This window comes from Peromyscus eremicus, chromosome 8b (genome assembly GCF_949786415.1).
Source record: "Peromyscus eremicus chromosome 8b, PerEre_H2_v1, whole genome shotgun sequence".
Lineage (NCBI taxonomy): Eukaryota > Metazoa > Chordata > Mammalia > Rodentia > Cricetidae > Peromyscus > Peromyscus eremicus.
The window spans coordinates 18,405,597-18,693,954 of NC_081424.1; the positions used below are offsets into that span (position 1 = coordinate 18,405,597).

Sequence of the window (288,358 nt, forward strand, 5' to 3'; positions counted from 1 at the left end):
GACCAACCAATATTGTGTTATTTTGAGTACATTCTCTGTTTTGACTTTCAACTCCAATTAAGAGATTCAAATTAGACACAAAAATGTAACAGCCTTTCACGGGTCTTCCTAGTAACATTTACCAAACTGATTCATAAACCCTAAAATATGAGACAAACAAGAGAAACAACCGCAAAGCACATTGGTTAAGAAAGAAGACTAACAATCATTGAGCTATTCTTTAGTTAAGAATTGGAAAGATTATGAATAGGAAACTATTAAGAATCCATGAAAATGAGCTGGGTGGTGGTGGTACATGCCTTTAATCCCATCACTCGGGAGGCAGAGGCAGGTAGATCTCCATGAGTTCAAGGCCAGCCTGTACTACAAATTAAGTTCCAGGATAGCCAGAGCTGTTACACAGAGAAACCTTGTCTCAAAAAAAAGAACGTATGGAAATGGAAATTTCACTAAGGTATTAGTTATCTCTTTTACAGAAGGGCAATAAACTTTGACTCTTCTTCTAACTTGATCCCAGGACATGGTTTCCCCCTAACTTCAGATCTATTTTCTTCTCATGTTGCAGAAATAGAGGAACAAAGAAGCAGAAAGAGTAGTGGGTGGGAAATGGGAAAATACAAACCAGTCCTAAAAGAGGTCATCCGCGATGAGCACAAACTTCGATATGCACCGTTGCTTTATCTACTCGCTTAAGGAGGAGGCTGCAATGCAAATTGTTTGCTGGGTGCATAATCAAAAGTTGTTGTCGTGTTTGATTTAGTCCAGGATTGGGGGGAAGAGCTGTTGAAGTAGGGGTACCGGGCAGATGTCTCTCCTTCTGCAGCTTCTGTTGCATTGGGAGAGACACATGACAAGTCAATCAAGTGTGCTATAAAGAAAGTAGAATAAAAGAATAGAAACAACATGGAGGAGCTGGTAGAGATGGCGTTCAGTAAGCTGCTCTGTGAGGAGCCACTTGGACAGAGGCCTGGACCACATGAGGACATGAGCTGTGCTGAAGGAGACTGAAGAAACACTCCAGGCTGAGGAAACACAACACTCGAAGCATGTCACTATTACCATTGTATTTCACCAGCAGCCTATACGATGGGCATTTTCCAGCAAAGCTGAAAAAACACAAAATGTTGCTGATATTTACTAAAAACCACATGTGATCATTTCTAGAACTAAAAAAAAAAAAGTAGAACACAATAAACAGCCCAACAATGGAGATGACATCAAGAATTAAATGTCCGGTGTGGCATAATATAATGTAATTTAAATTAGGTGGCATTATTTAAGCAAATGTTGCAGCAGTGGTGTGCTACACACAAAAGATGGAGCAAAGATAGATCTGGGTTTAAAAGAAAGATTTTCAAACTACAATCCAAGAATGCCAACATTGAAATAGACGGGACATAATAACAAGGAGAATGACTGCTGTCAGATTCGGCAGTGATTATTAGTTTAGTAGCTAGTAAAAGAAACATACTATAATTTGATTTTTAATAGCGAGAATTAGGGTGAGAGGTGTAGCTCAGTGGGAAAGAGGTTTGTTTACTGCTTCTCAGTCCTGGGCTCAATCCTCAGGACTACCACAAAAAGAAAAAAAAAGAACTTTTAAAATTTTTGATAGGGTAGCTCAACTAGACTATACCAATGACAAAAGATATGTGGGAAATTTGCATTGATTTCATGTGTTAAACTCCTGGAGTAGGGCTGAGCATGTGGCCCAGTTGTAGTGTGCTTGACTAGCGTTCGTGAAATTCTGGTCTCAATCCTCAGTGCCGAATAAACTGGCATAGTAGTGTACGCCTTGTATATATCCTTGTATTCTGGTGGTAGAGACATGAAGATTAGAAGTTCAAGGTCATCCTTGGCTACGTAGAAGTTCAAGACTAGCCTGAGATAAATGAGACCCTTTCACAGGTGGGGAAAAAAATTAAAAGATGAATAGAGAGGGGGAAAAAATCTCCTGGAGAAGGAAGCAAGAATATCACAACTATAATTTTGGTAACTGTGATTTGTGTGTGGCATGCAAAAATAATTCTTAGTTTAGACATTTGTTTTTTAAAAAACAGTTTCAGAAATGAAACAGTAAAAATAATGTTCAAGGAAAGAGTGAACAAGCCAGAATTTAGTTGAAAAATAGAAGCTTTCTTTCTGTTTAATACAATGTATGCTCTGAATGTGTTACTAGGAGTCAGAGCCTCAGCCATGCAGAGTCATGACTATGGAGAACCGGATAACAATTGCATAAGACATTTTCTGGATTTGCTCAAAGTAGGACATCTGATGACATATGCCAAGTATGAAAGAATTCTCAAGCAAGTAACAGGAACTCTGACTGAAGGGGTTAAAGCAATTAAATTCAACTTAGGCAAGATCTGATGTAAGAGGAAAATCAAGGCAGACCACAGAAGTCCCTGAAGAAAAACCATGTACATTACCAGAATACAAAATAATACTTAACTTCTGCTAGACAGTTCATCGGTATGAGCTGTGGATTACTACAAATACTACCAATAAAATTTTCCAGAAAAGGTATAACTTTAGTTTCACTTTTTTAAAGAACGAAGGTCAAGGGTGAGGCTCACTGTAAGAACAATTGCCTGTTCATCCACAAGGCCCTGGGTTTAATTCACATCACCCAAAATATTAAAAAATGATGTTTTAGATGTAGAGATAATTTTTAAAATAAAAACTATAGGGACTGGAATGTTTACCCAATAGTTTGCAGAGGAACTTCAGTTTCCAGAATTTTCCTTAGGCGGCTCACAACCACCTGTAACTCCAACCCCAGGATATCCAACACACTCTTCTGGCTTCCACAGGCAACTACATGCTTGTGCTCATAAGTACACATGCACACACACACACACACACACACACACACACACATACACACCCTACTCACACACAAGTTTTAAAGATGATGTATAAAGGATTAACTCTCATGGTATCGGAATCTTACAACTGAGTCAAAAGTCTTATCCTCTGTCAGTCTACTGGAGTGCTGTATAGACACCCTACTTACACTTTTGCCTTCAGTGAATGTATACCACCTTTTAGAAGTTCTGCAAGTACACAGGGAAGTCACTCCTTCACAAGCTGTGCATGCTCTTAACACAGGAAGAACCATCATGAAACTCTGGCATCCAAATCACCAAGCACTGCAGCATGGCAACGCCCACCAGCGGCACTTGGCAGCTGAGTGGGGATTTACGTTCTCCAAATTAGGATTTGGAATATTGTGACTGTCACCAATTGAATTAGTTACTAAAACCTGAATGCTTTAGGAGGTCTGTATTTCAAGACTAAAGCACACACACAGTGCATACGACATTGAGAGCACTTCGCGTTGCTTCTGTAAAACCAAGGGGCATCATTGCTCGCAGATTGTGGTCCTGGTAGCAAAGGCAAACACAGGCGTGGGGAAGGCTCGGTATCCTGTCTGAAAATGGTTCACATCTTACACCTAAGGGCAACTTGGGGTGGGAAATACCCTGTTGGGGATTTATTCGTGAATATACTGTTGAATTTTTTTTAAAAAAAAATGGAAATTAAAAACACGGGCATGAATCCAAATACTCTTCTGGTAGTGAGTGGGCAAGGAAATAGTGAAGCATTCATTACAATAGAATATACCTCAGCGTTGAAAAGGAACAAGCATAATCTTAAAACTTGGCTGATTCTCAAATGTATACCGCTAAGTGAAAGAAGCCATACAAGTAAAGCTATATAGTGTGTGGTTCTGCTAAAGAGGCATTCTACTAGTTGAAAGATCAGTGAGAGAAAAGCCATCAGCTTTTAGAGAGCTGCTAATGGAGACAGAGTGCAAGGGTTGGCAAGAAAGAAGCTTGAAGAAAAGAGTTTGGGGGTCTGGTTTAATTTTGGTTGGGGTTTGTGTGTGATCAAGCTGCTCCACATCTTGATTATGATGAAGATTAGTGTCCTGTATTTATTTGTCAAAATGTATGACCATATACTGCAAAAAGGAAGCATCTTAGTAAAAGTTGTTTTGATTTTTTTAAAATGACGAAAGAGGAAAGCATACAAAGATATATTACAGTGCCGCAGTCTGGTGGGAAAGTTTTCCTCCGAGTTCCAGCATCTTCAGTTCTTGACACTCCACTTATACCCTGTGATGCTTAGTTTGGTAGCAACTGCAAGTTAGAAATGAGCAAGTGTGAGGAAGTGGTAAATCTTCAAGCTCTCCTGGAAAGCTCAGCAGTTAGGCTAGAATTACAGATGTGAGTGAGGTCGCCCTTGCACTCTTCACATACTTATTCTACTCCATTTAAATTCTGAAGTGCACTTATGTCTCAGATTTAACCCTGACAAGAAAAGCGCCTCACTGAAGCCTGTCTTGTTTACTCAGGAGTGGAATGTGTGAAGTAAAATGTTTTGAAAGTCCTTGTTAGCCGATGAAGAACATAAATGAGCAGTTACTACAAGCAGAAACCTAATCTTCTGGCAGTTGAAAGGGGGCTGAACTTTTACAACAATGGTTTTATGGGAAAAATCCTTGGATTGGTTGGCATGATAATCCACTGGATCAAGTTGGTATGGTGATCTAGTTTAACAATGCTATTTTTCAGCCATATAAGAGCTTTAAAAAGATTGTATTCTTGAATGGGATATGCTCTGTGTTCCTGGAATTTCCCATTGGACTGTATTTTATTGCCTGCTCTGAATTAGATTTCCTTCATTTTCCATCAGCTGGGGATCAAGAGATGGGAGGTATAATTGCTGTTGCTCACCAAACCACTTCCACAAAACCCTTGCAAGAAGATCCAGAAACTTTAACAAGACTTTCCCCCACAAGATGCTGAATTCTAGGACTGTAGGTCAGTTAAGAGATGGTACATTACTAATTCACTTTTTCTCCAACTCTAATTTTTATGGAATTTCATTCACAAATAGGAAGCACCCATAATAAAGAAGAACATCACTTCCCTCCTAAAGACAAGGCTAATGACAGAACCAGAAGAAGATATTGAATCAACCCTGTGCTGCTATGTTTCACTAAAATGCTAATCTTTCAAGACACAAAGATTTAAATTTCATTTAAAAAGATGTATACAACGTATTTTCAAAAGACTTCGAGAATGGGTTCAGCAACTTCGTGTCAGCCTCCGAAAGCAGTAGTGGTAGAACACTGACCATAAACAAGCATTTTTAGGAAATTTAAAAAAAAATCACCAGTTCTTTATTTGAGGTTAGTATAGCCTTGATAACAAAATCAACCAAAAATTTAAGAAGCGAGAGTATTTCCAGATTTGATGGTGAATTAGAGGCTGTTTCTTCTGTGGTTCAGAAAAGTAGAAAGCCTCAGCGCCATGCCTAGTACTGTGACCCAGTCAAAATGCCATGTCTGTGGAAGTAACGGGTCCTCTGAGCAGGGAGTGGGGAGGACTCACCACTGATGTTTACTTAAATTAGCAAAGTATCAAACTGTCTTCTAAATACCTATGTTTATACCCATAGACAAATGCTACTCTCAGCCTTTATCAGAAAAGTCTCTCTTTGTAGTGGGTGGCGGTACACGAGAGGCTTATTGCTTCTCAGGGTGCTGAGAGTATGTGACAGTTGAAGGTTCAGCATTAAACAAGGCATGTATACCACCTCCTATAAGGTTAAGGTTAAGAGCTGGAACACACAATGAAAGGCTGCAAAATGCCATCTTCTAGGCATAACACAGCCATCCCAATCATGAACTCGTAACAACTGCTGTCACCTTCACTGGGTTGGGTCCGGACAACAGTCAGTCACGGACGAAGGAGGAGCACATAGGACCCTACCCCATGACTGCTGAACTGTTGGCTACTGACAGATTCTGGGAGAGGGGGAGTCATCGTCTTCAGTTGTATATCCACTGGTGAGCCCATCAGGCTACAGTGGACAGTTCCAATCCTGCCATACGGATAGTCCTGGCTAAACTCAGTGGGTCACAAAAGAAAATCAAAAACAAACAAAAAGGCTGGACGATGGGAAAGGGGTTTGTTAAAAAAGTGGGAGATTAATGGGGGAGGGAGGGAAATAAGAGGGAGTTCAGGCTAGGAGAAGTCAGAATGCGGTGTGTGTGTGTGTGTGTGTGTGTGTGTGTGTGTGTGTGTGTGTGTGTGTGTTGCAACTGTCAAAGAAGAAACGTAATTAATTTAAGACATATGTTTAAAAGTAGATGTTACCTTAAAGAAAGAAGCAGAATAAGAGCTTCAGAAACCCACCAAGGAAATGAAAGGATACTGGAAAAGGTCAGAAACAGAAGCTTTCTCCTGTGTGGAAGGTACAGGGTCTGAACCGCATGTCCAACTGTAGAGCTGGGACGCCACTGTGTCGGGGTTCCACTGAGCTTTTCAGAGTGACTGCTGGTGGATTGGAACCTCCAGCTTGCCTCTGCACCATCTAAAAAGTCTCATTCCTGTCTCTCTCCCTCTCCAAACCCTGCCTGCTCAGAGAGTCTCTGAACAAAGAAAAGGCACCAAAAAGCCCAGTTCTGTATTCTCGGTGGCTACTGCAGCTTCCTCCTCATTTCCCCCCAGCAGCCCAAGTCCCCACCCAAGTGCTCAGCTTTTGACTATCCTTGGGCACAAATCCGGCTTGTGGTGGACACACTATCACCCCTCACCTACAACCTATAAAGTCCTCCTGCTTTAGTTCAGGGATGTGGCTTCTCCGGCCTCGATCTTTAGGACTGGACAACTCATCTGAGAATTGCTTTGATCAAATAAACCTGTTTCTTTTAAGAGAAAAAAAATCTAGGTTCTACATAGAGGGAGAAACCTGTACCATTTGTCTTTCTGGGTCTGGATTATTTCACTTACCATATTGAGTCACAATTGTATTTATTTTCCTGCAAATGTCCTTATTTCTCCTTGTGGCCCCATAAACTCTACTGTGTGTATGCACCAACTTTTCTTTATCTGTTCATTTGTTGATGGATATCTGGCCTTATTCATTTCCTAGTTCATTGTGAATAGTACAGAAGTAGGCATGGATGTGCAAATATCTCCGTGGTGTGCTTTATTGGATGCCTCTGGGAATGTATTCAAGAGTGATGTGTCTCGGTTGTAGGTTACCTCTATTTTCAGTTCTTAAGGAGCCCCCATAGTGAGATTCCAGTCTCATCAGCACTATCATCCCCTTCTTACATTTATTTTGTTTTTTTTATTTGATCACTTCCTCTTTTCTCCTGCCCTCTATCACCTTCTTCTCTACTCTCTCTTTTGTCCTTTAGTTTATTTAACCCTGCTTCCTTTTCTCACTTTCCCTGTCTCTTTCCTTTATCTTATTTGTCTACTACCCACATTTACCCTACATCATTTTTAAGTTTGCAACACACTCTACAAGAGTTTCACCATTTTCCATTCTGCAGCCTGGTCATTGGTGGTGTATTTTTTTAAGTTTGTAATTATTTAAGTTTGTAAAGTGTTGATCTTGTAAAGTTTTATCTTGCTGCTATAGAGTTTGCTCCTCAACAAGAGGTACTCAGAACTGGGACTTCCAGATAGTCTTTTCCATAAGAAAATGCACCCCAAATTGAGAAGGGACAGCCACTGCACTAACAGATGCATGAATCACAAGGCTAGAAAAATAAAAAGGAAAATGCCAGGCAACAGGACTCTTCCAAAAGACCGTAACTGCTCAACTATTTAACTCAAAGACACTGAAATAGGTAAATCACCAGATGAAGATTTCAAAAGTTTTCTAGTAAAAGTGATCCGTGACCTGAAAGAGAATACAAGCAAACAGACCAACTCATTTCAGAACCTCAAGAAGAAAGTCAGCAACATGGAGGAATAGACTGTCAAAATGGAAGAGAAAATCAACAATATGGAGGGGAGAAAAAGTAGCAACATGGAAAAGATTTCAGCAAGTAAATTCACATTTTGAAAAAAGCACTTAAATGTTAGAAATAAAATAAATGAATAAGATAAAATATGCAATGCAGTGCATCAGCAAGAGTCTCAACCAAGCAGAAGGAAGAATATCAAGGATGGAGAGCAAGGTTGAGGAAATACTTCATTCAATTCTACTAAGGAAGGAAAACAATGATAATTGCTACAATGTCCAGGAACTACCGAACACAATCAAGAAAACCAAACCTAAGACTCCATGGACAGAAGAAGGAGCTGAGATAAACACTAAAGCCGTAAATGGCAGTGAGTCTTCTGTCTCCGTTTGTGAGAGTTCAGAAAGCTTGCCGCTTTCTTTCAAAAGAAAAAGACCATTGGCAGCATGTTACCTGATGCTCACAGAAAGGAAACACAATGAGCGCTTCGGCTTCCAAATACTGGGTACCAACTACGTCAGCTTCACCCATCAGATGCTCAGAAGATGCAAGTCTCTGGTTAAATTGTACTACCTTGGCATTCTACGTGCTTTCTGGCTGGTACAGCCAAATCTCTAAAACAATATGCATTTGCTTGGTAAGAACCCAGAATCATTCATTTGTAAGTCATGTTTATAATGTACAATTCTTCAAGAAGGATCTTGGGGTAGAAGTAATATTCACATTGGAAATATTCATAAACACCACACATTACTTTCAAATCAAATGTGAACTTACTCCAATTTCAGAAACCGGTGCCATAAATGTCTTTAAAGAGCAGCTAGTGCAGTTTCTTCACTGTACATAAAAATAAATGGAGGACTAAAGGAGCCCTATTCCATGCCAAGGTCTTCATTGTACATAAAAATAAACGGAGGACTGAAGGAGCCCCATTCCGTGCCAAGGTTGGGGTCTGGGTCCTGATCTACAGGCCATCACTCAAGCCACACTCCTCTGAACCTCCTCTAAGAGTAGCAAAGATCATTTCATCAGGTTGAGTCTGTCTTGCTTTCTCAGAGGAGGCAGGGCAATATCCCTTGAAATGAAACTAGTGGGCTGCGTTCCACAAGTATGTGACCTTTAGAACTATGGACACCCAGGGATCAGAGCTGACACTTCATGTGTTTTAAGGTGGCAACCAGCAGCAAGCTCTCCCTTCCGTGCCCTGGGGGTTCTGTCCAATGTCTGGCTACTTGCCTACACCACTAGTTGACAACAAGTACTTCGACATGACTTCTTTCTGTCACCTACTATTGGGATTTTCTTTTTGCTGAGGTTAACAATCTAGTGTCTATGTCAGCCACCAAGGCGAATCCATCTTTTTTTCCCTCTAACCTGTTCTGTTTGGTGCCTCAATTTAGTACTTTATTTATTACTTCTAATTGACAAATAAATGTTTATGTTTTGGCATAAATTCAAACACAATGTTTTGAAAAGTATATTCAACATACATATGTTGAAGTAGCTAAATACATCTAGTTTTTTAAAATTGCTTCATATACTTGGGATTTTGTGACAAAAAATTCTTAAAATCCATGTTGTTTGCAAATTTTGAAGGCATTGAGGTTCAAGCCCAGAACCTTGTGTGTACTAAACAAGCACTCTACCTCATCCTAGTTTCTCTCAGAACTTTTTAAGTATTCAATTCATTATTGTTAACTGTAACCACTAAGATCCACAATAGATCTCCCAAGTTATTCCTCCTGCTCAACTGAAAGGTTGTATCCATTGACCCACATCTCACCAATCTCCCAATCCGGTGGCTATTCATTTAAGTGCACATAAACAGCCTATTTGTCCAACAGTAGTTGTTTAGGAATGGAGTTATTATATCACATTACTGTGGGGCTGTTTTTCTACCTCCACTGCCAAAAATAACAATAGCTCTCACCCAAGGGCAAAGCCAGATACATGAGTGTAGAGTGGGGCTTCAGATTCATTTCGTCACTGAGTACCCGTAGGGTAAGTGAAGGTTATGAACATGTGGTTATTCTGAAGCATTGCAGAATCACTGTCTTTAAATACTTCCAAGTGCTCACAGACATTACTAAGGTCATGGCCATATCGGAGTGCACGTGTTTGGAAAAAGAATTAGCTATGCCTAGATGATAAACAGTAGTTATCTTCAGAAGGAAAGGAGTTTCCTTAGTGCAAGCCTACTCTGAGACCTGTACTTTTAGTTTGATACTTTATGAGGTCATGGTTAGCTGAGTTTCCTTCCATTATCGGGACAACTGGCAATTTCCTGGGTTTTGTTTTGTTTTGTTTTTTATAAACTTCATTATTTAAAGAAAACTGTAAAAGAATAAAAACATTGCACACCAAAATAACCAGACTCACAGTCTATTCAACTTAATAAACATCTAAACAGATGTTTGGCATCCAAATGGAAGCTGTGAAGCCTCACATTAAAGTCTATACTTCTGGTATCAAATATATTTCATGCACTTATCCACCACCAAACCCTAAAACTGTACAGCAGAAGGAGAACTAGAAGAACACTTAGCTTGCTGTCCTCTTGCGTGACCGGTGTCCATTTTGATTCTTGTTGTGGAAAGACTGACTTGAGGCTTTAAAAATGGAATACTACTCTCTAAAATTTACATTTAATTTGGTTAAAATTTAGACAAAGTTATGGTCGGATTATTTCCTCTGAACTTGGTTGGTTGGTTCAGGCTGCTCTTGAAGAAACATGAAAACATAACGCCACTTGGTGAAGTCTGGATTTCACAGCCAACAACTGGACTTTCATTTTAAGATAGCATGCAGAGCTTCGGTAATGTAAAGCTAAGAGCAAAAATGTAACTGTAGACTACTTTGCTGGGCCTAAACTGTATGCCAAGGGTCCTGAAAAGAATAAATTCATATTGTACTGTATATTTCAGACACAGACAAACTTGCTTTACTTATGCCACCATTAAATTTATTTAAAAACCAGTCATAATAACAAGTAACTATAAACAGACAGTGCAAGCATGGCATTTGTTGCTTGAAAATTCTTCCATGCATGCCAAGAGAAACTTCCCAGGAGCTCCTAAGAAGCTGTCTCGAGACCTCTTGGAACATGCAACAGGACATCATACTCCAGGATGTCCTCACCTTCTGTCTGTTGGTACTGTGGTTCCCTTTTAATCCTTTCAACATCCTGCTGAAGTCAAGTTTATAAACACAAGTTTGGGGATGGATCAACACCAATACTGTCAAGCATCTAAGTCACCTGTCTGAATCCTTCAGCTAGCTTCCACTTCGCAATCTGCAAATCATGCTGCACCCCTGTGTAGTGTGAGAACTTTCACAATACGGTCGTTTCTAGATGATCTCTAGACCCTATGTCTTTAGATGAGGAGGGGAATGAATCCAGTCAGAAATCAAAGGCGATTAAACTGTTTGTAAGCAAAAACTAACGTTAAAACAACTTCCTATCAGCAAATGATTGACAAGTGCTCTCTGACTTAACTCTTTTTACCCAAATGAATATTACAGAATGTAAATTTCTTTCAGTTTTTTCTCTTTTAAAACTATGACAATCCAAAGTACTTAATACATATCTATCTCAATTATACATTTTACTACCTGTAACTCATCATTTTTGAAGGCTTGGGTCATATGCATTAAATTCACATAATCATACCTTTTATGAAGTACTTCATGGAGATCCAATAAAACGAATTTATGAAAGATAAATATAATTTTAACCATTCTTAATGGGTACACAAACTCAAGGAAAGATGAATTTCAGAAAATTGTGACTATTACACCAAAGATAAAATTGATTTGTAAACTACATAAAAATAGTCTCAAAAATATGAGGCAGGTAAATTTAACGCTCTTATAATAATGGTGTGTGTGTGTGTGTGTGTGTGTGTGTGTGTGTGTGTGTGTATCAAGTAATCCAAGTAGTCTCAATCATTCATCTGGTCTGACCATGCATGGACTTTTTCTGAACACTGTTAGGATGTATGTATTCTAAATTTGAATGAAAATAATTGAATTTTTTTTCTTGTTTTCCCACTAAATCTTTTTAGTAAGTCTTCAAACTATATGAATTTCTCTTTTTTCCTCATTTTATTTCTCTAAAATACAATTACCACACGGACATTCCACTAGTGGGCTGTCATTTGTAGGTAGCACAGCGCACCTGAAAACCCAGCTTTGCAGAGATGTTTCCACTTAATATTATTAACAGTTTGAATCCACCAAATCTTGACAGCTGCTCTCCTAAGTCCAAACACATCTCTCCAGTTAAAGTGGCAAGATGGCTTTAGGGAGGGAAATCTCTGAGATTACCATTGTGTTCAACCCTCTGGTTGGCAGAATATGACAGCAAACAGTGCCAGCTCTGTGATCCCAACAAACCACAGGCGACTGAGGGCCTGGCCTGGCGTGGTTTACCCATCTAGTCTTATTCATATCTCAGTTTTAAAAACGCATCTTGGAGCTGGAGAGTTGGCTCAGCAGTTTAGAGGACTCAGCTCTTGCAGAGGGTCTGCATTTGATTCAAAGCACCCATATCGTGGCTCCCGAACATCAATAACTCCAGTTCCAGGGCATCTGACTCACTCTTCTGACCTCGGTGGGCACTCAAAAAGATTTAGTTGACTGACTTTAAGAAGGGTGGTCATTATTTTATGTTTTAGATCATGTTAGAATTGCAGGCTAGAAGGGGGGGGCATTTTCTTTGCTTTGTCTTTTGATGCAGGGTCTCATTCTGCAGCCTTGAACTCATGGCAATTCTTCTGCATCATCCTACCAGAGTACTGGGACTTCAAGCATGATTCACCACATTCTGATGAAGCAGTGTATTAATAGGACATTCCAGGTGTCTAGAGAGATTTTCCAGTGGTTAAGTGCTTTTATTACTTTTCCGGAGGACCAAGATTCAGTTCCCAGAACCCACACAGTTCTAGAGGTCTTGTGCCCTCTTCTGACCTCTACAGGGACAGGATATATGCAACACACACATACATACACACACACACACACACACACACACACACACACACACACACACAGAGAGAGAGAGAGAGAGAGAGACAGAGACAGAGACAGAGACAGAGACAGAGACAGAGAGACAGAAAGAAAAAGAGGGGGAGGGAGAGAGAGAACTTTTTTTTATAAAGGACATAAGGACATTTTGGTCTAATCATAGCAGTTCAACAAATTGAATCTATCCTGAAGTAATTAGAAAGTTAAACACATTCTGATACAATTGGTTATGCATTTCTTTTTCTGTGGTCTGTTGACCCTTTTGTACATGGGAATCCAATCCTCAATCATTTAACTGTTCAGTCTTTCTCTGAAAAAAGAAATGAGAGAGGGAATGGAGAGGCGTAGGGAGCATTGGTTGTCTGTAATCATCGGCCCGGTTCCAAGGCTCTGGACTAAAAACAGGTTTCTTCCACTCTGGTCCTGACTTGGTAGCTTGAACAGATGAGACAGTAAAAGGTTTAAGGAAGCTGGGTTTACTTTGTACTTCATCGTACACTAGGAACTGTCTGGTAAGGCTGAAAAATATCACCTTCATGTGCCTGACAGCTTTTCAGAAAGAAAACACTCAACATGCTTCACTTTAGTTGTATTTTGAAACTTTGAGGCTGCTAATTTTTCTTAATTTATGGTTTGGGTGGAAAGGAATGCTCTCCTGACTAATTCCAAGACCAGTTCCCTATGTTTCTTTAAACCTGTGGACCATCCCTACTTACCAAAGTTGTTATACACTACTTCCTGCAAGAGGGGATGGAGACATGTGGACCAAAGGCAGCCTCAGATCATTGAGTTATCTTTCCCTCCTTCCCACAGACTACCCAGCTTCTGTCGTCCTTCTCAGATGTAACACATTACTAGGCCTTGGAGGACCTGAAGAAGTTGTCATGATTTTTCCCTAGAAGGCCAAAGCTGAGAAAGAAAGAAAGAAAGAAAGAAAGAAAGAAAGAAAGAAAGAAAGAAAGAAAGAAGGGAGGGAGGGAGGGAGGGAGGGAGGGAGGGAGGGAGGGAGGGAGGGAGGGGGAGGGAGGGAGGGAGGGAAGGAAGGAAGGAAGGAAGGAAGGAAGGAAGGAAGGAAGGAAGGAAGGAAGGTAGCTAAACATTCGTGGCTAAGCCCTTATTCTAAAAGGGAGTAGGCAAAGAAGACAAAACCCAAGAACCCCATTTTTCCTGTCCCCTCATCTCTCTTTTTCTCAGCTTCCTCCCCAACATACTCCCCCCCAAACACACACACACACACACACACACTCACCAACTCTGTGCAGCAGAGCCTCCTGAAGAAGCACTCTTTGAAAGTGAAACCTCTGTGCTCAAGGATGGATTTGGAGATTTGAACCTATGAAGCTGGGCTGGAAGCAGCCAAGGCTGGGCCAGGTTCACAGATGCGACTGTTTGGCACCTGGCCTACTAAGGTGTCCTTAGCTCTGAGGCTTGAGCCAACTCCTAGCTTCCAGCCTGCCTTGCCCAGCCAATGGCCGCCTGAAGCAAGTGTGTGTGGCATCTAGGAGCAAGGCCTCCTGAATCCAGTGGATTGTGGTCCAGGTGCCTAGGGCACCATGCACATCTTTTAAAACTCTTTTAGCCAAGAGCAGTGGAGAGCTGAGCGGGATGTTCTATACCTGTGCACCTTCACAATGGAAAATTCCAGAGTGTCCCCACCCTCCTGATTAAGCCACCCTTGGCCTAGCCCCTAAAAACTGTACTGGGAGATTATTTGTATTTATTCATATTTATTTTGGTTTTCTGAGATGGTGATTTATTGTGTAGACTAGCCTGGGCCTGAAACCTGGTGATTCTCCTTCCTCGGCCTGCAAAGTGCTGGATTATACAGTTTGTACACGGTCCAGCACAGTTTTGACATTTTACCTTGTAATACGTTACATTGTAGTTAGTTCAGGAATCCCTCAGGATGGCTTCCCATTTATAAGCTGGACTGGAGCCCCTTTTTGAAAAAACACAAACCAAAAACCCAATACAGAAGCAACTTAATTTCAAATGCTCCGCTTTTCAAAAAGAAGTATGTTCAGAAAGTTCATTGCCTGCAGTTGAATGAGAATTGTGGTTATGGAATTTAAACCGTCAGATAGATAACATGGCGTCTGTTCACTTTCATCTCTCCAGGATGAACATTCCTCGGTTCTGGGTTCTCAAGTTCGTCACCTGTGCCCCCAGCCCCCAAAACTGGCTCTCAATGGTGTCTTGAGGGTCTTCCCATCTAAAGAACGTTTGGTCCTTTGACCTTGCCACGAGGTAGCCACGTGTCTGTCAACTCACTCTTACACTACATGGAAGATTCCCTTGATACATTCCCTCCCCCAAGGGTTTCTGGTGGAGCTTGGAGCAGACACCAATTCCCCCCACCCCGCAATAAGAACTCCCTCCGCTGCCTTCACTGGACAAGAAAAGAAATCTCTAAGGGGTATGTACGTTTCACACTGTCTCGCTTCTTAAGCGAAACTGACCATCACAGTTTTTATAACCAACCAAAGAGACAACCCAAGTCCTCAGACTGCGGCGCCTAGGTGCGTCTGAGAACCAAGGAGTCCTTGCTCTAAACATTAAGGAACTTTAAAGGGCCAGGGCGAGACCCCGTCTTGGCGAGCCAGGCATAAAGGGTCTGGGTAGGAGCTTTTGGAATCTTGGAAAGTAGTTCACACAGAACTGGCGCCATCCGCGGGGATCGAGTTAGTTCATTAAGCGCATCAGAGAGAACGAGATGGGACCGAACTTTAGGCGGACAGAAAGGAACGACACAAGAAGAATTAAAATTAGAGAGGGGGTGCTGGGACCGGAACAAGGGTTGATGAAAGCGCACAGGAGATGGGACAAGGGGAGAGGTTGCAAGTCTTAGCCACTGCCGGCCCCTTCCCGGCGGAGTCCCGGGACTCTTTTCATAATCTAACTGTGACAACCTAGATCCCGCGGAGATTCCAAAAGACAACTCTGTCCCTCTCCAAGCATCTTCTGGGAACTGCGGGCAAAGGTTCTGCCACAAGACCTGCCCGCGATTTTCCTGCATTCTGCCCATGTCCACACCCTAATTTGTTCCTGGTCTCTCTGCCTCTGTGTCTCTGCGGTCTTTGTCCAGCGTGGAAAACAAGGGAGAGGGGGAAATCGCTGCTCCGGGAGGGAAGCCTGGGGCCCCACTTTCAGGATCCACAGTCTCTGACACCCGGGCCACAAGCTTTCCCGCGAGGGAGTCCCGGGAAACTCTGCGACCGCGTAGCTGTCCTCTGGTCCCCGCCCCCTCGCAGCGTCAGCGCGCCACGGGCTGCGGGGTTTAAATGCGCACTAGCGGGAGCCCGGGCGCTTCTGCCGGGGAGCGCGGCCCGGCTGAAAGCGCGGAGTGGGAGGGGAGCGAGCTCGCCGCATCCCCAGCCCAGCGCTGCCCCCGCGGCCCATGACTCTGGGGCTCCGTTGCCGCCGTCGCTGCTGCAGCATCCTTGAGCTCCCCCAAAACAGCGTGGATGAGAAACCACTCAGCTGCCTCCGCGGCGGGGAGCCATGAGCTGTCTGGATGTTATGTACCAGGTCTACGGTCCCCCGCAGCCTTATTTCGCAGCCGCCTACACTCCCTACCACCAGGTACGAGTCTGTTCGGGTGGGGCGGGGACCGGTGGAGCACCCCAGACTACGAAAGAAGTAGTCGCTACCGGAAAGGTCGCCGGAGCCTCTCTGGGCGCCAGGGGCGACAGACAGGCAGCCAAAGACGCCGGGATGCCGGGACCGCAGCTAATTCTCTTTAATCCATTTGCTGTCTTGAGAGGGCACCGAAGTCGTGCTAATATGCACCCAGGCCTTCCCCAGAACAGTTAGACCAGGATGGTCCCCCACTGAATTTTCTTCTTAGACTCTGGTGAGAGTGCACAGGGCTCCCCGCAAAGCTCACACAGGGAAATCCGAACTTTGGTTTTGACCTTAGGGGTAAAAACAAAAAAAAGAAAATCAAAAGCCCGCCTCTGGGGTTCCCAGATGGAGAGCTCCGCGATTGTCCCGGGAATAATCTCCTCCATTTCAGTTCCCAGGCGGTCGGGCCAACTAGCTCCGAAACTGGTGGATTCGTTTTCAGGAGAAACGCGCAGAGCGACCGCATCGGCCTTGTGATCTGTGCTTTGCAGAATTCTAGGGAGCATTATTCCGCTGTGATTTCCCGCCCCAGGAGCTAGCCTTTCTGGGACTCAAATGGCAGGATCCCGACAACCCAAAGTCACTTTTAAGATCATTTAACCCCGCTCCTGCAAACTGTTCAAGTTTTGTTCGATTCTGCCGATTTCTGGTTTCCCTTTTTCTTGGGCTGTGTGCGTAGCCAACTACTGTTTCCTTCCGTGTCCTCAGGCAAAGTAGCAGAATCTGAGAACAGTATTCCAGGGGAAGACAAAAGCACACACCTGGAGCAGCAGAATTCTGGACCAGGCTGGAAGCAAGCACCTGGTCTTCTTTTGGGGGGACAGTGAAACCAAACGTCGTGTTGGAGTCAACACTTCAGACATCTTCGTTTGCAAACCCCAATAATATATTAAAATGATGAAATGAGATTTTGCATTAGGTCCCCCCCACACACACACACACACACTTCCTCCCATGCAAACTTTCCAACCTAGAATCTATAGTTAGTCCTAATTTGTGTTAGATTAAGAAATTGCATGGCTTCTCCTTGTAAACCAGGTAGGAACGTGGCATTCAGAGTCTGGTGATGTTGTTAAAAACTGGAATCTTTGGGCCCCAGCTTCTGAGCTCAGGAGCCTTTTCCGGGTGTGGGGCGATCCACTTCAAAAAGAAGAGAGATAGTTAGGTCTTCTAGCTGATCCTTTCTCCTTCTGGACCCCAGACCTGTCTACTACATAAAATCTCTTCATCTTGTATGGCTCTGCCCTTCCCTTCAAGGCCACCTCTGTCTTGAGAATGATTTAGCACTGTACCCCGTCCATGGCTCATTTCTAAGACAATGTGCTCAGTAGCTGCATCTGGTCTTAAAGTTTCGCTGATACAATGACTGGCTCAGGAGTACATCAGGATCCCAATCTTCTTCGTGGCTCCGTTTTATAACTTCTGTTTGGAGATGCTAGTGTGCTAACCGTTTGCTGACTCTTCCTTCCTTACGTGATCTGTTTTAAAACTACAAATACGGAGAATGCGCCGTGACCCCCAGCACTCGGGAGGCTGAGACAGGAAGATCTTACTTTAAGGCCACTGTCAGCTACATGGCAAGTTTCAGACCAGCCGAGGCTGTATGAAACCTTGCCTCAAAACCAACCTAATGAATGCAAACAATTGACACCAACTTCGGAGGGTTTTGTGGGTGCCCATACCAAAAAAAAATCAACTTACATTTATTAAAAAGAGCCATAATTTCCCCAGTCATGATCCTGGAACTCTTTCTTGTTTTCTGGGCACTTTTCTTCATTCCTGATTGTGTCGTGTGGATTCCTTTTGTCATTGTTGTTGTTGTTTTTCTGTTCCGTCATGAGGATGCTTAGTCTTGTGTCTTATGCTTCTGCTAAGTTCTCATGGAGAGAAGAGCTTCCAACTTAACTTGTGTGCTCTGATTTAAAAAAAATTTATATGCCCCGAGCACAGCCCCGAAAGCTGAACTCAGCTTACAGTCCTGATGGTCTGGCCTGGTTTTTGTTTGTTTGTTTTGTTCTCTTTGTTTGTTTGTTTGTTTGTTTGTTGGATGTATGGATGGATGGATGGATACCTCATTTTAATGTCCTCTGAGATTTTCACCCCAACATTTTAAGAGAGTTTTCCTGCAGCCCAGCTGCAATTCTGGGGAGAGAGGGTATCAAAGAGGGCAATTTTCTTTAGAGACTATTGAAGGCAGAGAGGCAACTATGTTGCCATCTACTGATAGTTTTGTTTGTTTGTTTTTTCTTTCTTGTTTGTTTGTTTTTAGCAAGAGCAAAGTGGAGGCAGAGATGCCAGTTTCTCAATGGATAGGATGAGCCTACACTGACCATCTCTTCAGAAACTGATTTTTAACTCTTTCTCTCTCTGAACAGAAACTAGCCTACTACTCGAAAATGCAGGAAGCCCAAGAATGCAACGCCAGCCCCAGCAGCAGCGCCAGCGGGAGTTCCTCCTTTTCCAACCAAACCCCAGCCAGCGTCAAGGAAGAGGAGGGCAGCCCAGAGAAAGAGCGCCCACCCGAAGCTGAGTACATCAACTCCAGATGCGTGCTCTTCACCTACTTCCAGGGCGACATCAGCTCTGTGGTGGATGAACATTTCAGTAGGGCCCTGAGCCAGCCCAGCAGCTACACCCCCAGCTGTGCCAGCAGCAAAGCCCACAGGAGCTCCGGACCCTGGAGAGGTGAGTAGGACCCCATGGAGATGGGTCGGTGGAGGTTTATCTGCCTGCCAGCCGTCTACCTCCAGGGTCCCAAAGAAGCATGGCCGGCCGGAAGAGCAGTAACCTGAAGGGGATGGGGTGAAGGGCAGCATTTGAGGGAGGCATGAGGCATGAAGACGAAAGAAAACTCTTTGTAAGGAGGCAAAGGAAAGCGGTGGCCTGGAGGGAGGGAAGCGGGGAGAGTGGCCTTGGAATTGGAAGCCTTAGGTGTGTGTATCGGTCCTACCAATTCCTAGCCATATGACCTTGGGCAAGTCTTTTAACCTCTTGGAGGTCAGTATTTACTGGTCTCTAAAATTAGAATAATACTTGCCCTCTGAACCATCCCCAGAGAAGGCTGTAAGAGTCAAAAACTGAAATGTCTCTTGATGCCCTGTGGAAACCCGGGGTTTCCCACACCCAATAGGGCAGAACCTTCCCCAACAACCTACAAGGCTCCTTCCCAATTTCTGAAAATTTGCCCATCAACCTCCCCGCAAGCAAAATCTGCTTGAGATTACTTCCTGAAACGTGTCCAGCTTCAAATACTTGAGAAATCTTAAAGCGGAAATTCTTTACAGTGCAAGCCAGTGACGTAGCAAAGACCCCAAACACCTTTAACGATTTCAAGAAAGAGAGGAGTCTTTTTCTACATCCCATACAGAGAACTGCTCTACTGTAACTACATACAAGCCTTCTGAATTACCCTTAACAGCAATTCCCCTCTATTACCAACAACACGGAGGTAGAGAAAATCGTCCATAAACACTTAGCTGTCTAATTAAGCTGAGAAGTGAAGACTTTGTTGTTTAAGAAAGAAAAGAAACTAATTTTCATTTGCCATTTGTGCGGGGAATCACAGCCCTTATTACCCCCTCGTTATTTTCATGATAGTATCTGGCATTTTGCACAAACTTTGCCCTTAGACAAGATTTTAAAGCATTCGTTTTAGACACAAAACTTCCCTTTTTTCCCCTCCCACTGCCTAAATTCTTTTTCAACGGGACATTTGTTCACCATCCAGAAGGTGATTTCCAAGTCGTTTTAGATGTTGTAGCATGTGGTACCTATGCCTCCCCAGAAGTGATGTACCATAAAGTGGCATTGAATTGAATGCCTTTCCTTCTCTACCCAAGGCAACTAACTAGACCTAAGCGCCCTTCTCTTATGCTACCATACTCTAGGGAGTTGACAGTGATACTGATGGCCGAATTGTTATTATTATTATTATTATTATTATTATTATTATTATTATTCCTGGCATCCTCGCTTTGATCAGAAAGTTTGTTAATTAAAATTTGGGATTTTTTTTTAAAGCTGTCTATGCAAATAACACACGGCTGCTCTTTTAACATACCTGCTTCACTTAGCTCCTTGAATTCTCGCGAGCGGGGGAATATTTGAAAGAATACTTCTAGAGAAAAAAAAAAAACACTAATAACAAGCCTTGGAAGTCTATCCGTGCGTGGTCTCCCAGTCTAACATTTACCTATCTTGAAGTGGAACATTTTCTGGAGCCGGGAGGGTTGAGATGGGAGAGGGGACTGCGTGATAGCTAACCCTCACATGATAGCTAACCCTCAGACAGAGGGACAAGGGTCTTCGGCTGCAGCCTGGAAAAGAGAGTCTGCCCTGGACCAGAGGGGAGAGGGCAAGCTCTCTTGTCCTAAAATCTCCGACCTCCTCCACCATCAGAAATTCTGTTGCTGGCACCATCTAGAAAGCTGGCTGATTCAGATGTGCTGGGGGGGTGGGGGGACTTTTGGGGAGCCCCCACTCCTCAGTGCCCTGGCCTCACCGTCACCCGCAGCAGGCCTCTTAGAAAGCCGCCCAGAGGTGAAGGCTGCGGGTCGTGCCCCTCCCGCGGCCTTCCAGCCCTTGATCCCTAGGGCCCCGGGTCGGGTAGGCTGGCACGGCCTCCGTGACACACTCCTTTCTCGCTTTCCTCCCATGCCGGGCCAGCAGAAGGCACCTTCCCGATGAGCCAGCGCAGCTTCCCCGCCTCCTTCTGGAACAGCGCGTACCAGGCGGCGCCGGTGCCCTCGCCGCTGGGCAGTCCTCTGGCCGCCGCGCACTCGGAGCTGCCCTTCGCCACCGCCGACCCCTACTCCCCAGCCGCGCTGCACGGCCACCTGCACCAGGGCGCGGCCGACTGGCACCACGCACACCCGCACCACGCACACCCGCACCCGCACCATCCCTACGCGCTGGGCGGCGCCCTAGGCGCGCAAGCCTCAGCCTACCCGCGGCCAGCCGTGCACGAGGTCTACGCGCCCCACTTCGACCCGCGCTATGGGCCGCTGCTCATGCCCGCCGCCTCGGGCCGCCCCGGCCGCCTGGCCCCGGCCTCAGCACCTGCTCCCGGCAGCCCGCCCTGCGAGCTCGCTGCCAAGGGCGAGCCGGCGGGCGGCGCGTGGGCTGCGCCCGGGGGACCCTTCGTGAGCCCCACGGGGGACGTGGCCCAGAGCCTGGGCCTCGGCGTGGACTCAGGTAAGCGGAGGAGGGAGTGCAGTCTCCCCGCAGCTCCTCCAGCACTGTACCCGACTCTGGGCTGAGGCGCCGACGCCCCCGACTTCCCTTGGGAGACCCCCCCCCCAGGACCATGTGGCTGAGAGATTGCATGCCATCATTTGTTTCTACGGGTAGAAGTCTCTAGAAAGTAGCACCCTGCCCTCGGCCTGGTTGCTCGGTGGTACAGAGGACTCTTTCTGTTCTTTGAATAAAGTTCGGTGGAAAGATTCTAGCCTGCACTGGGCAGACAGTAGCCACTAACCACACGTGACTGCTGAGCCTTTGCCCCGTGGCTAGGATGAACGGCGATGTGCTGTCAGACATAATACACACTGGATCTCCAAAACTGCAAAAGAAAAATGATGTAAAACCTCACCTCGTTAACATTTTATACTGAGTTTGCATGTTCTAATATGTCCAGCAGTTGCCTATTGGTGATATTGGGTTAAATAAAATATACTATTAAAAGGCTCCATTGTTTCTTCTTCCGGTGACGCCTATGGCGCCAGAGCATTTCATCCCTGCTTCACAGCCTTGATCCAGAGTAGCCGTGACTCCTGGGGTCTCTTACATCAGCTTAACTGCCAAATTAAGTAGGCCTTTTACAGTGTAAAATTTAGACTGGTTTTGATGGTAATGTTAAGACCGTAGATGGCTGGCTTGGAGTTGAACTTCAAATGCGTGCATTCACTCGGATGAGAAGTGGAGTGGTCTGCTTTCTTTTTTATTTTTAGAGCAAATGACAAACGTTTAAAATAAGCCCAATTATTGGCTAGTCCTTTGCCCTTTGCCCCTTGCCCCTCTTCTCCGATGAGGGTTCTACTCCGTGTGCTTTGCTTCACCATTCAGTGCCTGTAGATGAAGTGTGCAACTTGCACACTCACCATTCGCCACCAATAGATGAAGTGTGCAGCATTCATAAGAAAAATGGTGCGTTTGTCTTTTTTTTTTCCGTTAAGTATCCTGCCCCCTCCAGGCACCCGATCTTGTATTTATTTATTTTCAGTTTTGCAGGATCAAGTCAAGGATCTATTTGGGTTTTAGACAGACCACCGTCTTTCCTGTAGGTCTCTGAATAGTTCCATTGGTGACAGTCAGAGCTAACATGGAGTGGGTTTGTAATGGTTTCTGGTCTTGGTTTGCAGGTCCTTGCTATTCTCAGTGAGCGTCTTCTGAGCTGACCTGCTGAGGCAGAGTTTCCCCTCCCCCTTCTGTCTTCAAGACCAGCATTGGGGACTCAGCCACTGTCCCTTGCTTAGTGGGTGAGAGAGCACAGGAAGGCAGAGACTTCACATTTCCCCATCTGGTGGGAAAAGCAAAAACCGCATTTACAGAACTATTGTCTCAAATTAATCTCTTCTAGTTTACATCTAATGGCTCTTGGCTAAAGCACTGGAAATGTCTGCGGTGAGCTTGCTTAGGGTGGCTGGTGTGCTGTACGCACTCTCGGAATGAGAGGAGGAAAATGAGACCTCTTGCTGTGAATATTTTTCACACTGATGTGAATTTGCCACACACGCCATGAGAGAGAAGTACAAAGAAGCCAGACTTCTTCCTCATGACCCAGCCTCCAGCTCCCACCTTGCCCCATCACCTGGCCACAGCACCCACTCCAGACGGAAGACACGCTCTTTCCTGTGAACTGTGAACACAGAAGCCTCAGCCTGCGTATGAGTGGCAAGTGGCTGATCTGGGGCCACCTGCCCAAGTCTTACTCCAATGCAGCTGTTGTGGGACAGCTGTTTAAAACTCCAGAAATACATCGACCAAGGTGGAACTTCAGAGTGTCTGGCAGGACAGTTGTGATTGCACTGGATAGATTATATATAAACATGTATATATAGCATCACTTTTCCAAGGAACGCTTTGCTATGAGAAAAGAAACTTTGCTCCACCTTCTCTCTCGCAAACCCTGCTCCTCCCCCCGTGAAAATGCAAACAGGACACACACACACACACACACACACACACACACACACACAACTATCTCTAAGGGGAGGAATTAAGAATCACAAGGGGGGAGAGGTGTCCACTGAGTCAGCAAAACAAACCATTTTTTTGTCTCAGTCTCTACGGTTGTGGTTGCTAACTTCCGTGTTGGGATGAAGAGAGGGTCTACATGGGGCAGAGCTGGAGATGGTGAGATGAGGAAGAAGAAAGGAATATAACTGATGTCTCTGTATTATGAGAATGTTGCATTGTTCCATAAAAAAAAAGTCTCAATTTTAATAGAATAACATCATTGATAGGATTATGACCTGATGTCTGAAATCTTGTGCGGGGTGTGTGTGTGTGTGTGTGTGTGTGTGTGTGTGTGTGTGTGTGTGTGTATGTGTGTGTGTGTGTATGCTGTTTTTCTGAATAACTACTGAGTTCGCCTAGGGATGAGAAGTTAGGTATGGCTTCACTGCCCCACACACCTCTGTTTTGTAGATGAGGAAACCATGCCTGAAAGAAGCTAAGGACCCATCTGTTGACATCCAGGAAACTAGGAGCAGAGATGCCATACAGCAGACCATTTAATCAGCTACAGATTCATCCATTCTCAGGAAATGTTGTTGCTGTTGGTTATTAAATCCTAGACTCTAGACAACATAGCCTTTGGTTTAAAGGTGGTGTTTTATGTTTTTTATTTGTTTGTTTTTGTTTTCATTTTTGTTTTTATGAGACAGGGCTTCTCTGTGTGGCCCTGGCCATCCTGGAACTCACTCTGTAGACCAGGCTGGCCTCAAACTCACAGAGATCCTTTTGCCTCTGCCTCCCGAGTGCTGAGATTAGAGGCGTACGCCACTGCTGCCCGACCGTAAGGTGTTTTTTTGAGATACTAGCTATTTTATATCTTAAAAAGATAGGCTATGGAACCAAATCAAAAGGGAGAAGGAGATTTTTTTTTTTAATTAATAGCACCTTTTTATTGTTGGTGGTGTCAGAGCTGTTTGTATTCTTTTTTTTTTTTTGTTTTTTTTTGTTTTTTTGAGACAGGGTTTCTCTGTGTAGCTTTGCGCCTTTCCTGGAACTCACTTGGTAGCCCAGGCTGGCCTTGAACTCACAGAGATCCGCCTGGCTCTGCCTCCCGAGTGCTGGGATTAAAGGCGTGCACCACCACCGCCCAGCCCTGTTTGTATTCTTGCATTAAAGTGCCTAGGAGAGATGCTGAAACTGCCCTTTGTACATTGATAAAGCATAAATATTTTAGCGTGTATCTTGACCTTCATTGGAATGTGAGAGGCAAATATGATCTATCTTGGGTAATAGTCTAAGAAACAGTGAAAGGACCCTGCTCATAGTGCAAGCCTGTCAGTTACCCACCCACTTCTGTCTTTTGGAAAACTGTGAAGTAGATTTGATCAACACAAAAATGATGCCTTTGTTTTTATGCAGGTAGAAAGCACTGCATACGTTCGTTCTGTAGTGATAACAACTAAGCAACGTTCATTGTTTATCATGTACCAGGAACTGAGTACTAGAGGCTTTGTGGATGGACGCGCTCAGTTAAGCGCCCAGCATCTTATATGCCATTTCTCGTTCTGATCTCCTCCTCAGAGGAAGCGGAGACACACAGAAGGGAAGATTAAAAACCCAGATAGGCAGGCATGGATGCTAAATTGTCACACGCTGCAATCGTGAACTCATTTCTCTGTGCTGTTCAGCAGTGAGCTGATTTTATCCTCTACAGCAGACCGTGAAGGAAGGGAAAGAGGCAGAGGAGCAAAAGCAGAGGCTTTGGGGAACACACAGGCTTCTGGGGCTCAAAGGAGCTGTCCCTGGGCACGGTCTAAACTCCATCAGAGGACACTGCCTTTAGACTATCCAGACGAGTACAGGTCTCTATTCTTCTCCAGGAAAGAGCAGCTGCTTATTAATTCATTTCAGTATTTAACAGCCTTCATTGCTCTCAAGTTCTTCACACCCAGCCTAACCAAGACCTGCAAGAGACTGAGGGGTTGGACACCGAAGCGATACCTAAAATTAACTTTGGACTTCTCTGTGGATTTTTTAATCCATGTTCCACTGGCACGGATCACTGGTATATGCAAGCATAAATATGATGCATGAAGTAAGTCCCAGGATGCTTTTCAGAACCTGCCATCAAACATGCCATAGAAGAAGAAGGTGTCGCAGTCTGTTCCTGGCAAGGCACCTCCTCTCTGTGGATGCCCCACTGGAGGTGGCTCTTTACTTGTGCTCCATGGTCACAGCCCACAGGAGCATTTCCCTAGCCACGAGGTTCTGATTGCTAAAACTACCTAAGCTGCATCTGACCTGAATATCAGGTTGCTTGTGGGGAGACTCATTCACTGGAACTGGCCTTTGGGACAGTCTTGAACAACCTGTCCAGACTGCCGAGCCAGCCCAGGTTCCAGCGACCAGGCAGGGACGGTATTTCATTCTGCTTTATACCTTCCCAAAGTAGAAGTGTGAGACCATCTAGATAGAATGACTGTGTAATGAGAGCATTAAAGAGAACTTTGGAATTAATAAGCCTAGCTGGCACGCTATAAGCCCACCATGTCTCAATGTAAAAGAACATCCATGCTTGTCTCATTAATATTAATATTCATAAAGACCCAAAAATTCTAGTTGGAGAAAGAAATACAAGAAAATGAAGGATGGCACAATAAAAGGCAAGCATGATATTTTTATGTCTTATTACACTTGGTTGAGGGTCTGAGAAAGTGTAGATTCACGGGCATCACATCTTTGGCGCTACATCCAGCTCACCCACAGCCTCCCCTCTACACTTGGCCTGAGCTGAGGAAAAGGTGATGAAAAGGGCAGAAACTGCTGTCCACCACCAAGTAATCCTCCTGCCCATTGCCCTCTGGCTGAGAAGGGGTTCAGCCAGCAAGGGGAACTCTATCTGCTCTGTTCCGTTAGTCGGAAAGGAGTGGCTGTCCTATCTCATTTCCCCTTTGAAGTTCTATTTCGACGTGTGGCAAACTCTAACATGATTGATTCCCGGCTTGCATGGGAGGGAGGCTAGAACCGGTGGGTGAAGGGTCTCACACTCCCTGATTAAAGGCTGCTCCGGCCACTTGCTCTGGGTGGGTACTGTATTTTCTGCGCCATTTTGCACTGGAGGAAGGAACTCAACGTTATTTTAAACTTCCATTTTTCTTAGATTCAGAAATTGTATTTATGTAAATTCTATCATAGTAAACAAACAAGCTGCCTTTATTAAACACTCAGTGAATTAGAGGAAAAAGGAAAAATAGCTTTCAGTATCAATGCCATTACCACAGAATCCATTTCCAATGCAATTCATAGAATAAGGTCACAGCATGAGAGAAAAGTGGAAAGATTTTTGAAAGACTTTAAACAAACCTGAAAAATTAGATTAATTTATAAAATTGTTTTAATTAGTTTGCTGACTATTACATGCAAGTGGTTCATATTTGATTGTCAAACTCTTTGCCCCCAAATTCCATTTCTCCTTACTAGAGTTTAATAAAATAGTATATATTCCTAAAATATGGAATTGTAATAACAGTGTCATTCCTACATTTGCCATTTGTGTGTAACAGAAGTCATAATATTCACAAGAGCAAACAGGTTGAGCAAACAATTTTCATGTTTTCTGAAACTAGCTCTTTCTCATCATCCATAAATAAAGTCTGGTAATAAAAAAAAAACCTGAATCTTTACAGAAGAACCTGTTTATACACAGATCACATGTACACACACACACACACACACACACACACACACACACACACACACCCCTCAAGAGAAACCGGAGACCTCATGCCCTCAGACAGGCACAGACATAAATGATTATTCTCACTGACAGACCAACTGTCCTGTTATTTCCTTGTGTTTCACTCCAGCCTCGAAGGGCTGGATCGGCAAACAGACACTTGATAGCTGCTGTTTCCATGGTTGAAATATTTGTGAAGTTAGCACATAATCTGAAAGCAGACGCTAATAAATTATAGAGTGCTAATTGGAGCTGGAGCGGAGCTGTCCATCACGTTACCCTAAACACAGAGAGACCCTCATAGCCTAAAAAGGCAAGGCAGCCTCCCAGAAGGACTCTCAGTTGTTTCCAGTGACCTCCAAGCCCTGCCTTCAGGCAGAGCACACTGACAGCAGAGGCCACTCTCTTGAGCCAAGTTCACTTTCCCATAGACACGCTTCCCAATCAGAAAATAGTCAAATGTTTCTGCTGAAGAACTTGTGTTTAATCTTTAGAGTTAATACACACATGTGCACAAATATATACAATTGACTAGAATATCCATTACTTTGGTAAAACATTATGGAGCATTTGAAAATTTTCACTTAGGAAAAGACTAACTCAAATCAAACAAAAACTAACATTTTCACAAGAACATCAATTTTCCCTCAAATCATTAGCATTTCTGTGAATTTTTCCATGCACTTGTTAAAAACTAGCTTCCATTAGCTAAGATGTTCAAATAAAAGTCCCCACTTTGCTAGAATTCTGTCCTTTACCCTAAGCAGCAGCTGCGTGATTCCTATTCTGTTTTCATGATCTCTCAGGAAACACTAGTTTCGATGGATTTTTCTCAACCTGTTCTTGCTTTTTACATTTTTTTGATTCATTCATTTTACTTGACATGTGAACGTTTTGCATTGCATGCATGCATGGCCACCAAGTACGTGTTTGGTGCCCACGGAGGTCAGATGGATCCCATGGAAATAGAGTCATGGGTGCTTGTGAGCCACCATGCATGTGCTGGGAATCAAACCTGGGTCCTCTGTAAGAGCAATAAGTGCTCTTAACTGCTGAGCCATTTTTCCAGCCCATTCTTTTCATGATTATTTCTACTTCCTGTCAAAAATACATAAATGAATGCATATATATGTACAGTTATCCTTAAACAAAATAGTACAAACAGTATCCTTAAACAAAAGGTATACTGAATTCAGAAAACAAAACTATTATTTAATTGATTCCTTGTCAACCATTGTGTGGCTCTAATAATCTAGTTACTAATTAGCAAATTTTCTCAACACTTATGTTGTTTATATTTTATACTCTCTGCATTTACTAATAGGAAATGTTTCTATTGACTTTAGAATTTGAAAGCCTCTCATCAGAATACTTCAAACAAACGTTTTATTCAAGAGAGGAAAAAGCCAAAGCTCTTAAACTTCTAAGCTAACGCTTTGTAGAAATAACCTCTTATCATTGGGATTTGTTGTCAAAAGTGTCAGGAACTCAGTTCTCACAAACAGCCTTGACCTCTTCTTTAGAACTGCTTTATCGGCCCAGTGCCAAAAACGGTGTTACTGAGAAGTGGGATGAGAACAAAACCAAGTGACTTTGTGTTATTGCTCCTTATTTTGCTAGGTATAGTCTCATTTTTTTTTTCTTTCTGCATTTTTTCCTCACTATATAATCCTCTCCAGAAAGCAACAGGATATTTTTGCTCCAGTACCATATGACTTATATCCCCCACTGTGCCGATTATTTTGTGGAATTCTTTAGTATCTTTGTAAACACTGCCTAAGAAGTGCTCTGTAGTTAGGGTGAGTCTCCCTGGTTTTCTTGTTGAAATCTCGGTTTCCCTCAGGCGGTTTCTTCCCTACACTCAGAATGATATTGACAGACCAATCTGGGTAAGAAACGTAGGGGATGGAGCATATGATTTGTTCTTCCTCGTTCAAGGGTACCTTTTAAAAACACGTTCTTCACTCAGACTTTTTTTTTATGATGTTGACAAGATCAGGAAACTGGGTCCACACCCTGGGGTAAAAGTGGGGTAACGGTAAGCTATCATCTCCTAGCCTACAGGGGAGGTATAAACTCACCATCCAATAACTGAAATTACATTCAGTTTGAATTAGACAGAAAAATCATTCACAACTTTATACTTTAACAATCAAACTATTTAGTAGATAAGCAAAAGCGATAACCCTTTTTTTTTTCAATGCACTGAAAATGTGGGGTTGGTCATCGAATACTTAAAAAATCATGTCATTATAAACAAGACCGAAAAAATTTAAAAATTCAACAAGGAGTATTGACATCTCTCTTGTTTTTCATGAGATAGAAAATTTAATAAAAGCAAAAAAGGGAAACTTGAACAGCATTCCACCGTGGTGATATACACCTGTGCCACCGGTTAACGGATACGTTTGGTCTGAGGAGAACAAGGCAGAACACACAAGTGACCCTCACCCTGGTGTCTGAAGGAGAGCATCACAGGGAGGAAAGAACATGCCTTTTAATTACCAACTTCACAGCATTTGCACTTTTCAGGTCCTGGGGCTTCCAAATACATTTTTGTGGGTTTTGGATGAGCATGAAATTTTTGTCACCCCCTTAATCGGAAGGACTTCCAACTTGAACTCAATTACACACAGGTTATCATTATTATAACTGGAATAAACTCTAAAGGTAACAGTGGAACCCCACCCCCCAACCCCTGTAGGGCTGGGGAATGTGACTCTGTTGGTGGAGTGCTTCCCTAGCATACACAAAGCTCTGGGCTCCATTCCCAGCACCGCCTAAAGGCATGGTGGCACACATATGTGCAATTTTAGCACTTGGGAGATGGAGACAAGAGGGTCAGAAGTAAACACGGGAAAGTAGAAGATGCTTTGCACAGTATCTTCCAGCTTTCTGGTCTAAGCCTGGTGCTGTCTGGTCCCTCGTGTATATGGGAACGTTGCAGAAGCTTTGAGATGCTATTATCTCCTTGTATTCGGCTGGGTATAAATTCGCCATCAGATAGCATTGCAGCCCATAATACATAGTCCAGAAATCACCAGAGTACCAAATCATAGCTGTTATGGCTGGCTGCAGCCCTGGATGAGAGAGGTCTTTCCTAAAATTCCTCAGAAGAGTTCTGTAAGCTTCCACTTCCCACCGTAGTAAAAAGTCTCACTGCTCACTTATCCAAAGGTTTAACTGTTTCCTCCTCCGCAAAGCCTTGTCTCCATCCCAGACCACAGTGAGCAACCACACCTTTGTGGGAATTCCTGTCAATCATCTGTCTGTCTATTTGGCACTTAAATAATGACATCATCTCTAACTCAGGACTGAGGAGGCCACTACAGTGCTATAGTCTTCTCACTCGCTCTTGACTCCTAACTTTTTTTTTTTTAGCCCTAAACCTGGTGTTACCACCCTGAGCAGGTACCATCAACTATTGTGGGAAATCGTCATTGCATTAAAATATTTCACTTAATTATGTATGAACAAATTTTAAAATCTAGCTTGACCTGAGATTTGGAGGACAAGTTTAAAAAAGGAAAATTTGGAAGTCTACTTCGGTAAAGAAAATCCTCTTATTAAAAGGAGCTGGGGGAGCCTGTCACACTCAGGAGGAGCCAGATAGTGCTAAATGTCATTTTGTCGCACATGTACAGAGACCCTCCATCTGTGTCTTCTGCGAGAAGAGGTCGCTTCAACGGTACCTCCCCTTCTTACATCTTTGTTCTTCCTTCTCTCAGGGACCATCCCTGTTTATACAACACAGGCTACAATATTTCCTGTCTTTAAAAAGCCAAAATAACACACACGAGAAAACTTTATTATCTCTCACCCTGTACCAAAATCATTTCCAAATGGATCAAAGCCCCCTAATAGAAGACTCAAAACTGCCAGAGGAAACATAGGGAAACCACTTCTGAAAAGGACTCTAATGGTTCCGGAAATAATACGGAGAACTGACAGATGAGAGCGCAGGAAATTAAAAGGCTCCTGCCCAGCAAAAGAAGCCATCACCGGAGGGAGAAGAGAGGCCCCAGAATGAGAGACGATCTTCACCATCTACACATCTGACAGGGGAAGAATATCTAGAATTGATAAAGAATGCCAAACGTTAAGCAATAAAAAACAAATCATCTAGTCAATAAATAGGCAAATGAATTGGGCATCGGAAAAGAAATGCCCAATAAATAATTGAAAAAAAAAAGTTCATCAGGGAAATGTACATTAGAACAGCTTCAAGGTAGGCATGGCAGTACAACCTGTAATCCCCAGAACTTGAGAGGGGGCAGAAAGAGGGTCAGGAATTCAAGGCTGCCCTCAGCTATGTGAGACCTTCCTTTTTTGTTGTTTTTTGTTTGTTTGTTTTGTTTTTCGAGACCTTCCCTTTTTTAAAAGGTTATTTTATTTTATGTGTGCATTCTGCCTGCATGCCTGGTGCCCAGGGAGGTCAAAAGACAGCACCAGATCCCCAGGAACCCGAGTTATAGATGGCTGTGAGCCACCTTGTGTGTGCTCGGAACCAAATCCAGGTCCTCTGCAGGAGCAACAAGTGTTCTTAGCTGCTGACTTAAGACCAGCCTTCTCTCTAGACCCCAACCCCACCTTAACAACAACAACAAACAAACAAACAAAAACCTACTCTATGGAGATTGCTTCTCACCAAGGTCAGAATGACTGCCTTCAGAAACACAAACAACAAATGCTGTGGGGATGTGGGGAAAGAGAAGCCCTTACATACTGCTCACGGGAATGAAGTAAACGTACAAACGTGTATAGCAAGTGTGGAAATCAGTATGGGGGGCCTACAGGAAATTACAAGTAGAATGACCAAACAATGCAGTTGTAACTCTCAGGTGCACCTGAAGACGGCTGAGCCACCACACCCCAGAGACACTTGCACATCCACATTCATTACCACACTGCTCACAGTGGCCGAGATAATGGAACCAGCCTAGATATATACCACTAGAAAACGTGGTATATATGCTCATTTGAGTTTCATTCAGATGTAAGGAGAATGAAATAATGTCATTTGCAGGAACATGAATGGAGCTGGATGGAAATCATCATATTAAATAAAATAAGCCAGATGCAGAAAGACAAATAACCTATTTCCTCTCATATACAGACTCTCCTCTCTCTTTCTCTCTCTCTCTCTCTCTCTCTCTCTCTCTCTCTCTCTCTCTCTCTCTCTCTCTCTCCCCTCTGTGTGTGTGTGTGTGTGTATGTCTGTCTGTCTCAATAAATAAATAAATAAAATGTAATAAAAATGTTACAGATATGAAATTGTCAAATAATAAAAAGTTTAGAAATAAATCCTCTCTCGTCTCTAGAGAAAGTGAAATCTAAGTAGAAATGGAACGACAAGGCAGAGTGAAATCATCTGGATAGGGCTTACACGGTACACACTGGGTAGCCCAGTGGCTGGCTGCGTGCCAGAGGGGCTGAGAACCTCACTGGGGCTCCTTCAGCAGGGACAGATGCCTCCCCAGCCACACCCACCTACTGCAGGCCTGGGGGATTCCTGGAGACCTGCTAGTTTTCAGGCCGCATTGGAAAGTCAAAGCAGCCGGATTCTGGGATTCTGGTGCCAGTGAAGGATGGCGGCGGCGGGAGCAGTAACAGTGGGGTCAATGCACTTGCCAACAGGAAGCAAAGGCGAGCAGGCAAAAGCAGCCCTGCTTTTCCCTCAGATGCTTTTTATCTGGGCCCCCTCCACAAGGTGCTGCTCAGTAAGAGAGAGGTCCTTCCCTACAGCTAATCCCTCAGGACATACGGTCCTAGGCCTGCCCAGAGGCATGTCTCTTAGTTGATCCCAATCCGATGAAGTTGATAATCAAGATTAACCATCATGGTGTCTAAGGGGAGATAGGTGAGGAGATAAGGAATTATTACAGACTTGGGATGATGCTGGAGAGAAGGGGTCCAGAGAGAGTGGGGGGGGGGGGTCGGCTGGAGGATGGGGTGGGTATGACCAAAACACACTATAGAGCTGATGAGATGGTTAGCAGGTAAAAACACTTGATGCTGAGCCTGACATCCTGAGACTGATTTCCAGGCCCACGTGGTAAGAGAGAACCAACTGCCACAAGCTGGCCTCTGACCTTCACACATGTGCTATGTGGCATGTGCATGCCCACACATGTAGATAGATAGATACATAGATAACTTAATAAAAACATGACAGATAGGAAATTGTCAAGTGATAAAAAAATTTTAGAAATAAATCCTCTCACATCTATTTACCAATCTGTATATCCTGTTAAGGTGTAATTCTCAGACTGGAGAGATGGCTCAGTGGTTAAGAGCACTGGCTGTACTTCCAGAGGACCCAAGTTCAATTTCCAGCACCTACATGGTGACTCACAACCACCTGTAACTCTAGTTCCAGGAGACCCAATGCCGTTTTCTGACCTCCAAGGGCACCGGTCACACATACATGCGTACATACATACCTGTGAGCAAATACTCATGTACATAAATCTTTTTTAAAAAGTCATATTTCTGTGAAGAACCCTGTTCAATGGGCTTTCACTAATTAGAGATGTTAAGTACTGACTGCCCTATTATGCCATGGGGCCAATGTACTTTTTAAACCATTGAAGAGTCTTTTACGGGCAAATCACTTTGCTTCTCCAGCATCATGCTCATAGGGGTCCCGTGGCTCCTGATGGTCAAGCAGAGCCATCCGGTCGCCATCACTATAAGCCTGCATCACGTCCATGCTTCAGCCTGCATCAGCCCCAACTCTGGGACCTTGTCTGCTGCCATCAGCTGCGGTCTGCAGAAGTGGCTGACCTCTGAGTTTCTTGGTGATCTTGGGGAGGTGCCTCTCTTATCAGCACTTCCTGGAGACTGGTAAATTAGTGGACTCAGGGAGGCCTTCTGACTACACACATGCCCATTCCAGCATCCCCGCTTCCCTCAACCCTTCCGTTACTTCTTCTCCTTCCTTTCTACAGAACACAGCATTGGTTTTCATTCGCTCCAGAGTCCAAGGCCGGACATGTGGCTCATCTCCATGAATCTCTATCCAGGTAATGAAATTCATGTTCAGTTCATGGAAAAATCTCACCCGATGAATGAATTTTTGCTTGTACAGTCTTACCTTCGCTGGGTAGCTTTAGAACATAATTCCAACACTATTCCCTGCCAGATCCTTGCATGGCTTGGGTCCTGGAACCCTGACTAGGGGCAACAAGGGAATGAAAAAATGATAGATGCAAAGACTCATGGACAGAAAAGCTGGCATCAGGTGGTCCGGACTCTGATGGAAAAGCCGAATCACCTAGGAGGTTCAGCATGTTCCAACTGTGTATAAACAGTTGAACGGAGCGGGGAGAGAGGCATTACATACAGCTAACCAAGGAAGCACAGTTATTGCATACAGATAAACAAGGATGCAGGGTTTATTACATAGAGCTAAACAAGGAGGCAGGGTTATTATATACAGCAGAACAGGGAGGTAGTTCAGCTGCTCTGAGGAGGAGCAGTCACCGTAGCAAAGGAATCTTCAGGTAGTAAACATCTGGAGGGGAGAGCTATGGTGGACATTTTCGTCACACAAGGCCAACATCCACACACAGACCAGCGGAAGGCTCTGCCTTCCTTCTAAGCTCACACCCCGCCAACCCCTGGGGGAAGACTTTGCAAGGTCCACGGGTCTGGGGTCCTTGACATGGCTATGTCTATGTCAACAGTACACATTCACCCAAGACTTCACTCGCTCCCTCCAGCCCCCAGCTCCTGCCAGCACATGTCGGTTAACCCTTAGGACTCCCTTCTTCAGACGCAGCACACTGTGCATCAAGTTCTGCTGGCATTTAACTGCAGCGTTTCACCTGGTAGTCAGGTGAGCAGATGGCCGGAAAGGACGAGGCCTCTTTCATATCTTCCCCTAAAAGGCCTGTGCTGTTACTTTGGGGAGAGGTGGGTCACTTACACATTCTGACAGATCTGACAGGTCTGGTAAGCTAAAATTCTGAAGGTGGCTGTCCTCCAAATATCCCTACTCTTTGTTTCGGGATTTTTTCCAACAGTCCTCCCTTCGCTGACTTTCTGACATCTGGAGCCTGTAACGCTGTGGAATGTTGTGTTTGCTCCTCAGCTGTTTGTGTATTTCTTCACTTACTGCACCACAATTACTCCAGATATGAAAATAAGCTCGTGAAAGAACAAGTCCAGAGGACAGTGTGCATGGGCACGTGTATTGAAACATTACAGAGTTCCTGATTAATATTATATGAACATCTCGTTTTTTGTATATGCTAAAAATAAGAACCTGGACAAACATAGCCCAAAAATATATATTTACAGTCATGTTTAGAGGGTATGTTTTAGCTTCTTAATTCTTCTGATTGAATACACTAGCATCTGGGAAGAGTGGCACAGGTCATTGGGTTCAGACACCGTGTATCCCTGACCAACTTCAAAAGGAAAGCTAACACAGGGAGAGAGTGCCAAAGAGAAGCCAAGGGCTTATCTTGGACCGAAAGGGTCATTCTGAGGACTTAAAACTGTGGGTAAGTTGAGAATGAAAACGTACGTTTTCCTGCTTTGTGTGTTTACTATCACTTCCAGGGTTTCTAGAATGCCTCCTGTACATCTGATGTGAGCCTCAGAGCAACCCACACCAACAAACTTAACCCTTTGATTTCCGTCTCCAAATGACAACTCAGGGTGGAAAGGCTCCTTTGGAGGCCTCTTGGCTTTATACTAATTTTCTGATGTCCCTATATGATCTGCGGGCCAGGGCTTGTTCTGAAATGTGCTCAGCAATATACAAACATGGATGCCTACCCAACAACATACTAAACATGGATGCCTACCCAACAACATACTAAATATGGTTGCCTACTTTGCCTTACAAAATCTGCAGAGGGATAAAAGATGCCACCCTACATTCAGGAAAATTGGAATTTATTGGTGTAGGTAAAATATAGAAAAGGAATGGAAATACACATGGTTACTGACATGAGATATAAAGACAAAGACCACAGAGACTCTGAGATGGAAGAGGTGACAGCTTTTCCAGAAAGTTGGAATATGAGTTGGTCCTGAGGAGTGAGGTTAGGAAAGCGTAGGACGGCCACAGGCGAGAAAGCTGGGGATGGGTGAGCAGCAGAGAGTGGGACCAGGAAAATATGGCTGCCTCCTAAAAACTTAAGTAAAACTTATTTTCATGACACTGATTTGTAGAGGTCACAGGACAACTTTCAGGGGTGGGTTGTTTCCTTCCATCATGTGGAACCCTGGGGACAGAACTCAGGTCATTAAGCTTGGTGGCAGCAATCCCCTTTAACACTAAGCCATCTCACCAGCCCTTGAATAAAGCATTTTAATTAGACTTATCACAACATGTAAGTTTTGTTTAAGTAAACTTTTGTTCAGTTGGCAAGACTAAACTACACCCTTGTGGGGTGTGAGTGTGTGTGTGTGTGTGTGTGTGTGTGTGTGTGTGTGTGTGTGTGTGTGCTGGATGTGGATATGCTCACACACACAGGCATATAAAAAGGTCATCCCAATAGCTTCCTCCATTACTCCTTGATCTCTTTTGTTTGTTTTTAGTTTTCTGTTTGTGTGGTTTGAACCACAGTCTCCCGCTGGACCTGGAACTCTCTGTATCGGTCAGGCTGGATGGGCACACAGCTCCCAGTGTCCTCCTGTCTCCACCTCCAGTGTTGGGGGTTTCTGGGGCCCAGTGCCATGCTGAGCTTTCCACATGGGTGCCAAGGATCCAAACTCAGATCCTCGCACTTGCTTAGCAAGGCTTTCTCCCATGGAGTCGTCTCTCCAGCCCTATAAATGATACTTCTCATTTTCAGCATTCTTAGATTTTTCTTAAAGATTATTCCTTTCCCTGAAACAATAATTTTAAGTGAAAATTAAATTTTCCAAGCCAGTTATTTCATATAAAACTTTACCACTCATATCTTTTGCCTTGGTAAGCTTCATTTTTTCTCATCTCTAACACTTTCAAGTCATGCCTTGAAAATAAAAAATGTTTGGGCTGGAGAGATGGCTCAGAGGTTAAGAGCACTGACTGCTCTTCCAGAGGTCCTGAGTTCAATTCCCAGCAACCACATAGTGGCTCATAACCATCTGAAATGAGATCTGGTGCCCTCTTCTGGCCTGCAGACATATGTGCAGGCAGAACACTGTATACTAAATAAATAAATCTTTAAAAAAAAAAAAAAAAAAAGGGCTGGAGAGATGGCTCAGAGGTTAAGAGCACTGACTGCTCTTCCAGAGGTCCTGAGTTCAATTCCCAGCAACCACATGGTGGCTCACAACCATTTGTAATGAGATCTGGCGCCCTCTTCTGTATACATAATAAATAAATAAATCTTTAAAAAAAAAAATGTTTTAAAGATTTTATTTTTCTGTTAAACATTAGTAAATAATGCATTTTAGCACATGCCATTTTTATTCACTGCCTGTTTTTCTCTCTAATTTTTCCAAAACTTGATTTTTACTTGTAGAATTACAATTATGTAATCGACAAACCAGTTACATTTCAGCAATTATTTTTATCTGTAACACAGTTTGCATATAAAATTTTCAGCCACATTTTATTTTTTATTAAATGTTCCTGCTAGTATTTTCCATTATGAATTGTTTTAAGACTGCTAACATACTTCTTAGCTGAAACCTGAGAATTGTACCACCTATTCCTCTTCAGATGTCTGTGGATTCTCTAACGTCCAAATTGTAGCAAAAATATATTATACTGCAAAATCTAATTCTTATTAGCCTCCCAGATACCTACGCATTTTCCGAAACAGAGATCTGTGGAGCAGGCAGGATGAATCCCAAGTTACAGGTAGCAGAAATAACTCTGACTTAGAAGCATTCACTGGAACGGTTTGGAGGTGGCAGGTAATCCAGGAAGAAAGAAAGGCCATAGAGCAGGGAGCAATGAGGAGCAGCCAGCAGAACGGGTCCAGTCTGGCTATCCCGACTGCCAAGGCAGACTCCCTCTGCTGCCTCCTCTGGTGCCGTGAACTCTGAGTGGGCAGCCTGCGTGCGTGGGCTTGAGTGGGGAAGGGAGGCTGCCCGTTTGCCTTCTAGCCGCAGAAGATTCTGAGGGAGCGGATGTGAGCCAGCTCCCACTCTGAGAGTAGTGTAGAAGGATTCTTCAGTATAGAGAAGTCTCACGTCCTGGACTAACTGAAGGAATGACAGTTGTCCGTCCGCTAAGGGCTTCCATGAGCAGAGAGGAAGCATCCTGCCTCCGTCATGGGAGACCTGGGTGCGTGGCAAATTGAACACACATTCTGTACCTAAACTCCGAGGCTGTCCACCCCCAAGCTAGGGCACTCACTTCTCTGTGTGCGCCTTCTGCCAGTCACCTCTGCAGGTTCTCGGACACCAGGCAAATTAAAGGTTATCAAAGATGGAGGCAGATTTGTGATCGGCCACAGTCGTTTTTAGCAAATGTTACAATTAGTAGCCTCTAAACAGCAACCCAAGAACACACAGACTAGCAACATCAGTATAGCTACTGGAACACTTAAGGCATAAGGTGTAACCGTGTAACTTCAAAAGCAAAGTGTCTTTCTGAACATCATTTCGACTGTTCTCAGGGAAGTGTTTATTACTCCATGTAGTTGATACAAATGACTAAGCTGGAAGCAAAAGTGTATAATTACATTTAATTTTAAGAACAATTTATTCTAGATTTTATATATAAACCATGTCTGACAAAAAAAAATGTTGTGTGGAACACATGCGCGCGTGTGTGTGTGTGTGTGTGTGTGTGTGTGTGTGTGTGTGTGTGTGAATAGAACCGAGGATTTCATTCATGCTAGTCAAGTGCTCTCCACTGAGCTATATCCCCAGTCACTTCCTCCAAACAATCCTTATATTAGTTTTCCGTGTGGCATAAAAATCACAAGACAGGGGCTATTGAGTAAGTAAGGTCAGCAATTAGGAGCACTGGCTGCTCTTCCAGAGGACCCAGGTCCATTCCCGTCACCCAGTGTGGTACCTCACAGTCATCTGTAATTCCAGTTCCAGGAGATCCAACACTCTCTTCCGGCCTCTGAGGGCACCAAACACACACATGGTGCACATACATGCACGCAGGCAGGCCAACACTCATCCACACAAAATAAAAACTATATATAAAATCTGTTTTTTTTATCACAAGATAATTTTTATGCCACCCAACAGTCACAGAACATTCAGCTTTGAGATTCAGAGGATTTTATGGTCCTAAAGCTGCTTGTCCAAGTTTCCAAAACTACAGAATATTTTACGGCGGTGACTAAAAATATTTTAGTGTAATAGTAGCATGCCAAATGGTTTTGCATGGCCCAGGGGCGGCCCCCTCCTGTATGTGCTTCTAACTGTTTCCTGCATCCTTTTTAAGGTAATCTGCAGGACAGGTGGTCATTAGCAGACTCCCACCCACCCAACCCATCCTCACCTCCATTCAGATACTTTAATGGACCTATTCCTGTCGCCAACCATTTAGCCAAGATGTTTTTACTGCATCCCAGACAGGGGCCAGGCAATGCTCTAAAGTAAAGAGATGCACAGGAGAGGGATCGTGGTGTTTTCTTCCCAGACATAGGAATTGTCCTGGGACTTCCAAACACATGAAGGTTCCTCTTATAACCCACTGAAGGTTGGGTCACTGGTGAAGAGACAGAATGCTGTGAATGAAACCAAGTGGCCCCAGGAACCAAGATCAGAACTCAGAGACTTCGCTGGACAATTCAGTCATAGACCACCACCACATCTTTATTCTTTTCTGCAAGGAACTTAACATGGCATTTATCTCAGTGCTCTATTTCCTATGAGATGCCGTTAATCAGACACATCTCCATGTCCACTGTGAGTGAGACAGGCATAGTTCAAGCCTTCAGACCCGCCAGGAGAGCAGTCAGCCACTTGTGGTTCTTGGCAGAAATCTTTGTCTGCACGTGGTTGCTTCTCGTCTTTCTTCAGACCACGAGACCCAGATTCCTTAGAGCCTAGAGGACCCTCAGGATTTGCCTTGCCTTGGCTACATTTTGTGGCAAGTACCATATAGCTTAATCCTTCTTGGTTCTTGGTTTCCATCAATGCAACCGGCATCACATCATCTGAATTCAAAGCAACCATTTTTTTATTATCTTCACCTGTGAATGAATATGGACGTTACTGCAGCATCCATCTCACGTCTTTTGTTTGTCCATAATAATACACAGGCTGTATAAGAACTGGGGTAACTTCAACTTTATTTTGTTGCTCAGCAGGCTTTTATGAGGACAGCTAAATGCTAGGAAGACAATTAAGTAAACAGGGTCTGCTTCCAGACCTTCAGTCTACAGCACTCTAGAAAAGAAGTAGACATGTCACTGTAGGTGGTGATGTGCAATTACATAAAGGACTGTATAAAATACCGTGACACCCCAGAAATGAGATGCTCTAAACATGTAGAACAGGCCACTGCCTTTATGACAAAGGTTAGGAACCCCAGGAAGCTCTTCTTGTCTAGAATAGCCTTTCTGACCTTTTCATCACACTTTATCATACAATTTACTACCTACCTTTAAAAGTTTATTCCTTTATATCTGGTAATTTAACTACTTGTTTTCAATATGTACTTTTCTTTTCTCTCTCTTTCTCTCTCTTTTTTTTAAGATGTGGTCCTGTTATGTAGACCAGATTAGTCATGAATTGAAAGTGATCCTCCTGCATCAGCTTCACATGTGCTGGGATTCCCAGGTGTATACAGCCATGCCAGGCTACTGGTTGCTTGTTAAGATAAAAGATATACAGTCTACCAGAAGTAAGGCACTTAGTGCTTCTCTATAACACAGAGTCATTGCTCTTCGGGGTTTACATTCTGATGAAAAGAGATGGGCAGTAAATTGTTAGACCCTACGTCACGTGATGGTAGTTTTGTGGAAAGCAATGGGCAGAGTAAAGGCCTAGAGCAGTGGTTCTCAGCCTTCCTAATGCTGGGACCCTTTAACACAGTTCCCCATGCTGTGGTGACCCCCCAACTGTAAAATTATTTGTATTGCTACTTCATAACTGTAATTTTCGCTACTGCTATAAATTGTAATATAAATATCTGATATGCAGATGGTCTCAGATGACCCCTGTGGAAGGGATGTTTGACCCCCAAAGGGGTCACAACCCACAGGTTGGGAACAGCTGGCTTGGAGAATAACAGTATGGAAAGGAGCTGCCATTTTATTTTTATTTTTTTAATTAAGGAATTTTTTATTCATTTTACATACCAACCACAGGTCCCCCTCTCTTTCCTCCTCCCGCCCCTTCAGCCTCCCCCCTCCAGCCCACTCCCATTCCCACCTCCTCCAAGTCAAGTTCTCCCATGTGGAGTCAGCAGAGCCTGATACATTCAGTAGAGGCAGATCCAAGCCCCTCCCCCTGCCTCCAGGCTGTGCAAGGTGTCCCCCACATAGGTGGTGGGCTCCAAAAAGGCAGAAGCTCCCATTTTAAATAGCAGGTCACAAAGTATCCCTGAAGGAGATGAAATGCTAGCAGAAATGCAGGTTAAATAAGGGAATTTACTATGTAGCACTTTCATTTGGTTTTAGTTTTTTTCCTGTTCAACACAGTACAGGAGGTTGAGCCTAGGGCCTCAATCATGCTACCCAAGTCATCGACCACTGAACTACATCCCTGGCCTTTTGTACGTTTTTGAGACAGGGTTACTACCCTGAGTCTCTCAGGGAAGACTTGAACTCGCAGCCCTTCTGCCTCAGCCTCCCAAGTGCAGGGGTAACGGGACTGTGCCCCTAGGTCTGCCTCCTCCTTTCGCCCTCAGTAGGCTCAACCGTGTGGCCATTCTAAGAGCACTGAAAGGAGGGAGAAGAACAAGGCTTCTGAGGCAGGGGCATGCCCGATGAAGTAACAGCAGGAAGCCAGTGCAGCTAGCTGGTCATCTTCAGCAGTGCATACAAGGGAAAGGATGCACACCTGGCCGAGGTGGGAGGCAAGGTTGAAGGAAGAGGAGGACATGAAGTATATGATAATTATTATGATTATTGCTCAAGTTAACCCTTATAGAGCCCTTATTATGCATTAAGCAACACTCAAAGGGATGGTCATGTGTTAACTCAGTTTTTCCGATTAGTTAGGTACTGCTGTTATCTGCACTGAACGGGCCAGGGAGGTGAGGCAGGAAGGAGCTCCATAATGTGTTCAAGGCCATACAGCTAGAATGAGTTTGTGTCCTGATGTGTCTCTCTAAGGGGTGGGTTGAATTTCCGTGCTGTGTGGGAAGTAAAGAGGATAGTATGCCCTTCATGAGATGTCAAGTTTGGCTAGTCCCTAAGTGCTGAATACCCAGAGACAACCCAATTTCCACCAACTGTGGCTATCACCAATATGAACTACAGACGTTGAAAAACTTGCTATCTATAATAATAGCAATAGGAAATATCAACAAATAGAGGAAATAAGATATTTAACATTAAGTCATTCAGCGGCTCCAATGGAATGAAGAAGAATTGCTCTTCATTAAGATGCTTTTAGGAGGCTTGGAGAAATCACACAACTATACCTACAGTTCACACCTTCCCACCCTTGTTAGCTGCTTCAATAGTGTATTGGAACACTGCCACCAGGCATAAGTTTAATTATTTTTGCTTTGTTGAATGTGAGAAAAAAATGATCATTTATATGAAACAGATACATTTCTTTTTGCAAATTATACTTCTGTGTGCCTAAGAAAAACCATTAACCAACTAACTTTATTGGTTCAGAGGGCTGGCAGCAATATTTAGTAACTTGGCCCTGGCAAGCTTCTAGCAATTAATACATCTTGTTGCATAAAGAGCTTAGGAGAGATGGTGGTGATAGGGGAGCTTGTGTTGATACTTTCATTTAAAAAGTATTCACTATAAAACCTACAGAGCAGAGCTAAGGTGGACATTCTGAGCAAAGATGGCAGGCATTCAGCAACCTCTCTAGAGGGGAAATATTAAAATAAAGACTTCCGAGTAAGACAGGGCATTTAGAGGCGAGACACACGCCGGCTGACTGGCTATGTTTAGATCAGCCCAGGAGCCCTGAGATTTCTTTCCTGTGGAACTCTCTGGGCTGGTGAGGTGATGTTTACACAAATGTTGGGATGAAGTCATTGGGATATTTTTACTAGGTGCCCAGATATGTTACTAATCTCCTCTCTCTCTCTCTCTCTCTCTCTCTCTCTCTCTCTCTCTCTCTCTCTCTCTCCCTCACTCCCTCACTCCCTCCTCCCCTTCTACCCCCTCCCCCTTCTGACCTCCTTCTCCCCCATTAGGTCAGTGGGACCAGAAGATAGGTATAGCATTATTGCTATTATTGCTGTAATTCTACATTGCTTCATTTAAAAATGGAAGAAGTCCTTCCAATGACTTTCTTGGCTCCTTATATATCTCCCACACTGACAACAAAGATGAACACTTCAATGTTGTGTTGAATATGCTCATCAGTCTGCAAAGCAGCAAACTATTAATACATTTCTCTTGTATTTAAAAAAAATTACTTTCAGAATTGTCTTGCAGAAACCGCCCCAGGATTTACATTTTTGCAAATAGGCAAACCCCACTCTTTGCTCTGTTTCTTCTCTCTTCCCTGCCTTTCTTCTTCAATGATAAGCTTGGGTGTCAAAGCTTTGGTGGTTCCCATATTTCTTTCCCTTCCTTAACTTCAAAAAACAGAATGATGATTTCTCTCTTACCACAGTTAGACGATTATCAACCCAGATTAGTCTCTACAACATCATAGTTTAATTATTTCCCTTTGAAGTTCCCTACTCTATTATTTCGAATGCTGTTCTCCACTTCTCTGATTTTATTAATGGTATTTATTTGTTTCTTTTTTGTTTCTTGGGACAAAGTCTCGCTATGTATCCCTGGCTCTCCTGGAACTCCCTGTGTGAGATGGTAGGCATGCATCACTACATTGGACTTTATTGCTAATACTTAGAATTTTAGTTCTCTCTGTCAACACTTAGCAGACCAAAATGGTGCATCATATCTAGTCAGCAGTCAGGGATAAGTTCTTCTGTTCTGCCTGGTTGTACTGCCCATTATTGTAGCGTAATCCAGAGAGTATGTGAGGATGCCTTGACGTCAGCATCATTTGCTCTCTCTCTTAGCCTCACAGTGAACCATTCACAGGGCCGTGGAAACCTCTGGTAGAGCCTCGGGAAGAGCTAACCTGAGGCAGCCAGCCAGGCAGCCTCTGTGACTTTTATGAAATACTCTTAATACACTAGAACAATTCCATGAACAAAAACCTGAATTTTTCAAGTACAATGCAAGTGAAGCCCAATAAGATTACAAGTAAATTACACTTGCAATGTTAGCACTCCCAAGATAAAGCAAGAGGCTCATCAGGAATTCAAAGTCCTCCTCAGTTACATAGGGAGTGTGAGGCCAGCTTGGGCTACATAAGGCCCTGTCTCAAATTAAAAATATGTTACAAAAAGAATAATTAAATAAATAACAAAATGCAGGTCGACCATAAGATGCACGTATCCCTCTGGAAGGCTGGCTATTTGCGAAGCATTCACCCACTCCTTCCTTCACTAGCTGCTCACTGTACTTTGGGTTTCCATGACAACACCCCTTCGGGGTTTTCTTCTTCCTTTTCTGTCTTCTCCTATTCAGGTCCCCCCCCAGCTTGTTGTGCCAGTCTCTCATAGTCATGCATGCCAAGCTACATATTTTCGGGAGAACATACAAATAGAAAGATATTCATCAAAGTAATTAGAATGCTTAGTAATTGGCAGGGGAGGAGAGGAAGTTGAGCCAGAGAAGAATATGGAGACAAACGGGCTGAACAAATAAACAAAATAACGGAGAAGCCCTGCAGAGGCCAATGATGATAATGTGCCATAAACAGAGAGTCTCTAATTATCTAAACTAAACTCTGCACTTGAAATACAACTGGTCAAAGGTAGGGAGGCCATGAGCAGACTGCAGGGAAACAGGCGAGCAGGCACACTCTTTTAATACCTTAGATAAGCATGATCTTTTTAAAATTTTACTATACAATGCAGGGTATTTTTCAAAGATGTACACAACAAACAGCAAAATGAGGGTACCAGCATATTATTATCCTCACCTACCCTAAAGTACCTTCTGGGTACATTCCATTGTAACCTTGCTCAGCCACACTGAGGAGAAAATTCTGAAGAATCAACCTTACCTTCAAAGCCTTTATTGATGACTCCACTGGCATGCGCTTCTTCTCCACACCGAGAAATATTATTTAAGGAAAAATTTCTGAGTAACTGAAGCTTGTCATGAATGTTATGGAAAGTGGGTCTTTGGTCAGGTTCTTGAGCCCAGCATTGAGACATTAAATTCCACCTGGACATGGGGGAGAAGATAGGAAAGTACATATGCCAGGATGTCATTGCTAATAATCCTGGGAAGGGCATGTTAGAGAGCCCGAGTTGTTTCCATTTTCCCACATTTAACCCAAATGAACAGGGTGAAGATTGGTTTTTAAGAGTGGCTATGATACTAGTGCCTATTATACAAGGGACATTTCTTTTAAAAAGTTGACATTATCTCAGTAGTGGTCAATCCAAGTTGACAGATGGGTAAATGGATGCTTGGAAATGTCTACTTAGCTCATCAAGGAAATAAAACCTTTAAAAACTATTGAAGAAGCAGAGATTTTTTAAACTTCACAGATAGACATAACAAAATCCAAGTTTACTCCAGTCTACAGAGATGTCCAGTGGCAGAATGAGAGGTGGAAACCAGATTTGAGTCCAGGGCTGTTCCTCACACACTGCCAGGATTAATTCAGACACTCAGTTCCCCAGACATTCATGATAGGTTGACCGATTAGCCTTTTTCTGAATGGCTGCCTAAGAAATGTCTATACAGCACTTGTAACAGCATATATCCATTGACTCATTAGAGATTTATTAGACACTTGTACTACAACAGCAGAACATTGGGACCCTGAAGGGTCCTTCCTAATCTTCAGGGCTGATCTGGAATTTAATCCAGAGTGACAGGTCTCATCCACCCTGTATACACTCACAACTACTAAGGAGCCAATGGACTCTAGGTAGCTCCATTACTTCCATTATGGGTTTTCTAAGTGACAAACTTTAAAAAAAAATTTTTTAGAATTTCATATATGAGTACCATATATACACAATTTCCATCCTTTCCCCCAACTCCTTCCATGCTCCTCACCCCCTCTCAACAACTTTATAACCTTTTCTTTTTAAATTATTATTGAGCAAGGTGTAGTGTTGCACCCCAACACTTGGGAGGCAGAGGTAGACAGATCTCTGTGAGTTCTAGGACAGCCAGGGCTACATAGAGGCCCTGTCTCAAAAAAAAAAAAAAAGCAAACAAAAATGGGCTGGAGAGATGGCTCAGCCATTAAAGGTTAGGCTCACAACCAAAAAAATTATTATACACAGAGAGAGAGAGAGAGAGAGAGAGAGAGAGAGAGAGAGAGAGAGAGAGAGAGAGAGCGCGAGAGAGAGCTACTCAGTTCCTTTAGCATTGCTCATATGTACATGTGTTTAGGGCTGACCACTTGAGACTGGAGAGCTCATCACTGGGAAAAAAAATGGTTCTCTCTCTCTCTCAGTAGTCATTGGTTGCTTGTAGCTCTTTGTCTAGGGGTAGGACCTTGGAGATTTTTCTAGTCCATGTTCGCAAACCAACTGGTGTTGCATTCTGCAGGTCCTGTTTGGGCAACCATCTTGTTAAGATCCATGGGTATAGCTTCGATGCCATGTCTAGAAGACACTAGCTGTGATCAACCACCTGCTTTTTTTTTCAGAGCGATGAAGCAGATTAGGGATGAACAAAGGAATAGATAAATAAACATGAACTGGGAAGTATTTTAAAGTATTAGCGTGGTGCCGGTTAAGTCCATGAACGTGTAGGGAAAGAAGATGTTAGTCACTGAGGCAGGGTGTGTGCCAAAGTCAGGGAGCTCACCAGAAGAGGGGAAAGCATGTGCACAGTCCTGAATTTGGAAAGAGCTTGGCACGTTTGAAGACCTGAAGGCCAGAATGGCTGAAGTGCAGTCGTGGAGGGGAGAGAATGCAATGGCATCAGAAGGGGAAGCAGGATCACCCCGGTCTCACAAACCAGGCAAGGAGCTGTTGGAGGTCTTCAGGTGTGCACACTGAATTTGTAATTGATCCTTCTAGCTGATAGATGGATATTGGGCTGTACAGAAGCCAAGTGGACGCTCTAGACTAAAGACTAAGTGTAGTAGGTAGCCATTCCAGCTTTGACCTGGAAGTTCCAACCCCCATTGAGGCTTCAGTAATGGTCACGCCTACAAGGCGGTGCTGAGAGAGGACGCTGAAGACCCGAGATCCCTATGCGCTGGCTCTCTTGGTTCCTGGACCCTGGACGCTGGAGGTAGAGAGCAGAGTTCTCCAGAGAACACCGCCGGACTGCACCTTTCCCAGACCCTGTAGCCTATCCCTTCACTTGTAAGTTACCCCACAAAATAAACCTCCCTTTTAACTACGTGGAGTGGCCTTAATAATTTCACCAATAACTAAGAGACATTATGATGATGTCTAAGGTAATGACACTGGAGTGAAAACAAGATTATATTCGATTACTAGGTGACAATTACCCAGAAGTCATCACAGGCATTCAAGTATCTGTTTTAGGAACTATAATGCAGTCTTGAATTCATTATAATTAAAAACTCGACTTGCATTTATTTCATTTCTAGTCATGTGACTCAAGTCCACGTTAGTGCTGAATACCAGGGTATTGTGAGAAACAGCACTGAATGTTTCCTGTGGACTGTTCTGATGCCTTCAAGGGATGTATAGTCTGGTTACAGAATGCCAGACAGCTTTATTTTTATTATGTTAGAATCATAGCTGAGAAAGAACTGAACAATAACCAAATCTATAACCACCTCCTCCCCTTTTTTTTATAATCTGTGTTTTGTAGGAGCAAAGCCGACTGACAGATTTCTCTGATGACCATTAGAGATAAGATTATAACTGATATCAGATTGTGGATCTTCAAGCAATAATTAAAACATAATCTGGATGGCTAACCTTGAAGTTTTCCTAGGAATTAAAATGAGAAAATGGAGTAATTCTTCAAGGCAGCGTTTCTGAAAATATAAATAATTGTCTGGATACTGACAAAAACGTGTCAAGACATCGCATTTCAGTTACCCAGTGGTAACTTGCCTGGAACCTCCTTGGTAGGCACTCCTTGCAGGAGCCAAAGGAACAAGAGAGGGGGAAATGAAGACAGTTGGAGAGAAGTCACCCCCACAGCCGACACTTAGCCCATCACCCACACACCTACTCTCCACGGAAAGCGCAGCCTCGTGTGTTGTCTGTATAATCTGTTTACGCCGACCCACTTCATGTTTTTATCTAGGAAGGCTTTACCTTACATTGAACCCGGTCATCAACCCCGTACCTTCTAGATGGCCAAATACAGTGTTCAAAACCTGCTTGGCCCAGTCTACAGAGGCAGGGGCAGACTAAGGGGAGAGGGAGGGGCTACTTCAAGCTGCCATGGCTGAAAGTAAAGGGTAGAGCCTCGCACAGCAATAAACTGGTGATGGGATGAATGGAGAGGCTTTTAAGAACTTAATAATCCTAAGAGAGCTTTACTTAGGTCTTTCAAGTAAATTGACAATTACAGCTGTGGTTCGGGGGTGGCTTCTTACCAACGCTCAACGTCAGTGTTTAGGACTGTACATTACACACCTCGAAAGTCGTAGTAATGGACACTCAAGTCTAGCTGCATTTTCTATTTCTTGGGTTCATTTCAATCTGTGGGGGATGCTTGTTTTAATTCTAGGAAAGTATTCCCTCTACTTGGAGTAATTCATTTGGCTAAGAATTGGGATTCAAATCCTTCCACTCACTATGTGACCCTTTGATCTTCTTTACATCTTTGGTTTTGTTTTGTTTTGTTTTGTTTTTCAAAATAGCATGAGACTCATTAGCTATGTTCAGTATTACTCTTCATGCATATTAAAGTCCTTGGATTCATGAAGCCATTGAAGTTTGACAGAAGAAAAGGTCATAGCATCTTGTACTTTTAAGCGGGCAAGTATCTGTAACTATTTAAATAAGACACATAAAATACAAGCTTCAAGAATTCCTCTCTTCATTGTGTCCAATCCCAGAGAGACTTACTTAGAACCGAGCTGAACATTTTTAAGAATCAAAAATGATGCGTTAGGATTCCTCAGCCTGCCATTGTTGCCTCCTACATCTGAGGGTCTCTCCAATAAGTCTGTGACTGTAATGCACCCATCAGAGCCCCAGAAAGCTCTTGGTGCAGCAGGTTTCCCTTTGATCCTGTTTCTTCACAGGAGTGGTGTGGTGGTCATGCACAGTAAAAGCCAGAGAGAACACTGTTGACTGCCCTCTCCACTCTCCCACCCCTCCCCCCACACAGCCCCCCCCCCTTCCCTGTACACCTGAGCCTTGAACAGAATCCAGGAATGCTCTGAACTCCACATTCCAGCAATAGCTAAGGAAAGCAGGGCATCCTGAGCTCACCTGACCCAGAAAGCATGCAGGTGTGAGAGTATTTAGGGAGTATTTACGGGGCGGGTGGAGGTGCAACGTAGCTCAGCACAGACTTCTAAGCCGGGCCTGTGATCTCAGAGAAGCGCTTCAAATAAAACTTAGCTCCCCATGGACTCCAAGGAGAGTAGTTAATCTTTATCATGACAACTTAACGCCACGGCCAGCTTGAATGGCATGAGAGGTCCACTTCCATGATGGCTCTTAACTCTCTCCAGGGCTCTGCAGAGTCATGCAGCCAGAAGTACTGCTTGTTTGGTTTTATAATGTTCAAATGGATTTCAAAACCATCAATGGGCAATCTTGGTTTCAAGGAAGTATATTTTTATAAAAAGTAGGTCAATACTCATTGATATTTTTTGGAGGGTTTTTTTTTTTGTTTATGTTGTTATTTTGTTTTGTTTGTTTCTTTTGCTTATATATGCTGGTTTCCAACATGGTGTTTTTATGAGATTTCTGTGTTTGCCAGTGTGTGTGTTTGCATCTACGTGTGTTTCTTGTACTTTACTTTGTTTTTCTGCTGCTTTGTTTGCTTGGTCCTATTCTGTTGTGTTCGGTTTTGTTTTTGCCTTACTTTATTATTACAGTTTGTAGACACCTGTTTGTTTCTAATGAGAGAAACCAAGAAAGGATGTGGATCTGGGTTGGGTTGGTGAGGAGGTCTGGGAGGAGATAGGGTAGGAGGAACCATAACCAGAATATATCATGTGGAAAAAAATCTATTTTAAATTACAAAAAGGAAAACAATTAGGTCAATAATATGTTTAAATGAGAAGCTAATTTAAGATAAAAGCACACAAAATGTTATCCTAATAAAAAACATTCTAGCACTTCTTCCTCCTTGAGTTTTTAATACCTTGAAATAGGGCAAAAACCTGAGATGCTTATGTTTTCTATTTTACAACACATCAGTTTATACTCATCCCAAAACAAAACATGTGAACACAGTAAAACTTTATAATTCAACCATCTATTCCTTAAAAGCCTACTCAAAAAGATTGCATGATTTTGATGACACGTGTTGCCTACCCCTGCTGGAAGGGAATAACATGAAAGACAAAATTATAAAAGCATAAGGAAATTTTTATGTAAGTAAGACTCTAGAAAGAACTTGGGAGTGTTTGAGAGATGAATAGGAGCTAGAAAATAGTGATGAATTTTCCAACTCTGGAGCTAAATTTTATTTCGTGTTTGTACATATTAGTTTTTTTGCCTCTAGCACTAAATTAAATGTTTTATCTAATTTCTTTAAGTTAAAGATTTTCCCTGTCTCCCCACAAAAGACTCATTGAATCAGTTTAAGGTGCTGCTACCAAATGTGGCCAACTGTGTATACACCAGCAAAGTTTAAAGGCTGAATCAGAAACATGTGGTAACTTATATCTTCTAGCCAGAAGATTGAAATAATGCAGAAACATTCACCAGTACAGCATCCAACCAAGGTGCCCAGCTCTTCATCATTCTTTGGCTCAAGTCTAAATAGTCCTCGAAATAACACAGCACCGTCAAGGCAGTACAACCGTGGTGTGCATCCGCATACTGCTAATTCCTTTTGCATTTGTCTGTACCACACAGTTTAGCACTTTATTACGTGCTGGCTGGCCATCTGACTGCCGCCTCTATTTTCTCATTCAGAGTACATTCCAAGATGCACAAGAGCTGTGGCCCTGGCGTGAAGACATCTGTACACATGATGTTTGGCTTGGCAGTATATACAATGTTTATACTTACTTGTTATTTGTTTTTTGTTTTTGTTTTTGCTTTTGTTTTTGTTTTACAAACCTTTTAGGTAAAACACCCCTTGGAAAAAGTTCCAAGACAATATTTCTATGGACAATGTCCATGGGAAGGGAATTTGTATTCAGCATAGCTGAAATTTTTTTCTTTTGCAATTAAGCTCAAATCACGCACTCTTGGAGGGGGGCGGTAACTAGTAGAACTCAGTAGTAGCTAGAATCAATTTGACCAAGTCACTCACAGGAATTTTGGGTTAAGTGTATAAACAAATCAATCTCTATAATTCTTAATAATAAACAGGAATTTGGGGCTAAGTATATAAACAAATCAATCTGTACAATTCTTTGTAATGCTATATCCCATCGATCAGTATAAGCTATATCAAAACGATAATACAACTTTTAACTAACATATTCCTATTTAGTAGAATATTTTAAGACACAGGTCAGATAGTATCCAAATAAAGACTCTCAAAGTAAAATGAAGTGCAGAGGGAGAGAGAGAGGGAAAGAGAGAGAGAGAGAGAGAGAGAGAGAGAGAGAGAGAGAGAGAATCTTATATTTATTTATTTGAATTTACTTACTATGACTACAAATATATTATACTCCCCAAATTTTGTATCGAAGCAAAATACTTACATGCATGTGTAAAAACAAAGCCATACATAAATTAAGTCCCATCCTCAGTTTGTATTTTATGTGGGATGCACAAATATATAAATCCCAGGTTTTCTTTTAACAGGCCATGCCAGCGAGCCCTAAGACTGAGTGTGCACATGTTTCTGTTTTGGGGGTGCTTATGTTAACATAATTAACTTACAGATCGTCAGGACAATTTCTTGGTGGCTCCAGTCTTCCTCCGTCTTGCACATAGTTTAAAACATCAAGGTTGGAATGCGCTGGATAAGGTTGATGACCAAGAGTTAAAATCTCCCAAACCAGAATTCCAAAAGACCTAGGATGTTAAAGGGTTCTCTTTAATTATATTTATTACAAACATCAGGTTTACAGTAGCTTCTCCAACATCATTGTTCCTGGGGCTCCAGGGCCTACTTTGTGATTGGCATTATTGGCCTTATAAAAAGCAAATAGGAGACTTAAAAGGAGATTGATATTAAGAAAAAGTAGAACAAGACACTGTGGATGAGCCACATTTCAAAGATGACAGAAAGGCTTAGTAGGGAGCACACACATGAAGACACAGACCTACACACAGGGACATGCACAGGCACACATGTACACAGAGACAGAAGCACACATGAATACATGCGGACGTACATGGAGGTGAGCAAGAGAGCTGGTCACCATTTCCTCCCCCTACCCTGAATTTGAAGAGGATAGAATAATGATAAACACAGAGAAGAAAGTTATGAATAAAAATGGATTGCTAAGGGCAAAGTTTCTTCTCCTATGTGATTTTTTTTCTATGGCTTAAACCACTTAAAATTCACTGAACAAATTTATAAACTTTTAGGAGCTCTAATCAAAAGTTGGGAACAATAAGCAAAACTCAAATAATCAAGAGACCAAACACCATCAATGTCTATGTTTTTTTTTATGATCCATTACTTCAAGTCTGTCTATAAACTAGTGAAGAACCATCCTCCACAGTCAGTATTGGGGCACTTCCATGGACATTGCTGATAAGTTTCATTTCTACTAGTTGCAAACCTTTGGTGTATAGCAAAATGTTGAAATAAATGTGTCTATTTCATGTACAATTTTAAGATAAATGATAAAAAATTGAGAGAGAGAGAGATGTAAAGGACTTGAGACATAGAATAATTCTCTTCAACTACCAGCCTGGGGTGAATCACTAACGTCCCTGCATACATATCATACACCCTGCATACATATCATACACCCTGCATACATATCATACACCCTGCATACATATCATACACCCTGCATACATATCATACACCCTGCATACATATCATACACCCTGCATACATATCATACACAGTGACGACGGGGGGGGGGGTAAATTAATTTTCTTAAAAGAGCAAAGTTATACATCCTGATATTTGGCCGTTTTGCCCCCATTTTTCTGTGTCCTGTTTAGCTCACCATACATCAGACTGAGAAGTGAAGATTCCGTCCATTAGGTTTTCTGGAGCCATCCAACGAACAGGAAGCAGGCCTTCTCCTCTCTTTCTATAATAATCATTTTTATAGATTTCCCTTGCCAGTCCAAAGTCACCGATCTTGACTATCCGAGGACTGGTATAGTCCTTCACAGATACAAGGCAGTTCCGAGCTGCAAGATCCCTATGGTAGAAGTTACAGTTGATAGTGGTAAACAGCACTCCAGAAATCATACAAGTAATGCTAGACAGTCTGGAAAGAAGGGAGACATCTGATGACTAACGTCAGTTGACAACCTGACAGGATTCAGAATCACTCAGGAAACAGATCTCTGGGCATGTCTGTGAGGGAGTTTCCATATGGTTAGCTGAGGTGGGAGAAACCTCCCCTAATTGTGAACAGTTACTAGGTAGGGTCCCAGAGTACACAAAAAGGAGAAACCCAGCTGAGCACCAGCATTCACCTCCCTCTGCTTCCTGAGTACAGAGATGATGTGATCAGTTGTCTCACACCCCTGCCAGCACGACACCCCTGCTATGATGCATTGTTCTCTCTAACTATAAGCAAAATAAACCCTTCCCTTCTTCTTTAAGTTACACTTGCCAGGCATTTCGTCACAGTAATGAGAAAAGTAACTAACACAGAGACTCTTTAAGTAATACTGTTCCTTCGAAAAAATGAAACTGTTTAACTCTATAGTGTGGGAGACACAAACTATACATGGTTGTCATGTGACCACCCAATAACCTTGTATCCAAAATATCATAGTACCTATGAATGAAGCGCATCTCTTCCAAGTAGACACAGCCTTTTGAAATATCTACACACAGCTCTACAAGGTCAACCAAAGTGAGTAAAGGGCCATGAAACTGTAAGAGATAAAGGAAACATTCTAAGTACTTTCTTACCTGGCAGAAAATATATACACATATGTCTGAATATATATGAATACATATGTATATATGAACATATATTCTTATATATGGTGTTCTAAAGGAATTTTATTATAGTTACAAGGACTCAAGAGGAAAACATACAACTATACATGGTAGCAAGCTATATTTGTAAATTTGAAATCTAGTTCTGCTGTCCATTCTGTGAATTTGCTCATTAATTAGGCAATTTTCTTGCAATGTAAAAATGGGCATATTATGACAGACTTTTAAGATTCAAAATAAGATATACAATATTGCCAACATACAATAAGCACTTAATAAATAAATGGTATCTGATCACACAGTAGTAGAAATAATCTATTAAAAATAACCTGTGCTAGCTAGATTAATGATTGGGTCAATGGCCTTTGATTACGTTAGTCAGGACAATGGGCTTGTTCCACATAGAACCTCCCACCCTATAAATTGTTAGGAACACCATCTTTCCAGAATACTTTTTGTTTTCATCTATAAGTGCCAACAGAAATATAGATGAGCTTATACTCATTGAAAGGAATTCTAGTGGGGAAGAAAAGACAGTCAAAATTTTTATTAGTAGCATATGGAGAAAATTCAAAGTTCCTGCCTGGAGGCCATAGTCATACATTGAGCCTTTTCATATCCCTGCAATTACCTTGGTCCAGGCCTTTCTCAGCCCTAATCTGATGTAGTCAAAGACTTCCCGTGTGTTCAGCCTCTTGTCTTTTCATTAGCTCCCTTGTTGCCCCTAACTTCCTGTAGAACCCATTATCAGAGGTTGGGCACAGGCTCATGGCGCCCCCAGGCAGCATCAGACTCTATATGGCCATTAATTTCCCCTTCGCCTCTCCTCTCAGAAGTTGCACTTCAGTTTTTCTGAACTATTTGTCCTTCCTTAGATCTGCTCTGTATTTTTCAACCCTCCTCATTTTTTTCCTGCTGTTTCCTCACTAGAATAGACCCTTATTCTTGATATCGCCCACATCCCTCAATGAGCATCTCAAACGACTCCTGAACCCATGCAACCTTACAATCTGTCAATTACTCATGCAAAGGTGCTGCCACGCACTACCCCACCGCCTTGCTCACATCATAGAAATGGAGGTTGTCTTCATATTCTGGGACAGACTACCACCAAGGCCCCATGCAACGCTATCTGTGGCTGATTCACCAAGTTCTGGCCTGCTGCTCTACAGGAGTCTTTATTAGGATTGTAATAACTCATGAGGAAAATATACAAATACTCATGGTGATACATTATATCTGTAGATGAGAAATATAGTGCTGCTGCTAATTCTTTGAATTTACTTTAAGTAGGCACTTTTCTTATATGTAAAATGAACGTAGTACAACTGATCTTTCAAGATTGAAAATAAGGTGTGTAGCACTGCTTATATATAACAAGCACTTAATCACATCCCTTCCAAGTCTGACTCAGGTCCACTAGATACCTATGTCGTGGCCTATGTCTGAATCCTGCCAGACATCCTGACTGCCTAGCTAGCTGCTGTGTGAACATAACTCTACTTTGCTATGGGAAAACTCCACTTTACTCGTAAGCACTTTATGATTCTCTTAAACTTCATGCTGGTAACTAACACCCCGTTCCCTTCCGATAAGGTTTCCATGATGTTGCCTACCCACCAGCCTACCTGAATCCCTAACCATGTCTCTTATCCCTTGTAACAAGTTGGGACACCCCATCACCCCATATGTAGCCTCCGTAATATTAGATGCTGCTGCCATCACCTGCCATTTGTCGTATCTTACTAAACTCCCGTCATATTAAACCTTGGTCAAGGTCTATCCCTGCAAATGTTAATCACTCAATGAAAAAACAGTTGTTACTGTTCATCTCCTGCCTTGATTTTGTCCTAAATATCTTCCAGGTAGTCCTCCCAGTTCTCCCAAAGTGGAAATCACTGTCCTTACTCCATGCTCCAGCAATGAATCCTCTAAACCACTCTAAATGATCTTTCTGCTTTCTCCCTTACATGAATGGCATAGAAAGACACACAGGATATGTAACTATGGCCCTCCATGCAGGAACTTTGAAATTTTCCATATGCTGTTAGTAACATGCCACGTGACAAGTTCCTTTAGAGCAAAAGCCACAGTCTGCAAACCAGACACTGAGTGGACAGAAGAGAGGGGAGACATGAAGTCAAGAGTCTTGTGTCAGCCCAAAGAAGTGTGTGATGCCAATGGAGGGCACCAAGAAAATAGGGCCTCTAAGTCAACAGATCGACGCACAAACGAACTCACAGAGACTGAGACAGCAGTCAGAGGACCTGCGAGGGTCTGCGCCAGAGGGGGTCCTAGAGCCGAAAGGGGAAGTAGACACATGCCCCCACCCCAATGGAGATGCTATCTCCAACTGATAACCGTGAGGGTCTGCATCAGATGGGGTCCTAGAGCCGAAAGGGGAAGTAGACACATGCCCCCACCCCCAATGGAGATGCTATCTCCAACTGATAACCGCTTGAGAATCAAAGTTTACTTTTCTTCAAGGGAGTCTCACTGGGGAGACAAACCACTCTTAGGCCACATGCCCAGCCTAGATGGCCAACGGAAAACAAATTCAACAGCATCTTTGGAGGTTCCTTGTCTTATAACATCATCCCAGGGATTCTTTTCTTAATTTATCTATTTTTTTTTCTCTTTTCTCTCTTTTACCCTACAGGTCATTTGCATATATAGTGTTTTTGTGGGAGTCATGAGTATGTGAACAAGTCGGTCTCTACATCTATATTTGATTTTTGGACCTTTATTTTGACTCTTCTCCTTCTGACTTCTTTCGACTCTTTTGTTTTGTCCAATTCTGACCCGTCAGTTTTTGTTTTATTTTATTATATTTTATTTTAATCATCCCTTAGAAGTCTGTTTGTTTTCTAATGGGAGAGGACAGGGAGTGGATCTGGATGGGAGGGAAGGTGGGAAGGAACTGGGAGGAACAGAGGGAGGGGAAACCGTAATCAGGACATATATTATGTGACCAAAAAAATCTATTTTCAGTAACAGGGAAAAATGAACAATTTTTTAAAAATTCAAATAGCTCTATCATCCTGAAGAATAGCTCAGCCTTGCAACATCAAGGTCAGCAGATCCAACTACAAACTTTAGTATACCTCAAGACTGAAAATAGAGTTTGGGATAGACAGAGTAGATGAAATTAAGAGATATGCGTTTCTAATTCCACACAATCCGTACTGGGGGTGGGCCTTTGTTTACAAGAGGTCTGTTTTTTCATTCAGTACTAAAACCAGGTTCAAATATTAGCTCAGGGTTCCCATACCCTAATCTAATGTGAAAAGAAGAAGCACTTTCTTTCCATAGCCACCTTCAAAGCTTCTCCCACCAGCCAGAGCTACTGCACATTGAATTTGAAGAAAATCAACGGGCAAGCCTAGCAGGATGCTTTACAAAGTCAATACAAGCAGACCCTACGACCTACCGTCGTCCCCCGGGCTTTTCTCAGGTAGCTCAGAAGGTCTCCTCCTTCCATCAGTTCCAGAATAATGTACTGGGGCTCACTCAGCAGACAGACTCCCAGCTGCTTCAGAATGTTGGGGTGATTAAACTTGCTGAAAGGTGAAAAGACACAAGCTGGACTGCCTGACAGTGACAAGCAGTCCCAGCGGGGGAGGGGGGGGTCCTCAGGGAGCAGAGCAGTTCTTTACCCAAAGTGTCCTTTCCCAGCACTCACTGACTTCCTTTGACTAAAGAAAAGCTTCCTTGCCTAAGAGCCCATCTGTATGCTTGCCTTAAGGAGGGAACATGGCAACCCCTAGTGGCCAGAGCATCTGAGTAGAGAAGAGGTTTTAGAAGAAATAGTGTTTCTCATTATGGGGGTTTGATGATTGGGAAAGAAAGCAATTTTGACTAATAGCCTTCTTCAAAAGATGTTTGGAAGCATGTCTGTGTCATCCCAATTATGACCTATATCCTCTCCCTTTTAGGGAAACAACTCAGATGTTCAGGTTTGAGCCTCATTGGTTTGTGAAGTCATTAGAGTGGGTAAGCCCCAGCCTAATCAGAGGACCCAGCTTGACTTCCTGTGAGCCGCTGCCCCCCGCTTCTCCTCGAGATGTCCTTGAGCAGTTCTCATGACTGCTGCAGACTGAAACCTTGATGACAAGTTTTCTGGGCAAGAGATATTCTTGATAACATCAGAACTCATAAAAGAACATTCTTCCCGGGTCTGATTGACTCATTATCCCTCATTAAGAATAGGTACATTTTAAAAGCAAAAGAGATTCAGAATTTACTTGCAGAATACACTCCTAACTAAAGATAAGAGATGGGAGGATCTTTTGCCTGGGAACTACCTACCCAGGCTCCTTAGATTGATTTCTAGAGAATACTTAATACTAAAGATGTATTTCCTTTGAAAGTTTTGTTCACGCTTATTTTCAGAATGATCTGATCATTGGGATGTTAAAAATCCAGCACGGAGAAATAAAAGCTTTCTATTCACACCCGTCAGAGAAAATGACTGCATGAGCTGTGCTAATACCTCATCAGGTGTGCCTCCTTCAAGAACTCAATCTTCTCCCGGTCTGTCGAGCCCTTCTTTAAGGTCTGTGAGAAAAGGAGGCAGGTCAGCAATCACACTGGGAGCCCAGTGGATTATGGGAGCTGAGCAGATAATGGAGACAACATTTTATTGATTTTTTTGTCTTCTTTGTTGTTTTGTTTGTTTGGTGGACATATCCACTCTGATATCTGGAACTAAATCACAGTTACAGCATTGCGTATGATCTGTAAATCCCCTGCTGGTGGGGTGTGTGGTCTCTAAAATGTCCATAATTGCTACTGTTTAATCAAGAATATCTCAGTCTGCCAGATAAGGGATTGAGGAACAAACATGTAAGGTACCTCTGAAATATGGAATTATTTTATTTTGTGTTTTTTAATTAATTTATTATTTATTTTATGTGTATGGTTCTTTGCCTGTATCTGTGTGGGTACATCACGTGTTCACAGTGCCTGTGGAAGCCAGAAGAGAGTATTGGATCTCCTGGGATAAGAGTTACAGACAGATGTGAACGGCCATGTGAATTATGGGAATCAAAACTGGATCTCCAAGAAGAGCAGCCAGTGCTCTTAATGGTTGAGCCCTCTTTCCATATACAGAAATATAGAAAAATGTAAAGACACACTAATTTGGACACTCAATGGGTCAGCATCTTTTCAGATTTTCTTCTCAGTATCAACTTTCCCACTTTACCTGCAATCACTCCCTGCTTCATTTTTTGGAGGAATGTTGTCCTTTACTAGTCAATAGTTGTAAATTAATCATCCAAATTTATTCTAAGCCGGGCGGTGGTGGCGCACGCCTTTAATCCCAGCACTCGGGAGGCAGAGCCAGGCGGATCTCTTGTGAGTTCGAGGCCAGCCTGGGCTACCAAGTAAGTTCCAGGAAAAGGCGCAAAGCTACACAGAGAAACCTTGTCTCGAAAAACCAAAAAAAAAAAAAATTTATTCGAAAACTCTCTAATCTCTTTGCCCTAAGTCCCATGTCTCAGTTCCAGCTAACAAAACCTAAGAGAGAAACTGATGCAGTGGAGAGATTTATAGGAAACTTTCCCCTTCCTGAATCATACATCTAGACCTTCCTGCCTCCTCTCCCTGGTCTGAGTGAGGAGGTGATGCCTACCTAATTCTTGGCACTCACATTGCTGTTATGAGGCAAAGATCAAGAACCAATCTGGAAAGGATTTCAGAAATGGGAACTCTCACCTACCACAAGTATGCCTAGGCCAGCAGTCATCTTAGCATGTGAGAAGATAGATAGATAGATAGATGGATACATACATACATACATACATACATACATACATACATGTTTAATGGGCCCAGAGAAAGTTACAGGACTTTTCAAGTCTATCATTTGGAAATGGAAAGAATTTTGGCAACATAGATTGGCCATGCCTAAAGCAAAAATCTCCATTAAGTGCAGACCAAGATATTATTTAAGTATATGAAATTGCTCAGCCCTCTATCAAAAAGAAATGTTACCAGATCATGAGAGCATATGTTGTATTTCTTTAAAATGCATCAAATGCACAATGGCAACCAAAGCCTGAGCAGATGCAGTCTGTCACCTGTGTCTGTACAGCTTCTATGTTCCATCACCTGTGTCTATACAGACTCTATGTTCTGTCACCTGTGTCTATACAGTCTCTATGTTCCGTCACCTGTGTCTATACAGACTCTATGTTCCGTCACCTGTGTCTATACAGACTCTATGTTCCGTCACCTGTGTCTATACAGCCTCTATGTTCCGTCACCTGTGTCTATACAGACTCTATGTTCCGTCACCTGTGTCTATACAGCCTCTGTGTTCCGTCACCTGTGTCTATACAGCGTCTATTGTCCGTCACCTGTGTCTATACAGCCTCTATGTTCTGTCACCTGTGTCTATACAGACTCTATGTTCTGTCACCTGTGTCTATACAGACTCTATGTTCTGTCACCTGTGTCTACACAGCCTCTATGTTCTGTCACCTGTGTCTATACAGACTCTATGTTCCGTCACCTGTGTCTACACAGCCTCTATGTTCTGTCACCTGTGTCTATACAGCCTCTATTGTCCGTCACCTGTGTCTACACAGCCTCTATGTTCCATCACCTGTGTCTATACAGCCTCTATGTTCTGTCACCTGTGTCTATACAGCCTCTATGTTCTGTCACCTGTGTCTATACAGTCTCTATGTTCCGTCACCTGTGTCTATACAGCCTCTATGTTCCGTCACCGGTGTCTATACAGACTCTATGTTCTGTTACCTCTATGCTCCTAAATGGTGGAGAAATCAGGAAGAGAATAGTATTTCATGACATAGAAAATTCAAACTTCAATGTTTGTAAGTAATGTTTAGTGGAAATTCTTGTTTGTTTAAATATTTACTAAAGCTGTTTGAGCTTCAGGGGCAGAATTCAAAGGTTAAAACAGAGACCACATGGGCAGTAAGTCTGAGAAAGTATGCTAAGTCCTCACCTAGTTCCTGAAATTTATTGTACAATTCTAGTTCATGTAAAGTATATTGTTATTGTTGTTTTGAGACAGTATCTCTTATAGTTCATGCTGGCCTCTGAATCTGTATGTAACCAAGAATGACTTTGAACTTGATTCTCCTACTTCTTCCTCCACAGTGTTGGGAATGCAGGCATGCACATCACCCCTTGTTTTATGTTGTGCTGAGGATCAAGCCCCCTTTGAAGTACTGGGCGAGGACTCTACAAATTGAGCTATTATCTCTAGCCCTCCCTTAGAGTATTTTCAATGGGAAGTAAAACTCCACTAGGTTTTTACCTAATTAATAGCTTTAGTAGTAACATAAGCCCTGGATATAGTCTCCTCTTAAAAGCCTGTTAGAAATGGTGAAAATAATGGCTGGCTTTTGTAGCTAATGACAGACTTCTACATTCTGCCATTATTAAAATTAACCTACTTTTTAAAGGTGTGTTTATTTTTATTTTATGTGAATGCTTTTGCCTGCACGTATGTATGTGCATGACACGTGTGCCTGGTGCCATTGGAGGTCAGAAGAAGTAGTTGGGATCCCTTGGTACTGGAGTTACGGATGGATGCTTGCGAACTACTGTGTGTGGGTGCTGGGAACCAAACCCAAGTCCTCTGCAAGAGCAACAAGCACTCTGAACCACCGAGCCAACTCTCCAGTCCCAAATTTATCTTATATTTTTTAGTTGACATACTATCTGTACCTGATTTTGCTATACAGTGTGATGCTTTGATTTTTATATGCATTGGATAATGGACAAATCCAGGATACTAGCCTGTTCATCACCCTTAACTCCTATCATGTCTTTGTTAGTAAGCAGACTGAAATTCTGTTTGGAGCCATACAGTGCACCATGCTAACGGTTCTAGAAGGCCTCTTCTCCATTGCTAGCTCTGGATGTTACAGTCATGTGCAGGACGGGGTTCAGGGATGCACATCACCTTCACTGCCACTTTGATTTCGCCACTGCCCACTCCTAGGATGTCCACGGCTGTGCCTTCGTACACTTCTCCAAAAGCTCCGCTCCCCAGCAGCAGGCGCAGGCTCAGCTGTTCCCGAGGAAAGGCGGGAAGACTCTCAATCTCTTCTTGGGTTGGAAGAGTACTGTAAAACAACCATATGTGTGTTCTCCCTGAGGACCTTAGGTTTCTGCGTTTGTGTTTGAAAGAAATGGAGCAACCTCAGTGCTTGGCAGCACTGTGCATTCTAATATGGTAATGAGGAATTTTATGCTCCTATACTTTTGCTATTCTATCAGTTTTTACACAAAGCGTGTCCCTTTACTTCTTCACACCATGATTTCTACAAGAGCATGAAGGTGAAGGCTTCCCCGAGGCTTCTGTTGCAGCTGCTTCTATCAAAATGAGTGGTTATGAAATCCTCTGGGTTGCAGATTCATGAAAAACTGCTGCAGATGAAGAAAACAGCAACAAAAGCAGCTGGGCCCTGGAGCTTTCCCTTCACCTGACTCACGTACCTGCTTCCACAACAAACAGGATTTACTATGACCGAAAAAACCAGCTCCACCACCACATCAGCCTTCAAAAGGCCAGTCTTCACCTTGGAATATTACAGCATTGGTGCTTAATCTAAATTAAGTACACTTTGAGGGTTTTTTTTTTTAGCTAAAATCTTTTTTTTAATGATTTATTTATTTTTATTTTATGTGCATTGATTGGGGTGTTTCGCCTGCATGTCTGTCTGTGTGTGAGAGAGAGCGTCAGATCCCCCTGGAACTGGAGTTACAAACGGTTGTAAGTTGCCATGAGGGTGCTGGAAATTGAGCCTGGGTCCTCTGGAAGAGCAGTCAATGCTCTTAAGAAAGAGTCTTAAATATCAGATACACAGTGTTTCCTAAAAAACAAACAAACGAACCAAAATCTCCTCTGAAGAACTGGTTTGGTTCATTTCTGTATCTGTCTGAAATCCTGTTTGTAGATTTCAGCAAGCAAGGCCTATGCCCCCTAAGATTCTTTTAACAGAGAGCATGACATGGTGTCTCATGCAAAGAAATACTTACTTTCCTTAATTGTAATGATAATGAAAGTTTAAACCTCATCTGTCTTACAGAGACGCTGTGGGCATCATCATATGGTGTCCATGACAGAATGGGAAGGGACATGCAAGACCTCTAGAATTTCTCCCTTCTCAGTCATTCACTCTTTTCAAAGTGATACATCCTTCTGAAGCTGGTCTTTTTAATCACGCGATTAAATAATGGACGGCAATGGATTTGTATTTCTCTTATAGGATAACCACATACGCCACCATTTCTCCCAAGCCACGTATGAGACTAGAAGCAAGTGTTGCCGACGGTGGTACCCAAAGACCCCTGGGAAATGTGAGGTGTGTGGACACCCTCGTTACTGGGTCCACACTCGGCCTCCGTGATCCGAGAGGATGGCACGGGTCACGTACTGTACTGCATAGCAGGCATTAGCCAGGCCTACTCCAGCCGCCAGACCTCGCAGATCGGCCAGCTCTTTGTCGTCTTCGTTGAGAACTGAGAGCTCCTCCTTGGACGCTTTGCGATTTCTCAAGCTCCTGTGCCAGACTATAAAGAAAACAGACAATTTACTGAGTAAATTATTGCTTTTTTTCCCCTTAAAAGATGTTAGTGTGTTTTAAACACACATATGTATGTGCACCCTGCATGATTTAAAAATATTCCTGTAACAAATTGTTTAACTAAATTTTGGTAAAATTCCATATAAAACCCACACAATTCACACATTTTCAATCATAAAATTCACTATATGTCCTACTACTACAAATAAATCTTGAAGTATCTTATTAAAATGCACCTTTCAGAATCAACTGTAAGCTAGAATCAAACTCAGTTCAAAAACTTGCAAAATAATTGTTAATGAAGCAAACTTCCTTCGGCATCCAGACATTCCCATCATGCTCCAGTAGACCTGAAGGAATGCTTCCGATACAATGGCACATTTAAAATGTTTTCGGTTGGGCTCTGCCCAGCCTTTTCAGTGTGGTGAATATGGCACAGATGTGTCTGTCTGAGCTGGGAGGATGACTCAGTGGACTAAAGTACAAGCATGAGGACCTGGGTTCAGACCGCCAGCACCCATGTAAAAGTCGGGGGTAGCAGCACATACATGTAACCCCAGTGCTGGAGATGGAGGTCAGTGACAGGTAGATCTTGGAGACCAGCTAGTCAGCCAGCCCAGCTGACCAGTGAGCTCCAGGTTCAGCGACAGACTGTCTCAAAAAATTCAAGTGGATAGGGATAGAAAAAGGCTTCTGACATTGACCTCTGGCCTACACATAGACACACGCTCTCTCACACACACACACACACACAAGTGCACACACACGCACACATGCACTCGCACACTCATGCACACACTCACAGAAAGAGAGAGAGAGAGCACAGCTCTGCAATACTTAGATTCTGGAACCACTCCTTGAAATGAAAGTTCAACTTTGTTAAGTGTTCTCTGATGCCTTTTCACTGTAATACAGAGACAGGGGTACATACAAAATAATGTACATCTGTTGTTCATATACGTCTGTAGAAAAATCACTGTGATAAACAACAGCATTGGTCCTGTCTACTTGTAGAATCGTGAGTGATTTGTATTCCCTCCTTTTCACATTATGCTCAGCCTTTATAACGTTAAGAAAACATTCTTTGATAAAAATCAAAGTACAATTATGTCAGGAAGATCACCTGTTTGTGTCGTATATTGATATGGGGGTCAAATCATCAAAAAATGCTTTGGAAATGATTACTAAGATTTGAGCCTGTGCATCGTGGTATACACTTATATTCTGAGTACTTTGGAGGCTGAGGGAGCAGGAGCAGTAACTCTAGATCAGCCTGTCCTACAATTAGTCAGCTCTGTCTCAAAACAAAACAAAAACAACCAACAAAAAGTAACCTTCTCTCGTAGTTCCTTGCATATCTAAGACATTAGAGTTTCACTCAAGTGACATTCCATCTGAGGGGCCACACAGGAGCATGGCCAGCACCCTTTCCAAAGCACTTTTTTCTAAGCCTCACTTGTTCTCATGCCTGCATCCGCAGCGACAGGCGTCACCTCATTCTTCTGCACACCCTGCTCATCTCTCCCAGTGACGCTAAAAGGCCAACTGTGGCTGTCGGTGCTCTTCCATGCCACTCTCACCTACATTTCATGTCTCTTACAGCATCCTACTTCATCTTCTCACACAGATATGTCTTACCTCCATTATTAAAGGGCAGTCTCCTGAGGCCACTGATTACAGTTTACAACTTCTTCCCCTCTTTCCCTGCCATGAGGTTCATATCAGATACGGCCTCTCACCAACCCAGAGCCCTCACTCAGAACAATGCAACTTCTAAAGAATTGCTACTTTTCATTATTTTCATAACTTAAGTCTTTTCTCATGGACTCACGCATTCCTATTGGTAGAACCACATGCACTACTAACAGAAGCAAAAAACTAAATTAGCTTAGCGACTCCCCCAAATCCACAAATTCCAAACACAATAAAGACCTTTCAGTCCTGAGAAAGTTCAGATATCCACAGGATGTCTCGAAGGCACACAAAACATTGAGACGCTCTCATTTTCATCTGCTAGAGTCAGGGGTTCAAGCAGTGGTGGTGGAGAAAGTAGGCAAGCAGAGGTGAGGTGAAGGGTCCCTCATGGAACACGCCTCCCAGCAGGAAGCAGACATGCAGTCAAGCCTATATGCCAACTGCCAAATATACCGCAGTCAGACGAGTCACTCTGGAGGGACTGGCTTTAGTGGCACAAACATCAGCTGTGCAATGCACAGACTCCCTGGAACCACAGGTTAAAATCCTAGCAGGCTCCACTGAAACGTTTAGCCTCCCCACTTAGCTAGAGGAGTCGCATGTGTTAGCTGGGTGGCATTTTTTTTTTTTTTAAGTGAAACCTCAGTTCAAGTTCAAAGTATTGTCTGAGACCTTTTACCTCCAGTCACTCTGGAGAAAGAATAATGATTGGGAAAACTTAATTAAATGGTAGCTTTATTTTTTCCAGAGGGATTTAGCCCTTGTATTCTAGTCATAGTTCTTCCTTGCCTTACCCCTGTACCTTTCTCTTAGTTATAAACACAAGTCACAGTTTCCTGAATATGTACTGGAATTGGTATCATGCCCTTCTTACAATCCTGGGGAATGGCATTCTTGGTATCAGCAGTAGATGTGAAGCTCATACATCTTATAACCCAAACCCAAAGTCACATGGGAGCTGAACAAATGTGATGTTGACATGTATTACATAACAGTAACAAGCCAGAATGTGTGATCATGGTAGTAATCCTCCAGGCCCAATTTCTTCTCATCTATTTTGGGTTTTCTGTGTTTTTAATCATAATTAAAATAAACATTAAAAAGGGGTAGAGCTTTAAGGACTATTGTATTAACATAAAATAAATAATGGGAAATGACTATCTGGCGTAATTCTGTTGCTTTTCAATCCTTTATAAATTAGCAGGGATTTTGAGTAAGGCTGTCGGTAGTCAGAAAGCAAAAGTGAGTCCCATAGGCCAGAAATGGGTCTCCTGTGAGAGGCCCCATTCATTCCAAACTGAGCTGTCTGCCTGGGGACCAAAGCTATCCCAACTAGTGACTCTCACTGGCCTCCCATTAATCCCACACTGTTTTTCTGTCTTTGGTTACTTCTCTTTTATTTATATTCTAGCCTACGAGCCACAGAACACTTGCAATAGCCTATCAGCAACAAGTGCTCTTTTACAGAAAGCTAAAATAGAGTGTCCTCACGCAAACAGTTGCATCTTAAGTATACCATCAAATGTATATACTGATGTATTTGCCATGGGGTTGCTGCCCCATGCTGTGGTTTGTGTCCAGAATATATATTCTTCGAAGGTGTAGAGCCTTAGTCTCTAGCTTGAAATTTTTGGAATGCAGAGGTTAGGGCCTAACGGGAAGTCACTGGGGACATATTCTTGAAGATGATGGTAAGACCCCAGCTCCTTTCTCTTTCTCTGCTGTTCCTAGCTGTGAGATGGCAACATTCCTACATCATACCCCTGCCATGAAGGGCTGCCAACACCCAGAGCAACAGGGCCACCTGATCCTGAACCAACTCCTTCAAAACTATGAGCCAAAATAAACCTTTACATGAAAGAAAACTAATGCATCCCATGATTTAAAAAAAAACATCATAGAAGTTAGTAGCTATGAAAAGACAGCCAAGGGCAATGCTGTGAACTTTATTAACTGATTTCATCGGGTTGTGTTTCGTGTAGGAAATGAGATAAACTGAAAGATAAATCAGTCAGTATGATCTAATAAACAATTTATTACCTGCTTGTAAAATCTATAATACTCACCAAAGGTCAGTGGGACTGCAGCAACCAGAAATATCCCAAGTATGATAGTAAGTATAAAGCTTGTTTCTGTTATCCAAAAACCATCTAAGGATATGAATGGGAAAAGAAATAAATTCGCATACATAAAAAAGCTAAATTGTCCCATTTCTTCCCAAGCATGAACACACTGGTTAGCAGGATCCTGCACCTCTGAGGTTCCTACAAGCCAGTTGTTGAGCAGGGCAGTTTGGAAACCAACCATGTTGAGAGTTTGGACGCAGCAGAAAGTTGCTGTTCCTTTTGTTACCCCCATCATTTCACTGAAACAACCCACCCGATCTATTTTAAGATGACTAAGAAAACCCGTGTGCTTCTTTTTAAGGAACTCAGGACAAAGGGGTCTTTATCTTCGCATAATAAAAAATAACGGAGATTTATTATTTCCCCTTATATCTCCATACCCGTTTAATCCCACAGACACTCATCTAAGGACTACCAACATGGAAGTGTGGTGGAACGTCTTGGGCATGCTGTTTGCAGAGAAAACAGGCGTGCAGACCCCAGCGTTTCAAACCCCAGCCTGTGGGACAAACCTGGATGCAGCGTTTTAAAACTTCCCATGAGCTAAGAATAATTTTTACATTTTTAAAATATTTGAGAAAAAAGAAAAGGGAGGGAGTGAAAAAGAGGAGGAAAAGGAGGACAATGAAAAAGAAGAGGTAGCTACAGAGAGCAGACATAAACTTACAAAACCTAAACCATTTACTTCTTGGCTCTTCTCAGAAAATATCTAGGCAAGCATTAACTAACTGACTATAATGTAAATAAGAATGACGGCGTTCTGTGTTTAATTTTATGTGGATGAGTGTCTTGCCCTCATGTATATCTGTGCACCACATCATGAAGTTTCTGTGGAAGCCAGCAGAGGACATCAAATCCCTGGGGAATCTGGAGTTACAGATAGCTGTGAGCCACCATGTGGGTGCTCGGAATCAAATCCAAGTCCTCTGCAAGAATAAATGCTCTAAACTGCTGAGCTAGCTCTCCTGGACACTTTTTATTGCATTTTTTTTTACTTATGTATTTGTGTGTGTGTGTGTGTGTGTGTGTGTGTGTGTGTGTGTGTGTGTGTGTGTTGCATGTTTGTGTATGTGCATGTATTTGCCTGCCTGTGCACAAATTTGGAGGTCAGCAAACAGCTTATGGGAAACGGTTTTCATCTTCTATTGTGGGGATTCCAGGGAACAAACTCAGGTCAACAGACTTGGCAGCAAGTGCCATCTCAATGACCTAGAATGATTGATGTTTTATGTGAATGTATGTATAAAATGCAAATAATTCATTTTTGCCTAAGGTATATCAATTATGCATGACAATGGGTTCATTTAAGTCAGGCCTTCAAATGAAAGGCTAGTGAGTAGGAAGGGGATGAGAGAGGGTAATGGGGTGACTATGATCAAAACATATTATATATTTGTGTGAAAATGTCACAATGAAGCCCATTAGTATTTATAATTAACATATGCTAATAAGAATCTAGAAATAAAAGAAATGAGTGAGATTAAATTCCCTGCCATTGCTGAAGATGTAACTCAGTGATGGATCACTTACTTTGCATGTGCTAAGTCCAGGATTTGATTCCCACAGTGTGCACGCACACACACACAAAGGAAAAGAATAAGAAAAAACTTGCAGAAATCAGATGAGAACAGACCACATAATCAGAATCTGCTTTTGTTGAAGAACATAAATCAAGGTGCTACTTCCTACATACTTGATACAAATTGAGACTCAAACCTACTATATAATTACTACAATCTACTCAGAAAAAAAATCATTTAAACAATACCAATGGCAAAAAAAAAGGCAACCTCAGGTAAGGGATACATGGGAGATAGTGCAGGTCGGGCTTTTAGGTTGCAGGAAATACAAGGCCAAGGATGTAATTACGAAATCTATATCACGGGGACAAATGCTAGGAAAATGACCCACTGTGGGGCAAGTCCCAGGAGGCTTCACATGCCACACTGCAATCGGTCAATGGAGTCATTGCACATGGTTCAGTGAGGGGCAAAGGATCAAGCTTGTGTTCAGCTGAATTGTCGGCAGTATGGTCGAGCTGAGGGCACAGACAAGAAAAGATACTGTGAATCAAGAAAGTCAGTGTGGAAGTAGAAATGTGGGAACCCCTAGGTGAGAAATTAAGATGGTGGACCAGCAAGACAGCTCATTGGGTAAAGGTGTTTGCCACCAAGCCTGGCAGTTTGAATTTGATCCCTGTTACTCATGTGGTAGGAGAGAACCAACTCTTGGAAGTTATTCTCTACCTGCATATGCATTACTGTGGAAGGCAAATGCCCAGGCACACACATACACAAAGAAATAAATGTAATTTTTTAAAAAGAGAAATTGATATGCTTCTCTTCAAAATCCACTGAAGAGTGGGAAGAGGCACTCACAGTTGAATAATTGCCTCTATCAAATGCCTATGGATATGTCTGTGGGGCATCTTTTGATTTCTGGTTAATATAGGTTGGGCCCAGCCGACTGGTGGTACCAACTCCAGGCAGCTTGGCCCAGGATGCATAAGAAATATAGCCATGTGGATGTGAGCCAAAATCAAGGCAGCAAGATGTGATTTCGGCTTCAGTTCCTACCTCTAGGTTCCCACCTTGAGTTCCTGCCTTGACCTCCCTTGACAATGTGCTGTAACCTATAAGTCAAACAAACCCTTTCATCCTCAAGTCGATTCTGCTCAGTGTTTTGTCATGGCAACAGGAAGCAAATTGGAACACTGGGTGTTTAGAAAGATAATGCATAAGGTAAAGTAGGATGTACAGCGGAACAGCTAGATAAGAAGGAAGGCACAGTAGTTTGAAGCCTCTTATGTAAGAGAGAGCACTAGGAAGTAGATATTATGGCTGAACAGACTAAAGGCCATATTATGGGCAGTCTTGGAAGTCCATGAAAGAGCATGGAATTGGAATCATAGACATTCAGAGTGGCTGCTTACTACTGAGAAACAAAGTAAGAAGGTAATGATGCTTTAAGAACACACCAGATAGCTGGGCAATGATGGTGCATGCCTTTAATCCCAGCACTCAGGAGGCAGAGGCAAATCTCTTTGAGTTTGAGGCCAGCCTGGGGCCTACAGAGTGAGTTCCAGGAAAGGAGCAAAACTACGCAGAGAAACCCTGTCTCGAAAAACCAAAAAGAAAAACTGAAAAAAAAAATACACCAGATAAGCTGGACCCTTCAGTTGTTTGTATGATAGGCTATTCAGCAATCATATGTGTGGCTAATATTAAGAAAATATTGCTGGGCAGTGGTGGGCACCCCTTTCATCCCAGCACTTGGAAGGCATAGCCAGGTGGATCTCTGTGAGTTCGAGGCCAGCCTGGGCTACAAAGCGAGTTCCAGGAAAGGCTCCAAAGCTACATAGAGAAACCCTGTCTCGAAAAAACCAAAGGGAAAAAAAAGAATATATCTATCTTTGGCACTAAATGTTTATGTAACAAACTAATATGTAGACAGATATGTTAACATACCTTCCACTAATTTAATATCCTCACTGATTCCACTATATTCTCCAAACCCAATATTATTTACAGCTACTGCTCTGAACTGAAATGTTCCTTTCAGGTTTTTGGACTTCCATGTGCAAATGCTACTGCAGGTCCCATTGAACGCCATCTTCCACCTTAAACTCTGGTTCTGTGAATCATTGGAAATGCCCTTTCTGCAAAAGAAAATAGTTGATTAATAGTCACCTACAGTACATACGACAATGTGTTACTTCTAGTCTCTCGCTGCTTATCACACACTTGACCTTATTTCTGTTTAGCCACAGAACAAAGCATATTTAGCAAAGTCTTAGCGATTAATGAGCAAACCAAGTCAATCCATCAAAAGAGCAAGGAATAATCAATGGCAGAGAGAAAGCTGATGACCCTGTTCCTACTGTCTAAAATGCAGGAAATTGCTGAGCTTCAAACACATAATCACTTCACATTTTCTCTAGCTAGAAAGTTTGCACTTTTTTCCTCTTTTTTTCTTTCCTGCGTGTATGTGTGGTGTATATGCACATGTGTGTACACAGCCCTGCATGCATTGCAGAGGCAATAGGAAAACATTGGGCATCCTGATTTATCACTCCCTTGCAACAGGGTCTCTCAGTTAACCTGAAGGCACACTGGTAGCCAGCAAGCCGCAGAGATCTTCCCATCTCCACCCATCAAAGTGCTGCTGCTATGGGCATGTACACAGCCACACCTGGCTTTTTATACGGGTTCTGGGGATTCAAACTCAGTTCCTCATGATGGCACAGTAAGTACTCTTACCCACTGAGCCATCTCCCTAGTCTTTTAATTTGTTTGGTTGGTTGGCTGGGTTTTTGAAACAGAGCTATTAATGCATCCAGGGTGGCCTTCAACGTATGATCCGCCACTCCTTTTGCCTCCTAAGTTCTTGGATTACAGACATAAATACCACAGTTGGCTTACAATTCTTTTTAATTTTTCAGTCTCCTGTGTCACTTATAATTGATTTATGTCATACGTAGATAAAATATAGATTTAAAATAGAAAGGATGATATTATAGTACTTCAATAAGTTGATTATAGACAGATAGTTTGACCATCAAAGTCATCAGTATATATGAGATTTTAAGATTCATCACTTCCTTTTACATTGGCCCATGCTCCCCTCAAAGCCAGTCCACATTGATCTCCGTATGAAACATGGAAGCAGTACAATAGCTGAGTTCAAAAGATGAACCTGGAATGGCTTTTAAGAGCATCATTGACCAAAGGCAAGTTCAAGGTCTTCCAATTGTGTCTTCTCTGGCAAGGAGGAACACTGTGGGTCTGTAACTTCTCAGGTCACAGCCGTTCTAGGGTGCATAGAAGCTAGCTGTGCATCCACTAACTGGATAACTGTCCTTGAGAAACAACTAGGGAACGAGAGCTGAGCCCCAGGAGGCCAGGGAATGCCATGGGGCAATGGTATTAGTCACAACTGTTCCCAGGAATAAGGTATCTCCAGGGGCCACCCCGATCAAATCATTATGATATTCTCTTTTTATATTTTAAGAAGCCTCAGGGTAAGTGTTGGCAATTTCATTGTTTAATAAAGTAACTTTGATTTTAAACCATAGAGGTCCCCGGGAATGAGGGGAGTGGTTCACCACAGCCACTGAAGGACACAGGCAAAGGGAACAGCAGACGTTACAGTGTAACAGAGTGGAGTTCACTTCATCTTTCCTTTCATGGTGTCTTCACAACAATCCAATTTCACAGGGAAGAAAACTTAAGCTTCAGGAGAAGCAAACCAGTGAGGATCTAAGCATGGTTGGTAACTGGAATGAGTAACATCCTCCTACACTGGAAATCTATACCCACTCAACCTGTGCATGTGACCTTGACTGGAAATAAGGTCGTGGCACATGTCACATTAAGATAAAAATGTACTAAATGAAGGCATGTTGTAGTCCAATGTTTAGTGCCCTTTCAGAAAATGGAAAGGGGAGCCCAGATACATAAAAGAGAGCATGTGATGCTGGAGCTGAGATACATATACAAGTCAAACAACACCGAGGGTATCAGGCCCAGTACACGAAGCTAAGACAAGGTGGAAAAAGAGTCTTCCCTAAAAGTTAGAAGGGAGTGTGGTCCTCCTTACACCCTTATGTCAGATTTTTTTATATGCATGTCTTGTTTTGTTTTTGTTTTGTTTTGTTTTGAGACAGGGTTTCTCTATGTAGCTCTGGCTGTCCTGGAACTCACTCTGTAGACCAGGTTGACCTCAGACTCAGAGGTCTGTGTGCCTCTGCCTCCCCAGTGCTGGGATTAAAGGTGTGAGCCACCACCACCCAGCCTGATGTCAGCTTTCTAGCCAGCTGAACTGTAAGAGGAAATTTCTGTGGCTTTAAGTTGCCAAATTGGTCTACTTTTCTCACTACTCTAAAAGCTAAGGCAAAAAGATCACAAGTTCACACCATAACCAGACTAGAGAGCAAGGTCAAGGCCAGTCTGGACAACTTAGTGAGGCCTGATCTCAAGAAGTTAGAGAGGCTTGTCATGTGATTCAGTGGTAGAGTTCTTGATTAGCGTGCTCTTGGTTCAGTCTCCAGTACTGGAGGGGGTGGGGCTTAAAACAAAGAATAGCATTTAACTAGAATTAGACTAACTAATTAGACTAACTAGTCTACCTTTCCCAAGAGTTGACTTAGTGACAGTACTTCCTCCTGTTCTATAGTGTTGATATTTCAGTACTAGTATTAGAGACCCAGGGCAAGGGGATTTAGGGGAAATTACACACTTAAGGTCTTACTCAGAGGAGTACACTAAGGGGTCCTAGCAAGAATAATGCTGTGACCTGGATGTTATACACCATTATAGTCACAGGCCACCAAGACAGTTCTACTGAGAACATACTTTACCGTGCATGAAAAACAGTGACAAAATATTTCCTGAAGGTTTCACCAGGAAAGATAGCCAAGAGAATTTTCTAATGTGAGCAGGAAATTTTCTGAGGTTCTGGGGATGCCAGAGCAAGACGAAGCAAAAATAGATCTAAAGCTCAAGTTGCCAGGACTATAATTATGGAAATGACTTTTGTCCTTGGAGCCTCTTAAAAGATGGCTTCATAGTCCCGTGAGGGGAGTGTCTTTGGAATTTGGAACTCTCCCCTCGGCCTGGCATGAAGTTGATCTCTTTGGGCCAGTTCCCTCACTGAGCTCCTCAGACTGGCTGGGTCTGAGGGTACCCATGCTTCTCAACTGCTGCTTTGAGTCAACAGCACATTCTCCGTCTCTGGAAACACACTCAAACTGTTAAGCTCAGAGAGATAGAGAAGCCCACATACCTATTGACTTCTCATCATTTCAGGCCTCTCCCTAGATTTAGATTCTGAAAAAATAAATAGCTCCTTGCCAGTTCTCCTCTGAGAACATTTAACTTTGCTAATGTGTGTGTGTGTGTGTGTGTGTGTGTGTGTGTGTGTGTGTGTGTGAGAGAGAGAGAGAGAGAGAGAGAGAGAGAGAGAGAGAGAGAGAGAGAGAGAGAGAAATTTATATGCGTTTATCATCTGACACCAAACATTGGCTCAGCTTCTTAAGCAGAGTGGATATTAAGTAAATATCAGTGGCATGAACTATGATGGAGTGGTTTCTGTGAAGTTTGAATGAGCAGTGGCAGATTTCTGAGAATGATATGGTGTGTTTTATCTTTAGAAGGTCAAAGCTGATGATGGGAAATGAGCAAAGAACATAGTGAAACGTGACAGTCCCTAAAGATTCATTTTTCTATATAAATGTACTTTGACAAAATTATTATTTTGACCACCTTGTAAACACCTGCTTATCTCTGTGGTACATTAAGCATCACTCGATACGTACCTGATCTCAAGGATGTAGTACATCAGTCTACTTCCATTATCTTCAGCTTTTTCCCACTGGATTGAATTTTTACTCCCTTCTAGTAATTTAGGAATGCCTGGTTTGCTTGGGACTCCAGCTTCATGGGGATAAAAAGAGAATTGACTGACATGTTAGAAGTATAAAATGTTTGACATTGGCTATCTTTCTCTGGGATATGCTGAAGAAAGAGAAATGTCTTAAAGAAATATTCTTATACAAGGTTCTCTCTCTCTCTCTCTCTCTCTCTCTCTCTCTCTCTCTCTCTCTCTCTCTCTCTCGTGTGTGTGTGTGTGTGTGTGTGTGTGTGTGTGTGTGTGTGTGTGTGTGTACATGTGCTTATGTATATGGATGCCAGAGATCAACCTTAAGTTTTGGTTTTCAGGCATCACCCACATTAAAGAGGGTCTTTCCTTGGTCTGGTGCTCATTCATTGGCTAGGCTGGCTGACCAAGGAGTCCCAGAGAACCACCAGTCTCCACCTGCATAGCTCTGGGATCACAAAGGCTCTGCCACATCCAGATTTTTGGTGTAGGTTGAACTCAGATTTGGGGACTTACATAACCCTGAGGCACATATATTTTTTTAAGTGAGTATCTGAAGCTTTCATTAGTGATGGGTTGGCTAGTTAGTGGAAAGATTAATCATGTATTTCATCTTGATACAAAATAATCGATAAGTACACATGTAAAAGCCATCACAGTTTTGGAGCATTTTGCCTTCCATCCTTCCAGGAATCAACCTGGAGTTGTGGTGCCCAGCATGCTAGCTGAAGAGACGTGTAGGCTTTGATTCTGCTCGGTTTTCCATTGCAGTATTCGGACTATAAAAGTTACTTTCTAAGTGTTTCTTGAGCACTCAGCTACCCCATCTTATATAGTTCTTGTTGCAAAACACAACATAGCTAGACAGGATATCAGAAAACTGAAAGGAGAAATTGTTTTGCCCATCTCAGGATTTTTAAACGCAAATCAACAGGTTCTTGCTTTTCTCTGTAACAACTCCTGACTCCTCAATGCATTCACCTATGCAACAGACACAGCCATAATGACTCTTTCAGGAAAACATTTGAGATGACCCAGAGGTGAAGAACATTTGCTAGTCATGCAGAGGACCCAGGTTCTGTTCCCAGCACCCACATGGTAACTCATGGTCACCTGTAACTCCAGTTACAGATCCAGGAGAGTCAACATGGTCTTCTGCTAACTTTGGTACTTGGTAACTGCACCAGGTACCCAGGCAGTGTACATATGTACACTCAGACAAAACACTAACATACATAAACTGAAAGTGGATATAACCTTTTTTAAAGAAAGCTTCTGTGCTTCTAGAATTGGACTGGTGGAAATTAAGAGATGAGGAAAAAAAGAAGAGATGTCTGCATTGCTCAAGGAGGATGCTAAACCCACCTTTTGTCTTGAAGCTCTCTGGACTGGAGGAACTATTTTCTCCCGTCATATAGACCACCACCACTCGGACGTTATAGGGAGTGTAAGGCTGTAGGTCTGCGATGTTACAGACGTAAACTGGACCTTGGCTGCATGAAGCTTCAACGTGGTAAAACTCATTATATTTCCACTAGAAAAAGAAGTATAACCAAGATTTTTATTTTTTTCAGAAAATTGTGGACACAGAACTTGATTAAAACTTTTACAAATTTATTTATGTTAAATGTAAGAAACTCTTCATGTGTGTTTAGTTCCAAACACTACTCTCAAAACACATAGCGCCACTGTTGTTTATGTCCGGTTATAATTAGATGATGGACCCGTTTTAACGTAAGTGCAAGGCGGAGCACCCCTGACTCCGTACAATGGGGAAGATTCAGAGCTGAGACATGCTGCTCTCCCGGAATGCAGACGCGAATACTAAGGCAGGATGGCTAAGAATGGAAGTCACAGAGGAGGAACAAGGATGGACGAAAGCGAGGATAGCCTCAGTTCCAGGGACTGTTCACTTCAAAACCATAACCGTGTGTGTTTTGATTCTTAGTTGAAACCCACAAACAAACCAAAAACATTTGGAATTTTCCTCTAATGCCATCTGTAGATATGTACCAGCCATGCTTTACAGGCATTCCTGGGAACCCTAAGTCCTCCAAGGAGGGAAACTCCCACCCACCATTGCACAGATCCTCTGCAGCGACATTGGATGTTAGTTAGATACAGGAAATCCTGCTTCCATCCCGCTTTAGACATCGGAGAGTCTTTAAGTTCAGCTATGTGAAGCTTTTCACTCTGTGGAATTATTTTTTAAAATCTTTCTATTTAGGTCCTTAAAAATCATTACTTGAGCATGGCAAGTGGTTTTTTATACAACTAGAAAAGACAAAGGATGTGGCGTTTTGTCAAGAGTTCATCATGTCTTTTCCTTGGTAGCGTTTCCTAAGAAGGTCAGTTTCCATAAATAAACTTTCCTCTGCATCTCCTTTTTCATTCAGCCCTCGTGAGGTCGAGTGATGTCATCAGATAGGTACTTCACATTAGTCTCTATTAGGTTAGGAATGTCTTCTATTGTAATTTCAGGGAGCAGACCCCCATGTTGCAAAGGACAATGAGGGAGGATGGGAAGGACAGAGGGAATGAAACAGTAAGAAGAAGAACTGCTATTCAAGGCAATGGCTGCACTAAACTCATGAACACGTCAATCCCACTGAGACATAATGAAATGGCTTAACGAAACAGGTGATTATTCAATGTGCATTACGTACTCGAACTGAGTGTGTGTGTGTGTGTGTGTGTGTGTGTGTGTGTGTGTGTGTGTGTAAGAGGGAGAGAGGAAAGAGAGAGAGAAGGAGGGAGAGAGGAGAGAGAGAGAGATTATTCCCAGCTAAAAACTTCAGCCAGTCAGGTCCTGCCTTCTTAGTGATATGGTATATAATTTACCTCTAGTGACTAGATAAATGGACCCCGCATTCTACAGCATCTAGAAATCAGCAGAGCTCCTAAAGTGCAGGGGAGATGTTTACCAAGAGTCCTTGCTGGAAAACTGGCAGCAGATCGGCCTCGCTGCAGTAGTGAATGTTCTGGGCAGACCACCAACTTGGCAGCTATCATGGGCTATCCCAGAAAAATCACAGGGAGTTCGAACGTTCCACTTGTCAGAAGTTAACAAGCGCAGGGGTGCAGGCTACCCCAGAGAGATTGTCTAGCTATTTGCACAGTTTTGGAGAGTGTCTAGCCTACAGTACTTTACAGATCAGAACTTCAGGAATACATAGTTCCAGGAGAGAACAAAAATGAAGGGAAACTACTGTTTAATGGGCTTCTATGAGAACAAGCCAAAGTAAAATTATTTCCCCCTGGTTGTAAGTTGAGTATGTTCTGTTTCTATACACTTTTGAGGTATTTTAAAAATCTATGAAAAAAAATTTATTGGAGATATAAATTAAAAAATTAGCTTGCAGGCTGGGGATGTAGCTAAGGTGGTAAAGTGTCTACCTATTATACTCAAAGCCCTGGGTTTGATTATCGGCATCATAATCTAGGTGTGGTGGTGCACATCTTAATCCTAGCACGAAGATGGTAAGAGAGAAGAATCAGAAGTTCAAGGTCATGGGTTATCTTCCCCTATATAAAGAATTCAAGACCAGCCTGGGCTATATAAGAAAGACCTTGTCTCAAAACAAACAACCAAATAAATAAATTCTTAGCTTATGTTCTGGGGTCTTTATTTTCCAGGCAAGGAAATTGTGTCAGAACAACAAATTGTACCATGTTGTTCTTTCATTTATTATGAAAAAAATTAATTAGAAGGAATACTTATCTCCCCTAACTGTTCGCCTTCCAAGTGTCTCAATGTGGATTTATGGGGTCGCTGTCACCAATCTTGTCATTACGAGACAAGTTCAAGTTGCTCAAAAGAGATGGAGCTTCCAGCTGGAGGTCATCTGTCTACCGTCCAGAACCAGAGCCTTGAGTTCTGCTCAAGAACCTGTACTGCAGATGGTCACAAGCAGAAAGGACCACTTTCAGCTTCATGGTAAACTTTTTAAGAAGCTGTCTCTTGCTGTGGACAGCCCAGGATGGTCTCAAACTCATGGTCCTCCTACCTCCTCCTTCTACATGCTGGGATTCAAAGCATGTATCACCACACACCCAGTAGCTTCATGGCTTTCTAAGTGGCCTATGAGGAACCTGTGTTGAAAAAGTGGGGGACAGAGGGCTTGTACAATAAAAGCAACTCCTGGAAGTCATGAGGACTGGACCAGGAGGGCCTGTCTGCTGCCCTCCCCAGACTTTGAGGATTGGGACAGCTGACGTAACGACTCATGCTCCTACTATGGACAACACCCAAGTGGGACTGGTCTAGGGATATGTCAGTCCTGGGCTCTTCTGTGCCCAACTGGTGACATATGACTCATTATAGTGTCTATCTCAGCCTCTGTCTCCTCATCAAGAAAGTGAGGTGCCAGCACATTATTATCCCTCTCATCTTCCCCAATCTGGGAAGCAACACTAACGTCTCCTCCCCTTGACTTTACACTGAACTCCATTAAGCTTACTTAAGTCTAAAAGCAAACTCTCCTCCAATGTCTCCAGTTTAGCCTTATTGTTATAAGGTTGCTATTTTAAATAGGTAACAAAACATTAAAACAGATTCAAAAAAAAAGCTTTAAACTATAATCTTCCATTTGACCAACTCAGTACTCAATGTTCCATTTTCTAGTCTCATCCCAAAAAGTACCAAAATAAAATCACACAAATATATCTTAGATGGTAAAATTTTAAAACCTCCCAAGATTTGGAGGGAGGGACTTTAAGAAAACAGTGGAACGCATGTGACATGTAAGTAGAAGGGGTTCCTGATGAGTACAGAAAGGGGACAAAAGAAGGTCACAGCGGAAGGGCAGTAGAGGGGATGGATGAGAACAAGATCACACTGTCAATATCTCAGCACAGAATGGAAAGGGACACATGAGGTCCCTCCCCTCGCTGAGGAGCTAGTGCTAATCAATGGCTGCTGGAGGAAAGACAGCCTTTTTCTCTGAGTGCAGAGGCGCAGGTAAGTTGACCATGATCCAGTAAATAACCCCACACCCTGCACATGCAAGCAGCTCTGATTAAACTCGGTGGGTTACTAACATAAACATAAAAGGAAGGGGGAGATGTCAGGAAGGGGATGAGGGGGTGGGACTAAGAGAGAAGAACAGTGGGGGAATGTCATCAAAATGCACAACATTCATGGATGAAATCCTCAAAGAATAACTGCTAAATTTATTTTAAAAAATAAATGTGAATAAACTACAAGGGAGCAATTTCACTTTTAAAGAAGTAGTGAGAAACGTGACAGTACTAATTCGCTTTAAGTAACTCCAAAACAAGATATTTTTAACCGGTCTTTACAAACATGTCGACGTAAGCCTGTATGTATGTATGTATATGATGAGCTATCTCTCCAGCCCCTAGATGAGTCTTTTGTTTGTTTGGTTTGGTTTTTTGTTTCATTGATTGGTTTGGTTTTTTGGGTTTTTTTGAGACAGTTTTCTCTGTGTAGTCTTGACTGTCCTGGAATATATGAGTCTTCTCAAAGACATTTTTTATTATACTTATTTAGTGTCGGAGGAGAGGGGGGAAGACACAGACATGCCCAGATGTGGATGAGGAGATCAGGGGACACTTTATGGGAACAGAAAAGAAAAGGAAAGAGGAAAAGGAAAAAGAGAATATAGATATGAGGTAGATCATTGAGTCTACTCTGAGAAAAAAGATAAAGAAATAATAAGATAAATGGGTAGATAATTGAATCTACTCTAAAAAGAAAAAGGGGAAGATATAAAAATGACAAAAGGTAGATTACTGAATCTATTATGAAAAGAAAAAAGAGAATATGGATATAAGATAAAAAGGTCAATTATTGAATCTACTTCTTAAAAAGGATCTAATTGTTTTACATAGGATAAGTAATGAAAATTTTTTGTCTGAGTTTATCAAATGTTACTGGACTGGACATTATTATACATATAAAATGGAGTTTTTGTCTGAATCTGTCAAATGTTAATTGACTAGACATCGTCAATGCAATTCTTGACTGTATATATTGTATATACTTATTGGATATAGTTTTTCTTGTATTAATTATAAGCTTTTTTAAATTTTAGACAAAAAGGGGAAATGTGGTGGTATTGTGTTCCCCAAAATATTGTGCACGCTAATAAACTTATCTGGGGTCAGAGAACAGGACAGCCACAATATTAAACATAGAGGATAGGCAGTGGTAGCACACGCCTTTAATCCTAGCATTCCAGAGGCAGAGATCTACCTGGATCTCTGTGTGTTCAAGGATACAGCCAAGCATGGTGACTCATGCCTTTAATCCCAGAAAGTGAGCCTTTAATCCCAGGGAGTGATGGCAGAAAGCAGAAAGATATATAAGGCATGAAGAACAGAAACTAGAAGCATTTGGCTGGTTAAGCTTTTAGGCTTTGAGCAGCAGTTCAGCTGAGATTCATTCTGGATGAGGACTCAGAGGCTTCCAGTCTGAGGAAACAGGATCAGCTGAGGAACTGCAGAGGTGAGGTGGCTGTGGCTTGTTCTGCTTCTCTGATCTTTCAGCATTCACCCCAATAACTGGCCTCAGGTTTGAATTTGTTAATAAGACTCTTTAAGATTCATGCTACAGGTTCTCTCTTTCTACTCTGTGGGTCCCATGGATCAAACCCAAGTCCCCAAGCTTGCCAATAACCACCTTTCCCCTTGAGCCACTTTGCCATCCCTTAAGAGCAAACTGAACTTTGGACACTGCTTTGGACAGAACTTTATCTGGATAACGTAATGCTTCTCATGCCAATCAGAGCCAATGAATGTCGGCAAGCGTTGTTGATTCATACAATAGAACATTCTAGTCATGAAAAAAAACCCATCTTCCCAGCTTATTGCACATCATACAATAAGGATTTGCACCAAAAGTCTACCTTCTGGAGTTCAAACCAAAATCTGCTGAGGTTAACATTAGACGGAGCTTTCCAGTCTAATTGCAGACTAGTGTTCCCTGGAACCAAGGCAGAAGGTTTCTCCGGTGTGTCAAACATGTTGACGGTGACAAGATGACTCTCAGTACACCACATTTCCTCTGAGTGGCAGGCCAGGACCTTTTTGTTTAAAAAAAAAATGGGGGGGGGGAGCTTAGTCCTCTCAGAACATGTGCTCGAATACGGCAATTTAGAAGTACCCAGGACGCTCAATACCTTCAACACATACAGTTGTCCACCAGACAGTTTTGTGATGAGGAGAGCCAGCCTGGCCCTTGGAAATTCACCCTGTCTGAGAGGAGTCTCAGGCATCGGAGCCAGGTGTGACATAACCAGCTGATAGCGAACTGACTCTCTGGGGCCGTTGGGCCTGTGCGACTCGGTCCAGGACACATGGAGACGGGTGTCTGACAGCACAGTCGCGTTGATGTGACAAACGGCCCCGGGCACTGAAATAAATAGCAGCAAGGGCTCAGGACAGGGCAGCCGCACCAGGTGGTGGAAAGAAGCGAGAGAGTCAGTTGAGGAACGGTGCCGTCATGTGAGCTGGATGAGCTACAGAGGTCCAGAGGAAAGTTGGCCTCTTACATAACGGGAAGCCAGCAGGCTGCCTGAAAAGACGTCGCCTATTTTTGCCTCATGACCAAACCATTCTCTGACCCCAGCTCAAGCCTCCAGCCAGTGAGGAACGACGAAATTCGGGAGAGCCCTTGTGACGGTCATCAGAAACAGCTGAAAGAAATGATCTCCGCCCTTCAGATCTTCAACCTGCTGTTTTTAAGGCTGTGAAGTCGGATGACCCTACGCCTCGGGACGCTGAGCACATTTCACGTTTTGTCTTGGTATTCCTGTCTCTCGCCACGTGTGCAGAGACGGGCGAGTACATGGGAAGAGAGTGACACTGTGTGGCGAGACGGAAGAATGTGTTTCTTGGTCACACTGCAGTTTGATGTTTCACCTCCCCATAGCTTTGTGCTTTCCTTGGATGTTACTCAGCCCTGTCAAGAGCCAGGGTCAAGTCGCTAAAGTGGTTTTCCTCCCGAGTTAACTGTTCTTATTAAACTTTAAACACTCCCATGATGATTATTACTTAATACTCAGGTAAAACACACACACACACACACACACACACACACACACACACAGAGAGAGAGAGAGAGAGACATGCACATCACACACATTGTAAAAATCCGTACTAGAAACCCACACCAGCCAATAACTCACCTCCGCTGTTAGTTTTTCCCTGAATCTCTTTTCCCAGAGGTAAATGTTCTAGAGGATCTGAATAATAATTCTTCACCGCTACCTGAATCACGTATGTTGAAAATGGCTGCAAGTCTTCAATACGGACGACATTCTGCTGTGATTCCTGCAATTGATATTTTTAAATAAGTATTTAATTCTTGCATCTCACACAAACGACTCAAAACAGTTGTCCTGGCTCATTCACGACACTACTGTCTTAATATAACAGACTTAACTGGTTGACTGTCTCCGGGGACAAGTGACAAATGATTGGCAGGCGCAACTCTCGGCCAGCGTGAAACAACTCACTTCACACAGGCGCTGAGACAAAGGGGCCAGTGTGTCATTCTCATGGCATCAGAATGTGGGCACATGAGTTTGCAAACTCATGTGAACACAGCAAAAGATCAAAAGGACAGTTAAACCCCTCAGAAATGAAGTCGGGTGGGGCAAACGACATCCTTGGGGCACTGCTCTGCTTTAGAACTATCCAAGAAGGTTGCTGCACACACCCTGCCTTGGTGCCACCCTGAGCAATTCTGACCCAGTTGTCTTGGGTAAAGCCAAGGTTGGGAGTCACTGACTGACACCCATCTCAATCAACTTACCGTCAGGAAACTAGAGCAGGTCTACTAATGGAAAATGTCCAGCGCCACAGCCACATGACCCAAAGAATAATGTATGCTTTATGGCAACGCACAGGATCTAATGCCTAAAGTGAATGACCAATTTCCCCTTCTTGAATTGGTGCAATAAAGCAAGAACAAAGCAAACTATTGGGCACAGATTATTCCATTACTCAGATAACCAAACACCAACACCAGTACTGAAGTGAATAATGACAATTCATCCATCTGAGAAATAGGTAGATCCAGGCACAGTGATATGTGCCTGTAATGCCATGACTCCAGAGGCAAGGAATTCTGCAGCAAATTCAAGGCCAACCTTGGGCTTGGAGTTCTGGGGCTAGTTTCCCCACCAGCTAGGACTATACAGTAAGATGGTGTCTCAGAGAGACAGAGAGAATCAGGGACAATGAGAGAGATCTAGTGCATGCCTACTATTCCATGATAACTAGGGAAACAATGACAAATAACAAGCAGATGGTGTCCCTAGGGTGGATGTCACAACCCACAGAACAAATAGACAAAAATATTATACACACTCTATATTAGATAAGTGTTATGAAAGGACACATAATAGTCATGTTCTCTCTGCCTGATATAGATAGATAGATAGATAGATAGATAGATAGATAGATAGATAGATAGATAGATAGATAGATAGAGATATCTATATATCTCTATCTATCTATCTATCTATGATATTGTATATCATATCTATCTAGATATCTATAGATATGTCTATCTAGATATGATATACAACCGATAGCTAGCATTAGTAAATTTCCCTATATTTAACTTACTTCCAGACAAGAAGGCTAGATACCAATATACTTTGATCAGTCGTTGGCTGGAAGAAGTTTTAAAATAGGCATCTCTGTCAGAACACATGGTTGAAAGGTTTACATCCAGAAAGTGCATTTTATAAGAACAAAGGCAGCCACCTCTAGACTTACCAGCATTCTGTGTATCCTGCTGTAGTTGTTTGTCCCATTAGCCTCTGTGTAGTAGACCAGGTATGTTGGTGTGGGGCTGGTGATGCCATGCCATGTGAGGTTTGTCTTGGCTGGAGGTAATTTGAGTGTGAGGCTGGTGTTGGTGGCATTCAATATAGTTGCCTCTACTATATCTGAAGCTAGAGACAGATATGCTTTATCTACAATAATAAGAAAAAAGACAAATATGTACAGAAAAAATAATAGTCTTTATCTAACAATGGTAATAGTGTTAGAAACAAATTGGCAAGTATACAGCACTTTTACTTGAAATGATAAATATGAAATGCTTTTGATATCATATCCACTCTGAGAAAGCAAAAATGGCTTTGTCTCCTGTCCCTGGCTGTGGCAAACTATCCTGGATCCTCCCAGGTATCCTCCTCCTTTTCTCCACATTCACGTGTCTGATGCTGTTTAGGATAGCACACCCAGAGGAAAACTCATTTTCTGAAGTTCAGTTGTAGCTGGGACAATCATGAAGTACAATCTTGGTAGGTGTCTGCTCTGTGAACCTTCCAAAGCGGCGTGTGTCTCACTGATAATGAAGGGCAAATTTGCTGTAAGACGTCCCTGTCCCTTTCCTTCTCCCTGCGTACGATGCAGCCACCATGTCACTGGGAACAGAAGTAATCTAGCAAAAACTTATCGGAAGACATGCTAGCAAGGTTTGAGGCTGGCTGGCAGGAGACGAGGGCACAGAGGGTCAAGGGCCTGATGCTAACGTCTGTGTGTGACATGCTGTTTATTGCACTCTTAAACTCACTGTAGCTGAAGTAGCCTCTTGTTAATCCCAGCTGCTCATTCAGCCCCAGCTGACTAGCATCTATTACCCTAGAAAAGCAAAGGTTTCGGTTCCAGATTCTTAACTCAAGTATATCACACGATCAAGACTTTGCTTCCCTTTGAAACTTCCCAAGGCCGGCCTCCATCACCTGCACCTCTCTGCCATAATACTACAATGAGAGAAGCATATTCAATGGGCTTTTCTAGCCAAACTTCCAAAATACCCCCAATAGTCCCCTCCAAAAAGGAAAAACATGGCCAGGTTCATCCCATCTCACTCTCTGCTGCCAGTTTCTGTGTTAGTTTGCCTCTCTGTTGCCGTGATAAAATACTGACCAGAACCAATCTGGAGGCAATGAGGGTTTTTTTCTGTTCCCACTTTACGGTCTATCACCGAGGGAAGCCAGAGCAGGAACTGGAGACGGGTACCTGGAAGCAGGAACTTGGGCAGAGGCCACGGAAGAATGCTGCTTAGTGGCTTGGTCCTCATGGCTTGCTCAGCCTGCTTTCTTATACAGTCCAGGACCACTCCCCCAAGGGAGGTATCACCCATAGTGGGCTGGGCCCTCGCATATCAATCATCAATCAAGAAAATACTCCCATAGACAAATCCGCACGCCAGTCTGACAGAGGCGATTCCTCAGGATTGAAGTTCCCTCTTCCCAGGTGACTCTGTATCAATTTGACATATACATCTGGCTGTAAATTCTGATCTATTCACCTGACAGGTACTATGCAATTTGCCTTCTAAAATACAACACCGTTATGCAAAGTGCTAAACACGGCAAATGTGATTTTGAACCACCTTACACCAACTCCATGGCCCATTGTCTATTGGAGTTGGCAATACATCTCCTGTCGACTGTTCTATCTTCTCTTGACTCTGCAAAGTTGTACTTCACTCTGGACACATTGCACTGTCCGCTATGCTAGGTTTCCACCTGTCTGTTCTCTGATGCAGGCATCCTCCAGAGTCCTGAATGACCTTCCTCGTGCATCCTATCTCCTGGGAAGCCCTGCTTATGCCCTAATGCAATTGAGGGCGTTACCTCTGTGTCCCCACCATACACCTGTTTTCTTCCACTACTAGACACATTTGGTTTGGGTTTAATGCTTTATTTCTTATCCACCAATAGAATGTGAATCTTCTGATTCAAACGGTACTTGCCCCATTGTTCCAGAAGGGAGAGTGACACATATTAGCTGTAATCTTTACTAATTGGTATTTTCAAACTATAAATGCATCCTTTGCATGTAAGAAACCTAGGAGAGAAATGTCTCAGCATCAAATATTTGATCAAGACCAGTCCTTCACTGCCTTGGGACTTCAGAAGAACTTCCAGTTCTTCTACAGAGACAATGATCTAGTTCACAAATATTTACATAACACTCTATCTCCTCACACTCCACATTTCAAATAAATGTTACATATCATCAATTATAAGCTGTTGGGAATGCTTATGGAAAATGATACTGTTGTGTCGATTCCAGATATGAATTCCAGGGCACAGCAAAGAATGCTCAACTAGACATAAAGCCTTGATCCCTGGAAAGAGGGAGTGTGCAAAGAGCCTGTGAGTCCAACGTTGAGGACACTGGGAAGGATTTGGAGGAGGACAATTTCACCAGTGCTACAGAATGTACCACTCTTCAGCTAAATGATGCTATTCATTTGTGCTGACTTCTGGTCTGAATGAAAAATAGGATAGCCATATTTGGAAAAATTGAGAAAAACTGACTCAAAGATTTATGTTATTTATTTTTATTCAGCTAATATGGTAGGCATGTTGAAATGTTGGAAATGTCACTTTGTACAGATGGAAAGATTCCCTCCCTCTTTTCCTCTGTTCTTCCCCTCCTCCCTTCCACTCTTCCCTTTTTTTTTTCAAATCCCATATGTTTTGAAGCAGTTAAATACCTCAGGAGCAAAGAAAGTGGTAATTTCCTAATATCTCCAGCAGATGGAGGTAAAGTACCCTTCCCAAATGGACCTACAGCGTGGTAAAGAGGATGCTTCTTTCCCAGCTAAGGACAGTACCTTATTATACTGTAATGAGTTTCCGTAACAAAAACTCATGGTAATCTTAGGACTTCCACTGTTAGGTATGTGTTGGCATTGTTATTGAACATCAAACAGATTTCATTGTGTTTTCCTAATGAACATTAGTTTCTAGTGCAATTTGGGATGCACAGTAAAACTGGTATGAAATTGGAAAGCGCTCCTATATATGTCCCAATACATGCATAGACTCCCCCATTACTAATAACTCATCAAAGCTCCACGTGTTTTAGAATCAATGAGCCTACCGGAACATATTATTACCTAAAGGCCATAGTTTACATCCGGCTTCTCTGCTGTGCCGTAGATTTGATGAGGTAGAAAATGTCTTATGGTATCCCCCACTCTTACAGTATCATACAGAGCACTTCACTGCCTTGAATGCACTCTGTGCTCCAGCTATTCATCCCTGCTACCCTCCGCCCTAGTGACCACTGATTTCATTACTGCCTGTCCTAGTCTGTGTCTCAATGGTTGTGAGAAACCCTGACAAGAACCAACTTGGGAAAGAAAGCGTTTATTCACCTTCGAGGCTATAGTCCATTATTTGGGGAAGCCAAGGCAGGAACTGAAGCAAAAGACTGACAGGAGACAGTGCTTACTGCCTTCCTTCCTCTGGCTTGCTCCTGCTTTCTTTATTCTCCGGACCCACCTGCCTAGCGATGGCGCCACCTAGTGGGCCCTCCTACATCAAATAGCCGCTAAGAAAAGGTTGACAGACAGAAAGGGGTGGATCCAGATGGGAGCCAATGTAGGGAAGACCTGGGAAGAGCAGGCAGAGGGGATATAGTAATCAGGATATAGGATAGGGAGGAGACGGGACTATTTTCAATAAAAGGAGAAAAAATTAGAAATGAACCACAGGCCAGTCTGTGGAAATAATTCCTCAGTGGAGGCTCTCTCTTCCCAGGTGACTCCAGTTTGTGTCAAGTTGACGAAAACCAGCCAACACAACTGTGGTTGTGGTTTCTACATTTGCAGGGCGCCATACAGGTGGAATTGTACAATAGGGGACTTTTTCAGTTTGGTTCCTTTGCCTTCTATGCCTGTGTGTTTTCTCCACATCTTTTCACAACTTCACAGCGCCTCTCTTTTCTTTTCTTTTCTTTTTCTTTTCTTTTCTTTTCTTTTCTTTTCTTTTCTTTTTTTCTCCAAACTGTTTCCCTTCAGGTTTGTAGTCCATTGTTAGCTCATTTTTGTGATGACTATAAGGTATTTTCCCCCCAACATTATTTGTTAGACATTCTTTCACCAATGTATGACTTTTGTCCCTCTGTCAAACACTTGACTACATGTATGAGGGTCTGTTTCCACAGTCTCCCATTGTGGTGGTGTTCATGTGTCTTCCAATGCCAACCGGCCTAGATTACAGTAACTTTATGAAAAGTCTTCAGATCGACTCGTACTTATAACTTTATTCTTTCCCTTTGATATGATGTTAGTTTCTCTTTTGATCTCCACATAAACATTACAATTTGCTTGTCAATGTCCACAAGATCATTTTCTGGATCCTGAGGAGACCGCACTGAATCTATGGATCAAACTGGGGGTAAGTGGCATCTCAACTTCATATCCATCATGTGGACTGTCTGTACATTTATTTCACTTTCCTTCAAGTACTCCCACCAGAATTTTGTAGAATTTAGGTCTTGTACATTGTCATATAGGTCTTGTACATATTTTGTTAGACTTATACACAAGTATTTCATTTGGGGGGATGATAACACAAATAGTCTTATCTTTTTATTGCAAATTTGGCTTGTTTGTTGCTGAAAAAATTGATTTTGCAACATTCTGCAAACTTGCCAAATTACTTGCTAGTTTTGGGGGATTTTGCCAGCTCTTCCAGATTCTCATGTCACCTGCTATTTCTCCCTCCCCAATCCATGAGCTCTTTATTTTCTACACAAGATGAAAGACAAGTGAAGTAGATATAAACACACACACACACACACACACACACACACACACACACGTGTAGAAGCACACACACAGGCATGAATAACGAAATTCACTGTTGCAGTTATTGTGAATCAAGAAAAATATCCATTCTTGTTTTCCCTCGACCACTAGCTTCTCTGACACTCCTCCTTCATTACGTAGATCTGAGTTTCTGACCCACATCATTTTCCTTCTCTCTAAACAACTTCTTTGACTATGTCTTACAAGGCAGGTCTACTTAACATAATGAATGCATAATACAGGAGAGTTCAAAAACACAGCGCTTGACCTTGAAAGATAGTGGGAGGTTTTCCAAAAGGCTTTTGACACCACTGAAAGGCCTAAAACAGACAGAAGAGATGGAAGGCAGGAGGAGAGAACAGGTCACAGGCTCCCACATCTAATGTTGACTACTGCGGTCCACGCTGTGTGCATTTGTGAGCCCGGGGTAAAGAGCAGGTATGTCTGACAGTATAGAGCAGAAGCAGGGGCCTAACAGAGAGACTGAAGGGACAGACAGCCTTGGAGAAGGAAAGGAGCAGGTTGTGAGGATGACCTGTTACCTGGAAAAGGCTGCAGAGCCGAACTGTAAGCTACGATATGCTTGCTCCCTGGGGCCTTCACCTGGGAGACCACAGCCCCGCTTCCCTTCTTTGCTTGATAAATCTGTGTGTTGTCCTTTGTTGTGATGATCCAATACACAAACTCTCTGTCCACTGTTAAGCTAACAATTCTTTTTCCTGTTGGTTCAAAACAAAGAAAAAAATTAAAGGATAAAGAAATAAGCAAAATAACATAAAATTAAACATCTTAAGTTTTCCACTCTAAATAATATATAAAGTTATTTTTTCTGCAAGAAAACTGCTAAATTTTAAATATTACAATATTTTTTTAAAAAGCTTATTTTATGCCATTTGACTCAATAATGTTTCCTCATTTGGTTTCTGGACCCAGTGAAGTCAAGGTAAACACTGTCATTACCAGTTCCATTTTGTAAAAATAAAAGCCAAGGCATGGGGGCATTAAATACACTGCTCACAGCCACAAGGCCAATTAAGAAGAGAGCCGGTCTAAAAACCTGCCTCCAACATGGGATACCTTCCTACAAGTTATTGGTCAGGAAGGTCCTAGATGCCCCAAAAATAACACAGGCGATTGCCATTGCTCTTAGCTATACACCAGAACCAGATAGTAAGATCCTGTTGTTGAAGATGCCACACTCTTAGTTAGAAAACACAGAGAAATCAAGCTGACACTGACCTAAAAACATCCCCCCTGCTGGCTAGCTTTCATAGTACTAGAAGATGCTATGCAGGCCACTGGGAAGGGGGAAGCCTTCCATGGTATCACCCAGGAGGGAACCCTGAATGCTCTAATACTGACCTACAGCTAGGTATGTCCGCTGATACATCAGTGGCACAAGGGTTATGGGTAATCAACTGCTTTCTGACTGGATCTGAGGCCTGCTCCAAAGGAAGGAATTCATGCCTGGTACTGTAAACCTGGTCAAAAGCCCCACAGCCTAGGAAGTCTTAGGCCTCTGTGAGTGAAACTTCTTCCACTGTCTTGCTAAGTAGATATGTTGTCAAACTGGTTCTAAATAAATTTCTATGTTTATGGCCATAGGTCATTGCTTCCCTCAACCTTGGCCTGAGATGTCTCTATATGCAGTGGGCAGCAGGTAATGCAGAGACTTAGAACTGTCCAAGCACTAAGAGTGAGTCATTATTGAATGGTTAGGTCTAACTGGGACACCCATTGTAGCACCTCTAACATACCACACATACACACACACATACACACACACACACACACACACACACATCAGGGAACATCAAGAAAGAAAGGTAAAAAGAACATACAAGCTGGAGGATGAGGAGTGTTATGAAATGCTGTCTTCTGGACATGGCACGACCACTTCATTCATGTACTCACTAAAGCCATGGTTGACTACACAAGACCAGGCCCTCCAATAAGCAGCACTAATTGGACACGGTAGTTACAGGAGAGTGGGGTCATCACAGGGAAAGGAGGATATTTTGGGAAACCTTTGGGGGATGGGAGGAGAAGGTTGAAGGGGGATATGATCAAAAAATGTTGTTTACACACACAAAATTGTAATAAATGGCAAAAGAATATATGTCCCTATGACTCCAAATTAAATAACATAAAGCCATCAACAACAGATGGCATGTATAGGATTCATGGTCTTGCTCAGTATTTGCATCAATAACTTAGAATAAATGCACAGTGCATGTCCTTAACACATTATAGATCATATATGGTTTTCACTTTCACTAATGGGTTTGGATATAGGCTTGAAATTCAAAACTAGCACAATCAAATCAAGAAAAAGATGGTCACATAATAGAAGCGAACAAAATCCTAAATTCAAATTTAAAAATCAATTCTATACACCAACAAATGAAAGACATCTGGCTTAGCTATGTGTGCAGAACAAACTATGGGCTTTTGGTGTGGTGAGCACTGTAAATCATGATGTTAGTTTCAACTACAGTGAGAAGATGCATGAAGAAACCATCCTTCTGCACTGTTCAGAACCCAGTCAGAGTACAGTGTGGCATCATGAGGTAACATTTAAGAGAACCTTAAGTAATTGTAGTGAAATGACAAGTAAGTGCCCAAAACAGAAAGACCTAGTGGTCATATCACTTGAAAATTAGCTACAGATGACTCGGATTCTTCACTAAATGTAATGATTCTAATAGTCTATCGTATTTATCTCTACACAGCTGAATGACTATCATGGGAAAATGTTTAACTCATATTTTGCAAACTTGGAGGTCAAGATGAAGATAATAAATGATAGGAATGGAGATAAACTTTGGCTAAATATATGAAAAAAATCTAATTCTCAACATTGTCCAAAGGAATGAGACAAAATTATTTAGAGTATTTTTTTTTAATGAATAAGTAGCCATGAAAGGTGGCATGTGCCTGTGATTCTACACTCAAGAGATGGAGGCATAAGGATCAGGAGTTCAAGCCAACCTCAACTTCACAGTGAGTGGGAGGCCAGCCTGGGCTACATGAGACCCTGTGTTGTGGAATATTAGTTAAAGATGTGTTACATGCTTGTATGCTGTGGAATATTTGTTTAATGATGAAAAGATGTGTTGTGTTCTTTTATTTTGCATTTGTTTAACTCTGTGAAGCTGTGTTACTTTGCCTGCCTAAAACATCTGATTGGTCTAATAAAGACCTGAACAACCAATTGCTAGGCAGGAGAGGGATAGGCAGGGCTGCCAGGCAGAGAGAATAAATAATAGGAGAAATCTAGGCTAGAGGAACAAGAAAAGAAGAGGAGGATGTAAGGGGCCAGCCACCCAGCCAGACAGCCAGACACAGAATAAGAAGGAAATAAATAAATATAGAATAGAAAAAGGTAAAAGACCAGAGGCAAAGGTAGACAGGGTAATTTAAGTTAACAAAAGCTGGCTAAAAACAAGCCAAGCTAAGGCCGGGCATTCATAAGTAAGAATAAATCTTCGTATATTTACTTGGGAGCTGGGTGGTGGGCCTCTAAAGAGTAAGAGTAAAAAGACCCCTGTCTCAAAAAAAAAAAGCAAACAAAAATCCCAATGTTTAAATAAATAAAATAAAATCTTCCAGCAATGTAACAATTAAATGATCTCTAAAGTCATCCTAATTTTCTAAGGATGGATTTCAATAGTGGATTCATGATCAGTTCCCTATCTATATGATAAGGTTTTACCAGATAAAGGAAATCATGAAAATGCATATCTGTAGACCCAAAGGTAAACACTGCCTGCCAAGAAGGTTGTATGCAGCAAAACTGTCTTTTACAGTTGACGAAGAAATTAGGGCACTGCTAGACAAGCACAAACCCTGCAGTAACCCAGTGCCAATGCTGCAAAGGATGCATGAAGAAATGGTGTCCTGGAGCCAGAGAGACGACTACGGGGCTAAGAGCACCGGTGCTCTTCCAAAGGTCTGGGTTTGACGCCCAGCACCCACATAGTGGCTTACAGCTGCCTGTAACTTCAGGGTTTCTGGCACCTTCTTCTGGTCTCTGTGGACATCACATTCACACTGTACACAGCAGACAAAATATCCATATACAAAGAAAGAAAGAAAGAAAGAAAAAAAGAAGGATGGAAGGAAGGAAGGAAGGAAGGAAGGAAGGGAAGGAAGGAAAAAAGGAAGGAAGGAAGGAAGGAAGAGAGAGAGAGAGAGAGAGAAAGAAAGAAAGAAAGAAAGAAAGAAAGAAAGAAAGAAAGAAAGAAAGAAAGAAAGAAATAGGAAAGGGAGAGAAAGCAGATGAGGAGATAGAGTCAACCATGTGAGCACAAGGAAGAATAAATTTAATGAAAGGAATAGATAAAATAGGGAAATAGAACAAATCCAGGATACCCAACTCTGTAAATCCCTAATACAAATAAGAGATAGGAGAGAAAGAAAAAGAACAAACAATAATCTAGCCAGCCAAAAAAACAACCCCAAAACTTACAGGAATTAGTGAACATCTCTCAATAAAAACATTAAACGTAAACAGCTTCAACTCATTCATAAAGATATGCAGACTAGCTAGGCAGCGTATGTCACTAGAAAAAGCCCCCATAGACTGTGTGTCATGAGGAAAGTCAATCTATCAGAGGCAGAAAAGCTGAAAACAAGCTGCTGTAGCTATTCCGACACTTGATCAAACAGAATTTAAACCAGATTTTGCCAGAAGGGACAAAGAAAGCCACTACACAGTAATGATGGGAACAATTCATCACGAAGCTGTAACAACTGCAAATATACACATCAAATGTGGGGCTCCCAATTTCATCAAATAAACATGAATGGACACAGAAGAAGAGATCCTGATAGAGTCACAGTGGGTGACTTCAACACCCAACTCTTGTCTTTAAAAAGGCAGTCCAAACTAAAAGTCAACCATGATACTTCGGCGAAAGTCCTTCCACTGATAAAAGGACCCATCAGATAGCTAGAAGACATTCCTTCCATCCACTGTACACAAATACACATTCTTCTCAGCAGCCATGAAAACGACTCTGTAATAGAACACGCTTTCAGCCACAATGAAGGTTTTAAGAAACACAAAAGAATATCAGATCATAGTACAAAAAAAAATATAAAGCAAAGCAAAAGAAACTCGACAAATATGAATACTTGGAGACTGAATTATACACTTGTTCTGGAAGCCATTGAAGAACTTGAAGAGGAAGTTTAGAGCTTCTTAAAATCAATGAAAAGAGAAACACAATACACTAGACCCTTTGGAGGCTAAGGCAGTTCTAATACAGAAGTTGACAGCTAAGAGTGCTTACATTACATATACAGGGGGGCCCTTGAGTACCTCCACCCATGTGGCCCCCTGCTCTGGCAGTGTATTATGACCTGCTCTCTCACCTTGCCTTGATTGAAGTTTTTGGGGTTTTTTGGGGGTTTTTTTTGTTTGTTTGTTTTTACTATCTTCATATCCCTTAAGGCTTTTGAAAAGCACAAGCAAGACAGAGCCAAAAGAAATGGCAAGAAACAGTAAAGATCAGGGAACAAACAGAGACTAAAAGAATAATTCACAGGATCAACCAAACAGAATCTGGTTCTTTGAAAAGTGAGATTGATAAACCCTTTCCAAAGTATATTAGCAACCTTTCTCATTGCTACGGTCAAATATCTGACAAAAAGCAATGAAAAGGCATTCTTCATTCCATAAGAATGAAGGGAAGAAGGAATGTCTGGTCACTTTGAACCCACAGTCGGGAAACAGAGATCTGAGAGGAAGTGGAACTATAACCCCAAAGCTTTAGCCATGACCGCTTGCACAAGATTAAACCAGACAAAATACCAGCAAGGGTGGGAGAGAACTTTGTTAAGTCCCACCCCGAGCTGAGGAGGTATTGGTAACTGATGGCCACTGGGGGAGAGAGAGTCATTTTCTCCAGGGATACAGCCCTTGAGAGGCTACCCATGCTCTGGTAGATTGTCCTACAACCATGTACGTACTGGCAGCACCAAGTGGACTCAGTGGGTTTTAGAAGGAGGAGGAGGAGGAGGAGGAGGAGGAGGAGGAGGAGGAGGAGGAGGAGGGAGAAGAAGATACAGAGTCAGAAGGGAAAAGTGGAGGGAGGATAGAGGAGGATTTAGAGAAAGAATGGAGGGTAAATTTGATCAGAACATATTATAGGTATATATAAAAATCTTTAAAAAATCAAAACCTGCCTTCTGTGACCCATTTCGTTGAGTGATACTCTATCTCGTAAAGCTTCAACCTTCCAAATCAGTGCTAGAGACCAGCTGGAGACGAGGAATTCAAATACCAGAGCCTAGGGTGAGCATTTCACATTCAAACCACAGCACAACATAACCAAAAGAAAGAGCAGGAAACCTCGAATTGATAAAATTAGAAGTGAAAATGAGGACTTATAAGGGATTACAATGAAACCCAGAGACTCACTAAGGAATAACTTGGAAATTTATATTTCAAGAAAACCGGAAAAAAAAAATCTAGAAAAAGTGGATAAATTCCATTTCTCCACTGACCTGCCAAAAACTAAATCAAGGCAATAAAAATGAACAGATGCATCCCAAGCAACAGTACTGAAGCAGTAATAAAGAGTCTCCTCAGAGAAAAGTCCAGGATTGAATGGACTCACTGTTGAATTCTTCCAAACTAACGTTCCTCAAGCTATTCCACACAGTGAACGGGAGAAGATACCAAAAGTGGATAACACATTAAAAAAAAAGAAAAACCTTAGACTAATTTCCCTAATGAACGTCGATGCAGAACGTACTTGCAACTTGAACTCAGGAACACCTAAGCTGATCACACAGCATGGACAAGGTTTCATCACAGAGATGAAGTTCGGTTCAACATAGACACATCAGTCAGTGTGATACAACACATCAATAAAGTGAAAGACTCAGTTACATAATCATCTCAATAGACACAGGAAAGGATTCGTAACCGAGTTCAGTGTACCTTTATCATAAAATCTCTGAAGAAACTAGGAATAGAGGGATATCCCTCAATATAATGAAGTCTATGAGTAACAGACACAGAGCCAACATAGGCAAAACTAAGCATTTCCTCTACATTCAGGAATGAAACAACGGTATCCATCCATTCTCACTGCTCCTCAAAACACTGGCTAAGCTAGCACAATAAGAGAAGAAAAAGACAGGTTTTGCTGGTTTGAATTGAGAATGGCCCCTAGGGGCGAATATGTCCCAATGCCTAGTCTCCTGATGGGTAGAACTATTTGGGCAGGATTAGGAGGTGTGGCTTTGCTGAAGGAGATGTGTCAGGGATGTGGGCTTTGAGATTTCAAAAGCTCTCTCTCTTTCTCCCTCCTTTCTTCCCTCCCTCACTTCCTCCCTCCCTCCAGACCCCCTCCCTCTCTCTCCCTCTCTCTCATGCTCATGGATCCAAATAAGCTCTTGGCTGCTTTTCCAGCCCCATGTGCCTGCCTGTTGTCATGCTCCCTCTGGAACTTCATTATCCAACATTGCCCAAGAGAATACTTCCAGGGGTGATGGCCCCTTTAAACTCATTTTTCAATCCATTAGCACTTGTGGCTTTTGTCTACTTGAACATAGCCTGGCAGAGGAATTAAATACTTATATGCATTTAATTTGAACTCGTTTAAACACTCCAAATTGACCTGTGGTTGTCATGTTAGACAGTGAGGAGTGGAGAGTAAGAGGAGGCAGAGCATTTAAAGGTGTTTTCCTATTGGACTTTTCCCTAATTAGCTTCCAAATCACCTTAGACCTTCAAATGGTTCTGTAAGCTTGTGAATTTCAGTTGCTAAGGTCGATGCATACTGGCAATGGAGTCAAAGTGGAAATAAACTATGTGCTGGTAAGGGTGCAGCTAGTTAGACCTAGTTCATCTCCTGAAACTGTAGTCCTTCAGACGAGTTACCACCTTCCTTAGTCCCAGTTTTCTAAGTTTTTTAAGATGAATATACTAGTACGTGCCTCCCCTGGGTACTGTGAAGATTAAATGCATCTAATCTATTACCATGTTAGATTACAGAGCTAATTTCATAGCTTCTTCTTTTGATGTTTGTTTGCTTGTTTGTTTGTTTGTTTGTTTTATTGTTATTCTGGGGTTGTTTAGGTTTGTTTTGGTTTGATTTGGTTTTGGGGTTTTTTTGTTTTTTTGTTTTTGTTTTTTGTTTTTTGTTTTTGTTTTTTGTTTTTTGAGACAGTGTTTCCCTGCGTAACAACATCCCTGGAACTCACTTTGTAGACCAGGCTAGCCTCGAACGCACACAGATTCACCTGCTTCTGCTTCCCAAGTGCTGGGATTAAAGATGTGCACCATCACATGTGGCCTCATTTCACTATTAATTTAAATATCTTAAACATAACTGAGAAAGTTAGGTCAATCACTCTACAGTTTCCTGGAGATACCTTGCCAGAGCACACATTAATGCTCTTCTGAGCAGGTGAAAAGTACAGATACTTTTCACTGATGTGTGTGCTCACATGTGCGTACATGCATGTAAATGTGAATTGTTCATGTGGGGGTTGAAAATTTCAAATGACATTCATTCTTCAGGTGCCTTTCAGCTTTCATGGGTCTGTAACCTAATGAAATAGGTTACACTAGCTGACTAATGAGTTTCCAGGAACTGACTCACTGGCTTCTGCCTCCTATCACGCCATCATGGGATTATACATGTCACTAGGCACTAGAGACCCAAACTCAGGTCCTCACAATTTCAAGGAAAGTGTTTTACCAGTTGATCAATCTGTCCAAACCTGCAATATTTTTTTTCCTTTTGTATATGTCTTATGGCGTACATGTACATGCTCATGCGCACTTGTGTGTATATGTGGAAGCCAGAGGTCAATTCACTGTGGGTTTCCTTCTAGTAACTAGCCAATCTTTAGGTTGGTCAAATTTTCAATGAGGATCAAAATTATAATTTTTTTTTCTTTCGTTTTGGTTTGGTTTGGCTTGGTGGTGGTGGTGGTATTTTCTACGTAGCCCTGGCTATTCTGGAACTCACAGTGTAGACCAGGCTGGCCTTGAACTCACAGAGATCTGCCTGCCCCTGCCTCCCAAGTACTGGAATTAAAAGTGTGTGCCACCATGCCAAGCTAAGATTATAATTTTAATTGGTAGTTGTGGGATCAAAATTTATCAACCCAGAGTTTATCAATTCTGCTTGACTGGCTGGCAGCAACTCACAGGGATCTTCCTGTCTCTGTCTCCCCACTACTTGGATTATAAGTGCGCATCCACACCTGCTTTTTCTGTGGGTCCTCATTATTGTACAGCAAGTACTGTACTAACTGAGCTGCCTCCCCTTCCCTGCCTGCTCTTTCTAACGGACAGACTGCTGTTATAAATGAGGATATATGCGCTGGGGATAAAGCTCAGTGGAGATTGCCTAGCACACACCACTGGGTTTGATAGCCAGCACTTCATAAAACTAAACCTGGAGACACACATCTGTAAATCCAAGCACTTGGGAGGAAGAAGAAAGAAGATCAGGAGTTCAAGGGTATCCTGGGCTAGAGAGTGGATTTATGGCCACCCTTGGGTTACATGAAACCTACAAAAAAGAAGAAGAAAAGATATATGTACACATCAGCATGTTACCAAGAATGACAGGCTCCATGGTGACTTCCCAGCATTGACATCCTTCCAGATCCATGGCCCAGATCTCGTGTCCTTTGGTAAAGTATATCCATGGTCTCTTTGGGTCTGAGGTATCAACAGCCATTGCCCCACCTAACTCGGATTCCATCACATTACAAGGACATTGGCTCCTTCCACGCTGGTTTGAGGCCTTGGGTTGTAGAACATGGTGCAAGGTGTGATTGCTAATACTGCAGTAGAACATCTGATGGCCCAGATCTGAAACTTCTGTCCAATACAAGCGGCTATAGGGAAGTGGAAGGGAAAATTCCTTTAATTGAATGAGGAAAATATGTCACTTCAAACATTAGTTTCTAACGAAGATTAGTCATGTATAATAATAAGAGGATAAATGCAGCCTTGGGAGGAAGCATGTCCAAACAGCAAATAACTTGCTTCTGAGGCGGAGGAGGTTACAAGAAGTCCAACTCAGTGTTGCCCAATGGTTTTTTTTTAATAATGTGTTACAGCCAAAGTCCTGGGCTCTGGTGACCTTGGGCTCCTGGTCTGAGCACCTTCAGTGGCCATCAACAGCTGTAAATTCTAAATATGTTTTTACATTTTTCAGTAGGCCCTTCTCCACTCTCTTCCTATTTCTGTTTCTTAAGACCAATCAACAACCTAGTTTCAGAACTGTTTATGTCTGTGTTTACGGTACAAATAAAAACATCCTTTCCGGGTTGGGAAATGGACACTCAGTTGCTGAATGGAGGTCCTAAGACAACATTATAAAGATAGGAAATTTATGAAGATGGAGGAACCTGGAAGAGTTTTTGCTGGGCCACAGCTGCTGGCCGTCTGGGCTGCCCAGCTCATCTTTGTCTCCATCTACTTCTTGGCTTTACCACGTGCAGCTGTTATAAAATTCGCTGATATAAAAATTTGCTACAGCTTTCCTTCTGGCAATTAGCCTATCTCTGGGCTAGTCAAATTTTCAACACATGTTAAGATTTCAATCTTAATTGTTGGTTGTGGTATAAAAGTTTACGTGGTAGAATGAACCTGGAGCCTGAATGAGAATTCTATCTCTGAGCCTTACTTATTACTCTGACTTTCTAGATTTTGAATTGGGGTCTCACTAAATCACTGTGGTTGGCCTTCAACCCACAATGTTCCCGCCTCTGATTTCTGAGTAATTGGGATGACACATATGGACCACAAAACCTGGCTCAGAATTATTTATTGTAATTCAATATAACACCTGGGAGCTGAGACAGGAACAATAGGAGGGACTTCGGGTCATCAGTGACTGCATAACCAACTCAATGTCAGTATGAGTTATATAACACCCTCTCACAAAACAAAAAATAAAGTTGTCCATGAGGCTTTAAGCATCTTATTTCCCCATTATTAGCTTCTAATATTAAACAAAGATATTATATATATATATCATATATATATGATATATATATATTTTATGTGCACTGATGTTGTGCACATAAAATATATATATATATTTATATATATATATATATATATATATATATATCATCACAATAAAGATGCCCATACCTTAAAAGGGGATATATAGAGAAGGAAATTATTGCTGAATGGCTTTTGCAAATCTTCAACTCCCTAGGAGATTTCACCTTGTGTTCAAGATCAACATCGAATATCTGTGTTCCATCTTGTGACGTTTTCAGTGCGAAGTAGAGGTGCCTTGCAATCCAGTCCACTGCAATAGCTGCAACATTAGCAACCAGTGCATCCTGGAAAAGCTTAACACAGGGTAGGGAGCATAACTAAGAAGAGTGTTTGTTGATCCTTTTCCGTTTGGAGACTTCTGTGACCGTTCACATCACTACGCACTGAACGCCACTGTAACCTCAAGCCTCGCTCCTTCTGTACTGTGACAACTGTAATTCAAGCCTTCTTCTCACACCGTATATCCAACCTAGATTATTTCAGCCACTTAGGTTCAGCTCCAATCTGCAGATCAGGGCTAAAACTCTTCATCTTCAGACAAGATGTTTTATTCAGTTAGGGACCCAAATATCAAACTACCTGATGAACATTTCCATGTGAATTACTCCAAAAAATAATAAAGAACCAATCATTCCACCCCAAACCTCTTTTTCTCTTCCACTTCATAACGTCAAATATGTCCAATATTAACCCAAGGAGTCATTTTGCACATACGTGGCTCCCCCTTCATTTTCTTCTCATATCACTACATGGGGAGCTAGTCTCTTGTGAAAATTCCTCCCCAGCTTAGCATCTCCTTCCTTACCTCATTGACTGTCACCTAACTCCTGGGTTTCTATGATGTCCACTGCTGAAAGAGAGAGCATTCTAAAACATAATTTGATGCTGGAAGCCATGATGCACATCTGCAAGACCAGCACTGAACAGAAAGGGAATCAGAAGTTCAATGTCAGCCTCTGCTGCATAGTTAATTGAGGCCAGTCTGTGCTATGCAAGACTCTATCTTGAGTAAATAAATAAATAAATAAATAAATAAATAAATAAATAAATAAATAATAAAATTTTAAGGGGCTGGAGATGGCTCAGCAATTAAAAGCACTGGCTCTTCTTCTAGAGGACCCAGGTTCAATTCTCATCGCCCAACACAGCAACTCACAACTATCTGTAACTCCAGTTCCCAGGGATCCCACACCCTTACACAGACACAACATCAGTGCACATAAAATAAAATTTTAAAAATAAAATAAACATTTAAAAGACTTAAAATAAAAAAACCACAATTTCAGCAGTAAGTAACTCTAAATTTCTTTAATAGTTTACTATTAGCTTCCCAGATTGGCACCCGACTGTTGTCCCAGCTATCCCCACCCCGCCCCCAGCGATATCACCCTCACCTACACCTTCATTCCCTCCTTGCCACTCCCCAGCATGCTGTGGCCACCTTGTTTCCCTGACTTTGCCCTGGAGTTCCCCTGCTGTCTCCCACCTTCACCGGGTTCATCTTGATGTAAAAGATGAACCCTGTCTGCTTCCTGTAGAGCACCACCTCAGCCTGGGCTAAGGTGATTCCACCACACCCTGCTCCCTGCATAGCCATTACAGGACTCTAACTTTGATGCGGATTCGTATTTAGTGAATGGCTACCACAGACCAGGTGTTGGGCTATGTGTGTTAAAAGATCACCTCCTTTGATCTCCACAGGAACCTGAAGATCAGACACCACTTAAAAGAGTCAATCCCTGTCTTCTGTTCTCCAGTAAGCAGTAGGGGCATAAATAAGTCCCATGAAATCAGACTCTAAGGTCACCAACTTACTCATTGGGCAGTAGCAACCTTCTATCTTCAGAGTAACTATAGGCCAGCTTTGTGAAGAGCAAGGCCTGTAATGCTTTGCCTCCTGGTAGAGTTCAGATTCTAGAAGGTTCCCCCAAAGCCCATGTGTTAAAGACATGGCCCAAACCTTGCTGCTACTGGAAGAGGCAAGCCTTTAGAGGGGGTACCTTGGGAGGAATCTCTCTGAGTCACAAGGTGTGAATCGGTGTGGATCTGGGATCCCTTGTCTTTTTCTGTCTGTCCTCTCTTGAGTAAGCATTGAGCAGCTGAACTATTCTGTGCACTACCTACCATGAAGTGCATCCTCACCACAGGCTTAAAAGCAACAAGGCCAAAGAACTATGGCCAAATACTTCAAAACTGTGAGTCAAAACAAGCCTTTTCTCTCTTCTCTTTAGGTTGATTCTCTCGGATCCTTGTTCTAACAGACATCACCACCTCTCAGTAGCCCCAGGAGTAAATACAGTACCTTAACCCAGCAAGCAGTCTTGACTGACATGTACACAAATCCATTCTGTATGTATGTGTGCCTAAATGACCACATATTTACTTACTATTTCAATCATTCTAATCTTAAAGGCTCACCCACTGGCCAATCATCTTAATTACACCTTTCACATCAGAAGAATCCCAAAGGGAAATACCTTGGAGCTGGAACGATTGTGCAAATTCAGAAGGAACAGTGAGTCTCCTTGCACAAAATACCCCACTTCATCATCTGCTGTGTACCCCACTGTGCTGATGTCTCTCTCCGTGGAAAACGTCCACACAACGTGATTTCGATCCATGTCTAGAAACACGATCTTATTGCCAACAAGAGATATGAGATATGGAAATGGTTTGATTTCTGCAAATGAAAAAGAAGTAGACATGCACATGAGAAACAAGCTTCAGGTCATAAGAACCCAGCCGTGGTGAAATCCATGGGCCACTTCAGACTCATCTAACGCACCAGGCACCATGAAGACTCGCAGACCCTCTTAGCCTGGGTTTCTTCAAACTACTTTGATATGGGAAAATATATGCATATATTCTCTGACCTTAATTTTTAATCCAAAGCTGCCATTCCTTTTCCTAAACATACCAACAAGAAAATGTATACTTTCAAATAATTACTTACAGATTTTTATGTAACAAATACCTGATGTTTCAGACATCACTGTATCAGAAAATGGTCCTGGCCCTTTGGATGTAAATACACGAACCTAGAGAATAGGAAGAAAAATTTGAAAATGTATACATAGGTATCCTCATTAGCAGTAAATTCAGAGACTGATAAATTATGCAATATTCATTGTACACACCTAATATGCATTATAGATAGTTTAAAATTATTGTTTACATCTAAGTATATTGAAATAAGTAACTAAGAGGGAAAATATTGACCTGTACCCACAGTTGGTTTTCTGACCTAGAAAAGTATGAAGAAGATAAATCTCTCCATTGCCTGAGAAAAGTCTGGGGACTTATTGTGTAACACAGATATGATGGATGTGGGGATTAATTTGATTGTGTCGATCATTACCCAATACATGTACAACTAATCATCACACCTGGAACACAAGCAATCTTTACTCATCAATTAAATATTTTAAATAAATACAGGTCTTCAACTATTTCCAAGATCAGGTAATATAAAATAGTTAACAGATATAAAACTGTACAAATTATGGTAAGCTAAATTTACTCTACTTTCTAAAAGGAGGTCCAGAAGGAGAAAATAATCAAGCCTCCTTATGTTTAACAATAAGTACGCATTTCACATCCATTCTCTTTGGATCCCCACAGCTACTTAGGAGTAGGAACTGGACCAGAATTATGTATAAGCTCATCTATGGCACACACACTGCAGAAGAGCAGACCCTCTGAGACTTGTCTATTTTCTCTTTCACTGTGCCATGCTACATCCTAACAGGAAAGTTTTTTATTTAAAAATTTAAATAGATTGTATTGTGTAATAAATCATTTCCATTTCCAAACCTTATATATGTAAAATAGCCAACAAAGAAAAATGGCACAAAGGTTGATGGCCTCAAAGTACAAGAGCCAACGTACCAGACCGGTTTTTTGTTTTATTTGGGGTGTTTGTTTGTTTGGGGGGTTTTTTGTATTTTTTGTATTTTTATGTATTTTGTTGTTGTTGTTTTTCTGAGACAGGGTTTCTCTTTGTAGCCCTGGCTGTTCTAGAACTCAATCTGTAGACCAGGCTGGCCTCAAACTTAGAAATCCACATGCCTCTGCCTTCTAAGCACTGGGATTAAAGGTGTGCACCACCACTGCCCAACATTTTTAAAATTTATTTATTTCATTTTGTGTGTGTTTTAGCTGTGTGTATGTATATGTGCTGTATGCATACGCTGTGCCCTTGGAGATCAGAAGAGGGCATTGGATCCCATGAAATCACCTTGTGGGTGGTAGGAATTGAATGTGGGGCCTCTGCAAGAGCAACAAATGCTTTTAACTTTAAGCCATCTCTCCACCCCCACAACAGATTTTTTCTTACATTTCTAGCATTAAATGTATTTCACTATATTACATATTAATGTCTGTGTGTGCATTTATCAATTCAAGCAGTCTTCACTTCTGAATGAGACTGTGCTAAATGTACCCAGACATGTCACTTTGTGTGATTCTATACTGACTGAAATTTGAAGCTACATATAAATATTGACAGTCACAATTAGAATATGTATCTAACTGGAGTATTTACTGGTCTTAACAATTAGAAATTAGTATCATTTTAAATTTTTATGTACAAATCTTGATTAATATATATATATATATATATATATATATATATATATATAAAGAGACCTAATAAATTATTGATATAATTATTAAATTTAAATTTTAAGAAAGATCCATAGGAAACTAAAACCTCCAAAGTAATCTCCTAAACATTTCTCCCCAGAAGATATGGAAAATCAAAGTCAATATGTACTGTTGTCAAGAATACAGTAATTGGTGAGGAAATGAAAATTATCAAGCCATCTATTTTAAGTAAAAAAAAATTATTTCATAAATTTAAAATATTAGAGTGGCATGGCAATAGATGATTTTCCTGACTCCTCATCTCTTTCTGCTCTATTAGTGGACAGATAATTACTGTGAGACATCAGCTATGTGAGTCCTCAACTTCTATTTCCATATGCAGTTCCTAGTCTGGGCATTCAGGTAATTCACAGAGATGTCGCCACATGTTGCAAAGAACCACAGAAGTTGCATGTGGCACATCACTGCCTGGTCATACATCCTTGGGAGTTAGCTGACAGATCCAAGGATCAACTGTAATAATGAGTACAAAATAATTGCTCGTGGTAGGTAGCTTATGAGTATATGAATACATAATGCTTTACCCTGAACAATACTCTGAATGCAAGACAATTGTCAAAACATCCTTTACTCAAGCTCTGCTGTCTGGCCTGTGTCCTTCTGCTGACCACTTGATTCCTCTGGTCACAGTGGAATTAAATTGTTAACGAAGTAGGAATATCTTAACTCGGTCTTTTAATTAACCATCCGTTACACTATTAAAATTCACATCCCAGGGCTGGAAAGACAGCTCAGCCATTAAATTCTAGGCTCACAACCAACATATCAAGATCCATCACCCAGGGGCTGCAGAGACAACCCGACAGTCAAGAGCACTTACTGCTCTTTCAAGGGACCCAAACTCAGTTCCCAGTACCCACCAGGGGCGGGGGGTCACAACTGCCTGTAACTCCTGCTCCAGGGATCCAATGTCTCTGGCCTCCATGGGCACCCACACATACATGTACATATTCATATGCAGATGTGCAAGAACATAATTTAAAACAATAAAAATAAATAAATTCTAAAAACAAAAATACATATCCCTGTTTCTCTCTCGTACCTGGAAGGCAACAATAGACCCAGGACTCATGGCCTCCAGCTGAAAAGACATCACTGGGGGCGTGACAGTGACAGAAATCCAGTCTTCAGATGTTTTATTTACACCACTTTGTTTAGATATATGATAGAAGATTTCAAATTTGGTTAGCACTCCATTTTCATGCTTAGGTTTATTCCACCTAAACTCCACCACAACTTCCTTCTTGTTGACATGTCTTCCACTTGACAATATAAATATTCTGGGGTTCTCTGGTGCTGATGGAACTGAAAAGTAGATGCACAGACAGGGTGGGATATAGTATAAGTCTGACTTTTACCACCCCGATCATGGTGTGGACATCTTGGCAAAAATTATTTCTCATTCCAAATAGTCAAAGTACATTACTCTCATTCTTAAGGCTGTTTAGAAGAATCATCCCCAGGTTTCCTCAGAAGCTCATCTGAATATTTCAGCAAGTCTCCATGACGTCCTTTCACCCCACCCAATGTCCTCTAACCACTACCTCAGCTCATCTTTCTCATCTCTGTGGCTCAGACAGATGAAAGGTAGACTGGTTGTCCCTAAGAAAGTATAGCATTCGCTCTCCTCCTGGTGTAGTGGTTTAGCTGATGTCGGTTATTAGGAGAGGAGCAATGACTGTAACTGCCCTTCACTCAGTTCAAGAGGTGAAATACAGCGTGTATTTGGCTCTCTTAATGCTAACTCTCAAGGAGGCAGAAAGTGGTGGAGCTGGCTGACAGATCTTCAGTTATGCTAGAGCTGAACCAAGAGCCGCCATGCAATCCCAGGTCATGCTACCCCATACGTTTCTCTTCTGTCTTGAAAGTCCTCTGCAAGGTCTCAGGCATCACACCACTTCCGGTCCCATTGCTTCCTACTGTTCCTCACTTACACCTCTACTCCATCTCCAGTCCTTCTTACACTGTACAGCTCTTATGATAGAAAACTTTGTGGTGTTTTGAATAGGAATAGGCCCCATAGGCTCACACGTTTGAATGCTTGGTAGAATTAGCCTTGTTGGAAGAGGTGTGTCACTAGGGGGTGGGCTTTGAGGTTTCAAAAGCCCATGCCAGGCTGAGTGTCTTTCTTTCTCCCTGCTGCCTGTGGACTAGGATATAAAACTCTCCAGGGGGTGGTGGCGTACGCCTTTAATCTCAGCACTTGTGAGCGGATCTCTGTGAGTTCGAGGCCAGCCTGGTCTACAGAGTGAGATCCAGGACAGGCACCAAAACTACATGGAGAAACCCTATCTCAAAAACCAAAAAGAAATTAAAAAAAAAAAAAAAAAAAAAAAAAAAAAACCTCTCAGCTTCAGGGTCATGCCTGCCTATGTGCCACCATACTCCTGCTATAACAATGAACTAACAGTGATGAAGACCTACCTATCTCTTCTTACTCCATCTCTTAAAATCCAGCCCAAGTTTCTGCACCAAAAGACCTTGTACCATATCAGTTCATGTACATCTCCCTCTTGTAGAAATACTTGTGGTATCTTGACAAAGCTGAAGACTTTATGGCATTATCTGACTGCTATAGGTCATGCTACTCCATTCAGTCATCGTGGCCTCATTTCTATTATACTAGAAGCAGATGTGTTCATTTCCAAACTGTTGTATGGACTCCATTAAAAAAAAATCTATTCTTATTCCTTACTTAAGACCTCCCCAGGACTTGGAGAGATGGTTCAGCAATTAAGAATACTAGCTGCTCCTCCAGAGGACCTGGGTTCAATTCCCAGCACCCACATGGCAGCTCAAAACTGTCTGTAACTCCACTTCCAGAGGATCTGACACCCTCACAGAAATACAAATGCGGGCAAAACACCAATCAATGCTCATAAAATAAAAATAAATAAATTAAAAGAAAAGACCTCCCCAAATCTAGTATTGAAGTGGTATTTAGTAAGTGCTTAATAAAAATTGGTACGCCTGGACGATTGTTTGCTATATTTTAAATATTCTGAGGTATAGGCCAAATCCCATTATTCTTCCATAATGCTCCTAATGTCTATCAGATGTTTACCATAGGCCCCTAGGGGATCTCCTGAGGGGTACAGTTCAAATTCATTTCCCGATAATTGCACCGTCAAAACTGGAAGCCAAAGACAATTTTAGAGCATTCTGGATCCAAATGCTACCTGAGGCAGAACATGCTCATGTTCCACTATGTTCCTACCATGAGCCTTGTGTATAAACATTATTGAGTAAATCATACCATAAGAAGTGCACTTCTGAGTCAACCTCTGTGTTTCCTGAATCGCCTGCTCTACTGGAAATTTATAGAAGTGAAATTGATATGATGCTATCATTTACCAATATTTGAAAAAAAAAAAAAAAGACCCAAATGAGGTCCTTGAAACTCCAGTAAAAACTCTGGATGGTGTTCTTACCACTTAGCAATGATTTCCTATGAGTCACTCTGGACTTCTTTCCCACTTCTGTAGCTAATACTATAATGACCTGTCCTGTACCTCAGATCTGTGTGGGGATCCAGCACAGGTAGGTAATCAGTGTTTAATAATTAAAGTGTGATGCCTGTGAGCATGTGTACCTGTGAGGATAAGCCTGGTGTTCTTTTTCAAATATGTTTCCAAGAAGCATGAAATATGGGCACCAGTTACTCATGTTCGGAACACTGTATTACCAACATTGTTAATACCTGCTGCTCTGCAGAGCCCAATCACCCAACGAGATATTTCACAGACTTCCTAAAACAAGTTTTTTGCCTCTTAAATATCACTACAGTGGAGCAAAAATAGTTCCTAGCCTTTCAAATAGCCATCTTTGGGAATATATTTACAGGCCTATTTTGATGATACTATTCAAACCTCCAAAAATTAATTGAAAGGTTATTGTACCTGTACACATCTATAAAACTGAAACCTTTTTTAACTTGTATTGACTGTCCATCTCAGACCAAGTAAAGTAAGAATCTGCATCTTATTATTGTTTAAAAATAGATTTTCTTTTACCTGCTTCAGGTGCACGAAGTGATAGAGTTGTTTTTTGGCCTTTTCCCCAGTAGGTATATGGAGTGACAGAAAGATTAAATAAGGCGTAGGGCTCCAGCCCTTCCACAGTAAACATGGGTAAAGACTGTTGTTCAATAGCCAGGAACTAAAATATAAGCACAAAACACTTTTAGAAGAAAAAGTATTAACTTTTGCACTCACAACTAAGTAAAATTTCTGAATTTTGGTTCACTTCTAAAATCAAGACTTGAAATCTTGAAGATGTAAATTTTAATAATTGTTTTTGATATGGTTTTGAGATCAACCAGTTAAACTGTAGGCCACACCATAATTAGTATGGAGCAGAGACAGGTGTGAGTGTTCTCCGGCACATGCTTAATGACCAAATGCTATGAAAAAACCACCAAAGACGTGTGTTTGGCTAAGTGAACAAATCACATGTACACACACTGCTGGCACGATGGGAAGTGCCTTTGGGAAATGGTTTTGAACCAGCAACATACCTTAGAATGAGCGCTAAATTCCACGCTGTAGAAAACTATGCCCCAGTCCACCGCAGGGGGCTCATTCCACAGGATTTGGAAATTTGAAGTGTGTCCTTGAATCCGAAATGAAGACTCCTGAACAGAATCTGGGATCACCTTGGGAGTAGAGGAAAAGTTCCCTGTGGAATGAGAAAGAAGGAAAGAAACGTTGAGAAAGCTAAGGATAGATTCATGGAAACCCAGCAGAAATTACTAGTAATTAGAATTAAAACCAGGTGTGGAAGTGCACGCTTGCCACCAGAAGGTGGCGGCAGAGGGACCAGAAGTTTAAGGACAGTCTCATCTACAAAATGATTCATAGGTCAATCTTGACTACATAAGACCTTGTCTCCAAACAAACAAATGTCAATTTTTTCCTTTCCTTTTAAAACATCTTGAAAATTATCTTTAACTTTTGCAGGCTGTAAATTTAAGATTAAATTTGCTATAAACAAACAAACAAACAAACACTAATTTTTTTTTCTTAAGAAGTATGTTAAAAGAGGGAGAGGAGAGTATCAAAACAGCTATTGAGGGCCGGGTGGTGGTAGTGCATGCCTTTAATCCCAGCACTCAGGAGACGGAGGCAGGCGGATCTCTGTGAGTTCGAGGCCAGCCTGGTGAGTGAGTTCCAGGATGGCCAGGGCTAAACAGAGAAACCTTGTCTTGAAAAACCAATATGTGTGTGCTTGTGTGTGTGTGTGTGTGTGTGTGTGTGTGTGTGTGTGTGTGTGTGTTTCATATACACCTATATATACATATATAACCAATATATTGGTGTGTGCTTGTATATATGTGTGTGTTTCATATATACATATACACACATATATACACATATACATATATACACATATATGTATATATATGAAGCATAAAAGTGAATTGGTATGGATAAAATGTTGTACCTGGCAGAGGCTTGAGGGATGTCTGTATAATCGTGAACTGATTAAATTTCGCTGGCTCCGAAACAGACACACTGGTTCTCTGACCTATTTCCTGCGCTGTAATAATCCTAAAGCCATTGATCCAGAAGAGTCGACCACTGTAGTACATCAGTGCATTCTGAGAAATTTCAGAAGTACTCCAGGCTGCAAACTCCGTGATAGCAGCATCCCCAGCACTGCTAAAACATAAAGCCGAAGAATGTGCATCGGGAGTTTGGGGAGGTCTGGTAGGTGAAAGCAGTCACGAAATTATGTGCTCCTAAATAAGTACATGTGTGTCTGTGAACATGCAAACAAGAAAAAATATTTGCAACAACAATTTCCAATAATTTTACTTTCATATTAAATTGATTTTTTTAAATTTTTCTTAAGTTACCAAACTTCAACCAAACTCTCTTGTTAACATAATACAGCAATTGCAAGAGTGTACGCAAGTTTGAGGTTTGGACAAATCCTGTGCTTTGGGGAACACTAATATCACAGCCTGAATTCTCTCTCACTCCTTCACTAGCAGGGAGTTCCTATCTGGTTTTGTCTGTGCTTCCATAACACTTGAAGCTGCGGGAGACCTAGTGCCAGGTTCTTCCAGACCTTACACAAAAAGTTACCATCCAGAAAGAAAGCCACAAAAATGGTATAGATTTTCCATCTGTGCAAAAAGACTCAAAGAGGGTGTATAGTTGGAGGCAGAAGGTCTTGGAGCCACCAAGGACATACAGTAACGCAACACTGGAGACGTGAGTTAGGGTTCTAGCATAATTGTAACTTTTTTTTTTTTTTAAAGAAAACCTGTTTGAGGAGATGTGAAAAACAGATAGCCAAAGACCAAAGATTGTATGGGCGTTTACCTAGGATGGAAGGCTCCACTTACCCCCAGTGTCGAAGCCACAAGAACCCCAATCCACAGAAACACACAATCGCTTTGTTATTAACATAGGTACGATAAACTTTGTCACTGGCCAGGGAGGGCAACCTTCTGGTCTGCCTAATAACTTCACTCAACCTTCTCAAAATGAAATCAGTTCACATGAAACCAGCAAGAAGAGTCTCCATGCCCACCTGATTAGGCCCATACCCCTCTGCAGATGAATGCATTTGCTAGCGGCATAGGTTGATACTTCAGTGATAGGTATATCTTCATACAAATAATTTACCTTCTCGTTTAACCATCTATAAAATATGAGCATAACAATGCCAAAAATTCCATGTCTAGGTGAAGCCTATTTCCCAACTATAAAATATGAGCATAACAATGCCAAAAAATTCCGTGTCTAGGTGAAGTCTGTCTCCTTGCACCAGGGCTTTCTCAGGACATAAAAAGACGTGAGGAACATGTGAGGAAAGGCCACGCACAGGTTCTCCTCCAGCCTTCCAGGGATCGCCTTACCTCCGTCCTCGAAGAACTGCTGTGTAGAGATGAATACACTGATTGCCCTGCACCAGCCAGTACAGGAGCCCGTCACTGAGGTCTAACGTTAGAGCGATAACCTAAACAGAAAGTAAGGTCAGAAAATGAGCCAGGCCTGAAGAAACAGCACAGTTGTAGGGTCCTTCCTTAGCACGCTCGAAAACACGCATTCAATCCCCCATGCTGCAAAAATAAAAAGAAAGTAAATCAAACACAGATCCAAAACATACCTCTATGAGTAGGTCAGACTCCAACTATAGATTTCTCTTCAAGGATTTTTACCTTCATGAAATATCAAAATCGTGTACCTATAATTTATGGAAATGTGCACAGATTTCCTGAAATTCTTCAAAAGGCAGGAATCTCAGTTATTCAGTTTTATATGCTTAGTTCTGATGATTATCAAAGTGGGGTTCTCAGCTCAGCAACACCCCAAAACTTTCAAAGAAAACAATCCCAACCCACGCCAGAGCTGCTCAGTTTGAAATGGGATTTGTATGAAGCCTCGCCTAAAACTAGCTGTAACTTTAGACGCTGTAGTCACACAGAGGAAGGACTTCTGTTTGCTTAAACCAGTTGTTCTGGAAGAACACTGAACAATAGAGTTTTTGTCCTGGTTATTCAGCTGCACCCTATCATATTATGATCCCTGGGGGTAAAAATGAATCTCCAGGATGCTTTAAAACTCCACATATAATTCCAGTGTGCCACCTGGTCACACAAGGCTATAATCCCAGCATTTAGGAAGTGCAGGTCTTCGTCAGAAGACCAGAAGTTCAAGGCCAGCCTCAGCTACATAGAGAACTGAAGGCTAGCTTAGGCTTCATGAGACTCTACCCACGCCCAAAAGAATAAATAATGTATTTTCTGTTGACTGAATCCAAAGCATTCTGGCATAGCATATAAAGATAAATAAAGTGTTCATATGTCATAATTGGATAATCAAGTATATATAAGGTCTCATTTTCAGGTAAAATTTAAAAACCACCCCTTATGACTCGGTCATTGTCTTCTTATTGAAACCCACATCTTAGTTTCATGTCTGTTTGTCTAGGCGGGTCCTGAAGAAAGACTATTTGTTCTAGGAACCAGAGTGTAGGATACAAGGAGCTTGTTGATGGGGCCTTTCTGCTGTTTGCCGCTTTCTTTGGCTTTATAAACGTTATGTATTCTCAAGTAGCTGAGAATAATGGAGCTGCATACAGCATACCTAGATGTCCAAGGTCATTGTAAGGATAGAAGTGGTGACGACATCCTTAACATGTTGCAGCGGCACTAAAGAACGCACCAGGTGTGCTGGGACACATCCGGGGGTCCCAGTACTCAGGAGGTGGAGGTAGGATGACCAGGAGAGAAGGCCTTCCTTCTCAGAAAGGAAATAAAAAGAAGGGAGGAAGGATACAAAGTAGCAAGGACGGGGTGGGGTGCGGGGGTGTGGGAGAAGAGGGGAGGAATTGGAAGAGAGAGAGAGAGAGAGAGAGAGAGAGAGAGAGAGAGAGAGAGAGAGAGAGAGAGAGAAATCATGAGTCAATGAAAAATTTAAAAGAATGCAATAAGAACTCCAAGAACTAAAAACTGCTTCCTGGCTCTCTCTCTTGTGAAAAACTGATGTGCAAAGAGCATGGCTAGCAGCCTTCTGCCATTGCTTTTTTTTCTAATATTCCTGGTCTTCATTATGTTATCTGAGGCTGGTCTCTTGGGAGCTAAATCTGAAATAGCCATTTATCTTTTCTCAACTGGATTTATACAGTTGGGTCAACTAGGCCCATGTATGCCCCATCACCTGACCCTCACCTTGGTCCCCAGCCTTTTTAGGTGCCTGCTCTAATCTCCTTGACACCAAATAATCTCACCCCATTAAAAAATTTAACATAGCCAGGCAGTGGTGTCACACACCTTTAATCCCAGCACTTGGGAGGCAGAGGCAGGGGGATCTCTGTGAGTTCGAGGCCAGCCTGGCCTACTGAGCAAGTTCCAAGATGGCCAGGGCCACACAGAGAAACCTTGTCTCAAAAACAAAAAACAAAAAAACTACTTCCTGGCAGTTTGCCCTACTACAAAGGAACCATCATAAAGTACTTTACTATAAGACCTTGCACTGGTCATGTAATCGCAGACGGATTCTGTCCTCCAGGAATAAATTCTATTTATTCCTTCTCTAGGTGAAAAGTCCTTTCCAGGTTTTAAAAATTAAATCCTGCTTTTATTTCCTGACGCTTTGAGATATATATTGGTTTTTTTTTTTCAGTTAACACAAAATCCGGTCTATTTTATTTGGTTATGTATTCTGTCTTGTATGTGTAGTACATGCATGTGTGCACGGGTATGTATGTTGGTCAGATGCCAATGTTGAGTGCCTACTTCGGTCTCTCTCCACCTTTTTGCTTTTGTTTGGTTTGGTTTTTGAGACAGGGTTTCTCTGTGTAGCCCTGGCTGTCCTGGAACACACACTGTAGACCAGGTTGCTCAAACTCACAGAGGTCCGCCTGCCTCTGCTTTCTAAGTACTAGGATTAAAGGTGTGCGCCACCACTGCCAGGGTTTCTCCATCTTAATTTTTTGAAACAGGGTCTCTCACTATACTCAGAGCTCACCCTCTGGCTACACTGACTGGCCAAAGAACCCCAGGATCCTCATGTCTGTGCTTTCCACCAGGGCTGGAGTTACAGCTACACACCTCCGTGTGACTTTTCCTTGGGTGCTGAGATGAAGCTGTTTCAGCTCTTTGTTTGGTTATTTATATTAGGGCTTTAAAACTACAAATTAACTATCTCTGTTTTAACAAAAGATTGGACAAGTCTTTTTACCCAACTGCAACAAAGTATCCAACCATAAGTAAATCCCAGGTGTTGGGCCATTTTCATTTCCCTGTGTCTGTCCACAGGTCTAAATAAAGCTAGAAGGTGTCCCATAGATCTCTGTAACAATCATTACATCTAGTGAAGTCTGACCTATACTGAAACCTTTATACTGAAGTATTGTAGGATATTAATTTAAGATGTATTATATTTGTTTATGCTGTGGAACATTTGTTTAATGATGCAAGGATGTGTTGCATTCTTTTATGCTGCATTTAACTTTGTGAAGCTGTGTAACTGTGCCTGTCTAAAACACCTGATGGTCTAATAAAGAGCTGAATGGCCAATAGTGAGGTAGGAGAAAGAATAGGCTGGGAGGCAGAGAGAATAAAGAAAAGGAGAAATCTGAGAGAAAAAGAAGAGCAAGAGAACAAGGAGAGAACATCAGGGGCCAGCCACCCAGAAACACAGCCACCCAGCCAGCCAGCCAGCCAGCCACGGAGTAAGAGTGAAAGTAAGATTTACAGAAGTAGGAGAAAGATAAAAGGCCAGAGGCAAAAGGAAGGTGAGATAATAAAAGTTAAGAAAACCTGGTTAGCAACAAGCCAAGCTAAGGCTGAACATTTATAATTAAGAATAAGCCTCCATGTGTGATATATTTGGGAGCTGGGTGATGGGCCCCCCACAAAAGAGCAAAAACCAACAACATTGAAGTTTAATGCTCTAAGTTGAATTTGTCAAATAAAAAAAATTCATGTTAGATGGATCTCTTTTCTTCATCATATAATAATTGTGTCTTTCTACAGATAATTAGGTGACTGTGCTTCCTTATGCTTGCTTATTGGAAGCATCTTGTGTCTGTGATAAATCCACAAGTGGCCGGAAGGAAAGGTGGAGAGCTCTAGAGATTTGCCCAGTGCAAAAGAAGATGGTGAAGTGCCTGCTGTACAAGTGTAATGACCTGAGTTCGGATCCCCAGCCTCTGTGCCAAAGCCAGGGTGTGCCAGTGTGCATCTGTGATGTCTGTGCTGGGGAAACAGAAACAGGTCAATCCCTGGAGTTCATTGGCCAACCAGCCTACCCTTACCGAGTTGATGAACTCTAGGTCCAGTGAGGGAACTTAATCTCAAAAAAATAAAGTGAAAAACCCCATAAGATAGGTCCTGTTGCTGAAGATAACACACATCTTGCCTGTATGATCAGGAAAATCGAGCTGGAATGAAGCTGGAAGTTTTCTCCTTGAGAGCTAGCTTTCATAATCCAGGGAGGTTTTTTGCAAGCTGCTTAGGAGAAAAGGCATTAATAGCTTCACTTCATTTCAACCCTAGTAACGACAAGACAAACCTGTCAAGCAAGGTATGATTGCTGGTGCAATAATGGCACTACTGTTATAGGGCAGGGGGTAACCAACGCCTCAGGAGGGAGTCCATGCCCAGTACTGAAAACCTAGTTAAAACCCATGTCAGGTGAGTCAATAGGCTCTAGAGGAGGAAATGGATACTGCTGTTCAGCTTAATTAAGATAGCATCAAATTGGCTTCTAAATATTTGTGTTCATCTCTATAAACAAAGGTAGCTTTCAACCTTAACCACTTAAGCCCCTTCCTGGTTAGCAATGGCAAACCTAGAGACTCATGGCTGCCCAAGGGGCTTAGAATAAGTTAGAGATGAGTGCTCAGCTCTCTACAAGACATATATGTTCTCCTCTGAAGCTCAGGTAACATTGCAGAATACAGGTGGAAAGAATGCAAGGACCAGAAGACAGAATGATATCTTCTGGGTGCCATTGGAATCATGAACTCACTGCAGTTAATGATGTCTACACTCAGTCCACACAAGTATGATCCCATCACCAGTCAGGCATGGATGGGGCAGGAGCTCAGAAGCCCTACCCCTCACTGCTGAACTATTTGCAACTATAGCTTCAGGAAGAGGAGAAACATTGCCTTGGGTTGTGTCTCCACTGTTGACCCCACTTGGCTCCAGTGCATAGTTCCAATCCAATGATCATGCAGATGGTTCTGGTTAAACTAAGTCAGTTACAGAACAAAACCAAAACTCATAAATCTAAGAAAGAGACTGGTAGGAACGAGTGGGGGCTGATGGGGATGGAAGGGAGGGAAGTGAGAGTAAAGGAGTGATCGGAAGGCATCATATACATATGCTAACATTTAAAAACTGCCAAGAGCTGGAGAGATGGCTCAGAGGTTAAGAGCACTGACTGTTCTTCCAGAGGTCCTGAGTTCAATTCCCAGCAACCACATGGTGGCTCACAACCATCTGTAACGAGATCTGGTGCCCTCTTCTGGCATGCGGGAATACATGCAAATAGAACACTGTAAATGTAATCAATCAATCAATAAATAAATAAATAAAAGCTGCCAAATGTGGACTCACTCAGGATAAGGCAAACTACAAAAAAAAAAAAAAATCTCCGTGTTATATTTCAACTTAGAAATTAATCAGTTCTCACAACCAAATAAAGTTTAGGGAAATGCTGGCCATACAGTGGTTTCTTTAGAACAGAGTTTCCTTTAGAATTCTGCCTCAACCAAAGTAAATAAAGGTAGTATTGTCATTACTACACAATGACACCATTCAGCATCATTAAATAATTGCATCCAGCTGGGCAGTGGTGGTGCACACCTTTAATCCCAGCACTCGTGAGGCAGAGGCAGGCAGATCTCTGAGTTCAAGGCCAGCCTGGGCTACAGAGTGAGTTCCAGGAAGGGCTCCAAAGCTACACAGAGAAACCCTGTCTCAAAAAACAAAATAATAATAATAATAATAATAATAATAATAATAATAATAATAACATCCGAATTTTTATTTTGTCACCTTTTTTCCAGACAGCCAGGGCTGAGCCTGCAGTACGAGCGAACTTTCTCCATTTAGTCTGGTGCTTTCAACTGAGTAGAGTGTAGTCCAGTACAGATAGCCACCAACTGAATCCACAACCATGTCATTCACCAACAACTTCACGTGAGCCACAATGTCTGTGTGTCCCGTCAACACAGACTGCCTTTGGATCTAGAAAACATGACAGTATTGCCAGAGAATTATTTTCAAATGACATAATTATTTCTGAATGGTGTATTACAATCATTAGTAAGTTCTTTCATTTGTTTATATGTTCATTTAGTCTTTTAACCATGAATATTTATCAGCACTCTGTGGTTACTATGTAGTGAACTAAACCTTGGAAAATAACAAACAGATATGGCACCTGCCTCAATAGAACTTTCATAGTCTTTTCATGTCTAAGAGAAGTAAACTGAGTTAAAATATTTAGTATTCCTAATTATATATTCAATCAAAATATCCATGAATGCCTTATCTTTTTTCAGGGTCTCTCTAGATAGCCATGGCTATCCTAGATCTCAGACCAGACTGCCCTTGAACTCGGAGATCCATCTGGCTCCGGGATGGTGTCTGGGCTGAGATTAAGGTGTCTACCATCATTCTCAGTGACCTTCTTGGTTGTTGATTGGGAGGTGGCAATGCAGCTCAATGGGAGAGCATTGCCCAGCATGCACAAGACTCTCTTCATCCTCATGGCTTACCAAAAAAAAAGAGAGTTTTCTTAAACTGAAAGGGGTATGCATGTCTTCATAGAGGACGAGCATTCTCCTTGCTCCTCTTTACTGGTATTTCCCTAATTTTTTAATATTAATTTAATTTTAATAGTTTTCTAATTTTAATTCTTACAATTATTAAGTACCTGTTACGTGCCGGGCACTGTACTTTTTTATTCTTAAAATACTAGTTCCCATTGGTTGGAGAAATGGCTCCATGTCACGCAAGTCACTCAAGTGGGCGGCCATTGCTTTAGAGCATCCGGGATGCCAGGCTCTGACTTACCACATACGTCTTGCCCGCCCAGTAGAGAAAGTGACCCAGCCATTCAAAGGCCAAAGCACCAGCTCCTGCGATGCTGGGTATGTGATACTTCTCCGAGGTCTCCATCCCACTCAGTGGCCGCACATAAACGTTGCCTTTTGTGTCGCTGTAGTAGAGGCTGTTGTTATACCAATCCATATCTCAAAACAAAGACAAACAGACAGCACTTATCTTCATGTGTGAGAACAGAAGCAGGATGAGTCAATCACACTGACGCCTGTAAAGGACAGTGTTGACAGAGCTATTAGGGAGAACTTAAGGGTCTGTCAAGCATGCTTCAGTAAGGGCTGGTTGTGGTGGTGCAGGCCCTAAATCCCAGGACTTGGGAGGCAGAGGCAGTCTGCACATTTGAGGCCAGCCTGGTCTATATAGTAAGATCCAGGCCAACCAGGGCTTCATAGTGAGACTCTGTCTCACACATACATAATACTTGAGTAAAGTAAGACCCAAATCTCAACCCCTGGAACCGGGAAGAGAAACGGATCTACACAGAGCATCTGCCTGACATTGTCCAGGTGCTTTGCTACCTAACTGAACTCCTAAAACAGTAATGGCAAATAGAATTATCATTTTCTTAGAGTCCTTAAGATTGTCTCTTCTGTCTGAGGCCTTAAAGATCAAAGAGAGAGAGCCAAGTTTCCAACCAACTCCAGGCCATACTCTTTCCACTAGTGCCGTATTGGCCTTCTCAGTCCAGCTCCCTTGGTGGGTGGAAATGCTGTCGTAGGCTTACGGACCAAGTCGAAACATAAAACAAGTAGAAAATACAGATCATCTTCAGGCAAGATCACTGCCGCACCACTTTAGAAAGAACACTTCTAGCAATAGGTCCCTGCTACAAACCTCACAGTCCTCCTCGTCAACAGTTCTCCCCGATACCCTGTTTAAAACACTATGCAGCCATCTTCCTGCTTCAGTCTGACGTCAAAGTCACAGTAAATCATTTAAGAAAAGCTGTCTTAGCAGAACAAGACAGGTTGCTATTGAAGGACGATATTGATAAATTAAAATTTACGAGCATCAACCAACGCTGTTCTGCAGGGGACGCAACAAATAACCTCACATTTTGTGTAATAAATAACATCCTTGCCTAAGAGCAGATACTTTCTTAACGACGGCACTGGCAGAACATTCCCTTCCTGTAGCCCCGGCAGCCAGAACCCTGTGCCTTCCTTCTGCCGAGTCACGTGGCAGGGCACCACATAGGAACCTACACCCGGGCGAGTGAGAGTGTCTACCTGACACATTTCCTACGTCAGAAGACAGGAACTCTCCTGGGCCAAAGCTACTGAGTGGTCTGCTCCAAAGCCCATCTTCCTTCACAGCCATGATGAATGGTGGCTCAGTAGCTATATGGTAAAATAGAAAGAAATTAGTAAGGAGCTTCGCGCAAAGCATGCTTTTTTAAAGGCAGTGTCTCACACGATGTAGTACTCGATGGCCTAGAACTCTCTACGTAGACCAGGCTGGCATCAAACTCATAGAGATCTGCTTGCCTCTTCTTCCCAAGTGCTGGGATTAAAGCCCGTTTGCCAACATGCCCAACGAACGCATACTTTTTTTAAAAAAGTAAAATAGCAATATTTTGAAAAATATTACTGAATAATGTAAGCGATTGTATCTGTTTAGTAGACTCATCTATCCTGCTAAACGTTCTTCTGAGAACATTTACATCAATATTTGAAATCGAAATGTGAAGAGGGATGCAGAGTCATGCTGCCGCTGTAACGGTGTCCAACAGTGGCAAGTCAGACACTCAAGGTCACGCCACAGTCTATCACAGTGGTTCTCAACCTTCGTAATGCTGTGATCCTTTAATACAGTTTCTCATGTTGTGCTGACCGCCCACCATAAAATTATGTTTGTTGTTACTTCACAACTGAAATTTTGCTATATTACATCATAATGTAAATATCTAATATGCAACTCCTTTGAAAGGGTTATTCAATCCCAAAGGGGTCATGGCCCGCAGGTTGAGAACCACTGGTCCGTCACCATAGCCACCCTCACTACCCACAGCTACTGTTTGCTAGGATCCCATTCTCAAAACCCAGAAGTCGTTGATACAATGACAATATAAACGATACTATTGCCCTTCAATTTATTTGAGCCAAGATGGTGAAATTCAGTGTAACTCATAGACCCCTCCACCTCTCTCTCCAAGATCTTCAGAGGTGAGGAATATTATGTCTTAATAAACTAAGAAGAAATCGATGAAGAAGAAAATTATATTTCTTCAAATGTGTCTTAAAGTATATAAGGTGTCAGGTAAGAAACACAAATATCCATGGTGATTTATTTGATTCCCTAATCTCAGATTAAAAATTCATCCTCAAGAGGTCAACAGAGCTTGTTCTCATCTCTTTAGACCATTGAAGCAAGAACTTGTATGGGACACTCAGGCTAAGGCTTTTCTTTTAGAATTACTCCCCAGACCCCCATCATATTCTTACCTGGTACCAGGGTGGTGCCCTCTGAAGGGTCTGACCAGGGACCCGGGCCTTTAGGAGAGCTCGCTCTCACAGAAACTGAGTATTTTGTAGCACTCTGCAGCTCGGGTACATTAAGCATGGTCCCACTTATGTTAGAGAAAACTTGAGTGACTTTAGGAAGGTCTTGGGTGGAAACTTTCACCTCATAAGTCCAGTTCTGCCAGGCGGAAGGGCCTAAAGGGTTAAATCATGTCATTGACCTGGATGACACAAGGACAGAGCAAGCAAGGAATTCCCAAAAATTCATCAGTAACCTATCTCAAATGAAGAGTAATTAGCAGTCATGCTACTCTACTAACAGGGTCAGTGTGATTCAACAACAGTGCCCATTCCTCCCGTGACACTCACTTAGCACTATTAAAGGAGATGTTATTTCCAACAATAAAGCCGTGAGAGTGCATTTTTAAAAACATTTTTTAGGTGGCTGGGCTGTGGTGATGCACGCCTTTAATCCCAGCCCTTGGGAAGCAGAGACAGGTGGATCTCCATGAGTTTGAGGCCAGCCTGATCTACAGAGCAAGTTCCAGGACAGACTCCAAAGCTACACAGAGAAACCCTGTCTTGAAAAGAAAAAAAAAATTTAAGTTGGAATTTCACCATGTCACCCAGGCCGTAAATCTCTCAAGGGCTGATATTATAAGCATGTGCCACCGTGCCCAGCTAAGAATGTCAATCTTTCTACGTGGTAGACTCTATCATGTTAGAGGAGTTCTCTATAACACTACCAGGTATAACCAAGCTCTTAATAAAAAATAATAATAATCTCCAACATAATTACCAAAAGTCAAATCAACTTGGGGTCGGGGGGAGAAACCTGCCAATTCATTCTCAATGTGAATGTGAGACAGAGGGAGGGGAAGGTATCCTCATGTAGCCTAAGCTAGCCTCAACTCCTTACATAGCTGAGGATGACCTTGGACTTCTAATCCTCCTACCTCTACCTCTTGAGTGCTGAGATTACTGGTGTGCACCACCATGTCCAGTTTAGGCATTGCTGGAGATTGAACTCAGGACTTGGTGCAGAGGAGGCAAGTACTCCATCAACTGCGCTGCATCCCCAGTCCTCAGTCTCTGTTATTCTTTGTGATATGTAGCAAATAAGCATAAACAGCTTGTCATAAAGTAAAAATTGTCCAAGTTTACTGAATATTGCTGCCCGATGATGGATCAGTGTCTAGCAAAAAGTGGACCACAGGGCGAAGCTACTCATTGACTGTTTCTGTTAGAAAAGTTGTACCAAAACACAGCTTCCACCATCCATTTATGTCTGGTCTACAGCTGCTTTCACAGCAACTCAGAGTGGGGCTGCTGGGACAGGGAACATCTGTCCACAGACTGAAATCCTTTACCCTTCTTTTACTAAAAAGCTCCAGAGCCCACGTGCTTCCTACCACATGCATTCTGTGTATGCAGAGATGAAGAGTCAAGTTCAGAAAGCTTCAGGGAATTGCTAAAATTCATGCAAACCCCTCCCCACAATGGGTTATCCTCCTGGCTAGCTGCCATTCAGACTAGAAAGCCAGTGTATCTCATAATAGATGTCCAGAAATGACTGGGCTATTGGGATCTACCCATGGAATATAAAGACCCTGCTACTGCAGGGCTAGTAATAAATGCAAGACAGATGTAAAAACACTACTTGAACTAAGTAGTTGCCCCTGGTTGAAGACTAGATGCAGGCACTCAAAACCAAATCTCTATGCTGAGCAGTTGAAGCCACTCTCCCTTCCAGGTGGCCAGTATTGGCCCTGAGCATGGCACACTCACTGGCTCCTATGGCGAGAGCAGGAGGCTTCCACTGAACAAGGGCCTCTCGAGAACCAAACAGCACCGAGAGCTCCTGTGGATGGTCTGGCAGAGGGTATGACTGGATGGATGAGCCAAAGATGACTAAGTTGCCAAACCCAAATTCTTCTATGTGACTCAGGTCACATCCCACGATGAACTCATTGAAGGACAGAGAGTCCTGCTGGAAAATGGCCTTGCCATTTGTGATGAGGAAGTCATTGTTCTCACAAGCAAAGCTCCGCACCTCCTTAAGGGGGACCCAAGGCAGCACCCGATGGAAAGCCGAGCCGTCCAGAAATGTGGACATGAAGACTTGCGTGGTGTCGTTGAAGTAAATGATTCGCTTGGACTGCGGCTTCACCGCGAAGTCCTTTAACGTGCCACTCTCCACGATGCGCACAGCTTCGGTGTGCCCGCCAGACGGCAAAGGGAGATTGATTCTGTAAATGCCGTCTCTCAGGAGATAGAAGACATACCTGACGGGACAAAAGAAGGCTGGTGTGATTTGGCGCGAGGGTGCCTGTGGAACCTACTGGGCTAATCACTTTAGTCTGTTACACACTCAGTACCATGTGTCCCAGGGCTTCCCGAAGTGCAAAACAATAGAGGTCCAAGCTGGAACTGTGTCCTGCTGATTACAGCGAGAAGTTAGAAAATTAGAAACTCCATCTTGTATTATGATGCACAGTCTTTTAATTCTTATAAGGGGCTTTTTGAAGAATCAGAGTTAGGACTCAAAAGTATCTTTAAAGATTTTAGAGGCAAGCGTATTATAGACAAATCACACAGTTAGGGCTGGGGAGATGGCCAAGGGAGGAAACTACTTGCCAGATAAGCATGAGGATCTGAGTGTGGGTCCCAGAACCCATGTAAAAGCCAAGCACAGCTGTGCACACCTGTAACTCCCATGGGACTGGGGATGCAAATCCTGGAGGCTCATTGGCAAGCGGGTCTATCAGAAAATGCTGAGCTGTGGGTTCACTGAGAGACCCTGTCTCAAAAAACACAGAGTGTGATAGAGAAGCACAGCCAGCTTCGACCTCTAGTCACAACTTGTACAGGAACAGACAAGGGCACATGCACACACACCTACACACACACACACACACACACACACACACACACACACACACAAACAAACACACCACATGGATTTATAAACATGTTTCCTCTAGATTATACAAATTCTTAAGTCAAATTCTATCAATGAATTTTATCTTGCATTGAGTATGGTAAACAGAAGAATCAAAACATTATATTTTGCTACAATTAACCCAACTACTTTGTATCTCCAGTCATCTAAACTTTTAACAATATCTGCCTATAAGTAAGTCAGACAATTACAAATGTTTCATTTTGTAAACAATGGGAAATATCCAACAAGTGATGAAAGCTGCTAAGCAGGACCACCCAACTATCAGGAGAAAGAAGCCAATAGAAGAATTAAAGACGTCTAGGTAGCTGGGAGGTGGCTCAGCATTTAAAAGCACTTTCTAGCTCTTCCAGAGGACAGGATTTCTATTCCTGGTACCTATATCAGGCAGCTCACAAAGCCTGTAAATCCAGGGGTGCTGTGGAATAATCCTTTTGTATACTGTAAAGATTTGTCACTTGAATTAGTTTAATAAAAAGCTGACAGGCCAGCAGCCAGGCAGGAAGTATAGGTGGGACAGCCAGACATAGAAGAGGCTGGGAAGAAGGATGGAGTCAGAGGAGTCACCAGCCAGACACAGAATGAGTCAGACACACAAAATGGGATAGAGGTAAAAGCCATGTTGCAGAATGTAGATTAATAGAAATGGGTTAATTTAAGTTGTAAGAGGTAGTTTAGTAATAAGTCTGAGCTATTGGCCGGGCATTTATAATTCATATTAAGTCTCCATTTTGGTCATTTGGAAACTGGCAAGTGGAAAAGAAATCCACCTACACAGAGGATTTCAGGCCTCTGACAGCTAAGGGCATCTGTACTCAAATGTACACCCACATACACACATGACAATAAAATAAATATATTTTAAAGATGTATGCCCTATGTGGAGTCTAGCCTCATGGCAATGAGCAGGTCATCTTTTAACATGGAAAAAGAAAAGACATAGCTTAATATTTTATGGACAATCAAATATCAAAGTAAAATTTTAACTGGAGAGATGGTTCATCAGTTAAGATCACTTGCTGCTCTTCCAGAGGACCTAGGTTCGATTCCTAACACCCACATCGTAGCTCATAGCCATCAGTAATTCCAGGTTCAGGGGATCTGATACCCTCTCTGGCCTCCTCAGAAACCAGGCATATAATTGGTGCACAGACATATAAGCAAGCAAAACACTCACACACAGAAAATAAATACTTTCAAATTGTTAACTGGTATATATAAAACCATTAATTTGTAGTTGATTTAGAATTTGTGAGCATGAAAATAGATGTTAGTGAGTTCAAACCATTTAAAACATCTTATCAGAACCCCGTGCATTGTTACATTCTAACTGACATCATAACTATTAAGCCATTGTCCTTGTCCTTGTTCAGTCAGTCCACCCTCACTCCTCTTGATGATCTTCCCAAATCTTTATAACAGCAACCACATTCCACCCAGCCTGAGGTAAAACCCTGAGATACCAGCTCACTTTGAGATATGAAGCTATGTTGTTTGCCTCGAGGGAGAACAGTAGTGGACAGAAGGGACGGCTCTTGACTGTCCGTTCTATCAACTTCAGCATTGTTAAAAAGCGTTTGGAGAGCCGGGCGGTGGTGGCGCACGCCTTTAATCCCAGCACTCGGGAGGCAGAGCCAGGTGGATCTCTGTGAGTTCGAGGCCAGCCTGGGCTACCAAGTGAGTTCCAGGAAAGACGCAAAGCTACACAGAGAAACCCTGTCTCGAAAAAACAAAAAAAAAAAGCGTTTGGAGAAACAGAGTGTATAGAGGGAAAACTGTCTGGATTAATGAAGCACAGACTTCGAACTGAGGCAGAGAAGAAAGCAGAGCTCCAACCATGCTCACTACATGAAAGGAAAGAAGATGGAAGAAGAGAAAAGGGAGTGAGAAAAAGAGAACAGACAGAAGTTGAAGGGGGAGACAAGGGGTGGGATGAAGGGAAGGGTCAAGACTCATATCAAGTAGAAACCCCTCAAGGGCATGATGCAACGGTAGAAAAATAACCACATGAAGGAGACCACTGGAACAGCAGGACAGCTGTAAACCACTGCACACATCAAGTGCCCTACAAGGACACACACTTGCTGAAAGTTACATGCTGATTTCATAGAAACTTTCCCGTCAAAGTAGAAGATGGTCAGAAGGCAGGGCCTGATGCAGAGGGTCCTATTGTACAGCAGCATGGATGATCACTGGATCAGCTTGTGTCTCGACCTCCCTGTCTAACAAAGGCACCTACCTGAGTATAAAATGATTATTGGAAGGGAGACCTTGGTAACACGTAAATATAAATAAATTGGTATAATCCTAATTATCATGATCTTTTCTGGTCACATTTCAAAATCTCAGCACAAATCTATTTTATTTTAATGGGGAAAAGGAGCCACTGAGTACCTACCTCACCATGGTGTATTTGAAAGGCTGATTTGGTAAGTGAAGTTCATTATCCACAGAATGACTCATGTTGTGTAACTGTCAACAGCAACAGAGCATTCCATAAGCTCTTAGACCCTCACAAATGAGGGAAATAAGATCTGAACCACACGAGACTGTGTGCGTTCAGGTGGTGTGGCTGTAACTAATAATTAAACTTTTCATTTAAAACTTGGAAAACCGAAACAGCTAGAAGAAAACAAAATATTCTTCCAGACACTGGGTAGGGAAGAACTTTCTAAATGGAACAGGAATTAGCCCCAAGTATCAGCAGCTGAGACCACATGAAATTTAAAAGTTTCTGTACAGCAAAGGACACTATCAGCAGAGCAAGCCAACAGTCCACAGAAAGGGAGAAAATCTCAGCCAGCTCCACTTCAGAAAAGGCGCTAAGATCAAGAGTTTACAAAGAATTTCAAAAACTGAATACCAAGGAGTAGAACTACCCATCCCTAAATGGGCTGATGAATTCAATAGATTGTTTTCAAAAGAAGAAGCACAAAAGAGCCAATAACTAATTTTAAAAGCATCCAACATTCCTAGCCATGAGGGGGATGCAGATTAAAACTACACGGAGATATCTCTTCACCCTAGTCTGAATGGCTGTCATCGAGAAATCTGACAACAAACGTTGGAGCAGATGTGCAAAAAGGGGAACGCTTACTCACTGCTGGTGGGCATGAGAATTAATACAGCCATTATAGAAAACAGTTTAGAGCTGGGCGGTGGTGGCGCATGCCTTTAATCCCAGCACTTGGGAGGCAGAGCCAGGCGGATCTCTGTGAGTTCGAGGCCAGCCTGGTCTACAGAGTGAGTTCCAGGAAAGGCGCAAAGCTACACAGGGAAACCCTGTCTCGAAAAACCAAAAAAAAAAAAAAAAAAAAAAAAGAGAAAACAGTTTAGATTTCAAATTTAAAACAGAACTACCATATAATCCAGCTATTCCCCTCCTGGGCATATATCCCAGAGAACTCTGTAGCCTACTACAGAGATATTTGCACCTGTGTTTATTATTGTACCATTTGCCATACCGAGGAAATGGAACCGATCTAGCTTTCCATCAACTAAAGAAAGGATAATAAAAATATGGAACATGCACCAAACAGAATATTACTCAGTTGTAAAGGAAACTGAAATCATGCAATTTGGAGGAAAATGGATGGGGGAATAGAAACTAATATTAATCCAAGTTTCCCAAACTCAGACAGAAAAACACCACCTGCTCTCCCTCCTATGTGGATCCTAGCCTACTATGTACATGCACATATATAAACAGCCATAAGTGTATATGCAGTGGTGGCACACACCTTTAATCCCAGCACTCGGGGAGGCAGACACAGGTGGATCTCTGTGAGTTCAAGGCCAGCCTTGAACAAGGTCTACAGAATGAGTTCCAGGACAGTCATAGCTACATAAAGAAACCCTGTCTCAAAAAAAAAAAACTGAAAAGGGGGGGAGGGACATGAGTCATAAAAAAAAAAAGCTATAAAGTTCATTGTTTTTCTAGTTTCAACTCTGTCATAGTTTTCTTTTTTGTGGTGGATAAGCAAATAAAAATGTAATTGACAGAGAAAGTACAAAAGCCTGAGTGCAGCTCCACTACTTCAGTGTGGTCATCCCAACTGTATAAAAGTTCAGAACAGAGTAGAGCCTGGGTGGGACTGGGCAAGCGTTTGAATGGTTACCTTGATATTGCTGTGTGATTTTTTTTTTTTTTTTTTTGAGACAGGGTTTCTCTGGGTAACAGGCCTAGCTGTCCTAGAACTCACTCTGTAGACCAGGCTGGCCTCGAACTCACAGATATCCGCCTGCCTCTGCCTCCCAAGTGCTGGGATTAAAGGCGTGCGCCACCACTGCCTAGCCTGTGTGATGTTTTTGTATGTAAATTCATTACAATAAAGTGATCTGTCTTAAAAATTAGGACGTTGGTTGTACAGGTGTATCCATTAAAATCCACCACTCTAGAGGCAGATGAGGCAGATTTCTATGAGTTCAAGGCCAGCCTAGTCTATACAGTGAGTACCAGCCCCAGCCAGGACTACATTGAGAACCTGTCTCAAAAATTGTTATTTAAAAAGATCTAGAAAGTCCACAGGACTTACCCTATATCAAAGAGTTTGGGTTTTTGGTTGTTAGTTTTGTTTCATTTAGTTTTATAGATCTATAATTTGGGTCAGAGGTGTGGCTCAGTCAGTAAATTGCTTGCCTAGCATGCAGAAAGGCCTGGTTTTCCCAGTACCTCATAAAACTAGGCATCATGGGACACTTATGCAATCCCACAACTTGGGAAATGGAGGCAGAAGAATCGGAAGTTCAAGGTCATCCTCATCTACTTAGTGAGTTTGAAACCAGCCTGTGTTCAATAAAAATCTATAGTTTCTTCCTATTCTCATGTGGTCTTCATTTATCATAGTCTCTTGTTCCTTGTTCTCCCTCTCTGTTCTTGATCCAGCTGGGATCTCCCGCTCCCCTAAGCTCTCTTTCCCTCGAACCTTGCCCTTCATTACCCCCACTCACGTCCAGGTTGTTCATGTAGATCTCATCCATTTCTCTGTCATTGGGCGATCCCTGTGTCTTTCATTGGGTCCTGTTTTCTAGGTAGCTTCCCTGGAGTTGTGAGTAGCAGTCCAGTCATCCTTGTTCCACATCTAGTATCCTCCTATGAGTGAGTACATACCATGTTTGTCTTTCTGAGTCTGGGTTACCTTATTCAGGATGATTTTTTTCTAGATCCATCCATTTGCCTGCAAACCTCATGATGTCATTGTTTTTCTCTGCTGGGTAGTATTCCATTGTGTATATGTACCACATTTTGTTTATCCATTCTTCAGTTGAAGGGCATCTAGGTTGTTTCCATGTTCTGGCTATTACAAACAATGCTGATATGAACATAGCTGAGCAAGTGCCCTTGTGGTATGATTGAGCATTCCTTGGTTATATGCCCAAGAGTGGTATAGCTGGGTCTTGGGGGAGATTAATTCCCAATTTTCTAAGAAAGCACCATATTGATTTCCAAAGCGGCTGTACAAGCTTGCATTCCCACCAACAGTGGAGGAGAGTTCCCTTAGCTCCACATCCTCTCCAGCATAAGCTGTCTTCAGTGTTTTTGATCTTAGCCATTCTGACAGGTGTAAGGTGGCATCTCAGAGTCATTTTGATTTGCATTTCCCTGATGATTAGGGATGTTGAGCAATTCCTTAGATGTCTTTCAGCCATTTGAGCTTCCTCTGTTGAGAATTCTCTGTTTAGTTCAGTAGCCCATTTCTTAGTTGGACTGTTGCGCATTTTGATGTCTAATTTCTTGAGTTCCTTATATATTCTGGATATCAGTCCTCTGTCAGATGTGGGATTGGTGAAGATCTTTTCCCATTCTGTAGGCTGTCGCTTTGCCTTGCTGACCGTATCTTTTGCTCTACAAAAGCTTCTCAGTTCTAAGAGGTCCCATTGATTGATTGTTTCTCTAGAGAGGTCCACAGAAATCCACAAAGATACCTCCAAAATAGACTAAGATACCTCCACAATAGACTACTGGCAATGGTCGAGAGAAAGCCCAAACTGACCTACTCTGGTGATAGGATGGCCAAACATCCTAATTGTCGTGATAGAAACCTCATCCAATGACTGAGGAAACCAGATGCAGAGATCCATGGCCAGGCCCCAGGTGGAATTCCAGGAGTCCAATTGGCAAGAAAGAGGAGGGTTTGTATGAGTGAGAATTGTAGAGACCAAGATTGGAAAAAGCACAGGGACAATTAGCCAAATGAATGGAAACACATGAACTATGAACCAATAGCTGAGGAGTCCTCAACTGGATCAGGCCCTCTGGATAAGTGAGACAGTTGATTAGCTTGATCTGTTTGGGAGGCATCCAGGCACTGGTACCGGGACCTGTCCTCAGTGCATGAGCTGGCTGTTTGGAACCTGGGGCTTAGACAGGGTCGCTTGGCTCAGCCTGGGAGGAGGGGACTGGACCTGCCTGAACTGAATCTACCAGGTTGAACTCAATCCCCAGGGGAGTCTTTGCCCTGGAGGAGATGGGAATGAGGGGTGGCCTGGGGGGAAGGCTGGGGGAGGGGAGAACAAGGGAATCTGTGGCTGATATGTAAAATTAAATCAAATTATAAAATTAAAAAAATCTATAGTTTAGGAATCAAACCTAAAATGGAAATAAATTTCTGGGGCTGGTGAAATTGCTCCGTGAGTAAATGTGCTTTCTGCACAAGGACCTTTGTTTGAATGACCAGAACCCATATATTTTTCATGCTGATATTCTTAGAAAAAGATTACTCACTGTTATTTGAAGCCAAAATTTTCTATTTGTATTCTTTAAAATTTTAGAAAAAAAATTTTTTTTGTGTATGTGTCTGTGTGTGATGATGATGATGATGATGATGATGATGATGATGAATGCATGTGCTAAACAAGCTAAATACTTCACGAATAAGCATGTTCATTTACACTCTTGATGGGTGCAAGAGCCAGGCTGGAAGAGGAAATGAAGCTGAATGGCTCAGCCACAGAGGCACATGATGAAGGAGCTTCTCACGGTGACCGATGAAGGGAGCAATGAGATTGATTCCCATCATAAAATAGTGTCAAGTCTTGCACTAGAATCATGGTCCCAAGGTCTCTAACAAAAGGTCATTTCCATAAAACTATAGTTTGCTGTAGAAGAGGAAACAATCAAATTTGAAAGCAATTTTAATTAAATTGACCTGAAATGAGGCGCTCAGATGAACTTATCGGGTGTTGAAGTGTTGCAATGATAAGCAAGCTTCACAGAGATTTTTGCCAATGGAAGAGAACCCATATTTACAAGGCTAACACTTACCCATTATAGGAATCAACCACAACTTTTTGAGGTGCAATAATAGATAATGGAGTAATTTCCTCAAAATTTGAACAGTTTTGTAAGTCACAAACATATACCTATAAAATAAAAAATATACCAATAGGATTAATGTCTGTCTGCATTTATCTTGGCACCAATATTTGCTCTGCAGTTCTGTACTTGGAATTGTGACAGTCACTATGGACTTTACAAAACACACAAGAAAAGCATTTAAAGGGTAATTTAACTGGTGCACAGCCATAATCCCAGAGCTGAGGAGTCTGAGGTAGGAAGATAATAAATAACAGGCCAGCCTGAGCTATACGGAAACACTCAGTATGAAAAAAAAAAAGGAACTTTATATTTTATGTCCTAATAAGTTTATATTCTATTAATACCATTAGGATGTAAGCATGTTTTTTGTTTGTATTTGTTTTGTTGTTGTTTTTTGTTTGTTTGTTTTTTGTTTATGGAGGTATACAATTATTTTCAAAACTTGTGTTATATTCAAGCTTCTGGGCTTCAGGTGGGGTGGTTGTTATTGTTTGTTTTTGCTCTTTTGGGGGGCCTGCCACCCAGCTCCCAAATAAATCACACACGGGGGCTTATTCTTAATTATAAATGCCCAGCCTTAGCTTGGCTTGTTTCTTGCCAGCTTTCTTTAACCTGAATTATCCCATCTACCTTTTGCCTCTGGGCTTTTCCCTTTCTCTATTTCTGTATATTTTTTGTTATTTCTTACTCTGTTGCTGGATGTGTAGCTGGGTGGCTGGTGCCTGGAGTCCTCCTCCTTCTCTGTCTCTTTCTTCTTTCCTCCCAGATTTCTCCTATGTATTTTCTGTGTCTGCCAACCCCATCTATCCTTTCTCCTGCCTTGCTATTGGCCATTCAATTCTTTATTAGACCATCAGGAGTCTTAGATAGACAAAGTATTACAGCTTCACAGAGTTAAACAAATACAACATAAGCAAAAGTAACACACCTTAAAGTAATATTCTACTACCGGTGGTAGCCTTTGCTCATTGCAATAAACATGCACTTATAAAATAAAAACTTGAAACACAGGAAGACTATATCTTCTCAAAGATTCCAGTACTAACATACTTTTAGAGACCTAGTAAAATAAACCCAGGTTAGCATATAATTGAAGATGCTTGCAGAAGACTTTGCTCAGGATAGACTTACACAGTGATGCCAGCTTTCTTAAAGTAGATCAATTATCATTAACAAAAAACTTGCAACCATGAAAACTAAAAATAACGTTGACTTCGTGGTAGATCAGAACTAGCTTGCACTAGGTCACAGCTAGACCTTCTTGTAAACTAGGTCCATGATTCATTGCTGATCTAGTATCTGAAGTAAGTAATCAGTGAGACAAAATTGTGTTTACCACCAAACATGCACGTTAGTATTGATAAGTAGTTATATGCGCTCAGACTAACCAGTTTATCCATGATGAAATACATCCTCTGGTAAAGCCAGTCTATGGAGATGGAGGAGATTACACCTGAGCCTCTGTAAAAAATTCTCAGATCAGACGTATCAGACATGTTGGCTGCCTCCTTCATCCATATGAAAGGTCCTTCTGAGAAATAAACCACTTGCTGCTGGACATTGACTGCTATCCCTAGAAGAGCCAAGAGAGTGCATCCATGTGGTTAAATGTCCACAGGGATAAAAAAAACTCAGACAGAAGTGAATTTGTCTTTAATGTTTGTTGAAGTCAAATAGAAGCTCTTATACTTTAAAAGTATTCTTCTGAATCCTTCTAGTACATATAACTTATATGTGCAAATATGCTAGGTATTTTCATAATGTACATAAAATACTAGAAGAATTTTAGAATAATATATTATTCTACAAATATTCAAAATAGTAAACTCTAGAAACATCTGGGGTAAAGTGGGTTTGTTGTGCAGTTGTTTGTTTAGTGCTGAGAGATTCCAAAGCCTCGAGTATGTTTAAGCATGTGCCCTATCACTGGGCTACACCCCCAAACACAAAAGCACTTTTGAATGTCTTTTTATCATTTGAAAGTTTCATAAATTTTTTTGATCAAATCCATTCCCCATGTCCTCCCCTCCAATTTCTCCAACCACTATTCCCTCCTAATTTCATGTGATCTCTTTTTCTTTCTTTCTTTCTTTTTTTTTTTTTCATTTTTTGAGACATGGTTTCTCTGTGTAACAGCCCTAACAGTCTTGGAACTCACTTTGTAGCCCAGGCTGGCCTTGACCTCACAGAGATCTACCTGCCTCTGCCTCCTGAGTGCTGGGATTAAAGGCATGCGCCACCATGCCTGACTGTATTCTCTTTTTTCAAGCCCTCTGATTCCACATAGTGGTACCAGTACATGCATGGGTATGGTGCCTTTTAGGAATATGGGTAGCCTGTCAGGGTCACTGAAGTAAACTGACTCTCCATGTCTCAGCAGCCATCAGTTGCCAACCTCAGTCAGATACAGGAGTTCATGTGCCCTCCCCTATTCATGCTGGATTTGTCTGGCTTGATCTTGCACAGGTCTTGTGCATTTGGTCACAGCCACTATGAGTTCATATGTATAACCGCTTAGTCTTATCAAGAAAATACTTTGACTACAGCCCCCCTGTAGTGTGCACAGCACATTTCAGCACTATGAAAGCTATTGAGAAAGGATAAAGCTGCCAGGTCATTGTCCAGTCTGATTTCTCCATGTTCTATGACTAAAGGATGGGTGTCTTCAGAAACAGCATCTTCCATCAAGCTCTAGAGGGTGGTAACCAAGAGCATTAGCAATATCCTGTAATGTTTGGGGGACCTGTGGGATCCCCATAGCTAGCACTGGCATCCAAGAGCAATTTTTAATATTCCTCTACTCTATAGGTTTCCATCCAGAAATTCCAAATATTTCCTTTTACGGTGAGGATACATGCTTCTGTTAGACTGACCTGTAATATTCTGATGAATAGTATCTGACCAAAGGCAATGTGCTTCATCTACTAAATACTTTAAGGACCTCTTTCGTAGAGAAGTTTTTCTGGATAAAAAGAGCCATTGTTCTTCTTCTTGAACTGAAAAACATAATTTACAGGCAGGCTAACCAGCCATACACATAGCAACACAAAAAGTTTTAGTACTTCAACACAAGGGAGATGGTACTTTAAAAAAAAAAAAAAAAGACTGACTAAATTTTCTGGAGTTACTTAGAGGTATTGCATCTGTGGCATAATCTCCGTAAATCTATGATTGGGGGTAGGAAATAGGATGACAATCAAGTAGGACTATGTGAACATATCATGTGACGAATTACAGCATTGTAACATCCTTGTTCCAATTGAAGCAAAATCGTTATCCCCAGGTGGGATAATATCCTTCATAGATGTAATCCAGCCTCAACCAAAGCAGGTTGTTACATAACATAAGTTATGTTGAAAGTGTTGTCTCCAGCTTCTCTCCCTTTCAAGCAGGAGAACAGTTCTTAAATAAAATTTGAAGGCTACAGAACTCTGATTGGTATCCTGTTCAGCTGAAAATGGATACAAAGTCCTTGAGTGATGGACGCTTTTGGGACAATTAATAGATGGTATGCAATAATCACACAACAATCTTAACCCTGCTCTATATTTAACTTTCCCCTTGGGCATGCTATATGCCTGATAATAATACCTCTCTTTTCCTAGAGTCTAAGAAGAGCCAAAAAATATAGGCTGATGATAGATGACATCCAGTACTACAGGCATGGTTGTATGCAGATTGGAACAAACAGTGGTCAAGTCGGGAGATGGAACTCTCCTTAAAGCAGAGAACAGACCAAAGGAATTTTGAGTCCCTGAGTTAGTCAAGACTCTAACTCATTTCACACACACACACACACACACACACACACAAAAAAAAAAAAAAAAAAAAAAAAAAATCTAGTGCGTCTTAGAAAGCATTTGCTCCTACAAATACCAGTAGACTTCAGACCCTCATGGTAATAATTTTAAAAAACAACCAAAAAAGAGTACTTATAAAAAATAAGATAAATACACAGACTGAATTTTCAAAAAGTTGATATTTAAATTCTTAGTGTTCATATAGAAACATTAAGGCAGACTGGGAAAAATCTCTGCTGTGACAATACACAAGTGAAGCCATGTTGGGATAGGAAAGTTTATATGTAACTCCTAAATTTGTGAATGCAAATCACCATACCTAGTGATTGGAACTCAAACCAAGAATTTGTTTGAAGCCAGCTTTCTTAAAATGCTTAAGTTTTTCTATTTTTTACGCCTCAAAATTCTAATATCAACTGTCTATCTAACCTTCTATTTGTCAAATATGTAGAGTAAGTTAAAAATTACAATTATTAGGTACCAAAAAATGCATAAAGAGGAGGGATGTTGAGGTCTACCAGATGACCCACTGAACACTGACCTTTAGCACAGTCGACATTTAAACCTGTGTGGCAAAGAGAAGGCTAGACCATACCTGATGGAGATGGAGTGGAAATTAAAGATTCTGCTTCTGGCCCCTCACCAACTTCGTTTACTGCTGCAATAGAAAACCTATTCCAAAAACAATTTGGAGAGATGAGTTTCCCATGGCATGTTGTGAACAGGAGATAAATACAGGCACAACAGAGATTCTATTTAAAGGATGGTGTGGTGGCACATAGATCCAGTTACTCAGTGTCACCGCTCAACACTGAGCCGACCATCAATCACCTCCTTGTCTGCATTCCCCACAGCCCAGTTCAGGGTCACCGAGGTCAAAAGCTGAACTCTGCTATCAGCATGATCGTTTCTCCTCTTATGTAAAGAACTCTTAGTAAGTGCCAGCGAAGCTAACCATAATAAAATAATCCTCAGTGGTTAATTAAAAATACCACTAACAGAATTTTACCTCCTTAATTTTTTTCATGTTTGATTAAATAAACAAATTACAGACATGCTATTTATGTTATTATTGCCTCACACCTATAAGGATCCTTTAATACACTTAAAATACTTCCGCTTAGGATGGTGTGATATATAATACACATGCAAATTCGAGAAAATGTACAACTTCAACACAAGGGAATGGAGTCGGTGGCACGTCTCTAAATAGACTTAACTGATTTTTAGGCAGATTTCTTAAATAATCATCATGTTTGCATTAATGCTGGTGTCATTTCTGTCTGTCCCACTTAGCTCTTACCTGTACGTGGTGTTTGGAAGAGTGGAGTAAAACTGGAAACTGGTTCTCTGGGTCCCTGAATCTAACTTTTGATTTTTACTGATCAGCCTTAAATTATAACCCAGAATAGGTCCACCCGGGAAGTGGGGCGGAGCCCAGCTGACTTCCACAGTGTCCGGGCTTGAGCTTTCGATTTTCATGATGAAAGGCGCAGTTTCCGGAACTGGAGAGATAAAGATGACATGGTGAGGGTGAAAAGTGTACATTTCTGTGCTCTTAGAATAGGAATATAGGGAAACATGTTTCCAACGGTTGACATAAATAAAATCTTTTCATTAATACTGAAATCAGGACAGAGGGATGGTAGTTAGAAATTTTGAGCTGCAATTCCTCGTCTCTGAATCATACCAGCTAAGTACCGAGCCCTACCAAGACTCTGGCATCTTCCTCCTTTTTAACTTAGGAAAAAACAGTGAACACTGGAGACACGAATAGGACCTATGTTCTAGACAAAGAGCTGTCAAAAACTCCTGGAGACCTAAGTGAACGGTGGGGAAGCATCAGATGATGAGAGAATTCACAAAAGAGTCAATGATTAACAGAAGGTGACCAGGGCAGGTCCTGGGGCTCTTTACTCCCTGAGCTATGGCCTAACTGGTTGCAGATGAAGATGTGGCTTTGGATAAATGAAATTAGAGTGATCTACTTCTCTTGCACTACTATCTGCCCTGACAATCCAGATGATACCTCCTTTACAGCCCTCCAAAATCCCTGAAAGCCCAGGCTGACAACCTCGGTGGCACCCCACCCTTGCTGTGGATGAGGGGAGCATGGATTAAATGATATTTTTACTCACAGCCTCTACATTCTACTAGCAGAAAGACCAACAAGTGATTTGCCAGCCCAGCTTCCAGACATGTCTCCATCTATTTATCATACCTTAGCCCCATGAAATACTCTTGTATCTACTCTTTCCACGGAGCAGTGTGTTTTGACATCTTTGCTCTTGAGTGTACCCCTCTCCTTCTGAGCACTTTTGGCAAATGTTCTGCTCACACTGATGGACTAGAGGTAGCAGAAGTGAGACGGTTCAGCCCTCAGACCGGGTTGTCTTTTGAAGTCCTTTACACGGGTCTATTGGCCTTCCTCCAATACACTCCCTCCCAAACTCTCAGAGTAATCATTAATAAGCACAAACATCTTTGTGTGTCTCCTCGTCTCCTGGCCTCTATGTACTCAGTCACCTGTGCGAAGCAGGGGAGGGGGGGGGAGGTGTGATGTCCCACTGAATTAGAATCAGAATGTCAACAGCAACTCATTAGGGTCAACATCTGGATATGATCTGCTCCACTTCAAGCAAGAGTTAAAAGTCACTTACACAGCAAGATATGATTATCCAAATGTCACACACACACACACACACACACACACACACACACACACACACACACACAATTCCTCTTTAGAAAGTAGTAATTTGCCTTATAAACACTCTTCTTGGTTGGGGCTAAGTCTAACTTTGGAATAGCCCCAGGAAAAAGGCACTAATACCAACTGAAATCATATCATTCTTATGGCCAAACAGAATATGACTGTAAGGCAATGGGCATGACCATAAGTATGTGAACATCACTGTGGCCAGAGAAGTGAGGGAGAATCTGAAAAACAAGATGCTATCCATGGAAAGGACACCAGACGGGTCTGGAAGACTAGCGAAGAACTGAGCTTCCTCATCAGCCAAAAGTCCCAAAGATGACAAGAATAATTTCTCTTTTTATTAATTTGATCTGACTAGCCATGGGTCTTGACCATTGTATTTCTCTGGTACCAGAAAACATATCGGTGTGTTGGAAGTGTATGAAGTGCTGCTGGGGCAAAGGAGATCTGTGTGTTTTACGTCAGTCTGGACCATTTCAAGCGTGGCCCCAGGCCAGTGTCTGGCCTTGGGTTCTAGGAGGAAATGGTCAGAGAATAATCAGCAGAGGTGGCCATACAATCTCTGAGACCTAATTATCAAAGAAAGGACACTCATCAAGGAAGGAAAAATGCCCCCAACAAATTTCATCAGTTTGCAGGCTCTACTTAGACCCAAAATCAAGTTCAACCTGAGAACACGGCTGTAAACCTACATGACCAGAACATGTAATCCATCTGACCTGGAGCAAGTCTCCCCAAGTTGTCTCAATTAAGTCTGAGAATGATGGCACCAGACAACTCTCCCTGAGTGTACCCCCATATCTGACACCCTCCCTGAGTGTGCCCCACATCTGACACTCTCCCTGAGTGTGCCCCACATCTGACACCTCCCTGAGTGTGCCTCCACATCTGACACTCTCCCCAGGTGTGCCCCCACATCTGACACTCTCCCTGAGTGTGCCCCACATCTGACACTCTCCCTGAGTGTGCTCCTACATCTGACACTCTCCCTGAGTGTGCCCCCCACATCTGACACCTCCCTGACTGTGTCCTGCATCTGACATCCTTCCCAAGTGTGCCCCCACGTCTGACATTCTCCCTGAGTGTGCCCCACATCTGACACTCTCCCTGAGTGTGCTCCTACATCTGACACTCTCCCTGAGTGTGCTCCTACATCTGACACTCTCCCTGAGTGTGCCCCCCACATCTGACACCTCCCTGAGTGTGTCCTGCATCTGACACCCTCCCTGAGTGTGCCCCACATCTGACACCTTCCCTGAGTGTGCCCCCATATCTGACACTCTCCCTGAGTGTGCTCCTACATCTGACATTCTCCCTGAGTGTGCCCCCACATCTGACACTCTCCCTGAGTGTGCCCCCACATCTGACACTCTCCCTGAGTGTGCCCCACATCTGACTCTGACACTCTCCCTGAGTGTGCCCCACATCTGACATTCTCCCTGAGTGTGCCCCACATCTGACACCTCCCTGAGTGTGCCCCGTATCTGACACCTCCCTGAGTGTGCCCCGTATCTGACACCTCCCTGAGTGTGCCCCCACGTCTGACACCTCCCTGAGTGTGCCCCGTATCTGACACCCTCCCTGAGTATGCCCCGTATCTGACACCCTCCCTGAGAGTGCCCCGTATCTGACACTCTCCCTGAGTGTGCCCCGTATCTGACACCCTCCCTGAGAGTGCCGTTTTTTTAAACCCCATCTTTGATGAAACAGTCAATATCAGAAGAGTCTCCTAGCTGGTCTCAGTCTCTAGGCTTCCAATCCCTCATTCCCTCATAGTCTTTGCTTCTCTTTTTAAAGACTGTGTGAAGCAATTACTCCTCTGCTTCAGATGCTTCCATCACACTAACTGCTTTTCAAAAAGTCTGAGTGCTGGAGCCTGGCATTCAAAATCCTTGGCACTCTGGACCCATCCTCGTCCTCCCTCTTTCTCTCCCTGCATCACATGCTTCCAGCAGACAAAATGCGCACATCCCTTCCTTGACTTAGGACTCAGTCTCTTACTCTGTTCCTGCAGGTACCAGCCCTGGCCCTTCCTCTCCTCACCTCTTGTCCAAATCAAAAAGAAAGAAACTCCCTTCAAAGAAATGCCTTTGGAATTTCATTCTAAAAAAAATATCTCTCTGCTCAGACCTCCCATAAGTAATCGTCAGTGCCTCTGATTAAAATGTTTCTAATCAAGTTTAGATCACACGTTCCTGTGTGACCCGGCCTCTGGATACCTGCCATATCTAATCTCCTCTTCATCGTGTTCCATGCCTTCCAATCATGTCAGCCCCTTCTCAAACATACCCAGGTCACTGCTGCTATCGGTCCTTTGTCTCTACTCTCCCTGCTACCTGGAAAACTCACTCCTGAATATTTGCATAGATTCTTGTCTCACGTCATTCAAAGCCTTCTCAGAGAGCTCTTTCCTGACCACCCAGCCATCTAAAAATGGGTCCCACCCTCAGGCATTTCTTCGGCCTATGCTACTTTTTCTTCTTTGTACTCCTATGTACAACTGTCCAGTTTTCTCCTGCCATGTCTACTCCCCAGGAATCATTAACAAATAACCCCATCTCAAACCCTTCCTTCCTCTGCAAAAAGATGTGGGCCTGTTCCTTGGCAGTAGCCATTTTACTGCGGTGCTCAATCAGACAGAGGTAATAATTCTGACCGTGAAGGAAGCAGTGTGGTCTCCCTGCATTTCCCTGGCTAACAGACTTAACAAGAGGCAGCATGTCTGCTCTGCAAATTCAAGCTTTCCCTTAAGTGATTGTTCAATTCCAGCACGTAGTAAGAAGAGGCAGATGGATTTCTAGGAGATCAAGGCCAGCCTCATTTATTTAGAGAGATCCAAGAAAGTGCTACAGAGAGAGATCCTTGTCTCAAAAAACAACAAAACAAACAAACAAAAAGAGCATCTTTAAAAGTTCAAAGTCTCTCTAAAATATCCAGTGTCTCGTAACTGTGGGTTCCTGGAAAACTAATAAGTAGATAGATAGATAGATAGATAGATAGATAGATAGATAGATAGATGATAGATAGATAGGTAGATAGATAGATAGATAGATAGATAGATAGATAGATAGATAGATAGATGATAGATAGATAGATATTTTCTTACACCAAGAAAGAAGCATCAGGGCATAATCACAATCAAATCAAAGCAAAACCAAACTTCGACACTAAAACATCGAGTGCTTAGTGTCTGGGTCTCACAATCCGCTGGGTTCCTCAGAACCTGCGTCACTTCTCCACCTCTGCCCTCTGCGATACAAACAGTTTGTCTTCTAGTCTCAGGTCATGCTGCTGCCCTCAACGGTCTTCCCATGACACTGGCATCCTCAAAATACTAGGGTTCTGCTGCAACTGTGCTGAACTTTCACTAATATCCTGGGCTCTCTACAGGAACTCTGATCATGCCACACGAAGCCAAGCCTCAACTTCTCCCCATGACCCCTTCAAACCTAGGGCTTCTACTGCAACTAAGATTTTACCTTCACTAAAGGCGTCTCCTGGCCTTACAAAGCGCCAAGCCTCAGTTGCTCTCCATGACCTTCATCATGTCATCACCTAGGATACTCTTACACATTTTCCAAGTTTGGCTGCCAGGATGAGGTACAACCTTGGCTGTCTCTCCATACCACTGCTTCTTTGTGCTGACCCTGGAGAAACACTCCCCTGAAGATTTCACCTCAGCCATGATGATCTCTTGTTAATTACCACTGACATTTCAGCTCCTGGGGACCAGAATCAATGGTCCCAGATGCAAAGGTTTCTCTTTAGTTTCCTGTTAGTCACAACCAATTCTTGGGCTCCAGCTGACCCGGGCCACAAATTCTTCATTGAGAATATCACATGAACAGCTCTGACAGAGTCTTTGCTTCCCTCTGAAATTTCACAAGCCAGACCAGACCTCCTTTGTCTGTATCACTCTCAACATTCCTATCTTCCAAGCTCCCACAGAATTCCAAGCTCCCATGGAACAGCCCACGGAGCTCTGAACACTCAATAGCTTTTCTAGGCCAAAGTTCCAACTCCTTCCACAGTCTTTCCAAAAACAACAACATGGCCAGATCTGTCACAGCAATAGTCCACTCTCTAGTACCAATTTCTGTCTTAGTTAGGGTTTCAATTGCTGTGATAAAAAAGAAAAAAAAAACACTGTGAACAAAAGCATTCGGGGGAAGAAAGGCTTTTCTCTGGCCTACAGTTGCAGTCCATCAGGAAGGAGTCAGGGCAGAAACCTGAGGCATGAACTAAAGCATGGACCGTGAAAGAATGCTGCTTACTGGCTTGCTCCCCTTGGCTTGCTCAATCTGCTTTCTTACACAACCCAGAACAAGCTGCCCAGGGATGGCATCTCCCACGGTAGGCTGGGCCCTCCCACATCAATCGTTAATCAAGAAAATGCTCCCACAAGCCAATCTAATCTAACCAATTCTTCAATTGAGGTTCCCTCTTCCTAGTGACTCTAGTTTATGTCAAGTTAACAATAACTAACCAGCACCGCTTATTTATGTGTTCACTAGCAACCATGTTTCCCCTCTACCAAATGTAGGTTCGACAAGAGTAGAGGTCATTGTTTTGATCGCTGAGGAATTGTGAACATTACCTGGAACAGTGAAGGGCTCAAAGGCTAAATGGAATACCAAAGGAATCCATTTCTTTCATTGCTTTAAAATAAAAACAAATGAAACCAAAACTTTAAAATAACATCCTTACTTCACAAGGGACATATGTGTGCCTACCTCCATAAGGATGAGTCCTATAACTTGGACTTGGCGAGGAATAAAGATGTAGCTGGGCTGTGAAGATCCAAACCACTCGAAAAACATACTCAGTGAACGGATGCAGGGGCTCCACCACATAGGAGAGCTTGGACACAGTCTAGATCCGGGAGAGAGCAAAAATCAGCATTCGTCCAGTTACCATGACCCATTGAGACACAGGGTTCAGATGAATTTGGGTGTGCCTTTGGAGATGGGGCTGCCCAGATCCTACTGCATGTGCAATAGACCGGGAGTTGAACTTCCAGACACCAGGCTGCATTAGTCACACCATTCTTTCCTTTACGGAAAGCTAAGGATTCAGTTACTCAGCACTTACTTCAAGGACTTACTTGAATTTTCCCATGTCACTATACTTGGTACACTAGGCTATTTTTTTTCTGAACTTGCTCATGCTTTCCTGAAAGGGACCATCCTGAAAGGCTACTATAACCTGCTCTTTAAATTAGAACAAGCCCCTTCAAGAATCTCCCTCATGCCCTTCACCCTAGTTGGAATCACTTTAGAGGATGGTGAAGATAAAGAGCATAAATGGTTCTATGATGCTGTGCTGGCAGAATTATGTATGTGACATGTATACTTTTTCTTCATAAAGGGTTTCCAGGGTAGCAGAGATTACGGTTCACTTAATCCAGCCACTGTGCTCGATCGTTGCTAGAACACATTAATGTCAATAAGTTATTTTCTCTCTCCACAGGAGATATTCCCCAAACACCCAGTGGAAGCTTGAAACTCCAGCTAGTACCAAACCTTACATATAAGCACCATAATACCAATCTTGTGACAGTTAATTCAATAGCGTTAATAGAGGCTGTCTAATAGATGATTGGCGTATACCGTGTGGATACACTAAACCGAAGGATGATTGACTTTCCAATGAGCTAGAGCAAGATGACCTGATACTTCATCACGTTCCTCAGAATCATGTGATTTAAAACTTCCATTTCATTTTGGTGGTGGTGGTGGCTTTTTGATGGGTTAAATTTGGTTTGACTTGGTTAGGTTTTCAGGCAGGGTTTATTTTGTAGTTCATGCTAGCATGGAGCTTTCTATATAGCCTACACTGGCCTCAAATTCATAATCCTCCTGCCTCAGCCCACCTAGTAATGAGATTACAGCCCTGTGCTGCCACAACTGGCTTCAATCTTTTATTTTTTTAAATACTTTTCCATTTGAAAATTGTAAACAATATTTGAGCACAGGTGACGGAAACTTGGGAAACCGAAACCACAGGTAAGAGGAGCAGGACATTTTGGAGTTTTGAATAATCTGGGGACAAAATGTCTTTGTTTAGATAAGAAAGTATTTTAGCATACCTCTGTGTAAGTCCAGCTTCCTGGAAGCTGGTCATATTTCCACTGGATGATGTATTTTACTCCAGAGATGTTGGCAGGGTTCCACCGTAACGTCATGCTGTGACTCCCAATGGAGGATGCAAAGGGCGCTGTGGGGAGCTCCGTTCTTTCTGGAGAGGAAACCACATTTCAGTCACTATTCACTCCCCGGATGGGTGTGGCTGCTTTGTCTAGGCTCTCCTGCTACATAACACACCTGAGCAATGAATTATATTCAGAGTAGTCTATTTTTATCACAGGGGGACAGCACAGTATTCTGAGACTGAAATGCAAAGTATTGTTTTGTTTCTTTTGTTTACGTGACACTCAAGTGCAGAGCCCGTTAGGACAGCAAGCAACACTCTCCTCCCAATTTCCAACAGCCACTGGGAGTAAGGAGCCAGCCTCTGAGAGAAGAATGACCGCTTGCTTATAGAGGCGCCAGGAAACTCAGTCTGCCAAAACCCCCCAGCGGGAGGAGATTCTGAGGAATCTGCTGGAGACAGCCACTAACATCCAGGCTGAGAGGTCAAAGTGCTGGACCTTCGGACATCACTGAGGAATCAGTGCATTAGGATAAAACCACTTACTCAGACACACCCAGCCTCGTCTCCAATTCGGCCAAGGGAGCTGCCCACCCATTCCAAATCCAACCCTGGGAGGCATAGCTTCTAAACATTCACAAATCCCCACCGCCCTTTTCTGAGCTGCCGTGTACACAGGAAGTTCTTTACTGAACAACTATTCGCTGAACAATGTACTTCACATAAAATCAATTATTCTGATACCCTCAGCTCATCAAAACAGCAGCCCTCCTCGACATGGAGTCTGTTCAGGATGTAGTGCCCCCCCTCATTTGGGTTAACAGGGATTGATTGGGCCAGGCGTGTAGTGAATCGGTAGAGTGCTTGCCTAGCAACCCTGAGATACTGGGATTTGATCCCAAGAACCACATAAAACTGAATGCAATGGTGCATCGCAGTATTCCCAGGAGAATAGAAATGGAAACAGGAGGGTCAAGAGTTCGAGGTCTTCCCTGGTTACATATCAATTTCAAGATTTTGAGCTGGTGAGAGCCTGTCTTAAAATATATGTATACATATACATACATAGGCCGGGTGGTAGTGGCGCACGCCTGTAATCCCAGCACTCGGGAGGCAGAGGCAGATGGATCTCTGTGAGTTCGAGGCCAGCCTGGGCTACCAAGTGAGTTCCAGGACAGGCTCCAAAGCTACAGAGAACCCCTGTCTCAAAAAACCAATATATATATATATATATATATATATATATATATATATATATATATATATATATATATATATTTACTGACCTTGAATACAAAAGGTCAATCATGTTTCACATTTCCTGTGTTTTATGTAGAGTCTAGTGGCTCTTCATCAGCATGGCCTTAGTATTTGAAACAGATAGATAGATAGATAGATAGATAGATAGATAGATAGATAGATACATAGATACATAGATAGATAGATAAATAGATAGATAGATACATAGATAGATAGATAGATAGATAGATAGATAGATAGATAGATAGATAGATAGATAGATACATAGATAGATACATAGATAGATAGATAGATAGATAGATAGATAGATAGATAGATAGATACATAGATACATAGATACATAGATACATAGATACATAGACAGATAGATACATAGATAGATACATAGATAGATACATAGATAGATACATAGATAGATACATAGATAGATAGATAGATAGATAGATAGATAGATAGATAGATAGATAGATACATACATACATACATACATACATAGATACATAGACAGATAGATACATAGATAGATACATAGATAGATAGATAGATAGATAGATACATACATACATACATACATACATACATAGATACATAGACAGATAGATACATAGATAGATAGATAGATAGATAGATAGATAGATAGATAGATAGATAGATAGATAGGTAGATAGATAGACAGATAGACAGATAGATAGATATACACAAATGTTAGCAGAAGTAGTTTTTGGTTTTTGAGACAGGATGCCACTCTGCAGTCCAGGCTGACCTTGAACTCACTGCGAGAGCCACACTAGTCTCATATACAAATATTTTCAATGCTATTGAGACACAGGAGTGTGGGTGCTGTGAGAGAGGCTCCCTTATCTTTTCACAAGTCCCCAGTGGCAGAGATTACTTGATGACGTCAGCGGTGTTTTCTTACCCAGCACTTCCTCCTCATAGGTACCCTCTGCAGCTCTGCAGCCGACCTCACAGGACTCCCTCTGTGGAAGACAAGTGGCATGAGTCAGTGCAGCCTCAGAGCTGTTTTTGCTGATAAGCTTCAGAACTCCAATCTGGAACCTAAATGCCTTATCTATCTTTATAAGTGGGGCGTGGTAGCACCTGCCTGTCATCCTAGCCCTTTCCAGGTAGAAGCAGGAATTCAAGGCCATCCTTAAAAGTCGGGGGCAGCCTGAGCTATGTAAGAACCTGTGTCTCCAGCCTGGCCTACAGAGCCAGTTTTCAGCTCAGTCAGGGCTGTACACAGAAAAACCCTGTCTAGAAAAACAAAACAAAACAAACAAACAAAAAACTGGAGAGCGAGAAAGAGCACAAATATTTAAAGCACACAGCAGTTCTGGCGGGTTTTAGTGATTTCCAAAACCCTGCCATCATCGACACAATGTGATTTAGAACATTTTCTTCATGCCATGAAGAAACCCTGCAGGGTGCCCTTACACATTTCAATTTCTTCCATTTCATTTTCCTTAAAGTGACTTGATTGCCTGAATTCATTCCATGGCCTTGTCATTCTATAGTCTGAAAAAATACTGAGAGCTAAATAGTTCACCTTATTTTTACCATCTTGGTTAAAATTTTGATGCGCTGGAAACCTAAAATTCCAGCCCAAGATAAATGCATTGGATTATTTGTTGGGTTTTCCCCTACTTTCCTTGGAATTAAAAACTGACCACAAATTATACAAGAGCCAAACATTCTAATGAATACCTTCGTGCCAATGCTGACTTTTGAGATCTACAACAGCCTAATCACAATAGACACCTTATCTCATGAAAGCAAGAAACAGAGTACATATTTGAGGACAGAAACCCAAACTGCCCTCAGCTCTTAACAGGTGCATCGCCCTTAGCTCCAGCAAAAAGAAACCCCTGGGGAGAGAGCACACATCGTAAAACTCCAGCGAGGCTGAGCTCCGGCTCCCTGATGTCCTTGAGTTTATGATTGCAATCCCAGGAACAGCTGGCTGTCATCCTCAGGATGATGGTAGGAACCATGGCATGATGCATCTGCCTGGGAAAGAAGAGCTGTAACATGCAAATATTAACTTTGAGATGTTTGAGCTGTGCCCTGAGAGGAAGTAGAGCCTGATAAGCCTGGGTTTGCTTAGTTAAGGATTAATTCCAGTACCGTGGTTTGGGCTTGGGATTGTTTAACTTAAAGGTTCAGGAACATGTCACATCCTCTTGGGAAATTTGAATCAAGCTCATTTAGCCTCTCGACCCCCCTGAGGAGAAGATACAAACCAAGAGGCAACAAAAGCATGGTATAAATGAAGGTGTTTCTTCCAAGAAACAAAGGCTTTGTTTAGAAATATATATATTACTTGGAAATATAGGCCATTCTGGAAAAACAAGAAAGAAAATTGTGGCCCTGTTTTTCCTGGTTCGTCCCGCCCCCAGGGGAAATACAGAATAAACTTTCTATCAGTCTGAGAGTTTAAAATTATCTCAAATGGAGACAAGGCTGTCAGCTATGCTGCCCCATTCATGAAGGCAAGGCAACATCAAACTTTAAATGAGAGCATCCTGCATTTCCCAGGCCTAAGGGGCCCGGGGAGAACACAGAGGTGGTTATATCAAAGCAGTTCACAGAAACTGAACCAGAAGCTTCTAGATGGAACATTTATACTGTTTATTCCAGGACACCTGACTGCCAACACTTCTCTGCCCAGGGGGTCCAATCTGTCTGTCGTCTTTGAATCTATCCTCACTACCATTTTCTCACAGTATTGAGACCATCTTTATTATCTCTTGGCTTCCCAGACTGGCTCATGGGCTGCCTGTATCTTTCCTAATTTTCTTAACACAAGAAAGAAACACCCTCCAACGTCCATATGAATCACAACATTCTTTCCTAAACGATCTTTCATTCATTGAAGAATATTGGGCCAGTACTGGAGAGGCAGGAGGATCTCTGTGAGTTTGAGGCCAGCCCAGTCTACAGAGCAAGTTCCAGGACAGGCTCCAAAGCTACATAGAGAACCCTGTCTCAAGAACAAAAAGAAAAGAAAGGGAGATTATTGAATTTCTTTTTTGTCCCGAGTCTTGTTCTCAGTTATAAGAACATGGCAGCAAACACGGTAGGTGAGTTCCTTACTTTTGTGGAACTTACATTGTCTTAGAAGGGGATGTAAAATAAATGAGTGACAAGTTTAAAACAAAGACCTCACGTAATGAGGAGTGTGTGACTGAGTGTGGTGGTGCCAGTCTGTGGCGAGAGGGTCAAAGTCGTGGGGTGTGGCGAGGAGACTTCCTTTAGTGTCATCAGCTGGAACAGTACAGAGGTGACACTCAGTCAGGACTTGAGCAGTTAGCAGGAGCAGGGCTTGTGAGGGTGTTCGCGGGGAAGACGGACACCTGGATGCAGGAAGAGCCACCTACGGTTGTAAGAGAGTGGAGGCCACTGTATCTGGCACAGAGAACAAGGGGAAAGGGAGTCAGGGAAGACAGCAGTGAGTCTGTCAGGCTCCTACAGCATGCCGTCGTCTTCAACAGTAATAGGAAGCCACAAAGAGGCTTCCGGAAATAGGAGAGTGTGCTTTTACCCTCCATCAAAAGGCTACGATGTCATGCTAGATTAGTCCGTGTCTTAAATGATCAGGAATGTTGCAGCTCACTCATCATCATCCTTTTCTAGGTTCTGTTTTACCAAGCTCTCGTTTCTAAGCTCTTCCTCCAAAGACCACAGAGCACAGAGCTCCCAGGCACCCATGGGTGGAAACATCCATGGTGAAGGTGCTTGATTCCTGAAAGGTATGGGTAACTGAGTTCAAATGCTCACGGAGAGAATCACATTGTGTAAGCACAGACCACCAGGCTGCACGATGATTGACAAGCGAGACTCCTTGTTTTTCCTGACTGGCTGTTTCCTTTTAAGGGCTGTGATTTAAGAGTAATCTTTGCTTTAATCATATAATGGGGTTCTGAGGAGATTTAGTTTTTCCATATCATCGGGGGAGATTCTCAATTGTTCATCTTTAGGGCAAATTTCTCACTGTTTCATGTCAACCAAATGGTACCTCTACCCACCGGCAGGGAAAAATCCCTGCTATGCATCATAGCCACGGACTATCAAATATTTAATGCTCTAATGCATAGTTTTGCTTCCTGTTAAAGAGGGAAATCTTCAAGCTTTGTTCATGGATGACCATGCTCATCCTGCCCCAGGCCACGTAACATAGTTTCAGTTCTGGTTTCAAGGCATCTAAATAGAGCATAACCAAGCTCATTATTGTTTTGTTTGTTTGTTTGTTTACTGGGTGAGGAGGCTCATGCCGAGGCTCAAGGATGAAGATCAGACAACAGCTTCAGGAGTCAGTCTCTCCTTTTACCCCTGGGCTTCCTGGTATCGAACTCAGATCACCAGATTTGGCAGCAGGCTCCTTTTCTTATTAAGCCATCTTGCCATCCCATAGCCAGGTTTTAAAACTGAAAGATAACAACATTTCTTCACAAATAAGCAGGGGGAAATGTGATTCAGAGTGTTGGCAAAAGATTTTGGTGGATAAAAGGGTTCTCTTTGGGGGTTGGTTTTGTTCTGTTCCAGTTTTATCTTTGGATAAGCTCTGTAGTCCAGGCTGGCCTCAAACTTGTGATCCCCCTGTCTCTGCCTCCTATATGTTTGGAATGTTCACCACCACACCTCTCATGTAATGTGATGGAAATGGCAGAGCACCCTGTGTTTGGAGAAAGAAAAACGTAATCACAGCAAGATGGCTGACTTGAGGAGATTGTGGCCAAGCTGACAAGTTGAGTTCTGTCCCCAGATCCCACTTGGTGGAAGGAAGAAATGACTCCTGAAGTCAGTTGTCCTCTGACTTACACACATGAGCGTGAGCACCTCCACCTACCCAACACAAACGCAAAGTAAATAAGTAAAGGTAATAACAAAGAAAATGCTCTCGGTGGGGATATCCCAGAATGCTCTTCTTTCCTCCCTGTCAGACTCAGTCTCCCAGGACAGGAAATTACAATCTTCTAAAGTTTCAGTCTGACCTTGTACTCCGGTTATACATTTCTATAGATTTTTGCATATTCGGACAACTGAGAAGCAAGAGTATATGTAATTGCATCTTAACTAAATGTGTAGATACTCTTGTTTTGTCTTTTTTTCAGAAGAAATATACCATAAAAATCTATTTAAACTGAACATGGTGGCACAGGCCTGTAACAGCACTTGGCAGTTAGAGGCAGGAGGACCAGAAGTTCAAAGTTATTCTTAGCTACAGAGAGTGTTCGAGTCCAGTCTAGTATACATGAGATATTGTCTCAAAAAGAAGGAAGAGAGGAAGAAGGGAAGTGAGATATTCCTACAACACTTATATTGTATTAACTATTAAAAATGAAATATAGATGATATAAAGTATAAAGGAAATAAGGATGTGCATAGATCATATGCATATACTACTGCATTTTCAATGAAAGATTTGAATATGCAAGTTTGTAAATCTTAGGTGTTCCTGAAACCTATCCACCTTGGACACTGAAGGATGATTGTTTATGTATATATGTGAATTTGTATGTATGTACATACATATTAATAAAGACTTATATATACATAGATACAGCAAACAGCAAATGTCTGTGCTCAAATGAGATTAGACCCTCATTTATGACTGAGAATTTCTTCATCTTTCTTTAATAGCCTTTTAAAGGTTCTTAATACACACTTAGGTTTGATTATATCTTTTTTGCAAGTGATTATGAACTCACCTCACAAATGGTGGCATACGTATCATTCTGCACAGAGAAGAAAAGAAAAGTTACTTAACATCTTGAAAGTTGCAGATAACTTTAGTGATTCAGCTGTGCATTTCCTCCAACTGAATTTTTTTCCACTACTCATAATCAACAATAAGACAAACGGGCAGCAGCTCATAGGAGCGTGGCGGCCTATGCCTGTAATCCCAGCATTTGGAAGCTGATGCAGGAGGGCCTCAAATTCAAGAGCATATAGAGACCCTGTCTCTAAATAAATAAATAAAGAGTTGAATCCATACATATCCATTGTATGAATAGCTTAAAAATTATGATATTTGCATCACTAGGAAAACAGTAAAGTCGGTTGTCTACTGGAAAATCTCAGTAAACTGGGAGGTAGCCTGTAATGGACAAGGCTAGGGGATTTCACCAAAGCTCAAGGGAGACGAACTGAAATGGAAACCACTAGAAGCTCTGATTGGAAAGGCCAGCAATTTCCTCTACCCACATTGGTCGCTTCCTGTACGGTTGCCTGGCAACAAATGGTCTTCCCACTCATGTGCTCAGCAAGAATTAGTACCTGCTTTGTGCCCGACCCTGGTCAGTGGAGCAGACATGGTCTAGAAAAGCTGGAGTGCTTCATGCCCTGTAGGAATCTACATAGTGACACTAATGATATTAAATACATAACTAGACAAATAATTAAGTTGCCGTTTGTAATGGTATGTAAAAATAAATCCATCCAGATGACAAATACTCCTCCTTTTGCAAAACTAAGTGGGAATGAGCATAAACAACTTTTGTAACTGAGGTCTACAAGGCAAGAAAAATTATGAAGGTGAATTATATGAAGAATTAGCTGTTTTTTATAGTAACTCATTACATTTGTATCCCAAGCTGGTTCAAACACTAAGTCACCTCTGCTTCTGTCTCTGGAGTGACCGGATCATAGTTATGGGTTGCCAAACCCAACTTTAGCATCCTCAAATTAATGTCATTGTTATAATTTAGCCGTTATCAGAAAAAGATATTAGGGAGGTAGGTTGTGGTTCAATTGATAGATTGCTAGCCCAGTTTCAACCCCCCAGTTCCACATAAACTGATGAAGTGGTTCATGACTGTAATCCCAGCACTTCAGGCAGAGCAGGAAGATCAGAAACTCAAGGTCATCCTCAGCTACATATGAGTTTGAGGCCAGCCTGGGCTACATTAGGCCCCATCTCAAAGATGTGTAACAAGAATTAATACTTACACACTTTAGAGCACAGCTTTCCTGATCTACAGAGTTCCAAAACTGACATCCTTGCATGCACTGCAAGAGATAATAAGACACGGCTGTGAATGGAGAAATGTGAGGGGTTTTTGTTACTTGAAAACGCACAGGGACGAAAAGTAGCACCTTGTGTTTTAGAAATACAAATCTATTGACCAAGATAAGCCCCCTGAGATATCAGAGAGGAGTTTCTAATAAGAGCTGCACCTCTACAGACAGACCAGGGCACAGTGTGGCTCACTGCAAGCTGGCAAGACTGCAAAGTGGAAAGATGACACCCCAAGAGCACCCAATACCCTGTCTGCTGGAAAGACAGCAGCCAGTGAAGTCCAGGACAGCAAGACGCCAAGCGTATCATGGGTCTCCAGCTGTCCTCATACAAGGACAAGCAAGACTCACAACCAGGGCTTACAACCAGATAGAATGTCAAACCTAGCAGGTAGACCATTTTTGAATCTGCTGACTTCTGGCTGCTTTTACCCCAAAGCTGCCCTCAAAGGTCCTCCCACAGCTGTCCGGGTCTCCTGCTGGACCCATGGCCAATGGCTCCTGCTTCATCTGTGCCTGTCACTATCTTGACCATTCCTTCCCAGACCACGTGCTGATAATACCCATAACTGTGTCTGGCTTGCTAACAAGCTCCATGCAGACATGCACTCCCGCCTCAGACATGGGCACCTGAGTCATGACAGGTTCAGCGTGTGACACACCGAATCCCTCATACCAGCACGTTCTCCCATCTGTACGCATGAGTGGCCTAAGCCAAGAGCCCAGGAACATTTTCGTTCTCTAACTCCTCACTCTCATCCCATAAACAAAGCATCCCCAAATCCTACTGACCCACCTGGTCATTGGCCAAGTTCTCTCTGGCTCCCTGCTCACGGCCTCAGCTGTCAGATATGTCCTTCACAACTTGCCAAATGCTCATTTGCCTCTTTGGAGAGTTCTTTTTAAAAACCGAATGTGGGCCCAGCATGGTAACACAGGACTTTAATCCCAGCGTATCAAACTCAGGTCATCAGGCTTTACCTGTGGATCCATCTCTCCTGGCTGGACATAGCTTCTTTTTTTTTTTTTTCTTTTAGGTTTTTGAGACAGGGTTTCTCTGTGTAGCTCTGGCTGTCCTGGAACTTACTTTGTAGACCAGACTGGCCTTGAACTCAGAGATCCACCTGCCTCTCCCTCCTGAGTGCTGGGACTAAAGGGAGGCACCACCACCTCCCAGCTTGAACAGCTTCTTAAACTATGGACCTAAACTAAGGTCATAATCTCCCCTGACTGGGGGTGGGGGTCATGAAAAAAATGACAACAGTAAAAGATTTTTTTTTTTTTATTCCAGAGCTGAGGACCGAACCCAGGGCCTTGCACTTGCTAGGCAAGGGCTCAACCACTGAGCTAAATCCCCAACCCTCAGTAAAAGATTTTTAAATGCTCAAAAATTAATTCAGAATCATATGTGTAATGAATCTGAGGTGTTTCTAGAAGCACTTACCTATGTTGCACTTCATGACTTCCCTGTAGCCTCAATTCTAAGCCTATGACATGTACACTTTACAATGTGTGTGAGGATACGTCACACAACATCAGTGAATGCTCCCTGACACAACTCAGCCCAGATGTGGAGATATTACAATATGAATCTCAGTGGGTTTTTTTTAAGTTATATATAAAGTTTTCTGTTCTCACAGAAACATAATAATTTAATTTTTAAAAAGTAACTTTTATTATTTTCTTTCATCATTCCTATCTGAATGAAAAGGGCTAGTCAGTCTGTGGTGGTGCACGCCTTTAATCCCAGGACTCAGGAGGCAGAGGCAGGCAGATCTCTGTGAGTTTGAGACCAGCCTGGTCTACAAAGCGAGTTCCAGGATAGCCAGGGCTACACAGAGAAACCCTGTCTCAAAAAAACAAAACAAAACAATCTCCCCAGGAAGGGGAATTAAAAAATATCTCCTAGGTAGATTGGGGGTGGGTGGGAATGGGAAGATGAAGAATTGGGCTAGAGGGTGGATAGAGGGGGAGAATACTGAAGAAGATGATTAGAAAGTGGGGAGTATTTTTCAGGGTCAAGTAGAAACGTGGTGCAAGGGAAACTCCCAGGAATCTACAAGGATGACACCAGCTAAGACTCTTAGCAACAATGGACACGTAGCCTGAACTAGCCATCTCCTGTGATCAGACTGGTGACTACCCCAATTGTCATCAGAAAGCCTTCATCCAGTAACTGATGGAAACAGTAGCAGAGACCCAACAAATATCAGACTGAGCTCAGGAAATCCTGCTGAAGAAAGAGAGAAAAGTTTGTAGGAGCCAGAGGGGTCAAGGACATCTCAAGAAAACCCACAGAGAAAACTAACCTGCGCTTATAGGAATTCACAGAGTCTGAACCAACAGCCAGGGAACCTGCATGGGACTGACCTAGGTCCTCTACATATCTGTGACAGTTGTGTAGCTTGGTCTAGTTGTAGGACTCCTAACAATGGGAGCAAGAGCTGTCCTTAATGCTTTGGCTGGCTCTTGAGAACCTATTCCTCATACTGGATTTCCTTAATACAACGGGAGGTGTTCAGTCTTACTGCAAATTGATATGTCATGCTTTGTTGATACACATGGGAGGCCTGCCCCTCTCTGAACAGAAACAGAGGAGTGGATTGGGATGGTGGGAGCAGAAGGGAGGTGGGGGGAAGGAATGGGAGGAGAGGAGGAAGGGAAAACTGTGGTCATGAAATAAAATAGAAAGAAAGGAAGAAAAGAAAAGTAAAGGGCCCTCATAGGTTCATATACTTGAATACTTGGTCCCCAGTTGATGGAACTATTTGGGAAGGACTAGGAAGTGCTGGAGAAGGTTAGCTCTCTCTGCTTTGTGATTGTGTCTCAAGATGTGAGCTCTCAGCTATTGACCCAATGCCATTCCTGCCTGCTACCATGCTCCCCAGCATGATGGTCATGGATTCTAGCCCTCTAAATTTGTAAGTTTCAAATAAGCTCTTTCTTCTATAAGTTGCTTTGGCTGTGGTATCTTATCACAGCAATAGAAAAATCACTAAAATAATACTCCAACATAGAAGTAGCAAATTGGTATATCTCTGGATTACACTGTGTTAAAATTCTTGATTTTAAAAGCTGATGTTTGAGCACTTGTGCAGTAGTGGTACTGCTATTGTGGAGGTAACCAACTCTTTTCTAATTGGATTTAAGGCTCACTCCAGAGGAAGTCTGTCATTGTAAATCTGGTCAAAAACCCCTGGTGGGAGAGATGACAGGCCTTATAAGGGAACTGAACACTGTTGGTTTGCTAAATTGACATAATTTCAAACTGCCTTTATAAATATTTGTGTTTATATCCACAGGCAAAAGTGGCTCTCAGCCTTAACCACAGAAGACTCTTTTTCCAGTCAACAGTGAATACAGAGATTCATAGCTGACCGATAGGCTAATGAATACATGATAGATGAATGCTCAACCCTGAACAAGACATTTATACCATCTCTTCTAAGGCTCAGGAAACATTGTAGAACACTGGTGGAAGAAATGTAAGGGCCAGAAGATAGGAAAGAGGTCTTCAAAACACCCTATGTCTGAGTAAGACACACAGCCTTTGGAATCATGAACTCAAAGAGGTTAAAAGATCCCAATCCTAAATTTACACAAGAATGGGTCCACTAACAGACATGGGTAGAGGAGAGCTCTCTCACTGCTGAATTATTTGCTAATGAGATTCATGGAGAAGGAAGTCATTGCCTTCAGTTTTTTCCCCATCCAAGACTCCACCAGTCTCTAATGGGTAGTTCCAACCCAATAGTCATGTATATATGGTCTTATTTACACTAAATGGGTCACAAAACCAAACCAAAAGTCATGAGTCCAAAAAAAGAAATTGTTAGAACTAAGTGGGAATTTATAGAGATGAGAGGGAATGAAAAGGGAGAAGAGGAATAATCAGATGCATTATGCACATGTACGTAATTGTCAAAAAACAAAATTTTTCTAAATTTGGTCTTTGAATTCTGACTTGGGATTAGGAAAGAATTTCTAACCATTTCTGAAATGGCCCTAAATATATTTCCACCATTTTATATTACATATTTATGCAAAGAAGTGTTTGAGCATAAACAATTATAAAATTAAAATATCTGTCAGCTCTGGATAATGTTAAAGGTGTAGTACTAAATACTTAGCTAAAGGGCCAGAGAAATGGTTCAGTGGTTGGGAGCATTTGCTGCTCTTGCTGAAGACACGGGTTCAGTTCCCAGCACCCTCTTACAGGAGTTACTTTTTTTTTTTCCTTCCACCATACTAGTCTTGGGAATTTAGCTCAGGTGGTCGGGTCAGTGGCCAGCACCTTTTCCCACTCAGCCATCTCCAATTCAGACTGACGTCATTGTCCCATAGACACCTGAGATTGTATGAAAGCTCCTCAGAGGAAAAAGGGCCTCAAGTGGGCATAGAAATGTCTTCCTCTTTCAGTCTGAAGGCCTTGCAGGGAAATGAAGTGACCTTTGACCCTGTGCGTCCCCTTAAATGTCCCGCCATAACAACACTATTGTGTTTTCTGTTCATTGTTTTAGGTATGTGTCTCAAAAGTTTACAGTCCCTTCAAACACAGGCCTCAGCTTGAAAACCTCTTCTGCTGTAGTTGCTGGAAAGAAAGTGGACCCCATAGGGAGTGGCACTATTAGGAGGTGTGGTTTTGTCAGAGTTAGGAGTGGCCCTGAAGGAGGAAGTGTGTCACCGTGGGAGTGGACTTTGAGGTCTCCTTTGCTCAAGCTATGCTCAATGTGACACACAATTGCTTCTGCTGCCCATGGATCAAGATGTAGAGCTCTTGCCCCTTTCTCCAGCACCCTGTCTGCCTGCATGCCACCTGCCATGACCATAATAGACTAAACCTCTGAAACCAGAAGCTAGTCCTAATTAAATGTTTTCCTTTGTAAGAGTTGCTGTGGTCTTGGTGTCTCTTCACAGTGACAGAAACCATAACGAAGACATCTGCCTAGCCCAGTGCCTGCCACATATGTATGTTAAGGCAGTAAACATTTGTTGAATAATTGAATATACATGCAGAAAAGTAATAAAAACCACAAAACATAATTGCTGAAAGAAACAACAAAATTATATAGCTCAACCTTCTCAGACAGCACACTATAAAATACTAAGTCATAATCCCAAACCACCCAGCTGTGTAGGCAAAATCATGGGTTTATATTAGTCCTTTTGCTTTTTCTACTTTAAATATTTCATTTTTAATAAATTCTATTATTCAGACATCTCACTATTTTCAAAAGACCTTCTTTCACCAAAGATGAATAGATGAGATTTTATTTAGGAATTACTCTTATTGGTAATAAAACAGACCAATAATCCTTTTTTTTTTTAATCCACACAAACTGTAGAGTTCTTGACAATAGAAATAATTACTCACCGCCTCACTCAGATTGTATGGGGTGCCAGTATCAAGCTGTCTGCCCTGAAATGAAGAAGGAATAATAAACATCATCAATCCCAGCAGTACCCCAGCAGTGGACCATTACACCTTTTTTTTTTGTAAGCTTCCTGGAACTGAGTTCTTCCTCATTGTTTGCTGATTGTAGAGTGACTTGCCAATGTTTTCAAGTCATTTAATCTGTATACCAGGGCCTGGGAATTCTGCAGCCTCTACAAGGGCGGGGGTGACAGTATGGACATGTAAGGATGACCGAACAGAATCTACAGGCAAATTAAATGGACCTGTGCATGAGGCAACTAATCCACACAAAGGTCTCCTGAATTAGAAAAAAACTATTTTCAATTTTCCCCCCTTTTCTTTCCAATTACTCAGTAACTAAGGGGAAACATACAAATTTGGAATACCATATTTAATGAAATATAAATTCTCTCTTTAGTTCTCACATATTTGAAATTTTTAAGATGGCATTCATGGAGCCAGTGGTGGGTTCTCAACCTGTGGGCTGTGACCCCTTTCAGGGGTTGAATAAGACTATCCTGCATATTAGATATTTGCATTACAATTCATAACAATAGCAAACTGCAGTTATGAAGTAGCAACAAAAATAATTTATGTGGTTGGGGGTCACCACAACCTGAGGAACTATATTAAAGGGTTGCAGCATTAGGAAGGTTGAAAACCACCTTACTAGAGAGAAGGCCCTGCAGTTAAGAGCATTGGCTCTTCCAGAAGACATGGGGTTCAATTCTGAGTATTCACAACCATCTGTGACTCCAGTTCCTGGAAATCTGACACCCTCTTCTGGCCTCTGCAGGCCCTAGGTGTGAACATGGTGCAAAGATATGTAGGCAGAACACTCATACACATAAAAAAATAAGATAAAAATTTTTTTTAAAAATTGAAAAGAAGGTATCTGTTGTGGCTAGAGAGACAACTCATTGGTTAGGAGTGCCTCTTATGCAGAGGACCTGAGTTTAGTTCCCAGCACCCACATCAGGCTTCTCACTACCACCTAAAACTCCATCCTCAGGGGATCTAATACCTTTTGGCCTCCACAGATACCTGCACCCACATGCAGACACCCACACCGAGACTTTCACACACATGCAAATACTTTGAAATGACAAATATATTTTTATGGTTTTTGTTTCCTTTTGTTTTGTCATCCTGGTTTGGGAAACAGGGCCTCATGTAGAGCAGGATGGCCCTCCAACTTGCTATGTAATCTAGGATGACACAAGAGTACAGTGGCTCAGAATGTGATTGAGTTAATCAGTTTTCGTTTGTGTCTTGTTCTGTTTTGGTTTTCCCAGTGCTGAGAATCAGATCCAGAGGTTCCTGTATGCTAGGCAAGCACTTAGAGTTTTCTGTGGTTGGTTGGATGGATTTAGGAATTGGGTTTTTTGTTTGTTTGTTTGTTTGTTTGTTTTGTTGTTGATGGTGTTTTAAGAAAAATAAAAGAAATTGGAGGAGGAGTCTATAAATTTCTCATTTCTCTGGTCATTGTTTGAACGGAGTCCTTTATCTATAGGAAGATAATAAAGAATGGCAGTACTGGGCCTATGATGCTCAGGTCAGCGATATCACATCAATATGAATTACTTTCATTCATCCTCTACTCTGCTAACTGATTAAAACCATAGGCACAGGAAACCCACATGTGCATTTCTAGTACTGGTTGGTCCTGATAAGAACCTCCATTATTTGGTTTGACTTGGTTTTGTCTGGTCTAGTGAAACAGTATTCTCTACGTACCCTAGGCTGGCCTAGACCCTTCAGTCCAATTGCCTCTCACCTCCTGAGTCCAGAGATAGAGGTTTGCAACATCCTGTCTACCCAAACCCTCCCCTTAAGAGTTTGCTGAAGGGGAGAGCTCACAAGGCTGCAATCCAAAACAAATAACTATAAGCAACTAAGAAACGCTGAGAGTGGAAGAAACAGTCTTCCCCAGGGAAGAGCACACCATTTGTTACCCAATACCAAATGGTCAGCCTTGAAAATATATGACTACAAGTAACATTGTATGAGTTGAGCAGAGCTGTATCTCTGTATTTATGAATATCCATAATGTTTACATATATGTATATATACATATATATCAACAATAAAGGGGGGAAAGGACATATATTTGAAAGAGAACAGAAGGTGGGGCACATGGGAAGCTTTGGAGGAGAGAAGGGAAAGAGAAAATGATGTAATTATGTTATAACCTCAAAAAATATTTAAAAAGAATAAAGAGTTTTCTAAGCTGGGTGTGGTTACACATACCCTTGATACCAGCACTCAGGAGGCAGTGGCGGGTAGATCTCCATGAGTGTGAGGCCAGCCTGGTCTACGTAGTAGGTTCCAGGCCAACCAAGACTATAGTGAGACCCTATCTCAAAACTCAAAACAAAAATAAAAGGTGTATTGATAGGAAACACTGAGTTACAGATGTAACCCATAGAGCAAGGGACATAGTGTCCATTCTTGGCTTCCAGTTCTATAAACAAGATATGTCACAGGAAATGACCCAAAAAAAGTCCCAAGAAGGATGGAAATGTGGTTTAAGCATCCAGTGTGGCCTCTGAATGGGCAATACTGTCACAGGAGATAGTCCATTACTAAGCTAATGGTATACCCGCTCCTTCAGACTTCATTTAATCCCCAGGACCCACAGGACAGAAGAAGAGAAATGACTCCTGCAGGCTGTCTTCTTTCCCCACACATGTGCCATGGCGTGCATGTATGCACACACACACTGAAACACTCACCTACACATGAATACATACATAAGTAAATGCAATGTTCTTTTAATTCTAAGTGCCTCCATGAACTAAGCAAACTCAGACGAGCAACTTGACCTTGCACTGAAGACACTAGAAACAGAATGAACAAAACCTTCAGAGGGAGAAGGTGGGAGAAGCAAGGAACAGGGCAGAGGTGAACCAGAGAGAGCCCAGAAAAATAGTGCAGGAAATAGGTGAAGCCGAAAGCTGGTTTAGAAAGACCAACAATATTGACAGCCTTTTGGTGTGTTGCTAAGAAGCAGAGAGAGAAGACACAGTGCTGAGATCAGAAATGAATGTAGAACCACCACAGCCGCTTGTACAGAAACACCAATGATTCCGAGAGAGCATCGTGAACAATCCTACATGAACAAGCTGGATAACTGAGATAAAATGGACACATTCCTAGAAAGGCAAACCATCAAGACTGAAGCACGGGAAGAAAGAAATCTGAATGGACCTATATAGAACAAGTGTAGTTAGAGTTTTCCTGCCTGGCCCACAGTCAGGACAAATCTTTGTCACCCGCCAGTTCCAGGGCTGCTCAGACCCAACCAAGTAAACACAGAGACTTACATTGCTTACAAACTGTATGGCCGTGTCAGGCTTCTTGCTAACTGTTCTTATATCTTTTTTTTTTTTTTTTTTGGTTTTTTTTTTTTTTTTTTTTTTTTTTTTTTGGTTTTTCGAGACAGGGTTTCTCTGTGTAGCTTTGCGCCTTTTCCTGGAACTCGCTTTGGAGACCAGGCTGGCCTCGAACTCACAGAGATCCGCCTGCCTCTGCCTTCCGAGTGCTGGGATTAAAGGCGTGCGCCGCCACCACCGCCCGGCTGTTCTTATATCTTAAATTAATCCATTTCTATAAATCTATACCTTGCCACATGGCTCGTGGCTCACCGGCGTCTTCACATGCTGCTTGTCATGGCGGTGGCTGGCAGTGTCTCCTGACTCAGCCTTCCACTTCCCAGAATTCTCCTCTCTCTTTGTCCTGCCTATACTTCCTGCCTGGCCACTGGCCAATCAGTGTTTTATTTATACAGAACAATATCCACAGCAAACAAGGAAGAATATTGAGTCACTAATAAAATGTTCAAAGAACTTGAGAAAAACTGACCCCTGGTCCTGATGTTGTCTCTGACAGTTTCTGCAAATCTCTAAAGTTGTTTCCCAGACCCTCCTCACGGGCTTCCAGACACGGAAGAGAGGAATCTCCTAACTTTGATAAGGGCATCATGGTTAACCTTGTTTGCCAATTTGATTGTATCTGGAGCTTCTAGGTGGATTTTTGTGGGTGTTTCCAGGAAGGACAACCTGGGGCGGGGGATCTTCCCACAGGGTTCATGGCACCTTCAGGTGGAGGCCCAGACACAAAGAGGTTGCAGAGCTTCCAGGCCGTCAGTGCTAGGTTGGAATGACTGAAGCATCCAGCTCCTAGACTCAGCAGTTACCCAATTCTCAACCTCTCTATCATGCAGATGGCCACTTTGGACTTCTCAGTTTATAATGGATAAGCCAGTGAATAATATATGCATATGTATATAGATATATATACATATACACATACATATACAGTCTACTGGTTTTTTTCCCTTAGAGAACCTTGACTGATAAAGGGGTCAGCATTACTCTGTTTTATGTTAAATCTCAAGAAACTGTCTTAACAATTCTACAAAATATGTACTATTACTAATCCTGTTTTATAGCCAAGACCCAGTTTCAAGAAGCAGTGAAGCTGTGATCTTTGTGAACACACAAAAGTGCTCTCTGCACTTTGGACCTTCAGCACTCCCTGCAAAGCTCCAGTGAGTCATCCACCTCCAACACACAAATCTGGTCCCACATCACAGACACTCTTAACCCAACACCTACTCCTTGGCACAAGCTTTGTCTATCCCAGCACCGGAGCTGGGACTAATCAAATTCTTAACTTCCTCCCTCAGAAACGGAACCAAGGAGAATGGTCTGCATTTTAACTCATTTTAACATCGATTTGCTCCTTGAGAGAAATGCTTGACTTAGTATTTCTCATTTCACATAAAAGAAGAAAAATATTTAATCCAAAAGCCAGTTATACTGCTTCATGCCCATAACCCCAGCATCCAGGTATCTAAGACAAGGGGAATTACTTGAAATCTCAGGGCAGAGAGGGAGACCCTGACTCAAAAAAATAAATAAATAAATAAAATTAAACCAACCCCTCCCCTCCACAAAAAAGGAAGGAAGAAATAACCAAAACAGATTCAACTCATAACATTCTGAGAAGATTCAAATAATGTACTTGTATAATACAATTTTTATGTTTTTACATATTAATTAAAAAATAAGGATGGGGCGTGACTTGGGTGGTACAGCACTAGCCTGCCATATGCAATAATCTCAAGTAAGTTTCTTGACGTGCAGAGCTAACAAATATCCCTTACGATATTTATTAATAAATTTTTCTAGAAAGTTACAAATTACATCCTAATCTATAATGAATGCTAACCCCAGCTTATCCACACCTTTACTAACCATGAACTTTTTTTCATAAATATTCATATCTTTACCAAGCTGATAGCAGAAATAAATGATCGGTTTTCCTTCCCAGTTCTGTGCTTGGTCTGAGGTCAATTATTATCACACACATTTTAGCGGTTTATAAATTTTTTTCCTTTAATTTTATTACATTTATTGGAGGGGGTTGAGCATGTCCAGGACACATGTGGAGGTCAGAGAACAATTTACAAGAGGAGGTTCTCTCCTACCAGTGGACTGAACCTAGGGATTGAACCCAGGTCACTAGGCCTGGCTGAGAGCATCTTTTCCCACTGAGCGATCTTACCAGCCCTAACATTCTTTTTGTGGTTATTCATATTCTTATTCTAAGTGCTTTTACTTATGTCCAAGTTAATTAATTTAATGTATTGCTTGTAATATCTTTTTCCCACATTGAAACTCTCTTCATATCATTTCTGTTTATTTTCCTAATAAACAGAATAATTGAAGTTTTAAATAGTTAAAATAGGGAGTCTGGGTTTGTTTTAGTTTTTTTTTTTTCAAGACTGGGTTTCTCTGTGTAGCCCTGGCTGTCCTGGAACTAGCTCTGCAGACCAGGCTGACCTCAAACTCAAAGACCCACCTGTCTCTGCCTCCCGAGTGCTGGGATTAAAAGTATGCACCACCACCACCTGACCTAGGCTCTTCTCTTTTAAGATTTATTTATTTTATTATGTGCATATGAATGTTTTGCCTGATGTGATTATGTGTACCATGTGCATGCCTGTTGGATCCCCTAGATCTAGGACTACAGATGGTTGTGAACCCAGGTCCCCTGCAAGAACAAGTGCTCTTAACCTCAAGCCACCTCTCTAGCCCCTATTTTAGGCTTTTCAAGGCATTTCCACTCCTGGATTTTTGGCATATTCCCCCGTAAATTTGGCTACTATTTTAACGAGACAGAGTCATTGGTTGTTTGGTTTTGGTTTTGGGTTCTTTTTTTAATGTGCTTTGGTTTTTGTTATTTAACTGCTTGTATTTCAATCATACCCTTTGTTTATAATAGCTCCTAGAAATTATTTGAACCTGATGGTAATAGAGGGATTGTTTTTTTAAGTGCATAGTACCTTATGTCTCAATAGATAGACAGACAGACAGACAGACAGACAGACAGATAGATAGATAGATAAACTGTTTTTTTAAGCTCATGGAACCTTATGTCTCAATAGATAGATAGATAGATAGATAGATAGATAGATAGATAGATAGATAGATACATTGTCTTTTAAAATTGCTTAAAGACCCTGTCTCAAAAACAACAAAGAATGGACTTCCATCTTAATGGAATCTTAACTTACTCCCTGTGTACAGTTTTAGCTCTGGATTATTTTCCATTTTACGGCCAGTCTGTTTCTACAAGAAAATAGACTATGTAAATTTCTAGATGTTTGCACAGAATTGGGGGATTAGGGTTTTACTCCAATATCTTATTAGGATTTGTCTTTATCATTTTAAATTATGAGATGGGGGGAATTGGAGTGTGCACTTGAGTACAGGCGCCTCAGAGGCTAGAGGCATCGGATCTCTGGAGCTGGAGTTGCAGGTGGTTGTCAGCCACCCAATCTGGGGACTAGGAAACAAGCTTGGGACCTCTACAAGAACAGTACACACTGTTAACCATTCAGGGTCCCCTCCAGCACCCACTTGACCCAGCTATCTGTTGTTGTTGTTGTTGTTGTTGTTGTTGCTGCTGCTGTTGCTGTTGTTAATGTCATATGTTGACATACAAAAAGGTACTGATATTTGCAGATGACTTTTTTAAACAAGACAGCCTCGTGAGCCCCGTCTTTTCTAACCGTCTTTCAGTTGGCTCCTTTGGACCCTTACAAGTACATTTTAAACTGCATTGTCATTATTCTCTAATTTGTCAAAACGATGAAACTATGATACAATACTTGAGTAACTTTTAACTGTCAGGTGATCAAAACTTTGACATTTCAGCAAACTGCAACTTCTGTGAGGCCGCTGGTCACATAATTGCCTTCCTTGAGTTTCCAGCTGCAGCCACTGCAGAACTGCGGACGCACAGATCCCCAGGGACTCTACTGACTAGAACTGACACTGCTAAGTGAGCACTTCTGGATGTAGGTCCTCAGTTGCTAAATTGTTGCTAAAGCTGAGAAAATTGTAATGAAACTAAGTCTTTAATTTGCCGCTGTACCCTCAGGATCTACAGAAAAATGCACTTCCATAAATTATTCACTATGAATCTTTGGGGTTTTGTTTGTTTGTTTCTGTTATATAAACCATCTCACAATACTAATGGTATGAGAGCATTCAGTACTTTTTTTTCTGCAGCACACAGCATCTAGAATTCAAGCACAAGGCCATTAGTACCGAGCTCACACATAGACTCCCTCAGTCGATGTGAAATGCCCCTGCTCAGCACAGAACTCAAGCCTGTGCTTTGCCCAGCAATTCTAACATTCTCTTCTGTGGTTTACTTGCTGTCATCCCTGCCCGTCTCACTCCATGGCCCAGGATATCCTGGAGCTCACTCTATAGCCCAGGCTGGCTTCAAACCTGTACTGATTCTGTATCTGCTGGGGTTATAGGCATGAATCACCATGCTTGACTTAATCCTAACGTTCTTTTATTCAAGAATGTCTTTCATGCTTCAATGAAAAGGAAAATGTCTCGCTATCAACCACCCATCAAAATCTGGAAATCAAAGCTGTTCATCACAGCAAACGTCCACATTCAAAAGGACAGTAGGGAATAACAAGGTGGGCATCTCACGTCGCAGTGGCTACATTCAGTTGCCCATCCACCTGCGGCAGCCCCTCCCAAACCAGTGTGGGAGGCCCAGCTCAGAACACTTTTATTGCGCTTACTGGTCAAACCAGCAGACTGTGTCTTGCAATCGCCACCTCAGGGGCTGCGCCCTCCTCTGTAGGTGGTGAACGGAAGGTAGATCAACAAAGGGCCCGACTGTCGTCTGTGTGAGCTGCCAACCCCCGAGGGTATGGAGCCCACACACAGAGAACAGTAAGGAGAGCTGGTCACCAAATGAAGACTGTAGTTCGGAAAACAATGAACACCGGGTTCAAAAGGAAGGACGTGAACAACTTTTAAAGATGTTCAAGAGCTTATTTCCAAAGAATCTCAGGATATAAAGGGAAATTCATAATATAATGTGAAGCGAAATGATTGTGTGTAAAATTATACACACACACACACACACACACACACACACACACACACACACGTATGTTTAAGCCAGTCACAGTGGCTTTCTCCCATAATTCTAACCTATACAAACTGAGACATGAGAATTGCCATGAGTGTGAGGTCAACATCAACTCAATATATGTATACATGTGTGCGCACACACACATACCTATACCAAGATCTAGTTGAGAAAAATACCGAAAGAAAAATAATCATGGTTAACAGTGGAATCCTCATTCTTTTCTCTTTATCATATAAACAGTGTGATATGTACAGATAGATATAAACATAAGCTGCAACATATCCATATACTTATCAGAAAAAAATAAAAGGAATCTCTTTTAGGGCAGGAAACTACAGTCTCCTCCATCTCCTGTAGCCCAGGCTGGCTCACTCCTGGTCCTCCTACCTCGCTCTCCCTCACAATCCGTGACTTCCACACTATTTCTAAGTTTGTATTATAACCACAGAAGCAAAAGCAAGCATTTCTGCATCGAAGGCAGGAAGATCTTGGCAAAGATTTCTGTAAACTATTTTTGAAATGCTTTTGAATATCTACAGTTTGCCTAAGCAATGATTTACTGCTTTACGTGAATTCAAACGTAAGTGTGTAACACACCCTTTTCTAATCTACCAGAGAACTCTACCTCCAATGTGCTAACGTAAGAATGAGTACAGTGTTTGCCACTCGGTTACTTATAATAAAGCTACCAAATGCCATACCTAGCCTGTCATTAAGCAATCATGCTATTTTTTTATTTAATTTTTTGTTTCTTGATTTTTTTTGTTTGATTGTTTGTTTTTTGTTTTCTGGAAAGAGCTTCTCCGTATAACCCTGGCTGTCCTGGAACTCACTTTATAAACCAGGCTGACCTCAAACTCAAAGAAATCCACCCGCCTCTGCCTTCTGAGTGCTGGGATTAAAGGGGTGCACCACCAGCCCCTGGGTATATTATTTAATCTTTAGAGAGGAAGAATGCATCTCTTTCCAGCTACAGCATTTGGTTTTTCAAGTTAACTTATAAATACAAAAGTTAACTTAAAAGAAAGCTAGTGGCTGTTGTAAGCACAACTAGGCCACTATTGAAATGATATCATATAATACATGGAAAAAGACAACAATACGAAAGAAAAAGTTTTTCATGTCAAAACTGATAAGTCAAACCTGACAAGTGCATACGTAGAAATAAAGAGACACACATAACCTGGTCGCTTGACACAAAATGTTGTACTCAGCTTCTGGCCCTGCTCCCTAGTCAGCAGTCCATCCACAGTACCACCCCTGTTAACTGGGAACTGGAAAGTTTACAGTGTGTCAAAGGCCTAGTTTATATTTTAAATCAATATTAATGATTTTATAATAGATTGATAAGTTGAATATTTTACCGTTTGTAAAACCTGATTCTGTTTAAAGACTCTTTTACCCAATCCTTGAATTCCTCAAAAAAAATCTAGAGAGTGATAACAAATAAATAAAATATCTTGCATATATTTTGAAATTATGCATTCTTCTACCTTCAGGGAAAAAAAAATAAACCAAGAAGCAGAATTCTTTGCTACCTTCTCATGAAAAAAGGGGTGTCCTGAGGAGAAAATGAACCTCAGCTACAAACGAGATCGTGTTGTAGTTCCTGCAAACGCAAGCATCAGGTGGGTGAAACTTACCAGGTTAGTTACGCAGGACGTTAGGCAGCTGCTCAGAACCGTACACTGCACCATAGAAATCCATACACAGCCAAGGATCACGGCATTGACAGGTGCTGAGGTGAGCCAGTGGAGGCTCTTCATCCCTCATCCAGGCTGGCTTCCTACACAGCTGCTGTCCTCACGTCTCCATCTTGCTAGAGGAATTCTTTAGGCTTCATCATTTCTGTTGCAAGTGACTAGTGGGTTATCTGTTTCCTTTTGCAAGGTTAGAGTATCTTTCCCTCTTAAAAGAATATTGAGACCAGTTAATTTAGACCTTTGGCTCTTAGATAGCTCAGAACATCACAGCGTGGCTACTTTATGGGCTTTAGCTTAATGCCCATAATGAAAGGCATTTGCTGGCTAAAGGTTAGGTCTTAGGAGAGCTCTCCACATGCAAAGCAAACAGTGGAATTGCAGGTTGCATTCAGGCGAGTCCGGCCACACAAACTTGACCCAGAATGCTTAGGTTGGTCAGTCACTGTACTTCTTTGAGGTTGGCTGAACTATACAGGAAATTGGGTTTTGACTGTGCATGCTTGGCAAACCGTAGCTTACAACAAATATCTTAAAAACTGGAAGCTTCAATAGTAAGTAATGAGATAGAGGAGAAAATAGGAATGCTTTGAAACCAAACACGTATATTTTTGTTTTCTAGTTAAAGAGCAAGCAAAGCTGAAAACTAATAGACAAGTTCTCTGAGGGTGAGTTCAAGACAAGGAAGTTTGCTAAAGAACCCTCACAGTTTACTACATATTAACTAAAATACTGCCTTATCAGGTCTATTGAGACAGAAAGCAACCACCATAGACCTAAGATACTTACAAGTGTAGCACCTTGGGAAGGAAATACCAAACAGAGTCTCAATGAGCCTATCACCCAGACAACGTTCATGTGAAGCTACAAAAATGAATTTGAAATCTGCAAGCTGCAGGATTCAGTCATTCTGGGTAGATTACCACGGGTTTCTCTAGACCAGATTCTCCTCTCTCTCTCTCTCTCTCTCTCTCTCTCTCTCTCTCTCTCTCTCTCTCTCTCTCTCTCTCAAGAATCTTCCTTCTGTAGCCTAGGTTAGCTAGCCTTCAACTCACTATGTAGTTGAGGATAACTTTGAACTTCTGACCCTTCTGCCTCTACCTCTGGAATGCTAGGGTTATAAGTGTTGTGTACTACCATATCCAGTTCTTAGTGTGCTGAGGATCAAACCCTGGGCCTCAAACATGATAGGCAAGCACTCTACAAACGTATATCCCCAGTCCTAACCTTGAATTATTTTGTTGTTGTTGTTGTTGTTTATCTGTTTGTTTCTTTGAGACAGGGTCTTGCTATGTAGCCCTGACTGATATGGAATTCATCATGTAGACCAAGCTGGCCTCAAACTCACAGAGATCTACCTGCCTCTGCCTCTCAAATATTGGGATTAGAGGCATGCACCACCATGCCCAGTCCAAATTTGAATTTTTAATTCTTCTGCCTCCATATTCCAAGTGTGTGGTCATTTTTCTATTGTTGTTGTTATTATTATTATTATATTTACTATGCTTGTATATGTGTGTCTTAAGTCATATGTGCTGCAATGAGTATGTGGAGGTCAGAGGACATCCTGTCAGATTTAATTCTCTCCTTCAACCATGCCGGTTCGAAGGACTGAACTCAGGTCATCAGTCTTGATAGCAAGTACTTTTAGCCACTGAGCCATCGTACCAGTAATGTTATCCTTAATAACAATCTGAAATATCAAATAAACTGGCTTGTTGTCTTCAATCAAGAAGAGCAAGTATCATTTAACCTTTTGTGGGGAACCCAGGTTTTCAAGCTACACAGACACAAGGCTTTGTCTGCAGCTGAGCATCCTTTGGTAAAGGTTAACACTGAGTCCAACAAAACATGAATGGATAGTGACCTGCCCCCATACTTAACCACAACTTTTGTTTTCTTGAAAAAAGCGTTCCTGCTGCTCACCTGTTCATTGTTAGTCTGCTGCATTTTGAGAAATGAAGATTAAAGAATACACAGCTAGTCTGTGTCTTAACCCTAGGAATCTGAACATCTTCTGCAGGAAATAATTTTTCTCCTCTCAACAAATTTGTAGCTGAGACTCTTGCAGAGGACTCAGGTTCTGTTCACTGCTCCCATATGTCAGCTCAAAGCCATCTGTAACTCTAGTTCCATGGGATCTGATGCCCTTTTCCAGCTACCATGAGCACTGTATGCACATAGTGCACATACATACATGTGGGCTAAATATTCATACATATAAAGTTAATATACATAAATCTTCAGTTTTCTTCGCTTGAACCGCCAGTGTCTTTTGTTCTGTTAGCATAAGCAACACTTGAAACTCTTACTTAGCTAACAAAACAGACTTCCAATGTGGCCTGAAAACTTAGGAAGTTCATTTAGACTATTGGTAGGGTATGAAGAAGAGATGTTGTACCTTAAAGACTGTGTGTTTGATCTAGGTTTTGTAACCGAATGAGCACATGAATTCACGTGAATGTAAGAGTATGTTTACAGACATTTGCTGCAGTTATTCACATCAAGAAAATTCAGCCAGGCATGGTGGTACTGCCTATAATTTTGGCTGAGGCCGGGGAGTATTGCCACCAATTTTAGGCCAGCATGTGCTACATAGTGAGTACCAGACTAAGCAGAGGTATGTAGCAGGATTGGGTATCGGGGGAGAAGAAGAATGAAAAAAGCCAGGCATGGTGACAATGGCCTATAATCCCAGGGCTCAGCATATGGAGGCAAGAGGATCAGGAATTCGAAGCCAGCTTTGACTGCCAAGTGAGTTTGAGGCCAACCTGGGCTACATGAGACTCTATCTCAAAAATATACATGAGGGAAAATAAATGATCAGAAACAATCTAAATGTAATCTATTTGTCTGGACATCATGCTATTTCTCCATGTGAGTTGACTTAAATTTCCTCCCAGCCTGATGGTCTCTGAGCAATCAGATCACTCACAGCGGTGCTGAGAACCGGGTAGAAGTGGACAGCTTTCAAAACATGAGTGTGCTGTCCTTAGAAATCACAGGGTCACCAGGGGTGGCGGTGGTGGCACACACCTTTAATCCCAGCACTCAGGAGACAGAGACAGGAGGATCTCTGTGAGTTCGAGGCCAGCCTGGTCTACAGAGTAAGTTCCAGGACAGCCAGGACTACACAGAGAAACCCTGTGTCAAAAAACAAGAAAGAAAGAAAGAAAGAAAGAAAGAAAGAAAGAAAGAAAGAAAGAAAGAAAGAAAGAAAGAAAGAAAGAAAGAAAGAAAGGAAGGAAGGAAGGAAGGAAGATCATAAGGTTATATCTACTGCCTTCCACTGGTTACAGAGAATTACAGACCTTCCCAGATTCTGGAAGAGAGAAATTATGCTCCTGTCTTATTGATATGGTAGAGACAAGACTCTAGAAAAGTTATCCCTTCAAGGACAAATCACCTCCCGCTAGGTCCTAAGAGCATCTCCTTGGTGGGGGGATGTTTAATATACGGGCCTTTGTGGAGGACATTCAAAATACAAGCTTTAGTACTGTAACAATATTAATATTGGGACTGAAGAGATTCTTAGTGGCTAAGAACATTTGCTGCTCTTCCAGAAGAGCAAAGTTTAATTCTCAGCGCCATGTAATTTATGCTCTAAGAGATACATCACCCTCTTCTGACCTCCAACAGGCACATACACCCGCATGTGAATACACACACACACGCACACACACACACAAATAAAAATATAAATGTATTTTTAAATAACACTAACATGGTTGTTTGACGGACTCTAGACAGTGTAGCCCAAGGAAATAAGTGAAGGGAAAAGATAGCGATACCCCAGAGGAAGTCATGCCAGTGAAGAGAATTCACATTGGTCATACACGGTACACATGCCTATAATCCCAGTCTATGGGAAGGGGCAGCAGGAAGATCGGGAGTTCAAGGTCACCCTCAAACACATAGCAAGTTTCGAGTCAGCCTGGGCTCTGAGAGACATGAAACATCTTTCGTGGAGATATTCAGACACTGAAAATGCAATGGTAAATGCTGAACACTGATGAAAACCTGGGAAGAATTTTGACAGTTTGCCAAAACATGGAAAAGAGGCACTCTGAGTTGATTGTAGAGTGGGAAGATCAGAAATCACTGCAATTTTTCCATTCAGGATTATTTCTGCATATTGTATTTACATAGAACTATTTTTTCTTTTTTTATTCTAATTTTTTTTTATTTTACATACCAACCATAGTTCCCCTCCCTTCCCTCCTCCCACTCCCCCCAACCTGTCCACCCCACCCCATCCCCCATCCACTCCTCAGAGAGTAAGGCTTCCCATGGGGAGTCAACAAAGTCTGGCACATCAAGTTGAGGCAGGACCAAGCCCCTCCCCGCTGCATCAAGGCTGAGCAAGGTATCCCACCACAGGGAGTGGGCTCCAAAAAGCCATGGAACTGTTGTTGTTTTTTTTTTTTTTTAAGTGGGTCTCTCACTCTGTGGTCCAGGCTGATTTAAAACTATGTAACTCAGGCTGGCCTCCAACTCAAAACAATCCTCCAGCCTCAGTTTCCAGAGTGCTGTGATTACAGCCTAAACCACCATGCCCAGCCTAACAGTTGCTTTATGACCTGCTGATACAAAGCAAAACAAAGATTGTCTGTATCATAATCCAAACAGAAGTGGAGGGTCTTGGTTTACAGGAAGTTTAGACTCTCTCTGTGAAGGAGAGAAATATTTATTCTTCACTCCCTAGCCATTCATAATTGTTGAATTTTTTACCATGAACATTTATTACAGACTCAAAACTAAACTGAAAAATAATGATTTGCAATACAAGTGTGTTAGTGCATGCCTCCAATCCCGGCACTTGGGAGGTAGAGACAGGACAATCAGAGGGTCAAGGTTATTCTCAGCTCCATAGTGACTTTGAGACTACCCTGAGCTATATAAAACCTTGTCTCAAAACAACACATTCCTTCCAAGTGTACACTAAATTGTATCTAGAAATAAGGAAAATAAGAATACTTCAGATTTCTGTTCTTAAAAATGATTGTATCTGACAGCCTGGAGGTGGTGATGCATGCCTTTAATCCCAGCACTCAGGAGGCAGAGGCAGGCAAATCTCTGTGAGTTTCAGGCCAGCCTGTTCTATAAAGCAAGTTCCAGGACAACTAGAGCTATTACACAGAGAAACCCTGTCTAAAGAAAACAAAGAAACAAAAAAATTATTGCACCTGTATGTTAAGAGTTCACCATCTGTCCATGTAAACATTTATTTATCTGCTAATTTTTCTAGCATGCTTTGGACATATATTTTTGTAAAACCCATAATACATGATACCTTGTAAGTGTGTCAACCTACCCTATTGTTGGCTGTTGCAGAGAATACTCTTTAATTTTAGGCAGGGGTCGCACCTGCGCCTGCCTCCTGAGTGCTGGGATTAAAGGAATGTGCCAACGAGCTTGGCCATGAATATTCTTAATTCATCTATTCATCTTTTTGTGAGGCCCACCCACGTGACATTTATATAAATGTGTTAACACATTTGTTAAAATTGAGGAAGAAGTACTCCTTTTATAGTTCTTGTTTCTGAAAAAAAAATGCTGTAGTAGTGATATTCAATTCTTGATGAATCCAGAGATGGTTCTCAACCTCCAAATGAGGGTGACAGAAGATTGGGTCAGGTGGTATCGTGTACTTTATTCCTCTTGTCCTCTGCTGCTGGTCCTTCACCTTTTCTACTGCTTGAATAAAGACTTGAAGCTGTTTTCTTTAGCCATTTACATTTAGTGAAGTGATCTCAATACTCACACACTTTCATGAGAGCCCTTGGACCATGTGGATATAAACTGAGACAGCAAATGACTCTAAAATACAGCGCTGTATCTTAGAGTCTTAATGCCTTTGTGACAAGTCCAGTTTGTTCACAGAAGGGCTAGGAAACTGACCAGATTTAGAAAATACTTCATGTCTTTCTTCAGCCCCTTTATCTGAGTTTGCGACCATTGTCATAGGTATTTGAGACAAGGCGTCAGTCCTCATAGGAAGGAGGAAATTCCACAACCCAAAATGGTTGCAAAACCCTTCCACCGTAGAACAATGTGTTGTTTACTTTCCTGTCCAAAGACTCTTCTTGTAGATTAGGTCACAGGCAATAGGACAGACAGGAGAGAGCAAACCAAGGGGACCTGGGCTCAGGTCACACCAAGGTTAAAAAAGCTGGCTAGCCTACCTGGGGCTGGAAGTAAACTGCCTTGGGGCATCTATCAAGGTTCCTGTTTTAAAGTTATGGGGAGAGGGGGGGTCTGCAATAGAGCTTTCACAAAGATATGACTTCTTCATTTTTATATATCAAAGTTTAATTTCCTTCTTTTGAAATCCACGTATAACTCAGGGTGGTTCTAAGGGCTTCTGAGACTTCCGGGTTGACACAGAGCTTTTGGCTGGTTGTTTTGAGTCAGGGTCTCAGGTAACCCAGGCCACAAGTTCAGGACGAGGTTTACTTAGCAAGTTCCAAGCCAGCCAAGGCTACCACAGCCTGACTTTTATTGTAAATAGTATAAGTGAAAACTTAACTTTGGATGTATGTAGGGATATAGCTTGTGGTAGAATGTCTGATATACCTGGGGCCCTGGGTTCTATACATACAGGATCATATAAACTGGATGTGATGGTGTACACACACACACACAAACACACACACACACACACACACACACACACACACACTACTTTATAGTTCTCTCTCTCTCTCTCTCTCTCTCTCTCTCTCTCTCTCTCTCTCTCTTTCTCTCTGTCTGTCTAACAGGATCTCACATAGCCCATGCTGATTCTCTTTGTCACTAAAGATGACCTTGAACTTCTGACCCTCCTGTTCATGCCTCCTGAGTTCTGGGATTAGGGGTGTGCACCATCATACCCAATTCACGTGGTGCTGAAGACTGAACCAAGGGCTTTGTGTGTGTCAGGCAAGCACACTATCTGCTGAGCCGTATCAGCAAACCCAAAAGAGATTTTTTTTTCTATTGTACATACTTTATTTTTTTGAGAGATTTTTTTTTTAAACTCAATCCTCTCCTAAACAGAACAGTTTCTTAGGCAGAACTGGTGAGAAATGAAAATGGAGGAGGTTGGTTGAGTAGAGTTTGTAATCCTAGAATCACAGAGGACCATGGAGTTCGATGTGGGAAATGGTTAATCTCTGGAATCAAAGTGGAAAGAAATGTGGCTCATCCAATGAACACGTTTTAAAAACCTACACTATCAGTCTTTGTATCAGGGATTAAACCTAAGCTTCTGTGCTTTACTATGTATTCTTCAGATATTTCACAATGTAATACAATCTTATTTTCATAAGTCTCTTAAAATATTAAATAAACAAATAAGCCAGATGTGGAGGTATTTGAGTATAATCCCCGCCTTTGGGAAGCGAAGGCAAAAGGATCAAGAGTTAAAGGTCATCCTCAGCTACAGATCAAATTTTTTAAGACCAGCTTCCAGCCTGGGCTCCGGGAGACCTTATCACACATACATAGGCATATGCATACGGCTGGGTGTGGTAGTCCCAGCCTTTCATCTCAGCACTCAAGACAGAGGCAGGTGACTCTCTGTGACTCCCAGGCCAGCCTGGTCTACATAGCAAGGGCCAGGTCAGCCAGGGATACGTGCACAGAACCCTTATTTTCTGGTGAGCATTAGCCCACGTATTAAACTCTAACTTAACCACAGTGCCCTGACCTCACTATGATTTTGTGCTTCAGTATTGTGTATAGTGTGATATAACACATAGCACACCAGCTACCCTAGTCACTGATATACCTTTTTAGTTGGTTTTATATCTGCATTCACAGAAATATTTACTCAAAAGCCTTGTTCCATGATTTGCTTGTCTGGTTGGTTCATTTTTATTTCAACTTCTTTCTTTCTTTCTTCCTCGCCTCCTTCCTTTCTGTTTTCTGTTTTTCCTTTCTTTGGTTCTTTGAGGGATTTCTCTCCTAAGCTCAGACATATATTTTAAGTAAATAGATTAATAAACCACTATAGTTTTAGGCAATAGAGGCATGGTTAGTTATAATTGTTAAGAATCTCTTTACACCAGGCTATTGTGACACATGCCTTTAATTCCAGCACTTGAGAGAGAGAGGCATGTGGCTCTCTGATTTCAAAGGCTAGCCTTTGAGCAAGTTCTAGGACAGCCAGAGCTGCACAGAGAAACCCTGTCTCTGGGGGAAAAAAACAAAACAAAACAAAACAAAACAAAAACAAAAAAAACCCTCTTTACATTATATTGTTTGGTTCATTTTGAGAAAAGGTCTCATGACCCATGTAGTGGAGGTAAATCTTGAACTCATTGTGTAGCTGAGGATGACCTTGAACTGCCAATTCTCCTATCTGTACCTCCCAAGTGCCAGAGTTACAGGCATGCACCACCACACCTGAAGTACTTTCATTCTACTTCTTACTGAGGGGGTTCAATAGACATTTTCCAGGCTGAGTACAATAGCAAATTCCCAAAGTGGACCTAAAGGGAAATTCAAGTCCAGCAGGTTCTCTCGGCCTCTCTCTTCCTTCCTCATTCTTCTGTGAGGGAGTTCAGCCACCTCCTGAGGTCTCAGAATGCCTTGTGGGTGGGTTCTGCATGATTTCCCTCCGACCAGGTCTAGATCTGTGGTGGGAGCAGAAGCTCTTCATTTTCCCCACCTGAAACTGACTCAACCACTTAGGACTGTGGCTGGTTCTCTCAGGCAAGAGCACCCACCCGGAAATGAGCAAACTCCCCTAGCATCCCCTCAGCACCCCTCAGATTCAAGTACAGTAGGAAGCAGAGCTACAACGACACCAAGTCTAGAGGTCTGAGTCCAAACTATGCTGGACTCCCTATTATTCCTCCCATAGATTCTCTACTGTGGACACTTTAGGTGGGGGGAACACTGAGAGAGAAAGAGTGAGGAAAGGCCATGTCAGGGACCATGATAAATACTAAGTAAAACGTTGCCCTCCTCCTCAAAGGGCCCTTGCTATGAATTAGTTTGCTCACTTGAAGCCAGTGTTCCGTGCGCAAGCCCCATGTGCCACCCTGCGGTAACCAGGACCTACGAGTGATGAGCACCTGCTCTATGAAGCTCAGGAAAGCAAAAGACGATTTGATGAAACAGGGAAGTAGGCGGTAGAAACCAGCACTGAGATGTAAAGCTTCTGCTAATCGCACACGCTGTGGAGGATTAGAAAAACGGCCGTGTTTTAAATACAGGGCATAATCTAGTGCTATGAATCAAAAATCATGATAATCATGCCCAGGGGGGATGGTCAGAAGAGAACAAATAAAGATGACTACAGAACAAACAGCATAAGAACAAAGAAACAGCACAGCAAGATGGCTCAGAGAGCCGGGCGGTGGTGGCACACGCCTTTAATCCCAGCACTTGGGAGGCAGAGCCAGGCGGATCTTTGTGAGTTCGAGGCCAGCCTGGGCTACAGAGTGAGATCCAGGACAGGCTCCAAAGCTACACAGAGAAACCCTGTTGCCAAGCATGTCAGCCTGAGTTCCATACCCAGAATATGGTGGACAGAGAGGAACCACCCAGAAGTTGTTCTCCTCGGCCTCCACACACATGCCATGTGAACACACATGGACAAATTAATATATTTTTAATTAAATTTTGAGATTTGTACTTATGTTTATTTTGTCTTATGTGTATGAGTGTTTGCCTGAATCCACTCATGGTCTGTGCACCACCATGCACGCAGGGCTTGGAGTAACAGACAGTTGTGAGTCATCGTGTGGGTGCTGGGATATGAACCCAGGTCCCCTGGAAGAGCAGCTCATGCTCTTAACCACTGAGACACCTTTCTAGACTCAATAAATGGAATTTTTAAATTAAAAAAGAGGGGGGGGAAAAGAACAAGACAAAAAAAAAAAAAAAACTTCGTGAGGCCATCAAAGCTTGTCTTGTCTATAGTCTAACTTTAGAAACACTGAAGGTCTGGGAACACAAAGCCCAGACCACTTCTAGAGAGTCTGACGGTGCAAACTCTCCCAGTAACAGCCTACCAGCACAGTATCTTTGAGTAGCTTGAGAAGAGCATCTCTCTGTCCTTCACCTGGACTCAGAGCTTGGGCAGTGCCGAGCAATGGGAGAAATAAGTGTGAACATCCACCATTACCCTATGAGACCACGCCTCCCTTATCACTCCAACTCAACTCAGTGAACATGATTCCCAAAACCATCACAGGTGAGGAAATGGGGGCTTGGGCAGCAAAGTGACCGAGCCAGAAGTCAAACTGAGACGTGCCCACAAATCTCCAGTTCTATGCAAACCAAGGTTGCGGTTGAAAGTGCAGGCTTCTCTTCTCTCTCCGATGGTCCCCAGGTTAATTCGTTCTACAGTTCTCGGAACTGACAGTCAGTCACGAAAACTTTGACATGTAAGTGGCGTTCTTATATTCTGCCTCCTTCTCAGCATCCTTCTCGCTCACAGCTGGCTGCAGGGAGAGCATGACGCCCCGGATCTATTCACTTTCAGAAAGTTTTATGGAGATATAATTCACATGCCATACACTTCTCCTATGGAACATATGCTGTCTCGTGGCTTTTAGTTATACTCACAGAGTTGTTCCATGAGCACTGCTACCAAACTCCGGAATATTTCCATCATCCAAACAGAAATGGATTCCCATTCACGTCACATTTCATTCCCCCTCCCGCCAGTCCTCAGTAAACAGTGTGGATGCATCTACTGTAGACATGCCCTATAAATAAACTATATAATGTGTGCTTTTTGTGTGCCTGGCTTCTTTGACTGACTGTGCCATGTCCTTTTAAATTTTTATTTTAATGTATTCTGTGTGCTTGGGTATTTTGACCACATGTCCATTTGTGTACCACTTGCATTCCTGTGCCCAAGGAGGCCGGAAGAGGGTGTCAGATTCCCCGGAACTGAAGGTATGGATGTTTGTGAGCCATCATGAGGATGCTAGAAATCAAACCCAGGTCTTCTGGAAGAGCAGCCAGTGGGTGTTCATAGCCACTGAGCCATCTCCAGCCACGAGTATAAAGCCTCTAAGGTTCTTTCATAGAGTGCCCATAACTGTACCTCATTCCATTTTATTGTTGAAGTATTTTTTCTTTTCTTTTCTTTTCTTTTTTCCTTTTCTTTTCTTCTCTTTTCTTTCTTTTTCTCCAGATTGATAGGACTCAGATTGCTGGGAGCCCTCCCGGTTTGCACACGTGGAGTCCTGGGAAAACGTTAATTCCAGACATAATGAGACATGGGGTCATCCTGTACTGGGACTTAGCTCAGAAGGAAATAGAAAACCCACTTTTTTCTGCCATGAGTTCTGTGGTTTCTGTTCAAACAAATGCTCCAAGAAACTGACTCCCATGGTAACCATCATTTTATAATGCCCTCATTTCACAGAAAGCAATCGTTACCTTAATTCTTACATAATCAGCAGTGTGTGGGTTTGAGTGTGTGATCTCCAGGGGTCCTAGCTATGCAGCAGCAGGTCTTGCTAACACTGAAGGCCGCGGCTCCACAGGGTGGCAGTGTAGCATCCCACAGACTCAAGAACAGGTGAACCACAACTAATAAAAACCATCTGTGGGCAGGGGAGGGGTAGAAAGAAAGGAGTGGGGGGAAGGAGCGGGAGGAGAGGAGGGAGGGGAAACTGTGGCTGGTATGTTAAATAAAAGACACAGAGAGAGAGAGAGAGGAGAGAGGAGAGAGAGAGAGAGGAAAGAAATGCCGTCTGCTCAGCTATGTGCTCTTGGAGGAGATGACCACACTAGCCAACTATCTGTGAGAGCCGTGACTCTTCCTACTCCAGTAACAGCCACCCAGAACTACTGCCGTGTCTCCAACCTGCTCAAGACACGAACCGGAAGTTTCACCAAACCGTCCAATGACTGTAGTTGGTTCAGGCCTTTCACAAAACATGTTAAAAACAAATTTTCTGACAGAATTATAGAATCTTAGAAGACTTAAAATGACAAAATTAAAAGTTTTCAGCCTTTTGTCCCCAAAATACTCACGTGTTTGGTATTGCTCATATGCATGATATTTTATGGAATGGAATGTCCCCTGCTTCTCCTTTCGTTGAAGACAGGCATGGATGTGCATGCCTGTACATCCCCAGGCAGGATATTTGAGTTGTGCATACCTATACATCCCAAAATAGGAAATGTAGGCGCTGAATACCTATACACCCCAACATAGGAAATGGAGGTGTTGAATACCTATACACCCCAAAACAGGAAATGTAGGTGCTGAATACCTATACATCCCAGCACGTGATCCTGACTTCAAAAGAATAAAAGGCCTGGGGACCTAGCCAGTTGGTAGAGTGTTTGTCCAGCATGCAGGAAATCCTGGGTCCCATTCCCAGCACTATACAAACTGGGTGTAATGCCACGTGCCTATAACCGTAGCACTGGGGAGGTAGAGGCAGGAGGCTGGGAAACTGAAGGGCACTCCAGGCTGCACAATAAGTTTGAGGCCAATTTGGGCTACATAAGACCCTATTTAAAAAAAACAAAAAAAAACAAAAAACTTTTTTTAAAATTATGTTTATTTGGGTGGAGAAATGGCTCAGTGGTTAAGAGTAACTAGTACTCTGTCTGAGGACCAGGGTTCAATTCCCAGCATTGACACCATGGCCTACAACCCTTTGTAACTCTAGTTCCAGGGGAGATGAGATGTCTTTTTTGGGCCCCCATAGGCTCCTATGGGCATGTGATACACATAAACTCACACAAGCATTTAAAAAAAAAAAAAAAAAAAAAAAGGAACTTCCTTACATTTATTTGTATGTGTGTGGAGAGCGAGAGTGAGAGCAGAGAAACAATGTATGATTTTTTTTTTTCCTGCCAACAGTTGGAGCTGGAATTCACTTTGTTTTTTTTGCTTGTTTGTTTTGGGGGTCTGGTTTTTGGAGGCGGGGTCTCTCTACATAGCGCTGTCTGTCCTGGAACTCACTGTGTAGATCAGACTGCCCTCAAACTCAGAGATCTGCCAGCCTCTGGCACCCAAGTGCTGGGATTATCGGCTTGTGGCACCTCACCCGGCTTTGGAGTTAGGAGTTAAAACGATTTTAGTTTGTCTATGTTGCTAAAAGAGAGGGGAGAGGAGCTCAGAAGCTTCTTTCCTTTCCTGATTGAAGAGACAAGCGCGACCTTTGAGGGCCAAGGCTCTGCCATAGTTTCTGCACGGAACATCAGGTCAGCCTCGCCTTCCACACAGACACAGTTTGAACCAAGCAGCAAAGGCTTGTGCTGTTTTCCTGTTCCCTGTGGACCACAATGGCTGTGGAATAGAAGACAGCTGCCCTCTCCTCCGAGGGTTCCCTGTGATCCACCTGTTTTCCTCTGGAGTCTGCAGCTCATCTTAGCGATTCGTGTTTGCCCACACAGGCTCGGACATTTCTCACAGCGTGGCTGAAATCCTAACTCAGAGACAATGACATGCTAATTTAGGAAACCAGGAGAGAACACACACTTTCTGTTTGTTGGGTTTCTTCTTCTGATTTGGTTTGGTTTGGTTTGGTTTTGATTTTGTGAGGCAAGTCTCACTTTTTCCCAGACCAACCTAGAACTCACTCTGTGCCTGATGCAGGCCTTGAACTTGTGATTTTTTTTACACCAGCCTCTCCGGGGCTGGCATTGCAGATGTGCACCACCCCATTTGGCTTACAGATTCAAGTTCTTTTCTTTTATTGTTGTGAAGAAATATGCTCAGAGTTTTTTATTTGCCAGGACAGCTTGCGTCTTCTCTGAAGGCACTTCTTTACATCCCTTTCTCGTTACTGTAACTAAACACCTGATAAAAGGCAATGTAAGCGAGAAGGGGCTTCTGCTGGCTTACATTTGTGTGTGTGGAGGAAATGCGGCTGCATCTCAGCATGGCAGGAAAGACACAGCTAAAGAATCCGGAGGCCAGCTGGTCACACTGCATCCAAAGTCAGAGAACAGAGTGACCAAGAAGCAAGACTAGGCTATGAGACCTCAAAGCCTCCTCCCAACCACTTCCTCTGGCTTTCACGACCTTCCCAAACACGGTTTTTCAAAATTCCCAAGTTTCTTCTGAGACCCGAGGTAACATCTTCAGCTGTGAACCCCATTCAAAGGGACATACATATACCAACAGTTCTCAACCTGTGGGTCACAACCCCTTTGGGGGTTGAGCGACCCTTTTACAGGGGTCACCTAAGACCATTCATAACAGTAGCAACATCATAGTTATGAAGTAGGAACGAAAATAATTTTATGATGCAGGGAGAGGTCACCACAGCAAGAGGAACTGTACTAAAGGGCCCAAGCATCAGGAAGGCTGAGAACCACTGACATATACAGTTGAGAACCACTGACGTATACGGTTCTGACATCAGAGGCACCAACAGGAGCAGAAGACCAGCTGGTCACTTTGCACTCAGGAAGCAGAGCCAGGTTAAAATCTCCAGGCTGGCCTCAACCTCACAGCAACTCTCCTGCCGTAGCCTCCAGAGTACTGGGATCACGTGTGTGAACCACCACACCAAACTTGTTTTGATATTCTAAGTGTCCACTTGTAAAAGTTCCCGTGTTCCAGTGTACGTGGCGTGCAGACCAAAGGGGGCCCTGTGGGGAGAGGAAGGGGGGCAGAGGAAACAAGAGCAGACATGGGGGTAAGAAAGAAGATGATGTGTGTTTTATCTCACATGCAGCTCTAGACCTGAAGGTGGGAGTATGTGTGTGTATGTTCAGTGTGAGAACAGAAGGAGGACCACTAAGAAAGAGCACCAGGAGGGCCAATGAGGGGACGGGAGAGGGCCATGGGTAAAGAAGGATGTGCAAAATCTAATGATGTATACACATCAAAATATCATAGGTATGCCACACTAAAATTACTTTTTTGTTTTCTTACGGGGTTTCTCTGGGTAGCCCTGGCTGTCCCAGAACTAACTCATAGACCAGGCTGGCCTCGAACTCACAGAGATCCACCTGCCTCTGCCTCCCGAGTGCTGGGATTAAAGGCGTGCGACATCATGCCTGGCTAAAATTCCTTTTTAAATGACAAGTATTTCTTGACCTGGCGGAGGCAGCCTTTGTTTCCACCCCATCAGAGCTACTAGAGGCCAACATGGGTTGATTTTTTTTTTCCTACAAAGAAAAAATATAAGAAAGTCATCTGCCCTAGCATTGCTGGGCAAAAATATACAGCTAGTACAAAGAATGTTTTTGATGGGTAGATAAGAATTTGGTGGGGGGAGGGCTGGAGAGATGGTTCAGCCATTAAGGGCACTGGCTGTTCTTCCATCCAGGTTCATGTGAATCCCACCTGGGTTCAAATCCAGCCACCACAGGCAGCTCAACACTGTAACTCCAAGAGCTGACACGCTCACACAGAAGTACCTGCAGGCAAAACATCAATGCATACAAAATCAAAGTAAATACACTGAAAACAGAAAGAAAGAACTTTGGGAAAGGTGAACTGTGCCAGGAATGCTCTGTGAACCAAGAAAAACTGGCCCAACCAGCTTCTCCTGTGCAAAAGAACGGCATCAAGGCGTCTAATCACACAGTTCCTCAAAGTGCATGCTCATCACAGATTTTAAACCAAATTGTATCTGTATTTAAATTTTCATTTGTATGATGGTCAGCACATTGATGATATAGTAATTACACACAGCTAGCAGTGCTGCTAAAGCAAAAACCAAAGCTATGCTTTGGAATCACTGGAAGAGCTCACTCCAAATAGTTATCTGGGGGAAAGGAATTAGAAAGATATGTCTGGGTGTGGTGGGTCACACTGTGATCCCAGCTTGAGCTACCCTGTCTCAAAAAGGGGAGGTGGGTAGAAAGAAGTCTACTTCGTTCTTTGTGTGTGTCGTTGTGTGTCTATGTATAGATGGCTTTTGTTTTGTTTTGTAAGATTTGTTTTTATTTATATTTGTGTGTATTTGTCTTGTGGATATATGTCGTGTGTGTGTGTGTGTGTGTGTGTGTGTGTGTGTGTGTGTGTGTGTATTGGATTCCCTGCAGCTAGACGGAGTGGCCTGAAGTGGGTGGTCTTATTCTCGATCAGTCGGATTAACACTTGCAAATTAAGAAGCCCATATGTTAAGCCCCCACACTTTACCAAATGTCTCTTTTTCTTTTTTCTTTTTTGTTTGTTTGTTTTTTCAAGACAGAGTTCTGGAACTCACAGAGATATCCCCTCCCATCCACCCACCCTCACCCCACCCTTACCTCACCCACCCACCCTGTCTCTGTCTCCTGGGTGCTGAGATCAAAGTGTGCACCACCACTGCCTGGCCCAAAAATAGGTTTCTATTTAAGAGTCAGTTTCTGTTTCTTAAATCTGATGTAACCTGCAAAACATGTGACGCCGTTTACACGATGTACATCCTTATCTTCTTTCCTTGTATTTTTCTAACAATCTCTAACAGCCAATTCTCTCACCCCTGTACACACGCTTAAAGCTATTAATCTTTTACCTCTCCCCCATAAAAGGGACCCCACAAGGCCTACAGGGGCTGCTCTCTAAAATCCTGATTTAGAGGGAGACAGTTGGCTGGTTAGTACCAGGTACAGCTCTAAAATAAAACTTGCTTTTAGTTGGGTAATTGTGGATCTGGTCTTTCTCCGTGCGAATTTCAGGTTAAACAGGAGTTGATTGTCTCCTTCCATGAAGGTTCCCAGGATCAAACTCAGATCCTCAGGTTCGGTGACAAGCCCCTTTACCAGCTGAGCCTCTCATGCCTGTCTGTGTGCAATGTGGTGTGACCGTTCACATAACGTAATCAAGCATATGAGCTTGAGATCAGCCTGAGCTACATAGTGAGAGATCCTGTGTTCAAAACAAAACAGAAGCATTAATATAGGCCAGGTGTGGTGGCAGGCACCTTTCATGCCAGCACTCTGGGGGCGGAGGCAGGCAGATCTCTACAAGGTTGAGGCCAGATTGTAGACATAGAGAGTTCCAAGCCAGCAAGGGCTACATAGTAAGCCCCTGTCTCAAGGGGGAAAAGAGAAAAGAAAGACCCAGAAAAACAAAACAAAATAATAAAATACATATGCCACAAGTTCACAGCATTCTGCATGTTCAATAAGGCTTCAGCACAATGGTTTCTTTTTTGTTTGTTTGTTTGTTTGTTTGTTTGTTTTTTGTTTTTCAAGACAAGGTTTCTCTGTGTAGTTTTGGTGCCTGTCCTGGATCTCACTCTGTAGACCAGGCTGGCCTCAAACTCACAGAGATCCGCCTGCCTCTGCCTCCTGAGTGCTGGGATTAAAGGCGTGCACCACCACCGCCCGGCCAGCACAATGGTTTCATGGAAGATTTTCTTTTTAATTTTTAAGATTTATTTATCTTGGGCTGGGAATTTAGCTCAGTGGTAGAGTGCTTGCCTAGCAAGTGCAAGGCTCTGGGTTTGGTCCTCAGCTCTGAAAAAAAGAAAAGAAAAAAAAAAGATTTATTTATCTTATTTTATATGTGTGAGTTTTGTGTCTGCATGTGTGTGTGTGTGTGTGTGTGTGTGTGTGTGTGTGTATGTGTGTGTGCACCATGTGCATATCTGATGCCCCTGGAGATCAGAAAAGGGCATCAGATCCCCTGAAACTAGAGGTTGGTGTTAGGTCTTAGGCAGTCCATATAACCAGAAATGAGCTCAAACTGGGCCTAAGTGAAAGCCAGTATTCCTCAGGAATTTGTGTAACAGGCTTCTGCCTCTGTCAGAAGAGACCTGTGGCTCCATTGACGTGTACCTGTGGTTGCACACTGAAGTCTATGCTAGCCCCCAGGCTCCCTCAGTCCCTATTCACTAGTACATTTGAAAGCCCCCATGCTAGCAGCCTGGCCCTTCTCAGCTGCCCAGGCTTCCCTCCTACTAGATTCTCTATATAATTCTAGAGTTCTCACACAGTGAAATAATACATTGAACAATACAATCACAGTCAAGATACTGACATTGTAGCACTCAAGGCAGAACACCTCAATACAAAGTTCCCTTAGGCTGTTCTTCAGCCACTCTGTAAGTGATGGCAAAAAGAAACTACAGAACTAAACCACTCCATGGGTACAAAGATTTATTGGGGATCAAAATGCCAAGACCAACTTGTGGGGAGGGGGAGGAGAGAGAAAAGCAAAAATGGCAGAAAAGCAAGCAGATTGTATATGACAGTCTGCAGGGCGGGATCTGAGCTGATACAGCGGTGGCCCAGACTGATTGGAAACTAGACACCCTTGTGGAAACTAGACACCCTTTGGAAGAAGGTTAAGGGAAGTTCCTGTAGGATTAAGGGTGATCCCTAGGAAGCAATGATCTACTTTAGGAGATCTGTTAAACAGAAACTTACCTTGAAAGAATCCTTCTGTTTACCTGGCCAAAGTTTGGGATTGTCGCCAGCGCTATCGTGTGTGTTGGGGAATATTATTTTGAGGCGTGTTACTTTTGTTTATGTTGCACACACCTCTCTTTCTCTCTCTCTCCTTTCTGTCTTTTCTGTCTCTTTATCTCCTATTATAATAAACCATTTCTGAGCAGATGCAGTGCCTGGGTGTGAATGACTTTCCAAGACAGTGTGTGTGTGTGTGTGTGTGTGTGTGTGTGTGTGTGTGTGTGTGTGTGTGTGCTGATAAGGAGCAATAAGAACTCTGGTTACATCCTGCAGTTTGGGGCTTGAGAAGAGGGGAGTCCGAAAGGCTGGTCTCAAGCAGGGGCTGAAGCCTGCAGGTGATTGTAGGCGACCTGAGGAAATTCCATGAGAAACATCTGGTTTACTGACCTCCCAGTAATTTTGCCTGAAAACTCCTAAGAGAAAGGAAGCAGTCACATTACTATGACAAGGGTAGAGACCAGAGGGCAGAGTGGGTGTAGGAGCTAGAGGCCCAAGGAAGCACAGAAGAGTTCTGGAGCTGGCCACTGCAGACTGGAATTCACAAGCCAGTTCTCTTTTCACATGGCTGGACTGGTTCACATTGGTTTTTGATGAGTCTAAAAGGGCTCACTGGTTCTTCAGGACCACCTGGGGCTAGCGAGGAAAGCCCATTTTGGAGCAGTTTCAGGGCCATAGTTGATTCCTAGATGGTGTCTGTCAGCTGAGTGTAAATGTGAGGGACAGATATAGACTAGGGACAGAAGGGAAAGTTAAGGACTTAGGGACTTGCTACTTCCAGGTCTGTCTCTTTGCCTGGAGGTCTGGAGGACAAAGAGAACACACAACAAACAGTAAGGGGAGGAAGGGGTCCATTTGAACTGTGACAGATGGATCCAAGTTTCAACCCCCTAAAGCTTGCATGAATCCTTTAAAATCGGCAAAAGAGGTAAGTTTTAGATATAGTAGCATGGCCCCTATCTGCAATCCGCCCTGAAATCCTCACATAGAAAAAGCAGTGTTATGGGAAGCTCATCAGAGATGATTACTCAGACACAGCTTATAGCAAGTCTTTATTCCATCTGACTGGGACTACACTCAGGTATTTGGAGCCCAAGTATAGTAACGGGGACTATGAGGGTCCTGCCCCTCAATAGTCCTCTTCCAGGGTCTGGGAAGAACCTACAACCAGCTGATAATTTAATCTTTGACGATATTAAATGGATCTACGTACACAAAACTCTTCAGTCCATACACTTTATTCTTCTGAGTCAGTTCTCTCTCTAAACAGCTTCTATTGTGCTCTCACGCCTAGCTCCTTTCTTGCCTGATTCTCTCTACATCTTTCTGCTGTTCCCTCTAAGACTACCTTAATTCCTTCATCTTAGTTCTGCCCCATCTAGGTTCTCATCCATCTAGTTCTTTCCCACATTAGCTCCTCTCCCATCTCCTTCTTTCTCATCTTGTTCTTCCTCATCTTCCATCTCGTTCCTCTAGTACTCTCTTCTTCTAGTTCTTCAATCTAGTTCTTCCCCATCTCAGTACGCTCCTTTCCATATCTTACCCATCTAGTTCTTCCATTCTCTTTTCTCTTCTCTGTCTCCTCCTTCTCTAAAAATAAAACTGCCTCTTTATCCCTTTGGCCCTTATCCCTCTAAGCTATCTCTGCTCCCACCATTTCTGGCAAGTGTGCTCGGTCGCTAGGCAACTTGGCTAGGCCACTTCTGTCACAGCTAGATGTACCTGCAAGTTGGAACCCTTTAGTTCTGAGTTAATAGTTAAAGGTAGATCTAAAACTAGAGATAAGGGGCTGGAGAGATGGCTCAGAGGTTAAGAGTACTGGCTGTTCTTCCAGAGGTCATGAGTTCAATTCCCAGCAACCACATAGTGGCTCATAACCATCCATAATGAGATCTGGTGCCCTCTTCTGACCTGCAGGTGTATATGCAGACAGAACACTGTATACATAATAAGTAAATAAATCTTTTAAAAAAATAAAAAAAAACACAAAAAACTAGAGATAAGACTTAGAGATAAACACTTAGAGCAAGGGGCTTTTAAAGGCAAGAACCACATCCTGGTATCTCCCTCAGGAACTGCTGAGGGGAGATTTTGTGCAAGCAAGCAGTTTGACAGAAGCTAAGTGGTTAGCTGGGTGGTGTTGACCCTGGGTTCCTAGAATAGATTTAGGATAATAATTTAGGAAATAATAATTTTCTACAGGATGCCCCATCAAGAAGATCAAATTCTAATTAAACCTAAAATGTCCTCAGCAAGAACACAAGATGGAGGAACCTCTGTACTGTCTTGTCCTGTCATAGAAGTTAGCAAGTGTCTGCAGTCAGCTTGAGCAGATTTATGCCTTTGACCCATAGCAAAATAAGGTCTGAAGAGTCATCAACACGGTAAAATCACGGGCAAAGTTCCTGGACAGGAGGAGAACAAAGGGGAAGAATTGTTTGAAGACCCAAAAGATGGTTCTGGGATAAAAGCACAGTGGTCTTTCCTTCTGGACAGAGGGCTGAGCAGATACAGACTGGATAGAAGTGTTTCCAGCACAATGAGAAGTACTTTTTAGTCTATACTTAGAAAATAACCAAAGATCTGGGTGTGGTGGTGCAAGCCTTTAACCCCAGCACTCAGGAGGCAGAGGCAGGAGGATCTCTGAGATTGAGGCCAGACTGATGTACAGAGCGAGTTCCAGAACAGTAAGAGCTACACAGAGAAACCTTGTCTTGAAAAACCAGAGAGAGGAGGAGTGGGGGGGGGGGAGAGAAAGGGAGGGAAGGGAAGGGAAGGGAAGGGAAAGGAAGGGAAGGGAGGAAAAGAAAAGAACCAAAGTTGACGACTAAAAATTTGAGCCTGGGACTGTGATAATTTTACTATTTTCTAAGAGGCTTTAGTAGGCAGTCTGGTCTGTTACCAAGACCAGATTAACAGCTTATTAGAACTCAATTGAGGGAACTTTGAAGTTTTATCATCTCTAAGTCTTATTTTTATATTCCTTAATTCACTTTCTCAGACGTTTACAACTTGCACAGACCATAAGCCTTTTCTTTTTGGAAGCATTCAATCATTTACTATGCAATTATTGAGCAGTCATCGAAAAGCAAGTTTTTGTTTTTTGTTTTTAAGATAAAGGAACAATAAAAGCAAATTTTTAGTCAGTAACAGTAACATGATAGTATGAGTTTGTTTTTATGGTGAAGCCTGTTTTCAGAGTTTCTTTTCTGGCAGGAGGCTTGTGAGCAGGGTTAACTATGTCTATGAACTTGCCTTTCTCAGCAGGAGGCCCGTTCCTCTAGGAAAAGCAAGGCCTGAGTTTCATAAGTAAATTTAGGCAGACAAGTAATGGAGCCTCAGTTTTGAAGCCTTTTTTCACTTTAGAGACCTGTGTAACCTAAACTTCTCTTTAAGGTTTTTAAATTGTTTGTTTGTTTGTTTGAATGTATGAGTGCTCTGTCTGCAAGTATGCCTGCATGCCAGAAGAGGGCATCAGATTCCATTATAGATGGTTGTGAGCCATTATGTGGTTGCTTGAAATTGAACTCAGGTCCTCTGGACTAGTAGCCAGTGCTCTTAACCACTAAGCCATCTCTCTAGCCCTTGTAAATGGCTTTTTTTTTCTCTTTTTTCTTTCTTTCCTTCTTTTTTTTTTTTTTTTTTTTTTTTTCTGGAGCTGAGGACCGAACCCAGGGCCTTGTGCTTGCTAGGCAAGTGCTCTACCACTGAGCTAAATCCCCAACCCAAGGCTTTTTTTTTGTTGTTGTTGTTTTTGTTTTGTTTTGGTTTGGTTTGGTTTTTTTTGAGACAGGGTTCTTTGTGTAGCCTTGGCTGTCCTGGAACTTGCTTTGTAGACCAGGCTGGCCTGGAACTCACAGAGATCCACCTGCCTCTGCCTCCCAAGTGCTGGGATTAAGGGCGTGCACCACCATGCCCAGCTAAGGTGCCTAAATTTGTATCATCAGAAAGTAACATGTCTATCTTTTGTGCCCAAGGTTATTGTAAAGCCAAAATATTTTTAAGGTGAAAGCAGACGTATTAGTTATGAATGGACTGAACTGGCAGCTGTAGCCTAGGGGGGTGTGGCTGGCTGAGGTCAACTTTCTGCTGCTAAACTGATAAAGCTAGGGCTCATCATCAACTTCATCACAGAAATCTGAGAAGGATAAGTTTGAGCAGGAAGTGTAGACCAAGCGGCCTCTGTATCAATTAAAATGACAGATTTACTTGCTACCTGGACAGACAGCCTGGGATCCTCCATGGTTATCTCAATAGCTTTGTTCGGGGCAGAGGTTGTCAGTCAGTCTTTGGCTGCCACACGGGGCAGCATCAGTCTTCAGCCTCCAGACCCAGAAAATGGGAGAGATGTTCCTGTGCAGGAGAAACCTGAGGGACTGGTCTACCTTGGAGAGACAGACTGGGGCAGTCAACCCAACAATGTCCAAGTTTGAGCAGGCCCCTGGCAGTGGGGGAGGCATGGAGCAGTTCTTTGCCCAGCGGTCAATGTTACCTCACTCCAAGCAGGTTCAGGGGAGTCTGTTGCTACCTGTCTTCTTTGGAGACAGCCACAGGGCTGCCAGGAACCGGTATTTTGTCTATCAAAGGAAGACTTTTTCATTAAACACCTTGAATGCCATATGCAGCCAAACTCTTTGAGGAGTTTGAAGGCCATTATGTAATTTATTAATTATACTTGATATTAAACAGACCTTACTTAATTTTAGTTACTTGCTTCAGGCCTAACCTTAACATATACATAAGGGTAAAGCTTGTCCCTGTAAATTGTGGGGGGCCCGGCCCCAAACAGCGTGACCACACAGCTGCCATGACAGGCCTATTAGAGGCCCAGACACAGCTTCAGTCACAGGCTTACTGGCAGGCAACACCCAGACCCAGGAAAAGCCATAAACTGACCCTACCCAGGGAGGGTCTGCATCTAAGTGGAAGTACCTGACATCCCAAACAGTCTAACCATTAGATAAGGTTAGATAAGGTGGCCAGATGTCCTTGAGTCTAGCACACACCTATTTTTGTTTTACAGATAACCCTAGACAATTGTCAGCCAATCAGGGTCCTGGACCCTGGAAATCCCCTCACCCCGACCTCTGCTATGATAAAAACTCTAACTCACCTGAGCTCAGGGCTCTCTGCTCTCACTGCTGCATCGGACAGACAGAGAGACCAAGCTCAGAGCTTGAAAATAAGGACTCTTTGCTTTTACATATGGGATTTGGTCTCTGTGGTGGTCTTTTAGGGGTCCCCTTGATCTGGGCATAATATAAATGAATGACATTTGTGCTCATCAAACTACAAGCATAGTTCTGAGCACATTAAAGGATTTGATTATTTGTAAGGTGACGAACCAGTAGCTTGCATGTCTTAATTATCTTTAACAGTTTACAACAAGTTAGTAGCTTTTATAAGACTAGGACTTCAGTTTTATCCCTGTTAAGTTTGAGCCTTGAAAATTTGAATTGAAGATTCAATTGAAGATCCTTTAGCATCAAGTTAAAACTTTAAACCATCAACACAATCCCACAGAAAACTGAGGACTTCATTTTTCTGATCTTTTTTAAATGTATCTTTACAGATAAGTCATATATATATATATATATATGACTTAAACAGGTAAAGCTTAACAAAGTTAGCAAAGACATAGAGACTAGACATACATTTTCAAGTCAGTTTTTACTAGCCTGAGTGGACCTTAAGAATTCATTAACCTGGGCCGGGCGGTGGTGGCGCACGCCTTTAATCCCAGCACTCAGGAGGCAGAGGCAGGTGGATCTCTGTGAGTTCGAGGCCAGCCTGGTCTCCAAAGTGAGTTCCAGGAAAGGCGCAAAGCTACACAAAGAAACCCTGTCTTGAAAAAAAAAAAAAGAATTCATTAACCTTATTCAAACATATGTTGTTCCTTATCTAAAAGAAAAAAATTTTTGGAAGCCTGGTGTTAAATACAGTTAACAAAGACATGAGTAGTTAGAAATACAGTTCTAAGTCAGTTTCTGTTAACCCAAGTAGACCATTATAACTTCAGAAACTTATAAATCTTAATCATACATATGTTGTGTTTAAGCCCTATTTTTCATAAACCTTTTTCATGGCTTTGTCTTCATCTGTTATTTTTCCCTCTTAGGGCAAAAAATTATCATATAAAAATATCCATCCTAATCCAAAATAAAGGGCTGCTGTTGCCTCCTTCATGTATGGAAAAATAAAATAAAACAAACCATCTTGAATAGAACATATCATCTTTAAAATATCTCTATTTTTCCTATAGAGTTAAATCCAAGTTAAATATATGGTATGCTGTAGCAAATTAAGAATATATATATATGTATACATATATATGTAATATAATATAGATAGATAGATAGATAGATAGATAGATAGATAGATAGATAGATAGATAAGTAGGTAGATTTCTAACTATTAACCCCTTTGTTAAAGTTTTAAGCTAACTTTTTTCTGCTTGGGACTTGTGATAGTTTGAAGAAGAAGGGCCCCCATAGGTTCATATGTTTGAATGCTCAGTCATCAAAGAGTGACACTATTTGAAAGCATTAAAAGGATTAGGAGGCATGGCCTTGTGGGAAGAAGTGTGTCACTGCGAGTACCCATGTCACAAACATGCCAAGCCCAGAGACTCTGTCTCTCTCTCTCTCTCTCTCTCGATGGCAAAAGTATCATAATCTGTGAGAATTTAGATCCTCCAGTGTGCCACCTTCTCCTCCTCCTCCTCCTCCTCCTCCTCCTCCTCCTCCTCCTCCTCCTTTTTCCGTTAAGACTGATTATCTAGTTTCTAATGAGGCTGAGCCATTTGCAATAAGACCATGAGCCTTAATGGAATCTCTGAGTATGGAGAGGAAAAGAGATTAAAGAAGGTAGGTGAGAAGCCCATGGTTAGAGACAGAGTAAGCCTTAAGGGTGAGCCAAGAGACAGAGGGTGTGGGAAGACGATGAAGCATTTCTAGGAGGAGAGTAAGAAGGAGGTGGGAGAGACTTAGGAAAGGGGCAAGAGGAATGGAGGCACAAGAAAAGGAAGGGAAAAGTACTGTGGTGACAGAGTCTCAGTCCAGGGTGTATTAGTCAGGATTCTCCACAGGAACAGAACTTACAGAACACACACATATGTACACACACACACACACACACATATATATATATATTATATGATTTGATAGATAGATAGATAGATAGATAGATGGATAGATAGATAATCTTACAGGCTGTCTTCCAGTTAGTCCCACAATAGCTGCCTATGAATAAAAGGTCCAAGAATTCGATAGTTGTTCAGTCCATGAGGCTGGATGTCTCAGCTGGTCTTCAGTCCGTGCCAGAATCTCAAAGAAGTAGGTTCTCATGCCAGTGAAAGAATGGACTTGCTAGCGACAGTGAGAGTGAACAGGCAGAGTGAACTTCCTTCTTCCATGTCCTTCATATAGGCTCTCCGCAGAAAAGTGTGAACCAGATTAAAGGTGAATCTTCACACCTCTAAGATCTGGAATAGAAGTGAATCTACCCACGTCAAATAACTTAATTAAGAAAAAAGTCTCAGCCAGGCAGTGGTGGCACACGTCTTTAATCCCAGCACTTGGGAGGCAGAGCCAGGCGGATCTCTGTGAGTTCGAGGTCAGCCTGGTCTACAGAGCGAGATCAAGAACAGGCACCAAAACTACACAGAGAAACCCTGTCTTGAAAAACCAAAAAAAAGAAAAGAAAAAAGAAAAGAAAAAAGAAAAGAGAACACAAATATCTGAACAAATGCTTTTTTTTAATTAAAAAAAAAAAGTTTATTGGTGATGATTCAGAAAGGGGTGTGTAGGGTGGGAAGACTGGAGCTGGCGCCCTATTTGGGCTGACCCTCATCTTCCCGCTGCTTCTGGGCAATCAGCTGCTGGGCACTTAGCTGCGTGACGCATGTGCATCAAGACGAGACTCTCATAGTCCCTTTCTGACAGCACTGAGCCCTTTGATAAGCCTTGGTGCCTGGGGTCCACTGTGCCATGGGGCTGTCCCTCCAACCAGGAGATCCTCAGAGGGTTGTCCACCAGGCCCACTTCATTTCTGACAGCCAGCTCCGTGGCCCTGACAGTGGCAAACTCCACTATGGCATGGCCTGCCTTCTTTCTGGAAACACCAGGTTGAGAACCTCCCCATACAAAGCCTCAGGAGGACGTGTCTGGAGTAGCCACCTTGGGACTCATCCTCCTTCTTGCACGTCCACTTTAGTTTGGGGGTTCCTTTGCCGTCAATACTTTCTCCTCTTCCTCTCAGCCTCTGCTCTCGGTCCCGGCGGATCTGCTCCTGGACCAGCCTTGGCTGCTGCTCCAGCTGATGGGAACCCTCTTCTCGGAGGCGTGCGATCTCCTGTTCTAGTGTTGTGCTGCTCAGGCTCGCCTCTTGCTCACTCCCCCCTGGGCCCGGGCCTGCTGCTCCCGGGCCTCCAGGTCAAGCCTCACTTTCTTCCTCTTCTCATCCAGTCTCTGGGTCCTCTCTGCGGCCTGCTTCTTGGCTTTTCTTGTGTTGTCGTATGCAGCCCTGGCTGCAGCATCCGTCAGTACCTCCAAGGCCTGGGAAAGCTGGTGGAAGAGTTCAGCAGCTCTGGGGTTGCCTGGATTTTTGTCTGGGTGGCAGGACAGTGCTTTGTGCCTGTAGGCTTTCTTCACCTCTTTATCTCCTGCCTCCTCCTCAATGCCAAGCAGCTGGTACAGATCCATCTGTAAGAGCTGGTTAGTCACCTCCATGGTTCTAGCCCTGACCCAATTTGTAGTAGTCAGGGTTCTCTAGGGTCACAGAATTTACGGAATGAATCTCTCTATAAATACATAAAAATAATATATTGGAATGACTTACAGGCTGCAGTCCAACAATGGCGTTCTGAATGGAAAGCTCAAGAATCTAGTAATTGTTTAGTCCCGAGAGGCTTGGTTTCCCAGCTGGTCTGCTGGGATCTCAAAGAAGGAATGAATGTGCTGACCGAAGTTCCATTATATAGTATTCCAAGAGAAGGTGTGGCCCAGATTGAAGGTGTGCCTTCCAGCCTCAAGGTCTGGATTAAAGACGTGTGTTATCCACCCTCAAGTTCCTGATCAAAGGTATATTGCCTTCCTGCCTTAAGATCTGCATCACAAGTGTGCCCTCCATTTCTAGATTATAGTTCATTCCAGATATAGTCAAGTTGACAACCAGGAACAGCCATCACAGAATTGATACTTTTTTTTTTTTTTTTGAGACAGTGTCTCTAGTAGCCCAGGCTTTCCTGGAATTTGCTATGTAGATCTGGCTGGTCTTGAATGCTGAGGTCTTTCTGTCTCCACCACCAGAGTGTTGAGATCCTGAGAGCTGGCCCTGAGGTACACTGGAGAATTCAGCCTTGTGGTGAGGGAGGACACAGGAGAACTGGCAGGGTTGACCAACTCTACAGCTGTCCAGACCCAGACCTAGAACCAGAGCTGTGACTAGGCCCGTCCCAACATCCACCCCATCTACGATATTTTGGAGCATGTGAAGGGGCCAGTCCTTTAGATCCAAAGCTGCAGGATCTCCACAACATAGGGCAACAAGAGGATATCCAAGAGGAGTCCCAGTGAGGACCCAACATCCATAGTGTAGCAACGCCCACGTTACTACCCATTCACCATGTCCGAGGGAGGGGCTGAGGATTAAACAGAGAGACAAGACAGCGGGCCATTCGTCCCAGTAGAATGCCCTTTATTGAAGGAGGGAGGAGGCCTTAAATACAGACTTACAGCACAGTGGAAGAACTTGGGAGGGCAAAAGTTCACTACAGCTGTTTTACATTCTAGCATTACACCAATATGCAGGCTACGCAAACAAGGAACCTTCGGTAAGCTGTTTAGGAGGAATGAAACCAGCAGGGAATTAGCACAGGGAAGACATCTGATCAAGGTCAGCAAGCAAGGCAACAGCTACCCAAGAACGGGGGCTAGGGCCCAACACCATAGTAAAACAGAAACCAGACCAATGACTCTCTGAAATGAACACTTGCAAGTAAAGATATATGGACAAAGGGATTTACTTTGTGACTCACTGGGTCACCTTGCAGCATCTGTGATGAGATTCCTAGTTTTTCCCTTTTTTTTTTTTCTTGTTGTTTCTCTCTTAGATCTTGTTTTGTTGTAGAGGGATTTCAGGGGCAGGGGTGGAAGGTGGAAGAGAAGGAACGGGGAAATGAATGGAATCAGGATGCATGATGTGCAAAACACATAAAATAAATAAAAGAACATTAAAAGAAAGATGGGGCCCAGTCTATCATGGTAGTCTCTGGCTCAAGGATGGGAATCCTGGGGAGACTCTCCAGCTGCAGGGCAGATCAAGGTGGCATCTCTCCAGCAGTCCTAAAAATGTGAACAGCAGCACATTGCTCTTGATTTCTGCTGATAAGACTGTCCAGTGGATGTCCTAGAGTTCTAGTCCTGGGTCTGGTTATCTTGATCAAGTGAAGTCACGGGGTTCTGGTCATCATGTGCAGTCTTGGGTATAGTGTCCTCCTGACTACTTTTACAATAGTGATGGCTTTTTTTTGGTTGTTTACTTGACTACATCTGTAAATAACTAAAACCCCAAAACAGAGGGCATACCTGTGAGGCATTTTTAAAATTATTATTCTCTCATATATGATATCCAGACTGCAGTTTCTCCTGCATCTTCTCCTCCTATCCCCTCCCCCTCACCTCCTTTCACCTTCTAATTACTCCTCCTACTTTCCCTTAAGAAAAGAGCCGCCTCCAGGGGATATCAAACAAATGTGGCATATGAAGTTGTGGTGGAACTAAGCACTTCATTAGGTGTCAGTATCAGAAAGCTGAGCCACTGTTGTGTAACAGCTTCCTCCAAGACTGATTCCATCCTGCAGGGAATTTCCTTAAGCATAGAGGTAAACAACTCAACATAACTTCAGGAAGTCCCTGAAACTCATCAGATTCACAAAGCCATCCCTGTCAGATTAAGCAACAAAAGCTGCAAAGAACACTCTTAGACAATCCAAGGGTCTTGGGAATCTTGGCAAACAAGTACTTGTTATTTTGGGGCTAGGCTTGGAAGAGGAGTATATGAGAATCCTAAGGTGGTCTCACTAATGAGGAAGGTAGATTGCTTAGGAGAGGGACACCGGTATCTTAACATGTTGCTTCTCATCACAGTGGCTGGCAGCATCTCTCTCAAATGCTTTCTTTTTTAAAAAGAAGATTTAAAAAAAAGATTTATTTATTTTTTATGTATACAGTGTTCTGCATGCATGTATGCCTGCAGGCCAGAAGAGGGCACCAGATCTCATTATAGATGGTTGTGAGCCACCATATGGTTGCTTGGAATTGAACTCAGGACCTCTGGAAGAGCAGTCAGTGCTCTTAACCTGAGCCATCTCTCCAACCTCAACAAATTCATTCTTAACAAAATACAACAGAAACACTCATGTCAATTATAATCCTCTTTACTACAACTGGTCAAGTGGCCTTAGATGGTATTTATAACTACCTTCCTCTGTCGCCCATTCTATATTCCTCTACCCTCAGCAAGTACCTCAGCAGGTCTTGGTTTTTTTCCTGGAGAAGTGACCCATACCTTTATTCCTGAAGGGTCTGTGCCTTTTGTCATCCTGCTTAGATTCAGTTGTTATAGTTTACCATTGACTTTAATCACAGGACAAGGTAGAACCAAAAGACACCCTAAAGGATCCCGTTCACTCCAGACATAATCTTTCTTATCTCTATTGTGGAAAAGGAATCCAATTTCCCCCTGGTAATCTGGATCAATCACCCCTCCTAATACTGTTAAATATTTCTTAGCCTGTTGGCTAAAGGGCATCAGAAGCCCAAAGTGGCCAAGAGGAAGTCTAAGCTTCCAGTTCAGTGAAATGTTTGTTGTGGCTACTTGCAGAAAATCCCACTCTGGAACCAAAACTTCTAGGCCAGCAGAACTTAAGGTCATAGGAACAGGAAGAAGAAACTATCACTGGGGGTGATAGTGAGTGGAACTATTTCTTTTTCTACCCCTTGATTCCTGGACCTGTGGATCCTGGCTATGTGTCTTTTGTTGTTGTTTTGTTTTGTTTTGTTTTGTTTTGTTTTGTTTTGTTTTGTTTTAAGATAGGGTTTCTCTGTGTAGCTTTGCGCCTTTCCTGGATCTCGCTCTGTACATCAGGCTAGCCTCGAACTCACAGAGATCCGCCTGGCTCTGCCTCCCTAGTGCTGGGATTAAAGGTGTGCACCACCACTACCTGGCTCTGGCTATGTGTCTTAGGGTTTCTATTGCTGTGAAGAGACACCATGACCATGGCAAATCTTACAAAGAAAACATTTAATTGTGATGGTAGCTTACAGTTCAGAGGTTCAGTCCATTATCATCATGGCGGGACACGGTATGAAGGCAGACATGGTGCTGGAGAGGTAGCTCCTACATGTTGATTGTGCAGGCAGCAGGAAGTTGACTCCATGTCACACTGAGGGAAGCTTGAGCAAGAGACCTCAAAGCCCGCCCCCACAGTGACACACTTCCTCCAACAAAGTCATACCTACTTCAACAAGGCCACACCTCCTAATAGTGCCACTTCCTTTGGAGGCCATTTTCTTTCAAACTGCCACACTATGGGAGAAAACATACTATATATTGGACATTGATTCAAATCACATACCACCTTCTGGGGAACCCTACTCCAGCCCTCCAGACTGCTGCCACCTAATCGGCACTATAACAGTGTCTTCAAAAGACTATTCCATAATTCTATCAGTCCCACTGCTTCAGGATGGTGGGGAACATGGTAATACGAGGGGATTCCATGACTGTGGGCTATGGTAGTTTGAATGTAATTGACCCTCATAAGTTCATGGGGAGTGGCACTATTAGGAGGTATGACTTTGTTGGAGTAGTTATGGCTTGTTGGAAGAAGTGTGTCACTGTGGAGACAGGCTTTGAGGTTTCATATATATGTATGCTCAAGGCATGTCCAGTGTCTCAGTTCACTTCTGTTTGTCTACAGATCAAGATGTATTACTCTCAGCTCCTTCTCCAGCACCATGGCTTCCTGTACACTACTATGTCCTGCCATGATGATAATGGACTGAACTTCTGAAACTGTAAGCTATCCAATTAAATGTCTTCCTTTATAAGGGTTGCTATTCTTCACAGCAATAGAAACCCTAAGTAAAACATGACCCAACCGTCACATCTTCTCTGGGTATGAAGTGAGTTCCTTGGTCAGAAGCAATACCATGTAGAATGCTATAAGAGTGGATAACACATTCTGTAAATCCACATATGGTCGTTTTGGCAGAAGCTTTATGTACAGAGAAGGCAAATCCATAACCAGAATAAGCATGTACTCCATTGAGGACAAAACACTGCCCTTTCCATGGAGGAAGTGGTCAATCTGCCACCAGGGAGCTGGCTGGTCACCCCAGGGAATGGCGCCATTTCCAGGGCTCAGTCTTGGTCCTGCAGTTGGCAGATCTGGCATTCCACAGCAGCTGTAGCCACGTCAGCCGTGGTGAGTGGTCCATGTTGTTGATGCCATACATAGTCTCCATCTCTGCCACCAAGGCCACTTTGTTCATGGGCCCTTTGGACAATGACAGGGATGGCTGGGTGAAGAGGCTGACTGTCTACAGAATGGGTCATCCTACCCACTTGATTACCGAACTCCTCCTGTGCTGAAGTCACCTTTGGGTGAGCATTTACTGGGACACAGATATGTCCACATCCTTCACCCATGTGGAGAGATCTGTCCATATTCTTACTCCCGTAATGTCTTTCTCGCCAATTTTCCAATCACCCTCTTTCCACGTCCCTGACCATCCAGCCCATCCATTGGCTACAGCCTATGAATCAGTGAATAATAACACATCTGGCTGTTTCTCCTTCCAAACAGTTCGACCACATGTATTGCCTGAAGTTCTGCCCACTGTGAAGATTTCCCTTCGTTGTTGTCTTCCAGAGTTGGCCCAGAAAGAGGTTGTAATGCTGCATGCATAATGCACTGATGCACCAGTAAACTGTGCTCTGGTCTTCTCTTCTTCAGTCAACTGAATAGGGCACACCCCATGAGGCTATAGGTGCATGCTTGGCAGCAGAGAGCATTGGAACGGGAGTAGAAACCATAGGAACGGGAGTAGAAACCATAGGCATTTGGGCAAATTCTTCACGTCACTTGTGCCTTCACGACCTGCTTGGGCCTGATCACATATTTGTTTGGAGGCTCCTGCTCTCCCCTACACAACCCAGGACGCCCCTCTCTCTCTCCAAACCACTGCCTGCTCAGAGAGTCTCTGAACAAAGGAAAGGCACCAAAAGCCCAGCTCACATCCTCGGCGGCGGCGGCTACTGCAGATTCTTCCCCTGAAGTTGCCAGCCAGCCACCTGAGTCCTTGCCTAAGCACTCAGCTTTTGACCACACTTGGGCACAAACTGCGCTTAACTATCCTGTCCTGGCTTGGGCACGCAACGTCTCTGGCCTCATTCTCTGAGACCAGTGAACCCACCCAGGAGTTGCTTGCAATAAATCCGCTGTTACACTTTTCCAATTCAGCTTGATCTGGCTGACTGCATCAGTGGAGAAACTTATTCGGGGCAGAAAACCTATTAATATACACCACGTCCATTTCATAATGGTTTGCTGCTGTGCGTGTCCTACTTTATGACTCAGTGGGTCAGAGAACACCTAGCTCATGATTGGCAGGTCAGGTTGCATGGTAACTTGGTGGTTCATTGTCAAACATTCAGTTTCTACTAAGACTCAATAGCAGGCCATGAGCTGTCTCTCAGAGGGAGAATAGTTGTGCGCAGATGATGGTAGCACCTTGCTTTAAATCCCAAAGGTCTCTTCTGTGACTCACCGATAGGGGCCTGGCAATGTTCCCAACAGCATGCCTGTCTGCCACTGGCACCTCAGGTACCATTGCATCTGCTGGATCTTATGGTCCAAGTGGTAGAGCAGTCTGGACTTGTTGAGGAGCCTTCTCCTGTTCCAGGACCCACACAAAGCTAGCAGCTTTGTCATTTAGTATATGGTCTGGAGTAACATACCCCAGTGAGAAATGTGCTGTCTCCAGAATTCAAAGAGGCCCACGAAATGTCTTTCCTGGTGGTGGGGAGAGCCAGGCACAATAACTTATCCTTCACCTCAGAAGGAACGTCTCCTGCATAGCCCCCACCACTGGACTCCTGAGCATTTCATGGAGGTAGAAGGCCCTTGAATTTTGGTTAGATTTATTTCATCCTAGAGCACACTAATTGTGGTGGTTGGAATGAAAATGGACCCATAAGCCCATAGGGAGTGGCACTATCAGGAGGTGTGGCCATGCTGGAGTAGGTGTGGCTTTGTTGGTGGAAGTAAGTCACTGGGGTGGGTTCTGAGGTCTCAGATGCTCAAGCCAGTCCAGGTGTCTCACTCTCCTCTTGCTGCCTTCGGATCCAAATGTAGAACTCTCAGCTACCTCTCTAGCACCATGTCTGCCTACATGCTGCCATGCTTCCCGCCATGATGATAATGGACTAAACCTCTGAACTGTAAGTCAGCCCCAATGAAATGTTTCCTTATGAAAGGTGCCATGGTTATGGTGTCTCTAAAGGTGCCATGGTTATGGTGTCTCTTCACAGCAATAGACACCTTAACTAAGACACTATTATTTCTTTTCCTTCTCTTCATCATCTTTTTTACTTTTCTATGACTGTAATAAGACACCATGACCAAGGCAACTAATATAAGAGAGGGTTTATTTAGGACTTACAGTTTCAGAGGGTTATAGTCTGTGGTGGTTTGAATGAGAATGGTCCCCATAGCTTCATTTATTTAAATACTTAGTGCCCAGTTGGTGGAACTCTCTGGGAAGGATTAGGAGGTTGACCTTGTTGAAGAAGGTGATGGGGGGGGGGTGTTTCCAAAAGTACATTCCACTCCCAGCTCACCTGAGGCAGACAGAACTGCTACACGTTTCAGATCAGCTAGAGCATGTGCTATAGTGCTCCCACAATGGCAAGGCATCCTGCAAAAATAGCCAAGAGGGAGGACCTTGAGGCCAGCAACGGCCAGCAGATTCCAGAGCCTATCAGAAAGCACCAACTTAGTATTGAGCACTAAGGCAGACCTTTCCTCAGGAAGGAGAGGAGGGTATATAAGGCTTACCCTTTCCTAAAAATAAACGAGCTTGCTTGCAGCCTCCCGGAGTCTGTGTCATTACCTCTGCGTCTCCTCATCCCCTGCCCCCAGGGGCTAGAGACCTCACCAGGCAAACAGCAACACTCACCCCCACTGCCTTCTGCTTTTGGATCAAAATGTAAGCTCTTAGAGCTATTACTCCAGTGCCATACATGCCTGCCTGATGCTATGCTCCCTACCGTGACTGATAGTCATGGACTCTAACAAGGACATTTATTTGGATAAATCTGTGAAAGTAGGAGGCAGAGGCTATATGCCTGCCTGCCTACCTGCCTGCCTATCTCTCTACCTCTCTGCCTATCTATCTATCTATCTATCTATCTATCTATCATCTATCTATCTATCTAAATGGATGAAAGGGCTGATAAGATGATAATGGAGACAGGAGAATCATCTGGAAGGTGGGGAGAGCCAGCTAGCCTGGAGTATCAAGAACAGCTGTAGAACCAAAGCTCGAGTGTCTGGACTAAGAAAGAAAAAAATTAGAGGGTAGTGTTTTCCCACTGTAAGCTATTGCATTCAACAGTTCTTTCCAGACCTAGAAGACACAGCTTTCCAATGGCTATCCACAACAAGATGTTTTTATTTTATTTTTTTAATCAACAGGGAAGTTCAGTGTGGTAATATACACCTATAATTTAAGCACTCGGGAGGATCAAGAGTTCAAGTCATCCTTGTATACACAGCAAGCTAAACTTTAAGGGCAGCACAAACTATAGAGGATCCTATCTCAAAATCAAAACCCTAGGACCCTATTGCTGTCCAGGTTTGGCAGCAGGAGATAGATGCCTATAAGGTTTTGATTTTATATCTCAGATCTCATCTTCATAGTCATGGAATCATACTCAGGGTCACTCAAGGTTAAGGATAAAATTGATTAGGTCATCAGACTGAACCAAAATCTAGTTTGAAGTTTTCTAATTACTTTAGAAACATATTGGGCTTGTAATTCTATTTAATTTCTCTTATTTAAGCAAACTAGGGCATGTATACTATATACACAAATAAGGTATGCCCTTACCTGCAGCTGTGTATTATAACAGAAGGGCTAAAAAAATATAAGCACAAATTGCAATAAGATACACAAAATACACAGTGGATGGCAAATAGAGGGATTGGTATGTCAAAGGCTGATGAGAGACTCCTTCCTGGGACCCTTCCACAATTCACTGTGGGAGATGTCCTAGTGAGTACTATTTTTATTAGTGAAACTTGGTTGGAAATCCCATAATATATTAGCTTTGAAAAATTAAAATGAAGCTGGGCAGTGGTGGTGGTGCACGCCTTTAATCCCAGCACTCGGGAGGCAGAGCCAGGTGGATCTCTGTGAGTTCGAGGCCAGCCTGGGCTACCAAGTGAGTTTCAGGAAAGGCGAAAAGCTACACAGAGAAACTCTGTCTCAAAAAAACAAAAACAAAAAACAAAAAAGAATGAAAATTAAAATGAAGGGGCTTAAAAAAGGGCTCTGTGGTTAAAAGCACGTGTTGCTCTTATAGAGAGCCCTGGTTTAGTTCCCACCACCAACGTGGCGGCTCTCAGCTATCAGTAACTCCAGTTCCAGGGGATCTGACTCCTCTTCTGACCTCTTTAGGCACGAGGCGTGCACACAGTGTATACATATACATACATGCAGGCAAAAGACTCATACACAAAATAAGATTTTTGAGGGTGGGTTACGAGACAGGGTTTCTCTGTAGCTTTGGAGCCTGTCCTGGACTAGCTCTGTAGACCAGGCTGGCCTCGAACTCACAGAGATCCATCTGGCTCTGCATCCCGAGTGCTGGGATTACAGGCGTGTGCCACCACCGCCTGGCCAAAGTAAGATTTTTTAAAAAGATTTTAGATTTATTTTTTTATAGTGAAATCTTAGAATTAAAACAAGCATATATTCTTGATGGAAGAATTTGTGTGTTTGCCAGGCAATGGTGGCACATGAGTTTAATAAGCCCAGCACTCGGGAGGCAAGAGGCCAGCCTGGTCTACAGAATGAGTTCCAGGGCAGCCAGGGCTACACAGAGAAACCCTGTCTCAAAAAACCGAAAACCAAACAAACAAAAATAATTGTTGTATTTTGATATATATTAATTTAGTGAGTGTTTACTTAATTTTATGGAAAAATGCAATAATGTGTACATGTTTATATTTGTCAGTCCATCCTACTGAGCTACAGTCCAGTCATTCCTCCGTCCATCTCCTGTCCCCTCCCCCTTTTTGGAGACAAGGTCAATGTTGAGATCAGACTAGGCACTACTTTAAGTTAAGTTATTCTTATAGTATGAAACAGTGAGGTTTTTTTTTTTTTAGGCTATGCATTGCCGCAAAAATCTCTGTTAAATATTTTTTAAAAAAAGCTTTTAAAAATGATGTATTTTCATTCTATGTGTATGAGTTTGCCCGCATGGATCCCAAGTGCTGGGACTGCAGACATGTGTCACTACACCTAGCTCTGTTCGCCCTTTTTTGAGACAGGATCTCACTCTACAGCCCAGGCTGTCAGTGAAGTCCTGCCTTAGCCTAGAACGTTGGGATCATGAGCCTAGATGACATGCTTGGCTGACATGCTTGGCTACCGAGTTTTTTCTGCCTTAGCCTAGAACGTTGGGATCACGAGCCTGGATGACATGCTTGGCTACGGAGTTTTTTCTAAGCTTGTGGGAGTTGGCGCTCTCCTCTCAACATGTGGGTTCCAGGCGTCGAGCTTTGTTCCTGATGCTGGCAGCAAGCACCTTTATCCACTGTCACTGGTCCCTGTGGTTTTTGTTATGGAGACATCTTCTTTCATACTCAAGAAAGGGATTGGTATAATGGAAGGCGGTGGGGCCAGTTAGTCTTTCTGAATCCTCCTTGCTATCGGATCCTAAATCTTTCTCTTCATCTGGCTGAGGACTTCAGTGTAGAAAGACATGACCATTCATAAAGTATTGACTGAGACGGAAAAGGTCACCAGAGCTCACCTGACTCACTCAATGAATTCCTCCTCACTGGTCAACAATGCTCCTGATTGTCTTGGCTTCATTCACAGCCCACAGAGCCAAACCTGTTAGAGCCAGCCAGCAGCTGTCCAAATTCACTTTCTTAGAAACAACCTGAAAAGGAAAGCTGTGGCTGGTGAGATGGCTCAGCAGATAAAGGATCTGCTGTCAAGCCTGAGTGACCCCAGTTCAATCCTGGGGTCCTGCAACAGCGGAACGCCAGAAGGAACACCCACAAACTCCCTCTAACCTCCACATGTGCGGACCTACACGTATACACGAAACAAACGAAAATGTGATTTTAAAATTTTAATTAAAAGCCCGTTTGTGGTGGTCAAAATTAATCTCAGCACCTGGGAGACGGAGGTGGCTATCTGTAAATTCCAGGCCAGCCAGGGCTACACAGTTAGACCCTGTCTCAAACAAGACAACATATATATATATATATATATATGTTTTTCAAGACAGGGTTTCTCTGTATAGCTTTGTGCCTTTCCTGGAACTCACTTGGTAGACCAAGCTGGCCTCGAACTCACAGAGATCCGCCTGGTTCTGCCTCCCGAGTGCTGAGATTAAAGGCGTGCACCACCACTGCCCGGCAACAATTTATTTATTTTTTAAAAGGAAAGGTAACAGGGAGAGATGAAGTTAGTAAATAGTAACTTTTTATGGAGTGTGTGAAAAGATAGTCAATATTTCCATGAAAGTATATTTACTTTTGATTTGAACATTTAAGTACCTCGTTTGCATGCTAAATCCTTATATACATATTTATTTCCTCTCTACGACAACCAGGAGAGTTAACCCTGAAGGCAGGAGGATCTGTCCCAGTCAGAGGCTGGCCCTGGGACTCAGATCTGAGCGAGGCTTCACTTCGAAAGCTGCAATTCTTTCCTCTAAGATTGCTATGGTGGAGAGTGCAAAGTCCACTGCCAAATCTCACTTTAAATCTCAAAAGTTAAAGTGTAAGCCAGGCAGGATGGTGCGGACCTGTATTCCCCTAACTCAGAGAGGTAGAAGTTCAAGGTTAGCCTCCCGATACTTATCAAACTCAAGACCAGCCAAGGATACTAGAGAAGCTCTCTCAATACAAACAAAAAACCTCAGTCTCAAAAAAGAAATTATTATTTTTTAAGGCGGAAAGTTATGCATACCTGCCAGCATAGGGTTGGAGCTGGGGAGTGGAGAGGATTCCAAAGATCACGTGGCCTTGGAGGAGCTGACATTCCTCAGGGGCCTAGTCGCCCTTCCCCATGGCACCTCTAGGTGTAATAATTCCCAGCGGCCGCGAGGTGGTGCTCGAGCTAGTGCTAAGGCTGTGACCCCGCAGAGGGAGGTCGGGGGACCTAATGGGGACAGTATTTACCCTCTCTCTGTCCAGTTTCACGGCCAGTACCCCAAGGGAACTCAGCAATAGACTCCAGACTCTTCAGCGGCCCATCCTGCCTCTCTCAAGACTTCGCCATCACCTCCGAGAGGTGGATCAGTCATTGCTCCGCACGAAGCTTTGGGGACTCTGAGGTCACTAGAGTTTAAGCATCTCTTACAGGCCCTCCTCGGCACAGCGGTTCCCACTTCTGGCCAGGCACCCACCTGCCTCCCGAGCCCCGGCCACACCGGAGGTCTACTCCTCTGAACAACCTGGTCACGAACTCAGTTCTCCGCCCTTTCACCCTCGGGGGCAGCACTGCTCCCCGTAGCCCTCTGGCCATCCATCTGATCAGATGATCTCCCCGAATGTGCTCCAAGGACACCCTCGGCGTCACCGATCGCCATTGGATACTGAGCGGTTATTTCCAAGTTCTGCAAATGCCGCGTGGATTTTACGCGCCCAGACGACGAGTAGACAGCAGAGATAAACCACGGAATGAATGAAAGGAGAGACAGAGAGACAGACAGACAGACGGAGAGACAGAGACAGACAGAGGGAGAGAGACTATGGATGGACGTGAACTGGATTTTACCAGGTACCGCCATCACCCCATCAGATGTGGGGTGCCCTGCACTGCCTTGGCGGACCTCCAAGCCGGGTGGAGCCGACCAAGTGCCCGAGGGGCGGAGTCTCAGCGAGCCGCCCCGGCTCCCGGGCGGGCGGGCAGGCAGGAGGGCCTGCGCGCCAGGTGAACTTTTGATTTCCGTGTTCACGTGGATCGGGGCAGGTGGCGCGCGCGGGGAGGGGGGTGGAGTTGGGGGGGGGGGAGAGAAGAAGGGGGACGAAACCGGGCGCTCCCCTTGAGCGGAGGCGGGTGGCTCCGCGGGTCACCACGAGGAGGGGGCGGGCGGGGCGGGGCGGGGCGGGGCGGACACGCCCTCTCGCGGGCGCGGGCGGCCCAGAGGGATCGGTGCCGGGGGCCCGCGCCGCGCCGGGGCCGCGGAGGAGGCTGCCCCAAGAGGGCAGCGGCGGCGCGGGGACGGGGCCGGGAGGCCGATCCTGCGCGTTTGGAGCCCGGCAGGGCCATGGGGGCCGGGGCCGGTGGGCCGGGCGTCCTGGCGCTGCTGTTCGCTGTGTGCGCTCCGCTCCGGCTGCAGGCGGAGGAGCTGGGTGAGTGACCGCGGGGGACCGGGGCTCCGGGAGGGCTATGGGCCTCCAGGGCAGCCTGCGGAGGGGCAGGCGGGCTCCGCCAGGCCGGGGATGGGCTGAAGTCAGCGAGTGCATTCCGGATCGCGCCCCAGAAACTCCTTCCTTCCCCCGACAAACGAGCACGGCAGCCTGGCGCCTGTTCCCCGGCTGCCTGCGCGGTGTCCCCGCCCGGCCACTTAGTTCCCAGACTTCCCGACCCTGGCGGCGGGTGCGAGTGGCCTGGCTCTGGGTGAGCACCCCGCCGGCTCCCGGTCTCTGGCTGCATCGGGGGTGCTTCTGCGAGGCTGGCCGGGAGCAGGCTGCAGACGGGGGTCCCCACGGCCTCACGCGTGCCGGTCTGGAGACCCGAGTTGGAAGCTTGCGGCTGGGGTTCCAAGACGGTTTGAGGGAGTCGACTCTGGCCCAGGCTGCTTTTCCTCGGTAGCTAGCTGATCGTTGGCTTCCAGCGCCACCGAATTTACTCTCAGTCTACCAGATTAAAGCAGGAATCTGGTTTCCCAGCCCTACGTGGCTCTGTTTCATTAATCTGCGTTAATTAGTTCTCCTTGGATAGGAAGGGCCAGCTTTCTGCCGGTTTTTTTCATTCTTTTTTCTTTCAGTTTTTATTTCTGTCCTCTCCTGCCTTTTTGCTCCTCTCTAACCGGAGTTAATTAATGGCGGTAAGTTTATGTAGAAATCTTGGACAACCCCCCTCCCCCGCCCCCGCTGTACTTTCTGGTGAAACAAGAATCGAAGTTAAACCCATAGCTGGAACTTTTTCATTGAAAAATGTACTCGTTCACCCAGACATTCAGCATGTTGATAGAATTAAAAACACAAAACAAATATACTGTAGCACAATCTGAAAGTGTGTTAAATTTGCAACATATAAGGTCTTACAAATGCTTTATAAACATACTGTTTTGTTTTGCCATGCTGGGGACCCCTGGGCAAGGCAAGCCTTCCACCAACGGAACTATATTCCAGCCTCTGAATGTTTTAAATGTTGAAAACACTTTCTCAAGTCGATGTTTGAAAATGTAACGTTTTACATTTATTTGGGGCGGTTTTTTTTTTTTTTAAGATTTATTTTTAATTGTGTGTATTTGTGTCTGTATTGGGCTATATGCATGTGAGTGCAAATGCCAATGAGGCCAGAGGTGTCTGATATCTTAGACCGGGAATTACGGGCAGATGTGAGCCCCTGGGTGTGGGTTCTGGGAACCAACCTTGGGTCTGTTGCAAGAGCAATATGTCCTCATAACCGCTGAGTTATCGCTGCAGCCCCATTTAAAAATTTTCTAATTTATTTATTGTTATTATTATTGTTTTGAGACAGGCTGGCCTGAAACTCATATGTAGCACAGACTACTCTTGAATTCGTGACAATCCTCGTAATGCCTCCCAAGTGCTGGGATTACAGGCACAAACCACTATATCCAGCTCACTTGGTTGTTATATTTTGTTTTTGGCTTTTGCTTATTTCTTTCCTAGAATTTCACTTTGTTTTAAATTATGTCTATGAATGTGGGTGTGTGCATATGAATTTGTAAGGACCATCTGAGGCCTGAGGGCAGAGGCCACGGATCCCCTTGTGACTGGAGTTGTGACCACCTGTTCTGGGTGCTGGGAACTGAACTTGGTTCCTGGCAAGAGCTACACCATCTCTTAACTGGTGCAGCCCATTCATTTCTTTCTTTCTATTTTCCTTTTTGTTCCTTCGTTTGAGACAGGGTCTTTTGTAAACTTCCTGCTTCAAACTCACTAGCTAGCCTGAACTCCTGAGGCTCCTTCCTCAGTGCTGGGATTACCGGAAGTAGAAAAGGCACCTCTAAAATTTGCACATCTGTGAGTCTGCCTCACACCATGACTTCCACATGAAAATGCTTACCTGGACTAAGGGAGTGCTTTAGAAGTCTGATTGGTCAGGTTCTTACCCAGCCTCACAGTTTAGAGCTTGATACTGTTGACTGTGGGAAGAAGATGCTGTCATTAGGGTTAGTGTGGCACACGCTCTGTAGTTATGACTTTAAAATGAATGAGTACTCTCGAGGCGTGGAGGTGTGCTCGTCTAGCTGAGGCACTTCGGAAACAGGCAGGAGGATTGCCTCCAAGGCAGGGCTAGCCTGGGTTACATAGTAAATGCCAAGCCAGCCAGGGCTGCATTGCAAGACTGTCAAAATTGAATGAATGAATGAATGAATGAATGAATGTGGGTATTCACACACAAAAGGTAAAGCCAGGGCTGCATTGCCAGACTGTCAAAATAACAAATAAATAAGTAGATAATAAACAGATACACAGATAAACAAATTAGTGAGTGAATGAATATGGTTATTCATATACAAAAGGTAAAACTTAGGTTTGAGATATTTACTAAAAAGGACTTAGGAATTCCAATGATAAGTGGTGTTGTTGTTTTTTAAACACTAATTTTTTTATTGTCTGTGTACTGGGTGCACACATGTGTAAGATGAAAGAACAGTTTACAGGAATCCTTCCACCAGGTGGATTCCAGGGATCAAACTCAAGGCCTCCGCCTTAGCAGCGAGGACCTTCACATTTTACCAGCCCTGTTTTTTTTTTTTTTTTTTTTTTTTTTTTTTTTTTTTAGGCAAGGTCTCACTCTATCCCCGAATGGCCTGGCGTTCCCTGTGTAGTCCAGTCTGGCCTCAGACTTGCTATGTGACCAAGAATGATCTTCCGTTCCCCACCCTCCCGTGCCTGGCTCCCTATTGGCTAGGACTGTCACCGGCACATCTGGCTTCTGTGCGTTGTAAAGTAGTTCTCACATCTGTGGGCTTCCAGACTCCTTGGGAGGACAGTTTTCAGGCATTCATAAATGTAAACAATCATACTGACTTTAGGTCTAGAGATCTGCTCCAGGCTCTTAATGTATGGGGTCGGATAGTGTCAGGAATGAAATCAGTGCTCTCGAGGCTCTCTGGCTCACTAGCCTGTCTGTCTTGAGAACTTACTATTCTTAATTGAACCTTTTGTTCATGCAGTATGAGACTTCCTGGTTTCCCAGTCTCCTGGACCTGCCTGGCTTCCAGTATCTGTGGAAGCTTTGCAGCTACAGCCCCCTCATTTTATTTATTCTAGTTTTTGTTGTTTTGTTTTGTTTTGTTTTGTTTTGTTTTGACAACAGGGTTAGGCTGTGTGGCCCAGGCATGCCTTTATAGCTCAGGCTGGCCTCAGATTTGTGATTCCTCTGCCTCAGACTCTAATGTGCTAGGATTATAGGCATGGGCCACCACACCAAGTTTCCACCAAAATAATTTATGATGCTGGACAATGATGTTGTTTGAATTTTTGTGCTGGGTCTGGTGGCCTCATAAGGCTGCAGTGACTGTTTTATATGGCTGCTGTTTGCCTTTGTGGCGCTTTTATTCTGTTTCTCGAAATCTGTCCATCCTTCCCAGTGTGCTTGCCCAGCACGGTTCCCTCTTTCGCTGGTTCCCTGGGGAGTCACTCTGCCTAGGTTCTGTATTTCCATAAACTTTTCACATATCTTGGAACTCGCTCTGTAGACCAGGCTGGGCTGGAACTCACAGAGATCCGCCTGGCTCTGCCTCCCGAGTGCTGGGATTAAAGGTGTGAGCCACCACCGCCCGGCATTCACGTGATTTTTTACTTTTTAGTAATATGACCTATAGCTTGCTCATTTGTATTGATTCTCTTTGTATCAACTTACTTGGATTTGGTCCAGCAGCTTTATTACCTTCATGGTAGTTCTGTAGAATAAAATGCCCTTAGTTCTTTTTAAGGTATTCTCCACTTCTTCGACAATTTTATATGTGTGTGTGTGTGTGTGTGTGTGTGTGTGTGTGTGATGTGTTTTGATCACTTTCGCCCCCCTGGCCCTGTCATATTTTCCTCCCATCACCTCTGACCCCCTTCTTTTCCCAGCCAGTTCCCTCCTTACCGGTTTGTTGTTTTAATCCACCAAGTTAATTAGGATTGTTTGCATAAGCCTGGGGGTGGGGTTTAGTGGAGATGGAGAATTTACCAGTACCTACTGAAGAAAGGTGACTTCTCTTCCCCAGCAATTCACCGGCCAGTAGTTCCTCAATTAGGGATGGAGCCTCTCTGTTATCCATCACAGAATGTGTATGGCTCACTCTCGGGCAGGTCTTCTGAGAGTTCCGGGGGGTGACGCCCCTGTCATGTCCAGAAGCAGTATTCCACGACCCTTCCCCATCCTCTAGCTCTTACATTCTTTCCAAAATGCCCTTGATGGTTGTGGTGGGATCTAAAAACCCTGATTCTCTTCTCACCAAAATATGTGCATATGGGGAGTACAGATTTCCTCCTGGTGATTTAAATATCCACAGAAATGAAAACAAGCAGTTGATACTTTGAAGATCAGCTCCTGGATGCTTACAGAGTGCTTTAAAAACCACTTCCCAACTCTTGGCTTATTGCTGTTTGAAGGTCTAGTCTTCATCACTAATTTATATTTGGGTAGACATGTGACCTGCTGATATTTGATGTTTTAGGTAAGTGGCTTTTTTAAAGAAGTAAGTACAAGTTTATTCCGGCGCCTTCTGCACCAGGGTGCCTTCCTGCAGACCTTCCCGGATCTTACCTGTCCAGGAGACAGTGAGGCTTAGGCAGGCCTACAGGCTAAGTTCTCCATCCCTGGCATCCTTGCCTTGAGCATCTGATAGAGACACTCAGTGACTGTTTCTGAGTTGGACCAAACAGTCTCCTTGTGTTTAGGAGATACTTTCAAACCATTTCCTAATTAGTGGAAAGAGAGTAATAGAGACCTTAATGAAGTTCTTTATGTAGGTACATCCAGCTGCTTCCACTCATTAACGGTGTTTACCAAGCCCAGCTCTCTTGGCATGCTTCTGTATGTACGGATACCTTTCACACGTGAGCACAGCGGAGAAGGGAATGTGCTTGCAGAACAATCTATCTACCCAGAGCTCTTGGCTCTGGTGAAATCAATGACTTGCAGTGTTCAGAACATCGTTGTACCTCATGTCTTGGAACAAAAAGAGGCCATGCTCAAGGAGTCAGCCACCAAACCGAAGGATGTCCTTAGAGCAGGGTTTGAACTCTGAATAGTGTTCCACACAATTTACTGAATTTTTCATGATTTGAACCCTTTAATTTTGTGGTATAAAACAGGTTTGAAAATGGTGAAAAACTCACACATGGAAAGTAAGACCTCTATCATTTTTGAGGAATTATGGGGTGTGGTCTGTTTGGGGTTTTCATTATTATTGTTTGTTTTGTGACTCAGGATGGCCTTGAACTCTCTTTTTAGGTAAAGATGACAGTCTAATCACCCTGTCTCTGTCTTGCAAGTGCTGGGATTAGAGGCATGCACAACCAAGGCTGTTTGTTGTTGTTGTTTTATATATGTGTGTGTGTGTGTGTGTGTGTGTGTGTAGTTTGTTTGTTTGCTTTTTATGTATTGTTTTGTTTTCAGACAAGGTCTCACTCTGTAAGCCCTGGCTTGCCTATAAATCCCAGTGTAGACCAGGTGCTTTACAGGCATGTAGCACCACACTCAGCCCTTATACGTTTTCAAGATGCATGGGGAAATGAATTAACACACGTTTTAAACATGTTAAGGTGGGAACAACAACAAAAACTTCTTCAGAGAAGCACACCTTGTAGAGGTTTGGACTGCTCTTTCTGTCTACATTCTAAATCTTTAATTCGGATAGTGTGAGCTCACCATCCTTGTTAGAGGAATTGGCTGCTTGCTTTCTCTACCTCTGAGGTAATGCATTGACCGGCTAGACCTTGCATTCCGCACGCAGTCAGGGCGCAGCACTCGTCGGCTGCTTTTTATTCTTGTTACTGTCTGTACTGTTAACTTGACTTTCTCATGCTTCCTCTTCTGCAGGCTCAAATTCATTCCCTGTGTTCCCTTATACTCAACCCTGTCAGGGTTCACCCGTTGACTGTCTTCCTGCTTCTCCAAGATGTCAGGTCCCTTCTACGGCACAGCCGCTGCATGTACAATTTGTTCTCTGTACCTACAGCTGGGTGCCTTGACTCCCGCACCTTTCCGATGTTACCGTCAGAGTGGACTTTCTCAACCATTCCCAAGCCCCATGCTCCCCTCCCTCCCTCTGCTTTCTTGAGAGCACTTGCCCTCTTCGAGTAGAGCGGACCACTTACATTTGTGCGTTTGTCTTGACTGCTACGGGACCTTAAGGTCCTTGAGGAGGTTGTGTCTTGAACAGTACCTGATGCATGCTCAGCAGGGCTGCATGCTCACTGAGGATGGAGTGAGCCGACGGTGGAAACACATGCCCACCCACCCTCTTGCTAAGACCCAAATCTCACTGGTTGAGAGAGAATCGAAACTTAGACACAGCCAAGGAATGAGATTGCCTGCCCCAGTGGTTGTCAGTCAGGGAACAGTCTGAGAGGATGCATTTACTAGAACTCAGGCTGGTGAGATGGCTCAGCCGGTAAAATTTGCTTGCCAGACCTCACAACCTGAGTTTGATCCTTGGGACCCATTGGGGGAAGGAGAGTACTGTTGTTCCCCTGGCTTCCGCATGTACAGTGAGGCAAGCATGACCTACCCTCCCCTGTATATGCACCCCAAAATAAATAAATGTGGAAGTACAACCTGCTCCAGTGTGTGAGACACCTGGTGCTGAGGAGGAAAGGATGGATACTGCCAGAAAGCCGGAGGATTTTTAAAATTAGACTGTGAAGTAATTTCTGCGGTGGAAGACTCATGCTGATGTCACCTTCCAGATGTTAATTCCATTCTTTGTATACATTTAAAAAAATGTATGGTTGCTTGTCTTGTGTGACAGGGGACACGTATTTGAAAAACCATGTGGTTTTTCTAACTCAGTCTAACTCCGTCTAGAAATGAAGTTGTGCCGGGCGGTGGTGGCACACGCCTTTAATCCCAGCACTCAGGAGGCAGCGCCAGGTGGGTCTCTGTGAGTTCGAGGCCAACCTGGTCTACAAAGCGAGTTCCACGACAGGCTCCAAAACAAACAAACAAACAAACAAACAAAAAGAAGAAATAAAGTTGTGAGTCCTGGTACACTGAATCCGGAACCAAGCCAGACTTGTGTTTTCTTTTGTTGTGGATTTTGTTTTGTTTTGATTTTTGTTTGTTTGTTTTTGGTGGGGGTGGGGATTGAAGAGGGGGCGCTGTGGGAGGGTGGAGGACGTGCTGGAAGAGTCTCTGGATCCATGAGTCCAAGCCTGATTATTTTTACCACTACAGAGTTTGGCAGATAACGGCTCCAGATGACTATTTCCTGAGTCAGCGCCTGGCTGGGGAAGGTACTCTGCCTCAGCTGAGGTTTGGAAGAAAGAGGGATGGGTTAAATTCACAAGGGTATCTTCAGGAGCATCTGTAGGTAGGACTGTTGAACAGCCTTAGAAAACACTACTGTGTGCCAGCTCTCCACATCCTTAAAAGAGGAAGATTGACTTTGGCTTGCGGTTTTAAAGGTTTCAGCCTAAGGTTAATCCACTGGGTTGCTCCTAGGCTGCTAGCAAGGCAGAGCTTGGGAGACCTGCTCACCTCAAACCTTGACTCATAAAGTTCCTGTCATTTCCAGTAGGTTGTTAATCTATGAATTCACCCATGGATTCATCCGTGGGTGAGGCCAGAGCCCTCCTCTCAGCCCACCTCCAGTCCTCCTGCACTGGGACCAAGCCTTCAACAACCAGCTCTGATGGACATTGCACATCCATGCCACAACGACCATGTCTGTGTTCAAGAAAATAGCAGATGTCAACTTGGCCATTCTGAGGTTTGAGAGACCTCCTTTAGGTAGCAGCAGGAGAGCTGCTGTGAATTAGGCTCTTGCCGCCCTGGGAATGGGGGCGGGGCAAGCTGGTGGCCCCACTGAGATCCACGGATGTGTGCACATTTGGGGGCAGCTCTCCTCTTTTACCTCAGGTCATCTGAGGGTAGTAACTAGGCATTGGTGACATTAGCACCGAGGTAAGCCATGTCATGGACATGCATTGACCAATGTGTGGTTTTTGTTAGATAAATTAGATAGAAACAAAATGAGAATACATTGAGATATATGTAAAAATATATATAAGCTATGAAGAACCATAAAATTATACAGTCTACTATTCCCCCCCCCCCCCCCCCATCTCAGGCTGGCCTTGAGTTGTCATGTAGCCATGGGCGATCTTAACTCCCGATCTTCTTTCTTCCACTTCAGTGTCGGGATTACAGACATGTGTCTCCAGGCTGGTCCTTTTTGTTACTTTGAAACCGGGTCTGGGACTAGAGAGACAGCTCAGAGGTTGAAAGCACTGGCTACTCTTCCAGAGGTCCTACGTCCAATTCCCAGCACACAAGGTGGCTCACAGCCATCTATAATGAGATGTGGTGCCTTCATCTGGTGGGCAGGCAGAACATTGTGTACAACATGATGGGTGGGTGGGTGGATGGATGGATGGATGGATGGATGGATGGATGGATAAACAAATAAACGAGTCTTTCAAAAAGGAAGGGGGCCAGTCTGGTAGCCCTGTTGACCTTGAACTTGCAGTGGTTTTTCTGTTTCCTCAGTGCTGGGATTATAGGTGTGCACCACTACCATCTCCTAGGTTCTGATTTAACTTTTTTTTTTTTAATCTAACTCATTGATTTTGAGAACTGTTAAAGGAACTGAGATGTAGCAAGATGAAGTCCTTTATCCTGGGTGTATGCCCTTTGTATATGTAAAGTAGGACACGGGGACATGGTTTCCAATCCAAGTGCCTTCATGTGGTCCCTACTCACACAAGGAAACCATTGTGCACTCCTGTCCAGGGGAGAACTGCTTAAAGAAATTTTGCAGGAACATGATGCCAGAGGGTAATTTATGCAACCAAGCTTTAAATGAACAGTCTTTGTTTTCGCTTAGGGGTAATCACACTTGACTCTTGGAAATCCTAATTAATAGCGAACCATTTGCCTCTATGACACTGTGATAAATTCAAAGTTCAGAATACACAAAGGCCTCGAAGTTTCCAGGACTATGGAATGATAGGAGTGTTGTAAGGCTTGTTTTCCCCCTCGGGCCGTGTGCTTCATACCATATTAGAGCCTTTCTCTCCGCCCACTGAGATTCCTTATTTTCTGGCCAGGCAGCATTGATTGCTTTCTCTAAACACGTTACGTATGTCTGTGCTCAAACATTCTTACCCTTTTTCTTTGTGTATTTTCCACAGCTGACCCAAGTAATTCGCACGTTGACACTCATGGGTAGCACAGTGGCACTCTAACTTAGGTCCTGGAGTTTATGCTTTGCTGACTTCCACGTTCACATCCAGAGTGAAAATGAGTATTAGCAACTTGGCAATGCTGAGCTCCAATTTTAGGAGGAGCTGTTGAGGATAAAGCTACCCCAGACTGGCAATTCGAGCACTTTTCACTTTTAAAAGCTTCATTTCAATATCCCTATTCATCTTGAGTGCTCTTTTCCATCTCTTCATCCTGCCAGGGCCGGCGGGATAATTATTCCAAAGAGCTTTTAGAAATGTAACATTTCCAAATCCTGAGTTTTTATCAAGTTCTCCAGGTGGTTGTTGGGGCTGAGGCTTGAGGAGCAGCACTTTACCCCCCCCCCCCCCCACGCCTGCTGTTTCTGAGCGTCTTTCAGGAACCACATGATTGGCAGCAAAGTGAAGGACCTCTGTTGGAGGTGAAATAACACCCCAGTAGACTTATTTCCTGAATAATCTAGTAAAGAGTGCTTGAATAATTAAAAAGGAAGGGTAATGATTTCTTATGTCATTTTTATAAGAAATCCTGAATTAAACATGACTGTTTCCTCCAGTCTTTGTGCTTTTGAGCTAGGGTCGCCCAGGCTGAGTGTAGAACTTAATATGTAACTTACTTAGTTTAGCCACAAACTTAGTTTAGCCTAAGCCTCCCCAGTGCCTAGATGCCGGGTGTGGGCTCCCAAGCCTGGCTCCTCATGTTAATTTCGAGACAAAATACAACTGCTAATGATAAAAGGTGATGTGGACGTCAGTGCCCCCGGGGTGCTGCCAGTAACATGCGCCTGGACAGCGTCCTCAGTCTCTGCCTCCAGCTCCTCACGTTTATTTCAGGCAGCTTAGGCAAAGGTGGCTGCAGGGTACGGTGATTCTGTTCGGTGGTCTGTGGAGTCAACTAGGTTCATACCCCGTCAGCCACACGGGCTGAGTGATCCTGCCGGGAGCTGTAGCTACTTCTCACACCTGCCGCTGACTGAGGGGATGTGTGGGAAAGAGGGAATTGGGAACTTCACCTGTGTGTTGTTGGAGTGTGTGCTTGGATATTTGAGAGATGTGTGTGTGTGTGTGTGTGTGTATGAAGTGAATCATCGTTGTCTATCAAATAGGATTGTCACAGAGTTTAAAATGACATATAATGTAGAGTCCTTAAAATATCCTGCCTGTTACCTTGTAGAGTAAGTACATGGTAAATGCTGGGTTTCGGCAATAATTCTTTTTGTGACACCCCCCCCCCCATTTCTGTTTTTGCTCTTGCTTTTTGTTCTCATTCTGTTGCTGTTTTAAAACTTTTTGTTGATTTATTATTGTTGGGAAGGAGATGTGTGGAGATCACGACAACTTTGTAGAATTGGTTCTCTCCTTCCAACTTTACTTGGGTCTCAGAGTTCAAACTCAGAACATCAGGCTTGCTCAGCAAGGCACCTGTAACCCACTGAACCATCTGTCTCAGGGTCTCATGGAGTCCAGGCTGACCTTGAATTTACTATGTAGCTGACGATGGCCTTGAACTCCTGATCCTCCTGTGTCCACCCTCTTATTTTTCAGAAAACCATCAATACAAACTGAAAAATCACTTGCATGTGCAAAAATAAATGTGAACACTCTCAACCTCTGTAATCCAGATTAGCTCTGTACTTGGCAATGTTTGGATATCTAGACTTAACGGAAAAAGTCACTTGAATGTTGTTGGTGTCTTCTTTAACATAGAATCAACATTAGGAAGCACGCATATTCTGGAGCAGTGAGCCAGCGAAAAGTACTGGCTACCAGGTCTAACCAACTGAGTTAAATCCCTGGGATGGACATGGCGGAAGGACAGAACCAGCTCCCACAATTTGCCTTTGATCTCTATCCAGAGGCATAATAAACACTTTTTTTTTTAAAAGCGTATTCTAGAGACAGGAAACACACCTCTCCCCATTTACTTATTTATTTACTTATTTTTGGATATAGGGTCTCTTGTATGTAATGAGACTCATGTAATTCCCTGGAACTCCTGAAATTCCTGACTGAAGAGCTGAGATTATAGATGTGAGCCTCCGTCCACCAAACCCATTTATGCAGGACTTTCTGCCTGCTTCACCATGTCCACTGAGCCACATCTGGTTTGTATACTTGCTTGTAGGCTGCCTGCCTGCTGTTCTTTTTTATTGTTTTTCAGGATTTTGAAGCAGGGTCTGGCTGAGATGTCAGGCTGGCCTTAGACTCTTCAGCTTCCTAAATTCTGAGTTACAGGCCCCCTTCACCACATCTGGCTGAGATTCCTTAGTTAATCTTCAGTTTGAGCTATAGCAACTTGAACATCAATGACCTGGTATTATTAGTAAAGTTAGCTGCTGGTTTTCTTTGACGTCTTTATTCTGAGTGTCTGTGCAATGTGGATAAAAGAGTTGTCTTTGGGGGCTGCTGAGCTAGATGGCTCAGGGATCTTGCAGAGGACTTGAATTCTGTTCCCAGCTTCCACATGGCCGCTCACAACTGTCTGTAACTCTAGTTCCAGGAGATTTGATGCCCTCTCTGGCCTCCCACAGGCACCAGGCACACCGTGGTATACATACATACACTTGAGCAAAACATTCATATACATAAAATAAAAATTAAATATTTTTTTAAAGTTGTCTCGGAGGTTTTTTTAACTATACAAAAGTTTCCTTCCATATAATTTCATCCATGTAATCAAGAAACTTCTTGCATCTTTTTTTTTTTTTTTTGGATTTGGTTAATGCTTCCAAAGACTGGTAACCTAGTAACATCAGTGGGAAAAGTCTTGTTTTTGAATGTCAAATCCCATAGTTCAATTTCGGTATCATTTTTAGAACTCTAAAGGCCAAAAGTCCACTTTTCTACACTGGCCCTTTAACCCCAGAAACCCCATTATGGGATCTCTCTGCACATCTCATTGTGAGAGCCTCATCCAGGCAGTCACCAGTATATTCCACAGAATTCTGGTCCCAGGAGATGCCCAGTGAAGAAAGAGTTCCCTGGGAAACACTAGAGGCTGCTGTCCCCAATTAGTGCTTCTCTGAGCACTGTTAGGACATTGACATGGATGTGGTAAAGCAGGAGGTGGGACTCTGCAAGCTCCTTTACCACCTCAGTGCTGGGATCACATGTATGTGCTACCATGCGTGCCCAGCTTGAGTTCTTCATGTATGACTGTTGCTATGGTTATTGTTGTTTGTTTTGAGATGGGGTCTGGTCTTGCTATGTAGCCCAATCTGACTTTGGACTCTTTGGAGGTGATGGTATGACTTCCATGTAAATGTCCCAAATACTAGAACCGGAGACAGTAGTGCCTTGGGATATGCTGACCTGGCATTAAGTAGGCATTGGATAACTACTGGGGAGTGTACTCTAATTTGACTTTCTCAGCAGTTTAAAGCCTTATGCATACATAGCCTCATTTATCTTTACCACACCCTGTTATGGTTGGTAATTTAAAGATGAGGGAAATTGATACACAGAAGGTAAGTGGCTTCTCAACTGAAATCATATAGCCTGTGAGTAATGAATTTGGAGTAAAGTCACCTAATTCAATATCTATAATTTGTTTTAATGGCAGTTTAAAGTATATTAAAATCTCGGGCCAGTGACAGTGGACCAGTGGGTAAAGGTGCTTGCCATCCAGCCAGACAACCTGAATTAAACCCCTGGAATCCACGTGGTGGAAGGTCAGTTCCCACATGCTGTCCTCTGACTTCCACATGTGTGTTCACAAACAGAGGAATAAATGTAATGTTAATTTTTTGTTGTTAGTAGTGTTTATGTTTGAGACAGGGTCTAGTCTGGCCTTGAACTCCACAATGATTCTCCTACCTTAGTCTTCTAAGTGCTGGAATTACTGGCATGTGCCACCATGCATGCTCGATATTTTTTTTTATTTAAAGATTTATTTTTAATACTTTAGGTGCATTTTTTCATATGTCAGTGGAGGGGGGTACCTGTGGAGGCAGGAGGAGGTGGCAGAGCCTCTGGAACTGGAGTTAAAGGTGCTTGTGAGACACCTGATGTGGGTGCGGGACCAAACTCAGGTCCTTCAGAAGAGCAGCGAGTGCTCTAGCTGCTGAACTGCCCCTCCAGCCCATGCCCACTTTAAATCCTTAACGTTTCATTGTCTGTGTGCTTGTGTGGTTAATTGGTTAGAGACAGGACCTTCTTTATGAAGAGACTGGCCTTAAATTCCAGATCCCACTGGCTCTGCCTCCCAAGTGCTGGGGTTTCAGGTTGTACCATCACTGCCAGCCCTGTACCTGTTTTAATACTCATGATCATCCTATGACGTGGGTACCATCCTTGTCTCTATACTGTGGCTGAGGACGAGGACACTTAGGCAGGTGTAGGCAATCACTTAAGGCACCATGGTCAGTATCAGGCAGGGTTGTAATCATTGAGCTCTGTCTCCTTTCAGGGATGTGGACATAATTAAAGAAGTTAGAAAATGATAGTTGTACTGGGAAGACGAGGGGGAGGAAATCCTGATCAGAAGATCAGAATATATTCTTTCTTTTTTTGTTTTCGTTTTGTTTTTCTTTTCTTTTCTTTTTTCTCTTATCAGTTTGATGCAGTACAAATTCTTATCCTAATAGTGAAATGTTTCACTGAGGCTTGCCCAGTGATTGAGTAAAACCAAAACTCATTATAAGCCACAGTCATCCTCGGGTCCCCTCTGCTATGTAGCCTCCCTCGTTCTGTGGGTTGCAGTCTGATTGTTCTTTGCTTTATATCTAGAATCCACTTATGAGTTTGTCTTCTGGGTTTGGGTTACCTCATTCAGGATGATATTTTCTAGTTCCATCCATTTGCCTGCGAATTTCATGCTGTCATTGTTTTTCTCTGCTGAGTAGTACTGTGATTATGTACCACATTTTCTTAACCCATTCTTCAGTTGATGGGCATCTAGGTTGTTTCCAGGTTCTGGCTATTATGAATAGTGCTGCTGTGAACATAGTTGAGCAAGTATCTTTGTGGTATGATTGAGCATTCCTTGGGTATATGCCCAAGAGTGGTATGGCTGGGTCTTGGTTTGTTTTTTTTTTCTAGACAGGGTTTCTCAGTGTAGTTCTGGCTGTCCTGGAACTCATTCTGTATATAGACTAGGCTGGCCTCAAACTCACAGAGATCTGCCTGCCTCTGCCTCCTGAGTGCTGGCATGCACCACTACGCCTGGTATGCAATTTCAGTTAAAAATAAATAAATGGAAATGGTAGCTGCACCTCTCTCAGCATTCTGGTATTGGTCAGTACAACTGTGCAAAGCAATTCGGTGTCTTCCCTCCTCATCTCCCCTGGTAAAGGTGCTCTCACTGCCTGGCTCTCGTTAATAGATGCTACGGATTTAATGACATTGATAAGCTTGGATGTGCTGTATAGAGATACTTTGTAATTTTTTTTTTCTTGAAAATGTGATTTTCTTTTTACTTACTAATGGCACATTTTAATGTAAATAATTGCCTGTGCATTTAAGTTAAACGACCTAAAATGAGATTCGAGACACACATTTGCTTGCCTGTGAAACTGTAAGATATCCGGGTGTTAGATTATTATCACCTTTATAAACAAAGACAAACGTTGCTTTAAAAAAATAATTATAGGCATCCATAAAGTCTCTCCAGCATGACTGCCTGTACGTGAGCTGAACAAGGACAACATGTTAACGTGGATGGGAAACTGAAGAGGCCTCAACCCCACACAAAGAACCCCAGGCAGCTAAGGAATCCCGAGAGCTGGAGAAATACTCTTCCCAAGGAAGAGCAGACCACTCGGTTATCCAAGACCCAGCGGTCAGCCTGGAAAACACACGTACAAATAGCATTGTACATACTAAACATGTTGTGCTTATGTATTTAGGAATCTATCTATCTATGTGTATAACAACAATAAATGAAAAAGAAGAGTCTGTGGATTTGAAAGAGCAAGGAGGGGTATATGGAAGGGTTTAGAAGGAGAAAAGGGAAATGGTGTAATTATGTTATAATCTCAAAAAATAAGAGAAATTTTAAAAAAACAAAAACCAAAGCAATAATAGGGCCTGTGAGATGGTTCAGTGGGCAAATGGTGCTTGTTGCCAAGCCTGGCACCCTGAGCTAATCCCTGGGACCCATATAATGATGGATAGAGAAAACCAACTCCAGTTTGTCCTCCGACCTCTACACACACACACCATGGCATGCATGTTCTGTTGCCCCCCCTCCAAATATTCACACATGCACACATAAACACACAGTAATAATAGTTTTAAATTTTTTAAAAAAGAATTATAGTTAGGAGTTAGCTGCGGATATGGTATTTTTTTTTTCGTTTAGACAAACTTCTCCTATTCGGAAGGGAGCCAAATAGGAGTGGTGAAGACCACCCACCCCCACAACACTCAGTGGCCTCTAACTCAAGTTGTGGAGACTGGAGAGTTACCAAGAGCTAGAGTTGCCACTGGTTTTATTTGTGGCACATTGAAGAATAATAGAGAATTTGGTTTTGGGGTCCCTTCCTTTGAGTATGGTATACAACTTTAAATATCAGAATGAAGACAGCGTATGGCTGTCAGAAGTCAGTCCTTGATGGTCGTGGAAATGCCTTGCTTGTTTTCAGATGGGGCACTTCCAGTGAGACTTTCTGTTTGGTTTAGATCATTTCTATGGGGAGATACTTTCATTGTTTTTCTTTTTTCGTTTCGGGACAGTCTGGTGAAGCGCAGATGGGCTCAAGCTCTCTGTGTAACCTAAGGTGCCTAGTGTGCTGGGACTACAGGCATATGTCACAGCTACTGGGTTTTGTTGTCGTTTTATGTGGTCCTGGGGAGAGAACCTAGAGTTTCATGCCTGTTAGGCAAATCCTCTGCTTGCTGTGTTCTGTTCCCAGCCTCCTTGCTTGGCCTCTTCCTAACTCCCATCTTTTTTATGCATCTAGAAAATAAATTGCTTTGCCTCACAGTTCTGTAGGATGCAAAGTCCAAGACTGAAGAGCCACTGGACCTGTGGCAGAAGGTCAGAGAGTCAGAAAATGTGCGCCCTGGAGAGAAGGATGTAGATCTAACTCATCCTGTGTAAGGACATTGTGTTCATTAGTACCCCATTCTTTTGTTGTTGTTGTTTTTGGAGACAAGGTTTCTCTGTGTAACAGCCCTGGCTGTTCTGGAATATGCTCTGTAGCCCAGGCTGATCTCGAACTCACAGAGATCCACCTCTCTCTGCCTTGGATTAAAAGCATGCACCACCACCATCACCCAGCCCTAGGAACCCACTCTTAGGCTCATGGCCCTAAGTCATTCATTCATTCTCACCTCTTACAGTCCCGCCTCTCAGCTGTGCACTAGGATTCTAACTTGAGAGAGACCTGCACAACCTTACCATAGCACCTGAGAAGCAGACTCGAGGATTAGCAGAGGGAATCTGTGAGTCCATGATTTGGGCTTTGACAACTGTTGGTAAAGAATGGGAAGAAGTTGGGCCATGCTGTGACTGACCCCAGGGGAACTTTGCAGCTGGGATAGCCATATGGAATTGTCCCCAGCTGGGAGCTTGAGGACCAGGTTTTCCACTCCTGCATTGAGAGCTCACCGCATTTGAGTTCACCCTGGAAAGGAGGGTAAGACCTTGGTGAGACAGGTGGTTGTCAGTCAGCGGAGGCACTTCCAAAGGGCTGAGAACTAAGGATGGAGGGCAGCAGTCACAGACGGGACCTTGACGAAGCCTTTCTGTTGCCTTTTATTTTACTTTAAATGTTTTTAAACTGAAACAAAATTATGACTGCATTGGTATTATATGTGGTAAAAATAGGATTTTTTTTCCATTTCTTAAATGTTTTTTTTTCTTTTTTTTTTCTTTTCTTTTCTTTTCTTTTCTTTTTTTTTTTTTTTTTTTTGAGACAGGGTTTCTCTGTGTAGCCCTGGATGTCCTGGAACTAGATCTGTAGACCAGGCTGGCCTTGAACTCACAGAGGTCCGTCTGCCTCTGCCTCCCGAGTGCTGGGATTAAAGGCATGCGCCACCACCATCCAGGTTATTTCTTAAACATTTTTTATAAGTTTGTTGTTATTGCCAGAGAGGGGGCGTGTCCTGGCATACCTGTAGATATCAGAGGACAACTTTGGAGTCCTGTTCTTCCATGTTTACGTGAGTTCTGGGGATTGACCTCAGCTCATCAGGCTTTTGTCTCAAGCTCCTGTACCTACTAAGCCAGTGGTTCTCAACCTTCCTAATTCTGTGACTCTTCAGTACAGTTTCCCATGTTGTGGTGACCCCTTCCCCAATCATAAAATTATTTTATTGCTACTTCACAATTGCAATTTTGCTACTGTAATGAATTGCAGTATAAATACCTGTGCTTTCCTATGTATGGTCTTAGGCGACCCCTGTGAAAGGGCCATTCACTCTCAAGGGGTCTTGACCCACATGTTGAGAACCACTGTGCTAAGCCATCCTGTCAGCCTTGTTTCTCCTGGCTTTGAAACGTTTGAGCGACGCTGGACGACAGCAGTGTGACTGAGAGTATGGCCCGCCGTAGAATTAGTGATACCTTGGGAATCTGGCCGCCGCACCACCAGACAAAGATCGTGGTGATGACTGCGAGCTTGCCTTGGTGGTTGAAAAGATCGCAGTCATCAAGAGCTCACTTGATCTTAGACATGGGAAGCAGTTTTCTCACGCCCACACTTGGTGATTGTGTGTGTGTGGAGACCTGTCGTAACTTGAATATTTGAACAGCACAGATGGAGCCGTAATGAACTCGTGTTTCTAGAAGTGGTTTCACTCTCCCAGAGTTTCAGAGCCCTCTTTCCCAAATTACTGGTTGGAGCTCATTGGTAATGGAGGTTCAGGAGGTAAAACCAGTGTGCTGTCAGTGAGCTGCCCATCGATAGAATCAAATGAGGAGCATGGCAGTGGGTTACATCTAATGGAAGAATCGGATGGATAAGGTTTTTGGGTGGTTTATACACGTGTGCGTACTTGCTGACCTGGGCTGTGGTAAATCCATGTGGGTCATAATCAAATAGACTTCTGTTTTTACTCCAGGGAGTAGTACATAATCAGTCTGGAAGTGTGTGTGCAAATAGTCACTGCACATCACCCAAATAATTCTCCTACCAGTACAAACCCACGAAAAGCTTTGTAGGTTATGTTTGTAGTGTATGTTTATGTGGGTTTGTGCATATGAGTACATGTGCGTGTCCATATGGACGCCAGAGATCTGCGTCATGTCTTCCTCATTGTCCACCTTTTGCAAAGATAAGTAGTTCATTTACTTAATTCTTGACAATTTCATACATTTACTTTGTTTATTCACCCCATTCCCCACCCCCACCCCCCGTGTGTGTGTGTGTGTGTGTGTGTGTGTGTGTGTGTGTGTGTGTCCCACTAAGTTTAACTGGGGTAGCTTGCATGAGCGTGGGTGTGGGGGTTATAAAAACCTGTCCCAGCTGGGCGGTGGTGGCGCACGCCTTTAATCCCAGCACTCGAGAGGCAGAGCCAGGCGGATCTCTGTGAGTTCGAGGCCAGCCTGGGCTACCAAGTGAGTTCAAGGAGAGGCGCAAAGCTACACAGAGAAACCCTGTCTCGAAAAACCAAAAAAAAAAAAAAAACCTGTCCCATAGGTTTTTTTACCAGTGGCTATACCACTGAAGAAAAATGATTCCCCGTCCCCTAGCAGCCATCACTTGCTGATAGCTCCTTACCCAAGAGTGGGGCTTGACAAATCCCTCCGCTAACCATACTGGAGTGTCGATGGACTCCATCTTGGGGAGATCTTGTGTAGGTCACCACAGCTGTTGTGAGTTCGTAATGACAACGACCATGTCCTGTCCAGAAAACAGCCTCTTGCAGAATTCTCTCCATCCTCCAGCTCTTCCATCCTCTCCCTCCCCCCTTCCACTATGCTCCCCGAGCCTTGGTGGCGGTGTTGACGCAGACGACCCATTTCTGATTGGGCACACAGCACACACTCTCAGCACTTTAGCCCCCGCCCACTGTACAGCGAGGCTTCTCTGGCCAAGGCTGAAGGCAGCACTAATCTATGGGTAGAAGCACAAACGTTTAGAAAGAGGTTTGACAAGCTGTCAGTTGAGTGGAACAGCAATAATATTCCCCCACACTCCTACTGTTGCCCCGTGGCTTGGACCTATGACCTCCCTGTTCATGGGCTTTTGACAAGGTTTACAGTACCAGCCCCCTCATTGTCTGAGGCTGGGTCTCTCGCTGAACTTGGAGTTCATCCATTCAGCTAGGCGCCCATGAGCTGCAGGGATCCACCCAATACTGGGATTGCAGATAAGAGCCACCATACCCAGCTTTTAGTCCGCTGCCAGGGATCTGAACTCAGGTCCTTGTGATCGCACAACAAGCTCTTTATCGACTGAGTTGTCTCCCCAGCCACCAAGTTTTCTTCATAAGCCTTTCAGTGTTGTAGGTCTGAGTCCATACTAGGTATCTCTTAATTCACTTTTTTTCCCTGTTCGTGAAGCATGTGTCTCATCAAAGGGAGAGAGCTGTTTAAGGAAGTTACTATTTTCCTTTCCTAGCGGGAGGAACTAGAATAGACTAAATAGAAAGTTTGCTCCTGTAGACAAGGATTTAGGATTCAGCTTATTTAGAAAGTAACTCGTATCCATCTTCCTGAATAGGCAGCATTAAAGGCGACAAGGCCTAGCCACCATTCTTAGTCGTAGATAGGGTAGATATTAAGTCCACATTTATGGCTTTGTACTCACAACTTTACTCCCAAGAATTACTCAAGCCTGGGATGCAGCTCAGTTGGCAGCGTGCTTGCCTGGGGTGCACAAAGCCCTGGGTACGTCCAAGTGCCAGCACAAACCAGGCAGGGCGTGCACACCTATAATCCCAGCACTGAGAGGTAGAAGCAGGGGCATGAATGTAAGAGCATCCTCAGCTGTATAGTGAGTTTAAGATTAGTCAAAGATATGTGAGACTCAAAAAAAAAAAAAATGACTTGTTAGTATCTCATCCCCTCATGACTGTGAACTCCTTAAACCAAGAGCTACATTGTTCCTAGATGTTGCATGATTTTTTTTTAATGACATTTGAGCTTATTGGTTTACAGAGAGGTTGCTATCTATATGGTTGCTGCTAAAAGTAGACTTGATTGTTACAAAGACTGCTAGGTGAATTTGGTCTTTCTATGTTACTTTTCTGATGTAGGTACATTCGCATTGAGAAGAGAAGGGTCTGGTGAGGGGGCTCATTAGGTAAAGGTTGCTGAGCTTGATGATGTGAGTTTGATCCTTGGAACCCACATGATGGAAGGAGAGAACTCCCAAAAGGTGTCCTCTGACTTCAGTACCACAGCAACCGTGGCATCAATCAATCAATCAATCAATCAATATAAAATAACTTGTAAAAATTTAAGAAGATAAATGTATAATAAACAAGATGAAAATCACTTGGAAATTTATACCACACATCCATATTATGTATTGTACACACACACACACACACACACACACACACATACATACACAGACACACACATACGCTCATACACTTTTAAGACAAGGTCTCCCTCAAACTCACTATGTTGCCAAGGATGGCCTAGAACTCCTAATCCTTCTGCTTCTACTTCCCGAGTACTGGGATTGCAAGCATGTGCTACCATGCCCAGCTTAACCTTAATATTTTTTTAATGCTTATTTATTTTGTATATGTGTGGGCACACACACACCACGGTTCTTGTGAGGAGGTGGGAGGATAACTTGAGGGAATTGGATCTCCCAACATGGAACCCAGGTCCTCAGTTTGGGCAGCAGACAGGGTTTCCCTGTGTAATAGCCCTGTCTGTCCTGGATCTCACTCTGTAGACCAGGCTGGCCTTGAACTCACAGAGATCCGCCTGGCTCTGCCTCCCGAGTGCTGGGATTAAAGGAGTGCGCCACCACCGCCCGGCGGGAAAGCACTGCTGTGCACAGATCACTTTGAGAGCTCTAAGGGAATAGCTTGGCAAGTACAGGTGCCTGCCACATAGGCTGACAACCTGAATTTTAATTCCTGAGACCCACACGGGGGAGGGAGAGAACTGACTCCTGAAAATTGTTCCCTGATCACCACACGTGTGCCTCGGCACATGAACACCCACACACATTTCCACAAGTAAATAAATAAATGTAATATTATTTTACTTCTCACTGTATATAACCCTGGCTAGCCGGAACTCTCTTTGTAGACCAGGCTGGCCCCAAACTCACACAGAGCTCCAGCTGCCTCTGCCAACTAGTGCTGGGATTAAAGGTATATGCCACCTACACCCAGCCACAGTATTTTTCCATAAAATATAATTTCCATTTTACTTTTCCCAGAATATGATTTTTCCCATCCATATGACACCAGCTCTGTACATAGGCTTTTGTGGCACTGGCGGGCTAGCACCAGCAGTTCTAAATCTTAAGGGGTGTGTGGTCCTTGTGAACAACCTTGCTGCGAATGGCACGGCTCTCATTGGGTCTCATGTAGCCCAGGATGACTTAAGCTTGTTGTGTACCTGTGGCTGGCCTTGAACTCCCAGTCCCATTTTTTGTAAATTGTTTTAAGAGAATGGTTAGTCATTTTCGAAATGCAGCTGCTGCTCTGGGCAGTAGACAGAACTTAGCTCTCTCGTGAAGGGACCACCAAGAGATAAATACTCTGGTGGATTGGCAGTTTCCTGGCCGGACTGGGAAGGAAAGATTCTAGTTTAGTCATCCTGTGTTTGGCAATTGAATTCCAGTTCAAAGGAAGGAAAAGATAAACATTTTGTTGCAGATGCTTTTGAAGAGCGGACAGATCCCCTGCTGCAAGGCTTCCTCATCCCCTCTCTCCTCTCTCCTTTGAAGTTAGGCAGGTGGCTCCAGCTCTCATTGCCTAGAAGATCGACCCCAACACTTCTGTGGAATTTAATCATAAAGTTTTGATTTTATTGGTTTCCTTAAACATTGGCTTGATTACATTTCTGTTTCACCGGGCTGGCGACTGAGCTCAGAGCCTTGAGACAAGCACGTTACCACTGAGCTACATCCCTTCCCGTTTTCATCAGTTTCTGCTGTGCACGCCTCCCAGCAAGTCATGACAACCCTCTCCCTTTACCCTGCCTCTCCCCGTTTGTGTTAAGTGTTTTAAGACAAATCTCAGACCGCATGCCATTTCAGCCCTACCTAAGTCGGTGGGTGTCTGTATAAATGCTACTGTTTCTTCCTTTTATTTACTCTTTCCTTTCTTGGACGTGGTTTCATGTAGCCCATGATGACCTTGGATTTACTTTGTAGCTGAGAATGATTTGAGTTTCTGATCCTCTTGCCTCTACCTCCCAAGTGCTGGAAGACAGATGTGTGCCCCCATCCCTGATTTTAGGGTGCTGAAAGTGGGATCCAGGGCTTCCTTCATGCTCTGGAAGCTATTAACTGTGCTGCAATCCATAGGCCCTTATGTAACTTCATTACCTCGTCACAGCTAATAAAATTAGTTAGCGATTTCTTGACGTTACTCTAACAAGGGTGTTTTTCCAAGACATTTCATTTATGTATGTGTGTGTGTGTAAGTCTATGCATTGGATGCAGGTGCCTCCAGACTCAGAAGAGGGAGTCTGATCCCCTGGAGCTGGAGTTACAAGTGATTGTAAACTGACATGGGTGTTGGGAACTGAACTCAGGTCCTCTGAAAGGACATGAAGCCATTTTAATCACTGAACTTCCTCTGCAGCCCCAACAGTGATCTTTTTAAAGGGTTTTATAAGGTTAATGTTTGAAGTGGGAGCCACAGACCTTTTGCTTGCCTTCTTTTCTTTCATTTTCTTTTCTTTTATTCTAAGACTGTAACTCAAGCCAGCTTCCTGGTCCTCCTCCCATCCCACCACCAATTAGGTACTTACCTGTGCCTGGCTAAACTGATAGATTTTTGTTTGTTTGTTTCAAGACAGGGTTTCTCTGTGTAAGTGCTCTGGTTGACCAGGCTGGCCTTGAACTCACAGAGATCCGAGTGCTTCTGCCTCCTGAGTGCTGGGATTAAAGGCGTGCGCCATCACTGCCTGGCAAACTGATAGATTTTAAAACAGTTCTGCCTTCTTGTCTGTGACTCAGTGAGAGGATCTGGCAGTGAGGGTCAGGATGAAGCTGTGGGACGCCTGACTTTTTTTCCTGTGTGTTTGCAGGCCTGTCTCATTTGGCACATGATGCTGTCGCCATTTTTGGTCTCACAGTTTTCCGTTTTCCCCTTCGGCGTAGTTCTGCTCAGTCATTCGAAGTCAGCAAAACTGTGGAAAGACAGTGGATGAATTTGCTGACTTAATACAGATAAGCTGATAGCAGCATTGGCCACAGAAAATCCTACAGCCCACTTTCAGACGCATGAGAAAGAGTGCAGCCTCCCCTGGGCCTTACTGGCATTTTAGTGAATCTTGTGTGATGCAGATTTTCATCCTGAGAGTGGGAAGGGAAATCTTCCCAAGGAGGCTCAGGTCCCTCTACATAGCAATGATGGGAATGTCTGGGACAAATCTGCCCATTTGCAGCACCACTGGGTGACAAAGTTCCCCTCGGGCTTAAGAGCATTAGACTGGAAAGGAATAAAATGGGGGCTTTGAATGAAAATGAAAATGAAAATGCCCTGGGGTTTCTCATTGTCAAATCCTCACCACTCTTTAAAAGATGAAAAAAAAATTTTTTTGTTTTGTTGTTGTTGTTTGTTTTTTCTGGAGCTGAGGACCGAACCCAGGGCCTTGTGCTTGCTAGGCAAGTGCTCTAATACTGAGCTAAATCCCCAACCCCAAATTTTTTAACATAATAATCATGTTGAGGTCGATTCATACAATTGTACCTTGTTTTATTTTTAAGTAATTTTAAATAGGGTCTGACAATATAGCCCTGGTAGGCCTAGAGTTAATTGTATCGACAAGGTTGATCTTGAATTTGCATCCATCTTCCTGCCTCTGCCTCTGTAGTGTGGAGGTGATAGGTGTGAGCCTTACCCAGCTCGTTCTTCATTTTATATTAGTGTGTTTTGTTTTGTTTGCGGTGGGGTATTACTGCATAGCTCAGGCTGGCTTTGAATTCCTGGTCTTCTGCCTTAGCTTCCAGGATGCCAAGCTGCATGCACCACCATGCCCTCCAGTTCTATGTTCCTAAATTCTTTTTTCTTAAAAACTTGCTGTTATGTGTGCATGAAGTACCCCCGGTTCGTGTGCGCTCGCGTGTGTGTGTGTGTGTGTGTGTGTGTGTGTGTGTGTGTGTGTGTGACAACTTTGAAGAATCACTTCTGTTCTTCCACTATGGCATCTGAGGGTAAGCTCACGTCCTCCAGCTTGCTTGGCCCTTTACACAAAGCCTTCTTAGCAGCCCTGTGTTATCTTGAAACATTTTTGCATCCTCTTGTTAGAGAAGAATTGCGCAGACTGAAAAAGAGCACATTCAAATGGCCAGCGGCGACTCTGCTTCTTGGTGGCTGTGAGGTTTAGTTGTCTGTGGAGTGGGTTGTTATGTGTGGTTGTTTGTTTTCACACTTGTTAACCCAGGGTTGGTTTTTCTGGATGTTCAAAATCAATCTACACTGGTAGAACTGTAGCACGAATTGTTAGAAGGTCCTACTAATAAAATCAAACCTGAGGCCAGTTATTGGGGTGAATACTGGAAGATCAGAGAGACAGAACAGGCCATAGCCACCTCACCTCGCCAATTCCTCAGCTGATCCTGTTTCCTCAGACTTGAAGCCTCTGTGAGTCCTCATCCAGAATGAATCTCAGCTGAACTGCTGCTCCAAAGCCTGAAACCTTAACCAGCCAAAAGCTTCTAGTTTCTGGTCTTCATGCCTTATATATCTTTCTGTTTTTGCCATCACTCCCTGGGATTAAAGGCTCACTTCTTGGGATTAAAGGCGTGTGTCACCATGCCTGGCTGTTTCCAATGTGGCCTTGAACTCACAGAGATCCAGAGGGATTTCTACCTCTAGAATGTTAGGATTAAAGGTGTGAGTGTCACCATTTTTTAGCCTTTGTATCTAGTGGCTGTTCTGTCTCTGAACCCAAATAAGTTTATTAGGGTGCACAATGTTTTGGGGAATACAATACCACCACATAGGACAAGGAATAAAAATGAGTAACAGAGATCCAGGGTGCTTACCTCCTTTAAAAGGACAGGAATCATTTCTCTAGACCTGTGAGAGATCTACTCACGTGACTGACATAACTTCTAGTTTTCTGGAGAAATCATAAATTATGTTTTCTATTAAAACCTTTGAAAGCAGACAAATAATTCAAAGCCCTATTTACTATACGCCTCTCCCTAGTAAAACTTTTAACTTTATAATTATAACTGCTCAAGAGCCCAGGGAATTTAGCTATCACCCCAGAGTTGATAACCAAAGTGATGCCTTGTGTTCGCCTCCCTGTCTGCATCAGCCTTAGCCTTCCGGTCACTTGGACTCAAAACATCCAGTATTTTGTCTCCTCATGGCTTTCCTATGTAGCTGTGTAAGCCTTTTCTTGCTTCCCGTTCTCAGCCCCCCTCTGTGGGCTTCTTCCCTCACTCCGTCTTAGAGCAGGATCCAGCTAGGTTAATCCTCCTTTTCTGATACCTGCTTTGTTTATTTGTTTCTGTGTTTTGAGACAGGGTCATAATGTATAGCCCACACGGTCTTTGAACTCACTGTGTAGCTCAGGTTGGCCTTGAGTTCCTGGTCCTCCGGCCTCAGCATCCTGAGTGCTAGAATTTAAGGTGCGCTTTACCACACATTGTTTCTCATATTCTTTCTTTGTTTCCATACTCAGGAAGTTCTGTACCCACCAACTTCTCTGCCTAAATCTCCAGGTTTCAAAGGTGTTTTTTTTAATCATCACAGTCTGACATTTTCCTGTGGCACCGCCTCACGTGTTGTTCCACTAAGACTGACCTTCTTCCGGTCAAGCCCTTCTTCCGGTCAAGCCCTTCTTCCGGTCAAGCCCTTCTTCCGGTCAAGCCCTCCTCCTGGCCCTCAGCATTGGCTGCTGATCTGGCATGGGTTCTGGAGTTATGCAGCACTTTTAAAATATCTTTCCTCTGTTAATCATTTGGGGTAGAAACTGCAGAGCAGGCAGGAAAGATCTAGAATAAAGGAAGAATTTGGGTGAACCCTCCTCGATGGGGAAAGGCCTGGGAATGAAGGGCCATCCAGATTCCAGTGGAGCTTTCTCCCCGGCAGAGAGCCACAGCGTGGAGACTCTTTGGTTTTACCGCCTCAGAGAATTCCTACAGATTCCCTACAGATTTCTTCCTTCCAGCTGCCAGAGATTCTTCCTTTCTTCATTTGTTTGGGTCTTTGTTTGATTTAATTTGGTGTTGGAGAGTGAATCCGTTTCATGTATGTTAGGCAGGCTCTACCCACCTTGCTCTGGTTGTTGATGCTCTCCCGCACCAACCTCAGCTGATGTGTGGCCCAAATGCAGTGTCGTCCATTCACCTTGCAGCTGGCGTGGTTCACGTGCCGTTAGATATGTGTGTCTGGTCGTTCATTTGGTTACTCATCAGCTGGCGCGATCTGTTGTTTAATTGGTGGACTTCACTATTCAAAATAATCTAAAGTAACTTCTTGTTTTAGCAAGTTACTTATAAAATTCGTGAAAATGCATTCCCTTGCCTTTCTCCTTCATGCTCCTTTTTTTAGCATTGCGTTTAGGCTTCTTGATACAGCACATATAGCCTAGAATGGTGGTTCTCAACCTGTGGGCATGACCCCTTTGGGGGTCCCATGTCAGATATCCTGCATATCAGATGTTTACATTATAATTCATAACAGTAGCAAAATTACAGTTATGAAGTAGCAATGGAAATACTTTAATGATTGGCGGCCAGTACAACAAGAGGAACTGTATTAAAGGGTCACAGCATTAGGGAAGTTGAGAGTGACTGATTTAGAATTACAATTATTAATGAAGGACCCAAGTTCTATAAAGTGGCCCTCGCTGGTTTTGTATGATTTCCCCAGTAGTTAATACCATGTCTAGCATTTTCCGAGCACTCCACACAGTAAAACCTTGATGTTTTCTGATACCCCGAGTCTACGAGAAATCTTGGGATCTGTGACTGTCACAGTAATTGAGACATAAATATGGAATGGTTGTTCAGCTAAGAGATGTGTACCTAAACAGAATCCTGTCTGTATTAGTCTACATTCTAATGGGAGCGTCTTGTATGCATTATTTCACTCAGTAGGACCACTCTGAAGTAAGTTATAAATTATTATTCATGGACTTTAGGGTGGCTTGACAAATGTGTGACAAGAGGCCAAGGCCTTTTGAACAAGTTTAGATGGGCAGATAGATAGATGACCAGGAAAACAAATGGCGTGTTTCCTCAGGGCTGCGCATTCCAATTCAGAGTATGAAACACTCAATCCACCACGTTCAGTAGGTGAACCTGGGAACCAATGAGATGCAGCTGCATAATTCATTTTCAGTCTTCATTGTTTAGCCCTTCCTTCTCTCAGGAAAAAAAAAAAAAAAAAGAAACACTTGACTTGGAGAGTGGAGAAGACTCTTGACCTTGGTAGGAATCGATTGCACTTAATGTTTCCATTCTTTCTTCTTTACCAGGTGATGGCTGTGGGCACATAGTGACCTCTCAGGACAGTGGCACAATGACATCTAAGAATTATCCAGGGACTTATCCCAATCACACTGTGTGTGAAAAGATCATCAGAGTCCCGAAGGGGAAGAGGCTCATTCTGAGGTTGGGAGATTTGAACATCGAGTCCAAGACCTGCGCTTCCGACTACCTTCTCTTCACCAGTCCAACAGACCAGTATGGTAAGGAAGGAGGTGTGGTGTCCCGTGGGTGTGGAAGAATTGAGCTGAGAGAATGGCTAGCGGTCTGTTGGTTAGCAGCAAGAGAGGAAGCAAAACTTGCTTTGTGTAAACTCTCTGCAGGGTAACGTAGATCCACTTGCTTCATAAACTGAAACAGTAAAGGAAATATTAAATGTCTGCCTCATGTGTCTCAGAAGATTGGTTTGAATTTCTGTCTTGCTGGAAACCGAATCGGAAGTGTGGCATTTGGCTAATACATACATTCATTTATTTGGCCGTTACTTACTGAGTAGTGACTGTGATTCAAATGTTCTATGGAGAACTGGGTTATATGCAGTGAATAAAATTCCTCTCATGGAGATTACTCCTGGAGAAAAAACAACTGCGTTTATAACATGACAGGTGGTGAGAAAAAAAGAAGGAATCCTACAGCAGGGAAGAGCATGTTTTATGATCATTTCTTTCAGTGGGGTGGTCAGGCGGGCCCTTCTCATATGGGAACACTAGAGCAGAGACAGGTGAACTGAGGGAATGGACTCTCAGGTAAGAACAAAGTCAGTGTTCAGAAGGGACAATAGTGTAAAGGGAATTTTCCCAATGACCTTTGAAATTCACTTTCTTGTGCTACGAGTACTCTGTTTATGCCTGAGATAATCGAGATAATGGTCTGTGGTGGTTAATATCGATGGTCAACTTGACAGACTATAGAATCTTACCTTGCTGACAACTTTCTGGGCATGAAAATTCCTTGAGGTGGGAAGACTCACCCAAACTACACACTGAATAAAAGAAGAAGCCAGAGCATCTGGTACTGTCTGCTTCTGGACTGTGGGTGCAATGTGACCTGCTGCTTCCCACTTAAGCGGTCAGACTTGCCTTGAACTGTGAGCCAGAAGAAACCCTTTCTCCTTTAAGTACCAAAGACAAACTCTTGACCAATCTGTCATCTACATCTTTAGATACTTAAATTTTTTTGAAACAGGGTTTCTCTGTGTAACAGTCTTGGCTGTCCTGGAACTCACTCTGTAGACCAGGCTGACCTTGAACTCTCAGTGATCCACCTGCCTCTGCCTCCCCGAGTGCTGGGATTAGAGGCGTGTGTCACCACCACCCGGCTGGATTCTTGACTTTTTTTGAGACAGGGTCTCATGTAGTCCAGGCTAGTCTTGAACTCACTGTAGCCAAGGACGATCCATCTATTTCTATAGCGATGGAGCACTGGGATTATAGGCGTGAACTGATGCGCCCAGGTTATTTGGTGCTAGGGATCGAACCCGGGTCTTCGTGCATGCTGGGTAAGCACACTACCAAATGAGCTATATCTCCAGCCCTTGGTTCTTGAGTTTTGTTTTTTGTTTTTTGTTTTTTTGGTTTTTCGAGACAGGGTTTCTCTGTGTAGCTTTGCGCCTCTCCTGGAACTCACTTGGTAGCCCAGGCTGGCCTCGAACTCACAGAGATCCGCCTGGCTCTGCCTCTCGAGTGCTGGGATTAAAGGCATGCGCCACCACCGCCTGGCGGTTCTTGAGGTTTTTAAGAAGTGGATTCTTTACTAGGAAATGGGTACTGAATTGTGATTTGTTATAGTGATAAAAGATAATTATTCCTCTTTAAAGTTTTTCTTTATAAAGTTGTGTTCATCTTTACAAACAGGATTTATGTTCTTAGAAATGAGCATGTTTGGTGTATGTTGGACACAAGTAGCCATTACACACAATTTCTAGAATGCCCACATGCATTCTTGGGTAAATTATTAATTTCTTAGTCTACAGATCCACGGAGCCACCCTGAGATTTGGTAGCGAGATCAGGACTACACAATTGGATCGTTAAGGGCTGAGAGAAGAATCTGGTTCTATGTTTTGTGACTCCAAGACCCACATTTCCTCCCATCATCTAAATCATTGGTTCTCAACCTTCCTAACACTTTGACCCTTTAACACAGTTCCTCGTGTTGTGCTGACCCCAACCATTAAATTATTTTGTTGCTACTTCATAACTGTGATTTTGCTACTGTTATGAATAATAAGTAAATATCTGTGTTTTCTGATTGTCTTAGGTGACCCCTGTGAAAGGGTCTTTCAACCCCATTGGGTTGTGACTCACAGGTTGAAAACTGGTGATGTAAACAAAGCCTGTGAGTGGGGAAGGGTTGCAGGTAGGGCAGCCCAGGTTTGTAATCCCAGCACTTGGGAGGTGGAGGCAGGAAGATCAGTAGTTCATGGTCATCCTCTGATACATACTCAGTTCAAGGCTTCCTTGTGCTGCATGAACCCTGTCTTCTTGGCTAGACCAGCCCATTATTATGCTATGCAGTAATTTTATCTAAAACACACGGAAAAGTAGTAGTTTAGTTGGTGATGATAAGACAACATGTTTAATGATGTTCAGAGTTCTTCTTTTGTGGCTACTTTAAAAATTTCCTTTGATGAAAACCACTAGCCAAGCATATGCTTTAACTGAGTTAAAATAGACCCTGGGTCAGTTTGAACCTCCCCTAGGAATGCAGAAAGACAAGCAGAAGCACTCTGTCCTCCTGGAACCTGAGCTTAGGCAGGGGCCAGCTCTGTGTCCTGTTGCCCTGTCCCTGGGAAGATGTAGGGCATCCGCAGCACTGTGGCCACAGGGTCCCAGGGACCCATAGCTGTATTAGAGAATGCTCTCTGAAGTGCACCTGGGAGGGATCACATGTTCTGGAATGACTCCTGCAGTTCTAACAGTTTCATGTGTGACTGAAAACCTGGGTCCTTTGGTTCAAACAGTTCAGTACTTTTTCATTGACCAACTAAGTGTTAAAACCCACTGGTAAGGGACATTAAGACTCAAAGTTGTTGGGTTTTGAATGTAGGATTAATGTTTTGAAAAAGAGTAACATTTTCTGGCATGAGTGTTGGCGAACTATGCCAAGAGTCCACATTCTTGGAATGTGCTCACATTAGCTGTTGTGAATATGCCCAAATTGTACAGGTTTCGTTACTGGGCAGTTAACTTTTAATGGTTCATATACTTGGTTCATATACATTTTTAACATTCTTTAGGGGGTTGGGGAGGTGGTTCCATGGGTAAATTAATTGCTGCACAATCATGAAGGCCCAAGTTTGGAACCCCGGAACCCAAGTAAAAGCCAGGCATGGAGGCAAGTGCCTATGACCCCAGCATGGTGGAGGCAGGCAGGTCCTGGGAGTCTGATGGCTACCCAGTATAACTCAAACAGGTTCATTAAAAGACCCTGTTTCAAAGGAAGGTGGAAACGTGGTCAAGGAAAGACATCTTAGCATCAATCTCTGGCTTCTACACCCCCACCTCCCACACACTCAGGAATGCAACACAGACACACACACACACACACACACACACACACACACACACACACGCACGCACACACACACACACACACACACACATGTTCTTTGCGCCAAGATGAACAGTCAGTAAGTGGGAATGCACCACTCCATCTCATAGGAATTGGGTAGATACACACTGGAGATTGTTGGTATTCAAAAGCCTATGTAGGGAAGATGGAGTGGGGATTGATGTCGTGTGTTAGGACATGGCTGATCCTCCAGTGCAGCCGTCAGTTAGAAGATACCCGTCTGAGTTTGGGTTTCTATTGCTGTGATGAAACACTATGATCAAAAGCAACTTGGGGAGGAGAAGTTTTATTTCAGCTTACAACTCTCAAGTCACATTCCCTGAAGGCAGGAATTAAAGCCGAGAGGCCGTAAAGAAATGCTTGCTCTCCAGGATTTGCTCAGCCTGCTGTTTTTACAGCCCAAGACCACCTGCCCAGGGGTGGCACCACCTACCTACAATGGGCTGGGGCCTCTCACATCAGTCATTAATCCAGAAAAGCTCCAGACTGCCCTACAGGCCAGTCTCAGTTTCTCTCAATATTCTTGTCTTCCGAACTCCCTAAGGCACGAAGACTCCACAGCTTTTCCAACCCACTGTTGTGAAGTTCTTCCACGGTCTTCCCCAAAACATGGTCGGGTCTGTCTCAGCAATACCCCATGAACCTTGTACCAATTGCTGTCTTAGAGTGTCTATGATGTGATTTAAAAAAAAAAAAAAAAAAAATGACCGGAAGCTACTTATGAAAGAAAGGGTTTATTTCAGCTTACCGCTCTCAGGTCACACTCCGTCACTCAGGGAAGTCAGGGCAGGAACTCAAGCCAGGAACTGGCTTGCTCCCTACGGCTTGCTCAGCTTGCGCTCTTACACACAACAGGACCACCTGCCCAAATGTGGCACCATTCACCATGGGCTGGGCCCTTCTACATCAACCATTGATTAAGAAAATGTCCCCAACAGACTTTCCTACAGGCCAGTTTTATGGTGACATTTTTTCAATTGTGGTCCCCTCTTCTCAGATAACTGTAGCTTGTGTCACAAGTGACAAAAGACCAAACCAGGATGGTATTTTTATGTGTGTGGCTGAGTTAAGAAACTGACCCTGCTAAAGGCTTTTGAAGTAGTGAAAAAATTGGAACAGTTGATTAAGCCAGGCGTGGTGGCGCTCATGTTTAATCCCAGCACTCAGAGGCAGAGACAGGGCAGAGTCCTGTGAGTCAGAAGCTAACCGGGTCTTTATAACTAGTTCCAGTCCAGCCAGGGACCCTGTCTGAAGAGGAAGGAAGGAAAGAATGTTGGATGATGTTCAGGATCAGAAAGCGTTTAGCTGCCGTGGCTCCCGGGTCTCCTGTAATCAAGGATTGTTCCTCAGCCTGTCTTTGTCTTGTGTGCTACCCAGTTATTTTGTACAGTGTCTGTCAGGTTAACTTGCTTTGATGTCCCTTGTGATTAAATTCAGATGCTGCATTTTTAACCCGCATAAGATTATCCCTGTCTGTCTGTACTGAGACAGGGTCTCACTGTAACTCAAGCTAGACCGGAACTTAACTGTAGCCCAAGCTGGTTTTGAATTCACTCACAGCAGCCCCATTGCCTCAGCCTCCCCAGTGCTTTGAGTACATTCAAGACCCACCACGCCAGGCATAGTCCTACTTCCTAAAGGAATCTTTAGCTCAGCATGGTGACACATGCTCTTACTTGGGAAGCAGAGGCAGAAAGATCAGAGTTCAAGGTCATCCTCAACTGCAAAGGGAGTTTGAGGCCAGTCTGGACTATAAAACTCGGTCTCAGAAAGCAAGTGACTAGAATCTAAACCAATATGAATGAATAGATTGTCACTTTTCATTACCAGAATCTGTGAGTGGCATCTGCTTTCAAAATGTGAAGTATGATGTCAGCATCACCTTTCTTTGCCTCCCTTTTCAATGTCTTCTCCAGTGGGGTTTGTTTTGTCCCTCAAAACTGTACCGTTTCTAGGTTATTTCAAGCAAAGTTTCTTCCAATAACCATTTTGTTGTTATTCAAATAGAACAGTATAGAATGAGACATTGATGAAAAACATCTGATATTTATTTATGTCTATAAAATAGCAGAAACTCTATTCATTTCAGGGAATGAATACATTTACTTGGAAGCATACAGGTCGAGTGAGCATCCCAATCTAAAATCCATATCACAAATTGTACGGTTCGGGAACTTGTTCCCTGTCAGGACACAGAGGGATGGGATAGGATGGGATGGAGAGACGGCTCAGCAGGTAAACGGTGTACCATCAGAGCCTGAGGACCAGAGTTCAAATCCCCAGAACCCATGTAATGCCAGGTGAGTGTGTGACAGCCCATTCATAATCCCCGTATGCAGAAGGCAGGGTTGAGGGAGCCCCAGGAGCAGATTGGCTAACTAGACCAGCTGAATCTGTAAGATGTGTGAGAGACTGACTCAGCAGATACGGTGGAGAGCAGTCAAGGGGGACTCTCGGCGTCTGCCTTGGGCATCCGCATGCACTTGCATATGTGTGCACAAATAAGTCAATGAAAGATTGGAAAACATTGTGGATTTCAGAGCACTTTAGGTTCTAGGTTTGATGTGAGGCATGCTAGGCTGATCAAAATCTATACAGATACCAGGATGCAGAAGCCTCCTTCCCACCATCAGACACTTAGTCCCAAGCACTTAAGATAAGGGACAATTAACCTGTATTTCTTCTGGAAAAACTTCCTGACCCGCCCCCCCCCCCCCACACACACACCTCCTTGCCAACCCCCAGTGTTTTCTAGGCCACCTAAGATTATCTTGTTAAATATTGTCATAATATTTTCTTATTTTAAAAATGGTTGTATTCTGTGCAGGGCATGGTAGCACATGCCTTTAATGCTTGCACTTGGGAGGGAAAGGCAGGCTGATCTCTGAGATCAAGGACAGCCAGGGCTATACAGAAACCATGTCTCAAAAACTAAAATAAATAAGTAAATAAATAAATAAATCATTGTGTGCTGTCATCTGCAGAAACATGGTAGTGTGGAATTCAGGCTTCTTACTCTCTGGTCTTCTATGTGTGGTTTGTATCCCTTGACCCCACCCCAATTCCCCTATACATACGTGTTTTCCCTAAATGCATCATGTTAGATTTCTGAAGGAGCATAAAAAGAAGCAGAAATCGATTAGAGTTGGATCTTCAGCGGACAAGACTGTACTTCTTATTAGCACATGTAGTGGGGAGGGGGTGCAGGTGAGGAGGCCCCCGGAAACCGAGGGGTCTGCCAGGATAAAAAGCTGGCTGTGGCCCTTTGTAGGGGCAGGGTGTGGGGCTTGGGAATGAGGAAATTGTTGCAGTATCGGGAGGGAGCTGACTCCCTGTCTCCTGCAGTCTCCCCCTCCTGAAATTGCTTACCCAAGGCAAGACGACTGTCCTTTCTGTGATAAGCAAGACCATCTTCAGACTCACAGAAATCTGTTTCACAACCAAGGAATATTGACTCTATCGCTTCATACAGCTTTGTGCCCTTTGTATTTGCTGATACTTCCTCCTCCCCCAGTTTTCGGGTTCCTTCTAACATAGGCACGCACACACCTTTCCCTCCCACCCCTTAAGTTCCCAGTCCAGGACCACCTGTTCTAGAAAGCTCTCTGATGTCCTGCAGCTCCTGTTCCTCCCTCTGTGCTGTACTCTGAACCTATTTCAGATGTACGGGGCAGTCATTGCAACTTTACCTGAAGTGTTGCTGTTGCCGAACGAGTCATTGCAACTTTACCTGAAGTGTTGCTGAGCTGGGAGGACCCTTTATCCCTCCTTTCTCATCCTTTGAGTGTTTATCATAACCCTGCCATCATTCATTCCAGATGATCAGTCAGCATTGGCTTGTAGCTTGATTTTTAGCAAATATATAAAGCTGGCTTCTTCCAAAAGAGAAAGTTGAATGTCACTGTATTGACACCAGTGGAGGAATCACACTTGGCTTTTCCTGTCTGCAGATACCTTCACTTAAAGAGAAGCTTGGTTTCCCATCCACTTACTGGGTGGAAATCCATGAAACAGCATTAGAGATGCATGGGACCCAGCACCGGCTGTGTGAGTGTCCCCGCGTCTCCTGTTACTAACCACTGTGCATAAGGAAGAGGCCCAGGAACTTGCTTAAGCTCACTTAGCACTTAGGGATTCAAGTGGGCATCTGACTCTAAAAGTTTGCTCTTAATTAAGCACCGCACCCTCCCAATTCAGCTTCGCAAAGGCCATCTGAGCTCTTGTGTGGCACTTGCTGGAGGAAATGGGTGCTTCATTGGGTCTAAGCTGAGGCTGGGAGAAATCAGGCACCCAGCTTCCTGGTAGGATTACTGTGGGAAGCCCGGGTGGCCTGTGATGGAAGGAAACTGTAGTCAGTTTGAGGAATCCTGTTTTGCTCTGTGCTTTGAGCCGTAGGGAAATCAGGAAGTTCAAAGGTCGGTCTACATTTCCTGTACCTCCACCCCCAACATAGGTTTTTAACTGTTGTCAGTGACAAGTACCCCGGTAGGGCATTAACTGTTAATGTTTGTACTGCACTAAAAAAACGAGATAATGGAAAACGTAGGAAATAACAAAGAGTTTTCTCACTCATAAGATTTCTCAGTTTAGTCTAAGTTTTAGCCAGGTGGTGGTGGCGCACACCTTTAATCCCAGCACTGGGAAGCAGAGGCAGGTAGATCTCTGAGTTCAAGGACAGCCAGAGCAACACAGTGAAACCCTGTCGAGGAAGGAAAAAAATTTTTTTGTTCTAAGTTTTCAGAATGGTAGGTATTTATAGCATGCTGCAATAGCATCTCGTCATTATGATTCTTGATTTTTTTTTTTTTTAATTCCAAAGAGAGAAAGCACAAAGCCCATAAGTCACTGTTTCGAAAATAGTTGTCACAGGCACTGGAAGTAAATAATAAAATTCTTCAGCTTTTGGAAGTTAAAAATACAGAACCTTGAAAGGAATTTCCAGCATAGAAAAGGCTGGATTTGCCTAAATGGTCTCCTCTAGGTATTTCATTTACATAACCATCGTCTCCAGGGGGCCGGAGAAGCTATGTCGCTGGAAACACGGATTCATTTGCCTGCCACCCTGTGTGAAGGATGGCTTGGTAGGGTGCTGTGCTGATTTGGGAGACATTTCTTCACTCTTGTGTCCCTGAACCCCCAGGAGAGCTGCACCTTTGTCTGGGAATCTGTCTGGCTCACTTGTCATGTGTTAACTGATTTTTGTCTGAGAACCAAGAGACCAAAATTTCGTGACTATGGTTTTAATGGCACAATCCAGGGATATGCCCTTTTTTTATGCTAATTCTCCTTTTTAAGGAAAATGGCCCTGAAAATTCTATAATTTTGTACAATGACCTTGGTGCAATTAGCAAGCCTGGACAAATCCCGCCATTTGACTGCATTGAAAAGCAAATGAAAAATGGATAGAGCGCTAACTGCAGCTTCAGCATTTCTGGAGAGTGTCTGATCAGCATGCCCCCCTCAGCACAAAGCCGGACCACGCTGGGGACCACTTTCCTGGCAGCTGAGAGTGCCTTGTCGCTAACCCTGCCAGGGGTGTTCCCAGGGAAGGCCACTGAGCCCCACCAGGCATGTTCTTATCTGTCCTGAAAATTATACATGTAGCTCAGAAGGGGCTCCGTACGACTAATGAGGGGTTTGAAAAAGGAGGCTTTTTGTTGTTCCTTTTAATTTATGACAAACCTCGAAGGAGGTAGGTTTTCATTTGGGGTGTGTGTGTGTGTGTGTGTGTGTGTGTGTGTGTGTGTGTGTTTCCACTGACACTGGCTATAGAGGGGAAGGAGGGAGTTGTGTTCTTAATGTTATGCATGGGACCCTTTCACCCATAAAATAGTGGCTTGGTTATTCAGCTGCAAGAAAAAAAACCACTTACCCACCAGAAACGACCTGGGACTGTTGGTAGCTTCACTCTCAATGCCTTGCGATGCCAAAGACGAAGCAGCCTGTGGAGAAGAGCTATGAGCCGCTGCACACATTGCCTGGAACCTTCCATGCTTTGGCCTGGAGCAGGCAGTTGATTCTTCTTAATGGCACAGCTCTGCTTTACCCATGCATGGAGACCAAGGGTTTTCCCCTCGGCTGCTGATGGAGTGCCAAAGGGGATGGGTGCACTAAGGAACCGGCCTCTGTGCTCAAAGAAGGCAGACAGCTCCTGCTTTCCTGGCCTGGGGTCTGTGAGGGCTTCCTTTCATGTCTGGGGACAGACGCTACAATGCTGTTCCATTTAGTGTCACTAATGGCTCTTCCCTGATCCAGGGCTTCCACTTACCCACAAAAAGTAAAAGTGATCTCTTCCCTTATTTTTCTGCCTGTCTAATTAATGTTCTCTCCCGGTGACATGGGGATTTGTGACCTAAGCATAAGATGTCACCTGTCCCACAGATAAGAATAGAAGTCACGCCGGGCGGTGGTGGCGCACACCTTTAATCCCAGCACTCGGGAGGCAGAGCCAGGCGGATCTCTGTGAGTTCGAGGCCAGCCTGGGCTACCAAATGAGTCCCAGGAAAAGGTGCAAAGCTACACAGAGAAACCCTGTCTCGAAAAACCAAAAAAAAAAAAAAAAAAAAAAGACACAGCGCTGCGAATGTGGTTTGGTTGGTAGAGTACTTGCTTAGCACCCTGGGGCTGAGTCATTGCACAAAACTGGGTGTCGGGGGGGGGGGGGGCACACTCTTGTAACGTCAGTACTTGCACTGGGATGTGGAAGCGGGAAGTTCAAGGGTGTCCTTAGCTACATAAGTTCTAGGCCAGACTGTGTGCGCTGCATGAGACCCGAGCTCAGAAAGAGAGGTAAAGGAAGACAGGCAGCAACAGAGGAGGACTTGGATGACAGGTTCCAGTGCAGGGCCACACTCGGCACTGCTGGTGGAGAACCAGAGACCCTACAATGTGTGCGTCCTGATTTTAGAAAGGTGGGGCTTAACCTGACTTTCATTGGCAACAGGTTTCCCATCAAAGCACACTGCCTGCAACCAAGAGTATACCCAATGTGGTCAAAATTACGTGATATGAGATGGTCAGAACTAAGAGCTATGAGCGCTCATTTGAGCTGACGATCTATTTTTTTTCCGATGTTAAAATATAGGAGAGCCCCCTCCTAAAAATCGAGTGGAACATACTGCATGAAGGGCAGCCAAGCATCATGTTGTAACAGGACCGTGCTCTGATGTGAGAAACAAGACTCTCCTCTCACTCTCTAACAATAGTGAATTCAAGAAGTGAGCAAACTTGAAACCTGAATGTACTATTCCGCAGGAAGGGGCAGAGAAAAGCCAAAAATGTCTGGGTGTTGATTTGAGATAGTGGTTTTTAAAGTCCCTGAGTGAGGGGCTGGAGAGATGGCTCAGCAGTTAAGAGCACTTGCTTTGCTGCTCTTGCAGAGGACCTGGGTTCTTTTCCCAGCACCCACATGGCTCATAAACATCAATCTTCGGACCCCTGAGGTCACCAGGCACACACATCATTTACATACATACATGCAGGTAAAGCCCTCACGCATTAAATAAATATGAAAAAAATAATAAAGTGCCTGATGAAGGCCAATTCCTGCTCTGTTTTTCCCACAGAGAGTACGATCTTCACGCCCATTGAGCTTAGCCATCTTCCTCCCCAAATTCTTTATCCTATTGATTCAGGATGCAAAACCTGATAAAGTGAATATTCTGGGGCTTGGGATCGTCTTCTTTTCTGTTCATGGGTTCGGCGTAGGAGCAGACTGCCTGCAATTTTCCACCTCAGAATTCTGAGACAAGGAGGTGACTATAGAGAGCTGAGAGAGTACTAGGGGCTTCCTGCTTCTCTGTAATGCTGATGAAGCACAATTTCTTTCTTCCATTGAGAAATAATACTTCACTGGGCAGTTTTGTTAGTAAACATTGAATGTGTTTAAACAAGCCAAAATGGTACAAGTCAGTACTCAACATGGCTTCCGTTTTGTTTTGTTTTCTGAGATAGGGTCTCATGTAGCCCAGTCTGGCTTACAACTTGCTGATAGCCGAGGATGGCCTTGAACTTCTTATCTTCCTGCCCCATCTCCCAAATCCTGAGATTACAGGCATGCATGTCACTATGCCTGGCTTCAACATGGTTTCTTTTGGGGAGATTGTTTTTAAGGGAGGGAGGAATGACTAACTTATCTTAGCTGAGGTTTTTAGTCCATCATGGGAGGGAGAGTGGGGTCCAGTGGGAGAGTCAGGATTTCAAGGTCATCCTTGGCTACAAAGTGAGTTTCAGGGCCAGCTTGCACTCATGAAGAGATACACACACACACACATGCACACACACACACGCACAAGCACACACGCTCACACATACACATGGAATGGACTCTAAAATGAAGTAGATCTAAGAAGTACACGAATGGGTGGTGACAGCCCTTTACTATCAAGTGTTATACACTGTCCGTAGCTCTATCCATGTATCCATACCATGAGCAGAACAGAAGTTTATTTTTATTTTCTTCTTGTTTGTTTGTTTGGAGACAGGGTCTTGCCCAGGCTGGCTTGTTATTCACTGGGTAACTCAGGATGGCCTCAAGTTCAAGGCAGTTTTCCTGCCTTAGCCTCCGGGTGCTGGGATCCCAGGCATGAGTCACCCCATTCAGCTCAGGATGTTTATGTTTACCAGCATCACTGAAATAGTTCAGCGGCAGAAGGCGACTTGGCAGGTGGGAGCCAAGGGGCACCACAAAGTCACATCACCACGCAACAGAGCTCACGTGGGAGGTTTACAGGGCTGGGGGTGGGGGTGGGGGCAGAGGACGCCTCCTGAGCTAGGGCAGAAGGCAGGAGAGAGGAGTGAGAAGGGCTTTTTTTTTTTTTTTAAGATTTATTTATTTATTATGTATATGGAAGAGGGTGCCAGATCTCATTACAGATGGTTGTGAGCCACCATGTGGGTGCTGGGAATTGAACTCAGGACCTCTGGAAGAGCAGTTGGTGCTTCTAACCTCTGAGCCATCTCTCCAGCAGGAGAAGGGCTTTTATGAGGGGACCTAGCACATGCGCAGAGGGAGAGTGCTGTACTTGGTGGCTACAGTAGTCACAGTGTCACATCTTGACTGCTGCTGCCGACGTGTCCTGCTAGGTCCCTGAGAGCAGGCCAGTGTAAATGCCTGAGTTTTACACACAAAGAGCACAAAGAAGCAGCTGAAGCCTTGGTTGCTGCTGTTAAACGGACAGAGTTTTCACTAGCCTGGCCATCAGACACCATCGGAGTTCCGAGCAGGAGGATAGAGTTTACCTGAGTAAGCAGAAGTGCAGACCAAGCAGCCTCCGAATCTGTTAAAAACAACAGAGACTGAACAGCTACCTAGACGGCCACTGCAGGGTCCTCTGTGGTTGTTGGGGGCAGAGGTCCTAGGGTCTCTCCCCAGCAAGCCTCCCGCCTGCGCTCTGTTGCATGGTGTGACTGTGGCGCCCCCTGGCTCCAACCCGCCAAGGTTGCCCTCCGCTCTGCCGCTAAACTATTGCAATCGCCGTAAGCGTGGAATGATTCGGCTTCATGATCTTGATTTGATGAGGCCACAGTAATACATATGGCCCATCACTGACCAAAATGCTGGTGTGTGGCACATGATTTCACCGCTTGAACATATGTGGGCTTGCTATTTCCTCTGATCTCCAGGCAAGCTTTATTTATTAAAGCACAAATAAAATATCATCACATTTCAGCAAAAATAAAACATCACCACACAGATTTTTTTTCCCACAGGCTAGAAGCTGTTTAAACTGACGACATGGCTATTCCGAGGTATGGTTAAGCAGAAGGTTTTTATTGTAGATATGAGGAAGAGAACAGCCAGAGGCATCTGGAAGAGTCCAGAACAGAGAAGGTAGTAGATTGAACATGGCCAGTACTCAACATGGCTTCCATTTTGTTTTGTTTTCTGAGATAGGGTCTCATGTAGCCCAGTCTGGCTTACAACTTGCTGATAGCCGAGGATGGCCTTGAACTTCTTATCTTTCTTATGAACATGGCTATTATTAAAGATAAGAGTTCATAAGAAAAGATACTGTTCTTCCAAGCCTGTTGGTGCACGCCTCTCAGGCTGGCCACTCATGCTGGCCACTCGGGGGCTGAGGCAGGAGAATTTCACAAGGGCTACCTAGTGAGTTCACGGCCAGTCTAAGCAAACTAATGTTCTAATTTTAAAAAGTGAAAAAGATGTAATTCAGTGGTAGAGCACTATCCCAGCCCATGCAAGGCCACATTGTGTAGGGAGTGGGTTATCATCTTCCAAGGAATCTGGCTGAAAACTGAGAACGTTGCTTGGACAGCCAGGGTCTCCTAGGGGTTCCCATTGGATATCTCTTTTCCCTTTTAACTCTAGGAAGGCAGTTATTAGCTTCTGTTGGGTCCAAAGGAAACTCTATCTCCCCTGAATTCTGGCAGTTAGACAAAGCCCAGCATTCCTCTACCAGCTGAGCCATTTCCCCCTTCCCTGGCAGAAGGGACAGAAGGCTATCTGTGGTGCCTATTAGCATATCAAAGCTCAGGCCGCCCTCCAGGCTCCTTCATTGTCACAAGCACTGGTTACACACTTCAGAGTCCATGCTGGTATCCTGGCTCTTCTCTGCTCTTCTCACCTCTCCCCACCCCAAACTTGCCCCAGCTCATGGGCTTCCTCCCCCGGCTATTAATTCTCCATATAACCCTGCTATTTCAGCTGTGCTCCCTCCTTTTTTGTCTTCCACTCTTGGTACACTCTGTCTCTTCAAGTCTCACTCTCCTTTCACTCATGGCTAAGTCCAGTCTGCTGGCCATGTTCAATCTACTACCTTCTCTCTGTTCTGGACTCTTCCAGATGCCTCTGGCTGTTCTCTTCCTCATATCTACAATAAAAACCTTCTGCTTAACCATACCTGGGAATAGCCATGTCGTCAGTTTATACAGCTTCTAGCCTGTGGGAAAAAAAAAATCTGTGTGGTGATGTTTTATTTTTGCTGAAATGTGATGATATTTTATTTGTGCTTTAATAAATAAAGTTTGCCTGGAGATCACAGGAAATAGCAAGCCATTTTAAGTAAACAAAGAAGTCAGGTAACAGTAGCACAGGACCTTAATCTTATCACTTAGCAGGCAGGAATCTGGATCTCTGTGAGTTCAAGGCCACACTGGAAAGAGCCAGGTGTGGTGGCACACGCCTTAAATTCCAAAGCTGGTTAACCATGGAGGTCTGGAGGTCTGTACAGACAGACAGGAAGTGACAGAGCAGGGTAGGAAGAGGACGTGATGTAGCTGAACAGAGAAAGCAAATCGGATGGCAGAACAGCCAGGCATATAGACGTAGGTAGACAGGAAGTAACTCTCATTTGGAAGCCGCTGAGTTGGTGAAGTAAGGTTGGCTGGTGGCTTTCCCAATTTCCCTGATATCTCTAAGGCTTTCACCCCTATATTTGGCTCCGTGTTTTTTTTAATAAGACCATTTAGAAATTCGTCTACAAATCTGCAGCCGTCCAGTCATGGGGTTGGGGGGTACTTTGGGTGACTTGCCCAACGGGCTGCATTGCAGTCAGGGCTCCAGTTCCATCCGGTTCCATCCTCACCCCAAATTAAGCCTCCCTCACTCTGTAGTCACTCAAGAAGTCAGGAAAGCCATTCCACGTGACAGTGATACAGATAAAGATTTCTCATCTCCCACTAGGACACACCCGTTTGTGGCATGCTGAGCTAAAATAAAATCTTTCCTCCTCCCCAATTTGCTTTTGCTCATTGTTTTATCCCAGCAACAAGAATCCTAACAAGGACAGTTATGTAACAATAGGTCAGCTAATTGCCTGTTAATATTTATAAACAATACTAAAATTTGTAAAAATCCTAATTATCCATGGCATCTGTGCACACTGGATTTATTATTACTTTTCTCTTACTCTTAATGGTAAAAATACCCTGACAAAGCAACTTCAGAGAGAAAAGGGTATTTTGGCTCACAGTTCAAGGATACAGTCTGTCATGACTGGGAAACCCTGGCAGCAGGAGCTCACGGTAGCTGGCCAAGGTGCATCTGAAGTTTGAAAGGAAGAGAAGGATACAGCTCATGCTCAGGTAGCCTTCTGTGCAGTCCAGGACCCAAGGGCAGGGAATGGTGCTACCCTGCTTTAGGGTAGGTCTTCCAGCTCAACCTAATCAAAGCATCCCTCACAGCTATGCCTGGAGGCTTGTCTCTTAAGTGAGGTCTGTCAAGTTGCTAATCATTATTAACCATCACACCAGGCAACTGCCCTGGCACATGCTAGGCAAGCATTTTACCACTGAGTTATCTACATCCCCAGCCCTTGGGTTTCTGAGACATGCCCCTGGCATGTACCCCAAGCTGCCATTGAATTCCAAAGTGTCCTGCCTTCTCTTCTCAATGGCTGGGATTGTAGTCATGAACCAGCTCCAGTATACAATTATTTTCTTTCTTTGGCACAGTTAATTTCTTTCTTTCCTTCTTCTTTTTTTTTTTTTTTTTTTTTAAGATTTATTTATTTACTATGTATACAACATTCTGCCTCCATGTAACCTTGCACGCCAGAAGAGGGCACCAGATCTCACCCACCATGTGGGGGCCGGGAATTGAACTCAGGACCTCTAGAAGAGCAGCCAGTGCTCTTAACCTCTGAGCCATCTCTCCAGCCCCAGGACAGTTCATTTCTTTTCCATGGTATTTCAAAGAGAATACATTTTTAAAATGTTCCATATGTCCTTTTATTTGGGTTTGGCTTTTACAAATTGTTGTGAATCAAAGAACATTTCAGTGCAAGCAATATTTGAAGCACAGAATGTACTCTGCTGGTGACGAAGAGGCGAATATCATTTTGTCTTGCTCTGTGGGCACAGTGTAAATAGAAAACATGCATTTTTTATTAAAGAAGCACTCAGACAGCTCTTGGTTTATGAGCTATTCTCAGTAACCTGAAAATCTACATCAGGGAAGTATTAATATGTGATGAAGGCTGGTAAAGAGAGAAGTGGGAGCTGGGAGGATGGCTCAGTGGGCAGAGTGCCTACCACAAGTGTGAGGACCTGAGTTGTGATCTCCAGTACCGACATAAAAGCCAGGCACTTCAGCTCACTGGCCACACAGCTCAGCTGAATCCGTACGCTCCAGGCTCAGCAAGAGCCTGTTTCAAAAATTAAGACAGAGGAGTTTGAGAGATGACTTGGCAGTTAGGAGTACTTGTCGCTCTTGCAGAGGACCAAGTTCAGTTTCCAGCACCTACATGACAGCTCACAAACATCTCTAACTCCAGTTCCAGGAGACCCAACATCACCTTCTGGTCTGTGTGGGCACCAGGCATGCACACACATAGTGTACATACATATATGCATGCAAACACTCAAAATATATCTTTAATGAAGTCAAGAGCAATAGAGGAAGACACCCAAGGCTAACCTCTGGTTTCTCTACCCATGCACAGGCACACATGTGTCCACACTTACACATGTACACTTACCACACACACACAAATTTAATGGATGAACGGGGCCAAGGAGTCATTGCACTTGGATCACTGTAACGTAGTGATAGGGAACAGCAGACATGTAGGGCAGGAGAATAAGGTCCCAGCTCTCTCTTATTCCCTCAGATCTTCAGAATATGAAACTTGGATGGGACAGAAGAGCAGTCACATCCTTCCTGGCAGGACAGGGTGTTGATTAGTTGGGTTCCGGATCTACTGAATAGGACCATTTTGATCCTATAAGGATTTGGGGTAGTGTGAGCCGGTTTGATTGCTATTGAATTGGAGTGGTCATTTCTTCCCACGTCCCTTCCTTCTTAGCCTGATTGTTGTAGCTGCTGCTCTTGGCTGCTTCTGTACTGTTGTAAGAGAACCAAGCTTCAAAACTTGGTTGTGGAGCTGGATGTGGTGCTATACACCTTTAGTCTCGGCATTCAGGACAGATGGATCTCTGTGAGTTCTAGGCCAACCTGGTCTACATAGTGAATGCCAGGTCAGCCAAGACTATACAATGAGACTGTCTCACAAAAGAAAAGGAAAAACAAACAAAAACAAAACTTGCTCATGGAGCCTACAAGATGGTTCCTTGGGTAAGGAATCCCATTGACCTGAGTTTGGTCCCGAGTACTCACAAGTCCAAACCTCCTCTGACTCCACATGCACACCGCAGAATGCAGTGCTCTGTTGGACTTCACTGAAGTAGGTGGGGGAAGGGCTATGGTTTCTGTTTTACACTCAGTCTAATCTTGCCTCTTGTTAATTTATCAACATTGCTATTGCTTTTCAAGCAATTTCCTCTAGAAATAATTTTATAGCCTTTATTCAAGCTTTTGTGCAGACTCTGTGGCACAAATCAAAACACACTTTGTGTTAAGACAGAAGTTAATGCAAGAGGAAAATGTGAACAATGCATAGAACAAAAATTTAACTTTGTAACATGTATTTATGAGTATGTGTGTGGGTACATGCATGCCACAGAACTCAATGAAAGCTAGACTTCAGCTTACAGAAATTGGCCCTCTCCTTCCACTGCAAGGACTTGGTGACAAGCACCTTTATCTGCGGAGCCACGCCACCTCACCAGTCCAGTATTTTTTTTTTTAATCATGTATTCGGCATTATATTTTCATCTGGAACCTCCTTTGACTCGGTTTCATTGAGCAAACTTAGTAGGTCCCTAGCGTATATTCTCTCTGATAAACTTTTCATTACTTTATTCGACCTGTTTTGTTAGTCTTTTTCCAAGATGGAAACCCATCTGTAGGGTTGTTCAGAGTGAGCAGACTCCACCCTCTTGTTTCTCCACCATCAGCTGCTCCACCGTGAGCTCATCGGTCTAATCAGCTTTGCAGGTCAGTTTCTGTCAAACAGAATTCCAGGTGGCTAAGAATTACAAATTTTATGTGTGTTATAGAGTACGTCTCCTCTCTAAACAAACTTCTCTTTGCTCTCTGTAAGTTTTCAAATGTGCCACACGTGTGCTTTGTTTCCAGGTCCGTACTGTGGGAGTTGGGCTGTTCCCAAAGAACTCTGGGTGAACTCAAATGAAGTGACTGTCCGGTTCCAGAGTGGAACTCACATTTCTGGACGGGGCTTTCTTCTGGCCTATACCAGCAGTGACCATCCAGGTACCACAGAAAAACCACCATGCCTATATAAAGCCTATCTGCCTGAGACATCTTTTTGCTCCTTATCTCTTCCTCTGGACATAATTGTGATCCCAGACACAACACTAAGAGGTCAGGACAGGCTGGGCGTGCCTTTAATCCCAGCAGTCTTGAGTCAGAGGCAGGCTGATAGCTGGGATTTCAAGGCCAGCCTGGTCTGCACATGAGTTGAGTTTCAGGCCAGGCAAGGCTATAGTACTACAACCCTGTCCTGGGGGAAAAGGGGACGGGCCAGAGGATGTAAGTGGAACAGCTTCTTTGAAGTCGTTGGTCCTGTTCTGAGTCATTTTAGAGCATGTGGTGAGTGGATTCAGTGATGCCTGGGGGATGGAGTAAATCTAGTTTCCTATAAACCTTGATTGACACGTCTTTGGGTAAATTCCCCTGACCCTACTATGGTCTGGCTTCTTTGAAGTCCTTCCCCAGCCTCCTTTCTTGCTCAGTAAGCAGATGTTTTCAGTAGTGACTCTCACCCCTGTCACAGCCTAGCACACCAGCTTGGAGACAAAGTAATGGTAGCAGGATGAGAAGTCACTGTCACATGGCACCCCAACCATGGTTGGGAGAGAAGGGAAGAGAGCATGAGTACTGATGAGTGGGAAACTGTCAGTGTTAGAATTCCTAGCCACTTCCCCATGACTACGCATGTGCTGGCAAGACACTTAGTCATCCCAGGGCCTTATGTCCTATGTACATACTCTGCGTGATCACGTAATCTATGTGTATGTGTGGTGTAGCTACGTAAGCCCATATGCAGGGGGAATCTATAAAAGCGGGTTCCATATATCCTTCCCCCTCTTCCTGCACAATCTTTCCATAGGCCTAAGCACATCTCTTCTGTTCCCTTCCTTAACTACACTTTTTTTTTGTTTTTGTTTTTTTCAAGACAGGGTTTCTCTGTGTAGTTTCGGTGCCTGTCCTGGGTCTCTCTCTGTAGCCCAGGCTGGCCTCGAACTCACAGAGATCTGCCTGGCTCTGCTTCCCAAGTGCTGGGATTAAAGGTGTGCACCACCGCCACTGCCCAGCAATAAACTCTTACAGTGGGTTTTGTTGTACCTCATGGCTTTTCTTTCATGGTAAACAGTGCTGCTTAATGAATAACATTGCACCACTTAATAAATAATAGTCAGCTCCTTCCTGGGTCTCATATGGTGTAGAGACATCACTATGTAACCCACTACATCACTGTCCAGGGTCACATGTGCCCAGTGTCCCTGCTGTTACTCCCCTGTAGCAGAAATTTGTCTGGAAGGGGATGTGCCACTCACCTCCTTCAGAGCAGATTAGATATGATTGGCTCTCATGGCCAGTGTTTACCATGTGTGGTTCCTTAAGATTCTTCAAAGGTTCTTGGAGAGAAAGAACTATTGCCAAGAATATGGGATATTTGGGGAACTATTTTGCTGGTTTGACTAAGTATGTTCCCCTGTAAAGAGCTTCCGTTTGCTCCCAATTGTTGATAAAGATTACTGATCACTAGCTGGCACACACTAATCCCAATATTGGGGAGGCAGGGGCAGGCAGATCTCTATGGGCCTGAGGGCAGCCAAGGCTACACAGAGAAACCCTGTGTCAAAAACAAAACAAAACAAAACAAAACAAAACAAAAAAATAGAAGATTGTTCATCACCATGTCAGTGTTCTTGGTAAACTTCTGTTTCCATGTTACTGGATGCTGCTGGCTAAATTGTTTGAATTAACGTGCTCTGAGGAGCCAGGTATGTCGCTCCATTGGTAGAGTGCTTGCTTGTCCAGCATTCCTGGAGCCTAGGGTCTAACTCCAGCACTACATAAATCCAGTCACGGTAGCACATACCTGTAAGCCCAGCACTCAGGAAGGAGAGGCGAGAGGACCAGAACATGTGTCTTAGTTAGGGTTTCTATTGCTGTGAAGAAATGCCATGACCACACAGCTCTTATAAAGGAAAACATTCCATTGATGTGCCTTACATTTTCAGAGGTTCAGTCCATTATCATCATGCCTACACATGGCAGTGTGTAGGCAGACGTGGTGCTGGAGAGGTAGCTGAGAGTTCTACATCTTGTGTGGGCAACAGGAAGTGGTCTGAAACACTGGGCAGGATTTAAGCATATATGAGCCCTCAAAACCTGCCTCCACAGTGACACACCTCCTCCAACAAGGCCACACCTCCTAATAGTGCCACTCCCTTTGGGGACCATTTTCTTTCAAACCAACATAACATGTCAAGGGACCTGGGCTATGGGGGAGGGGGGGAATCTTCCTGGGAATGTTTTCCATAAACTGTGATGAGGTTTTTAATGGTTTTCCTCCTGGCAAGGATATTGTGTACATGATACATGCAGATGTACAGTGGTTACTGTTAGAAGTAGATTCTGTTATTCTCTAGACAGTAGCACTGAAAAATAACCATTGGTGATAGGAAAGAAAAAAGAAACTTATTAAACATTGGAGATTGTAACCTCAGATTTTATTTATTTTAGACAAAAAAATTCAAATAACATGATAATGCTTTCAAAGTTTACTTTTTTTAATCTCTGAAGAAATATTCAGAAACAGTTGGCCTGGTTTCCACTCACCTGCTAATTGCACTTCTCTTTATTTGTAATAGATTTAATAACCTGTTTGGAACGAGGCAATCATTATTCGGAGGAAAAATACAGGTAAATATGTGTCCTGAATTATCCATATGTAACAATAAGGAATATTTGAGATGTTCCCCAAAGGCACAGTCTGCAAACCTTTTGTCTAGAGCTGCACTGTAAATAGAGGTTTTGTAGGTCAGGAGTTCCCATTGCACCGACTCATGCGATCTCTGTTGCTGTTGAAGCAAAAAAGCAAAGGTAGATGAGGGAAACAAATATGTTGGCATTATAATAAAGTTTTATTTATAAGAACAAGCCCAGGCTGGAGAGATGGCTCAGCAGTTAGGCGTGCACACTGCTCTTGCAGAAGACTGAATTTGGTTTCCAGTACCCATATCAGGAAACTCACAGCTACCTGTAACTCTAGTTCCCAGGGATCCAATGTTCTTTGGGCACCTGTCCTCCTGTGCTCATACCCATACAAAAATACGCACATGTACATGTGATTTAAGATCAAAAAGCCTTAAGAAAAAAAGAAAGAAAGAAAAGCAGTAGTGTGGGGATATGGCTCGGATTGAGTGTAGTGGTACATACCTGTATTGTCCTAGTCATTGGGAACTGTAAGCAGGAGCTTCAGTGATGAGTCTGGGCTGTATGAAAAACACACGCACATACAGGCACACACACACACACACACACACACACACACACACACAAAGAAACAGCAGGTTATATTTGGGACTTGGTCCACAGTTTGCTGATCCCAGAGTTATGCTGCATTACCAGTGAGCCACAATTGAGTCTGGAGTCTACTGTTTCCTTGACTGGTATGTGGAAATGAGTTGTTTAATTCTTTGTTTGTTTGTTTTTTGAGACAGGGTTTCTCTGTGTAGCTTTGGAGCCTGTCCTGGATCTCGCTCTATAGACCAGGCTGGCCTCGAACTCACAGAGATACTCCTGCCTCTGCCTCCCGAGTGCTGGGATTTAAAGGCGTGCGCCACCACTGCCTGGCTGAGTTGTTTAGTTCTTATATGGGTTTCTGTCTTTTACCCTAAAGAAAAGCCTAGAGAGAATATAGATAAGGATTGTTATCTCAGCTTTACTTTAACTACAGATCTACTTAATCTCTGATACACATTTCCCCCTCCATCATTGATGAAGTCACATGGTCTAGAGGAAACCCGAACCACAATGATGCTCTTTCTGCATTTCTTTGTTGTGTGGGGCTGTCCCGGGCATTGTTGAATGCCTGGCTTCTCTCTGAATTTCACTGTCCACATGCCAGTTGTGACCACCAAGACCGGCTCTGGACAACGCCTCCTGTCTTCTGGGGGACAAAAGCACCCCCAGCTGAGAAATGCTGTCTGGAAGTGGCTGGCAAGAGCAACAACAAAACTGTGACTTTCGAGTGCTTTCTCAGTGGCCCACGCAGCGCTCTACACCATACACGGAAGCAGCTTCTGCGATAGTCCAGCCTGCCTGCAAGGCTGCTTCTGTTACATCCTGGAAAGAGAGGCTCAGAACCACTAAGTCGACTACACAGAGCGTGCGTGGGGAGTTAGGTTTAAGAGCCTGTGTTCTTAACTGTCTCACACATTAGGACATTCTCAGTGTAGGTATTTGATGCACACAGCACAGTCAATCCCAGTATTAGCTAACATTAACTCTACCAGAGAAACATGAGGGATCAAAGCGTATAAAGTAAATGTTGCCCTGTAAGGTTATTGTTCAACCCATGTATACAGAGGCTATTGGCTTCTAAAGTTTTACCAGCCAAACATATTCAGGGCCCTGGGCATCATAGAGAAGGAGAATATATTCAAGAGTACAATGTGTTGTTATGATGACAGACTGGTTCTGCTTTAGGCCAGCCATTTGGCAGTGCTTAAGTATGGCCACTAGTACAGGCAGGCCCACACCCCTTACCCATAATTCCGGAGTACAGAGAGCTTTGGAAGTCCTTTGTTACTCATTTGATTGTCAATTCATTTGACAGCAAAATTAGACCACATTAGCATGAGGCTGTTTAGTCTTTCTGCATTTTACTTACTATCGTGCCTTCCATATGAGCTATTACGGCTTTTGATTATCAAGTGAGGGCTCCACGGGGGTCTTACATTATGTGTATCATTGCCACCGTTTCACTTGCCTGCAACCCCAAACATTCTGAATCCAGTGGCTTATCCAGCACTAAGCAATTTGTCTCTTAAGGACCTGTGGACCTGCAGGAGGTTGTTTTTATTTCTCAATTCCTTGATTACTACTACCACACAGGCCACTAGGAGAGAACCATGAAATGTCTATTTGAGTCATTCCATAATTAGTTGTCATTACAGCCTAATTTTCTAAGCAGCAAGAGGAAAGTGAAAGGAAAGGAAATTAAAAAAAAAAAAAACAGCTGCTATTTTGGAATCTGTCACTTTTTAAATGGAGTAAAGAAGCCTCAAACCCTACACAAAGAATATAAGCCACTAAGGAATGCTGGGAGTGCCAACTGATTATACAGTACCAAATGGTCAACCCTGAAAACATACATACATTGTGGAGGCCAAGCAGGTGGTATTTGTGTATTTAGGAATATATGTTTATGCATATATGTAACAGTGATTAATGAGAAAAGAGACCATGAATTTGAAAGAGACAAGGAGGGGCATGTAGGAAGCTTGGAGAGAGGAAACAGAAAGAGGAAATAATGGTGTGATTATGCTATAATCTCAAAAGAAGGAAGGATATCAAGTAGTATATATAGAAATGGGTGTACAGCATTCATCTTCAGAGCTGTCTGGTTTTATACTTTGGCTCTGTGTGTGTGTGTGTGTGTGTGTGTGTGTGTGTGTGTGTGTGTTTCAAAGATGTAAGTAGCTGTCCTTGATGAGCTGACACTTCAAGAAACTAGAGATAAAGAGACTGAGCCTGGGAGATGAGAGCAGTGTTCCAGGGCAGCCAGCTATGTAGAGACTGAGCCAAGTCACCAGCCTCTAGCACTGAGACTCTTCAGCCACACTAGCTTCTGTGATGTGCTCCTACAAAGCTCCTCGGATGATGACTGTTAAGTGAATTGAGGCCTGTTTTATTCATTTAGTGTGTGTGTGTGTGTGTGTGTGTGTGTGTGTGTGTGTGTGTGTGTGTACATACACTTGTGGGTCAAACCTGTCCTTAAACATGTGATCCTATGGTCTCAGCCTTCGGATTGGTCGGGATTACAGGCTTGTATGATGAACCCTGAGTGAGCCCTAATTTTAAAATAGGCCTTTTAAACTGTAAAGGTAATTTATTATTAACACAGAGTAGTAATATCTGTTACAGTAGCCCTGATGACTCTGTACTTGAACTATATCAAGTCCAAAGTGAAGTGTACTGCAGGTGTAACATATATCCCCAATACTAAGAAAAGACAAAGTTAAAGTATCTCCTTGATTCTTGTTGTTTTTCTTTATATGTGGAAATTAACAGGACTTAGATATATTGTGTTAAATGTATATTTAATTTTCCCTGATTTTTTTTTTACTTCTCTAATACAGCTACTAGAGTATTTAAATTTATACATCTGGCTTCCATTGTGTTTCTGTGGGGGAGTATAGTTTAGAGAATGAGCTGTTGTAGTGTGTGAACACAGAAATTCTGTTCCAAGAGAGAGTTCAGGAGTGTTGCTCTTTGTCTTCCTTTTATTCATCCAAACATAAAATTTCAAACGTTTCTTTTAATAAGAATAGGGTTCTACTATATAGGTAAATTTTCCTTTAATCTTAAAAGTATTTCTTGGGCATCTTAGAATCAAAGCACATTAGAGAAGCTGCTTTAATACTTACTAGTGATGAATCCTTATAGAAAGCAAGGAACTATTGTGTGAAACTTTTCTCTAGGTTAACATATAGACCAGTCTGCGTTTTTGTAAATTAGGTTTCTCCTTTGTCTTTAAAGCAAGATAGTGTTGCCTGTGTTATGAAAGAGGGAAAAAAACCTGAAGTTTAGTTTAATGCCTTTTTTTTGGTTTCAATGTAATTTGATCAAATATAAATTATTTTTTCTTCTTTTTTCCAGCAAATTCTGCCCAGCTGGTTGTAGAGACATAGCAGGAGACATTTCTGGGAATATGAAAGATGGCTACAGAGATGTAAGTGATTAAGGGTAACCAACGGAGTAAGTGTTGGTTGCTGTGCCTGAACTGATTGCCAAATCAAACGAAATGGGATACAGAAATCTACACAGATGCACATTTGCTTTTTTATGAGATAGTGAAATGCGTTACTTTTGAAACCAAAGTAGTCTATGCTTTCGTTCTTATTTCCTGTTAAGAGTAATAGAAGTGAAATGAAAAACAAAAATATTTTTAGCACTTAAGTATTATTCCATTGTACTGGTCAGCTTTCTGTTACTGTAATGAATACCTGAGGTAAATCTACTCTAAGAGTGTAAAGGTTTGTTTCCATCGCACATTTTTGGCACTTTCAGTCAGCCTGCTTGCAGTATGTCATAGGGGACGTCCGAGATGAAGCAGTGTATCATGGGGGAAGTCCGAGATGAAGCAGTGTATCATGGGGGAAGTCCGAGATGAAGCAGTGTATCATGGGGGAAGTCTGAGATGAAGCAGTGTATCATGGGGGAAGTCCGAGATGAAGCAGTGTATCATGGGGGAAGTCTGAGATGAAGCAGTGTATCATGAGGGAAGTCTGAGATGAAGCAGTGTATCATGGGGGAAGTCTGAGATGAAGCAGTGTATCATGGGGGAAGTCTGAGATGAAGCAGTGTATCATGGGGGAAGTCTGAGATGAAGCAGTGTATCATGGGGGAGCATGTAGTAGAGCAAGCTGCTCACCTGAGAACAGCCGGGAAGCAGAGAGGCAAAAGGGGCATTCCACAGACCCTTGCAGTGGCACATTCTTGGTGACCTAATTTCTTCCCATAAGGCCAACCTCCTAAAGGTCTTACCATGTGCTAATAGTGCCACGGGCTGGCATTAGCTTTTAACACACGAGCCTTGAGATCTAAACACCTGTCCAGTTTCTACAAAAGGCCATAGATTCCGGCTGCTGGTGGTACATGCCTTTAATCCAGCACTTGGGAGGCAGAGGCAGGTCTTGGGAGACAAAAAAAAAAAGGTCATAAATTTGTATACTTAAACATTCATATTCCTCTCTTTCTCTCTCTCCCCCTCTTGAACTCAGGGTTCATCCTCCCTTTTTCTTTTATATTTGTGTGTGTGCGTGTGCATGTGTGTGTGCGCGTGCGCGCGTGTGCGCTGGGTGCGTGCACATGCCACGGCACACATGGGGATCACGGAACACCTCTGTAGCGTCCGTTTGCTCCTTTCCTCGTGTGGACCGTCCGGCCTGCATCACCAGATGGCAAACACTGCTGACTCTGAGTCATCTGGCTAGCCCTGGTTCTCTAGTGCTCCACTTGGCTTCTGTACTAGAGCCAACGACCTGACTGGGTCACATCACAGAGTAAAAGCCGCCTACTCTCACTCACCACTGCTGCCCACCGCCGCCGCCGTTTTTATGCCTAAGAGGACTCTCTGGATCTTTATATATATATTGTTCTCAGATAAAAATAAGTCTCAGGAGCTTATTTTTCTAATCTGTCCTAGCTCCTAACACATAATCCACCACTTATTTCTACTTACGGGTTTCCATCCAGGAAACCCACCCCCCACCCCTCTCTGCTCTCTTAGCTCATGTTACTATTTAAAATAGTTGGATTTACGTTTCACTGTTGGAAGCTGGTCTGATTTGTTCAAAATGTGAAAAGTCTGTGTAGTGTTGGGGAAAGCTGTTACCGACGTGTCCTGGTGCATGGAGAAGTGTCTCTTGTTCACCCTGTAGAGATTGAAAAGTCAGCTGGCTGGAGAGAAAGCATGACTTTAATTTTGTGGCAGGGTTGTTTTTTTCTTATTATTATCATTTTGTTTTGTTTTTTTCTCTTAGCACATCCTGATTTTGAAATAGATCATGGTGTAATTTTGCTTTTTCTTTCCTCCTTCCTGTATTGCCTTTGTTTATAAATTGGACACAGGATATTCATCTGGCCTATTCGACTTCTTTTTCCTTTCTTTTTTTTTTTTCCTCCTCCATGTGGGACACCTAAGTTTTGACTCTTCCAATGGTCTATACCTCTTTGTTTTGAATGTTTACTTAGCAAAGCTATTCCTAAATGATTCCAGGAAATTAGCTAGGGGAAGTCAGATGTCAAACTGGAGTTTCTTCCCTTTCAAAGTTTTTTATTGTTTTCCTATTTTGGGGTTTTTTGGGGGGTTTTGTTTTGTTTTTTGGTGTGTGTGTGTGTGTGTGTGTGTGTGTGTGTGTGTGTGTGTGTGTTGGGGGTGGGGGTGGGTAATGAGGATGGGGGACCAGTGCTCCTGTATGTTAGATCTGTGTACTTATCTGCAGGCCTAACATTCAGGTCCCCTGTTACTCACCAACTCTTTGGTACCATTTGCTTTTGCTTTCGTTTTGTGTTTTAGCCAGGGTTTCTCTGTGTAGCCTTGATTGTTCTAGAACTCATTCTGTAGACCAGGCTGGTATCAAACTCAGAGATCTGCCTGCCTCTGCCCCCACGAGTGCTGGAACTAAAGGAGTGCACCGCCATGCTTGGCTGCCATTTATTTTTGAAAGCGCATCTCTTTTTTTTTAATAATTTATTTTAATTTTATTTTATGTACATTGATGTGAAGGTGTCAGATCCCCAGGAACTGGAGTTACAGACAGTTGTGAGCGGCCTTGTGGGTGCTGGGAATTGAACCTGGGTCCTCTGGAAGAACAGCCAGTGCTCTTCACCGCTGAGCCATCTCTCCAGCCCCTGAGAGCACATCTCGTTAGAGAAGTCTGATTAGTGCTTTCCACGTATCTGTTAGTGCATAATAGTGCACGCTGCATAATAGTGTGCACACACCAAGGCCGAAGCAACATCTGTTGTCTCCAGTTGTCTTTTCTTACTTGTACACTTACTTGTTCAGAGACAGTCTCACCATGTAGCCCTGGCAGGCCTGGAACTCTCTATAGACCAGGCTGGCCTCAAACTCAGTGATCTACCTGCTTCTGCCTCCCAGTTGCTGGGATTGGAGACATGCACCACCACACCCACGTACGTGTGTGTGTGTGTGTGTGTGTGTGTGTGTGTGTGTGTGTGTGTGTCTGTCTGTCTGTCTGTCTGTGTCAGGGTCTTGTGTGTCCTGTGCATGCATGTTTGCTATGCAGAGGTCAGAGGACAATTTCAGGAGTTTATTCTTTCTTGCCATGATGGAATCCAGGGATCAAATTCAGGTGGGCAGGCTTTCCACAAGTACCTTTAGCTACTGAGCCATCTTGCTGGCCCTGTGTCTCCCATTTTCTGTGGATTAAGAGTCTGAGCAGGGTTCAAGTGGGTTCCCACTTCAGGGTCTCATAAGGCTACAGCTGACGTGTCAACTGGAGCTGCTTTCCTCTAGTGACAGTTGGGCTCCTAAGCTTGTGGTGCTGGGCGCATTCGGGTACTTGAGGGTCAGTGGACCAAAGACCTTGCTTTCTTGGATGTTGCCTGGTGCTGCTATCCTTTTTATCCGGTGCTTCTTAACATGGCTGCACTCTTCCCTGAAGCCACCAAGGGAGAATCACTAGCAAAAGTATCTCCTACTAACATGGGCTCCAGTGAAAAGGGATGACATCCTGCCTCTTTGCCTGGTTCTAGGAGTTATTAATAGAAAAACATCATAGCTTCGTACACACTCAGCATTTTACAAGGGAGATTACCAGGAAGCAGATCCTGAGGGTTATTTTAGAGTCGGCTCCGTGGCAGCTTCCTCTTAGGAAATACATTCAGTGTAATGAGTCTTTTTTGGGAGGTTCTTTGCAAAACCAAAGCATCCTGTACATCATGAAAACAGAATCTGGAAAACTAATTACTTGAGGAGCCATTGAAGTAGCAAGTGTTCTGACTGCAGGAAGAGTGTGTCTGTGGGTTGGTCGGTCGGTCTGCCTGTCTGTCTGTCTGTGACAGGGTCTCATGTAGCCCAGGCTGACCTTGAACTCTCTGTCTTCCTGTCATTTGTAATCTCCCAAATGCTGGGATTACACAGCTCATTGAGAATATATGGTCTTGAAGAGATAATTACAGAAAAGGTATTGATTCATTGTGTGTGGCCCAAAAGGCAGCAAGCAGTAGGATCAATGGCTAGACGTAGAGATGCCAATTTCAGCTGCATAAAAGGAATCATTAAACAGCATAGGATGCAATAGGGTGTCTGGAGAAATATGTAGCTGTTACAAGCATTTTGTTGGTGATAATATGTGTGAGTGAAGGAGCCAGTAGGGTGGGGACAGAAGAGATCTTCAGAGGCTATCATGGAAAACTTTTAAGGGTCTTTCTGAGTCCTTAAGATTCTGGGCGCTCTCTCATTGTCTGACAATGTAGGCATCTACAGTATGTCTGTTTTCAGTGCCAACAGAAGTGTGGGCTTCGGGCTTCTTAAGATGTGACCACGGGGCAGCTTTCCTTTGGCACCTTTCCAGCTTGCTCATAGTGGAATACATCTGCTTTTCAGTAGGATACATCAACTAATTCATTTATTATTATTTATTTTGTTGTGGGGGCACTGTGTACCATGACATGAGTGGAGGTCAGAGGACAACTTGTGGAAGCCGATTTTGTGTTCACGGTGTGGATTCCAGAAATTGAACTTTTTTAGTCACTGTTTTGTTGCTGTGAAGACACACTATGACCGAGGCAACGCTTATAAAAGAAAGTGTGAAATTGGGGCAGCTTGCTTATAATTTCATAGGCTTAGTCCATTATTATCATGTTGGGGAGCTTGTTGGTACACATGGTACTGGAGCAGAAGTTGAGACCTACATCCTGACCTATAGGCCGAGAGAAAAACCTCAAAACCCACCCCAGTGACACACTCCCTCCAACAAGGCCACACCTCCTAATCCTCCTAATCCTCCTAATCCTTTCAAATAGTGCCATGCCCTGGTGACCAAACATTCAAATGAGCCTATGGGGGCCATTCTCGTTCAAACCACCACTGAAGTTAAGTATCAAATGAGGTGGCTCAGTGGACACCTTTACTTGCTAAACCATCTTGTGGGCGGGCCTTAACTAATTCATTTTTACAACTTCATTGTTCTCAAAAAAATGTTCCAGAAACTGCCAACGGGGACAACAACAGACGTGCCAAAGTGGACAGGGGAGAGCCCACGTGGCCTCAACCTTACTCAAAAACTAAGGAACTAAGGAACGCTGAGAGCAGGAGAGTCTTCCCCAGGGAAGAGCACACCAACTGGTTGTCCAATACCAAACGATCAGTCCTGAAAACACAATAACACACAGACTGAGCAGGATATAGATGCACACAGACACACGCACATATGTGCGTGCAGTAATAGTTAATGGAAAAAGAGGCCACAGATTTGAGGGAGCAGGGAAGGTATATGGATGGGAGAGTTTGGAGGAAGGGAAGGGGGAAATTACGTCATTATACTAAATCTCAAAAATAAGAGTGTTCAAGAGATATAAGAAAATAAAAATATACTCCTGGTTAGGCAGAGAAAGTGAGAAACTAGGCCTATGTACACCAAAAAAAAAAAAAAAAAAGTAGGGAAAACAGAATAATGACAAGTATTTTCTATGTAGTGACAATATGAGTGACTTTTCATATTTCCTAAAATTTCTGTAGAATATTACTTGCATAGAAAGAAATGTTTCAAATATGCTGAAATGAAGACTGTAGGAGCTATAATGAAGCACATAGGAGCAGGCCACATGATTGACTGGAGGTGAATTTGTCTCATTTTGTTTTGTTTTGTTTTTGAGATAGTGTTTCATTCTGTATTGTAGGTGGATGTTCACTTCCCTGTGTGGCTCAGGCAGGCTGGCTTTGAGCTTGAAACTCTCCTGCCTCAGTCTCCCTAGAGCTTGGGTTGCAGCCATGTACCATCAAGTATGGCTCTGGAATGTATTTTATAATTTGCATCTTGCCATCATTTGACTAATAGTTTGTGTGCTTTATTCTTATTGCACCTTACTGGTTTTTTAGCTCATGTTTTATTAACTGCAAGCTAAATGCTTACTCTTTTTTAGATTTTTAAAATTTTATATCTATGTGTATGTATTTGCATATTTGTACGAGAAGTACCTTCAGAGCCCAAAAGAGGGTGTCAGATCCTGTGGAGCTCAAGAGTGCCGGGAACTGAATTCTTCCAGAGCAAGAAACACTCTTAACTGCTGAGCCATCTCTCCAGTCCCCAAAATGTTTACCTTCATATTTATTTTGTTAAAGCATTGTCGGTACTTGTGACAACCAGATGACTTTTCCTGAGAGGAAGTTTAAGGAGATGCTACAGTGCTGGAGTGATTTAATGATCGCTTGGAAGGTCATGTGGGTCTTCATGCCACTCTGTTTGGCTGACCTTTGTGGCGAAGTGAACTTTCATTGGTCTTTTGAGATAGTGTTTGGTTTTAACACTCGGGTGGATGCTGAATTCCCTGTGTAGCCCAGGCTGGCTTCCCACTCAAACCCCTCATGTCTTCCTAGGTCAACTGGACAGTGCAAGGGTACTTCTCGTATTTCCTAAATATGTGCAAGTAATATAGACAGACCTTTACATAAATATAAGTTTAAAAATAAAAAAGCTGTCTTCAAGAGCTAGAGCTGTGTGTGTTCCCCTTGCTTCTTCAAGAATTGTAACACCGTTGTTTCAGTTTAGTTAATGGATTTTGTCTAAGGCAAATCACTAACACAAACCAGTGATGTAGTTTGATCATGTGTGCATTTGACTGTGCTGCACCTGTACAGCAAAACTAACTGGAAAATCGAAGTATTAGTTGTTCAAGGGGGAGTGTTTTTGGTTTTTTAAATCAGATTTAATGAAGGTCAATTTTTAAACTGATACGGGGGCATTCATAAGCATGAATTATGCTTTAATTGTAGGATAAGGAATTGCTTTTTTTTTTTTAAATAAGAAAATAATTGTGGTTAATACCGGTCATTTTAATCGTGATGATTTAATGGACAGATCTGATGACTTGTCCCCTAGAGATGTATCCCGTGCCCTGCATTAAATATTATGGGGAAATGTATCTATACTTAAAACTTTCCTTAACAGGCATCTGTACCATTGGACTCCTCCATTCTTCCTTGGGGGAAGTCAGAATATTTCATGACCAGTTACCCTGGTGGGTGGTGTTGCTCACTGACCTCTGTCTGTCAGTCGCTGGGAGCTCTGTAGAGAACATAGCTCCTGAGATGTTCATCCATCACCAGGCAGGATTCTGAGGAAGAAACGATTCAAGGCATTGGGAAGTGCTGCCCAGCAGACCGTTGCTAACTCGCTTCCATCCTGGGGCACAGGGAGGCAGACGAGCCTGTGTGAATCCTACAAAGGGTGCACTGGGTAGAGCCAGAAGGTGGCAGACGTCCAGAGTGGATACCACATAATCTAGATAATCTAGTCTATCCTCGTTGTTGCCTGGTTGACTTAGGAAGAAAAGCCAGAGCAGAGAAATGACTTCCACACATGTAATGTGGTTAAAGTTGAGCCAGGATGCCTGGACTGGAACATGCTGAGCAAGCGCTCCTCCCAGGGGCTGTATCCCTAGCTGCCAAGGGTTTTGTTTTGTTTATTTGTTTTTTTGTTTTGTTTTGTTTTTGTTTTTTGTTTTTTTGTTTTTTTGTTTGTTTGTTTGTTTGTTTTGCCATGGGACATATGCAGCCCAGGCTGACCTTAAAATCTGGATATGTAGCTGAGGCTAGCCTTGAACTCTTGACTTTCTTGCCTCTACTTCCCAAATGCTGGGGTTATAGGCATGCATTACCATGCAGAAACTTTTTTAGTGGAAGCAGACAAATGAGAGCTAGCCGAAACTCCTCACCAGCTGCAGTACTCAGGAGAACGGGCCCTCCGCCTCACCTGGGCAGCACAGTAGAGTTGTTCCCATAGACAGGGGTGCAGATGAGCCAGCCTTGAGGGCATGAGAGGGGCAGAGCTGGTACCGCCTCCCTCATCCACAGTGTGGTGGTGAGGATGAGGGAAAGATGCCCTCCCCCTTACCTCTACTGCCTCCAGCTGGCGAGGGAGCCGTCCCTCCCCCGAACCAGCTGCAGCACCAGAAAATAGGACCCTGCACCTCATCTGGGCAGCACAGTACAGCTAACCCTGTTGGCAGAGGTGTAAGTGACCCAGTTGTGAGTGTGGGGAGCTATCCCCATTACTCATCTGTCTTAGGGCATCGTGGACAGGGGAGAGATGCCTGCCTTCCCCCCATCAACGCCTGAGGCAGATTTATTTATTTTATTTATGAGTGCTCTATCTGCATGTACACCTTTATGCTAGAAGAGGGCATCAGATCCCACTAGAGATGGTTATAAGCCACAATGTGGTTGCTGGGAATTGAACTCAGGACCTCTGAAAGAGGAGCCAGTGCTCTTAACCACTGAGCCATCTCTCCAGCCCTGCATTATCTTTTCTTTAAAATTTTATTTAGTTATTTATCATCTATTTATGCATTTATTTTTTGCAGATGGGACTGAGAATTGAACTTAGGCCTTGTACATGCTGGGCAAGTGCTCTACCGCTGTGCTACATAGTCCCTTTTAAAATAATTACATTGCATTCCTTTATTGTGGGTGGGATGTCTTAGTTTTCTATTGCTGTGAAAAGACATCATGACCAAAGCAACTTAGAAAAGAAAGCATTAAATTGGGGTTTTCTTATAGTTCATGACCATCATGGCTGGGAGTATGGTGGCAGGCAGCAGGCATGGTAGCTAAGAGTTCATATGTTGAGCCAACAACAATGACGCAGAAAGCTCTAGCTAGGAATGACTTGGCCCTTGAAACCCCAAAGCCCTGCCCCGTGACACACCTCCTTTATCAAGGCCATACCTCCTAATCCTTCCCAAACAGTTCCACCCACTGCAGACCAAATACTCAAATGTATGAGCCTGTGGGGGCCATTGGAGTCACACAACACAGCATGAGTGTCGAGGTCAGAAGACACTGACAAGCATTGGTCCCCTGCTTCTGCCACTTGGGTCTTGGGGATTGACCTCTACTGAGCTATCCCCTCACCATTTTCCCACCCACATTTTAGTATTTACTTTTTTGAGATAAAAAAAAAAAGCTTTTATGTGCATGGATGTTTTGCTTACATAGATGTCTGTGTACCACGTGAGTACAGTGTCTGCAGAGACTAGAAGAGGACTTAGGATCGATCCCCTGGAACTGGAGTTACAAATGGTTGCTAGGTGCTGGGAATCAACTGTGGGTCTTCTGAAAGAGCATCTCCTCAGCCCTTCCACCAGTTTGTGTGTGTGTGTGTGTGTGTGTGTGTGTGTGTGTGTGTGTGTGTCACAATGCGCATGTGGAGGTCAGAGAACAACGAACAACCCCAGATGTCTGTCCTTGCCTTCCACCTTATTCGAACAGTCTCCTGTTTGCCCCAGTATGCCGCTCTAGCTGACTTTCCAGGCATCCTCTGTTTCTGCCTCCCTTCTCACCCTAGGAATGCTGGGATTACAGGCACTGTTGTGTCTGGCTTTATATGTGTCTAGGCATTGGAGGGCTCACGTCCTCACACTGGCACAGCAAGTGCCTTACCCGCTGAGCCGTTCCCCCAGCCCTGTTTCTGGTTTGCCCAGACAGAGTTGCATATAGTCCAGGCTGATCCCCATGTGGAGCTGGAAATTGCCTTCAGCTCTGGTCCTCCTGAGTTGCTGGCTCTCTTCACCGTGAAGAACACTTGCTAATGAAGGCAGATTCGGGGAAAGTTTTTTTCAGATGCAGGAGGGGGTCTCTACTAAGGAGCATCATCCTTTTCCCTCCTTCTAGGTCTGACTTTGTTTCCAAAGTGGAAGATGTCACCCGCATGGGTCTCTGCTTCTTTTTGTCATACAGTCTATTTATGACAATGAGGTCAGTTGCTGCAGAACTGACTTCCTTTGCCAAATCTCAGGTGGGAAATATGCAGTCTCTTATTAAAAAACAAACAAACAAAAAAACACCGAATTCCTTGGTGGTGTTGCAACTCCAAAGTAATTGGTTCCAAATACCATCTATCTCCTTGCTTCTCCAAGTGCTGTAACATAGAGTTGGGGAAACGTTTTCCTTTGAGAATCAGGGAATCGGTGCTGTCGTGAACACAGTCCAGTCCAGTGATTGAGACCCAGGGTCGTGACCCTCTGTCCTCCTGGTTTTAGTATTAGCTGCAGGGCAGATGTAGAGCACGCAGCTCGACTGTATTTAGGACTGTCTTCTTAAGCCGAATGTCTGTCTACCACCTTCCCACCCACATCTGTTCCTGGGGACCTTTGGACCTGATCACCCCACAGTTCCTTGTCATTCTTTAACTTCCCTTCAGAGCCAGCGCCGCCCCGAACCTGTCTTAATCAAGCCAGTCTGTTGCTCTTGCTTTTGCTGCCTGTGTCTAAACAGCTGCCTGAAGGCTCCCGTGAGCCGCGGTGGCCCAGCTGTCACAGGCTTTGGACTCAATGAAAGGATTCAGAAAATGAAATAAATGAATGCTGTTTTTGTTTGTTTGTTTGTTTGTTTGTTTGTTTTTAATCATTTCACATATAGTGGCTGTCAGCCATCTTGGTTTTGACACCGTACCAACTCACTGCATTAATATGAAACTGTGGTACAGAAGGCTCACTTTCTTGACTAGTACATAGCTTGCTGTCCACTGTGCCTGGGACTGTCTGTCTTGTAAACCGAGTCTAAGAGATTAGCTCCGTTATTGTTTTGTGCTTAACCATCCACCCAGAACCCAGTGGCTTGAAATAGCCACCGCTTTATTTGCTCATGAGCATAGTGAGCAGTTTGGCAGGTGGGTTCTTCGGCTCCACTAGTCTGAAATTGCTCTTGATGCGCTGAGGAATCCTTGCGGCTTCACTAACATGCGTGGCAGTTGGCAGGGCCTCATTAATTGCGGCAGAACAAGGCAAGCGCCTTGACTCAGTTCAGATTGTCAGCTAGGAGTTTCCATGAGGTTATGGCCATGGAGAGAGGCATTATTCACGGGGGCGGGGCAACCACTGTAAATGACTAAGCAAGCAAATATAGAAAATTCAGTGGGTGCGCCTCTAATCCCAACACTCCAGAGGCAGAGGCAGAGGCAGGCAGATCACTGAGTTTAAGGCCGGCCTCGTCTACAGAGTGAGTTCTAGGACAGCCAGGGCTAAATAGTGAGAGCCTGTCTCTAAAAAAGCAAAACAAGACAAAAACTCAAACAAACAAAAGTAGCCAACTGCAGCTTTGTTTCCAATGTGTTCCTCAGTGAGTGCTGAATGAGGGTGTCACTCTGTTTCAGACCTCTTTACTGTGCAAAGCTGCCATCCACGCGGGGATCATCGCCGATGAACTAGGTGGCCACATCAACCTGCTGCAGAGCAAAGGCGTCAGTCATTATGAAGGAGTCCTGGCCAATGGTGTACTCTCCCGGCAGTAAGTACTTGGCTTGCGTTCCGAGAGGAGAAAGCCCTGAGGCCGTAATTAATCAGCTGACGGTTTTTGAAAGGGCAGCAGGATGTGATGCCAAGTGGTAGTCAGCTGTGAAAGTATCTGTGATGAGGCTATAGGAGGATGGCTTAGCAATCAAGAGCACTTGCTTCTCTACTGGAGGACCGGAGTTCAGTTCCCACAATGGTAGCTCCCAGCCATCCATGATTCAGTTCTAGGGTATCCGATGACCTCTAGGGTATCTGACTTCTTTGGGCCCAGGCATGTACGTGGTCCACATATGTGCATTAAGGCAAAGCACTTATACACTGTTAAGTTTCAAACGCTGGACTGAGCTGAAGTGCCTGTTTAACACTGTGAAAGCTGGACCTGGGTGCCAGGTTCTCCCAGCATCCCTCAGTCCCTACCTGTTACAGGGTGTGGCTGGAATATACCCTGCCCTCTATCCTGAACTCTCCAGCCCAGGGGCTGGACTGCCCTTCCCCCAGAGGCTCTTCCCTATATAAACCAGATGTTTTGGTTACCCTTCCCCGTATATCTTTGGCCTCCTGGATACTGTTAACTGGTTTGCCTCTCTCTCCTCTCCTTTCCCCTCCCCCTCTCCCCACACGGCCCAGCTCAGCCTGGTCATGTCCACTCTGCACTCTCCCAGACATCCCTTCCTATACCTATACCCCTTTATCTACAGTAAACTTTCTCCTCCACCCTACCTAGGAACAGTCATGTCCTTTCCTTTCCTTTTTATTTCTCCTTTTCATTCATCACTTAAAAAATAAAATAAATAAATCTTTAAAAATGTTCGAGAATTTCAACAGCGATTATAGTCTTTATGTGAAAAATAAATGTAGCGGTAAATGACATCCTGGTTGTGCCAGCATTGAAGTTAAAATGGCCTGAGCCCTGGTGTGAGCATTTCCACGCCCAGCTGCACCTGTGGGAGAGAATTAATGCTTTTCACTTTCGGGTTCTTTCAGCAAATTACTGGTTATCTCCAATTGTATCTAATACTGAAGAAGACAGGAAATGGAAATAAATATTGATAGAACTACAGAGTCCTCCCTGACCCAAAGATTTCTAGAGACTGTTTTCTTGAGGAGTAGAAAAGGCAGCAATAAATAAACAAAAAATAGCAATGGCTTTTATTATGTGTTTCATGGGGGTGGGTATGGAAATTGATTTCAAACAAAGCTTTGCTGCGTACATTCGCACTTCCTTAGAGTTTAGGAGACACTCAGGGCTGTGTTGAAGTGATTGTAGGCTGCTCCGAAGTGTGGGTGCCCACACACATGAGAGGGCAGTGGTGAGTGGTGGAAGAGGGAGCTCCCTGTAGATGGATAGTTAGTGAGGAAGATGTGCTCTTGGGAACTCCAGATCCCCCCCTCCCCCAGGCCCTCTCACTCCCCCCTCTTCCATGTTCTCTGTCTGCCCCTGGAAAGGTTTTACTGTAATTGTGTTTTGGACAAGCTTCCACAGTTTTAGTCCCAAGGATGAGGCTCAGACAGAAACTGCACACTCTTTGGGATTCACGAGTATCTTCTGTCGCTCCACTCTGTGTGGCGGTCTCTAGCCTTACGATTTTACACTAGTCCCCTTTCTAGTAATTGTTTTCTGCTGACTCTGAACACTTGATCCTTCTGCCTCTACTGCCACAGTTCTGGGGTTACAGGTCTACACCCAGTTTATTCAGTGCTGAAGATCGAACCCAGAGCCCTGTGCATGCTAAACAAGTACTTGACCTCCCAGCCACTCACCAGCACCCAGACCTGTCTTGCACACAGAAAGCTCAAGACTGTTCTGTCTTTGTGCTGGCTGGTTTTATGTCAACTGGACACAAGCTAAAGTCATATGAGAGGAGGGAGCGTCAGTTAAGAAAATGTTTCCATAAGACAGCACTATAGGCATGCCTTTGGGGCGTTTTCTTAACTAGTAGTTGATATGGGAGCTCCCATTCCATTGTGGGTAGAGCCTTGCCTGGGCTGGTAGTTCTGGGTTCTATTAGAAAGCAGACTTAGCAAGCCGGTAAGCGGCACCCCTCCATGGCCTTTTTCATCAGCTCCTGCCTCCAGGTTCCAGCCCTGCTTGCTTGAGTTTTTGTCCTGACTGCCTTCAGAGGGGAACTATGATATGGAATTGTAAGCCAAATAAACCCTTTCTTCCCCAACTTGCTTCTCCGTCATGGTGTTGGATCACAGCAGTAGTAACTCTGACGAAGACAACCCTCATAAGAGTGTGGCTATCTTGCTGGGTAGAAATCTTATTACAGGACTGTATGGTGTTCCAGCATGTGGGAGGTTGAAGCAGGATTGCAAATTCCTGGCCAGCCTGGGTTGTATATATCTAGACCCTGTGTCAGAAAACCTGGGTAGAGGATCACATTATCAGTAATAGATAGGTTCCCGAGTTAGCATGAGTTTGACGAGTCCGATGTCATTTTGAGCAGGTCCATAAATATAGTTTAACAAATGTGTGGGTCAAATAGAAATCCTGACCTCATGGGTTACCTTTTCAGAAAAATGCATTCTACATTTTTGAAGGAAAAACAAAAAAACACTTCAGAGGTTACAAGTAAAAACTGGGTCTAAAATCCTTTTCCAGGCAGGGGGCGTAGCCCAGGCTCCTGGGAGTGGGGTTTGGACGGAGACCTGGGGATAGGAGAGAAGTTGGTTATGTGACCTTTATGAACGAGACCAGTCATGGATATGGCGAAAGGGAGGAGTGCAGCCTGGTGGGGGACAGAGTCAAAGACTGAGGAACGACGCTGCAGAGGAGTGGAGATGGCTGCTGGCTTGTGTGTTGGTAGCCAGCAGGCTGGCTGGCAGGTGGCTGAGGAGAAAGAAAAAACCGATTTCACACCTGGAGTAGTGGAGTAGGTTACTGGTGGAGGCATTCTGATCTAAGACCTTGGCAGACAATGCAAGCCCTGCTGGGTGTGATGCACGAAAGAGTGTCCACTGAGGACAGGGTGTGTGCTGCACACAGCACCAGAGGCTTGGGTTCGGTGCTCCGACCGCCATGAGATCCCATTCGCCCTCCTTTTCCAGGTAGGGTTTTAACAATGAAGCAGTATGTTTCTCAGAGATAATTTTTTTGTTTTGTTTCAAGAAAGGGTCTCAGTCCAGGCTAGCCTGCAGCTTGCTGTTTGCCAGCCTGATCTTGAATTCTGTTTCCTCTTCTTGAGCTTTAGGGTCAAGGGCATGCACCAGCATGCTCAGCAGGATGCTTCTAGAAGCTGATGTCAACACTAAAATAAATAAAGTTATACCACATATACACTTTTTCTTTTCTGCCTTTTTTTTTTTTCCCCCTGACAGTTTCCCTGCATAGCTCTGCCTGGCTTGGAGCTTGTTGTATAGACCAAGCTGGTCTCAGACTCAGAGATATCTGTTTGCCTTTGTAACAATTGAGTGTTGAGATTAAAGGTGTGTACTACCACACCCAACTAATACATATGTGTATGCATATACTATACATACTTACGATTTTTATCCCATTTTTATATGTATGAGTGTTTTGCTTGCATGCATATATTTGCACTATATGCATGCCTCATGGCCCAAAGAGGTCAGAAGTCAGTTACAGATTGACTGTGAGCCACCAGTTGGGTCCTGCGAATTGAACCCAGGTCCTCTGGAAGAGCAACCAGTGCTCTTAACTACTGAGCCATCTCCCCAGCCCGTACATATATTTTTAGATTTATATCTGTCTCAAACCTTGGAACATTAAATTTTATATCCTGCTTGTGATAGATCTGATTGTTTAAACATTGTGCTGTAAACCTTTAACTATTCAGCCTGCCTGATCTTTGACTTTTGGGGGTTTCCTCCGTGTGTCTGTTGAAGCTTGGGCGCTCTTTCGGAAGACCTGAGGCTCTCTCGCCTAGACTTGGCTTCACATGCTTGGCCTGTTTTTGTAAATGTCTGAATGCTTCATTTAAAAGCAAGCAGGGTGACCAAGTTTAATGTGGACTGCCTGGGTTTTGTTTTACTTTTGAAGAAAAACATTAAAATGGTGGACTTAAAGGTAGGTTTCATTCTCTCAGTCACCCAGGTAGCAATTAGACCTAATGCATAAATGTAATTTTCATGTCACAGTTTAAATTTACATGCCAAAGAGGTACATAAATGGAAATGATTGGCGGCTTGTAGGAAGTTGGCAGTATAGCATGTCGTTATTTGAACAAGTTGTCTTGTTTTGGGTTTGGTAGGAGTAGAAAGTCCAGAATTATGCCAAGGGCTGTACTTCCTCCTAGCCCTCGTGATTTCTCCCAGATCCTTGTTCTGAGCAGGGAGTCGACTGCATGCTAAGCCAGTCTCCTCTACTTGTTTAGATCCCAAATCTTCAGGGAGCAGCTGTTTTTATCTGTGATGTCGCGCCCTTGGGGAAACACCGTACATTCATTCGGTCGTTGAACTTCGGTTCCCACACACGATTGTTTGGTGTTCAGGAAGAAAACAGAGAAGGAAGCGCTGCAGCTGAGGAAGAAGGGGTCCCTAAAGTACATATCCAGACTCTGCTGGGATTCATCCGGGGGTCAGGCCACTTCCTCCCTCTGAGGAGACCAGAATGGAATCAGGAAGAGGGACTGATCTCATCCCAAGGAGGAGGCGCTGACCGTCCGAAGGGAAAGCCTTCCTTTGTGTTTACCTGAAGTTGTTGCAGACTGTCTATCTCTGGAGCCCAGAGGGAGGCTTCCTATCCCTGTAATTTGGTGGGATTCGTTCACCTCGTGGTGGTGCCCCAGAGCCCTGCCCTCCCCTGGGTGGTGGCTTTTAAGGAGAAGGTTTGTCTGCTCTTCGTGTGACTTTGCCCCATTTGGTTAGACAGAGGGAAATGCACATTCGAGGCCAGCTGATAAGGGAAGGAAGCCAGGCAGAGAGCTGTTACCAAACCCTCCCTCAGGTCTTCACCTTTTATAAAAATACCTTACTGCATTTTAAAATTGTGCGCGGCGTGCATGTGTGTGGCGCGCATGCACATAGATGCCATAGCATTCATGTGGAGGTCAGAGGGCAGCTTGTAGGAGGCGTGGGTTTCAGAGAGCCCATTATCAGCTGAGCCATCTCACGAGACTCGTATCTTCATGTTCAAAAGTTATCCTTTCTGTACTTACTCTCTCCGATTGACAACAACAAAATCAAAGGGAATGTTTTAGTGCCTCCCGGGAGCGCAGGCAGACATAGGTGTTTGTGTTGTAGCACGTGGTTGATGTGACCTTTCAGGGTGTGTGTGTGGGGGGGGGGGGCACATTTCCAATGGAGTTCTTAGTTTGGGACATTAGGAGAAAGAAAATGGAAATATCAGACAAAAGGGGAGCTCTTGATAAATTCTAAATTTATTCCCAATAGAACGTTCCTTTCCCAGAGGGTCACAAGAGCTGAGTTCTCATCCCAGTGTGGAGGTTCCTTAAAAAACTAAAAACAAGGGGGTTGAAGAGATGGCTCAGAGGTTAAGAGCACTGGCTGCTCTTCCAGAGGTCCTGAGTTCAGTTCCCAGCAACCACGTGGTGGCTCACAACTATCTCTAATGAGATCTGGTGCCCTCTTCTGGTGCAAAGGTGTATATACAGACAGAGCACTCATATATACATAAAATAAATCTTAAAAAAAAAAAAAAAAAAAAAAAAACTACCATAAGACCCAGTTATGTCTGGGCATAAAACCAAAGGACTTTTACCAGCACATCACAAAGATACCTACCTGCATGTCCACACAAAAGAGGTTTTGTTCAGGATAAACTTGGGACATTTGCAGGAGAATGGAACCAGAGATCATCACATTAAGCAAGAAAAGCCAGACCCGGGAAGATAAACATCATCATATTTTTCTCTCATGTGCAGAATCTAGATTAATATAATATCTGGGTGTGGTATGGTGCATGCCTCTAATACCAGACCTAGGGGGCCTAGGGCAGGAGGGTTGCAGCAAGTTTAAGGTTAGCTTAGGCTACCATGGTGAGATCTAGGAAGGCCTGGGCTATATAACAAGAGCTTAAGGTTAACAGCCGCAAAGCAGAAGGGGGCTGGGCTGCTCGGGTTTTCTGTGACAGGAGCCGGGGTCATCTGGGAGAGGGGGCCTCAGTTAAAGACTTGCCTCTGTTAAGTTGGTTTGTGGGTGAGACTGGGGTATTTTCTCACTTGATGACTGATGTGGCAGTGCCCAGTGTCCTGGGTGGTGCCAGCCCTGGGCAGGTTGTGTAAGAAAGCAGGCCGAGCCAGCCAGTGAGCAGCGTTCCTCTACTTCAGTTCTTGCCTGCAGGTTTCTGTCTGGAGTTCCTGCCTTGGCCTCCCTGGGTGATGGGGCGTGATCTAAGAGTTAGAACATGGAATAAACCTGCCCCCCTTCCAGATGGTGTTTGTCCCAGTAATTAATAGAAAGCACGCTAGGGTAGGTGACTCTTTAGGTTGGGGAGGCCATGGAGAGTTTGGAATGAGGGTGATGGGGATTAAATACAGTCAAAGTAACCTTGTGTACGTGTGTGAGAATGTCACAGTTGAATGCAGTTTGTACAATTAACCCATACTGTTAGGAAAGGTCATGTCTCTGAGTCTGGCCTTTGTCACCAGTTTTTTGTTTTTTAAATTTACTTATGACAGTTTCTGGCTTAGGTTATCTGCAAGACACTGATGAAAATGAAAGTGGAAAGCTGGATGGATTGTGATCCTCACTGCCTGGGGTGGTGGTGGTGGGTCTGTGAACCCAACAAGGGCAGTGCTGTGCTCGGCTCCAACATCTAATGAAGCGACTCACGTGCCTCTGTTTGTCTTTATTTCAGTGGTTCCCTGTCGGAAAAGCGTTTCCTGTTTACCTCCACCGGTAAGGATCATTACTGTTTCAGAGTCTTCTGGGGGAATTTAGTCCTGCACAGGTTATGGACTTGAAGAATTTTCTGTTTTATTTTATTATATTTTTATCCTTGGGTGGTGATCGGTGTTCTGTACCCAGATAATAGGTTTCTCGGCCGACGTAATAAGCCACATCAAGCCTAATTGAAAAAGTAGAAGATCAGGTTTATTTCAGCACAGCAACTCCCGGGTGGGTTCTCCTATCCCAGAGATCGAGGCAGGAGAAGCCACGCGCCCGAACTAAAGCAGGGAGATTATATAGCCTGTAGGGGAGGGATGATGACATGTCCACCACAAGCTGGGTTTGTGCCCAGTATTGTCAAAGCTGGAATGCTTAGGCGGGGACTTGGGCTGCTGGTGGCAACAGGAGAGGAAGTTGCCAGGAATGTGGAACTGGGCTTTTGGGCGCCTTTTCTTTGTTGGAGATTCTCTGAGCAGGCAGAGTTTGGGGAGGGAGGGAGGGAGGGAGGGAGGGAGGGAGAGAGAGAGAGAGAGAGAGAGAGAGAGAGAGAGAGAGAGAGAGGAGAAAGAGAGAGAGAGAGAGAGAGAGAGAGAGAGGAGAAAGAGAGAGAGAGAGAGAGAGAGAGAGAGAGAGAGAGAGAGAGAGGGAGGGAGGAATGGGGCTTTTGGATCATGCAAGGGTGAGCTGGAGGTTCCAGCTGAACAGGCGGTGCTGGGTCTGATCTTTGCTAGGCATGTGACCTACCTCAAGGTAGAGGCAAAAGTATCAGGAGTTCAAGATCATCCTCGGGTTTGTAGCCAGCCTGGGCTACATGAAACCCACTCTGAAAAAAACAAAGAGTAGTAAACATGTGTATGTACACACACATCATAATAAGCAGTAACATACTATTTCATACTATACATTTTTCATTTAACTTTGAGTTATGAGTATTTTCTAAATTACTGTATGTGGATATACCATAAATTAACCATTCCCCTCCACAATATTTAAGTTGTTAGATTTTCCTGAAATTTTACTCTTATGAATGACAGCACTGGAATTTACCTGTATTTTATATCCACCTAAGTCTTTTTTTTTTTTTTTTTAACCTCTTGTTCATGAACTATACATTGCTACTTTGGTTGTTGGTTTTTTGAGACAGGGTCTCATTATGTAACCTTAGGTGGCCTGGCATGAGCTACGTAAACCAGGCTGGGCTTGAACTCACAGAGATCCGCCTGCCTCTGCCTCTCCGGTGCTGGAGTCAAAGGCGTGCGCCACCGTGCCATGCTAGCATTTTTTACTTCCGATTGTCCTTTATTTTCTCCCCAAGGATCACAAGGAAAGGTGCAGAGTGATATCCTCCATTGTTTACAGTTTCCACAGCCAGGGGGGCCTGTTCGGGGACAGGCTTGCCTCTTCATGGAGGCATACAAAGAGTAGTAGAGAAGCGTGGCGGAGTTTTCAGTAGCCGACTGAAATGCTACTTGAGGATGTCAGGCTGCATTTCCTCTTCAGGGAAGCCACAGCTCTGACAATGAGAGCCCTTGGCTCCCCAGCCTTAGTGACAGTTACCTGTCAAACCTCCCCCAAGCTGTGGAAACTGTGAGAGCTTTGCAGGGAGCCCTGCATGCAGCTTCTCCTCCAGCTGTCTAATCCTGATGTGGGGAATTAACGTGAAGCCGGCAAGAGGCTTGTCCTGGGAGCATCGAAAATTGCCCTTCTCGATGGAGGAACAATTTTATTTTTCTAGACTCGGCTCAGAGTGTACGTCATCCCCTTTTACTTTGTCACACCGTAAAGGCCGAGCATAGTCATTTTCCCTGTGCAGAAAGCAGTTTTGCTTATTGAGTTTTACTTGGGGGCTTTTTGAGACAGGGTCTCTGTGTGTATCCTTGGCTGGCCTGAAACCCACAGAGATCCTCCTGCCCCCCCCCCCCCCCCCCCCCCCCCCCTCCCCGCTGCACCCAGCGCTGAAGCACTTTTCGACGACCTTGAGTTTTGCTTCTAGGTGATTTGTGTTGTAACAAGGTGGCTTTCTCATTCCAGGAATGAATATCACCACCGTGATTGTTCCATCCGTGATCCTCGCTGTCTTCCTTCTGGCTGGAATGGGTGTCTTCGCAGTTTTCAGAAAGTATGTGAATTGACACTCTTTCATTTCTTCTCTAATTACATGTATAAACAGTGTATTAGCTGACCTCTCTCATCACCCTAACAGCCTAAGGACGGGTTTTGGCTCACAGTTTGCAGACACACAGTCTGTTGTGCTGGGGAAGGCATGGCGGCAAGAGCGTGAAGTAGCTGTCACATCCCTCCTGCAGGCAGGTGTCAAAGAGATGAATGCTGCCGCCTGGCTCTTTCTCCTTTTCTTTTAATCTGAGCCCCCAGCCTGTGGAATGGTTCCACCCCCAATTAGGGTGGGTCTTCCTATCTCAGTCAAACCTTCCTAGGCTCATAGACACCCTCATAGACAAACCCAGAGGTGTTCTCCCATGGCCAGGCTAAATCCCATCAAGTCGACAATACCAACACATTCATAAATCCCAAAAGTTCCCACCTCTGGTAAATGTGTATTAAAGAAGCAGCATGACTTCTTTAGAGACGAAGTGTTAGTTTATATTTTAAAAATAAGTTGGGTCCTGGTGTTGGCACAGAAATATCCAATGCTACGTTCTAAGCAGTTCTCATCGCGTAGAAGCTTTGATAAAGGCTTCCCACGTGAGCCCTGCTGGAGTCAACATCTGGGAGCTGACATGCTCCTTTTGAAGTCTCCTTCTTTCTCCCACCCATGCAGAGGTTGTTAAGGAAGAGGACCCGGGGCCTGGGTTCCATTCCCACCCACGTCCCCAAACAACCCAGCACTGTCTGCTGTGGCTGTTTTTTCATGTGCAGAACAAAGACAGTCACCGTGATGGGTGCTGGATCTTTTCTATAACCCTCAGATACCATTTTTATTATTATGACAAACGTTACAAGTTGGATTTAAACCAATGTAGAAAATATTCTCACGTTCTCTTTTTCCATTTTAAACAGCTTTAGAACTTATAAAAATGTACATTAGTATGAGTAGAATGCCGAATCATTCTACACATTCAGCATAACTGATAATGTTCATTGCTTTTAAAGGCACCTATAATTTGTACCTTATAGAAAATAGTATATAAAAGTGACCATTACAGATTACTTAAGGATTTTATTGGTTTCCTGAGCCATTGAGAAAATCAAATAATAATACATTGCTTTCTAGTACACAAAATAAAATTAGTATAAATGAAAATATTGTGACCTTAATTATAAGCTATATTTACATATGATCCTATATGTACACATGGCTTTGTAAGCGTATGTTAGCGTCTAGTTCAGTCTTCAGAACACCCTATGAGGTAAGTACTATTCTGATATTCATATTATAGGAAGAGACAAGGTGGACAGGTTGGCTTGTGAATATTTAGTAGGACTTTTTGTCTTAATAGGAGGAAGAAGAAAGGAAATCCGTATGTGTCAGCTGAGGCTCAGAAAACAGGTTGGTTAAAACCTCCATCTACAGTTTTATTCTGTCTTTAAGGAAAGGGGCAAGGTCCGTTAATGCAGTGCATTTGTAGGACTAGTGATAAGCTTAGTGGTAGAATCCCTGCCTAACGTGTGCAGGGCCCTGGGTTCCGTATCCTGTAAGCCCCTTTATCTGTGGTTTATCTGTGGGCACTATGTTCCAAGACACCAGTGGTTGCTCAAGACTGTAGATAGAACTAAATAATAGATGTAGAAAGTTTTGACATGCATAGCTCTGATAGAGTGTAGTTTATATATTAGACAGTGAGAGATTAACAAGCAGCTAAATCATGATGGAATAGGACAGTTATAATGTACTGAAATAGAATGGCCAGTATCACCATTTTCCTGTGGGTGCATCATCAAGTAAAGTGCCTGAACGGGCGTGTTTTAGTTTCTTTCCCTGTTGCTGTGATAAAATAATCTTTAAAAAGCGCAATTTAAAGGATAGGAGTTGTTTACATTCACCATTCAAGGTACAGTCCATCATGGTGGGAAGGAGAGATAGCAGGAACTGGAAGCGAACTGGTTACATTGCATCCACGATGGGAGAGCACAGAGGGGTGAATGCAAGCCGCCGCCCAGTTCTCCCTCTCCAGTTACCGTTCAGGATCCCAGGCAGGGCTTGGTCCCATCATGTTGGGTGGGGATCCCCACCTCAGCTAATGCAGTCGAGATAATCCCCCCACCAGACACCCGTTCCCCAGGTAAATCTAGAGTCTGTCAAATTGACCATCACCCTAGAGTAGTGTATAGTGAGTGGATACACCAGACTGGGGGGTAGGGTCACACACAGGCAGCATTGCACAAGAATTTATTCTTCTTCTAAGAACAGCATGCGGTTTAAAATATGAATTACTAATGGAATTTTTCCATTTAGTACTTATGGATCATGGTTCCTTTGTTTTTGGAAAATAAACTGTAGGTAAGAGGAATCTACTATATTTTTTTTATAAAGATAAGTTCCATCACATTGGAATGAGCAAAGCCACAATGAAGAAATTTACTGTGTCTAGTCTGTCTTGTCCTTCAGAGTGTTTATGCCGGCAGATCTGTATTTAGCACGAGCCCCCTCCCGTTTATACTCTTCATTTCTGTATGTGTACTGAAGATTAGATTGCTGCATACACTGTCTGTCATCAAGGAGACGTGACTGCAGCCCTGCCAGTGAACTGAGCATGTGCTTGGCCTGGGGTCTAGTCTTAGCATCAAACACAGTAAGCAAAGACAGACAGGACTAGTGAGATAGCCAGATTTGATCCCTGAACCCACATAATGGTAGAAGAAGAGACCGACTCCAGAAAGCTGTCCTCTGACCTCTGCACATACCACGGCACAGGCACACACACACACTACATACACTGGTCAATAATAATCACGATAATTAAAAAAAATTCACGCATGAAGTGTTTTCAGACCTCTGTTTTGCACAACAGGATTCAACGGTGGTAGACAAGAGCTCTACCATTGAGTGACACCTCCCCCCCCCCCCACACACACACAGCTTTTCACTTTTCATTTTAGATAGGGTCTCACTAAGTTTCCTAGGCCAGTCTTGAACTCACTTTGTAGCTCAGGCAGGCCTTGGAACTTTTTCTTCCTTCCTGCCTGAGCCTCCTGAGTAGCGTAAGATTATAGGACTGTGCAAATAGACCTGACATCTTCCAGTATTTCTTAGACCACAGCTAACTCACTGCTGTGTCTGCTTTTTGTTTCTTCCATTGGTAGTTTTCTGTGTCCTTGAGATAGTGTCTCAGTGTGTAGGCCAGGCTTAACTTTGAATTCACTATAAAGCCCAGGCTGGCCTGGAGCTCCCAGCAATCCTCCTGCCTTGGCATCCTTAGTGCTGGGATTATAGGTGAATACCACTGACCTGTGTCCTAAGAATTCTCCAGAACAAACACATGATCCGTGCCTGATCCATTCCCAGAAAATACAGTGAAGGCCTGAAGATGCTGAGAACAGACCAAGTCTAAACAGCAGCTGTGTTGTCTCTGGGTACGAGTCTTTATGTGAATGATGGAAAACTGGGCCCAGATGGCTCCAGAGCTTGGAGGCTACACCCATTTTTATGTGTATGGGTGTTTTGCCTGTCTGCATGTATGTCTGTGTACTACCTCCACGCTGGGTGCCCATGGAGTCCACAAGAGGGTGCTGAATCCCCTGGGACTGGAGTTACAGATGGTTGTGAGCTGCCATGTGGGTTATAGCAATCAAAGCAGAGTCCTGGAAGAGCAGTCTGTGTTCTTAACCACTGGACTACCTTTCCAGTCCACAAATCCATTTAACACCATCCGTGGGAGCTGGGCATGGTGGTGGCACAAGCCTTTAATTCTAGCACTCAGGAGACAGAAGCAGGTAGATCTCTGTGAGTTCAAACCTGGTCTACATAATGAGTTCCAGGACAGCCACAGCTATGTAAAGAGACCCTATTTCAAAAAAAGTAAATAAATAAACAAAGCCATCAGTGGATACATATTGAATGGTTCATCTCACCGTATCATGCTCAGCACACACAACTGACGAGCTATGGCCATGGGTTTATCAACATCCTGCAAGAGACTGACTTCGGATACATGGAGAACACATGGGGTATGTGAGTTACATGTCTGATGCACTGTTTCATCTTCTCTTTGTTCCAGGCTGTTGGAAGCAGATTAAATATCCCTTTGCTAGGCATCAGTCGACCGAATTTACCATCAGCTATGACAACGAGAAGGAGATGACACAAAAGCTGGATCTTATCACCAGTGACATGGCCGGTGAGTGTCATACCCCAGGGACAGTGCTCTTAGGAGGTTCTGCTTGTGCGAGACAGGAAACAGGACAGCGGGAAGGCTAAGATCCTTCATTATAGCAGAAGTGTGCTTAATTCTCTTGCCACATCAGACTGTCTTCATAGTTGTTTCTTCTCCTCTGGATTAGTCAGGGTTCGCCGGAGTAACAGAACCTATAGAAAAAGTGTGTGTGTGTGTGTAGGGAAAAGACTTATTAGAATGTCTTACAGGCTGTGGTCCAGCTAGTCCAACAGTGGCTGTCTACCAATGGGAAGTCCAAGAACCCAGTAGTTGTCCAGTCCATGAGGGTCTTCAGCTGGCCTTCAGTACACACCGGACTCCTGAAGAAGTAGGCTCTAATGCCAGCGAAGGAATGGACTTGCTAGTGAGAGCAGGCAGGCAAAGAGAAAGCCAAGTTTCCTTCTTCCGTGTCCTTTGTCTAGGCTGCCAGCAGAAGGTGTGGACCGGGTCAAAGGTGGATCTTCCCACCTCGAAGATCCAGATTAGAAGTGGGTCTTCCCACGTCAAATGATTTAATTTCACTAAGAAAGAAAATCCCTCACAGGTGTGCCCAGCCGTTTGGGTTTTATTTTATTAATTCTAGATGTAGTCAGGTTGGCACAAAGACTTGGTCACATTGGTCATCACACCCTCCTTTTTGTGTTACGTCCACGTCCAAACTTTACAAAGGCTACTTTGGAAGTCACTCCTAGCTGGGCCCAATGGCCGACACCTGTAATCCCAGCACCTGGGAGGTATCCCAGGAGGAGCCTGAGTTCAAGGTTGTTCTCCACCAATGTAACAAATTAAAAAGCCAGCCTGGACTACATGAGACCCCACCTCAAATAAATAATTAAAAGTCACCCCTAAACTGGGCATGAAGTTGCACACCTGTAATCCCAGCACACCAGAGGCTGAGGCAAGAGGATCACAGATTCTCATCTAGTTGGGGTTACATAATAAGACCCTGTCTATAAATACATAAATAAATGCCTCTCCTTTACAAAACATTTCCCCCCTAACGGAATGGCTCCTGTCTCCAAGGTTCAGTGGCCCTTTGCGGCTTCCTGAAGCAGGCAGTATGGTAGTTTAAGCCCCAGCTGCAGCATCTGACTTGCATTTCCTCTGTCTCGTGCAGCCTGAGACTCTTTAGTCACCCGGTGGAGAGCTGAGCGGAAGGGAGGAAAGTCTACTCTGCGACCCGCTGACTCGCCCTCCTGTCGGCTGGTGCACTAATGACGCTTGTCTGGTTTCAGATTATCAGCAGCCTCTCATGATTGGCACTGGAACAGTCACAAGAAAGGGCTCCACCTTCCGGCCCATGGACACAGACACCGAGGAGGCCAAGGTGAGCGCTGAGGCCAGCGGCCACTACGACTGTCCCCACCGCCTGGGCCGCCACGAGTACGCGTTGCCCTTGACGCACTCGGAGCCGGAGTACGCCACGCCCATCGTGGAGCGGCACCTCTTACGAGCCCACACCTTCTCCACGCAGGATGGTTACCGAGTCCCCGGGCCCAGGCCCACTCACAAACACTCCCTTTCCTCCGGAGGGTATCCCCCTGCCGCAGGGGCCGCCCAGAGCCAAGGCTACCAGAGGCCAGCAAGCCCCAAGCCTGCGGGTGGTGGCTACGACAAGCCCGCTGCCAGTAGCATCATGGACAGCAGAGACCCCTCCCCTCAGTTGCAGGTGACTCCTGGGGTGGACGATGGTTATTCAGCACCCAGAAACGGTCTTGCACCCCTCAACCAGATGGCCGTGACTGCGCTTTTGTGAACCCAATGTGAAAGAAACCCGCCGTGGTACTGAGCGTGCCCTGCTGTGAGTCACTGGAAGGAGTGTGTGCGTGTGCGTGTGACTCTTCAGGATCCTAGAGACAACCTCACTCACTGTTTACAGAACTGGGCAGCTAGCTGGTTTTGTTCCCGCCCTTCCAGCAGACCCGGTTGGTTTCTGTTGCGCTAGACTGAGGAGACTTTCCTCACTTCTCTCACTGTGATGCTGTGCTGTAAAATGTGCAATTTGTACAGCCGTACTTAACGTGAATTAAAGGAAGGGGGTTTGTGGTTGTTTTCTACCCCGGGGTTAAGGAGAAAACTCGGGACTTGCAGAGAATTGGTAGTACATGTTCATGTTTCTCAGTGTGTTTGATTATCTGACACTGATAGCAGCAGGTCTGTTTAAAAAAAACCCTGTCTGGTTGTGG

General features: G+C 43.4%; 3 protein-coding genes and 1 pseudogene across 3 annotated transcripts in view; 2 read left to right on the plus strand and 2 right to left on the minus strand.

Moving 5' to 3' along the window:
• Positions 1-16,156: 16,156 nt before the first annotated feature.
• Positions 16,157-22,076, plus strand: Vgll2 (vestigial like family member 2). The gene is made up of 3 exons (XM_059272987.1): positions 16,157-16,381; positions 18,799-19,108; positions 21,092-22,076. The coding sequence occupies exons 1-3, from the start codon at positions 16,301-16,303 to the stop codon at positions 21,679-21,681; spliced, it is 981 nt and encodes a 326-aa protein (XP_059128970.1). The 5' UTR covers positions 16,157-16,300; the 3' UTR covers positions 21,682-22,076.
• Positions 22,077-40,049: 17,973 nt separating this feature from the next.
• On the minus strand, positions 40,050-168,943 carry Ros1 (ROS proto-oncogene 1, receptor tyrosine kinase). The gene is made up of 44 exons (XM_059272572.1): positions 168,517-168,943; positions 158,354-158,398; positions 152,911-152,970; positions 151,671-151,697; positions 146,879-146,939; positions 144,638-144,786; positions 143,283-143,421; positions 137,134-137,335; positions 136,426-136,502; positions 134,904-135,026; positions 133,419-133,603; positions 131,977-132,074; positions 123,539-124,035; positions 121,733-121,945; positions 120,518-120,628; positions 119,241-119,419; positions 118,218-118,409; positions 112,563-112,663; positions 111,137-111,351; positions 110,211-110,371; positions 109,708-109,852; positions 106,737-106,999; positions 104,004-104,067; positions 103,507-103,709; positions 101,117-101,322; positions 99,566-99,849; positions 90,519-90,695; positions 85,131-85,330; positions 83,531-83,675; positions 82,523-82,755; positions 82,250-82,426; positions 76,746-76,914; positions 75,319-75,436; positions 71,471-71,661; positions 67,944-68,027; positions 64,033-64,168; positions 62,556-62,718; positions 59,106-59,170; positions 58,044-58,173; positions 54,447-54,544; positions 53,658-53,858; positions 52,408-52,542; positions 45,486-45,649; positions 40,050-40,450 (listed from the first exon to the last, which is right to left on the minus strand). Exons 1-44 carry the CDS (start codon positions 168,637-168,639, stop codon positions 40,137-40,139), a joined length of 7,023 nt encoding a protein of 2,340 aa, XP_059128555.1. The 5' UTR covers positions 168,640-168,943; the 3' UTR covers positions 40,050-40,136.
• A 25,782-nt stretch (positions 168,944-194,725) lies between these two features.
• LOC131918779 (dnaJ homolog subfamily C member 17-like) lies at positions 194,726-195,623 on the minus strand (annotated as a pseudogene).
• A 12,832-nt stretch (positions 195,624-208,455) lies between these two features.
• The window catches only part of Dcbld1 (discoidin, CUB and LCCL domain containing 1), an 80,875-nt gene continuing 972 nt past the window's right edge, over positions 208,456-288,358 (plus strand). The window contains exons 1-11 of the mRNA XM_059272988.1: positions 208,456-208,564; positions 236,346-236,558; positions 254,866-255,000; positions 257,631-257,682; positions 261,646-261,718; positions 272,889-273,022; positions 279,809-279,849; positions 281,872-281,959; positions 283,299-283,348; positions 286,017-286,136; positions 287,408-288,358. The exon at positions 287,408-288,358 is cut by the window's right edge and continues 972 nt beyond it. Of these exons, the coding sequence (XP_059128971.1) occupies positions 208,480-208,564; positions 236,346-236,558; positions 254,866-255,000; positions 257,631-257,682; positions 261,646-261,718; positions 272,889-273,022; positions 279,809-279,849; positions 281,872-281,959; positions 283,299-283,348; positions 286,017-286,136; positions 287,408-287,928 (1,512 nt within the window). The 5' untranslated portion in view covers positions 208,456-208,479 and the 3' untranslated portion in view covers positions 287,929-288,358. The remainder of the gene's footprint in view (positions 208,565-236,345; positions 236,559-254,865; positions 255,001-257,630; positions 257,683-261,645; positions 261,719-272,888; positions 273,023-279,808; positions 279,850-281,871; positions 281,960-283,298; positions 283,349-286,016; positions 286,137-287,407) is intronic.

What these genes read in the sequence shown, in the direction of transcription:
- Vgll2 (XM_059272987.1), top strand. Translation starts at nt 16,301, where the DNA reads ATGAGCTGTCTGGATGTTATGTACCAGGTCTACGGTCCCCCGCAGCCT. An exon ending in CCTACACTCCCTACCACCAG is followed by an intron (nt 16,382 to 18,798) that starts GTACGAGTCTGT and finishes CTCTCTGAACAG; the next exon opens with AAACTAGCCTACTACTCGAA. An exon ending in GAGCTCCGGACCCTGGAGAG is followed by an intron (nt 19,109 to 21,091) that starts GTGAGTAGGACC and finishes CCGGGCCAGCAG; the next exon opens with AAGGCACCTTCCCGATGAGC.
- Ros1 (XM_059272572.1), bottom strand. Translation starts at nt 168,639, where the DNA reads ATGAAGAGCCTCCACTGGCTCACCTCAGCACCTGTCAATGCCGTGATC. An exon ending in CGTCCTGCGTAACTAACCTG is followed by an intron (nt 158,399 to 168,516) that starts GTAAGTTTCACC and finishes TCTTCATTTCAG; the next exon opens with GGCAGACAGCTTGATACTGG. An exon ending in CCTGGCTGTCTGGAAAAAAG is followed by an intron (nt 112,664 to 118,217) that starts GTGACAAAATAA and finishes CTTTCTGTTTAG; the next exon opens with GTTATCGCTCTAACGTTAGA.